General features: G+C 35.2%; 2 protein-coding genes across 3 annotated transcripts; one reads left to right on the forward strand and one right to left on the reverse strand.

Moving 5' to 3' along the window:
• Positions 1-46,589: 46,589 nt before the first annotated feature.
• On the reverse strand, positions 46,590-235,530 carry LRRIQ3 (leucine rich repeats and IQ motif containing 3). Its single transcript, XM_055341019.1, has 8 exons — positions 235,474-235,530; positions 216,995-217,243; positions 213,972-214,295; positions 186,610-186,743; positions 125,263-125,419; positions 103,777-103,906; positions 54,874-55,603; positions 46,590-46,799 (listed from the first exon to the last, which is right to left on the reverse strand). Exons 2-8 carry the CDS (start codon positions 217,241-217,243, stop codon positions 46,658-46,660), a joined length of 1,866 nt encoding a protein of 621 aa, XP_055196994.1. The 5' UTR covers positions 235,474-235,530; the 3' UTR covers positions 46,590-46,657.
• Positions 235,531-235,685: 155 nt separating this feature from the next.
• FPGT (fucose-1-phosphate guanylyltransferase) lies at positions 235,686-243,055 on the forward strand. 2 transcript variants are annotated; one of them, XM_055341199.1, is made up of 4 exons: positions 235,686-235,810; positions 237,211-237,378; positions 238,613-238,705; positions 240,540-243,055. In XM_055341199.1, exons 1-4 carry the CDS (start codon positions 235,729-235,731, stop codon positions 241,994-241,996), a joined length of 1,800 nt encoding a protein of 599 aa, XP_055197174.1. In that variant the 5' UTR covers positions 235,686-235,728; the 3' UTR covers positions 241,997-243,055. The 2 variants fall into 2 exon arrangements, with proteins under 2 accessions (XP_055197174.1, XP_055197175.1); XM_055341200.1 differs by having other exon boundaries at positions 241,357-241,523.
• Positions 243,056-243,793: the final 738 nt, after the last annotated feature.

A 243,793-nucleotide genomic window follows, 5' to 3' on the forward strand; every position in this document is an offset into this window, starting at 1 on the left:
ACAGCACAAACTAACAAATGTTGGCAAGGATGTAGAAAAAAGGAATCCTTGAAGGCCATTGTGAGAATGTCAATTGGTGCAGTCACTATGGAAAATGGTATGCAGGTTCCTCAAAACATTAAAAATGGAACTGCCGTACAATCCAACAGTCCTACTTCAGGGTATTATATATCCAAAGAAATTTAAATCAGGATCTCCAAGCCATATTTGCACTCCCATGTTCTCTACAGCATTACTCACAATAGCCAAGATATTGAAGCATCTAAATGTCCATCTATGGATGAATCAATAAAGAAAACATAGTGTGTCTCTGAGTGTGTGTGTGTGTGTCCGTAGAGAGTGAGCGAAAGACCTACTGTATAGCATAGTGCCCATAGTTAACAATATTGTATGCATACTTAAAAATATGCTGAGAGTAGATCTTGCGTTAAAAAGTCCTTATCCCATAGTAATAATAACACTAAAAATAGGAAGAAGCTTTTGGAGACAAAGGACAAATTCATGGCATGGATGGTAGTAGGGATGTTTTCAGGGGTGTATCCTTATCTCCAAACTCCTCAAGTTGAAGACATTATGTACAGCTTTCTGTATGTCAAAAATAAATTAGTTTTTTTTTAAAAAAGGTAAAATGTTTGTCTTTTTTTTTTTTCCAGCAAAGTTTAGCTCCCCTGGAGCAGGCACTAAACAGACAATAATTTAATTGTGACGGGGTTTTTGTTGGGAAAGTGTGAGCTGGCCAAGTAGGAACACTAAGATGTTTGTAAGGGAGTCGTGTTTGGAGAGTCTATGTAAAATATAAATAATTCTCACTAACAAGAGAGGATGTTGAGCTTTATTTCTTAGACATTTGCATCTTAAGGACTTTTTTTTTCATACTGGAGACTCACACAAGTTCTGTCTTTTCTCTTTCCAAGTAAATACACTTAAAAAAATAAACGTAAATCTCCATTTATTATCATCATCATTTCATACCTCAAAATAAAGACCAAATTTATTGGAAAGACACAACCTTGTATAAAGGACAGAACTTCAAATTAATTAAATTAATTTTCTGGAAAACTCTCAATGTTGTTCTTATTTTCTTGTTTCATCTGAGTGAAAATTTGCTCATAGATCAGCAAGTGTCACTGACCTATATTGGCAATCTTGGTGTACAGCGTGGGCATCCGTCCTATACCCCAGTTCTGACTACTATCAGCAATATGACTTTCAGAAACCTGCATCATTTTCATGAATGAACCTCTATAAAATGAGATGTCCAACCCACACATTGCAGTAAAAAGCACTACCTCACAGAGTTTCTATCAATATCACATTCGACCATGTACGTACATTGCCTTCTATGATGCGTGGATTGCATTGAGCGGTCTTTTATGGTAACCGTTATTATTATTTTCCTCTGTTCCCTCTATAAAACTGCTATTAAAGAATCTCTTCCTCCTTGTCTTCAGAGCCTTTTATAAAAGGAATCAGTTGATTTTGGCTCAGGTCATGATCTCAGGGTTGGTGCGGAGATTGAGTCCCACATTGGGCTCTGCGCTCAGCAGGAAGAGATTCTCTCCCTCTTCCTCAGCCATGGTCTCCCCACTCATGTCCTCTCTCCCTCAAATAAATAAATAAAATCTTAAAAAAATAGAGAAACCACTCACAGTGAGTGGGGTGCCTGCACGTGTGGCTTTTTCTAATACCAAAATAGTGTGTCTTCTCACACCAACCAATACTCTAATTCACCAACAATATGTGGATGTTTAGAAGTTCAGCTCAGTTCTGACACTAACTACCCAGACTTAGCACAGACCCCACAGGTTAAGCTTAGTCTCACAAGACTGTCCTCACGTCAGATACCATCCCAAGATAGAGGACCCACGCTACTTACTCTTTGGCCCAGCTGACTATAAATTTGAGGGTCGTCACAACTCCATTCTCAGGCATGACAATGTGGTAGGATGACTTCTAGAACTCGGGTAAGCACTTTACTCACAATTACCGGTTTATTATAAAAGATGACTTAAGAAAAGCCAAATGGAAGAGGTGCATAAGGCACAGCTGCCATGCCCTCTCTGGGCACGTCACTTTCCCAGCACCCTGATGGAGTCACCCACCTGAAAAGCTCACCTTATTATGGGCATAGTTAACTAAATCACTGGCAATTGATGATTGGCCTCAATCTCTAGCCCCTTTCTGATCCTCAGAAGTAAGGGAGTGGGGCTGAAAGTTCTAACCCTCTAAGTATGTGGTTGATTTTTCTGGGGACAAAAGGTCACCCTGAAGCTATCTAGGGGCCTACCAAGAGTCATCTCGTTAGCATATGAGGACAGTGAATTGCAAGGAGCTATGTGCCAGAAACTGGAAACAAAGACCAAATACTTATTTTTTATCATACACTGCAGAAAAGGCAACTTGGCATCTTATCCCTGTTGGACATTTGGCCCTGTGGTCTGATGATGGCCATCTTGTCACTTCCAGATAGGGGCAACTTCTGGAAAAGGAGAGAGAACAAAGCTCGTGTGCTTTTAATATTTGCCAGAGACTTTCCTGGGGAGGACGGGGAGCAAGAGTTAACGTAGTTCATTTAAAGGGAGTGAATAGAGTTTATTCCTCAATAAATTGACTATTGATTCATTCAACATGTGTATTTTTGAGTGCCATTAAGCCAAACACTGTTCTGGTTGTGCCAGACACAGCCAGGAACAGGACAAAGTCCCCGCTCTGTTTATGGAGTGTAACTTTCTGATGGAGGAGATACACAGGAGACACATATGCTCATATGTGTAATAGTCTCAAAGTAAGTGCTGTATAGAAAAAGAGTAAGGTGAGGGTATAGGGAATTGGGGTAGTGGTGTGGGGTTCAGAGTAGCCCTCATTGTGAAGACAATATTTGGGTAGAGATTTGAAGGAAATTGTGGAAGCAAGCCACATGAAAGAAAATCCAGTGGACTTATTTTGCTATTTCTCAAAATAGAATGAATACGGGTACTTTAAAATAACTAAAGAAGAAATGCACGTAATGGTAATGATAGTCCAAAGTAGAAAAGGAGAGTTTGCATAGTCTAATTATCTGATAAGCACGTCAAGTTTATATTTTACCAACAACCTTTCTTTGTGTTGCAATCTTAACAAAAATGAAGGAAATTCATATCCAATTTTCTGACTCACACAGGCTAATGCTTTATAAGAAATTATTTTTTTTAAATCATGGAAACTGTATATCGCCTTCGAATCAATATGTGGAAATCAATGATCCTATGATACCTAATGAAATTTGAGGAATGTAATACTTCTTCTAGTTTTTTAAATGTGAAAGTTTGAATTACACAGATCAATAGACAATGATCTAAACTGCCCTATCTGGCAGACAGGCGGGTATCGCCAACTAAAAATACTCGGCTTTGCAGGCACTTGGTGAAATCACTTCCTTCTTTAAAACCCACAAAATAATCTGCTTTTTTTTTCCCATTCTATTTCTCTTATTTGAATAATATTCAGTTCTGGATCTGGTTTTTGATCCCTACCACACTGTCTGCTGCTTTAGAACAGGAACTGTGCTTTGATCATTGTCCCAATGACTAAACAATGAGTTCCTGGCTGGGCTTCTGACCTTAAACCTTTATTACTTTCAGTTCTTACACAAAGATAAACATAGCCCTACACTGTTTGGCTTCTAACATGTTTTTTTTCTAATTTAATAATGTGCCTTTCTATATCAGAAGGTCTTTATACATGTTATACCGTTATAGTATTTCATTGTGTGGCTGCATTTCCACTGCCCTAAACTGCATGGCCATTAATAACTCTGTGCTTTATAGTAGGTACAGTTCTAAGACGATGATCCGTGACCCCCACTCTGGTATAAACCCCCCAGCCTTTGATTGTGGGAGGGACCTGTGAAGATGATGGAGTATCACTCCCATGATAAGGTTACTTACATGGCATGGTGACCTTAAGAAAGAGGAGCCCCTGGAAGTGGCTGCCTTCAGCTTAGGTCATGATTCTGGGATCTTGGGATCAAGCCCCATATCGCTCAGCAGAGGGCCTGCTTCTCCCTCTCCTCCTTGCTTGTGTTCTCTCTCTCTCTCTCTCTCTCTCAAATAAATAAAATCTTAAAAATAAAAAAGGAGATTACCCTAGGTGGACCTGATCTAATTAGCCCTTAAAAGGGACTGGGCTCTTCCTGAAAAAAGTTATTCAAAGCAAGAAAACATTCTTGAAGGCTGGTTTTGAAGATCAAGGGAGGAACACGACAAAGGTGGGCAATCTTCTGTTGTACAGAGCAACCCCTAGCCCACACCCAGTAAGAAAATGGAGGCCTCAGCGCCGTAACTGCACAACCTGAAGGAGCTTGGAAGAGGACTCCAAGCTCCAGATGATAATGCAGCCAAGTCAACACCTTCACTTCAACCTGTGACACCCTGAACTGAGAACCCAGTTATGCCTTTGGCTGCCTTCTGACCTATAGAAACTCGTGAGGTAGTAAATTTGTGGTGTTTTAACCCTTTCTGTTTGTGGTGATTTGTTACATGGCTCTTCTTTATCAGAGTTTCCCCTGGCTATGATTGCTTGATTACTTCTTTTCCATACACATTTTTTTAGAATCAGTTTCACAGTTTCAGAAAAGTAAAATCAACGGTATACACTGCTGAATTAACTTAGGGACAATGGACATCTTATTTTAAGCATTTTTTTTTAATCTTAAACATTTATAGTTTAGGTCCTCTTAATTCTCTCTACCTTAAAAGACATAAATGTCTACTTTTACTAAACAGAGGAAAATACTCATTGAGGTAAGTTGGATTCCCTGTTATTTAACATAGGTGTCTTTCACCTATGCTAAATAGGTGTTTTTAACTTGGGCTTTCCAGTAGTTTCTGAGGACTGCTATAACAAAGTGCCATAAATTGGGTGGCTTAAACAATAGACATTGATTCTCGCGTGGTTCTGGAGGGTAGAAGGCCAAAATCAAGGTATCAGCAATGTTGGTTTCTCCTGAGGGCTGTGAGGGTAAATTTGTTCCATACCTGTTTCTGGTAGTTTCAGGCATTTCTTTGTTTACAGACAGCATTCTCCCTGTGTCTTCCTTGTATGTATGCCTGTTGCTAGACCCAAATTTCCCCTTTTTATAAGGACATAGCCATTTGATAGCACCCACACTAGACCTCATCTTAACTTAATCATCTCCAAAGACCCTATTTCCCAATAAGGCCACAGTCACAGGCACTGGGAGTTAGGACTTCCACATCTTTTGGGGGCACACCTTTCAACCCACAGTGGGTGACTTTAGTGGTTCTACTGAAAATATCCAGTCTCAATTCTAATAAAATCTTGGAAAGTGAATTTTTAAAACCTTTTCTAGCTCTGCCACCTTATAACTAAGTAACTTGTGATTTTTTTTAATGATTGTAAAAATAATAAAATGTTAAGCTCTCCTAAACCTGAGACTTCATAATTCTTAAATGATGAGTTCAACTTAAAACTATCAAGGCCATGTTTTTTAAAGAAATTTCTGCTTCATCAGATTCTGGAGGAGAAAAAAAACAAACAAACTCCAAACCTGTCAACTACCAAGGTATTTGAAATAAAAAAGCTTAATTTTACTTTATAGCATTACTTGAAATTTAGTTAGCATTTCAGAAGGAAATGGAAAGGAAAGGTAGACCTGAATTTTTATGAGTCATCTCAGAATTTAATGAGTTTTATTTCTTAAGTAAACTTTTATTGGAGGAAATTAAGATCTTACAAGGTCTTAAATGGAATGAAAGTTAAATCAAAAGCTAGTGGTAGGGAAGGTTGTAACCTTAGACACAATCACTTAATCATTTGTTACCATATGTTGGAAATCCATTATACCTCAGCTTGCAGCCTTTGAGAGCAGACTTAACCCGAGTCTGAAAATAAACAATGACTTGCATGCCTGGAAGTCAAATATTAGCCTAGATCAGCTCTCATGGGGCATTTACTACATAGATCTTCCTTGACTTAAAATGGGGTTACATTTGGATAAACCATCATAAGTTGAAAATATCCTAACTCAAAAATGCACCCAAGGCACCTAACCTACTGACCATCATAGCTTAGCCTCACCTACCTTAAATGTGCTCAGAGCACTTACATTAGCCTACAGTTGGTAAGATTATCTATCACAAAGCCTACGTCATACTAAAGTGTTGAGCATCTTGTGTAATTTATTGAATTCTGTACTGAAAATGAAAACAATGGTTGTATGGGTACCATTAGCTATACTCGGACATTCTTATTTTAATCTCCTTGTGTGTGTGTGCATGTGTGTGCAAATCCAATAGTGATGGACATGGTAGTCAAAGTTTGAGGGAGGAGTGGAAAGAAAGAATGAAGTTGATATAAATTCCATTTTTTTCCTCTTGGAATCTGCAATTCTACTCTTCTGTATGCACGTAAAATATATTTGTTTTCCCTTGTATTTGTGAAAGAATAATTGGTTAAAAGCCTAAAATAGCCTTTTCTCTTTCTCCTTTCTCTCCTGCTTCTCCTTCAAGCTTTGCTCTCCTCTTCCACTATTATACCTAGTGGTGTTTCCATAGTGCTAACAACCAGCAATGGAGACTGTGCTTATTTTAATCACTTCCATATTTAGAAAATCACCCTAAATTCTACTTCATCTTTGGAAATGTAGCACCCTTAAGTCCATAAAAATTTAGCCAACTCCCTCAGCTCAAGGAAAGACATCCTATTGGCTATTACAGTTGATGTTGATGCTGTTACTTTTATCTTTGCTCAATTTTCTTTATTCCTTTCCACTGAAGCAGACTTGTAGAGTGTCGAAACAAAAGGAGGAGGGGAATCAAGTTGGCCAGAGTGAGCAGGCTTCTTGATGGACAAACAGAATGTGAGATGACTGCTCTGACACTCTACCCGGGGCAGCTGACATAGAAAGATAGACTTTACTATATCCTTAATGTAGCTATAATATTGTATCACAGCAAAGGAACCATAAATCCTCTGGTTAGGTCAAACCTCCACAGATAAGTAACCTGAGGACACAATCTCGCAAAGAGTGGCTGTTGTAGAGTTCACTGATTATTCCCAATACACATTCTCTTCTCCTTCCTTTTAGCAGTACGTTTTCGCTTCATAGCTAGAGACTATATTTTGAAACTTCCTGAATTAGTTTTCTATTGCTGCCATAACAAATTATCAAAATTTGCCAGCTTAAAATAACACCCCTTAATATCTCACAGTTGTGTAGACAAGAAGTGCCAGAGGATCCCGCTGAATTATCAGCCGGGGCCACACAGGCCAAAATCAAGGTGGTGGCTGGACTGGGCTCTTATCTGGAGATTTCAAGGATGAAATCTGCTTCTAATCTCCGTCAAATTATTGACAGAATCCAGCTCTTCCCTATTCTTAAAGTTGAGGTCCCTGTTTGCTTAAAACATAGGCTTTCATACTCAAGTGAGCAATGGCAAATTGGATATGTTTTGAGTCTCTGATTTTTCCCACTACCACCAGAGAAAGAGCTCTGCTTTTAAGAGTTTCCTGTAGGTACAGTAGGCCCAACCACATAATAGAGGAAACTCTACCTACATGAAGTTAGCTCATGAGTAACCTTACTTATTACACCCATTTGGGTATATAATGAAGCATATTCATTTGAGTAACATTAGGGGGAAAGGTCACGGATGGCAAAATTCTGCTACTATACTTCTCTTGCAGTAGAAGCAGACCTTCCAGGGCCACTGCTCTGCATGATTCCAGGATGCATCCATGTAAAATCCACTACCATCGATGGCACTTTGAGGTACACAATGTGGGAGAAGTACACTATATAACTAGGTCTTAGCTAATGGGATGTAAGTGGAAATGATGTGTCTGACTTGTGATTATTTTAAACACAAAGTCTCTTGCCCGGTTTTTTGTCCTTCTCCCTTTCTGTTAACCTGAAAATGGCGATGACATGAGCAATCTAGGAAGTTGTATATTAAAAATGGTAGAGCCATCTTGTCATTCCTGAACCACTGATCTGTGTAACCCATTAAGTAAAAAGGGAAAACAATTTTACCGTGTTTAAGTCACTCTATTTTATGGTTTCTTTGTTGTAGAGTTTAGCTTGCTAATGGGTTGCAAAATCAGGATTAAAATCCAGGCCATCTAATTCCTAGTCAGGACTTTTAATTGCCATATGTTCTTTACTTATTCATGTATGTGTTTAGTTCTAAATATTGCCACTAACCACGGACTTCACTATTTCAGGTGCTTCCCACGTGGTAGGTCCTACATCCTTTGGTCTCCAGTCCATTATTATCTTCTTGGGCTCTCCAAAAATTCTGTAAGAATCTGATCCCAGGGAGAGATGACAGGTCTGGAAGGAGTTTGAAAAGGCAATGGTTATGGTCAGTAATAATGCGGGTAAGTGACTTAGTTGGGTGAAGCTGGCTTATGTAACACCTCAAGTTCCTTTACAGGAAGTCTTGGAGTAAAAACTGAGTTTCATCATTTATACAAATTCCCAAGAAGTGATGAATAATTCTAGCACAAAATAAAACGTATCATAATAAAGGGAAAGCAATGGTTGTTCTAGTAAGTAGGAAAAAAAAGCATGTCTGTTTTTTCATACAACATCAATATGAAGCCTAACTAATTTATAGCAAAAAGCAGGTATCTAAAATCATGCATTCATAAAATAAAAAAAAGTTACTGACAATGCCTAATCAAGCATTAGATAGCATTTGTCTATATCCAATAGATCTGTTTTTCTCTACCTTCTTCATTAAATGGCATTCAAAGTCTTTGTCATATTCCAGATTTAGCAATTTCATTAATCTTGGCAGCAGTGTGGGTATTGTTCTGGATAAAGCCTTCTCTAAGGAGAGAATTCAGCCAATGTCTGTGATCCCTTAGTCCTTTTCATTCTGGCTGATATCTTTCATCTTGACTCCAATTGCTTCTATGGCTCTGAGCCTCCCTGAGATGCTACCAATGATTTTTAGGCATTATTTCTATTTTTTTAAAAAAAATTAATCCTCAGAAAACATGTAAGCTCACAGAGTACTGTCTAAGACAACTTGCAGAGTACAAGATCCCAAGGCAACTGGGAATGCAGATGTTGGCTGGGAACTCACTCTGCATTGTGCTCAGTACTTTTATATCAGGCTTTCCCTTAACACTTGGAAGCACTTTTTGAACCAACTAACAGTGTGACACACAGTATAGTTTCTACCCTGAAAAATATTCTTAGACATTTCAAGCTGCATCATTATATGCAATTTTCCCCTATATGTTAATAAACATGCTATTTTTATCTCTATTCTCAAAAAGTATAAAATTATCATGGGCAAACTGGGTTGCCAGTTTACCTGCCACACACAGATATTTGTTAAAAATAAAGCTCTAGTGACAGCTGAGGAATTTAAGGAGGATGCCTAGGGAAGGTAAAAGTGACATTACACACAGACAGGAGACAATAAAAGTCAGCAGGGCCCTGGGACATGGGCCCCTTGTTACCTACATTGTCTTCTCCAAAATTACTAAATATCTCTGCAAGTGTTTCCTCATCTAATACCTGGGAACCTAGGACCTCTCTCTCCATGCGTATTTGAAGATAAAATGAAAAACAGAGAGAAAGCATATATCCATAATTCTTGAAATTTAGTTGGCTACTTCCATATACTCCCAGCCCTGAGAGAGGAGACTCTGGAAAGGAACATATTTAAAGAATGAAATATTCTCTGGGTACAAATTCATTAGCAGCCTCTGCTATCTGAAACTGCAGATATAGATAGGACTAGTGCGAGTAGCCAGTCTACTCTGAGTGAATAGTTCTCTTTCTTAAAGGAGGATGTTATACCTAAGTTTACATCACATATTAATTTCCTCTTGCTGCATAAGTTTAGTGGGTTAAAACAACACAAATTTGTTATTTCACAGTTCCCATTTGTCAGAGGTCTAAGTATGGTTGGATGGGTCCTCAGCTTAGGGTCTTACCAGGCTAGCAGCAAAGTATCCTCTGGAGCTGTGTTCTCATCTGTAATTTGCAATCCTCTTCCAGGTTGTTGGAAGAATTCAGTTTCCTGAAATTTCTAGACTGAGACCTCCATCTCTTGATGGTTGTTGGCTGCGGGCTACTCTCAGTAACTGGGGGCCACTGTCAGGTCCTGGTTAAGCTGCCACAAAACTGATCTTTACTTCTTCAAAACAAGCAGAATCTTTATAACCAGAGAGTGATTGCCCCGTCATAGTCTCAGGTATCACCCACATTCAAGGGGAGAGAATTATATAGGAAAGGTATATCAGTTGGTGGAGATCTTGGAAGCCATTACGGAACTCCTCCTGCCATATTCAATTAACTCATTTTGAAATGAAATACTTTGTGTCTTAGAGTCAGGCAATACTGTCCCACTAAAGTACATAATCTAAACTACATCCTTGCATTATTTCTCTCCTTTCTCTATCCCGTTTCCCTTCTCCTTACAGGTTTCTCCAGAGACATTCCCTTCATAGGTCATTTGTACATGAATGTTCATCGTAGGCTCTGCCTCTAGAGATCCCGAAGGAAGACACCTTATGTTCTTGTTTAGTTACATATTTTTAATAACATATTTTTTTAATGACTGTAATAGAAGTTTCACGTTTTTCTTTTGTCTTTTTTATTTTTGAGCAATGTTCTACAGGAATTTTTAGATAATTTTGTCAGGATAAATTCTAGTTGGAGCTTGATTTTAATTACATTAAACCTACAATATAAGGTTAGACAAGCTGGCGTTTTGACAATACTCAGACTTATCCTCTAGAAATATGGTACATTGCTTCATTTATTCAAGAATTTTTTCATGCCTCTCAGTAAAATATCACGTGCATTTCTTATTTAAGTTAGTCTACATGTTTTACATTAGTCGTTACCATAAATGGAAATTTTTTATCATTATTATTTTAGTTTCTGTTTATTGTTACTGCAGAAGTGGTGAATATTGTATCTTTATAAATGTTTTCAAAGCCATATTTAAAAATAAAACTACTGTATTTCCAGATGACGCCAAGTCATGTAGAATCGCTAACATCTTAAGAATAGGCAAAGAATTTAAAGTTAACAAAAAGTAGATGGGAAAAAAATTAGGATCAAAACACAAGTGTGCACTGAATGATTTTTTTAAAAAAAAGAGTATGAGGAAAGACATTACAGGATAAAGAAAAGAAGACAAAATGGACTGAGCTCACAGTAACTCAAAAGCTAAGCAGAAGTATAAGCTGTATAATGCTCTCTGAAAACAAACAAACACTGGGCAAGACACTAGACTGTATTAAAAAAGAAAAGGTCAAGCAAGGGCTTGCAAATAATCATCTTTCTTTATTCAGCACTAACTGGGCCCCTGTTATGATACTGCATTGTTGGAAGCCAGTATTTCCATCAATAATATCTTCCTTCATAGCAGTTTATTTTCTATTACCAATTGTTTTAGAATCATCAAATCATAAACTGTTGGAGATACTTGACAACTCGGAGACTTCCTATTTATCTCCCTTATTTAAAAAATAAGGTAGTGAAGCTACAATTAGGTGAAGTTAAGCTCTAATTAGGCAAAATTATTTTCCCTACGATTTCTCTTTTTAGTTAAAGGCATCAGAATTCATCCAAACCAGAAATCTAGGTCATATTACAATTCCTCTTCTTTTCATCCTATATCCAATCAGTGATCCAAGTGCCATGTATTTTTGCATCTTAAGCATCTCACTAACTCATAGCCAGTGACATAGTTCAGGTCCTCATCATTGTCTTCACTCTTTCATGCTACAAATATTTCTGTGCAACCTCTGCAGACACATACTACTCCCGATGCTACAACAGAAAAATTTTGTTTGTATCTGCATTAGGCCCTCATGTACTCTTGATTTTGATCCATTTTCAACACATTTGCTGGAGATTGTTTTACAAAACGCAAATCTTATTATGATTTCCCTTACTTAAAATTCTCAGTAGTGTCCCACCACCATGTGGGATTAACATCAAACCCATTAGCTTTCTTCAGTGTCATCCTTTCTTATGTTTCAGCCCCCTTTCCTGCTTTATATATAGGTTTTTGGTCTACCATCCCACAGATCCTGTGCTATAGCCACACAGAAATATTAGTTTCTGGGGCACCTGGGTAGAGCAATTGGTTAAGTGTTCAATTATTGGTTTCAGTTCAGGTTGTGATGTCTGGCTTATGAGCTCGAGCCCACGTCTGGCTCTGTGCTGGGTGTGGTCCTGCTTGGGGTGTTCATTCTCTCTCTCTCTCTCTCTTTCTCTTTCTCTGAGAAATAAGTAGATAAATCTTTTTTAAAAAAGAAATATTAGTTTTTACCCAAATATGACAGGCAGTTTCATATCATAAACTTAGATCATTAGCCTCTTTTCCTCTAGTATATTTGGAGACAGTGAGAAGGCCTTGCCTAATCCTGAGTCATTCCACTGATTGTTGCTGCTTCATGAGATAAGGTCTTCCCTACGATTCCCAGCTCTAACTCTGGTCATCATTCACTCTATGTCTAGGTACCACCTGATACTCCAGGATGCCCTGAACCCTTATATAGTGTTGCCACTGCAGTACTAGCTGCATTGAAAAATGATATGAGGATAGTATTTATGGGCTCACCCCTTAATTCTACACAAGAATCACTACAAAAAGTCTTATATATGTAACCAGCTTCTTGCAGTGTTGATAACTAGAATAATTAAAGAGATAGCATGCATACATATACACACAGATGCCTTTTATAAGAACATTAGAAATGAAGGCAGAATTTTTTCTACATGTAATATAAAAAGCCTGCAATATAGTCTCTGGCTACAATGTATGTAGAGCCGAATATTTTAATAAAGAGCAAATTTACCTTCTTTTTACCTTCTTTTTCTAAGTCCCAGATAATGCCCAAAGGCTTCTTGGATTTTTAAAAAGTGGGCCATTATGATACCTTGACAAACATTGGAAGCATCACTGCATGCTCCTGTCCAGAAAAGAAAAGAAAAGAGAATAGGAGTTGAACATGTCAACGTTAGAGAAGGAAGAAAAAGGATTGTCCTTTTATGTAAAATATTTTCATATTTTTTCAAATGCCAATTCTCCTGCTAAAAATGCCACCTTTTTTAATAAAAAGGTTCAACCTGAAATGTCTTCTCTGTGATGGTTTTCCTTACTCCCCTGTAGATTTAGCTAATAGTCTACTCTAGGCTTCTAATAATAACCTGCACTTATTTCTACTATAGCTCTTAACATATTTCTATATATTTTTACATCTGTCTGTTCTATGTATCCTGTGAGCTCTTATGAGGGCAAGAACTATTAAACTATGTTTAATCCATTTTTGTCTTCTAACCATTGGTCACAGTAGAAGCTTAATACACATTTTGTGATTAAATGAGACAAGAGATAAATTCCTCAAATTATACACATTAATGACAGAGTAAATAGCAAAACTCAGACTTTCTGACTCATAGTCTATTATTTTTCACAATCATTATCTAATTTAGTCTCCAATAATAGCTAATTTCCCAGTTATAGGCTTGAAATCTAAGAGATTTAATGCATTTTTTAAGGTCACACTGATAATGTTGGTGTCATTTCAGTCAGGATAGGTTAAGTTATGCTGCAGTAATGACCTCAAAATCAAAAGACCTAAAACAACAAAAGCTGGGGTGGGAGGGAATCCACATCTTCATTTAAAGACGATGGGTGATGGAATAGCCACAGTCTTGAGCATTGCTTATCTCCATGCTAGAGGAAAAAAGTGTTCTGGAACAATAATAGCTATGGCCTGGAAGTAAAACATGTTGCTTCACTTACAAGCCAGTGAATAAAACTAGTCATACAGTCCCTACCCATCAACAAGGAGATCATGATGTGCCATTCTGCCGTGTTTCTGGAAATGCAAATTGGTTAAGACTATTACAGAGACTCACAGGTAAAAAGTATTCCTCACAGGTTTGAGTATAACTTTTATTTCTAGCCTAATATTCTCTCTACTAAGCAGGTTCTGGGACCTCCTCCTTTCAGAAAAGACACAGGAGACATGGGATATATTTTAAGAGGATTCAGATAAGATAAATGTGAAGTAATTCAAGGAATTACACATCTTAGCTTGAAATCAAGATATGAATGAAAAATAGCTGTCTTCAACTATAATAAGGTGATTATAGGAAAAAACATGACTAGTACCACTTGTTTTCCGAGCATTCAATACAGATAAATAGGCTTGAAATCCATTTTAAACAGTTAAATTGAGTGATTTTTGTAAGTGTTCTATAAAAAAATCATCTCTCTCTCTCTCTCTCTCACACACACACACACACACTGAAGGACATTATAATGGGAAAGCCTAGGATTCTAGACCTAAGTTCATCACTATTTAGCTATGTGTCCCTGTCTCTTGTAGATATATATATATATATATATATATACAGGATATACATTCTGTGTGTGTGTATATATATATATATGTCTTGCTATGTAAAATTTAAAAACATGGAGAGATATATAAGATTCATTGTGATTTAAAATTACTTGGCCCATTTAAATCAACTTGTCATGACACAATTCAGGAGTCATTAGGGTCATAGTAACTGCGAAAGCAAGTATATCTCCAAGTTTCAATGGCTTAAAATAATATTATATTATTTTTTACCTATATAACAATATTCCTATTGGCAGGTGCCTTTTTTCCACACTGTAACTCAGGGACCTAGGTTTCATCCATCTAGTGACTTCATTACCCAGTGGGGCCACAGAGTTCCCTGCTTCTAGTCAGTAAAAGCAAGAAAAGTGGAGAAGTGGCACACATTACTTCTGTTCACTGTTAATAAGGGCAAACTTATTGGTGAGAACACATGGCCTCATCTGGGTGCAAAAAGGATGGAAAAAAGCAGTTGTTGCCTGAAGACTCCTCTCCCAGGACCAACTTCATGCTATGAAAGTAGGGATTCAATATTTTGGAGAACAGCTAGGTCATCTCTGCCACACTGTCTTTCTTGACAGCCACTTCCCTCCTCTGTAGAACTGACCACTCCTCTCTGTTGCTCATCCTGTACTCAAAATGCCATTATGGTACTTACATCACTTGGTTCCTTTAGGTGGTAAGTATTCAAGGGCAGGGACCACTTTTTGTTCAGCTTTCCACTTCCTAGCACATAGCCCTATTCCAGGAGCAGAGCAATTATTCAATAACAAATTTTGATTAAATGAATTTACTCAAAGCTCCCTCGGCCACCCTTGTGGGGTTTGTTTGTTTGTTTTCCCATAGTTAGATGAGCTTGGGACACTATCTTAAGTATTCAAGAATTTTGTTATAGAACTTTACCAGAACCCAGTTATCCTACAATTGCTCAGTGTTTGTTATGAAGAAACATATACCAAGTGTCTAGATATAAATGACAATTCCCAGACCTCCATTCTTCTCTCCATTCTACTCCTTCATAAGTAGATGGCAGGGAAGGTTCTTTTCAATATTCCGATATTAGGGACAGGACTTTAAATATTCTGTCGTTATTTCAGTTTATGTACATAAGCCTTGGGTTTTTAAGTGAAAAGTGTATAAATCAGGGGTTCCTGGGTGACTCAGGTAAGCAACCGACTCTTGGTTTTGGCTCAAGTTATGACCTCAGAGTTGTGAGATCGAGCTCTACATGGGGCTCTGCACTCAGCCCAGAGTCAGCTTGAGATTCTCCTCCCTCCTCTCTCCCCACCATCTCTCTCTAAAATAAATAAATAAATCTTTTTCTTAAAAAGGGAAAAGAAAAAGGTATAAATCATCATAGTACCTCTAGAGAGAGAATAATTAGAGTATATAAACTTTAAAGTATGTGCACCCTGAAAGACATTTACACATTAGAGACAATACCTGAGAAGACTTTCTAAGGAACGGTGAAATATTTTGGGAAAATTAACTCTTAGGTCAAGTCTTATTTAATCTAGACCAAATATGTAAATATGTAATGATATGTTTAATGTAGAATTCATTCATTTATCCAACAAACCTTTATTAACCTAGATTATTTAGGAAATATATCATACCATTTTTCTGAATCGCCTGGATAATTATCAAATGCCCTTCAGGGTCCATGGGGAGCATTTTTAAAATTATAGCTTGTGGCTCTTTCATGACAAGAGCCCACACCTACCCTTGCTTGAATTCCCAATAAATATTTATAGACTAAATTACTATCAACATAAATCCTTTGCTCATTTTTTCCAGTCCCTTATAAAGATTTTTATCTATGACAACGGTGAACTTCACCAAAACTTAGTGGCCCTGGAAAAGAGCAATTACAAAAACAAAAAACAAAAAACAAAAACAAAACAGTAACAACAAAAACAACTGAAAAAAAAAACCTGAAACCCATTATCTTGCTTTCTGGGCTTTAGTGAACACAAACAACGTCCCCCATATGAGTTAGGGAAAGACTCATAGATGCTCTTCTTGACAGAGCCAGACAAAAAACCCTCCAAATCTCATTTTGTTGTTTTTTTGTGTGTCTGTGTTTTGTTTTGTTTTGGTGTATTAATGATTAGCTGAACTGCTCGTCTTCACTGATCAATCGGAACAGAATGTTTATAAATCAAAATAAGGTTAAACTTCCCTCCTTCCCCTCAGCACCTGAACTTTGGCTTTCCCTTCCCTGAGCCAGCATAAAGCTCAACAGTTCTGCCTGAAAATAGGAGCCTCGAGGTAAAACACTCTGATCTACTCTCCAATCCTACCCTTTCACCCCACTTCCCCACATTTGTTTCTTTTCAACCTTGTTTACTCCTCCCTATGAAAGAGCAACACTTTCTGTCTCATCTCGGAATGCTTATAGATCTTAGGTCAATTGCAATAGTCTCTGTGCCTCTATTACAATAGACCTTTTTATTATTATTATTATTATTATTATTATTTTATTATTATTATTATAGTGTTTCCAAGAATCTCTTCTTATCTACTTCCAGATTTGTTCTTTTTTATTTGATACCTGCTTTAAAAGAGAATTACTCCCCCCTATACACTCAATACACAAATGTGAAATAGATCTCTACAGACGAGATTCCTAACTTTATTTTTCTCATCTGACCTGATAGGTGTGGTTTTCTGCTATCCTGCAATGAAAATATTTGTTAACATTCACGTGGAATAAAGGCAAATATTTAGAACCAATATCAAATAAAGATGATTTTGCAAATAAGAGTTCTGGATTCTGTCTTGGGGTTTGGGGAGCACTACAAGAAAGACTTCCTGGATGTTAGGGCTACTCTTTTTAACGCTTTTCCCAAAATATTGAATACGTACTGCCATCTACTGGGAGGCACTGCAAAATCAAGTTAAGACAAACGGCACTTTCATTCTTCTACAGAAAAGTATGTGAACATATTTGTCGAGACGATGGTCTTCTCAAATATGTAGAAGACCTAAAAGCAAATATTTATGTTCTATAAGCATTATTTATTGACACGCCATGTTTAAATACTCTCTTGTCTCAGATTTCCTCAAAAGAAATTTAGTTACCAAAATATTTTTAAATGATTCAGGGTTAAACACCTAAGGGAGCCTAATCACTGCATAAATTGAATAGGAGAGCACAGTTCACTCTAGTATAGAGCCTTAATACACAAAGTGTGGTCTGCAAGCCAGCAGTCCCAGGTACAGGTAGGAGCTTGTAAGAAGTGCAAAACCTGAAGCCTCCCCCAGACCCACTTAAAGATAATCTGCATTTTAACAAGATTGTTGGGTAACACGTATATAGGTTAAATTTTTAGAAATACTGGTATGAAGTATTATATAGAATTTATAGGTTAAAAAAACAACAGCAAATCCTAGTTGGAGGGCTTTTTTTTTTTTTTTAAATAAAAGGGAGGTTCTCAAGATTTTTGTCATGGTCCTAGAATCATTTTTCTTTTTTCAATCTTCAAATGGATTTCATCCTGCAATTAAATTTTTTTGAATCACTGTAAGATCGGTTGAAGCAGTCTTGAAACAAATTATACCTCTGTTAAAGAAAGACAATTAAAGAACAATACCCTCAAGCTATATGTTAATATTATACATTTGTGCATATTGAGATTCATTATTCTGTTCAGCATCATTGATGAGACTTTCCATGATTAATTACTGACACAGCTATGCCAGCAGCCTCCCAAGAAGGTTAAGAGATAGAGAGTCAAGGAAAAGATATAGACAAACTAAGGCATTGGAGCTGAGAGTAAGAACACTTTGGACAGCAAGTCACATGCACAGACACACAATCACACACACACATACATGTGCACACTAATGATGAACTCCTAGTATCAAGCTGACAGGCCACATGAGCCAAACTTCAACATCTTCCTGACTCTTCACAGCTCCCACAATTACCTGTATTAGAAGGAGATGCCATTGCCTCAAGCAGTTTCATTTAGTGTACCAGATGCCTCCTACTTGAGAAAGGAACTCAGATAAAAATGTACATTCTATAGAATAAAGGGCACAGTCTTTTCATGTTATAATACCATTTTCTTTGAAATTTGTTGAGATTTTCTTCATGGTCAATTTTTATGGTTTCTTGTAGGCTTGAAAATGTGCATTTTCTAGTTATTGGATGCTAAGTAGATAGATGAATCAAAATAGTTAATAGTCAGTTGTTCATATTTTCTATATCGCAATTTTTTTCTCTGATCCATCAATTAGTAGAGGTACATTAATATTTCCCAATATAATAATGACTTAAAAACTTATCTTATTTTGGCAGTTTTTGTTTCCTATATTTTAGGCCATTTTTACTGTACTGTTTATACTTTAAGAAAGTGTATGATTTGATACTACCTGAAGTAGCCAAAATTCACAGGTTAAAGGCACAGCCTTCCCACAAGACAGCTTTGCCCTTACTTCAGACATTAGCCATAACTTCAGGAGTCCTGAGGGCTACTTTCACTCTGGCCACCTGACTGGTTTGAGTATTCTCATATCACCCTCAAGTTCCATTTCTCATCAGACTCACAGGACTCTTTGAATGTGCTATGGTTAAAGTTACAGTTTTCGGGCACCTGGGTAAGTCAGTCATGTCTGACTCTTAATTTTCAGCTCAACTCATGATCCCAGCATTGTAAGATTGAGTCCCAAATCTGGCTCCACCCTGGGTATGGAGCCTGCTTAAGATTCTCCCTCTGGGGGATCCCTGGGTGGCACAGTGGTTTGGCGCCTGCCTTTGGCCCAGGGCGCGATCCTGGAGACCCGGGATCGAATCCCACGTCGGGCTCCTGGTGCATGGAGCCTGCTTCTCCCTCTGCCTGTGTCTCTGCCTCTCTCTCTCTCTCTCTCTCTCTCTCTCTCTACTCTATCATAAATAAATAAAAATTAAAAAAAATTAAAAAAAGGATTCTCCCTCTGCCCTCTCCCTCTCTAAAAATAAAATAAAATAAAATAAAATAAATAATAAAAATAAATAAGTAAAATAAAATTACATTTTATTATAGCAATAGGATATAAGTTAAAAGATGCATAGGGCAAAATCGAAGAGATTTCCAAACAAGGGGTGTCTGTCCACCTTTCATCATCGAAGTATGACAATACTCAGAGTACTACCAATAAGGGAAGCTCACTGAGTTTCAGTGTCCAGAGTTTTTATTAGTGTTTAACTTTGTAGGCAATTGTGATTCAATCTCCAGCTACTCCTTCCCTCCTGAGGTCAGGCTGATATCATTTAGCTCAGAGCCTCCATCTTTAAGTCTCATGATTGGCCTTTCCAGCATAATTAGCTCTTTCCTAAGTCACCTCATTAGCATAAACTATCACATGTGGTCTAGAGGGCCCATGAGTATATCGAAGACATTCTAATTACTTGAGAAACTCCAGAGGTTTGGAAGCTACATCCCAGGAGCCAGAACAAAAGCCAGTCTTCTCTTTTGATAAATTGATTCTTCACTGTACAAATATTAATATGGCTACCTTAACTTTTTTTTTTTGGTGGGGGAAGGGGTTACCATTTGCCTGCAAGGAATAAAATAAGACAGTAGAAATATCTATATATTTCAATAATCACAATAAATGTAAATGGATGAAAGTCAGTAGTAAATAAAATGTGTTATATTGGAATGAAATAATTTAGGTATTTGCAAGAGACAAACCTAAATTATATGGACATATCATCAGATGGATGCAAATTAAAACCGCAGTTAAATCACTACACAGCCACCAGAATGGGCAAAATTTAAAAGACTGATAATACCTACAGTGTTAGTTTTATGGCACAACTAGAACTCTTCTACATTGTTGGGAAACTATAATTGGAGCAATTTAAGAAAGTGTCTGGTAATATATAAATAATCTAGATGTATGTGTATTTTCTGGCCCAAAATTCTACTTCTGTGGGTCTATACCCAACAGAAATGTTTCACAAAATACATGTATAAGAATGTTCATAGCAGCTTTATTCATTATAGCAAAAAATCTGAAAATCCAATGTTCATAGTCAAAGGGATATCTCACAGCAACAGGAAAGGACAAAATAGTAATATAACAAGAATATTGATAAATTTTATAAAATAATTCTATAGGAATGAAGTCAGACATGAAAGAATAAAACTTGTATGATTAAAATTAATATGCAAATTCAACAAAAGGCAAAATAGATTTATGAAGATAGAAATTAAAATAATCATTATTCTTAAAGGGAATAGCATTTGGGAAGGGGCATGAGGAAGCCTTCTGAATTATAAAAAAAATGCTCTCCATCTTTATCTGAGCTGTGGTTACATGGGAGCACATATGTCAGTATACACGCAAAAATTATCAAGCTGTAGACTTAGGATGTATGCATCTTTTGTATACTTCATATCTCAAAATAATTTCTAAAGTATAAGGATATAGAAAGATATTTGCAATTATCAGGTAATAGTAATTCCTTTTGTTATTGGCTTCAAACAGATGGCAAGACCTCTTCAATTAAAAAAAAAAGAAAAGAAAGAGAAAGAAAGAAAAAGAAAGAAAGAAAGAAAGAAAGAAAGAAAGAAAGAAAGAAAGAAAGAAAGAAAGAGTTGCTTCCAAGGTAGCCCCACCTTCCAGTTTCACTCACCAATCTGCTTTCAGATGGCTTCAATTCATTGACAGAAGAATACAGAGCATTTGGTGGAGGGAAAATAAACCCAAAACAAAAGGAAAGATACTGACATTACCGATCTAAGTTAATACAGGTAAGCAAAAACATCTCAGAGCTTAGTTGAGCAAAGGGGATAAGGAAAAAGACAAGGCATGAGTGGAGGAGGCAATATCAAATGCAAGAGTTCAGTGCTGGAGAGTTAGGAGAGCTGGCAAATCAGTGCTCTGCTTTGGAATCAAGGTCCAGCTATTTAACTCAGCTTCGTTCCCATAAATCAATGAAAAACCACACTGCACAGGGACAGACAGGGCACTGAAACGTTGGACTCACTTCATGTGGTAGGATGGTCCAGGTAATGGGAAACATTTGCCTGTGCAAGACCAGCGTGGCCTTTCCCTTCTGAACAGCTCCACTAGCTAGCAAATTTGCATTTGTGTCTGGCTGGAATCTTCCTTTTCCTACTTGTATTAGCTTTCTCGGGCTGCCGTGACAAAGGATCACAAATGGGGAGGCCCAAAAAACCGAGCTGTTTCGTTTCACAGTAGTGAAGCCCAGAAATCCCAAAATTAAGTTGACACAATATCTCTTCAACTGTCCACCTTAGTCATGCCCTATTCCGTTACCTAACACCCACCTCACCCAGCCTGCATTGTTTCAACAACCTCCTAATGGGCTTCTTGCCTCCAATCTTATCCCACTCAAACCCATTGTCCACTTTAGACCCAGGATAATCTTTCTAAATCCCCCATTTAATTGTGTCCCTTCTCTCCTTAAAGCCCTGTATTGTCCTGCAACTGCTCTCTCAGGATAAGGTCTCACGTTCTGATAATGCCTTTCAGGCCCTTATTTAAATGAATTTCAATTCTTTGAATTTGTCCTGTTTTCTCTGTCCTTTATTTAGGTCATCGCTCTTACTTTTGTTTCTGCCCAGAATATGCTTTCCATATCATCCCTTACTTCCTGAGCCCTTAATCCTAGTATATAAAACTTTCCTGAATTTCCAAAGGCTAGATTAGGTGCTGCCCTCCACCACCATCAAGTATTGCCACTGCATTCAGTACTTAACTCTTCCGATAGCACTTAGCACTCTAATGTAATTACCTGTGTATCCCTGTCTCCTCCGCTACTCTTTATTTTTATTTTTTTATAAATTTATTTTTTATTGGTGTTCAATTTGCCAACATATAGAATAACATCCAATGCTCATCCCATCAAGTGCCCCCCTCAGTCCATCCCATCAAGTGCCCGTCACCCAGTCACCCCCACCCCCCCACCCACCTCCCTTTCTACCACCCCCTAGTTCGTTTCCCAAAGTTAGGAGTCTCTCATGTTCTTTTGGGGAATATAAAAAATAGTGAAAAGGAATAAAGGGAAAAGGAGAAAAAGTGAGTGGGAAATATCAGAAAGGGAGACAGAACATGAGAGACTCCACTACTCTTTAAATTCCTTCAGGGCCAGCATCATATATTGTCTTGTTCACTGTTCTACTCTTAGCACCCAGGAATGCCCTCCTTGCATATAGTAAGTACTTGGCAAGATTTTTCTGAATGGCTAAGTTAGTAAAATCAAATTATTCAGAGAAAGATACTTGTTTGGTCACTCCCGATACTGAATTTCTGTGAACAGAACTGCCCCCAAGTCCATTTTATTTATTTATTTTTATTTTGCTTTACTTTGTTTAAAGGTTTTGTTTATTTGAGAGAGAGAGAGAGAGAGAGAGAACACGAGTGGGGGGCAAAGGCAGAGGGAGAGGGAGAAGCAGACTCCCCGCTGAGCAGGGGGTTCGATGCAGGGACCTGATCCCAGGACCTGGAGATCATGACCAGAGCTGGAGGCAGATGCTTAACCATCTGAGCCACCCAGGCATCACCCTAAACTCATTTTAGGAAATAAGTTTCACCAATCTTAATACGCTAGAATATTGCTCTTATCAGTTACAAAAAAAGTAACATTTTATGTAAGGTAAATTCATGTTGGATTCCATCCCAATACAGTTAGCTGCTGATGCCCCCAAACCACCTCATTATAAGGTGGCCAGACTTAAAAGGCTTGGACACTAAAGATGCATGACTAAAGCAGATGTCTCCCTTGGAGGGCAAAGCTTCCGGGCACTTCTCTGCTTTGCTTCAGAACATAGAAATGTTTGACACACAAAGAAAACATGTAAAAGACGACAGGTATTCTGAGATACTAAGGAAGGTACAGAAGTGAAGTAGGTCTTTGTGCATAAAATAAGCTCCTTTGTTTTGCACATCAAGTTAATTCTCTCTCTCTCTCTCTCTCTCACACACACACACACACACACACACACACACACACACACACAAGTATGCCCCTTATTGGAAAGGAAAGTGTGAAAAATAAAAAATAAAAATAAAAAAGAGGAGAGAAAAATATTGCGCTTTAATGGATCTTATTTCTCTACCTTGTCAAACAGGAATCATAAAACTGCATAGCTTTCCACAACCCATTAGGTCACCTTGCAAGAATAAAAGCAAAGCAAAGCAAAAAGCTAATACATTTTTTTTTTTTTGTAAAATAAAGAAGCACAAATATGATAATTTGGCTTATTACCACAAAGTGCAGATTTTGAATGCTTCGGAGAAATACAACATTGTTGCAGGCTAATGGGTTCTTCCTTGGAACTATTTGCCAGGACACCTATCAAAAACATGTCCAGTCAAGGAGTGACATGGCTTCAAAGCCAGGCCATTAATCTGGTGACAGCACTCCATTAAACTAACTCTGCAAATCATTTTATTGGAGGAGTGAAATATTGGAGAGACAGTGGGACCCTTATTTAGTGTCGCTGTTGACTGATTACAACATGATTGCTTAGGGACAAGCCAGTTGTCTGCATCATGTAGAAAGATAACAGAGATAACGAAACTCTTATTTGGAGAAACTAAAGTTTCTACGGGGATACATTTCTGGTTTTGACTCTCCACAGTAAATAGAAAGCCTGTTTTTCAATTTTTGGTGGGATGGAGAGGAGGCTGATTTCATTTAAGGTGACTTATAATATCAATAATATGCACATTTTTGTTCTATTTATAAACTGCAAACTTCTGAAGAATTCTGGACAACTTGCTATCTAGTATCACTTTATACGCTTAACTAAAGTTAAATATTTGTTCCTCAAAATATATAGTTTGTTACCTGAAACAAAACTGGTTCTGACCTCAGTTTAGCAGCTCACCGCTTAAAAATCAATACTCAAAAGAGAAGTGATGATGAGAAAGGGAAGTGCTTTATTCGGGAAGCTGGCAAGATGATGGGCTAATGTCTCAAAGGTCATCTCTTCCCCTTCCAGGCAAAGCCAGAGAGTTTTAAAGGGGAAGGAATGGAAAAAGGGAAGGGGGCTGTGTGCAAGAGAAGCAGGTGCCCAGGCGGTTAGTCACGTGTTGACATGCTTCTCAACATACTTGCCGACATCCGTGGCAGCTATTTTCAAATACAGTCACCCCGTAATCTTCTGGGAAAGTTTGGTCCTTCTCTTCTCAAGGCCCATGTTCTGTAAATCTCAAGGAAAGTATGTTAGTTCTGCTGCAGGCTGAGGGACCTAGGTCAGCAAGCAAGGAGTTCGTAAGTTTGAAGCAAGTTAACCCTTAAGAACAGTTGGAATGGTCTGGTACCATTCCTCAGATTTCGGTTTCCAATAGAGTTATGACAATAACAGTCAGAAAAATACTAATCTAACTAGATGAATTAAACATCCCTTATGGTTGTGTTTAGTTGCTTTTTAATTTAGCCTGAGTTTGCCATGAGGAAAACTCATGATATAAATATCATTTGGGATCATTCTCTCAGATACATACTCAATTCTTGACTAACATAGCAAAGTGTAGGAAATAGCAGAAATAACTTATAAATCACTCCCTTGCTAAACCTCTACCAACACATTTCACAAAGCAAGTACACTTCAAGTATTAATGATCAGGAAAATGACCAAAAGGTGAGTACTGAGCGAGAAAAACAGAAACAAGGACTCTGGAAAATGTGTTAACTGCATGATTAACTCTCAAAATACTCCTTTATGAGACAGAGAGGGGAATAAGAGGATTGTTCCATTGGAGGAAATGCAGGCCCAGATTTGTCCTGTTGGGTGTAAGTAATGTACCCACACAGAGGTTTAACATATTATGAGACATAAACAGAGGATAAACAAACAAGCCTTATGGGGCAACAGAATAAAATATGAGTTTTGTAACTGTGAAAGGAGGAAGAAATTGGTTCAGCATCTTTCATCCATGTATAAACTAGCCTCTGATGCCTATTGACACTATGGTAGGTGCAAAAATAGTGGTCCATAATGCAGGTACAATAACTGTCCTCATGAATCTATTAGGAAAATATATATTAAATAAATTGCTATAATTAATTAGTTAGTTAATTAGTTAACATTGTAAAAAGTCCGTCAGGAAATAAAGCATGAAATGAAAACAGAAAACGAGGACCTGACAGAGAGGGAAGTATCCTCTGAGGAAGTAAAATTTATTGAGTATATGCTGTGTGTAAGCTAACACACTTCACATATACTTTTGTGTGTGTAGTATACTTTGTGATGATAAAATGTGGTCATACAATAAAGGGATGTCAAGTCGTTTACAAATAACTATAATAACAAGGAGAAAGTGTTGCTGCCAAAGAGTGGTACTGATAAGTTTTAGGAATATCAGAGAATAAATTTCTACTATTTCATTTTCGTATAAGATTAAAGGGGGAAAGACATCCCATGCTTATGGATCGGAAGAACGACTATTGTTCAAATGTCTCTACTATCCAAAGTGATCTACAGATTTAATACAAACCCTATCAAAATACCCAACAGCATTTTTCACAGAGCTAGACCAAAGAATCCTAAAATGTGTGTGGAACCACAAAAGACCCTGAACAGCCACAGCAGACTTGAAAAAGAAAATAATGATGGAGCCATCACAATTCTGGGCTTCAAGTTATATTACAAAGCTATAGTCATCAAAACAGTATGGTACTGGCACAACAATAAACACATACGTCAATAAAATGGAATTAAAAGCCTGGAAACAAACCCATAATCATAATGGTCAATTAATCTTCAATGAAAGATGGAAGAATATGCAATGGGTAAAAGACAATCTTTTCAACAAATGGTGTTGGGAAAACTGGACAGCAACATGCAAAAGAATGAAACTGGACCACTTTCTTATACCAGACACAAAAATAAACAAAATGGATTAAAGACCTAAATATGGGACCAAAACTATTAGAATCCTAGGAGAACACAGGCAATAACCTCTTTGACATGGGCCATAACAACATTTTTCTGGATATGTCTCCTGAGGCAAGGAAAACAAAAGCAAAAATAAACTACTGGAACTATATCAAAATAAAAAGCTTCTTCACAGTGACAGAAACAATCAACAAAACTAAAAGGCAACCTTCAGAATGGGATAAGATATTTGCAAATGACATATCTGATAAAGAGTTAGTGCCCAAAATGTAAAAAGAACTGATACAATTCAAGAATCAAAAAAAGAGAAAGAAAACAAAACAAAACAAAACAAAAAAACAAAACAAATAATCTAGTTAAAAATGGGCAGAGGACATGGATATTTCTCCAAATAAAACATCCAGATGGTCCACAGACACATAAAAAGATGCTCAACATCACTCATCATCAGGGAAATGTAAATCAAAACTATAATGAGATATCACCTCACACCTGTTAGAATGACTAAAATCAAAAATACAAGAAATAATAGGTGTTGCTGAGGATGTGGAGAAAAAGGAACCCTTGTGCACTGCTGGTGGGAATGCAAACTGGTGCAGCCACTGTGGAAAACAGTATGGATTCTCCTCAAAAAATTAAAAATAGAATTACCCTACAATCCAGTAATCACACTATTGGGTATTTACTCAAAGAATACAGAAACCCTAATTCAAAGGGATACACACACCCCTGTTGATGGTAGCATTATTTTCAATAGCCAAATTATGGAAGTAAAGTGTCCGTCAATAGATGAATGGATAAAGATGATACGGGTATACGTTTACCACAGATTATTATCCAGTCATTAAAAGGAATGAAATATTGCCATTTGCAACATGTATGGAACTAGAGAGTATAATGCTAGGCCAAAAAAGTGAGCTAGAGAAAGACAAATACCATATAATTTCACTTATATGTGGACTTTAAGAAACAAAACAAACAAAAGGAAAGAGAGAAACAAACCAAGGAACAAACTCCTAACCATAGAGAACAAACTAATGGTTACCAGTGGGGGGGGGGGGGGGTTGGGGCGGCACACTCATCATGATGAGCTCTGAGTAACGAATATCATTGTTGAATCACTATAGTGTAGTGATTAGTTTCACCTGAAATGAAGATAAAACTATATGTTAACTATACTGAAATTAAAATAAATAACAATAAAAAATAATAACTAACAAAACAGAAGGTTAGGTCAAAGACATTGAGGATAGCACATTATCTGAATTACTGCGGTGAAAGACATACCTCCAGATGACTTCCCGGGACCAGGAACGGGCAGCAACGGCTGAGTGAACAGCTTGCCTCGTGCCTACAATAATGCCTTGCCCTGCAGAAAGTCCTCTCAACACACCTTCCAGGAGCAGGTCCTATAATGACATGAAAACAATGGTCCCAAGGAGCCTCTAGAGCTGGGCTTTCTCTAGTGGATCACGGTGGTTATAGGGCTATTACTTTGGGGACATGAAGTTCAGATTCTACTGATTTCAAAAGCTTCCATTTTATATCTCCTTGTTCAATAGGCTGAATCAATACTACCCTCAGGAAATGAGGTTTTGTTCATGATAACTGATAGAAACCTGCCACTCTTCTGATTAGCCTTTGTATCAGTAGAAATCCTGAGCCCCGTAAATGGAACAGTATTACATGTATGAATCAAATTTCAACAAATGAGCCCACTGGGAATGAGTATACATGCAAAGTAGAAGTGACAATTAGTCAAGTGAATCTCAGGGAACAGTACTGTTTGCTCCTTTCTTTAAGAAAAATCTGGGGGCAGCCCGGGTGGCTCAGCCCAGGGCATGATCCTGGAGACCCAGGATCAAGTCCCATGTCAGGCTCCCTGCATGGAGCCTGCTTCTCCCTCTGCCTGTGTCTCTGCCCCACCCTGCCCCTCTCTCTGTGTCTCTCATTAATAAGTAAATAAAATATTTTTTTTTTAAAAAAAGAAGAAATCTGGGTGCCATGATAAAGAAGATCCACCACCCTCAGCATAACAATAACAACTCCCATTAATTAAGTGCTTTACTGTGTAGCAGACCCTGAGTAGAGCATTGACGTCTCCTAATGTTCTATGAGGAACACTATAATTATCTTATAAATGAGGATGCTAGTTCAATTATTGTCATTCAAAGATATGTTTTATACTGGTACATTTTTAAACTCTGGGAAGACACATGAGACCTTTCTGCGAGGTGCTGGAGGCTGGGCTCAGGATTTGAACCCATAATCTTATCAACGATTCTATTATGCTCCCATTGTTAATGGTGGTTAATCTTCAAAACTTTTATGAAATTTCACTTTTAATTCAATTCTGAGTTGCAATATTCAGAGACAAAGGGAGATAAGAGGTCTGATGAGCAGAAATATGTTTGTTGGAAGTCACATTCCTTACAGCTATTAGAGAGCCTCACCTGTAGTGTCAGGCCCCCATCACCTGCTGTGGAGAGAACATGCCATGAAAGCTATGGCCTACATGCGTTGCTTTATTTTAATTTTAAAAGTATTTTTAAAGTGGTTAGATACTAAGATTCAGTTTAAAAACATTTTTTGTTTGTGCTGCCTTTTCACACATGAATTGATATAATTTATTTCATTTTGCTTACCTGTTTTAGCTAGCTTTTTTTTTTTTTCTTTTAACCCATTCATCTGATTCAGTAGACACTTAATAATATAGTCCTGGTATATCTCCTTTTTGGTGCTTTCCTGGAAAGTAATTTCATTGCTTCTTTATTTACTTGCCTGCAATATAGATGGTCCCATTCCCTAAATAGGTAAATTAAATCTATAAGAGCTGCTAGTCTATTGGTTCAATGATGACATACCAGGGTTAAAATCCGTTGACTACAACTTAAGACCAGAAATGAACAAAAAAGAATCAGAGGTGTATGCTCATATTTACTCACTTAATGAAGGAACAAATAGATAAAATGTGTATGATGCAGTAGTTCTGCTAGTGACTAATCTGATTTTTAGTTGCTCTCAGGATTGATAGCTTCAGAGTCCCACCTCTCCTTTCTCTATTTTTGCGGGATGTTCAAACAAATCAATTCTGTACTTATAGAAAACTTTTTTCACGACATTGATACTGAGGGGAAAAAAATTAAATCTATATGCCACTGTGCTGTTGGTTTCCATTCTAAATATGCCTACACATTTTCATTTGGAAATACTTGGAATTCTGGGTTAAAGCCTCTTGGATGTTTGGCCAATGATACTGAAAGTTCAAGACAAATAAAGCCCCTCTTTATGATCTAGTTTTGCACACAATGGAGGGAAAACAATTGATCAGAAAACTGGTCATTATCTAAAACTTGAAGATTTAACAGTAACATTGTTGATTTTCTTAACTATTTGAAAAATGCACTGTGATCTGAAAATGAAAATTTCCATAGATATTTTTTATGATTTCAAGTAGGACAAGGTCATCTGAAAAATGTTCTTTTCTTTTATTTTTTTAATTAAAGACTACTTATGTATTCATGAGCGACACAGAGAGAAGCAGAGACACAGGCAGAGGGAGAAGCAGGCTCCACGCAGGGAGCCCGATGCGGGACTCGATCCCGGGACCCCAGGATCACGCCCTGGACCAAAGGCAGGCACTAAACCGCTGAGCCACCCAGGGATCCCCTGAAAAATGTTCTTATGATAATTTCTAGCCTCGCCATTTAAAGTTAAAAGTGAACAATACAAGTTATTTTTATGTTTATTCAAGTGCTGCCTTTTCACACATGAATTGATATAATTTATTTCATTTTGCTTACCTGTTTTAGCTATTTTTCATGGTTGGTCAATTCATTTCAAACAGAAAATGCCTCTCTCTCTCTCTCTCTCTCTCTCTCTCTCTCTCTCTGCTCATTTGCAGTTTGAGAGACTTATAGGTTGTATGAGACAAGCTGATACAGTTGCTGCTGTTGACGACATTGGTCAGTTGTCAACTGTGTGCACAGCATTAGATTACATCAGGTACCCTGGAAAGTAAGACGATGGATACTATTTCGGTCTTCAGTGAAAATACAATCTAATGAGAATCATATAACACACTTCTCTCAGCATAAGATACACCAGAGGAGCAGATTACAGATATTTATAGGACAATATACTTACATGCTAGACTGATACATAGAGAGATGCCTCCATTCCTTTGTTCAAAAATATGTTCATTGCGGGGCCTCCCGGGGTGGGGGGAGCTCAGTTGGTTAGTGCCGGACCCTTGATTTCAGCTCAAGTCATGATCTCAGGGTCATGAGATCAAGCCCTGCATCGGCTCCATGCTGGGTGTGAAGCCTGCTTAAGATTCTCTCTCTCTCCCTCTTGGAAGAGGGGGTGCCTCCACCCCCTGCTTGTGCTCTCTCTCTTTCTCTCTCAAAAAAAAGTTCACTGTGATTCCGTGCCTAATAACCTAAGAACAACAGATACCAAAGGGGCCCTGAGAGACCCAACCATCTATAATGAGAACATTGTACTTAAATTTTACAGAAGGCTTGATAAGCCCTGGAACATTATTTATACACATTTTTCATTTGATCCTTAGGACACTACCTGCAGGATTTATCCCCATTTTCCACATGAGGTGACTGAGGCTTAGAAAATTAAGCACTTAGGTCATATAGCTACTAAAGGCAGAACTGAACTTTTAAAACAAAATGTTCTAACTCCCGACTCCAAACTTTTCCTGTTTCCACCCAGTCTCCCAAGCCTACTTCACCTGTTCAATCCTGTTTTCTGAACCTGTCTCCTTGCTGCATTGCCTGTATCTGCTGTCTGACCTAAGCCAAGTATTATTATTATCTTCTCCCTTTTTCCTCTAATCTTTCTCCCTGTGCTGAAGTGCGTGTTATCAACTAACCCCCGGGGCCCCCAGCTGCTGCAGCTCCCTGCACTTGGCCACGGCCCTGCATCCCCACCTGTGCTTCTGGCTGCAGGAGTCGATGACTGGTTGCCCAGTCACCCAGCTGTTCCATGCAGGCCTTCCCTTCCTCTGCAACTCACATTCTTTAAGTACTAAACTCCCTTTACTCCCCAAATATTTTTTGAAGCTGAAGCTGATACGACCCCCAATTTATAAAACTCCTTTTCCTCACCTTTACTTATGGTGATTGCAATCAATTTTCAAGGGACAATTCCAGAGAAAGGGAGCTAGCATTAATTGAGCAGCTTCTGTATCTGATGGACAACGTTTGCTGGGTCATTTGCTTCTTACCTGGTTTTATTTCCAATAGATCTTTTAAGCTAATTGTGTTCTCTCCTATTTATGCTACGTATTGATTCAATTTAACGAATGTCTACCAAGTGCACTGTGTGGGTTGCTGATTAGAAAATGATGAAAGGGAAAAAAAAAAGAAAATGATGAAAGGGTAGGTCTCTAACCTCATGAAACTTAGAGCCTATGGAAGAAAGTCAATAGGCAAATAGATCAGTATGTACTAAGAAATAAGGACAGCTATGTATAGGGCCAGACGCACATATGGGAGGGACAACACATTCAGAAGGGTGGAGTGAGAGACATGATTTTCCAAAGAAGGTATATGTATGCAGTCTCTTAATTATGAATATGAGTAAACCAAAGCAGTAGGTGTTGGGGGGGGGTGGGCAGGGAGAGCGCTGTAGGCAAAAGTGGCACCATCTTCAGAACGGCCGTGTGTGGCTGGATCACAGAGTAGTAAATGCCAGATGGGGATGAGGTTGGGGGCAGGAGGAGAAACTAAATCTTAAGGGGCTTTCTGTGCCACGTGAAGTTGCTTGGATTTTCATCTGAAGGCAGCAGGGAGGCATTAGGGTTGATTTTTTAGCAAAATGGGTCTGGGTTCATATTTCGAAAGCTCAGTGTGCTTTAGGGGTGGAGACAGAAAGGCTGGAAGGAGGCCTGAAGCAGCCGCATTGCAATATATCCAGGTGAAAGATGACAAGAGTTTGAACTCGTGACAGCAAGAAGGACTTTGGTTTAAGAAATAGATTTTAAATATTTCAAGTGGAATTTATTTCAAGTGGAGTTTATTGATTTTTAGATGAAGGGGAAAAAGGGGGACAGTGGAGTAGTGGGATCCGGAATGATGCCTTGGTGTCTGCCTTACACAGAAGGAAAGGGGAGAGTAGCCTTGGTGGGATGGAGGATGAGATGAGCGTGCATTTTGTGGTAGAGTGAGGTCCTTACCGAACTTCCAAATAGGGATGCCCCATATACATTTCTGTATGAATCAGTTGGGATGGATGCAGCACATGTTCTCTAGTATCGTATATACCATCTCATGTGCTTTTTGTATCTGACCAAATTTTTTTTATTTCTTTTTTTGTTGTTGTTAATTTTAATTCCAAGATAGTCAACATACACTGTTATATTAGTCTCAGGTGTATAATAGAGTGATTCACCTGTCCCATACATCACCCAGTGCTCGTTACAAGTGCACTCCTTGGTCCTCATTACCTATTTACACATTGCCCCATGCACCTCCCCTCTGGTACCATGTTCTGTTTAATTCCTTGAGTGAAAAAGAGGAACTGCCTTACAATTCTTTGCATTGATCAGAGGCCAAGCACAATATATTGTGTATAGTGGGAGCTCGGTAAAGATTTGTTTCTTGAAAAATGGGTTGACCGACTGATTGCTATGGGTTGGCTCTAATACATACTAAGTAAAGTTGGGTAAAGTTTGCCTTCAAGCTTTTATGGAGGTTTTATGTGGGAAGGTTAGGCAACAGCAGCACGGCACATGTATGTAAACCTTCTACCCTAAGTATTTTTTATGTGTATCCTGAATACTCTTGGTATCCTGGAAACTATTGTTTATATATTTTTGAGAACAGAGAGTATCTTATTTTGTACTTCATGTTATCCCTAGTTAATTTCATGGCCTATAGTAAGTATTTAACAAATATTTGGTGAATAAATATACAAATTACAATCACTAAGTCATTGTTTATGTATCACGATCACTAGGTTATAGTTTATATAAGCAGTTATGTACACAGTTTATATACCACAATTGTAGATTGCGAAAGCCCACATTTAATAACACTTATATTAAATAATAGATGGAGTTTATGTAATTTTTACCATCCAATAATCACAAAGTATCTTTGTTTGCTATCTTTGTGATATATTTGTAGTTGGAGTCTGTCCCTTTATATCTGAGCAATTCTGCTTCCATCTGCTAGTGATGCCAGATGGAGGAGAGGCAGGGAGACCAAGAGATTAATGAAGCAACTCATCAAGTTGTGCGAAAGGCAAAAATATATAAGAAAATCAAATCTGTTGAAATGCCCTTTCCAAAGAGTGATGGTTTCATATTGTATAAGTTTAAAGTTTCTGGAAGAAAAAAAAAATTAGAGGAAACTTCTGGAAGATAAAATTGTTAATGACTTGTAAAGATGTCCATTTTGGAAAAACACAGGGTATCATCTTCTTCCCGTTGTATATGTTACACCCTGGTGGCAAAGGACATTAACTCTTTCTGACCAGAAGGGTGAAATTAACTACACTGGGGAGTACAGAGTCCATTAGTGGAAATGGGTCCCCAAGGCTCTTAGTTGGTGATGGGCTCAGACACCATGAAATAAGGGTGTAAGCTACTTTTCTCAAAGGGAAGCTAGTACTTCAGAACAAGGATATTGTCTGTAATTTATAGGAGGAAGGAAAAGGCAAAAATCAGGTGAACCCTGCTGGATCTTACAATTCTTTGGAAAGCAGTAGTAATAATGGTGATGTGGGAGGGATTTTCCATACACAATATTTTAGGATAGTACCAGACCTCAGCCAGTGGGAGGTACGAGAGAAAATGTCCCTCAAACAGTTTGTAATGCAATAAGCTATGTAATGTAAATCACCATACAAAATATATTCTAGAAGAAATCAATTCATTTAAGATGGCAGTAACTTGTAAAATCGTTTGATAAATAAATGATATTGATAATATTACAAATGAGAAAACATGGCAGGAGAAAAAGCATTTAAATAATAGTCATAAGAGATGAATAAATCTACATATCAATCCAAATAAATATCATTAATAAAGTAGTCATGCAATCATATTCATTAGAATTAGAAAATTCCTTTCTAAATAAATTTCTCTAACGAAAACTCCTATTTGCTTAGCTCTTTCTGAGGCAAATGCCATGTAGATGTATAGTTGACATGGGCCCAACATTACTCTTCTTTACATTAAATTTCTCAAGATCAATTTTTTTTTTTGTTTTGTTTAATATTACATCAATTCTAGTAAGGTTTCTGAGTTCAAGTTCTTTATTAAACTTGGCTGACTGGGCACAATATAAGATTTTTGAATTGCAAATGATTTGAGTTAGGAAAAGTCACAATCAGACCAGACCTGAAAAAAAAAGGTACAGAGGGCAAAGAAAAGCACAGAGTTAAGTCATAATATTAGGGCTTTCTTGCTGGATGTTTTAGGAACACATGCTTGCTTTTTACTTCTTACAGGAATTAGAATCATTGTGAATGGTCTGTACTCAATTCATTTATTTCTTTATTCGATTTTTTTATTCAACAAACACGTTTATGGGCTCACTGTGTACCAATCATCATGTTAATTATGAAATATATATAGTTTAGACCTTAAGCTTTCATGTCTGTATAAAGATGAGGAAGGAATTCTCCTTGTGATTGTTGTACTCTCTTTAGAGTACCCATACTCAAGAGGTGGGTATGGCCATGTGAGTACTCAGAACATTTTATCTGCTCCCCAGCATTTCCCAAAGCCCCTGTGTTAGGCAAATCCATGTGAAAAGTTCTGGGAAAAAAAGGCTGTAAGCAGATGTGACATGTATCAGTTTCGGAGCCAAGGCCCTTATGAGCTGTTGGACTACCTTCTTTCCACGACGCTCTCTTTCTTGCTATAACAGACTTGGAGGCGATGTGTAACAGATGCTGAAGCTATAAAATGGTGGCATCTTCCTCAGTCCCACTGGACATGTAGTTTCAGTGAGGAATGAACTGGGTTGGGCTAAGATGCTGAGATTTGAGCATCTGTTACCTTAGCCTATTTCTGGCTGTTAATCAGAGATTATCTTGAAATGATAAAAGAGGTGTTGGTATGAAATATAGAGGTTATTAGGTTTTTAAATATCAGTTCAAACATTTCTTGATTTCTGGGAACCATGCATATCAGTTTGGAAGTACTGCGAATTATACAAATTTAACATTCAGTTCTTGCCTGATTGGTGACCACCACTATTCGTGAGATAGATGAAGGTTCTGCAGCTCCAACAGTGACATTTTCTCATGAATTCTTTCCTTCCCCTTCAAGAGATTTCTTGTTTTCCAGGCTGCAGAAAAATCTCTAGCGAAGATAATGAAGCTTAAGGTCGGTACCCCTTGGGTTATAGGCCTTTTCTGAGGTTTTTCTGCCTAACTTCATATCTGTAATTTCAGATAGTTTTTCTGAGGAAGGACCCTCCCAAGATTAATAAGCCTTCAGTCCTACAAAAATCTGAATCCAGCCCTTCCTGGTTTCATATTATGGCCTCTTACCTGGAACTAGGCATTATCTTTTTTTCACTACCTCGTTATCACACACTCCAAAAGCAAACTAGATACAAAGTCCTTCTTTCCTCAAGGCCTGGGAAATTATGTATTTTTTTCTCCCTTTAGGCAAATTAAACCCAAGAGATGTCTCCTTTAGCTGAGTGCCTGAGCCACTGCTTTTTCTATCTTTGGTCATTTTTAGTAGTTCTCATTGACACATACAGACTGGCCTCGTTATATTTACCCACACATGGAAACACCTGCACACACTCACAGGCTCGCTCATGAGCACACACAGAAAGTACGTTTCATGATGGGTTGTGTTTTTTTCCCTGTATTAAGATGACTTTGTAATAGAGACCTCTATTACATGTCAATACCAGGAAAATGAGGCCAATATCCACAGGTTTCTCACACACAAGTCAGCCATTTTCAGGAGGTCCAGCTCATGTCACAGGCCACATGCTGTAATCCGAGGCAGATTAGCTAAATAACTAAAAACCTGTTCTGATGGGTTTGGGAGCTCAATGTCCCTGGCCCTTCAAATAGGAAAAAACAAAACAAAACAAAACAAAACAAAACAAAAAAGCCAACGATGTCTGTGTGATAAGCTGGCTTTCCTCTTTCCCTAAGTACTTTACTTTGTGAATCCTGAGAGTTGTGGCATGATAGTGGCTGACATTTTCCTAGGGGGCCCGACTGTAATCTGTATTCTGGCTGACGGAAGAACAGCAGGAGGGGAGAGATGAGGCCAGGAAAAGTATAGTTAATAATTATGCATGCAGGTAGTGTGTTAGGAACTCTTTCCAAAGCTGTGATAAAGTACTTCATTCTTTATTTAAACTCTCATAATCACTCTTCTTCTTTATCTAAAGAACCACATTTTTAAAAGCCAAATTCTAAAAAAAAAAAAAAAAAAAGTCAGCTTTCAAGTTTGTCCCCCCCCCCCACTAAATGTGGGAAAAAGGAAGAGTAGGAGGTTTTTGAAATTACTATAAATGGGGCTTTTAACCTAAAAGTTGATTCCTCAGCAGAACAGTTGAGATAGTTAATTCAAAGAATAAAGCAGAAGAGTGTTTTCTTTTGGAAATTTTAGTGCTACTAAATGCTTTTATCTCAGCTTTATCAGTCTATAAAATATATTCATTAACATGTTGACCCTACACAGGTCGGAATATTTCATAAAAGCAAACATTCTAAGAGGTAATCCTTTGTTCTTGAAACTGTGCCAAAGACTAAATAGCATACACAGAAAATTAAAAGTATCCTTCTTTCTTGACTTTATTAGCATTGGAGATAAAAAATAAATAAATAAAATACAGGGAAATCTACAGTCAAATAGATTGAATAGTTTGTAATCAATTTGTTGTAATGCTACATAATGAGTATTATAATGGAGGCAAGCACAGAACCGATGTGAGAAAACTCCTACAGAGTATGCTCCTTGACTCTAGAAGGCCATTCAGAAATTCTGAAAGCAGAAAAGGGAATAAGAGCACATCAGGCAGAGAAATTTGAGAATTGTGACTAGTCTAATACTTGGAATATTGGAATTGGGAGTTCTGAAGGCAGGAGAGAGCTAGAAAGGTAAGAACCAGAAAAATCATTAAGGACCTTTTCTCCCGCTAAGGGAGAAGTGTTTTGACTTTATCCCATAGGAATGGAGACCGAACCGAACAGGAGATTTGCATTTTAGAAAAATATGCAAGATAGATTTTAGATTTGAGGAAAGAAATAGTAAGAACTAAAGTAAACAGTGCCGTTGGAGATTCCAGAGGAGAGGTTCAGAGCAGAGATAAAAAGATGGACATGACTTGATTATATACGATGTAAAGTAAAGAGGGATGATAGGGTCGACCCATGGGGTAGGTTCTGAGAGGAAAGGCAGTGGTTTGAGTTCACAGCATGTTGACTCTGAGCGCTGTGTGGGGGCCTGTGCAGCAAATCATTAGAAACGTATCTGGAGCTCAGGAGAGAGGCTGATAGGACTTATTAGAATATAGATGATGTCATGACTTATAGCCCTGACTATTGTCAATCAGGAAACACATAAAGACTGAGAAGATTGTAGGTGGAAGTGTAACACCAACCTTTAAGGAACAAGCAATAGGAACTCCTCCCAGGTAGATGAGAAGAGTAAGAAAGAATATGAAAAGTAGCACATGGTGTCATGGGAGTTAAGGTGAAATAATAGGTGTTAAAGAAGGAAAGATGAATAATAGTATCCAATGCTTCCAAGAATAAAAAAATAAATAAATAAAGATGCTGATTTGATTCAGCCAATAGGAGACTGTTAGTGATTTTGGTGAAGGTGTTTTCATTGAAGCGTCATAGGAGGGTATGAAAGTTTGATTTTACAGGATTGATATGTCAAACACAGGAGAGAATGTTTATGCATTTAAATGACTTGGATTGCATAAGATGTATATTTAGAAGACAAGGAATCAGTAAAGGTGACAAAAGGAACATATGGAAAACTAGAGCAAAGAGGGAATAATTATTCAGTCATTTCAATATACACATTTACAATATTTTTTTTAATATAACTAGTTTTTCTGTTCTTTTTTTGGATGTAGGCTTTACAAGAGGTCTTTCAACCTAGTTACCCCAGGGAACACCCCTCACTAAATCACAGCTGAGTAAGACGTCAGTGAATGATCGCTGAGGACCACATATGGTGTACAGGACTCTGCCAGAGACAGCTGGGAACAGAAAGATGGTGACACACATTCCTGACCCCAAGGATTTTATAAACTAACTGGGGAAATTAAACAATGACCAGAATACAAGGTAAGATGAGTGTCAGGGGGCTGTACACTCAAACTATACCATGACTTACTTTTAATTTGTGCCTTTCGATTATCAGTCTCTGATGTATCCCCTTCCAATTTTCCCAAGAGGTTGAAAATCACAGCACTGAAAATGATTAATAGTAATCATTTATTAATAATAAAAATAATTGATAAAAACAATCATTATAATAATCTAGCCCTTCTTATGGCTCTGGCACTGTTCTGAGTGATTAAGACAAAAAGCCTATTGTGTCAATTTCAGAAGCAATTATTTACATTTGAAAATTAAGGTTTATTGAGATGAACTAAAGGTGTAAGAATTCTTATTATTCTCACATGCAACTGAGAACATTGCTAGTAAGGGCACTAACGATACTCACTGGAAGGATATTAGGTAAGTTACATATCTACTACAGGAGACCACGGGGGATCAAGTTCAGAAAATGGGTAGAAACCAAAGCAGGCTAGGTAGCAAGACTCCAGGCTGAGCAATGTCACAGAAATGATTATCTTTTAGGTTGCTAACACTGGAAATTTCCTGCTGCCACTATTGGACCACAAATGCCATCATGAATGACTTCGTAATTCTATCACTCTTTCAGGATTAAAAGTACAAACATGAGAATCAAACGGCTAACTATATGCCAGAAGCTGAGTGAAGCTACTTGATTCCTCTAAATTTTGTGTTGAGACACAGGTCCATATTTCAAAGCTTGACTTGGCCAAAGATTATTTCCTCAAAAAGGCCATTCAGATGATTTAGAGACTAAAACAAACAAAAGAACTTGACAAATGTCTACCTACATCCTTCTTCTGATACCAACACTTATTCCTCCCCAAAGTGGCTCAATTTTAATGTAAGTCTTCTTTATACAACCAAAAAAAGTATATATCCAAACCTCTAAGGGAAATAATTCAAAGTCTCATTAGTTACTACATCCTACTTGGAGCCTAGGACCACCGTACGATGTCCATTACCCTTTAGTTCTATTATGATATTACACTATTACTATACATAGAAGGACTAAGGGAAATGGGGAGGAAGGAAAAGCCATATTAATTAAACTATGCAAATATATTTCTGACACAATAATGAAAATGATCTTTATTTTTGTGTGCACCGTTGACCTTTGAACAACGTGGGGGCTTAGAGGTACTAACCCCCCAACACGGTCAAAGATCCATGTATAACTTTCAACTCCCCAAAACAAATTATAAATATTATAATAATATTACTTACTATCGACTGGAAACCTTGCTGATAACATAAACAGTTGATTAGTATGTATTTTATATGCAATAGGCATTATGTATTGTATTCTTATGATCAAGCTAGAGAAACGAAAATGTTAAGAAAATTAGAGAAAATACATTTGCAGGACTGTAAAAATTCTGGGTATAAGTGGACCCACGCAGTTGAAAACCATGTTGTTCAAGGGCCAACTATATTTATGAGGCAGGGTTAGAATGTGGGACTATCTCCTATACGACCTATCACCTTCAGTCAACACTTCACTACAATAGGAGATTTTACCTGGTAGGTTTACCCGAAATTCATTCCCAAGAGATATGCTCTTGCTTGTGCAGCGTTGCCATGGTCTTCTGCTAACTTGAGCCCTCCACATAGAGCTCAGATGGCTGGAGCTCTATCCACACTCTCTCATGCTCTATTTCCCCTTGATGGAGGCTTACTAAGAAAAGGAAGTTTGGCAATTCACAGCTTAACGTGTGGCCAGGCACCCAGAGAATCTAGGCAGCGTGAAATAAAAAGAGGTCACACCACAGGAAAACTTCGGTGAGAACTTGTGGTGCTGCTGCCATAGGAAACTGGCAGCTGCCTCTTCTGGAATGTTGATGCTGCCAGAGAGGGTACCGACCATCTCTGTCTTACACATTGACATTATTTCCAGGTCTTGGCTCTTGTGAATAATGCCACAAAAAACATGGAGGTGTAGCTGTCTCTTCGAGATAATGATTTCTTTTATTTACTAGTTTGTTTGTTTATCACCTAGAAGTGGAGTTTCTGGATCACGTGGTGGTTCTATGATTTTTTGAGGCACCTCCATATCCTCCACTCCTACCGATTTCCATTCTCACCAACGCTGCACAAGGGTTTCCTTTTCCTCACTGGTTGGCAGCACCTGTTATCTCTTATCTTTGTTTTTATAATATTCTATCAGGTATGAGGCACTATCTCATTGTAGTTTTTTTTTTATTATTCATTTATGATAGTCACACACAGAGAGAGAGAGAGGCGCAGAGACACAGGCAGAGGGAGAAGCAGGCTCCATGCACCGGGAGCCCGATGTGGGATTCGATCCGGGGTCTCCAGGATCGTGCCCTGGGCCAAAGGCAGGTGCCAAACCGCTGCGCCACCCAGGGATCCCTCATTGTAGTTTTTATTTGCATTTCCTTGCTGATTAGTGATGTTAAACACCTCTTCATGTGTTTGTTGGCCATTTGTATGTGTTTTGTTTTGTTTTTGGAAAGATATCTAGTTAGGTCCTTTGCCCATTTTAATCAGATTACATGTGTCCCCTGCTTTCCAAAAGTTTGTATTATGCCCCTTGGCTTTTACAAAAGATTTACATTTCATTATTGGTCTGTTTGGATTTTCTGCTTCATGATTCAGTCTTGATAAGTTGTGCGTTCCTAGGAATATATGCATTTCTTCTAGGTTGTCCAATTTGTTGATTATTACCCACAATACTGTTTTTAGCCTTTGTATTTCTGTCCTGTCAATTGTAATGTCTATTTGTAACTTTATTGGAGACCTTTCTATTTTGTTCTCAGTAAGCCTAGCTAAAGATTTGTCAATTTTGCCTTCTCAAAGAATCAACTCTAGTTTCATTCATATTTCGTATTGTTTTCCTATTCTCTATTTCATTTATTTTGCTCTAATCTCTGTTAGTTCCTTTCTTCAGCTAACTCTGGGCTTCGTTCATTCTTATTTTTCTAGTTCTTTGATATATATTATTTGAGATCTTTTTTTTTTCTTAAAGTAGGGATATATAGCTATAACCTTTCTTCTTAGAGCAGCTTTGATTTGTTATAGTTTGATGTACTACATTTTCATTTTCAGTTGTCTCAGGATCTTTTTCTGATTTTCCTTTTCATTTCCTTTTTGACCCATTGGTTCTTCAGGTTTTCCATGTTTTGTGAATTTTATTCATTCTTTACTCCAATTTTACTCCTGTTATTGATTCCTAATTTCATGCCATTTTGTTTGGAAAAGATACATGATATGGTTTCTGTCTTCTTGAATTTTTGAGACATGCATTGTGGCCTTTCATATGACCTATCCTGGGCAATGTTCTGTGTGCACCAGAAAAGAATGTGTATTCAGCTGCTGTTCAATGGAATGTTCTGTATAAGTAGGCTAGGCCTATTCATCTATAGTGTTGTTCAAATCTGCTGTTCCTTTATTGATTTTTTTGTCTGGTGATTTTCCCATTGTTGCGAATTCAGTATTAAAGTTCTCAACTGTTATCGTTATTTATTTCTTCTTTTAGTTCTGTTAGTATTTACTTTACAGATTTAGATGCTCCAATGTTAGGTGCATAAATATTTACAATCACGGTATCTTCTTGATGGATTCACCCTTTTATTGTTATATGACAACACAGTTGTCTCTTGTGACCTATTTTAGCCTATCTACACTGCTCTCTCTGATTACCATTTGTTTGCAATGTCTTTTCCCAACCATTCACTTTGAGACTATGTGTATTCTCAAGGGTAAAGGGAATCTCTTATAGGCAGTAATATCATTGTATATTGTTTTAAATTCATTCGGGTATTCTATTTCTTGATTACAGAATTTAATACATATATATTTAAAGTAATTATGGATAGGTAAGGACTTGCTATTGCCATTTTGTTAATTATTTATTTACTGTTTTGCAGTTCCTTACTTCCCTTCTTTCTGTCTTCCTTGTTGACTTCTTGGGGTGGTATACTTTGATCCCTTTATCTTAACCTTTTTTATATCTACTACAGTTTTTTCCTTTGTGATTACCATGAGATTTACATAAAACATCCTTATTATTTCCTATTTTAAGCTGATAACAACCTACCTTTAATAGCATACAGAAACTCTACACTTTTACTTCTCTTTCCACTCACATTTTAGGTTATTGATATTATAATTTATATCTCTTTTATATTGTATATATAATAACGTTACTGTAGTTAATAATAGTCAAAATAATATAATACTCAAGTAATAAGCAGAAAACTTATCTGAGACACTTTTTAGTCTCTCTAAGCTTCTCTTTATGTGATTACATGAATGAATGTATATATGCAATAAGGCCTAATTTCTCCTAATGTTATCCTGTCCATCTCCCATTTCCACCCCCCACCCCCAACAAATGACTTTGGATCAGGCTTGATAGCAATTCTAAGACTCACTCCTGCTGACAGACTAATATGCAACTTTAGGAAACATTTTCTTCAAAATACAATACAAAGTTATCAAAAAGACAACGGGTAAATCTCAAGAGAATGAGTCATTTCTCCTAAGTTCACGAATCTCCACTGCCTTTGTACATAAATATCATTACCATGAACTGAGTGCTTTATTGTGACACAGTTTTACATATATTAATGCTTTACATATATTATTTCATTCATGAATAAGGAAACTGAAATTCCTACTGGGCTTCAATAACTTTCTCTGAGTCAAAAAAATAATAAATTGACAAAGAATTTAAACCCAACTCTTTTTGGTTCTAAAACCTATGCTCTTAATCATTACACTCTATTAAAAAATATAAAAAATCATTACACTCTATAATCATATAATCTGGACTAGTAGATTGAACATCGAAGACAAGATACAAATTTACTCTTGGTTCAAAACAGAACAAAAAAACACATTGATAATGAACTTCTTTCAGTGTTCTAAGATGAGATGCTGCTGCTGCTGCAATCCCTAGATACTGCTTCAAGCCTATAGTGGTCATTGCTTCTCCCAAGGAAACTCTAGGAAGAAATGAAAAGAAAGCTTTTCTTCAATCAGTATTGTCACTATTCCCACAAAGGGCTCAAAGGATGTCATCTTTTTGGCTCTAATACCCTTGTGTCCCATCGCCCCCTTTTAGTAACCTGCTCTTATTTCTTCCTATTAACTTTGGCTTCAGAATAGCACTTTCTTTATTAAGCAAATTCTGTCCTGGTATTTTTATATTGTTTTTAATGGTGATTTATTTAGAAATACTTACATATTATTAGCATGTGTAAACAAATTTAATCTGCAACAGCACCTTAGAGTGGCTTTAAGGAAGTGGCATAAGGAGATTATAATTAGTTTTTTATTTCAGAAATGTGCTGTGCTTAAGATCTGTATAACTTTAGGGATGCCTGAGTGGCTCAGTGGTTGAGCTTCTGCCTTTGGCTTAGGGCATGATCCCTGAGTCCAGGGATGCAGTCCTACATTGGGCTCCCTGCAGGGAGCCTGCTTCTCCCTCTGCCTATGTCTCTGCTTCTCTCTCTCTGTGTGTCTCCCATGAATATATATATATATATTAAATCTGTATGTCATTACAAGAGAAGACCTAGTATCCTTGCATGTATAAAGTCTAAAACATTGCAAGCTCAATTACTTATACCAGGGATTGGTAAACTATGGTCCATGGGTCAAATCTGGCCAGTCTCCTGTTTTTGTAAATAGTTTTATTGCAACACAGTCACACTTTGTTTATATCGTATCTATGGCTCTCTTGTGTGACAGCAGTACTGAGTGAGTGGTTGCAACACAAAACCTAACATTTTACTAATTGTTACTTAGTGAAAGTTTGCCAACCCCTGGGATAAACTAGCAGTAGACCTGAATTTCCATGTTTTGATTCTCAATGTTACTTTCCTCACTATCTAGGAAAGCCAACAGTTCTTATGTTGGAATTTTGTAATGGAATTTTGTAATTTTTTTTACTCTGGGTACCAAGTTCCCTGTTGGTTAAATCACTACTAATTGCTGACCTGATGTAGTTGTTTGGGTTACAATGCCCTTGACATAAATGAATTTTCCTTTGGATCAAGTACAGAACAAAGCAGGTATTCTTGATCACACTAGAAACAGTGATTCAGGAACCCAAGCTTTTTCATCTTGTGGCTCAGCCATTTTCAGCATATCTTTTTCAAGGTGGCAAAAGAAGAGAAAAATCTCGGAGGATAGTGCATGGAACATATCTGAAGAGTTGGTAATCACTTTTACTCAGATTTCATTGGTCAAAATTTAGTCCTATGCCCCAATCAACTGTGTAAGGGAGGCTGGAAAATATAGACTCATTGTGTCCTGGAAAAAGAGGAAATAGGTTTGGTGAAAAGCCAACCAGTTTCTGACACAGAAACCTTCTGCCTATAGAATTTATAGGGCTTCATATTTAATAAGATGTTGTGGGGTAAAAGGAAGAAATAAAAAAATATCTTCTAAACTTTTAATATGGAAAAACATTTAGATGGTTATAAATCTATGAGAGTTTGGAAATAGGAGAAACAAGATTGAGGAGGGAGGAAATAGTGAACAAAACCATGAATTCCATTTTAACATATGATTTTTAAAATATTTTAGGACTTCAAGGTAGCACACATTTGGAAATACAGGAGACATATTAAGTCTAAAGAGACAGTAAGTGGTAGTAAGGTAATTAGATCAACATGGGACAGAACTTAAATAGAAAAAGAAAGTTATAAACAAAAAAGCATTGTGTGTAATATAATATCTGCCTTAGTGCTGTTTTCTCGGTTAAGTCTCATAATAATACTATATGACATGTATTATTCTTCTCATTAAATCCTCCAAAAATATATATTATTTCCAAATAGAGAATGGAAAAAATGAAGTAGCATAGAGATCATCTAACTTGTTATAGGAACCTTTATCTGTCATGATTTTAGCACCTCACAGTATCTCCCTTTGCTCTTTTTGAAGAATAATTAGAAATACCAATATGACTTACTCAGCTATCAGAGCTGGTGCCATGGAATTAAATAGAAGCTATTATTTTACCAAAATTAGGAAAACACTATAAGCATTCTTTTAGCGATCCAGCATAGAAGCACAACTGAATAATTGCTATTGTAAAATACTTACTTTTTGAAAATTTACCACAGACTAATAATCATAGAATTTTAAACACACTTAAAAACTAGCCTATATATAACTTATGAGTATTAAAGATTTTGAATGGCATTAGTTACATTGTATCAGGTGAGCATGTCATAATCAGGCATTTATTTCTCTAGATAAATGAAAAGACTACTGAAAATAAACTTACACTTTACAAAGGAATTTTATATCTTTTTATCTCTATTTTCCTAATTTTAAGCTATGAATATGTATTAAAGAGAAAAAATCAATATATATACTATTTCTGTATACTTTATAATAACAATTATACAATTATGTGTCTTCTTTCTGTCTCTCCTCTCTTCCCTCAAATGTATGCAAAAGGCAAATACATCAATAGTAAATATATGAAAATCTAACAATCTCCAAGGAAGTCAAAAGGAATATTTAATTTCTCTTTTATATTTCACATTTTTTGAATTCTTATAAGAATATGAATCACTGATATAATGTTAAAACTCTTATTTTGAAATAAGAAATTCAGAAATTGTTTTAACAAAATAAACAGAAATATAATTAAATACATGAAAGTAGGCAATGAAACTAATCAAAGTACACAGTGTCTTAATAAAAGTCAGCAGCTGGGGCAGAAATTACTACACTAAGATTGCCAGAGAAACTGCAAATTGCTTTAGGATTGCCATCCTTGGGATATTAGACAATATAAATAATGCCTTTGCATTATTTCCTGCAATAAATGAAATAAGTTTTAATTGTTCTTTGGACATCTGGATATATATGGAACCTTTGGGGGTGCCAAGTTAACTTGATTTACATTATGAACAACAAAAGAAACACTTTAATTATTCTCTATATTTCAGAAGCTTTATATACAAATCCATCCAGTTACATGGAGTATTTCTTCTTTCATAGTATTATTTCAAAGTCCTTTAACTAAGCGTATTAGCCATAATTCAAAATGACCACGGATGTAACGTGGCACTGGTTCATTTTGTCACTCTTCAGGGAACTTGAAAGACTAAATTCTTTTTCATAATTGCAACTTTTGTTTTAGCATCTTGAAATTGTTCACAAGCTTTTTGAAAGGCGATCATGTCAGTAACAAATTTTTCTTCACAGTGTTTTTTATATGTTTCTTGAGCCCTAAAAAGAAAAAAAGGAAAGTAATAGGGTGAGATACTTTAAAATGACTAAAAGTGGAACAATTACTCAGATAGTTTTAACAATACCATTAGTTAAATAGATGCTTTTAAAACAGACATACAATTGAGAAAAAATTAGAATTCCACCTATGGCAAAAATTTTATTATATCAATAATGTCCATAATGTTTTCAATGATATTCCAATTGGGCTAATACTTCTAAGATTTCTATTGGTTGTAACAGAATTCTCATAAACCCTGCTTGAGAGTCCCAAAGAGGCCTCAAAGCCAGGCTATGCTAAAATGTTTCAGAATTTTGGGGGACACCTGGGTGGCTCAGTTGGTTAGGTGCCTGCCATTGACTCAGCTCATGAGGGCCTAGAATCCAGCCCTGCACTGGGTCTCCCTGTTCAGCAGGGAGCCTGCTTCTCTCTCTCCGTCTGTTCCTCCTCCAGCTTGTTTTCTCTCTCCCTTTCTTTTAAATAAATAAAATCTTAAAAAAAAAAAAAGATTTGCAGAACTTAAGTCTCACAAAATTCAGGTTTCTTCTAGGATTCTGTTACAGACTGAACTGTGTGCCTACCTCCAACCCCCAAGTTCATGTTGAAGCCCTAAACTCCAGTATCTTAGAATATTACTATATTTGGAGATAGGGTCTTTCAGAGGTAATTAAGCTTCAGTGATACTGTACAGATGGGCCCTAATCCGTTATTAGTGGTGTCCTTATAAGAAGATGAAGAGATACTAAGGATATGAACACACAGAATAAAGGCCGTGTGAGGACAGAGTGAGAAGGCAGCAAGGGAAAACCCCAAACCTGAGAAGCCAAATCTGACTTACCTTGATCTTGGACTTCTAGCCTCCAAAATCAGAAGAAAATAAATTTATGTTGTTTAAACCACCCAATCCGTGGTATTGTGTTATGGAACCCCACACACTAATATGAACTCTAAAATAGAGAAAGGTGAACCAGGTTACCCTGTCAAATCTAGAAAATGTCATGGGCCTTATGAGACTTCAATTATTATTCATCTGCATTCATTTAACAGGTATGTATTAAAATGCCCTAGATGCTGGAACCATAATAATTATGGGATAACTATGAGAGGCTTATAGAAAGTAAAGAAAAATAATGAATATATAAATAAAATATTATAGTGCCATAATGAAAACACTAACAACATGAGAAGGGCATATTAAAAAAAAAGTTAGTAAATAACACCTGAAGAAGAGGGTAAGGAAAGACAAGAAAGGTTTCAGATTTGAAATAATCCTTGCACTTAGTCTTGAAAGATACATATTTTTTCAGGCAGAAAGTGGAGGGGAAGAACATTTTGTTTATGTATGTTTGTTTAAATCGCACGAACAGCTAAAATAAAGGCAAAAGGCAAAGATGACAGCATGGCTTGGCATGCTCTGATAAGTGACAACACTCTAATTTCTGGGACAGTAGAACAGATAACCCTGGAGAAACAGACTGACAGCAGAGCACAGAACCCCTGATTTATATTCACATATACTCAGAAATCTGGACTTGAGGAACAGAAGAAAGGCCAAAATCTTAGAAGTCTGCAATATATTAACTATGTGATTTTGGACAAGTTATTTCAGCTCTTTTTACATCATTTTCTTCATTTTTAATAGGGAGATAATCCAACTCCTGGGGTTTAGTAAAATATTAAATGAGTTAATACATTTAAAATCCTTAGAATAATGCCTGACATTTAATAATTCCTCTTACTGGATGAATAATAGTGGTATTCATCAGGATAGAAAATAGAGGAAGAGCATCCAGATGAAGGGAAATACTGGAATTTTTTTTTTTTTGGAATTTTTTTTTAAGTAATATTGTTTTTAAGGAGCCTGGCTGTCCATGTGGCAATGCCCAGGGAGCTGACTAAAGAGAAGCAATGGTTTATGGTTAAGAGAAAAGGTAGTAAAGCCATTCTGCCTAGGGATGAGATGCAGATTTGCGACTTACTGATTGGGACGATCAACTTGTGATTTGGGACAAGTTATTTAAACTCGGTCTAAATCATTTTCTTCATCTTTAAAAAGGGACAATCTAACTCATAGGGTTTAGTGAGGACTAATGAGCTCATATATTTAAAATCCTTAGAGGAATGCTGGGCGTTTAATGGTCACTCAATGAAAATTAGCTATAACTATTTTGAGTCTGAATCTCTGGAGAGTAGCCATGTCTGGACATGTAGCAAAACAGAAATCATGGCAAAAGGGACTTTGCACATGTAATTAATAATATTAATTAAGTCTAAGTACTAACTAATAGTATTAATTAAGTCTATACATTCCTAAGAAATGTATGAAAATAGTCCTACAGATAAGAATTATAAACTGTGGACAAAATGTAAAACAGAAACAAAAGCCACACAACAAGAAACCAAACTATTGAAAAGTTTTGAGGAATGAGAAACAATAATCTATTATATAGACTAGGATCAAACAATTGGAAAACAAAATTAAGAAAAAATTCTATTTATAATAGCAATAAAAAACCAAAAACAAAGATGTAAGTTTAACAAAAGCTATACAAGGCTTATGAATGAAAATAATAAAATATTGCTGAAAAATTAAAGAAGTTTTAAATAATAAAATATTGCCGAAAAATTAAAGATTTAGAAAGCTCTACCATTTCATGGACTGGGGGACAATATCATCAAGATTTGAATTCTTCTCAAATTCACCTATATAGTCAATGCAATTCCAAATAATGTGCCAAGAGTATTTTTGGTAGAAGTTAACATTTAAATTTGTTTTAAACATATAGAAGATTAAATTCAGATAGGTTTATTTTAAATGTATTAAATTTAGGTATGTTGAAGTTATTAACATTTGAATTCTATGGCAATGCAAAGGTCCTAGGCTAACCAAAGCAATCCTGGGGAAAGAAGGACAAAGTTAGAGTTTGTGTTTTCCTTTTACTGTGTAACACATTACCATAAAATGGCTTACAACAACAACCACTTTATTATCTCATAATTTTCATGGATCAAAAGTCTAGTCACATTATGGATCAGCTGGGTTACCTCTTTGGTTCTCACAAGGATGAAATCAAGGTGTCAGCCAAGACTGTGGTTCCTTTTTTTTTTTTTTTTTTAAGTATTTATTTACTCACTTTAGAGAGAAAGAGAGAGAATGCACAGGGAGGAGCAGAAAGAAACTTTAGTGGACTCCTCAATGAGCTGGGAGCTTAATACGGGGTTCAATCTCAGAACCTAGAAATCATGACCTGACCCAAAACCAAGAGTTGGTCACTCAACGCACTGTGCCACCCAATGGTCCCAGGGCTGTGATTCTCACCTGGGACATGAGGTCCTCTTTCCCAGATTGTTGGTTGTTGTCAGAATTCATCTCATTCTCACTCTTTCCACACAGCCCCCTCCATCCTCAAGTCAACAACGTCATATCAAATCCTCCTCCTACTCTGAATCTCTCTGACTTTTTCTGCAGCTGCATATACAGGCTGCTGTGATGCATTGGGCCCATCTGATAATCTAGGATAATTTCTCTATTTTAAGATGAAGGAATTAGTACCCTTAATTACATGTGCATAGTTCTGTTACCACGTATGTACTTTTGTGGGTAGGAGGAAAAAGAGAAAGCAACAAAGGAAGCAGCTAAAATTGAAGGCCGCACAATCATAAAATTGCAAATTAGTAATCTCTTTTAGCCATTTTAACTTGAGTGCAAGACATAAAGATAGCTGGGCTATTCCAAGGTGAGAGAACACACTAGAAATGAAAAGAAGCCTGTAAGGAAGTTTATTTGAGGGCTGAGTATCACAATACAGTTGAATAATTCATGTGGGGAAAATAAAAGAAGAAAAGAATTGAAAAGATAGAAGATTTTATCCATAAGTAAGTATACAAGAATTTAAGACTTAAGAGGTAGGGCAGTTCCAAGTGACGAGGAGGCTTTTACATGTCTATGAGAATGAGTTTAAAGGTTGTGGAGATCCAAAAATACTAGGCAGTCGGAACGGCTGTTCTTACGAATTTGGAGGTTCACTGTGATTACAGCTGAAGTTGGATGGAGAAAAGCTTTATAAATCAGAATATAAACACCACAGTGAATGAAGAGAGTAGTCTAGGAGGTAAACTGATGACCAAACTATGGACAAGTAGAAAGTGAGGTAATTAGATAATGTACTTTATGTACCAGATCATCCAGGCTAATTGATACTTACTCTACTGCAAAATGGACACCCTGCTCTCTGCCCTGAGAAGTTCCATCACTTTTTCAGAATATAAACAAGAAATATTTTGGAAAATTCATGACTGGTTTTTACCTGATATATAATTTTTTTGTTCACTTCAAAGTCTCTTTTTTATTCAATCATTAATACCCTTGTGGGTGGTTTATCTACTTCCTAAACTAGAGCTTTATGGTTCCCCTTTCTTTTATTACTCTTCCTCATTCCACATTAGGATCAGGAACTACATTCTCATTAACGACTTCACCAGCTATTGAGATTCAGCAGAATGCTTTTAGGTCAAGTGTTTGATACATTAATGAAGAATCAACAGGGAGAGAAAGAACTGAAAAACTGCTGAGGTCTCTAGACAGACTTTACTTTTTTGACTCACAGCTCTTTTCTGCATGTTGATACAAAATCTTTACTTGAGATCATTTATAATAAAACTCAGTAATGCCTTTTAGGACATATTACCTACATAGCCAGAACATTGCTTTATTCCTGTGTGTTTTCAAGGATATGGATAATATCTTTGCAGCAGCTTGCAAGAGAAGATAATTCGGTTAAGATACATTAGGAAGCTCATTTGACTCTGTATCCTCTACAAATTAATGATGGCCAGACATTCAATTTGCTGTGATAAAACTAAGCTGATGGAATTTCTCTAACATTGATTTGCACTAGATTTGTATTTTGATATATTAGACTAGCTTTCCTTCTCTTTTTCAAAATATATTTTTATTAAATTATAGAAAAATTATTTCCAAAAATCACACACCCACATATACACACAGAATATACATTAAGGAAAATGTTTTTCAATTTTGGAGGAGAAAAATATAAAATATCTTTCATACCTAGAAAGATATTATATAAAGAGCCTCATTACTAGTTTAAAAATTGCTTGTTAACTAGGAAAAGGAAATGCTTTCTTTTAATTATTTTATACTCTTTTCTAATAAAAGCTATTTTTTAATTATAGCTTTTAAAAATGTAAATGATTTGTTTATTTTATAACTCAAAATTGTATTTTTTTAAGCCCTTTCACCTATTTCACCTCTCCCCGTACCCAGTTCCCCTCTGGCAATACAGTTTTTTAAAATGTTGCATTTGTTTGAGATAGCTTTGTCCCAAGTGTATTCTGAGGATTAGTGTTCTTAGATGTTTCTTGAAATGAAATTTCTGTGGTAAAATGCATGTTTAAAAATGTTTTATTTTTTTAGTAAGATTCCTAATGGTCTTTGCCATGTGACTGTCTACTGAGATTTACAGTTCCTTTCTAAGCCAACTTAGTGTTTCTTAAGCAATTGCACTTTCAACTATTCTTTATAAATCTCCACTATGAGTAAAGCAATAGTCATGACCCCCTTCCTCTCCTATGTTACCTATTCTGAACTCTCCAATTTTGCTCATCCATTCTGCCAATAATGATTTACCCTCAGCCCTCTCTGTTTTTCCAAATTCAAAATGACAACTATAATTTTCCTATTTCTATTTTTTGTGATAATTCAAATATATGCTTATATTTGCCACTGGACTGTGAGTTCTTAGAGGATCAAGAATATGTTATTAATTTTTGTATGGGGATGTTGAGGAGAATTGAAATGAATTAACACTTTGATGTTTAGTTATGCCTTCTCTTTGAAGGTGTCCTAGATTGCTCTCATCTATTTATTACCCACCATTTAAGTGGAAATTTTAATTTTGTCCCTTGATAGTTCTTGTATTATGTTTGTATTATTATGTAACTCTGGTGGCCTTATTGCCTGATGACTTATCTCCCACCTAGATTTTCAGTTTCTTGAGGCCAAATAATCTTTATGTCCCTGTATCATCTGACATTTTCAATAGCTGAAGGTAAATTACTGTTTGAATGATTTGAACTGAAGGTATTCCTCAGTAGAAATGCCAATAATTACCAAGAGATAGAAAAAAATGTGTAGAAAAAAATTTACTGTAATGAAATATGGACTTGGTTTAAGATGGATACCTATTCTAATAACTACTGAAGCTATTTTCAAAACTTGGTTAATCATATTTTTAGTGTGTATTTAATAATTCTGGTTATATATCTTTACTACATAAACAGTTCAAAAATATATATCATTTATCATTTCAATAAATTAAGTATTAAGTACATTTACATATATACATTAAGTACACTAATATATATACTGATATTATATCAGTACTGATATATATATTTATATATGTTATATATATATATAAAATTTGCCTGCCCCACAGGCTCTAATATATAACTTAAATGGACTTACATGCATCTATTACTAATTCAAAAACTCTTTTTGTCCTACTTTCCCCAATAATTACTGAACAGATTTCAGAAACTAAGTACTGTACTAGATACTGAAATGGAACGATAGACCAAATTATCTTATAGAGGACTTCACAAGCTGACCTGATATAGGTCATATTGGGATAACTGCTACAACTGAGATTTAAATCAAGTGCTATGGGAGAACTACCAAATGAAAAGGATTAATTCAGACTAGAAAAGCAGTTGGGGAAAGGTAAAGAATACAGAGAGCATTTCAGTCGGTTACTAAAGGATAAATAATAAAAGGATGAATTTTATCAGTGGTTGTCCAGTTCATACACTGCAGGATAGAGGCAAATAGGGGGCAAACAGAGACACAGTCACACTCAGCCAAGCATCAGCCACTAGCAATGTCTCCCTGGAGAAGTAAGTGCTTGTCCTTCCTCCTCACCAATCTGAAATCTTCCTAATTTGCACAATAACAACAGAGGCTTGTGTTGCATAATAATATGTCAAAGGCACTAACTGTGGGCTTGCAGGACCCATTCAGAGAGCATATTTGTTGTTACTGTTGTTGTTTTTTAAGAGATTTTATTTATTTATTTATTTATTTATTTATTTATTTATTTATTTATTTATTTATGAGAAAGACAGAGAAAGAGGCAGAGACACAGGCAGAGGGAGAAGCAGGCCCCTCACAGGGACCCCAATGTGGGACTTGAATCCCAGACCCGGGATCACACCCTGAGCCAAAGGCAGATGCTCAAGCACTGAGCCACCCAGGCGTCCCTCAGAGTATATATTTGAAGAAAAAGGGGAAAGAATTAGTAGGATCACTGGAAAAAGCAACTACAAATCTGGATAGGGAATTAGGAATAATTTCGTCTGTCTGGAGCAAAGAGTGCTGTTGTGGAAGAGGGAACAGGCTATAGCAGAAATTTCAGTGAGATGAGTCTAGACACATTAGAACAAAGCATGATGCCTGAAATGCCTCTCAGATTAGATTTTATTCTGTGGACAACTGCAAGGCATCAGTATACTTCAGTAGGAAGTGATGTGATCAGAACTTAATTTTAAAAGACAGTTGAGGCTTGTAGGCTGGAGAACAGATAGGGGTTGAAGAAAGGATGTCTTGAGGATGGAGATGGTATTCTCGAGGGGACGGATAAAAGGTGAATTCTTAGAATGATTATGAGCATCTGTATTAGAATGAGAGAAGTGAGATTGAAAAGGATCAGCTTGAAACTCTTTGTAGAAGTAAAACGAATAAGGAAACGTTAGCTGTTGGCCAATGAGAAAGACTGAGTTGTAAAAGACATGGCGGTTTCTAGCACTGGTCAAGGGGCTGACGATGATGACATTTAGGACAAGAACAGCCACTAATTAAGAAGCAGGTTTTCTTGGATGAAGGTGGAGGTGGCATGAGATGGAGTTGCTTTACTGTCTCATCTTTGGTAATTGTTTCTATTTTTCAAAGAGAATGTTATAAACAAAGTACTGTTTATTGGATCTCAATACTTAGTATGCAATATTTACATATAATTGACTTAAAAGTTTTTATAATATCAAAACTGTACCTACCTGACTTCCTTCATTTGTTTCAATAAATTCTTTTGATGTTTTTCCATTTCTACTCTTTGCTGAACAATCAGACTTTTCTCTTGTAAGACAGCCTGGTTCTTCCTCAATCTGTCCATTTTAATCATCCCTTTGGACAAAAGAGTGCGCTCATTACTTAGGTTTTGAATTAACAAACGGTCTTCAGCCTTTTGGTTTTTTTCTGCTAGAAACAGAGCTCTCCTCTCTCTGACTTTTTCTAGATAATCATGTCTGTCCTGCCAAAGTTGTTGTAAACCATTCTGAATTGTCTCATTATCTTTTGCAATTCGTTTTTGTGCCGCATTTTTTTTCTTGTTTAGGTTTTCTTGAATAATTGAGCTAACTCTTTCTTGGACACCTCGTGCCATGGTGATAGCTGCTAATTTTTTTTTATGGCTTTCTAGCTTCTTTTGTTCTGAGTAATATTTGTCAATATCACCAAGTTTTCGGAGTTCTATACCAGTTCTGTGTGCTATAAAAAACTCTTTTTTTACATTACTTTTCAACAGCATGTCTTTTTTTTTAATTGCTGGTTTTTGATGAGTAGTAGAAAACGGCTGGACACAGGTAGGAAAATAATCATGCTCTTTTCCTTTCGGTAATGCAGCATACTTCAGTGAATCGGAAGTAAGTATGGGTAGTTTGAACACTGATATCCTAAAACTGGCATCCAATTCTTCATCCTCAGTTTCATCTTCAGACTCCTTCTGACCTACATCACATGGAAGACAAATATACTACGTGACACAAGGGCTAAGCACAGTTTATTTTCTGCCCTTCTTGTTTTGATAGCTACATTAATAAAGTTGACAAGAGTGTCTTATTGACTTTATTAAGAAGAATTTTTCCCAACTGATGTTCCTTTTAAACTTGTGTTTTAATAGTGATTTTGGAGAGGGAAATCACTACTGAAACTGCTTAACACAAAAATGCACCAATACCTGTACTTCCTGCATTCTCTCTCATAATCACTTAACTTGCAATGACTCAATAGCAGTATCTTAACCTTTCACTTAGTATTTAATCGCACATACTATTTTTACATATGGTTATTATTATCTCATATTTGCAAAGGACTTTGTAATCCATTTTACTTTATTTGTCTTAACTCTGGTAGGAATTAATAGCTGCCGTCAAAATTGTTTTTTTTTTTTTCTTTTATGGGAGACACAAATCCTTCAGTTTCTTTTGCTACTATGTGTGGTGATGAGACTAAGTCCTCTCCAGTAAAGTGTGGGCAGAAGTGATATGTGTCATTTCTGGACCAGGTCTATTAGGAAACAAATATGTCCTCTCTACATTTTCCTTATTCTTCTGACTCACTAGAGAGAGACGATGATAAGGCCCTAGAAGATGGTGAATCCACAATGTGGAAGGACCCTGGCTCCCTGAATTACTTTGTGAAAAACTACTCACTCACCAGGATTAATCAGACTTGGGCTCTTATACAAGCCAGAAATAAATGGCAATTATGTTTGAGTCAATATATATTTCTGGGTCTATTTGTTATTATAATAACATACAGACCTGACTAATATAATAACTTGAATCACATCATTGTTCATATATTTACTTTCTAACAATCTAGCCATGAATTTAGGATCAGGTGGCAAATACAGTTAAAAAATGTATGCTTATTAGTCTTAGCAAAAGATGTTTGATTAATTCCCTCTATCTATTAAAATTACATCTCTACTAACTATAGTCTACAATAACTATATTTTTTAATAGAAAAATTCTCTTAAAATCTTTATACGTCAAATGCAAATATGATGGTGAAAATTTTATGGAAGTTAAGGTGACCATGAAGAAGGGTAGGACCAGTCTAGGCAGGCAGTAGGAAAGAGGTAAATAGGCATGATTTTCACTAGAAGCCACAGGAATGTTAACATGAGAAAGGGAACAAAGTCTAAAGCAAAGTAGAAAAATCACATCTACCAAGTATAAAAGGTAATCTACCACGAAACAAAGCCGAAGTGTCCAGAAATAACTATTAAGAGTTTGGGACCAAAGCAAGGCACTAGACACAGTGGGACAAAATCTAGAGTAAGTAGGTTGTGGTCTAGGGCAACTACCTAGAAAAGGTACTCTTTTGTATTCTTTGGTTTTATGTGTGAATCTTGGCATGAGAAAACTGGCCAAGAATGAAAGATCAAGAATAGAAAACACAACTCTAATAAGTCATGAAAGGTTCTGGTCATCAGTTTCAATTCATATGGGAGACTGGGATTATTTTTTTTTCTCATACCACCAAGCAATGCTCCAAAACCAGCTGACTATTCTTCAATTCAACTCAAATCTGACACTATCTACCTGGAGACAGGGTCACATCTCACAGGTTAAAGGTTCTGTCCTACAAGACCGTCCCTACCCTCTTCAGATGCCAATCACAAGTCCAGGTTATCACCTGTGCTTCTGACAAACTGGCTACATATTAGAGGTTCCACAAACCTCAACTTGGGTTCAGTTTGCTAGAGTGGCTCACAGAGCTCAGAGAAACAAATTACTTAATAGATTACTGGTTTGTTATAAAAGTCTCTAACTCATGAACAGCCAGACAGATGACCAGGGCAAAGTATGGGAAAAGGACACAAAGCTTCCATGCTCTCTCCAAGCATATCACTTTGCACAAACCTCCACGTGTTCACCAACACAGAAGCTCTCAGAACCCAGAATTTTTGGGTTTTTATCGAGGTTTCATTACACAGACATGATTGATTATATCATTGGCCATTAAGGGATTCAATTTGGTCTCCATCCTCTCTTCCCTTTCCAGAGGTTGAGTTTGTAATAGAACAATGCCTTATAATGAGTAAGAACCACATGTTATTATTACTTTTTCATTATATTTTATATGGAAAACTTAGAGCTTATCTCCTCAATTCCATCATTAGTATAGTTCAAATAGTCAGATAATCTAATAACGAGTGGGGAAAATACAGCAAAGCACTTTTATTGCTCCCCTCAACATCCGCATAGTGAAGTACAGAATACACAGGAAGCCTTCTTTATATGCATATTTTGTTTCAAGACTTTAAAATTAATCTCACCAGTTATTGTAAAAATAGAAGCCAACTGATGGGAGTGGTCTCATCTTTTTACAACCAAATTCATAAACCTATCTGATGTTCATGCACTTTCTTCTTCTACCCTGATACAGTAAAGGAAGCATCCCTTCCTTGAGCAGTGGTCAAATTTTCCACATGTACTTTGGCCCCATCAGCCTTTACTTTCACTTCTGCAATGATCCTAACTTCTCCTTTGTCATTGCCTTAAAACTGGGTCATTCCCACCAAACCACTATAACCACCATTGTCACCAGTGCCAGCACTACCACATTCTCAATCCACGGCCCTCTGGACACAATTCCACCTTCCCGTTCAATTTTAAAATAAAAATTATTGACTTGTCTCCCTGTGCTACCTCCTTTTCTTCACCTTATATATTTTTTCAACTCATTTAGATACGGTTCTTATACTACTGTTCTCACTCAAATGTTGAAACTCTTCCTACCACAGGATTTTATGGTGATAAATAAAAGATTTTTTTTTCTGTTCTAATCTTTCTTAACTCTCACTAGCACTTAACAGTTAATTGTTTCTTCTTGTTAAAATCTTTTTGTTGTTGTTGCTGTTCAAGTTCTCTAATTTGCATAGTCTCTGAAACCATCCGGATATCTTAGAGATATATATCTTTTTATTTTTCCTAGATTCTCTGAAGCTCCCTTGAATTTTCTTCTAGCTTTCTGGTTGTTCTCAGTTTGCACTTCTTCTTTCTCCACAGAATCTTCAAAGTACTTGAGGACTTAATACTCGGTCTCCTTCCCATCTCCACCTCTCTCCTTAAATGAATCATTATCATGGCTTTAAATACCAATCTCTGCCCTGATAACTCTCATATTTATAATCTCCACTTGAAAGTCTTAGAGTATTTTTCAAAGTTGGTGCATTCAATTTTTTGCTACTAGGAAACGATCCCCTCTAAAATCAGTCCTATTTCCGCAAATGCTACCTACTAGTTTACTCTTCCCACATCAATTTTATCAATTAGTATGTAGGTAAAACCTACAAAAATGTAGCTCAAATTAACGGATTTTTTCTTCCATTTCCCACCATGAGGCTACTTCAAGTTCCTATCAATTCTTACTTTGACTAACTGCAATCACTTAAGTAGTCTCTGTATTTCCCAACACACACGCACTTCACTGCCCCAGAGCGATCAGCCAGAGTGATCTCTTAAAACTGTCTTTAAAGGCCTAGAGTTTACATATGACCTCATGATAAAATTCAAATCCTTTGCCATAGCCTATAAAAAGTTACATGCTTTTACACTTGTGTGCTTATTCAAAACCACCTACCAATTACTTCTAACCACATTTATCATGCTTTGCCAAGACTAGGTTAATTCCCAGGCACGATTTAGAGTGCCAGAACTTTAAATGATAAAAAGAAACTCAGCTTCTTCCATTACAGGTTTACAAGTGAAAACTAATTTGACCTAGATTAATAAATATATGGCACCACCTACTATAAGCTAGAGTCTTCAAAACTGAAAACAGTGCCGGCTCAAAAATCTTATAGTCTTAAAAAAAAAAACAAACTTAACTGGATGCCACTATATGTGAAGAGATTTGGCATATGCATACACCCAGTTTGCAAAGGAAAGTGCCCGCTTTTCCTACTATCCTGGTGAAGTTTACTAACAGTGACCGCTTTCAGTCTCAGAAGCAACCCAGTTTGGAAGATCAATTATATGGTCACATTTGCTAGATGGACATTGCCCAATAACAGGAAGTAGGAGAGTAACACTGTACTGTCTGCATTGTTTTAAGTTACTTAATATCTTAGTACAGTGCCCAGGACTTGGTAGATATATAATAAATTATTTTGTTAAAACATAGGTTACAAGTCCCTCAAGGTTCTATGAAAGTTGAGACCACATTTGTTTTGTTCACTACTTTAAACTAAAAGCACTTAGAAGAATCTCTGGTGTGTGACAGGCTTTCAATAAACATGTGCCTAATGAATATTGTTCCTACAGACAGCTAGGCCAATTCAGGAATACTCTTCAGTTTGGGGAGTGGGCTGCTGATTTTAAATTGATACTTTCGGGACACATGGGTGGCTCAGCGGTTGAGCGTCTACCTTTGACCCAGGGCGTGATCCTGGAGGCCCAGGATCGAGTCCCACATCAGGCTCCTTGCTGGGAGCTTGCTTCTCCCTCTGCCTGGGTCTCTGCCTCTCTCTCTCTCTGTGTCTCTCATGAACAAATAAACACAATCTTAAAAAATAAATAAATAAATTGATGCTTTCCTCCCATCTTTTGCACCCTCAGTTTCTTTACTTCCCATATCTCTTGTTATTCCCTTTAAGAAACTTACACTTCAAATATAATAGTCACAACTCCTGAATAGGACTTAGACACTTCTACTTTTTATCTTTGGTCCATGCTATTCCTACTTATTTGAAAGGCCCCATTTGCATCACCATCTATAAAATGATTACTCATTTTGAATAACATAAATAGTGTCATATTTTGAAGCCTTACCATGTGGTAGCTACTAGGATTACTAACCTTAATATTGATAACCTTATTAGGTAGATGGTATTGACCACTAATCATAATGATACAGCTAATACACACTAAATGTTTGCTATATGTCACTTGTTACACATCCTTTAAATAAATAACATAATTCAGTTTCAACAATCTTATGAGGTAAGTACTGTATTATTTTTATCGCTATTTTTCAAAAAAAGAACTGAGGCTTAAAGAAATTGCCAAAGGGACGCCTGGGGGGCTCAGTGGTTGAGCACCTGCCTTCAGCCCAGGGAGTGATCCCAGGTCCAGGATCGAGTCCCACATTGGGCTTCCTGTGAAGAGCCTGCTTCTCCCCCTACCTGTGTCTCTGCCTCTCTCTGTGTGTCTCATGAATAAATAAATAAAATCTTTAAAAGAAATAGAAAATATGTTGGGGTAAGATGCTCACATATGGCTAACATCTAGAAAATAAAACAATAAAACAACAAATATCTGAGGACTCTGGAAAATAAACAAAAACAAATAATGACTTGTTAAAAACATTAATACTCTTATAACTCTTAAAAACATTAATACTCTTATAACAGAATCCAGAGTATACAACATTTATGATGCCCACAAAATAATCTAAAACACATAATACGAATGAAAATTACACCATGAAGTATATTACTTCATATAAAATACACCAATCATGCAACCAGATAAGCCATTTATATTCATCCTTTCTGTATTTTATGTGAAGTGGTACAATATTAAATAGCTTGTGCGGAGTTAAGGATTTATATTAAAATCCCTACAGAAAGTAAATACATAATGCAAAGAGCGTCAACTAAAAATACAAAGGATAAATTAAAATAGATTACAAAAATATCTGAATACACAAAAAGAAGACAGGGGAACAAAAAACTAAGGACAGAAAACAAATAATAAAATGATACTGATCTAATATGATTACTGTCCTTAAAAGAGGAGACACCAAAAAGCTCACTTTCTCTCTCTCTCCTTGCACACAGGCACTAAAAAAATAAAAATAATAATAATAAAAAAAAGGTGATGTGAACACACAGAAGATGGTTGCCATCTACAAGCTAGAAAGGGGTCTCACTTGGAAATGACCATGCTGGTACCCTGACCTTAGACTTCCAGCCTTCCTAGCTGTGAGAAAATAAATCTCTGTTTAAGCCACCCAGTGTGTGGTATTTGGTTATGAAAGCCTGAGCAGCTAATACAAAAAAAAAAAGGAGCACCCTGTCTTTGGAGTTTCTAAGCACCATTCCTTAGATGCTATGCTGCGCACACTAGCGTGCTCTTAGTGAATAATGGGAATGCTCAGTGACATTGATCACTCTGGTGGGGGGTGGACTGCTACAGCCTTTAGGCTCCATTTGGCATAAATTTCAACTAGAGACTGGAATTTAAGTGGGGTCTGACATATTGTTCTACAGTCATAGCAATGGGGGCTCAGGAGGTTTTCTATCACTTGAAAAATGCACTTAGGCAGTGAGTTACTATGTGTAGTGGTGTTTACCATTAACAAGAGACTCATGAAATAGGTGCTTAAAAAGCATGGCACATAGCCCAAAGCACAGCCAACCTGGGGTGGGAAACTCTCAAATCCTGGTACGCATATATCAGATACTTCAATCCATTTTTGGTTGATATACAGTATTTATTTATTCATTCATTCATTCATTCATTCATGAGAGACACAGAGAGAGAGAGGTAGAGACACAGGCAGAGGGAGAAGCAGGCTCCATGCCCATGCAGGGAGCTCGATGTGGGACTTGATCCCGGGTCTCCAGGATCAGGCCCTGGGCTGAAGGTGGCGATAAACTGCTGAGCCACCCAGGCTGCCCGGTTAATGTACATTTTTAATGATATTCTTCCTAGAAGCACAGTGGATGCTCTTCTGTAACTTAGAATTTCATTATTATCATTATTATTTTAAAATATCATTCTATATTATATATAATATAGACTGTTATTAAATTATAGAATGATTATTATCATTATATGATATAGAATGATTTTAAAATATAGAATGATTATTACTTTAAAATACAGAGTGATATAGAATGATTCAATTGGATTGAGTCCATTCACATTTGCACACACACACACATATACAATGTTACATTTGTCAATGAAAGAAATGGAGAAAATTCCTGCACAGAATCTTTCAACTATTGGAAATGTCTGAATGACTATAAAAATTGTTTTATACTTTTTGGGACTCCTTGGTGGCTCAGTCGGTTAAGCATCTGACTCTTGGTTTCCTTCAAGTCATGAGCTCAGGGTTGTGAGATCAAGCCCTACGACGGGCTCTGAACTCAGCATGAAGTCTGCTTAGATTCTCACACCCTCCCCCTTTGCCCCTCTCCACCATGTGCTAGCTCACTCTCAAATAAGTAAATACAACTTTAATAAATAAAATTTGTTTGGAGTATAAATACTCATATTCAACAAATAGCTGAATTTTTTTAACTGAATGCCAAAAATACAAAACAGTATGCTAGCTGTAGTATAGGATGCAAGGATATGTAAGATGTGTTCCCTATTCTCCAAAAACTAAAATTTACCCAAGGTGCTAAGATGGGCAGCTCCCACCCATCTTATAAACAGACTTCTCTATAAACTCTATGAACAGGTTTTATCCCACTCTTAAGGAACAGCGCTTCCAAATTTTTCTAGTCATGGCAGAAATCAGAATACTAATATTTGGAAAGTATGCTGGTTAAAAAAAGAGAGGGGTTTGTAATCTGGAGAAAAAGACATGTAATTATATTCAATTTATATTATCATGGTGATAAAATAGGATATAAATTATTAAATAAGATATCAAATACCAAATTTATATATAAAACTTTGAAGTGATGTCTTTGTAAAGACAAAACAGCCATTAACTATTTGATGAACTTGAGCTTGATTTCCATTCCATGAGTACAAAATCTTTATATCAGATACAGTGATGGTAAAAATAGGCTCACAAATCCTTTGCACACTTCCCTTCAAAATATGGAACCGAATGTGGTGGGTTTACTGATTTACTGATAATGAATACAATATGGCAAAAGAAATAGTGTGTGTCTCACAAGACTCTCATAAAAGGTACTGTGTCCTGCTCTGGGCTCTTTCTGGCACATGACCTGATCTGGGGAAAGTCTAAGCAGTTCTTCTGAAAGGCCATAGGGCAAGGGGCTTCTGCTAATAGGCATTAAGGGACATACACCTGTGAAGAAGAGTCATACGAATTTGCCATCTTGGAATGAAGTCTTCCAATTCTAGGTAAGCTTTGGACTACTGCAACCCTGCCTGACGTCCTTGACCTGAGCTGAACACCAAGAATCAGACACTTAACTATGTCGCTTAGGGGGCCCTCAAGATGAATTTTAAAAATAAATTTTGTACTTCTAACTATATTACTTTTTCTAAGAGACAGTTTGTGTTTTACAAGGAATTCAAGAGTCTCACTGAAACTAATGTAACCTTGTGTGTCAACTATACTTCAGTTAAAAGAAGAAAGTCCCGTTATGAGAGTTAGGTATAGCAGAGGAATAACCCGTTTGAAATATCTGATAGTACTTCTTTCCTCACCTCATTGATTTAGTTTTCCTTCCTTTTTCACTTATTCTGACACTTTTCATCTACTTACTGTTCTATAGCCTTTTTTTTTTTGCCTTTCCTATCTCTTATCTGAGAGTGGCATCAAGAGTCTTTATTAGATCCAGCTGACAGCAATAAGGGCCAAAACAATGACTATATTAAGGTAGGAGCTTTAAAAGTGAACTTTCTATACAAGCAAGTATAAGGTCTACATGTGTAACATCTTTGTATCAGCTACATTTTTCTTGCTACTCTTGCATTATCATAGGACAAGAAAAATAATCATGAAAGCCATACACATACCAGTTCACATCTGTGAGGTAGACTGGTGATCTGATTCGTAAGCACCTTCTACCCAATGTGCAGTGGCTCAATATCCAGTAAAAACTTTCAGTAACAATAGGCCACAAAATGGTACTCACACTTGTGAATTAGGGAACCGACAATAAACATAACCCAAAAGGGCTAAAGGTCATCTGTCTATACACACAAAGCAAGCAATAATGTAATACTACTGCTGGATATGAAGGGCACTGGCATAAGGTAATGCAAACAAACTGTCAGAAAACAGTTGACATAGAAAAGGAAAAATATGACATTAGGAAGTTTGGTTACTGTATCTCTTATCCAAGCTTATTAAAGGAAAATGCCTAGAGACAGATTAATACATATTTTTCAAACATTTCTTGGCACTACTATGGAACTAGCCCTTTACCTAAATTACTGAGTCAAATAAGAAAATAGCTTTTACAGTTCTATTTTACATTCTCCTTTACTATAGCTTTTTTTTTTTCTTTTCCGGGAAAAAATTTAGAACTGTCTAATTGAATTGCAGAGTTAGAAATAACACTTATTTGGCCACTGGTTTAAGGAGAAGTCAAAACAATGCAAAAAAACAAGGTATTAAAGTAGATTCTAGTTGCACATTTAGTCTGAAGAAGCAGAGCAGGGTATCAAAGTTATGACTGAAAATTGGATATGCACATAGGTGTTCTCAGAAATCCTTGGTTGAATTCTTAATAGATCAGAAGCCCTTTAACTCTCACTGTAAAATTTACGATTCTTTTTGTCTCTTGCCTATAAAAAAAGATGTTAAACAAATCGAAACTAGTAAGCAAATAACATGAAAATCTAAAATATCTCCCATGCAAAATTCATACTAGCTTTTAAAAAAATGTTGCCACTAAAAACCAGAAAGGGATCTGTCCACTACACAAGCCTTGTGTAAAATAATGGAGCCGTGATTGTAAGTCATGCCTGCCAATAATTTCTGTACCAAAATATATTGTAAAATGACCTGAAGATTTCCATACTTAGAAGATTCACAGCAAGGAACTCCTTAGTATCTAACACATTCTTCTCTCCCTAAAAACTGCTCAGAATCCAAATATGCTCAGAGTTTTTCTGGTACTTTTTTTTTTTTTCTGTTTCTTAAGCAGAGGGTTGACAAGAGCATACATAAACACAAAATGATGAAATGCTGTTTAATACTGTTTGGTAGATAATAAAGGGGCATAAAATAATCTGTTGGTAGGTCTCTGTCTTGGTGTCTTAAAGTGTCTAAGGTAGTACTTATATTAATAGTACATAGTCTGTAACATTGCTGTTTAGTATTACTTTCTTTCAAATTGAAGAATTCTTTTTAGCATTTCTTATTAGGCATGCCTAGTGGCAATGAACTACAGCTAACATCATACTCAATGGTGAAAAACTAAAAGCTTTTGGTCTAATATCAGGAATAAAACAAGGATGTCACTGCTGTTCAACATAGTACTGGAGGGGATCCCTGGGTGGCGCAGCAGTTTAGCGCCTGCCTTTGGCCCAGAGCATGATCCTGGAGTCCCGGGATCAAGTCCCGTGTCGGGCTCCCTGCATGGAGCCTCCTTCTCCCTCTGCCTGTGTCTCTGCCTCTCTCTCTCTCTGTGTGTGTGACTATCATAAAATATATAAAATTTAAAAAAAAAAGAATCAGACAAGAAAAAGAAACAAAAGGCATTTAAATGAGAAAGAAGTAAAACCATCCCTGTTTCTAGAGGACATGATCTTTTATCTAGAAAACTGTGAAGAATCCCCCCACCAACTGGGTTAGAATTAATTAATTCAGTAAAATTGCTACACATAAAATTATTCTATTTTTTAAACTTAAATTCAATTAACTAACATATAATGTATTATTAGGTTCAGAGGTATAGGTCAGAGATTCATCAGCCTTGTATAATACCCAGTGCTCATGACATCATGTGCCCTCCTTAATGTCCATCACCCAGTTAACCCATCTCCCCATCCCTCTCCCCTCCATCAATGCTCAGTTTATTTCCTAGGATTAAGAGTCTCCTATGGTTTGTCTCCCTGTCTTGATCTCACCTTGTTTTATTTTTTCCTCTCCTTCCCTACAGTTGCTTTTCTATATGTTAACAACAGACTATCTGAAAAAGAAATCAGGAAAACAATCCCATTTACAATAGCATCAAAACAGTTAAAATGCTTAGGAATAAATTCAACTAAGGTGAGAGATCTATACATTTAAAACATTAAGATGCTAATGAAAAAAGGAAAACAATGAAGACACAAATAATTAGATTATCTTGTGTTCAGTGAATCGGAAGAATTAATATTGTTAAAATGCTTATACTACCCAAAGCAATCTACAAATTCAGTGTAACTCCCTATCAGAATACCAATGGAATTTTTTATAGAAATAGAAAAAACAATTCTACAATTCATATGGAAACACAAAAGACTACATATAGTCAAGTCAACTTGAGTAAGAATAAGACTAGAGGCAAAATATATTACAAAGTTACAGTAATCAAGAGAAGATAGTAGCATAAAGGTAGACACATTGACTAGTAGAACAGAATAGAGAGCCCAGAAATAAATCTACACACATACAGTCAACTGACCTTTGACAAGGGCGCCAAGAATACACAGCGAGGAAAGGACAGTGTCCTTCAACAAGTGGTGCTGGGAAAACTGGATGTCTACGTGGAAAAGAACGAAATTGGAACCTTATTTCACACTATACACACACACAAAAAAATCACTCAAAATGGATTAAAACCTTAAAGTATGACCTGAAATTATAAAACTCCTAGAAGAAAATGTAGGGGAAGGGCTTCATGATACTGGTCTTGACAATGATTTCATGGATATGACAACAAAAAGAGGAAACAAAGCAAAAATAGACAAATTGAATTATACCAAACTAAAAGGCTTCTGCATAGCAAAGCAATCAACAAAGGAAAAAGTCTAAAGAAGGAGAAAATATTTGCAAACCACATATCTGATAAGGGGTTAATCTCCAAAATGTATAAGAAACTCCTATAATTCAATGAATAAAACTCATAATATTGGTTTTTAAAATTTTGTAAGTGGACTAAAGACTTTAATAGACATTTCTCCAAAGAAGACATACAAATGGCTAACAATACATTAAAAAAAAAGTGTTCAATGTCACTAATCATCAGGAGAATGTGTTTAGACCACAATTAGATCTCCCCTTACACACGTCAGGATGGGTATTTAAAAAATAAAAGGTGACAAATGTTGGTAAGAATGTGGAGAAATTGGAACCCTTGCACACTGTTGGTGGCAATACAAAAATGGTGCAGACACTATGGAAGATAGCATGAAGATTTCTCAAAATATTAATAATAGAAATACAATATGATCTAGTAATCCCATTTCTGAATTTTTATCAAAAATAACTGAAATCAGGATCTAGAAGAGACATTATTAGCACTGCAATGTTTATTGCAGCACCATACACAATAGCCGAGGTATGGAAACAACCTAAACGTCTATCAAGAGGTGAATGCAAAAAGAAAATGTCACATATACACATAATGGAATATACTTAGCATTAAGAAAGAAGGAAATTCTGAGATGAGACAATATAATGAGCTTTGAGGACATCATGCAAAGTGAAATAAGCCAGTCATAGAAAGACAAATGCCAAATGATTCCATTTTCATGAAGTATCTCAAATACATAGAATCGGAGTGAAATATTGTTGCCGAGGTCTGTGGGAGGTGGAACTGGGGAGCTACTAATTAACTGGCATCGTTCCAGGTAAGCAAGATGAAGGAGCTCTGGAGAGCTGCTTGTAGAGTACACCATTGTACCTGTAGTCAACAATATTGTATTGTACACTTAAAGTTTGTTACAAGGTTAGATCTCATATTAGGGATTCTTACTACAATAAAATAAAAATAAAAATAAAAGTACACAGTTAGGCCTAACCTACAAAATGCATGCCTCCTCCCTTGAATTTGGCAAGAGACTACAACGTAAATAATGAGGATAGATATATTTCCTCATGTCCTGCTTTCACACTAACTTTTTTACATTTTTTGTCTTCAGTTGAGAGATGCAGAGACCAAAGGATATTGCCAAATTTCAGTTCAGTGATTAGAATAGCCAGAAAAGGCAGACCTTAAGTATTTTTTAAATATAAGCCCTTATATTCTTAGAATATCAACCTCTAAAGGACACAATTTTATGATTATTTCTAATGATACAAGCTTCAAAGTAGAAATCAGTAAGTAGAAATGTCAGAAGTCTCATGGAACCTTCAGAGACTATATATAGTCTACTATAAAATAGATATTTGGGATTTTTAATTGCTACTTGTGGTCATATTAGAGTTCATTTTTCTCTTTTCCTCATTCCTAAATTATTGATTTCTATTTCATTTCAATTGTAATTCATCCTTGTATGTTAATGATTCTTCTATTTTAATTTATTTTTAGATAATGTACCTCGCAGTCTAAGATTCTGTGAGCATTTATCCAGTCTCAGATCTCAAATCTCAATTTCAGTGTTTTATTAATGTAATAGACACCAATTTCCCCCAATGGCAGCTACTTAAAATTACATATGGTCTCAGTGAAGAACTTAATAGCTTCTAGCTTCCTAGAATCATTTTGATTTATTCATCTATTAATTCATCTATCTATCCATCCTTCCATCCACTCATTCATATTTTAGTGGCTTGCAAATTCAATTGAAATTTAGGAATCACGACTATGAAATTTCTTATTAAAACTCCTTCTTAATTTTTTCCTCTAAATTTTATTTTCCTTTTTATTTGAGAATTACTTGGTTTCTATGGATATCAGCAATTTCTCTTTAATTAAAAAATGTTTTATTTGCTAACTATAGCATATATGACAAATACAATACATGTGCAAAGTGCATCTATAACATTGAACATTTGCTATGTGCGATGCACTTTGTATAGAAGGGTAGTATGAAAGGCATGATCCCAGGTCTCACGGAATTTTCATTCTAGTGGGAAAAGATAGACCACAAACTCATAAATACAAAAATATCAAACAGGAATAGGTTCTCTGATGAAAATCAATCAGGGTAAAATGACAATGAGTCTAAGTAATTGTACTGGATAGGTAAGAATTATTTTTTAATCAACTTCATCTCAAATCTGAAAGATAAGAAAGAATAAGCAGTAGGGAATACAAGGCAACTAGAGTAAATGAAATGATTTTGAAATTCATAGCTTTCATATTCAAACACAAGTTAACATTTCACTATTACGTCATATTTAAATTCTGTGTCTTAAAAGATGATTAATTTTTCATTAATACAATGTCATTTTAAAATATTTTTTCCTAAAAATAAGAAAATCATTTTGAATTATTTGTTTCCCTTAACATTATTAGTAATAATAGTCAGGTAAAAATTGAGGAGAAAGCTACCTTTATATATTCTTCATTAATAATATCATATAATTTTGAGGCACAGTCATAATTTCCACAAACTGAAGTTTTCAATACCAAGGCAACACAATTATTTCTCTCAGATAGAGTTAACTTCATTAAAGAATAATGTTTGCAAAAAAAAAAAAAAGAAACCATCCTTATATCTGTACATTATATAAACTTCTCTATTGAAGAGCAAAATAACTAGGCTATATAATAGCCCATTTATTTTAAATTATCTCAACAGACAGATTTAACTGTCACATGAAACTTTTAGAAGGCAGGAACACAGAGGGCAATACCATTTGTGGTCAACAGATCTTGTTTGGTTCTCCTAAATGTATTACAGATTTATGAGCCATCTGTGAGGAAATAAAAGGTCTATTTTAAAATCAGTACAGATATGATCTGAATGTTCACAAATGGGTCTGAAGCAGTTGCTCTCTTCAGCAAAACTGTCTGACACCTTAGCACTAGCAGATGGCCTTGTGTGGTAAATAGGCTTTGAGACAGCTTTGAGTTCAGGTAAAGTAAAGAAGATGAGGGGAAAAAAGAAAAATAAAGTAAATACAAAATCAAAGAGCAGTGACATCAACTTCTGTCCCACATTGAGTTTTCCCGGATTCGTTACGCACATGAATGTTATTGAAATTTGATCACACAGGGGCCGTTTCTTCTTTTGAGATTTTCTTAGTAACAATAGAAAAAGGTCTGAAGTCTTCCTCTAAGCCACACCATTTATGTATACACACATAATATAGTATAAACGGCCTGAGATAGGAGCCAAGCTCACCACAAGAGAAAGTCAGGTTTATAAAAATCACACATTCAGGGGTACGTGGGTGGCACAGTTGGTTGACCTGTGAACTCTTGGTTTCCACTCGGACCGTGACCCTGCTCGCTCCCACAAGTGCTCTCTCTCTCTCAAAATAAATAAATAAATCTTTAAAAAAAATCACACATTCACATGTAACAAAGCTATCCTGTGGATTGATTCCAACGGGAGAGAAAGTTACAGAGAAGCAGAGAAATGAGTTCCTCACTTAATATAATTAGACATTTTGTGTGAAAATGCTATCCAGGAACCTATTTCACTATAGTTACATGGGAAAAATTGTAATGCATTACATGTTAACCACAAAACCCTATAATTTCCAAAAATAAAAAGGAAAACAAAAGCAATAAAACTGATATTTATAAGTACCTTTCATGTGAATATGTAAGACACTTAAAACATTGTCACTTGATAATCAGCTAGTGAGGCTGTTTACAAATAGTTGTTTCAATTGCAATGAAATGGCTGTTGGCAGCAACATCTCAGATGAACATCTCATTGCTGACATCCAGCATGCTTTAAAAATGTCTACATGTAATTTTTTTCAAGATCTTTATTGAGACATATTTAACTATCAAACCATTAAAATGCACAGTGCAGTGGTTCTAAAATATTCAGAGTTGTGCAACCATCACTACAACCTATGTTTTCAATTTTTTCATTCCACCAAAAAGAAATCCTATAACCATTATAGTCACTCTCCATTCTCCAACCTCCACCATCTCCCTAACCCTATACAACTGCTAACTGGCCTTCCATTTCTACAGATTTATGCATTCCGAACATTTATTATAAATGGAATCATACAATATGTGGTCTTTGGTAATGATTCCATTATTTTAAGGAACCCCATTGTAGCTTTATGATTTCTTCTCTTTTAAGCCTGCCTTTTTGTTGTTGTTGTTTTATTTAAATTCAAGTTAGTTAGCATAAACGGTATCATTAATTTCAGGGTAGAATTTAGAGATTCATCATTTGGATATAACACCCGGTGCTTGCTACATCAAGTGCCCTCGTTAATGCCCATCACCCATTTAGCCTATCCTTCCACCAACCTCCCGGGAGCTCCAGCAACCCTTTCTTTGTTCCCTGTAGAGTCCCCTATGACTTGCCTCCCCCTCTATGTGTTTATCTTAATATTGTTTCTTAAATTTCACATGTGAGTGAAATCATATGGTATTTGTCTTTCTCTGATTTATTTTGCTTAACATAATAACCTCTAGTTCCATCCACATTGTTGCAAATGGAAAGATTTCATTATTTTTGATGGCTGAGTAATATTCCTGAGTGTGTATGTGTGTATAACCACTTCTTCTTTATCCATTCATCAATTGATAGATATCTGGTCTCTCTCTATAGTTTGGCTATTGTGTACATTACTGCTATAAACACTGGGGTACAGACGCCCCTTTGAATTTTTGCATCCTTTAGACAAATACCAAGTAGCACAATTGCTGGGTCATAGAGTAGTTCTATTTTAACTTTTTGAGGAACCTCCATACTGTTTTCCAGAGTGGCTGCACCAGTTTGCATTCCCACCAACAGTGTAAGAGGATTCTCCTTTCTCTGCACCCTTGATGGTATCTGCTATTTCATGTGTTGTTAATTTTAGCCATTCTGAAGTGTGTGAGGTGGTATCTCATTGTGGTTTTGATTTGTTCTCCTCCAGTTCCATCTTCACTTATTCCATCATGAGTCTTACTTGTTTGGTTAATTTTAGATAGAATAAAATTTTCTTTTTTTTTATAAATTAATTTTTATTGGTGTTCAATTTACCAACATACAGAATAACACCCAGTGCTCATCCCGTCAAGTGTCCCCCTCCGTGCCCGTCACCCATTCACCCCCACCCCCCGCCCTCCTCCCCTTCCACCACCCCTAGTTCATTTCCCAGAGTTAGAAGTCTTTATGTTCTGTGTCCCTTTCTGATATCTCCCACACATTTCTTCTCCCTTCCCTTATATTCCCCTTCACTATTATTCATATTCTCCAAATGAATGAGAACATACACTGTTTGTCCTTCTCCGATTGACTTACTTCACTCAGCATAATACCCTCCAGTTCCATCCACGTTGAAGCACATGGTGGGTATTTGTCATTTCTAATGGCTGAGGAATATTCCATTGTATACATAGACCACATCTTCTTTATCCATTCATCTTTCGATGGGCACCGAGGCTCCTTCCACAGTTTGGCTATTGTGGACATGGCTGCTAGAAACATCGGGGTGCAGGTGCCCCGGCGTTTCATTGCATCTGAATCTTTGGGGTAAATCCCTAACAGTGCAATTGCTGGGTCTAGGGCAGGTCTATTTTTAATTCTTTGAGGAACCTCCACACATTTTTCCAGAGTGGCTGCACCAGTTCACATTCCCACCAACAGTGCAGGAGGGTTCCCTTTTCTCCGCATCCTCTCCAACATTTGTTGTTTCCTGCCTTGTTAATTTTCCCCATTCTCACTGGTGTGAGGTGGTATCTCATTGTGGTTTTGATTTGTATTTCCCTGATAGCAAGTGATGCAGAGCATTTTCTCATGCGCATGTTGGCCATGTCTATGTCTTCCTCTGTGAGATTTCTCTTCATGTCTTTTGCCCATTTCATGATTGGATTGTTTGTTTCTTTGCTGTTGAGTTTAATAAGTTCTTTATAGATCTTGGATACTAGCCCTTTATCTGATACGTCATTTGCAAATAACTTCTCCCATTCTGTAGGTTGTCTTTCAGTTTTGTTGACTGTATCCTTTGCTGTGCAAAAGCTTCTTATCTTGATGAAGTCCCAATAGTTCATTTTTGCTTTTGTTTCTTTTGCTTTCGTGGATGTATCTTGCAAGAAGTTACTGTGGCCAAGTTCAAAAAGGGTGTTGCCTGTGTTCTCCTCTAGGATTTTGATGGAGTCTTGTCTCACATTTAGATCTTTCATCCATTTTGAGTTTATCTTTGTGTATGGTGCAAGAGAGTGGTCTAGTTTCATTCTTCTGCATGTGGATGACCAATTTTCCCAGCACCATTTATTGAAGAGACTGTCTTTCTTCCAGTGGATCGTCTTTCCTCCTTTGTCGAATATTAGTTGACCATAAAGTTCAGGGTCCACTTCTGGGTTCTCTATTCTGTTCCATTGGTCTATGTGTCTGTTTTTGTGCCAGTACCACACTGTCTTGATGACCACAGCTTTTCAAACCGATTCCATGACTGGCCATAAACAGAGAAAAACAAATTAACTTGTTTGGGGAAAATGTGGCTTAGCATTAAAATCAAGCTTCCTACAGGCTCCTGAATAATGATGATTTGGTCTTCTGATGATGTATTATTTTATGCTACCCAGGCTTACCATTTCTGTAATCTTCTAAGGAATATGGTTCTTCAGTCCTTTTCTGCTCTAACATCAGGATCTTAATTTGGAGATCTAAACTTCTCAACCTGATATTCTAGGGTTAAATGTGTGTGTTCAACTTAGACCACTCTGGCTATGCAGAATATATTATTCCAATGTCTACTGAAACAATGCTTTGCCTCTACCATTCTGTTGATTTTGAGCTATTATACAGCAAAAGCCACTGTTGGATAGTGGTTAGAAGTATAAAACCATGAGCAAAACCCATTGGATTTCTGAAATGTCATATTCTAGCATTTCAGATAGTAACTTTAGGTAAATTATTTAACTCCACAAGGCTGCAATTTCTTTATCTATGAAATGGAAGAATGAAAATGCTTACCTTATAGATTAGCTGTGAGAATTGAGTGAAAAATAAGTAACATATAGTAAGAAATTTTTAAAATCTAGATTTTATTAGTTTGGCTATCCATTTCATTTTGAATTCTACAAATTCTCATGTTTTGGAATTTAAGTATCTAATTCCTAAATAACCAATGGATCAAAGAGTATATCACAAATGATGTTAAAAATACTATAAGATTAATGAAAACAAAAAGAAATTATGAGGTTTAGCTAAAGCAGTGCTCAGAAGGAAATTTGTATCTATGAACACATATTTAAAATGAAAATCTCAGATAAACTCACCTTCCACCTTAAGAAACTAGTAAAAGATGATAAACCCAACATAAACAGAAGAAGATAAAAATAAAGATTAAATTAGAAATAAATGAAAGTGGAAATAAAAAAATAGAGAAAAATCAACAAAATCAGTTGTTTTCTTTTGAACAGATTGACAAAATTTAGAAATCTTTAGATGAACTTCCCAATGAAAAGAGAGAAAGAGAGAAGACTTGAATTGCTGGAATCAGAAATGAAAGAGTGCTCACGACTACCAAATTTATAGAAATAAAAAGGACCATAAGGAATACAATAAACAATAATATGCCAACAAATTAGATAACTTAGATGAACAGATTCCTAAAAGAACAAACTGCCCTACTGACCCATAGAAATTCTGAATAATCCTATAACAAATAAAAACATTGAATTAATAATTAATTTTTCCACAAATAAACCCTTAGGTCCAAATGGTATATTAGTTTCCTGTACTATTATAAAACTTACCACAAACTTGCTGGCTTCAGACAATAAAAGAATATTCTCTTAGTTCTGGAGGCCATCAATTCAACATTACTTTCACTGAGTTGAAATTAAGATCTCAGTGGGACTGTACTCCCTTCAGAAGCTCTGACAGAGAACCTGTTTGTTGTGTTTTTCAGCTTCTGATAGTCACCAGCATTCCTTTGCTTGAGGCCACATCATTTCTACCTGCCTTCATCTTCATTACCTTTCTCTTTTCTATGTGTATATATGCAGAATCTCCTCTATCTCTTTTTTATAAGGACACTAATGATGGCATTTAGAGACCTTACAGATAATGCAGGATTATTTCATCTCAAGGTTCCTAACTTCATTGTATCTGAAAAGACTCTTTTGCCAAATAAAGTAATATTTACAGATTCTAGTGATTAGATCCTGACATATTTGAGAACATCATTCAAGCAACTACTGATGGTTTCACTGGCTAATTATACCAAATGTTTATTTAAGGAATTAATACCAATTCTTCACAAACTCTTCTCCCACCCCCTCCTCCAAAATTGGAAGAAACACTCAGACTCATTCTATGAGGCTAGTATTATCCTGACACCAAAACCAAAGATGACAAAATAAATCTACAGACCAACATCCCTCGTGAATATAAATACAAAACTGCTTAACAAAATATTAATGACCTGAATCTAGCCATATAATAAGGTATTATACATCATGGCCAAGTTGAATTTATCTCAGGAATGCATGGATAACACCCAAAAATTAATATAATATACCGAATCAATAAAGGACAAAAACTCCCTGATCATCTCAATAGAAGGAGAAAAGAGTAGTTGATAAATTCCAAAATCCTGTCATGATTCAGCAAGTTCAGAATAGAAAGAACTGCTTCAATCTGATAAGGAGTATGTCCAAAAATCCCACACCTAACATCAGACTTAACAGTGAATGCTTTCTCCCTAGATTAGGAACAAGGCAATGATGTCTGTTCTTGCCACTTCTATTCAGAGTTGTGCTGGAGGTTCTAGCCAAGAAGTTCTTGAAAAATAAATAAAAAGCTGGGATGCCTGGGTGGCTCAGCGGTTGAGCATCTGCCTTCAGCTCAGGACGTGATCCTGGGCTGGGAATCGAGTCCTGCATTGGGCTCCCTGCATGGAGCCTGCTTCTCCCTCTGCCTGTGTCTCTGCCTCTCTCTCTATGTCTCTCATGAATAAATAAATAAAATCTTAAAAAAAAGAAATAAAAAGCATTATATTACTAAGGAAGAAGTAAAATTTGTCCATTTGTAGATGAGGTGATGTCCGCCATAGAAAATCTAAGTAATACAATAACTATTAGAACTTATAAGTTCAGAGACACCTGGGTGGCTCAGTGGTTAAGCATCTGCCTTTGGCTCAGGTCGTGATCCCAGGGTTTTAGGATTGATTCCTGCATGGGGATCCCTACATGGAGCCTGCTTCTCCCTCTTCCTGTGTCTCTGCCTCTCTCTCTCTCTGTCTCTCATCAATCAATAGATAAAATCTTAAAAAAAAAAAAAAGAACTTATAAGTTCAACAAGAATTGTAGGACACATGATAAATATTAATTTAAAAATCAACTGTATTTCTACACATTAGCAATGAACAATTCAAAAATAATTTAAGAAAACAATTTCATTTATAATAGCATCAAAAAGAATAAAATATTTAGGAATAAGTTTAGAAAAAGAAATACAAGACTTTTATACTGAAACAAACAAAAAACAAAAAACACCATTGAAATAAATACCTAAATAAATGGAAAGAACATTATATTCTTGGAATGTGAGACAAAATGGTTAGAATGGCAAATGCTACCCAAATAAATCTATAGATTCAAACAATTCCTATTAAAATGCCAATGACTTTTTTTTTTTGACAAATGGAAAAGCTGATCTTAAAATCCATATGGAATTACAGGAGATTCCAAATAGCCAAAACAATCTTGAAAAAGAAAAGTTGGAGGACTCTCATTTCCTCATTTGAAAACGTTCTACAAGCTATAATAACTAATACAGAGTGATACTGGCATAGAGATAGACATTTGCATCAATGTAATAGAATTGAGAGTCCAGAAATAAGTCCATTTATGGTCAACAGATTTCTGACAACAGTGCCAAAAAAATTCATGAGGAAAAAAAATAGCCTTTTCAATAAATGGTGCTAGATGAAGTAAATGTCTTATTCAAAATACCTTATTCAAAAAAACTATCTAATCCCCTCTGTCACACTAAATGCAAAATAAACTCAAATGGACCATAAACCTAAATTTATAAATTAAATCTATATATCTCTTAGAAGAAAACATAGGAGTAATTCATAACTTTGGCTTAGGCAATGATTTCTTAGATATGATATCAAAAGTACAAGCCAACAATATTAAAAGTAAGTGGGAAGGAGAGAAAAGAGAGGAATAAGGAAGGGAAAGTCTGGATTACATCAAAATTAAAAACAGATAAAAAATATTTGTGCTTCAAACAATAAACAGAAACGTCAAAAAACAGAAAACTCACAGAATGAGAAAAAAATCAAGAAACAGAAAACTCACAGAATGAGAGAAAATATATTCAAATCACATATCTGCCAAGAGGCTTGTATCCAGAACACATAAACCATTTACAAATCAATAATAAAAAAGAAAAATATCTCAGTAATAAAGATGGCTAAGTATCTGAATATAAATTAATCAAAAGAAAATATGTAAATAGCCATAAGTACATTAAAAAATGCCTGTGTAAAGGGTAAAGGGAATGCAAATAAAAACTTAGTGAGATTCCATTGCACACCAACTTGTTTGGCTATAATAAAAAAGACACATAGTACCAAGTGTTGGTGAATATTAGGAGAAATTGGAACCCTCATATATTGCTGATTTCCATACACTGCTGGCTATAAAATGATACAGCCACTTTTAAAAACAATTTGGTAGGTTATCAAAATGTTAAACACAGAGGAGTCACCAAGCTATCCATTAATTCCACTCCTACCTAGATATCTAAGATAATTAAAAACATATATCCACATAACTTGTACATGAAAAAAGTACTATTTCTAACAGCTCAAATGTCAAGAAAATGTCCAGCCACTGATAGATAAACTGTGTTATGTCCATGTAATAAATTTTATTCATCTATAGAGAGGAATGAAATACTGAAACATACTGCAGCATACATGATCTTTGTCAACTTTATGCTAATGAAAGAAGACAGACACAAAAGACCTTGTACTTTAGATTACGTTTATATGAGTGTCCAGAATGGGCAAATTGATAGAGACACAGGTAGGTTTGTGGTTACCAGGGGTTAAGAAGAGGAAGGAACAGAAAGTTACTGCTAGTTAGTACCAATTTTCTTTTAGTGGAGATGAAAATGATCCTGAATCATGTAGTCATGTGGTTGCATTGCTCTGTGATTAAGAGTGACTAAAAAGCACTGAATTTTAAACATTTTTTGGTGTGTGTTTAATTAAGTAATCTCATTTTTTAGAGTAATTCTAGGTTCACAGCAAAATTGAGTGTAAAGTAGAAAATCCGATATTTTCCCCGTCCCAACCTATGCACTCCTTTCCCCACTCCTGACGTCTCCCACCAGAGTGGTAAATTTGTCACAATCAGTGAATACTATACTTGAAGTCCATACTGTACATATGGTTTCACCTTTGATGTTGTACATTTTTGGGTTTGGACAAATAGGTAATGAAATATATCAGTCATTAGAGTATCAATGCCCCCCAAATCTTCTGTGCTTCGCCTGTTTATCTCTCCCTCCTCCTTACCACTTGGCAAACACTGATTTTTTTAACTGTCCCCATAGTTTTGCCTTTTCCAGTATGTATATAGTTGGAATTATACAGTATGTTTCCTTTTCAGATTGACTTCTTACACGTAATATGCATTTAGATTTCTTCCATTTCTTTTCATGGTTGGATGGCTCATTAATAATATTAATTATTATTAATGAGTGCTGAATAATATTCCATTATATAGATGTATGGATTTCCAAGTTTTGGCAATTGTGAATAAAACTGCTAGAAGAATTCATATATATGGAAGTTTTTGTGTGAACATAACTTTCCAACTTCCTTGAATAAATAGCAGAGCATTATTACAGGATCCTGTGGTAGGACTGTTTTGTTTTGCGTGAAACTGTCAAACTGTTTTCCAAGTTGGCTGTATCATTTTACATTTATGCCAACAATGAGAGTTCATATTGCTCCACATAGTCCCCAGCATTTGATGTTATCAGTGTTTCAGATTTTGGTTATTCTAATAGGTGCATAGAGGTATTTCATTTTAATTTGCATTTCTGCAGGACCATATGATGTGAAGCATGTTTTGATCTGCTTATTTACCATCTGCATGTCTTCTTTGGTAGAATGTTAAGCCTTTGGCCTATTTTTTTTAAAATAGTTTGTCTTTTATTGTTAAGTTTTGAGTTTTTTTTTTTAATACTTTGGATAGCAGCCCCTTATTAGAATTGTCTTTGCAAAAAAAAAAATTGTCTTTGCAAATATTTTCTCCCAGTCTATGGCTTGTATTTCATTCTTTTAACATTGTCTTTCACAGTCCTCCAATTCTGTACTTCTCCAATACTGTGTTGGCTATTCTGGGTCTTTTGCTTCCCGATATAAAATTTAGAATCAGTTTGTTCAATATGCATAAAGTAACTTTTGGGATCTTGATGATGTGTCTTCCTATCAATGAACGTGGTATTTTTCTCCATTTATTTCATTCTTCTTTGACTTTTTTTATTGTGTTAGCTAGGACTTTCAGCATGATGTTTGTTTTTTTTTTCCCCCACATCTGACTGTATTATCTGCTAAGTTTTATTCCTTCTTTTCAAATCTGTCTACCTCTTATCTCATTTTCTTACATTATTGCATCAGCTAGGACTTCCAGTATGATGTTGAAAAGCAGTGGGGGAGGGGACATTCTTGCCTTAAATCTGGTATTTGTAGGAAAGTTTCCAGTTTCTCATGAAGTATGAAGATAACTAGTTTGTATTCTCCCAAGTTGAGAAAGTTCCCCTCTATTACTAAAGTGTTTATCCTGAATATGTGTTGAATTTTGTCAAATGCCTTTTCTGTATCTAATTGATATAATCATGTGATTTTTCTTTCTTAGCCTGTTGATGTAATGGATTATGTAAATTGATTTTTGAATATTAAACTGGGTTTGCATACCTGGCAGAAATCCCACATGGTCATGGTTATATTTCTTTTAATACAAATTTGGATTATTTTTGGTAAGATTTTGTTGAGAATTTTTACATCTATGTTCATGAGATATGTTGGTCTGTAGTTTTATTTCCTTTTCTTTTTTCCAATTTTCTTATTAAATTTTGTCATCATATAAAGAGTTCAGAAGTATTCCCTTTGCTTCTATCTTCTGAAAGAGACTGTAGAGAATTGGTATGATTTTTTCCTTAAATAATTGGTAGAATTGACCAATATACCTACCTAGGTCTGTTGCTTTCTGATTTGGAAGTTTATTAATTATGGATTCAATTTCTTTAGATATAAGCTGATAGATTGTCTACCTCTTATGTGAATTTTGGCAGATTATGTCTTTCAGGAATTAGTTTCAGCTTGGTTGTCAAATTTTTGGTCATAGAGTAGTTCAAAATATTCATTTATTATCCTTTTAATGTCCATGGCATCTGAAGTGATACACCCTCTTCAATTTCTGAGATTAGTAAACCATGTCATCCTTCTTTTTCTTAATTAGACTTCCTTGAGGTTTGTCACTTTCATATACGTATTTCCAAAAGAACCAGTTTTTGATGATTTTCTCCATTTCCTGTTTTCAATTTCATTGATTTCTGCTCTTTTCTTCTGCTTTGGATTTTGTCTTATTTTCCTATCTTAAGGTGGAAACCTAGATTACACTTTTAGATCTTTCTCTTTTTCTAAAATACACATTTAATACTATAAATTTCTCTCTAAGCTCTGCTTTTTCTGAATTCAACAATTTTTATAAGTTGTGTTTTCATTTTCATTTAAATATTTGAAAATTTCTCTTGAGATTTCTTCATTTGCTCATGTGTTATTTAGATGTGTTTTGTTTAATTTCTAAGAATTTTGTGATTTTCCAGCCATCTTTCTCTTGTTGGTATCTACTTTCATTCCTTTGTGGCCTAAAGTGGACATTGTATGAGTGTTATTCTTTAAATTTATTACAGTGTGTTTAATGACCCATAATGTGATCTATCTTGGTGAATGTTCCATATGAGCTAGAAGAATGTGTATTCTGCTATTGTTACAGGAAATAGTCTACAGATGTTCATTATACCCAGATGTTTGATAGTATTTGGGGTTCAACTGTGTCCTTACAAATTTTCTGCCTGCTGGATCTATTCTTTTCTGGTGAAGAGGTGTTGAAGTTTCCATATATTATAGTAAATTAATCTATTTTTCCTTGCTGTTCTCTCAATTTTTCATGATATGTTTTCATGCCCTGTTGTTAGGCACATAAATGTTAAGAGCTGTTATGTGTTCTTGGAGAAGTGACTTTTTGTCATTATGTAATGCCCCTCTTTGTACTCATAAATTTTCTGTGGTTTGAAGTCTGCTCTGTCTTCTAATAAGCCCATGAAAGGTATTCTTCATTTCTGTTGCAGTAATTTTTTTTTTCTTTCTAGTATTTGTTTTTGGGTCTTTCTTGGAGTTTCCATGTCTGCTTACATTGGCCATCTGTTCTTTCATGCTGTCTACTTTTTCCATTAGAATCCTTAGCATATAAATCATAGTTGTTTTAAATCCTGGTCTAATAATTGCAACACACATGCCATATCTGAGTTTGGTTCTGGTGTTTTGCCTGTCTCTTCAAGTTGTGTGTTGTTTGATTCTTTTTTTTTCTTTTAGTATGTCTTATAATTTTTTCTTAATAGTGTCATGATGTAGAGGGGGAAACATATTGCTGTAAATAGGCCTCAGTAATGTGGTGGTAAGGGGTGGGGAGTGGGAAGCATTCCACGGCCCTATGAGTAGGTCTCAGCCTTTCAGTGTGAACGTCACACATGCTCGCAGTTACCTCCCACCTGAGTGGGATGGGAATGCTAGATGAAACATGGCATTTCCCTCCTTCCATGTGAAAGGCTAAAACTGTCTTTGGTTAGGCGTTTTTCTTCTCCCAAGGCAGTTAGGCTCTGGTAGAAACTCAGTAGTCTGGACTCTGGTTATATATCTTCTCCTGAATGCAGACCTTGTTATGAAGAATAAAACGCTCTTGCATATTTCAAAATGATTCCTTTTACTCTCCCTTTGTCAGAAGCATGAGACTGTATTTCTCTACTATTCACTGTGAGAAACTAGTAAGGTTCTAGGAGGCAAAACTCAAAAGCGTGTCCACCCATTCCCTGATGACCAGGTCCTCTTATAAGTTTTCTCTCTTAGACTTGCCCACACTGAGCCGCTAGCCATTTGTCATTCATATTCAGGCTTTCCTACTCCGGCACTGGTCCCCATGGAGGTTTCCATTGATGGGCTTCTGCTCTGATAAGGTGTCATTCTCTGTATTTGCCTGCTGGGCTCTTCAATTTGGGGGCCAGCAGTTTATTCTGTGACCTCAATTCTCCAATGGATACTAGAAGAGTTGTTGATTTTTAAGTTTTTTTTTTTTTCAGTTTTCATTTGTTAGGATGGTGTATTGATTTCTAATCTTCTTACATGCCAGGATGAATGTCTTGTTCATTTTCATCATGTTTTAGTTTTAGGTTAAATAATCTCTACAGATTCATCTTCAAGTTTAATGATTCATTCTTCTGCCAGCTGTGATCTACTGTTGATATGTCTAGTGAACCTTTTATTTTAAATATTGCATTTTTGAAGTAAGAATTTTCAATTATTTTTATTTCATATCTATCTCCTCATTGATATTTTCTATAAATGCCCCCAGATATGTCCACATCTAATTCCCAGAATCTGTAAAAATTACCTTATATGTAAAGAAAGGACTTTGCAGATAAAAGTTAAAAACTGTGTGATGAGCTAATTAACTTGGATTATCTAAGAGGGCCTGATATAATCAACAATAGCCCTTAAAAGATGGATGTAGGATGAGTCAGCACCAGCAGAGGAGGAAATGTAATGATGTAAGGAAGAAATTGGAGTTATAAGGCCAGTAGCCCAGAAACACTGTCAGCCACTAGAAGTTGGAAAAGGCAACAAAGATTTATCCTCTAGAGCTTCCAGATGCTAATTTGAGACTTTAAGGTCTATTTTGGACTTCCAACTTCTACAACTGTGAGAGAATATATTTCTTTTGTTTTAAGCCACTGTTTCATTACTTGTTACACTAGTAGATGAAACTAAAACAGACCCTCTCCAAGGTAGCTTCTATTGCCTGCTTCCTCCCTCTTGTATAGGAGTCACACTTTCCTACTATTTGCATGTCCCATAATTTTATGTCGAAACTTGGACATTTCATATAATATGTGGTGGTAACTCAGGATATGATTCCCACCTATTTCCACCAGGGGACTGATGTTGTTTGCTTAGTCACTTGCTAATTTATTTGGTGACTGAAGTAACTCTGAAGTCTCTTTCCCCCTCAGTGTAAACCACATGATGTCCCTGCTCAGATCCTGCCCCCCTTTTTTATAATCTTTTAGTTTGGCTACCTAGCCAAGTTCAGCCCATGGTTCAGCATAAACCATGTATCGGTCAAAGACTGTGCTAAATCCCCTTACCCAGTTAGGGTTTCCACCTTTTACTGTTTTATGTGTGTGTGAGCATGTATTTGTCTGTCATCACAACTCAGAAATTAAATATTTTTGTCCCATGTTAAGCCAGGGATTAGTAGCTTAGAAGTCGTCTGTCCGATGATTCTAAAAAATATTTTTTATTTGTTTATTTATTTATTGTTTGTTTGTTTGTTTATTTATTTATTTATTTATTTATTTATTTATTTATTTATTTATAAGGGAAGGGTGCAAAGGGAGAGGGAGAGAGAGAGAACTTCAAGCAGACTCCACACTTTGCAGAGAGCCTGACTCTGGCTCAATCTCAGGACCCTAAGATCATGTTCTGAGCAAAATCAAGAGTTCAGCACTTAACTAAGCCACTAAGGTGTCCCCGTCTAATCAATTTTGAGATGATGTAGCCTTAAGCATGCACAGTCTTCTAAATTAGAAGAGATCTGCATGAATGTATTCTTAATCCTGGCTTCTTAGAAGTTGACTCTGAGTCAAAGGTGCTTGCTATTCAGCCAGTGTTTGCTCAGAAGTTTTGCTTAAATCCCTTGTGCCAGTGACTCTTCTATTCAATGTTAATATATCTGTGTGGGAATTAGAAATGCTTTTTTGAGCCTCAAGGTTAACTGTGATCGCTGGAGGGCTCTTTGCTATCACCTCTTCTGGTATCTCTCTTAAACTTCTTCTGGTCATTCTGTTATTTCACTTGTTGCTACTAACATAATGGAACCAGGGTAGCCTGAATTCTGATACTTGGGCTACTTTGGCTTACAAGGCTCTGTTTATCCAACCTTATTATTCTTCACTCACTGCAAGCCAGGTTCATAGGTCTTCACTTGGATACTCAAACATGTGAAGATATTTCCAATTTATGGCTTTGCTTTGGCATATTCTTTCCTACAATCTTCACATGGATCATTCCTTTTTATCATAAAACAATCTCTCTTCATAAGTGACCTTATCAGGGCAGCCCTGGTGGCTCAGTGGTTTAGCGTCTCCTTGAGCCCAGGGCATGATCCTGGAGACCCAGGATCAAGTCCCACGTCGGGTTCCCTGTGTGGAGCCTGCTTCTCCCTCTGCCTGTGTCTCTGCCTCTCTCTCTGTCTCTCTGTCTCTCTCTCTGTGTCTGTCATGAATAAATAAATAAAATCCTTTTTTTTTTTTTTTTTTAAAGAAGTGACCTTATCAGAGTGCCTGGGTGGCTCAGTTTGTTAAGTGTCTGCCTTCAGCTCAGGTCATAAACTCAGGATCCTGGGATGGGTATCATGTTGGGCTCCCTGCTCAGCAGAGAGTCTGCCTCTCCCTCTGCCCTTCCTCCCCTTGTGCTTTCTCCTTCTCTAATAATGTTTTTTTTTTAAAAGTGACCTTATTTATCTAAAGTAGACTTCATTTTATTAAAAAAAAAAACAGGCTGTGTTGCCTAATGTAATCCATCACCCTTCCATTTTTCTGTTTTACTCCTACTACTTACCACCATCTAAAATTACTTTGTTGGGGTACTTGGACGGCTCCATGGTCAGTGCGAAGTCTGCTTATCCCTCGTTCTCTGTTACTCTCCCTGTTCTTGCACTCTGTCTCTCTCTCTCTCTCTCAAATAAATAAAATCTTAAGGATAAAATAAAATAAAACAACTTTGTTTATTCATTTTTTTGTTGCTTACATGGCAGCTTTGTAAACCCCATGAAATCAGAGAGTTTAGATTCTGTAGATAGAGCACTCATCAATTTCTTGTTCATAGAATGCTTTTATACCTTTAAAAATTATTGAGAACCTCAAAGAGATTTTTAGGGGGGAGAGGTGAATTATATTTATGGACTTTACAATACTATAAGCCAAAACAGAATTTTTAAATTATTTATTCATTTAAGAATAAAATGATAAACTTATTACATGTTAAAATCAGTGATCCCATCATCACGAAATATGTAACCTCTGGAAAATTCCACTTTATACCTGGAAGAGATTAAAAGCATAAAACACAAATAATGCTATTGTTATTAGGAAAATAATTTAAACTTTACAACCTCTTGGAAGAACTATGAACCTATAGTATCTGATAAAATACTAACAACAAAAAGACAATATGTTTACATTCAAAGAATTACAAACTACAAGATATTTGGTTCTACAGAGGATTTTCAATATAGCCCAGCAATGAATTCTATTGTCTTCATGTAATAATCTCGGCAAATGTTAGCCCAGCTTCTGTTTGCATACCTTTACTTAAAGATGTAACTAATTCTTGAAGTAGCTCATTTTAATTTTGAGCTTCTCTAATTTAAAAACATTTTAAAAAGTTGTTATATTAAGGAATAGTCTTCCCTTCTGTGATTCCAACCCCCCCTTAGCATCTTAATTATATTTACACAAATAATTATATGAGCTTTAATTGGTTAGGATTTTTTTAGAGGGTGAATTATAATCTGAATACCAAGTACTAAGAGGCCTGCCATTATAGTAAAACAATAGATTTTTGTTTCATTCTAGATGTCATAATTCATAAAACTAAATTTCTACCTGCAAATGAAAAGGTACAAAATACATTGTTATGTTATAATAAACCTGAGGTCTACTGAAAGACTATTTCATGTGAAATTGATTTAATTCATGTATCCTTCAGTCTCTGTTTAAAGTCAGTTTTTTTGTAAGTGGCTGATTTATACTTATTCCTTTTTGATTAGAGGTTCCTCTCTTTTTAAAGAGATTTGTTTATTTGAGAGATAGAGAGAAAAGAGAGAGAGAGGGAGAAAGGAAGAGTGTAAGCAGGGGGGAAGCAACATTGGGAGAGAGAGAGGATCTCAAGCAGGCTCCTGCTGAGCACAAGGCCCGATGCAGGGATCAATCCTACAACCCCGATATCATGATCTGAGCTGAAACCAAAAGGTGGATGCTTAACTGACTGACTGAGCCACCCAAGCACCCCTGGAAACATCTCTTATTCATGTGCATATATAGAGTTTTTTTTTTTAATTTATTGTAGGATAATTGACAGATATAATTGTATATATTTAAAGTGTACAGCATGATGATTTGATTTACACATTCATTGTACAATGATGATCAAGATCAAGATAATTAAAACCTTCATCATTTTACATAGCTATTTCTTATTATTATAAAATGTTATCTTCTTAGACTGAGCTCATTGTTTCTGTCTCAATATTTATAAACCTATTCTTTCATTGTATATTAGCTAACTCCCCCAGACTCATGAAATGTAAGATCATGCTGTTTATATTTTATTCTAGATCTTTCCTGAAAATATTGAAGTGAAGAGAGTAATACCAAAATATTCCACTAGAATCTTAATTCCAAGTTAACACTGATTCATTCTATAACTTTTAAGTGTTAAAGAGAAAAACAAAAACTATACCCATGTCTAAATTTTATCCAAAAAGTTATAAGAATCTCTTAAATTCAAAAATATTCCAGAAATCAAGATAGATGTACAAATATTACCTAGTTATTTTAATATGAATAGTAATGGAATTATATTTCTTTGATGCTTACTACTTCTCTTTGTAAATTTCTCAGTAAAACTGCACAGCAAAATTTCATAGATAAATTTCAGGCCTATGGGTGTATGAGATCTGACAACAACTACACAAATTATAACAGCTAACATTTATTGTATAGGTACTATATCCTAGACATTTTACTCCATGACTGTGTATATGCCTGTGCTGAACCTTATGCCAAGTGCTATATACGCATTTTCATTTAATTTTTATAGACTTGAGGAATACCCTTTTATTATGCCCTTTGACCAAAGAAAAAGCAATCACTATAGTTAATATAATTAACACTGTCATAACACACAAAACTTATAATCATGATAATTAACATAACAAAGGTTGATCTCTTCCTTTTATAAATCTAAAGTGGAAAGGGCATCCCTCCCGCATAGTCTAACTAACTTACTGAAACATAAGCTCTCCAAAGACTGAAGCAAATAAGTGAGGGAATGATGTGTTTAAACTACCTTAGCCCCAAAGTGACACACTTACTTCAAATCACAATCTGTTGACCAGAACTAAATTATGCGGCCCAATCAAACTTTGTGGAAACTTGGAGACAATGGAAAGCGCCATCAAGTCCAAAGTCTTTTAATTTGTACAATAGTTTATTAATCGGCTATGGATAAGGTTTTAGTCTAAAGACCATGGAATCAAAGACAAGTCATCTGTGTCCTGCTCCACCCATCAATATACAAATTGAATATACAAAGTTGGAATGGGGAAAGACCAAGCTACAAATGGAAACAATAGGAGGCACATACTAATCACAGGTTCACTCTGTGAAGTTCTACCTCAGGTGTGGATTCCTGGATTAGTCCTGGATTAGTCCCTCATTCTGCTTTTTATGACCCCTCACAAAGGTCATAATGTAGTGCTTAGATCTATTTTTTTTTCCCTTGCTTCCTTTCAGTCTCTCTTGCTCTGGCAATTTAATGGAATTTACCATGAGGGTATCTAAAACAATAGGTGGGAAGTCCACACACCTAATCTAAACTCTGTCCTAAATCATCTATTTTCAACTAACAGGTTTAGACCTTTGTCTCAAAGCCTTATTAAATTTCATGTTTAAGTATTTGGGATTATAAAGTATACAACTTTTCTGAAGGTGAAGAGCTCTAAGTTTCTTAACTCTCAATTCTCTTTTATTTGGCCTTGAAATTCAGCTACTTTGTTGAGATCTTTTCTTTAGGGTTACTTGCCAAACAGTCCAGTACAACCAACACACAGAATACTCCCGTTTTTCAACATCTTCCCCTAGAGCCACTAGCCATACACATTGTTTGCCTCCTAAGTTATCACTGAGAAATGCTTTGTTATTAAAAAAAACTGGACTGACATTTGGACTGGAAATGGACATTAGTTTTCTCATCTGATCACTAAGATGAGACCATTCTAAGGTTTTTGTTTGGCACTAATTTCTGTATTTATCAGCATAATTAATCTTAACTTCTATCACATATAAACCCTGAAATCTCAGCAGTTTAGCACAGTAAAGATTTACTAATTCTCACCTAAGAACCAACGTGTGTCAGTAGAATTTGCAGATATGCTAATGGAATAAATGGCTTCCAAGATGTACTTGGCAGAGCAAGATAATGATGCTTTTAATTGCTTTCACTCTGAAGTGATGTTTTACTTTTGTTCACAGTCAAAAGGATAGAAATGATCACATAATTACTACCTTACTGTATGGGAAGCCGGTCAATGCAAGGTAGTATATGGAATATATGGCATTGTTGCTTAGAATCAGAAAATAAATCCATATATAACTAACTCAAAAGACTCTTTTTTCTTTCCATCAATTTATCCTTACTTTTATTGAATTTAACATTCTCCCTCTCTGTTCTTGGTAGTAAGGATATTAAAAATATTTTAAAAGAAATCTGAACTATTATACTGATATAAAAGTACATTTTTGTTTGTTTGCTTTTAATTTTAAATCTGGCAAGAAAGATTTCTAGTTTTATATGCATGAGTATGCTCTAATTGCTCATCTGAAGTAATTTAGTTGATACTATTTCATATCCTGGACTAAAATCCAGTCATTCTAGCAAACAATTTAGGAGAAAAGAAAAAAAAAAAAAAGCACTGTTAAAATTGCCTAAAGCACAAGTTGATTGAAATCAGCAAGATATGATAAATTGGATGAATTTGAAAGAAAAATGTTGGAGGCAGAAAATGTAATGTGTTTCAATGGAAACCATAAAATCTGCTTTAGAGTCTTCATTTCGGACTCATAAGTGGATTTAGAGCAAGACAAAGTATGTAATGAGATAAAATAACTAAAGATTGTATAAATCTGATCACAGGCACTTTGATATAATGACCCTCAAATAATTAACCCTTTGACCTTATATTCTGAATAGGAAATAGCATTTTTGTTCTCAGAAATATCTTTTATATAACGGGTGGCACTTTTTATGAAAGATCTGAATTTACTTCTTCATAACTGTATCTGAAATATAAATGCTGTTCTGAAATAACTGTAGGACTGGCCCATCTTCCAGCTATACTTCCTACAAAGAGTTAAAAAATAACACTAATATAATACATGATTTTAGAATTACAATGTCTTTCTGGTATTCCATACCTTTTCTGTATCAATCAAGAAACTTACATGTTTAATTTCCAACACTGAAAAAAATCTCTTAAAATATAAGACAGAAAAAACATTCATTAAGTATGATATACCTTTAAACTATCTGACCTACAGCAATATATCATTTTCATAAAGAAAAAAATATTTGGTTCGGCATTATAAAATAGAAACTGGAAGGGATAATTTTAGGTTTATCTTACGTTAAAGGTAAAATAACTATTTATAATAAGCTAAAAATTAATAAGACATAAATTTTGTATAATATTAACCACTAAAACACTTAGCAGTTAAGCTGTCATAGATAATTTGATTGATTTATTTGACAATATAAATGAAACAATGTAATACCTATCCCCATTCTCAAGTTTCAGATAGGGCTTTTATCTACAGTCTTATAGAAGTTCCACTGAAACATGTAGTATCATCCTTACCACTTAATATACTAGCTCCATTAAGGTAGGGTTTTATATACCTTGTTTATTGTTGGATTTTGAATGCCTAGAACTGATAAAAATAAAATGTACTAATAACCTAAAATGTAGTAAAAAAAATAGTATAACAAAATACTCTCTCAATTTCAGAACCTGTTGTAAGGGTGAGAGGAAAGAGGTAAAGCATCGGAACAATGATCCACTCATTGTTTATAAAGTGGATGCCCACAGGAAAGGAAAGAAAAGAAGGCAGGCAATCTAACTTAATCCCCATGTCAACAGAAACTCCGGAAAAAACAGTCAAATGATAATTTCTAGGAGGAAGAGACTTCAACTATTGGATGCCTTTAGCAGGATGGTGCCTGGTGAAAGCACTGCTTATATTAAATAAACCAAGAATCTATGAGGTTGCACTCTCCAGAGAATGTCATATAAACTATACAACTATCTGAAATATAAAAAAAACAGAAATATTTCATAATGTAAACACTTGCCTCTCAGTGTGAGGTAAACCCATTAAATCTCACTAAAGGTTTCATCTATTTTGCTGGGCCATAGGTACTTGTTTTTCAAGGGAAGAAAGAACCTGTAAAGCCACCCTTGATGTTCCAGATCTCTCCCTGTTTTATTTAAGCTTCTTGATTATTTGTATCCTTGAAATTATTACTAAGGTTTGACGCTGGGATAAAATCTATGTTTTATGTGAGTCTAATTTGAGAATTTATTCATGTTAAATTGGCCTGTGGATGAAAGAAAGTGAGGATAACATATAACTTATGTAATCATAAAATCACTCAAATTGGGACATGTTTAAGACTGAGAGACATTATTATTAATAATAACACCAAGAAACAGGTACTAATTGAGACTTTCAAGGGCAAAACTGAGACATACAGTCATGGTACAAATAGCCCTGGTTCCTTCATTCATTAGTGTTTTTGTTTTCCTGCAAAATACTTTAAAGTTTTGTCAATTTGAAATGTCTTGCTGAGAAAGTAGATGGGAAAATATGGCCCCTTGTAGGAGCTGTAATATTCAGTAATATATGAATTATTCTGGCTGACCTTATAACAATATAAAGATTAGAAAAACCATATCATGACATAATTATATGTTATATTTAATTAAACATTTAAAAATTATATAGTACTACTTATGGACAGTTTGTTTACCCACATTTTATTTATCTGCATGAATATTAACATTTAAGAATGACATCTTAAAGTTGGAATTATGGTAACAGATGATAAGAATAGCATTCAGACTAATTTATATACTTTCAGAATCATTGCACATTACGTACATCTCAAAGGAATCTTATGCAGTGTCTAAGGCTTAGGAATTGCTCAAGGTATGAAGATATAAAAATATATAAAATGTATAATTGATGACATTAGAACCATTACCTACCAGGGCAGACTTTTTTGGAGATTTGGAGGCAGCATAAAAACTTAGTTATAAACTAAATTATGTGATTCTTGTTTTTATAAACTAATTTAAGGACCATGAACAGGGCTTAGTGGATCCATGTGCCCCCGAAATTATAAATAAAATAAATGTGGGTTCATATCTGCATTTTGAGGAACAAAGAGAGGCCAATTATTTTATCACATTCTTAAATTTCCTCAGATTTGGATTTGTGAAAAAAGGAAAAAGAATATTAAGAATCACAGAAACTGTGTCTAGGGGATAGGTCCTCTTCACGATGACCTATATTATGAGACAATAAACGCTCACATTCATGCTCTGGTTAATGAAGGCATTTCTGGCATAGTAGGAGCTTGATGCCTATTAGCAGACTGTACCATTTTGAAAAATATTAACCTGTAGCCATTCATTCAAATTCTCTTTACCTTAAAAGGAGAGAGGGGTAATTGCCTAACTGCTTTTTACTAAACTCTCTCTCCCCTACTTAACAAACTATATTTTGTAAACCTTCTGATATCTAGGATTAACTTTGGGAATAACATTTTGATTATTCAAATATTCCAATTACAATGTTCTTTTGTATATCATATATCAATCAATTTTCAAATTATAAATAAGATATTCGTAACACATGATGTGATGAGCAGTGGGTGTTATATGGAACTGATAAATTATTGAACACTACCATCTGAAACTAATGATGTACTATATGTTGGCTAATTGAATTTAAATTAAAAAAAGATTCATAACACCAAAAATGTCTTTGGATCATAATTTAAAAATTCTGTTATTCAGAAGGTTGATTTCTTTCTTTCAGTGTCTTGAGTTTATTATGAATATGAAGACCACAGATTATAAAACTCTTCAAAAAATTAAATTTGACATAGTCTTCACTTCTTTATTTCCATTCACTTTGAACTTTTGCAAGCATTGTTTCTGTCTGCCACGTTGTTGAAGTTGGTCTTTGTCAATTCCACAATCAACTCCCTATGTTCAAATTCAATAAATACTCTTTGTTCTTTTATTCCAAGACTTTTCAGCTAGTATTCAATTCAGTTGAAAAGTCTCTTTTTATTTTAAATTAGTTTTATCAGATTAGTATATGTATACGTTTTTTAGGTCAAGAAGTATTATAAAGCCTAACATTTTAAAAAATTCTCACTAATAAAGACAACAAAAATAAGACATCAATACTAAGTCTTGATCAGAAATAGTACATAGTTATTTAAAGCACAAAACTTGATTTGGCAATTCACATTTACAGAAAGAAGCTACAGTTTCTTATTAAAAATATTTGAGATATCTTATTTGAGAGATTTTATATATATATGAAATTTATATGCATATGTATTTCATATTCATTTCACACATATATATACAGATACATATGTATATTCCTTACTATGTTATATTTTATCATAATTATATAATATGAAGAAATATACTATCAAGAAAACATATTATAAAGAAAAAATACTGTAAAGAAAATATTTTTACCAAGCTCCAGGTGGATTCTCCCTAAACCATCCATTTTGCCTCAGTGTGCCATAAATATTTTATCATTTTCAACATGTGCTATGTATGATTCAAGTAAGGCTGAGAAATACTGCTTTGTAAGTTTGCAGAAATACTGCTTTGTAAGTTTGCAGAATAACTGTTCACTATTATACCTCAAGTTCACATAGCTACTTAATACTTGTTGAGAAATTAATGAATAAAATGATAAAATACATAATTAGACATCAGGGTTTATGTATCAGATTTTATTGTATCCTTGTTGGCTGTTTAGCAAAGCATGAATGTTATGTTTAAGAGAGGGTAACAAGGAATTACTACTATCCATTTGTTTACTTGTTGCCATACAATTTACCTCTTTTGGATAAAGGTATAAATCATTTATATATTGATTCAAGATCACTTAAGAATACTCCCTGTGCAAAATATACTGCCAGATGTTACAGAAGACAGAGAGACATAAATAAATTTTAAAAAGTCATTGTTTTTAAGGAATTCATATTTTGGCAAGAGGATGTTTGCCCAAAACAACCATAACAAAAAGTAGAGACAAATAGAGTGTTATGGGATGCATAAGACCAAGGCATTAATTGTGATTGTTAGGGAGAACAAAAGCTTACTGGATAAAACAAATGTAATTACAGTATTGCAGATAAGTGGGTTTCAAAAGGCAAAAACGGATTCACTTAAGGTGGAGAAAAATATCACTCAATAAAAAAAAAAAAAGCGCAGTTTTTTGTCCTGAATTGATAAAAATTCATGTGCTCCCAAAATCTTTTCAAGAACATAAATACAATTTCTGACTGCTTTTAAAATTAACCATTTTATTAAAGCAAGTATAAAGTAATTTGTTATGATTTAAATAAAAGAAATATGGGAAAATGTTATTTTTGCTCTACTTCTAATTATAATGATTTTAGATAAATAATATACTCTTCTATTTCAACAGCTTTTTAAACATGAGAAATATTAAAAATTAATGGGAAACTATAGAATTTCATATAAAATGGGTGGTTCCACAATATGTTGAATGACAAAAGGGATGACAGATTTTATTTGATTTCATATTCAGATAGCTTAATCTAATACAACCATATTCCCATGCACATAATTTAATTATTACATAGTGAAACATTTATAGTTCTCAAGAGGCATCACTATGAAACAGAAAGGACACTAGATTTTGAATGAGGAAACAGAACCTAGAAATAGTACTAGCTGTGACACTTTGGATCACGTGACCTTGGATAAACTATCTTAGCTATTTAAATTCCGTTTCCTCATGGAAAAAAAAATTAATTGTTACAATGTGACATCATGTAGCACTGGTATGGCTAAGACATTTTAATTTTCACAATACATTGGTTGTGGTTGCAAAAAACACTCCATTGAGAGGGAAGTATGATTTATGAATGTTTTCTAAGGGTTCAGTCATCCCTTGCTTTGGAATAGGTATCCCAAAACTCTCTACTTCCTCCTCTTGTTCCTACTTTTCCTTCCTTCTACATATTTGATATAAAATATGGCTCAATTTAAAGTCAGCTCAATTTAAAATATTAATATAGACTTTAGATTAAACAGGAAGCTTTAAATAACACATTTTTGCTTTCTCTTTGAACCTCAGTACAATGAGAAAGAAAACATGGGTGACACCAAAAATTATTTGGAAGCTAGAAGCACATTGATGAAGGGTAACTGACAACTAACCACTATGAAGTTGAATTAAAGAATAAATAAATAAAAGAATAAAGCTGATTCACAATGCAGAACACTAAAAAAGGTAGGAGATTTGAAACATGGTTTAAAAAATCGTTTGAAAGGCATAATTAGATCAACTGACTCGGACAACTACACACAAACCAGGTGACTCTTTCATCCATTTGCCCTTAAAGGAGACTAAAGATTCACTCTTTGGAAAAGTTAAACTAGAAAAATTATAGACTTGAGGGCACCAGGTACAGCTAAAGATGGGGGATGACTGAAAACTGGAAGATGAACTGAAAGTCCTCATACCAAGTTGAGAACAACAGCAGTCACTCTCGTATCATACGTAAAATATTGGAAGAGTCTTCTGAAGAAACCCCATATTATAGGTTCCTGAATAAAGAGCCTGGACACCATTTAATTATCCTACATTAACACCTACAAGTCAATAAAATCAAACCACATATATGAAGAGTTTTCAAGCAGCATTTCAGAACCTTAATCTTAAGTGAATGAACAAGCAAGGATTAGCAGCATTTTCACAAAAGCTATAAGAAGAAAGTAACTTGGAGAAAAACCGTCCACACACACACATACAAAAATACACGGTATTAATATCCTTTAAGTTGCAGAGAAGATATTGTATCTATGAACCCAACACAGCAGTATATTTAAAAATTTGATTATAAAATTTAAAAATATAAGTAGAGGATAAAATGAGTAAATACCCCAGAAAAGAGAACAAATATAAAAAGAGGTGGGGGAAATATGAGATAAAAAGTAAGAAAGTTAGAGGATCAGTCCAAGAGGTCCACCTGAATAACAGGAGTCATAGAAAGAGAATACACAATGGAGAAAATGATGAAATAAATACAAGAATAATGTGTCAGCAAAATAGCAGACTAGGAAGTCTCATATTCTTATTCTCCCTCAGAAACATCAAATAAATAACTACAGAATGACTAACATAACTTCAAATGAGCTCTAGAAATGAATCAAAGATTTACAATAACTAGGTAAACCCCAACCAAGGAAAAGTCATGTTCAAAACAGTAAGACATTTGTGACATTTTTACTTGCCCTTTCCTCCCCTCTCCTCAGTGTGATGTAGCACAGTCAGGAAGAAGCAGCCCACTTTTCATTTTTCTCCCTTAGGATTGAAAGAGCAGAATAAAACTTGTTTGGAATGTTCTAGCCTGTGTCTGGACTGCCTAGAGGACTGGTTTGTTTCTCACCTGACTCAAATCCTCAGGAGAGGAATGGCAACATAGGTATCAGGCTGAAATCGACTGAAGGCAGTAATGATACATAAAACTGCAGGGGAATTGCAGATCCACAGAGTCCTAGGAGAAAATAGTTTTTTGGTTTTTTTTTTTTTTTTTTCAAAAAAGAAAAAAAAAATTCCTTCAAAATAAAATGTACAACCAGAAGAGGTCAGGGCATGGGGCAGTAGGAGTAGAGGGGGATACCAAAGAGCCCATTTGGGGGCAGGAATCTGCCTCTGACCCCACTCCACACCTTTGCCAAGAAGAAAGAGTTTGTAAGCCAGATATTTCAGAAGGGAAAGAAAAGAGGTGCTGCACCAGTGCTTTTCCTGGAGCAAGTCACCCTTCAGGTACAGAGCACCACCTCCATAAGGCAGTGTCAGAACTGCAGACTGGCCGAGCCCTTAAAAATCATACAGCCCCCCCCCCAAAAAAAAAAATCATACAGCCTTCCAACCCTCCATCACCCACATGGACACACAGGCTCAGGCAGGGAGAAGAAAGTAGAGAAATGCAAAACAAAATTTATGTCCCCAAAATGAATCCAGGGAGAAACTCTGAGAAATTAAGAGATTTAAAGGAACTTGGGGAAAATCAAAACAAAGGAAAACCATACACACACTGACCGAGACAGTATGCCTGCCCAGAAAAGACCTTTGAAGATCTTAAGCCTTTACCCTGAGTTGACTCAAGACTTAGGGGTTTGCTAAATAGTGAAAGTCTTCCATGAGATCAGCAAATATTGAAAGAAGTAGCTATTTTACAAATGCCTAATTTTCAACAATCAGAAAACAGGGGAAAAATAGGGAAGCAAGGTCCATTTAAAGAAACAAAATAAATCCACAGTAACTGTCCCTGAAAACACATATCAGAATTACTAGATAAAAATTTTACTTATTACTTATAAATTTTATTTTAATTCCAGTAGAGTTAGCATACAGTGTTATATTAGTTTCAGGTGTACAATATAGGGATTCAACAATTTTATACATTACTTAGAGCTCATCAAGATAAGTACTCTTATTTTTTTTTAACAATTTACTTATTTATTTTAGAGAGAGTGACAGAGAGAAGGGGGAGGGGCAGAAGGGGAGAATTATATTTAATATTAATATTAATATTTAATCAGACTCCATACTGAGCACTGAGCCTGATGCAGGACTCTCTCTCACAACTCTGAGATCAAGATCTGAGCTGAAACTAAATGTTGGATACTTTAATCAACTATGCTACCCAGGTGTCCCAAAATAAGTATTATTAATCCCCTTCATCTATTCCATCCATCCTCCTACCCACCTCTCTGCTGTTAACCATCAGTTTGTTCTCTATAGATAAGAGTTTGTTTTTTTGGTTTCTCTCTCTTTTTAAAATTTGCTCTTGTGTTTTGTTTCTTAAATTCCACAAATGAGTGAAATCAAATGATATAACCCTTTCTCTGACTTATTTTGCTTGACATTATTCTCTCTAGTTCCATCCATGTTATTGGAAATGGCAAGATGTCATTCTTTTTGATGGCTAAGTAATGTTCCACTGTATGTATGTATGTGCATATATGTACATATCTCCTTTATCCATTTTATCTCTCAATGGACAATTGGGCTGCTTCCATAATTTGGTTATTGGAAATAATGCTGCAATAAATATAGGGGTACATATATTAAAATTAGTGCTTTCATATTCTTTGGGTAAATGCCCAGTAGTGGAATTATTAGATCATATGATAGTTCTATCTTTAATTTTTTGAGGAACTTCCATACTCTTTTCTACAGTGGCTGCACCAGTTTGTATTTCTACCAACAGTGCATGAGGGTTCCTTTTTCTCCATATCCTAACTAACATTTTGTTGTTCATTGTGTTGTTGATGTTAGTCATTCTAACAGGTGTGAAGTGTTATCTCATTGTGGTTTTGAATTTCATTTCCTTGATGATTAGTGATGTTGAATATTTTTTTCATGTTAGACAAAAAAATTTAAAACAACAGTTTTAAATATGCTCAAAAAGACAAAAGAAAACATAGGTATAATGAAAGGAAATAATATACAAACAAAATAAGAATATCAATAAAGAGATAGAAATTATTAAGAAAAATTAAACAGAAATTTTGGAGCAGAAAAATAAAATCACTGAATTGAAAAATTCACTAGCAGTTCAACAGTAGATGTAAAAAAATGGAAAAATAGCAAAATTAAAGACATCTCTTGAAATAATAAAGTCTACAGAACAAGATAAAAGCAAATGAAGAAAAATGAACAGGAATAAGGAATTTATGGGATACTGCCAAATGGTTCAAAATATGCATTATAGGGATACCAGAAGGCAAAAAGAGTAAGGAATAGATATGTTATTTGAAGAAATAATAGCAGAACCTCCCAAATTTATGGAAACACATGCATTTACAAATCAGAGAAGTTCTATAAATGTCAAGGAGGATAAGCAAAATGAGACCCATAATGGGAGACATAACCAAAAGACAAACACGTAAAAAGAATCTTGAAAGCTACAAGAGAAAAGTGATTCCTTAAATACAAAGGATTTTCAATAATTAGCAGATATATCAGCAGAAACTCTGCATGCCTAGGAGGCAGTAGGAGGATATATTTAAAGTACTAAAATTAAAACAAAAAACTATCGACTGAGAATTCTATATTTAGTATATCTCTGTAATAATTAATTTTATATGGTAACATAGTTAAACCATGGTACCCAGATATCTGGCCAAACATTATTCTAGATGTTTCTGTAAAGTTATATTTTAGAAGAGATTAGCATTTAAACAAAAAGACCTTGACTAGAGACAAATAAGGGCACTATACAATAAAAAGGTCAATTCACTAAGAAGATATAATAATTATAAACACACACCTACCAAGCATCAGAGGAACAAAATAAATAATACAACCATTTACAGTTTGAATCGGAAATAAACATCTCTACAGTAATAGTAGGAGACTTCAATACCTCACTTTCAACATCAGATAGAACAAGAGATCAAAGTAAGCAGAGGACTTAAACAACATTTTAAACAAACTGGACCTAATAGACATATATAAAATACTACAAACAACAGCAGAATATATATTTTTCTCATGTGCACATAGAACATTGTCTAGGATGAAAGACTTGTACACTGAAACCTACAATATGTTGCTGAAAGAAAGTAAAGATGACACAAAAAACATGGAAAAACAACCTATGTTTGTGGACCGGAAGCCTTAGTATAACTAAACTACTACTCAATTTGTAGTAATCTACAAATTCAATGTACTCCTTATCAAAATCCGAATAGTATTTTAGCAGAAATAGAAAAATCCACCCTAAATTCATATAAAATTTCAAGGGACCCCAAAGAGCTAAAACAATCCTGAAAAAGAAGAAGAAAATTGTAGTTGTCACACCTCATCATTTTGAAACTTACTACAAAACTATAGAATCACAACAGTGTGGTTCTGATAGAAAGACAGTCAATGGAATAGAATAGAAGCTCAGAAGTAAATGCTTGTATATAGGATCAAATGATTTTCAAAATGGATAACAATATGACTCAATAGGGAAAGGACAGTCTTTTCACCAAATGATGCTTGAGGATGCCTGGGTGGCTGAGTAGGTTAGGCATACGATTCTTGGTTTTGGCTCAGGTGATGACCTCAGGATTGTGAGACTGAGCCTCGCATCTGGCTCTGCACTGGGCAAGAAGCCTGCTTAAGCTTTCTCTCTCCCTCTCCGTCTGATCCTCTGGCCCCCAGACTTGTGCCCTCTCTCTCTCTGTCTTAAAAAATAAAAAACAACAAAAAAGTCATGCTCAGAAAATGGAATTCCATGTGCAAAAAGGTAAAGTTGGACTCTCTTACTTTGCAATAGTATACTTTTATGGATCAAAAACTTTTGTGCATCACAGAGTACTATTAAATAAGTAAAATGGAATTTTTTTAAATTTTCCATAGAATAGGAGAATATTTGCAAATCATACACTGATAAGAGATTGATATCTAGAATATGTAAAGAAATCCTGCAATTCAATAGCAACAAAAAAGCTAACAGTATACTTAGAAAACAGACAACAAATGACTTGAATAAACATTTCTACAAAGAGGGTATACACATGGCCAATAAGCACATGAAAAGGTGCTCAGCATCACTAATCATTAAGGAAATGCAAAACAAAAGCACAATGAGATATGGCCTCACATCCATTAGGATGGTTACCATAAGAAAAAAAAAGAAGGAAAAGAAGAGAAAAGAACAAGTGTAGGATGTGAAAAAATTAGAGACTTCATACACAGTTGCTGGGAATGTAGAATGGTACATCTGCTGTAGCAAACAGTATGATGGTTCTTTAAAACATTAAAATATCATATGATCCAGCAATTCCACTCTGGCCATATACTCAAAACAACAAAAAGCAGGGTCTCAAAGAGTTATCTGTACACCCCTGTTCATAGCAACATTATTCACAATAGCTAAAATATGGAAGAAATCCAAGTGTCAATTGACAGATGAAAGGATAAGCAAAACACAGTTGACCCTTGTACAATGCAGGGATTAGGGGCACCATCCCCCCAAACAGTTGAACTCCATGGAAACTTTTGGATCACCAAAAACCTAACTACTAATAGCTTTTCAAAGACCAAAAGTCTTACTGATAACATAAACAGTCAATTAACATATGTTTTGTATGTTATATGTATTATATAGTATATTCTTACAATAAAGTAAGCTAGAAAAAAATTAAGAAAATCATAAGAAAAGATATATTTACAGTACTAATATTTATAAAAAGCAAATCTGTATAAGTGATCCTGTAGAGTTCAAGCCTATACTGTTCAAAGGTTATAATGGAATATTTATTATTTAACCTTCAAAAGGAAAAAAATAATGTGACATGATTCCACATAAATCAACTTTAAAGACATTATGCTAAATAAAATAAACCAGTCACAAAAGGATAAATATCATATGATTACACTTATATGAGATATCTAGAGTAATCAAATTCTAGATGCAGAAGTGGAATAGTGGTTTCAGAGGTAGGGGATGGGTGAGGAATGGGAGGTAGTGTGTAATGGGCACATAGTTTCAATTGAAGAAGGAAGATGGAAAGGTTCCTCAGATGGATGGTCATGATGGTTGCACAATGTAAACGTACTTAATGTACAGTTTAAAATGCTTAAGATAGTTAAGTTTTATGTTATATATATCACCAAAAATATATGAGAGAAATACCCAGAACTGATGTATATAAATTTTCAGATTGAAAAACTATGATAAATTAAATAGAAAAATAATCTGGCCAAGCAAGCAAACAAATATTTATGAGATAAATCACTATGAAATTGCAGAACACCTGGTATAAAAAGAAAATGCTAAAAGTCTCCAGTCAGAAGGGAAAAACAATAAATAGACATTCATATACATCAGATTGAGAACTAAATGGCAATGGACTCAAAGGAAACAGTGGAAGTTAGGAGATGATAAAGTAATTCTGAAAAATTTCTCAAAGCTCTACGTAATCAAATCATCAACCAAATATAGGTGTAGCATAATGACTTATGTAGGCTTTCAAGGTTTTAACAAATGTACCTCCTATATATAATTTCTCAGTACACTAACAGAGAAGGCACTGTATTAAAATAAGAAAATAAACCAAGAAAGACCAAGATACAGAGTACTAGCATGGAGACAAAGGAATTCGCAGGATCCCAGCTTAAGAGATGTACACCAAAATGGATGATGTAAGAGTAGGTTTAGAGAGTAAGCAGTCCTGATTAAATCAGCAAATAGGCTCAAGCAGAAATATCATGGAAAAAACAAAACAAAACAAAAAAAAAAACAAAAAAAAAATGTGTGGGTGCTTAGGGACGATGGTGGTTTGAATGATATGAGATTTTCAAACAAGTTTTCAAAAAAATGGTGTAAATAAGCAAACATATCCTAATACATTGTTTGGTTCAGCCGTGAGTAATATGTCATAATAATTAATATTAATAACACAACCATAATAATTAAAATAGTAAATATTAATTAACCCCCAAATAGTGATGATCTAATTCTAAGGGGGGAATAGAGGAGGGGATGTATATGTTGGGTTTATTATGGAGGATTTATAAGAAAATTAAATCTTCATCTTTTATAGTGGATATTTGTAAATAATATCTAAAACTAAAAAAAGAAAGTTCAGCAGAATAAGCATGTTATTTGAAATGTAAAACACAGAAGAGTTAGCTAAAATTATTAAGTGATAGGTGTTGGGGTATCAGGAAGACTAAGTATACAGATATGATGCTTGGAACTACTATTTTTCCATCATTTCATTTTTGTTTATAACTCTAGGAGTTAAATAACTGGATATAAATAAAATTATTTTTAAATAACAATGTAGAGCTTTATAAAATATGTACAGTATATAAAACTTATAGGTAACTGATGAAATAACAAAGGCACTGACAAATAAGGAACCGGCAGAGACAAAGATACACAAAGAAAACAAAAGGGGATAAAGACACCACTGAGTTTTTAAAAAGAGAAAGATGTGAATATTAAGAATTAAAAGGTCAGAGCAAGAGAGAAATGAGGAGATATTCAATAGGTATAAAGTTTCAGTCATACAAGATAAAAAGTGTTCTAGAGATCTGCTGTGCAACATTGTGACTATGGTTAAAATTATTGTATTACATGTTTAAAAAGTCTGTTAAAAGGGTAGGTCTCATTTAAGTGGTTTTATCACAAGAATTTTAAAAGGTATTAAAAACTGACAATTATTTCAAATAATTTTATAAAAATGATTATGATTCTTCTGTGAAAGGCAGAGGCAAAGAATGCCATTGGCCGTACATAAAATTTTATCAAAAAGTTCTGCATAAACAACAGAAAAAAAGTACACATTTGATAACCAAAATCTTATTAACATAGGATAAAATGTATTTTTATTGACAAAAAAATTATGTTCAAAGCCTGAAGGAAATTTAATATCATTTAATTGAAATTATTAATATTAATCAATCTGATACTTGACAGATTTCCTTAAAGAGGAACCATGCTGACACAGCTATACAGCAACAAAGCTATCAATTCAATATGCTGCTAACAGCTATTTCTCTTAATTGCCTAATACTGAAAATTCAGTTGATATCCATGAAACAACTTTCTGAATATTTACATTTATAAAATATTAAATGAGATATGGATATTTTATCTAGAAGTTTCAACATATATTTCATGGAATCTTATATTTGTAATTCAAAATTAACATGCCCAATTTTTTTTAAGATTTTGTTTATTTATTCATGAGAGACACAGAGAGAGAGAGAGACAGAGAGAGAGAGAGAGACAGAGACACAGGCAGAGGGAGAAGCAGGCTCCATGCAGGGAGTCAGACGTGGGACTCGACCCCGGGTCTCCAGGATCACACCCAGGGCTGAAGGTGGCGCTGAACTGCTGAGCCACCTGGGCTGCCCTACATGCCCCATTTTTAATGAATTTACTCTTCATCAAAATATATTCATACATATAATTTAAAAATCCATATAACTAACCTTTTTGAATGAGATGTCTTGACTTTTTTGATTTTATACCAATATCTTGTGTTTTTAATTCATAGATAATAGAGGAAACATGTTTTCTCTGCTCTCTAGGATTTTTTAAATCAACAGGAGAATATAAACTCTGTGGAAACAAAATAAAAGCAATGACAACCATGATAACGTCTGTTCTATATGTTTTAGAATTCTCAAAGAACTCTCACATTTATTATACAGTACCATGGTTGATTTTATTAAAAAAAATCTTTGAGATTAGGCAGATTTAGGAAAAGATGAAAAGAGCTGCACTGGATAATTTTGATAATTGTCTTTCTATTAAGAGTTAATGATATAAAAAAAAAGAGTCAATGATATACTTTGGACCATGCTCGAAGGGAAAAAGGGGCTTGTCAGGAAGGTTCCATGACAAAACTAAACAAACAAGCAAGCCAAAAACCAGTGGGGAAGAGAAGCAAGATGGTGTTGCCCAGAAAGCCTGAAGAAAGATTTAGGTTAAGGAACTGCAAGACGATACTATTTCACAGAATACTAAAATGATAGGAACATAGAAAGAAAGAGAAATGGGACCAGAATGATCACAAGTCTTAAAAATACAAGTGGATCTGATATGTATGGAAGGAATAACAAGTAGAATATTCAAAGGAGCTTCATGGAGAGTTGGGGGCACTATCAGATGTAAGCTATACAATGTCTGTAAATTGGCTGGAAATATCTGAATAATTAATACTGTGTTATCTGTCTGTGTCTTCACCACTGGTTCAGAGGATCCACCAGGCCATCAGGAACTCAGGCTCTTTCAAAATTTATCACCTCTCTCTTACCCTCCAAGGCGTCTATCTTCACAGGTTACTCGTGAGTAAAGATAGCTCGCAGAGCTCTACACACCATGTCCGTGTTTCAGTCACCGAGATGGAGGAAAAGGGGAAAATGGCAAAGGTACAGGCTGGGCTGTGTATCTTAAGGTATGTTCCCAGAGGTCCTTCCAATAACTTCTGTTTACATCTTCATGGCTACTCACGGTGGTGAGAACGGAGAGGGTAAGCAATGCAACCTTTCTTGTAGGTACTTTTCTCCCGGAGTAAAATTTGAGGTTTCTCACCAAGAAAGAAGAAAGGGACAGATATTGGTAGGCAACCACAGTCTGCCACAGAGAAAAAAATCAGAATTTGAGGAGGGGATATACATTTGTATTCTGAGAAATGTTCCCAGGATATTATGCTTCTTTGATGAATGCCAGTGGCCTAAATTCTGAAGACTCACAAATATGTATCTTCAGATAGTATTCCTACTTTTTACATAGCACTCATTAATTACTATGAGCTATGTTTTCACCCAGGAAAATCTCACAGACATCTCATACTCCATAGAATTTAAGTCCTGTCTTTCCTCCAAATATATTATAAGTTATTTCTGGTTTTGGTAAATAGCACTGCCTTCATCCAAGAGAAGAGTCACATAAACTCTAATATATAACAGCAGATAGAATTTTGAAGTAAAAAACTTATCGCCATATTTCCCCTACCTTGACCTGCCCACTTGCCCAAACCTCTTTGATCCTACAATTTAGGAGAGACACTGGTGCCTTGTGTCTCTACCCAATTCCAATACTGTACAGAACAGATATTTTTAACTTAATATCCTTGAATTTCTATCTTTTAAATTTTATGTGATTTTTTTCTAATTTATTGAAAACAATTTGTTTTTATGTAATGACTCATTGTGCAAGGATTTTTTAATGCTCATGATAGGTGGTAGGTGTTATGTGGTCCCGAATGAATCTGTTACTATTCTTCACTAATAATCCACTAGTCAACTCTTACACATTATTTCCTTCCAGTCTTCACATTACAAAAATATTAGTTTTTGCTAGAAAGACAAATAAGCAGTTACTTCTGAGCTTATATATTCTCCTTATATTAAGATTTTCCTAAGTTTGTCAAGAATAATTATATAAACACATTATCACATATCAATGTTATATCTAAATATAACATTATTTCAAGTAATGTTGCTTCTATTTTCATTTGGGCTAATTCTTTCTATTTAACAAAGTATTATAAAAGTAATATAGACCACTGTTTTGCAATCAAACATGTAACAGCCAATTCTAACTGCTTTTTAAACCTTAAATTCCTCCATCAGTCCTCTTCAAGTAGTCCTCTGCATCATCATTCTTGTGTTTCTTGCTTCTATAAATTTTGGTCTATTTTTATAACTGCTGTCTTTCTCTACTAACAATGAAATTCATTATACATTAAAATAACCCCGAATTCTATTTCAACCATAGAAATAGACCCTTCAGAATGTAAGGATATGTTGAGCAATCTGTTTCTACTAATACAAATCCCTTTGTCTTCCCCTGAATGAATAAAAGAAATGTGCAAAATAAATGTATATCTGTCAAGTCTGAGTATTCAATCTCTAGCACAAATAAAATTATTAGAATCATAAAATTTAAAAATTATATCTTGAAAATTTTAATATTTTTATTCTATTTAAAAATTAAATGCATAGCTAGTTAGTTTCCTTCAAAAATACATTGTCTTTAGTTTTTCCACTTATCCTTTTCCTAATATCCACATGCCATTGCTTTTCATCATTTAAAATAACTTACCCTTCCTTGGCTTTTATAAAAGAATCCATGACAAAGTTTGCATATGTGACAGACAGTGAAACAAATCTAAGAAGATGAGCATCGAAAGCCCTAAGTGAACTGAGGCTTACAGGAGCTACCAAGGTAAAGAAACTGGACTTCTCTGTGTACACAGTATAATAAGGGAAAGAAAGGATGTGCCCACTTACTATTCAAAATCAAAAATATTCAAAATCATGGAGAAGGAAAAGTTATCAGAAGACTGGGGATAATCTAATAAATACCTTGTTTTCAAAAACAGAAAGTATATTCTATTAATTGTACCTTACGCCCTGTAAGCCTAACACTGGTCCTCAAGAATTTTAGAAAATAGTTTTAAGGATGTTTGTTAGCACTTAAAAGAGGAATAATCACTAGGGAGCAGTGTGAGTTGACAAGTGAATACATTAGATATAATTTCATTTTTAAGAGGGTCAAAATTAATTCAGGTCCAAACAACCTGGATATGATAATCTGCATTTCAGTGATATGTTCAGATAAATGGTTCCACAACTCTGAAAGACAACAAGATTAGATGGAGATCAGAGATGTTGAGTCATCATATGAAAAAGAGTAAGGATTAATAAAATGATGCAACTTGAAGTGGGATCTCTAATGTCATAAGCAGACTTGTTCTTAGCTCTATCATGATCAGTATCTATACTAATTATTTAATAATATAAAGGAAATGTTTATGACATTTTTAGGTGAGGTGGAAAAAAACAAAATCAGTTAACACAAGACAGAAATTTTAAATATTATCAATTGACTGGAGCAATCAATTAAACAGATGAAGTGCAATAGAAATAAATATTACAGTTGGACTATAGTTTTGTTTTCACATTATGTATTATGCAAATCAGAGCCCTTTAACTTTAAAGGAAATTATAAGCCTTTAAACAAAATAGATTGTTAACCAAGACTCATTGTTATATTATCTATGTATTCCTATACCAGTTATACTATAATTGATCAAAGATTTGCTTTGTCTACACTATATATGGTCATTCTAAATAGGCTCCATTTCAAGGGTAATCTCAAACCTTTTGAGAATCACAATGAAGTCACTGGTCCTTTGGCATCTTACCACCTGGTTTCTGTTGTTTTTGTTCTCTTTCCTACATCTTTAGAAGTGCTAATCCAAATCTTAGGTTTTCCATATAATACTCAAAGGAATAACTTTAGGAATATGCTAAAACCCAAACTAAAAAAGTTGCTCTTTTCTATCTGAATGAAAACTTTACCTCTAGTGTTTGGCTACAACAATTTGGCACACAATTCCTTCAACATAAGAGAGGCTAATATACAGAGATGCACATGCACGTATGGCAGGCACCACTTGAACTCTGCTTTTAAGACCAAGTGCTGGTTAACAGAAGAAAAAAAAAACATAGAGAAAGGGGAATGATTTAAAATAAAGTTTTGTGAGAAAAAATACTTAAGATATTCCCCTAGAAGCAACTGGCAGGTTTAACTGTTTTTTTTTGAAAAACTTCTACTATCTTATACTTGCTCCCATTCTTACTTTATCTTAACAAAGAAGCCTAGAAATGATAATACTCTGGATACATGAGGAAGAGAATTCACAAAAGATGACCCAGATAAACAAATACAGGACACATAGTAGATATAGAAAGAAGTGTGACATTTCTCTTCTATACAAAAAGTAGCCATGGGAAATGAAGGTGACTGAATATTATATTTTGCTGCAAATATCCATTTAAAGAACACATGGGGAAAAAGGCATAATAGAAAGGTATGCTCCCTCAGCTGAAGAATGCTTAAGGTCTGAGGTCCATTATTACCAAGATTAGAGGTGCCAATGTATAAATTACTGAAGCCCACTCTTGTCCGCTCCATTGCTGTGGATACTTGCTTGTCAAACCCAGTAAAAAAGATGCTGCAAACTTCCATAAAGATTTTAGAATAGGGTATAATTTCAAGTTGAGAGAAGAGAGGGCTAGTTCATTAACATTAATCGGTATTAGGTAAAGTAAATAAAGGACATAAAAAATTTCACGGTATACAGATTTACGTTTCTTTAAAAATATTCCAAAAATTTATTTCCTTAATTATTATTTACATGACAATGCAATTCTACTCAAAGTCCTATTTTTAACTAATATATTGATTACACTAATAGCCAATGTATTATATAGCAATAATTAAGAATAATTCCATATCTGGTTCACCTAAAGACCACATTTTTAAAAGTGTATACCTCTACAAATATTATTTTGCTTATAACTTTCAAAGCATTTATTGCACTCTACCTTATATCATAGTTAAGTACATTTCTCACCCCTAGAAGAAATTATTCTCTCTGAGGACGGGGTCTGTGGTTTACTTATCTCGGTATCCCTGCACCACTTTGATTGGATTCTTCACCCTCTGTTGCAGTATCAACTCACAAATAACAAAAAAGGATTGAGAAATTTGATTAGTTTATTCAACAAATATGTATTGAGTGCCAACTATATCCATGGCACCATGTTAGATACCAGTACAAAGTTATTTTGTGAATATTTAAATTCTAGACTTCTCAAAATATTTCATAATTTAAGGAAATATTTCATAATCTAATATTCTATGTAGATGTGGAAAACATAAAAAGCAAGATAAAGACATCTGAAGTGAGAAAAACTTTGTTTCTAATTAATATGATTTGATTAAGCTGAAACTGAGGATATCTACAGAAAGAGAGAGAAAGAGACAGAGAGGGAGAGAGAGAATTGAGATCCTTAATGCTAAATACATTCCTAATAAAAATCTGCACTTTATTAAACCTCATGTGTTAATTGATTATGATATTTTAATTAGTATATCTAACCATTCTGAAATGATATTAGCAATATAAGTTAAGACTGTTTAAGTAATCACCAGACGAGACAAGTTCATATGGTAATATAAAATTTAATGATGGACAACAAAGAGAATTTTCTAAGGAAAAACAAACAAAAAACAAAACAAAACAAAACAAAACAAAACAAAAAACCCAACAGCTGTTCCTTACTAGTAACACACATGCTCAAGAGTCTATGTTTCTATGTGTATTTAACAATGCCCACATTTATCTAAAGAGAAAAAGGAAGAGATAGGGACTGCCAATATTTTACTAATGTTTATGTTGCTCTTCTTTACCCTAAACACCTTAAACAAATCCACCAGTTTAGAGGGCCTGTGCTTTAAATTAGTGTTTAGAATCTGAAGAAGGGGTTATATTTATCACACATGCACACATATACACATGCACCCCTCAATAAATTAACAGATTAACTATATACACAATTATGTTTCTAAGTAAAGCATATTATAATCAACTTAAATATGCTTTATATATACATATTGATAAACTATCAAATTGATTCAGTAACAATTACTTGGGTAATATTTTCTAAAACTGAGGTTTCAGCTGCCTGCAACTGGGAGTAAACTCATTTGGGACTTTAGAGCATTAGTAAATGTTCCTTCATATAAGCTTTTATTACAATCCTGAGGACTAAAATGGCTGTTTCAAATGCAGGATAATTATGCTCCTTCCTCCTGAATGCTACATATGTGTGCTAAGGACTGCAGGGGAGAGAGAGAGAGAGACAGACAGACAGACAGACAGACTCAGTAAGTGCAATCACGGATCTGGGTGGCCAGCCCCAAAGTTCCTTAGCCCCAGCACAAATCTCAGTCTGTCTCACTTCAGAGTATTCAGCACAGCTTCTTTAACAACCTCAGCCCTACTCTCTTATTGGAAATATTTCAGCCATGGTCCAGAGTTTACTATTTACATAAGGTCCACTATTTCTGTGGCTGAATAAAAGGATCAAAACTGTAGTCACCAAAACTTTGGAAGATACAAACAGGTTTATTTTAGGTTCATAAACTATTAGAAGAGGTATTGCCAAAATCCTTGTATTTCATTAAACAACAACTGAAATATAAAGAAATGCCTGCAGTTTACGATGAGTCCCTCCAGGCTTTACAAGCGAATATGGTCATTAAACACTGTGCTTAGATGAAATATCTCTAAAACTATCTTAAATAGACCAGAGAGCATCAGTGTGATTCAATAGTTAATATTTTCCAAGTCATGGTACCTAAATCAGTTTTAAGAAAATTGCATGTCAACTTCTAGATGACTCCTAAAACACTAATTTTTGTCCTTCAAGGCACAGACCAATATTGAAATACATGAAATAGCTACTCTCTCTTACTCTGAACAAATAAAAATTCATTCTAAGTAAGTGGTAAAGAATGATCATTTTATTGGTTTTGTTATCTTTTTTATTAGAAAAGGGTGGACAGCTGGAAAAGTTTTGAATTATCAGTCTTTGTAAAGCAAAATTTTTATGATGGTACATTTCACTGGATTTAAAAACAGTAATATTAGCTTTCTTGTATGAGGAAATAATTTCATGATCATTTTCATGCAAGTTTCAAACTGCTAAAATATGCTGGCTTGGATGAATTACTAAGTGCATTTCTCTTTTCGACTTTACACTTATCTTGTGTGTACAGCTGATATCCCTAGTGTCCAATGAGAGACAGGTTTTCATCCTGTTGTCCAGGGAATGATGTGCACAACTCCTTTTGACACTGATGAGAGGTGAATACATAAATCCAGCCCACTTCAGTGAAAATTGACCCATAATTTTTTTTTACCCTGAAGAAAAATACAGTGATAAAATTTAAAGATGGGAAGAAAAATAGGTAAACTCTTGAGGTATATACCATTAGTTAATGATAGTGAGCAAACATTACACTTTCCCTTGAGGACAGTGAGCTCGATACCCTTTTAAGTACTCACAAATCCTAAGAATCATGGCTCCCTGTGATAGCAAGAAACCTAAAAGTATGAATGATAGTTTTTTAAATATTTCAATGAATTCAAAAGTTAAAGCTGAAAAGGAAAGACATTCTTTATATATTTTCTCCTACCTCTACTCTCCATTAAGATGTTTAAGAAATGCGTAGTGTGTGCATTTCCTACATATTTAGTAGTTGAGGATATACGCTATTTCCCACACAAGGACTATGCCCCAATTTCAAAAAATATAGATCTTGCATAAGACTTGAATGTTGTCTCTGAACTAGTATTTTCAAGATTTATCAACACTGTTAAAGATCTGGGGTAAAAAATTACCTGGCACAGTGAGTCAGATCAATTGCCCCTATATGAAGTACCCCACCTCTAACAGTATCAAAAAGAAACATGCTCTGAAAAGTTAAGGCTCTCCATTTTCATTTTCTTTAATTATCCATTAAAAACATCCATTATATAAAAAAAAACATCCATTATTTTATCTATATAATTTATTTTATTTTGCTTATATAATCAGCCTGTATTATTTCTGGAATAATGAATTTTATTATAATGACCACAGTATGGAGTAACCCCTTTGTCTTCTTTATCTTTGAAAAGTATTCTAAGTTCTAGCATAACAGCATTGGCAAGAAATAGTTTTATTTACATAGTTCATAACCTAAGATCTTCTTGTGCTGTTTTATTTTTGACTTGCATCTTATTTTCATGTCTTCTTTCAATGATAACTTTATTTCTTTCTCCCACATAGAAAGAGCACAATGATAAGCAGACTTCCATTAGCTACTTTTTTCATAGTAGCAGGGTGAAATAGTATTTTAAGAAAATATATTAAAATTACTCCATGAGTTATAACTCAAAATAATATAAGTAGAGTTTTTACTTCTTTTAAATGCAACACAGCATTTTAAATCAGTTAATATTTGTTAAGTGCCTCCTATGTGCATATCACTGTGCTAGATAAAAGGTGGCAAAAACAAAATAAAATACAACTTGCCATAAAGGATTTATTTTCTGTGTAGAGACATTACCATAAAAGTCACTTTCAAAGGAAGCAGTGTGTAAATAAATTTAAATAGAAACATACACAAGAAAAATTATAGTAATAATATTGCAGTTAAATCAGAGAATCAGTTTTTCCTAATATTGATAAAGACCAAATCTTGGTTCTGGGATATTATCAAGGACTTTTTCTTTAAATATTTTATTTATTTATTCATGAGAGACAGACTGAGAGATGCAGAGACACAGATAGAGGGAGAAGCAGGCTTTCCCGCAAGGAACCTGATGTTGGACTGGATCCCTGGACCCCAGGATCACACCCTGAGCAGAAGGCAGACGCTCAACTGCTGAACCACACAGGTGTCCCAAGGACTTTTTTTTTTTTTTTTTTTTTTTTTGATGCTGCAAGCTAAAGTGAAGACAGAGACAGTTAAAGAGGTACAATTCTGGGAATAATCTTATTCTTAAACAAACAAACAAAAACAGAAGGATATTCTGGGAAGGAGGTTTTGGCCTTGGTGCCACCAACTTAAGGTGAATGAATGAAGGCATTTTGGTGCTTACTTTGTGTACAGACCATCTGATGGCATATTGTAGAAAGAAGGCAATGTGCTGGAATGGAGGTGAACTGGAGGGAGGACACAAAACAATGCTTTTATATATTAGTTCTATCTATAAAAAAGAGGAGACTTTGCTTTCAATAGCTAATTCATAGCAAGATCAAATATAGTTAATTTTAATACAGGAATCTCTCACAATACACAGCAATAGTTTTGTCTTGAAGAAAAATCTGCTGGTGAGATACATTCTTTTTCTGTAATCACTCCCTCCTTTGGAGCTACTAAATCCCCAACATACACACTCCCCTCTCTTTTCAATTCTAGGGCCTAAGATAAGAGACAATTAGCCTCTCTGGACCAATACTTAGAGTTCCCTATTAATTTACCTTTGCTCAAAGCCTGACACATAATTCTGGTAATTATTATATTTTTATCTCTTTCGTGAGCCCACATCACTTTATCTGCCTTTGCAATGTTTCCCATTTCTAACTCGACATCTGCCTTGGGCCATTTCCCAAGCCGTCGTTCTAGAAATGCAATCTTTAATACCAGTTTTCTTCTTAAGACAATCCTTTAACATAGTGTCTAAGCTTTGATACCTGAGGTTAGACCTCATTAATACCAGCTATTTTAACCTGACCTGATTTCAATGCTGCTAAGCTTTTCACAGTTCATCAATTGTTGCTAGTTAGTCATGTGACAGTGAGTAGAGCTCACGGTACTCATTAGATGTGGAGCTACTTACCAAACTGACCCTCCTTTGCCAGTTCCTAGAACCAGAACCACTCTGTGTCACCTGTACTAATCCAGTGGTCAAGCTCAAATTCTTTCTTAACCTAACCAATTTTACTTTATTTAATAATGTATCTTGTCCTGTGAATAACAAGATAAAATGTGAAAGTTCCAATTTGAATGATATTGTAAAAACGGTAAGTATCACCAGAAGTTTGAGCTCATTGTAAAGCATCTTGAAGAAACTGGAAACATGAATTGGAAAGATGCAAAAACGTAGATGACACTTAATTTACGTAAGGAAAACATGGGGCAAACAGGTAAGAATGAACAAGGAAACTGGAGCCTAAACCAGCTGAAGCGTACTGTTTATAACAGAATAATGAGCAAAATACATTGAAAAGATAAAATGAAATAAAATGCTAAAAGCCCCATCAATTACTGAAATCTACAGCCTCTATTATGCTCTTTCATCTGGAAACTTTCCTACATTTTCTTGTCATCTGTCTATGATATTTCATTATCAGAATAACTTTAGTCCGGTGGCTATAAGATTTCACTATTTACTCTCTTCTTTAGATCATAAATAAAGGAATGTAATAACCATCATAACATGTGGTCACCCACTATCCTATACAAAAGTTTGAATAACAAATGTAACTTACTAATTCTAAGTAACTTCACAGGTATAAAGGCACAAATGATATTAAAAGGCACAGAGAGACTACTGCTTGCCAAATAATCATTTTCAGCACTCAAGTGAAAATTAAAATGTTCATCAACAGCCCTACCCAACTTTACTTTCCATGAATCCTCTCATAAATCTCTTAGTATGTATAGTGAAGATAGCTTCCTTTCTATTCACATAGCTGATTCTTACCTCCACAGCTTTGACAATATATTTTCTAAATGTTTTCCTTGATCTTTTTTGACATTCAGTTTTTTATATGTTCCATGACACACTGGATGCTTAATTATATAGACATGTTGGTCATTATTCTATTACCTCATCTAAATAACAAATTCTTAATGAACAAAAAAAAAACTCCATTCTTCATTTCCCTAAGGCATGCTAAGGTGGAAAATGAAAGCATTAAAGAACGTAAAAATTTGAAATTTGAAACCAAGTTTTAACACTCCTAAAAGGTATCTATATGGATACTTATTTGTATGTATAAACTTATGTATGGATCTATTGCATTAAAGTATGGAGGCAAAGCTGATTTTATGATTATAAAGGTCATGAAATCTGCACTAAACCGTATAGTTTATCAGTGGGATAAATCAGTGTCCTAAGGATGAAAAAACATCAATTGTTTCTAAGGACTTTGAAGATTCTTTCCATTTGTCAACTCTCAGAAACGTGCTCTCCGTATCAGCTCTCCATATCTGATTTTCTATCTATGCATGAATATTAAAATTGCAGACTTTCAAAATGCTTGGAAGTAAACAATATAACATTTGTACACATGGGAGGAGTTTGCATATTGATTAGTTTTTGAGTCTAACGATATAAAACACAAATTTTAGGGTAATAGATTTTAACCTTAATTGTAACATTATTCAAACGATATTATTGAAGATTCTTAGGATACTGGACTTTTTTCTTCAGTAACATATTATTTAAATAACAAGAACTTTGCAATGCCAAGTGATTGTGTGGGGGTAGACATATAGATCAATAGAATAGAACTTAGAGTCCAGAAATAAGCCCTTGCATATGGTCAGTTGAGTTCTGACAAGGATACCAAGATAATTCAATAGAAGGACGAGGATTTTTTTTTCAAAGAATGGTGCTGTACGACTGCATATACACATATAAAATAATGATGTGGGATTCCTAATTCATACTATATAATGAATAACTTAAGATTAATTGTAGGCTTACATAGAAGAGATAAAATTATAAAGCTCTTAGAAAAACACATAGAAATATTTAAGATCTTGGTTCAAATAATTGTTTCTTATATTTGCATGGAAAATATAAGTGATAAAGGAAAAAAGAGATCAATTTTATCAAAATTAAAAGCTTTTGTGTTTCAAAGGATATCATTAAAAATGTCAAAGACAATCTACATAATGTGAAAAATATTTTCAAATCATATATATGATAAGAGACTTGTATCAAGAATATATAAGGGAAAATATAATATATAAGGAATTCTTATAACTCAACAATAAAAAGAACCATATAAAATGATGAAAGTATTTGAATAGATAGTACTCCAGAAAAGATATACAAATGGCCCATAAATACATAAAAAGGTCCTCATTATTATTAGTTATTGGGAAATACAAGTTTAAACCACAGTGATGTACCACCTCATACCCACCAGGCTGGTTATAATCAAAAATACAAATAATAACAAGTGTTGATGAGGATTTGGAGAAAGTAGAACTCTCATACATAGATGATATGAATATAAAATGATACAATTGCTATGGAAAACTGTTTGGTGCTTTCTCAAAAAATTAAATGTAGAATTACCTTATTACCTTATTATCCCCCTGTAACTCCACCAGGTATCTAGCCAAGAAAACTGAAAAATATGTCCAGACAAATATTGGTATATGGATGCTCACAGTTGCATTATTAATAATATCCATATATTGGAAGCAACCCAATTAATGAATAGATTACTAAATGTGGCACAGTCACACAATAAAATATTATTCAGCCATAAAATTAATGAAATATTGATACATGTTACCTCATAGATGATGGAAACATTATGCTAAGTGAAAGAAGCCAGACACAAAAGACACACATTTTATTATTCCATTTATACTAAATGCCTGGAATAAGCAAAGTCATAGATATAGAAGATAGATTAATGGTTGCCAGGGTCCATAAGGACAACTGCTAATGGTATGGGATTTCATTTTGGGGTAATGAAAGTGTTCTGGAATTAGATAATGATAATGATTGCAACAGTCTGTGAATATACTAAAAACCATTGAATCGAATACTTCAAAAGGATGAACTTTGGGTTATGAGAATTATATCTCAGTGGAGATGTTATAAAAAATATTGTAGAGTTGACAATTCAGTTTCAGTAGTGCTTGTCAGAGTTATAATGAAATGTCAAATATTTGAAGTATACCAAATAATTAATATAATGAAAAGAGACCTGAGAAAAATCATTAAAAATTTTCAGGGGATTTTAGGATTCAAGTTTAAAAAAAAAAACTGTAACAATTTTAGTGTTTATGATAATTTAACAATGTAAGCAAAAAAGCCAATTAAATATGCAGATTATTTTTTTAGCATTTGAAAATTGAAGCAGAAAAATAACAAAATGTGTGTAAAACAACACATTTATTATTAACTATAACACTTGGAACTTTCATTTGAAATTAACAAGATTTTAATATATTTTCTCTCTCTTTGAATCCTAAATATGAATTTTTTAGCATCATCTATGGAGTCATAACAAATCAAGTTTCAAGTTAGATTACTTAGAACAAACAGGAACCTACAAAAATATATTTAAAAAAACTGAAATAAAATGCTATTAGAACTTGTAAAAAAAAAAAGGACTGATAATTATTAGACAATTAATATTCCCTAAAATACAGATTAATTACTGCCAAATCTCAGAAAGTAATAAAAAACATAGAGACTGCTCATGGTAGTGGTAAGAAGAAGCACTGTATAATAATGGTACACTTAAAATTATATTTTAAAATCAATATAAAGTAAAACAGACTTAATATTTAAAATATACTTAAAAAAAGAAGATGGGGGATCCCTGGGTGGCGCAGCGGTTTGGCGCCTGCCTTTGGCCCAGGGCGCGATCCTGGAGACCCGGGATCGAATCCCACATCGGGCTCCCGGTGCATGGAGCCTGCTTCTCCCTCTGCCTGTGTCTCTGCCTGCCTCTCTCTCTCTCTCTCTCTCTGACTATCATAAATAAATAAAAATTAAAAAAAAAGAAGAAGATGGTTATCAGGTCAAAGGAAAATGTACTAGTTACTTAATAATAGAAAATATGGAGTCAAAACATCCATGTCCAGCATCAGTAGGATATAAACTTGGGCCAATTCTGAAGTTCAAGAAAGCCAGATGAAAGATTTTTTTAAAGTCTTTGAAAAACAGGAAATATTTATCAATAAAATTAGGATTGGTCAAGTCAAAATTTAAGAGAAGGCAAGATCCCAGAGTGGTAAGCTCAACACTCAAAACTGCTTTTACTCTAATAATATCTGTAGATCAGGAAGAAACATCTTACAAGCTAAACTATACATTTGATGGCTCAGGAGGTCAGGAGTCAAAAATCAAAGCCCATGTCCACCCAAGGAGGGGTACTGCCCACATTCAAACTCAAAGGCTATACCGTGGGATATATGTGAACAGTCCTAACATGTAACAAAACTTGGATAATCCATAAAATCTCCAGTTTTGAACTTTCAGGTGGCCCAGTATTGATGGCAATCCTTAGTGCCTGGTGATATCAAATGAAAATACTTGACGAACATAAACGTCAGCCAGTTTTTTGCTTTTTATAAAATTAGGCTTCCCCTATGAGTCAGTTGCCCAAAAAGATGGGAGAAACTGAATAATGAAGAGAGAGAGCCAAGCTTAAGGGTACTGCATAGATTTCTTGCCTCTCCAGAAAATGGTTCAGGCAGAAACACTCATTGTAGTGCATGGAAATGTCTTTTTTACGCAGAGCAAAAGATTATATCCAAATTATATATTTTAACAAAAGGAAGTCTATGGATATGTACACAAACACAACTGCATTTTCTGTTAAAATTCAGTAATTGTCATTTGTTCCCCAGCTGGTTCTAAAAGGTCAGGCAGGGTAGCATATAGTTCTCTAACTGGCTCTAGAAGGTCAGGATAGCCTGCCTATTTGTGAATGTTCTATGTGAAAGTTGAGTTGGAGCTATGATTATGAAAAACATAATTCTCAATAATAAAAAGGATGGATGCTTCATTGAGAAATATTAATAAAGTAATTTGTATTTATATGTGTATTTATATTGGTCTTGTGACTCCTAGGAGATAAAATTATTGTATATTATTTATATTAAGGCTTTTATGTATGGGAATGGGACCAACAGAACTGACATTTTAAGTATGTGTTAAAAGATGCCAATACAGTTATCATCTGCAATAATTTAAAAGGATCCCCTTAATAATTTTTTCCTAGATTTCTGTCTGTCTCAGGTTTAAGTCATTTAATTTTCCTTTATTCACTTCAATGCACCAAAGTATTTGTTGAGCAATATTATCAGTACTTTATTGTTCCTATCTCTTTACCTTTTCCAGATGTGTTATGCTATTAGGTGAATCCTCTGCTCAATTCTCTTTTTCCTACTGACCTTAGCAACTCCCAAAGCTTTCACCTCAGATTATATATTAAACTAGTGTCCACTTGCTGCTTTTCAAAATTAATTCTGAATTTGCTAGGTTTCAAATCTTTCCTATCTTCATCTTATGGTGCTAAGCACAATAAACAGTCACAGGTTGATTTTTCTAGAAAGGAGATACCGAGACAGAGTTAAGTATTCAAGAGGTTTACTGGGAAGCAACATCTGTTAAAGGAAAATGGAGGAAGTGGATTAATCGGAGAAAGCCAAACTTTCTGCCAATCACCCTTGAACTCTGAAGCAAAGTCTGTCTGTCTGAAAATCCTACACTGAGCAGAAATGGCCAGGTCCTTGCAACATTGCCGTACTCAATAATTGGCTGGAATTTTCCTAGAGAAAATAGTGTGACCTCTGCTTGAAAGCAGATCTGAACCCTGAAAAAAACCTAAAAGCTGGAGCTCTCAGCTAATGACACTCCTTGCATCTGAGCAACCACAATTATCCTTGTATGTTTCTGTCCTTATTCATCTGGTTCCAAATCTTCTCTCTTTATTCTCAGTAAAATCTTTGATTAAAGGGGACATGCTTTATTTATTTTATTTTTACTGTCAATGATGGGCAGAGAAAATGATATCTAAAAAGCATACAATAAATACCTGTAAAACTTTATTAAATGACTAAATTTAGCCTCCTAAGTGCTAACAAAGCCATTAAGTATAGTTTCACTTTTGAACCATTATTATTGCTTCTTTGGACCCCAAAAGAGGGCTGAATGAAGCTTAAATTAAATTACCCTTAGCCATGGGCAGCCCTAGTATCTGTCTTTATACATCCTTCTAATATATCATACTTCCACCTACCACTAAAAGCCACTATTTCCAAGAAGTCTTAATACTCAGGACAACTCCATCTCCTTCAGTCAGACCCATGAGATATATGCAACTGACTAAAATAGATTTGAATTTGTATATTCCTGGCAGTTACACACTTTATATAATCAGTCCCTATTCAGGGAGTTTTTCTAGCTCTCTTTCCTTTCTCCCTAAAAGTTCCAGCATAGAACCTGTTTGATTATAATGTTTTAAGGCTTTAGAATTTGTTTCAGTGCTAAGGACATTGTAAATATTCAAAAAATACTCATTTGAAATGAACTGAATTGCTGAATGGGCCCCAAAATGACAGATAATGACAAAGGACAATTTTAAAAGAATGTCATCACAAAGCTTTTTTGGGGGGGGAATATATAAGCTGTAACAACATGACAGGAACACAATGAGAATAAAGGTCCATTTCCAGTATAAGAAAGCAATCTTATTTCACAAAACAGTGAAATTTAAAAATAAAATACCTATCCCTAAGTTTCTTTTTAACATCCCACAGAGTTAAAATGAGGTAACCAAATCCATATCTCCTGAATCTAAGATCAACCCTCCCTATATTTTCTTTTTTTTTTCTCCCTATATTTTCTATATGGTGTCATCTACTGTTAAACTAGACAAAGGGCAAAAGGCAAAAGTGAATTCAATATTTCTTGGCTTGTAATATGATTATTATTCTGATTATTCTCTCCCCTTACTCCCATATTTACCTAAGTTTAAAGTAGGCGCACACATACACCACAAGTCCTCAAACATGATTAGTTATTTGGATTTATAAAATTTGGGCAAACTCATCTTTCCATCTTTCCATGTGCGGTGTGTTCTGCACAACCTCAGGGAATATCATCTACATAGACTGTGAATAAATACACTTGTACACTGCACAGTAACCTTGATTAAGTGGAGCCCTATTCCTTCCTCTTACTCACATAGGCCATGTGATAAATCATCTCACTTCTTTAATTGTCAAAAGAGAACTACAGCTCACCAAAGATATACAGGTGGCAGGTAAACATGAAAATATGTTTAGCACCACATGGCATTAGGGAACTGCAAGTTAAAGCAACAATATATTATTAAATATCTATTAGAATAGCCAAAGTCTAGAACACCAGCTAGCAAAGTTATGGGGCAACAGGAGCTCTCATCCATTGCTGGTACAGCCACTTTTTAAGACAGTTTGCAGCTTTCTTACAAAACTATACATATATTCAGGACACCTGGGTGGCTCAGCAGTTGGGTGTCTGTCTTGGGCTCAGGGTGTGATCCCCGTTCAGGGATTGAGTCCCACATCAGGATCCTGTGAGGAGCCTGCTTCTCCCTCTGCTGTGTCTCAACCTCTCTCTGTGTCTCTCATGAATGAATAAATCTTAAAAAAAAAAAAACAACTAGATATATTCTTTTTTTTAATTTTTATTTATTTATGATAGTCACAGAGAGAGAGAGAGAGAGAGAGAGAGAGAGAGAGAGAAAGAGAGGCAGAGACACAGGCAGAGGGAGAAGCAGGCTTCATGCACCGAGAGCCCGATGTGGGATTTGATTCCGGGTCTCCAGGATCGTGCCCTGGGCCAAAGGCAGGCGCCAAACCGCTGTGCCACCCAGGGATCCCCCAACTAGATATATTCTTTTTTTTTTATTCTTATCATATAATACAGCAATCATGCTCCACTGTATTTACCTAAACAATCTGAAAATTTATGTCCACACAAAATCCTGCACATGGATGATTATAGCAATTCTGTTCATAATTTCCAAAACTTGGAAGTAACCAAGATGTCCTTCAATAGATGAATGGATAAACTGTAATATATCCAGGCAATGAAATAGTGTTTAGTGTTAAGAGGAAATGAGTTATTAAGCCATGAAGAGATGGACAAAACTTAAATGCATATTACTAAGTGAAAGAAGGCAATATGAAAAGTCTCTATCTATATATCTTTAGGAAAATATATTTAATAATAATGGAGAACATTAATAGGACTGTATTTGAAGACTGTTTCTATTTTGTTTTACAAAAATGGCATTCAATATGGCATGTATATATCATCAGTCTTAGTTATGAGAAAAATAAAATTTGGAAGCAAGGAAAAAATTTTAAAAATATTCAAAAATTCAACCAAATCAGCATTTTTAAAGCATATCTTACTTTAGAAGAAATGACTGTCATATTAGATTATGTCCAATGTTTCTAGGAATCATACAGGGGCATAAAGGAAGATATGAACATTCAAAGTATTAAAAGTGGTTCCAAGTAAGAAATCCCTTCCAGAGAAATTGAATTGGATTGCTTTATTGACCCCCCTCCTCATTTTGTTGCTAACTAGGGAAAACATATGGACCTTCTCCAGAAAATGAGTCAAGATAAAAGGTATGTAATGCCAACTTTCATGCTTCAAGAAGGGAAAGTGTTGCTCAAGTTCTAAGAAAAAAAAAAGATCACGATTCTAGGAGGTAAGTTGTCAAAGATTGAGATCTACAAGATACATTTGTTCTTTCTTTCCAAGAGGTTGAAACAGTTAAGGTTCCCAGCCAACATTTTTTTTTTTTTTTTTACCTTTTAGATGCTTTCTCTCCTTCCTAACAACATATGACTAAACCAGCTTACGAAAGCTTCAGATGTAAAGGTGTGAGGAGGGAAAAAGAGCAGCTAGACTGCCTCTGAGATAAATATTTTGCAAATTGCTTTCCCCTCCTGCAAATCGTTTTTTCTTTTTCACTACAATGGGTGTGTCTTTCTCTCATACTATATTCCCTCTAAAATTCATGTTTGCAAGATAGGAAATAAGTGAAACAATAATACAAAGTTGACAAAACATAAATAATGAAGAATATCTCATAGTCTAGCCCAGGTTACTAAAATTTTGCAATGGACTTTCAGGCCAACACCCCAGTTAGAAACTGCTTTGTTTGCTATTACTCCCTGTATATACATCTTCCACAATAACCTTGGACGGAAAGGGTTGATTATGTCAAAGAAAATTTCAAATATTCTTCGGTGTCCCAGCAAAATTCATCTAATAGTATCAAAACTTCCCTAAAATCCATTATAATAATATATGTCTCCCTAAAACTTGATCTAATTGACCACCATGATTCTGTATCTATGTTCCTCCTTTGCAAGAGGAACAATCACCATCTGACCATGTAAACCATGGATAAATAATGTCCCTAGCAATTATTCCAGTTCCTCAACTTCCTCTGATTCATTTTTTTTTTCATCATATTCCTTACTCATGAATTCTGACTTTTGGTTCTGTATCCCCTTTAATAGCTTAAGTGTGCACTGTAATTTCTGGATATTTATATGGACCTCTGGCTTTACTGCTCAGCCTTTCTTACATAAATGTAACTTGAACTCAGTCCTCTGGCTCTTTCTATTTTAGGTTACCATGAATATGAAAAATATTATGCCTTTTAGACTAAGTGCATTTAATCCCCAAACAGGAAAAGACAGACACTAATTATTTACCTAATTACTAAAATTTTGATTCTACTCTTGACTAATCCTCTCCATTACTTTACTTGCAGCATTTTTAAAAATGAACTCCTAGTATTAAATACTGATACTTTATTATCTCCCCCCTTACCCTACTCTTAAATTTTTAAAACATTTTTTTGATCCAAGGTTCTCTTAGGCACTCTATGGCATCACTTGTTCTCACTATAGTTTCTAAATAACCAAGCACCAAGTTTCTAATGACTAGATATGTAAGTCACAAAAATAACAAATGAATAGTACACCAAGTTAGTGAACTAAATAGGAGACTCCAAATGAAACCACTAGAAGATGGAACAACAATTTAATACAGAAGAAGTAAAGATTCAAAGGTGAATTTTACAATTAAGGACCATTTCAATTACTCTAAGAAATTGAGCTCAAGACACCTTCTATAATGCTTTATGAATAGTAGCTATAAACAGTGAAAAAGCATAGAAAAATGTACAAATTTATAGAATATTAAAAAATAGTTAACAGAGTGATGTGGTTAGTAGAGTTATCAATAATATTAAAGAGCTTTAGAAAACTCCTTATAACAAATATATTTTCCAAAATCTCTTAACTTTCAAAATATTTTCAAAGATTTGACAATGATATATTCTATGTGACTTCATAGATAACAAATAAAATACCTCCACAATATGAATATTTTATTCCTATTTATAGTAGTCACTTGCCATAATACAACATATATCCATATATGTATATAAGATTTTGCATATGGATATATAGCTATGTATATGTACATATATCTGTATATGAGAGTGCAAGTATTTTATAAATATATAAATATATATATCCAATTAGTTATCAATTGGATATGTACCATATACAATATTCAGTGAAAGTCTGCACTGCATAAAGCATATTTAAAAAGCAAGTAACATGCCTAAATCAGTGAGTTTATATTCCACAGAGGGCCTAAAGATACTTCACATGGACTTTATAATTTTATAGAACATAATATCATCTAGAGAAAATTAATACAGTTGGTACTGCATGCTAATGAAGAAGTTTTTAATAGGATACCTCTGCCTTTTAAACCTATGTTTTTTTTTTTATCCAATGGACAATTTTTGTGGATTTTGAGGGCTTGAATATATTCCTGTACTATTTCTAGAATAGTACAGGATACATAGAAAATATGTCCTCAATAACATTGAAATCAGACTAATGACAGTCTGGACCTACTACAGTCCTTTCTAACTGTGTTAATATAATGGAAAGACTTGCAGTGCAAGGTATTTAGAAACAGGTCCACGTGTGAAAGTTTATTTATCACAAACTGTTTTACACATTATTAAAAGTTTTCTGTAGTTAATTATACTGCATAATCAAGTCTTCATTTCTACCAGTATCTAATATTCAAATTAAAAAAAAAAACTCTAAGGATAAAAAAAGAACAAACTCTGGAGTCAGAATATCTGGAGTTAAGTCTTAGCAATGCCCCTCAAGTGTGTGACTTTTGGTAAGTCAGTTAACCCATCAGAACATTAGTTTTCCTTATTTATAAAAATGAGAAATACCTATCTTGTAGTGTTGTGGAAAATAAATTACAGAACACATGCAAAATATCTAGCACAGTGCCTTATACATAGTAGGCATTCAATTAATAAAAGTTTTATTTTTTATGTGTCCTCAAAACAATACATAATTTAGCATAAGATATTGAATGAATACTATGCTATATATAGTATTATCAGTCTTTAGTAAACTAGCTTTTTTTTTATGTTTTCAGCTACTACAAAGAGACTTTTATATTACTATTAAAAGCTACTTGCAAAATTGATATAAGAAAAAAATATATACAAAGCATAAATTATAAAATGGTTATGAGAATAATATACCAAAAAAGAATAATATACCACATAAATTATATTTGTACTTTTATAACTTTTCTTTCATTGAGAAAATCTCAGAATATTAACAATGTAATGGAAAATATTTAAAAGAGAATGAAGAAACTTTTACTAAAGCTACATAAATTATAATTAGAGTATCTTAAATTAAAAAATTTAAAGTAATAAAATAATTATACTTACATGTTTCCAATGTGTAAGCATTCCTGTTTTATTAGTTTCAGGCTGAAAAAAGAGATCCTTAAAGAGCCTGTCTTCATATCCTTTCTGTATATAAATCCATTTTGTTTCACATTCACTAATAAATTTCTCCTGAGGTTTTTTACACAACAACACGGGGCTGAAGAAAAGGAAGGGGGAATTGTCATTTAGTTTTTTGCCATAAAGAAAAGAAAAAATGACTCATGAATTCACTTATACTTCTGAAAACATAGTAAATTTAATGTAATATTAGTTTCCATATTACTACTATATAAAACTACTTAGGCACTAAGATTTGCTCATCATCATTCATCAAGGGATGAATGAGTAGTGAGATATCTCTGGTGATATGAATCCATAAACAATTCTGCATTTATGTCTGGCTATATGTTTTATAATATAATGGCAAGGAGAACATGACTAAATTATCTACAGAAACGTAAGGTAGCCAGGATGAACTCTTGATTTTTCTGCTCCAGTGAAGAAGTAACTTTTTATATTCACCTAGAAAAATTACCTTAGAGCAGTACTATCCAATGTAATATAACATATGCCATAAGATAATTGTAAATTGTCAACTAGCCACACTAAAAGATGTAAAAGAAATAGATGAGATTAATTTTAATAGTTCCATTTAACCCAATATATCCAAAATATTATCTGTAAATGGCATCAACAAACTAATACCAAACTTAATTATAAAATACTAAATATGGGTCGCCTGGGTGGCTCAGTCAGTTAAGCATCTAATTCTTGATTTCAGCTCAGGTCATGATCCCGGGGTTGTGAGATCAAGCCCGTTGTTGGGCTGCATGTTGAGAGTGGAGACTGCTTAACAGAGGAGTCAGTAACATTCATTTGTGTGATGAAATAGTAAAGTCATTTGAATTAAAATGAGGAACCAAGTAGGAAGATTACAGTTGTCCTTGTTATTAACTAGCAGATCTAAAATAAAATTAATAAAAGAAAGCATTTTTTTCCACTTTTCAGATTTTTAAAGTTGGCTTCATCTATTCATTTCTTCATTCAAAATATTTTCATTGATGTTCTACAAATTAAAGTAAGTAAGATATAGTAAGAGATTAAACTTATAATGACTTCAATAAGAGAGAAGTTTACTTTTCTCCCATGATGACCAGTGTTAGCTGGCGGGGCAGCTTTGCTCTAAAAATCATTAAATCTTGCCTTACTATTTTCAGATACACTGTCAGCCATGCATATAACTGAGGCATTCCAGCCCTTGGGAATGGAAAAATGTGAAAACTAAGGGAACGTAATTATCATTTAAGCACTTCAAGCTTCAGTTGTACTTATTACTTTTGATCACTTAAAAATGTAACAAAAATATAGTCATATGAACACACATAGCTGCAAATAAAACAGGTTAATAAAATCTCTAGTGATCATCCAACTGCCAAAAGAAGAAAATAATAAGAAATGTTAAAAAAAAGTATTATTCTGAAAGTGACCAATATGTGTTCTGTGAAGAGAAGAAAGTTCCTAATTCCATGAAGCGTATATTCTTTTATAAGTAGAGATAGATAATACAGAACTAAAACACTAGAGACATGAATGAACTGCTTTTCATGTAGGCTAGATTGGGATAGTATTACTGAGAAAATACCATGAGAATCTCATGAAACAAACAAACAAAAATTCTAGCAAAGCAAACAGCAGGTACAAAAGGCCAGGCAGGAGTATACTCAAGAAGGTAAGAATATACTTGACATGCTTGGAAAACAGGGAGAGGTCACTGGGATGGACACTCATGGCTGAGTTTTGAGAAAAGTAGTAGCTTTGAATAGAATCATATTTGGGAGATAATTTCTAGAATACAGTTATCAGGAGTTCTTTGGATCCTTTCCCCAGTGAAACAACCATTTAAAATGTCTGTAAATTGTCCTAAGGGAATACAGCAAATAAAATTCTTTTTTTTAATGTTTTATTTATTTATGATAGTCACAGAGAGAGAGAGAGAGAGGTAGAGACACAGGCAGAGGGAGAAGCAGGCTCCATGCACCGGGAGCCTGACATGGGATTCGATCCCGGGTCTCCAGGATCGCGTCCTGGGTCAAAGTCAGGCGCCAAACCACTGCGCCACCCAGGGATCCCGGGAATACAGCAAATAAATAAGCATTTATTCAATAAAATATATTAAATCTCAGTAAGAATAGTGAGACACTGATGAATTTAAACAACTTACCCTCTCTTTTCTTTTCCCCTCCTCAACCCAAATTTAACCTAACAGAAGTTCCACTCGAAAAAGGCAAAGACAATAAAACACAGGATCCCTTCCCTGCTTGGTATCAGTTGAGGGCGACAGTATAGTTCCAAGAAATACCTTAGCCTGGATCCATGTTTTAGATAATCTATTTCAAGCAAGAATATCTGAGAGATCTTGGGTTCTCTCCCTCCTCTCAGAACCCACTTATGAGCCAGAAACTCCAGCCCAGGTGCAATAGGTAGAGATTACTATAACTCTCATGGCCCTTGGCCTCAACAAGTGATAAGCAATTAAAAACGTAGCTCTAGAAAAATAGAAAGCTAAATCGTAAACCATCTTGAGATTTACCAGAGAGAACATGGAGAAGAGATAGCTAAGAAGAGTCCTTCTGAGATCTGAACAAACTGCAAAAACTGGTCTCAAAGATTATTTTTGTAAGGAGCTCAATTCTAAAAGATCACACTATGGAGCAATTAATTTCCCAGTGAATGGTTGACAACAATAGAGTAGTCAGCTGGCAATTAGTGAAAACTAATAATAGTTGTGATATCAAAGGAGTTCAGAGCAACTTAATAGAGAAGTCAGAAAAAGAGAAACTCAAAGAGAATACTGTTAAATCACTATTATTCCAAGGGTGTCTGCACTTGGCTAAAGGTTTGCCCTCTAAGGAGCAATATCAGAATCTATTCAATACAGGGGAAATAAAGTTTAGTAAAATAGTCTATCCAACTTATTAAACAAATAAATAAATCCTGGTTAAGGATATTATATCAAGGGTGGTTACAATACACCATTTAAAATGTCCAATTTTCAGCCAAAAAATCATGAGACAAAGAAACACAAAGTATAAACAAAGAGTAGCCCTTTGAAATGGCCTTTGAAAGGGCATAAATCACAGATACAACAGATAAATACTCAAGGCAACTACTGCAAATACGTTTAAAGGAAATAAACCTCAAATAAATAAAGGTATAATGGCAGAGTCTTTTCAAATAAAGATTATCAATAAAGACATAGAAATCATAAAACAAAACTAAATGGAAATTCTTCAGTTGAAAAGTAACCAAAATAAAAATTTTGCCATAGTAGTTCAATAATACATTTGAATTGAAAGAAGAAAAAAAATCAGACAATTTGAAGAGATTGATAAAGATTATGCTTATAAACAGAAAATAATGAAGGCAAAAGTACAGATGCACAAAAAAATGTGGGGTCCAATTAAGTCAACCAACATATGAATCATGGGACTTACCAGAGCAGAGAGAAAGAAAAGAGAAAAAATATTAAAAGTGTTAAAACATTCTGCGATCTGATGAAAAATATTAATTTACACATCCAAGAGCTCAAAAAAAAAAAAAGCTTAAGTAGAATTAACACATAACACATCAAGACACATCATAGTAAAATAGTTGAAATCCAAAATCAAAGGGAAAAACCTGAAACAGTGGAAGAAAAAGCCTAGTCCTGCACAAGGGAACCAAGATAAGATGAACTGCAGACTTATTACAAGAAACAATGGAGGTCAGCGGGTAATAGTACAACATACTCAAAGTACTAAAAAAGAAGAGAAAATCTTTATATTCATCAAAACTATCTTTCAAAATGGAAAGTGAAAAGAGGTAACATCACTAAGATGATGACATATGTCATTCCTGACCTTGCTCTCCCACACAGGAAAAATTAAACACCATTTGTGGAAAAAACACCATTGAGAAAATCCTAGAATAAAGCTGAAGCACATCCCTCAAGGCACCACAGAAACCAAGACCTAATGCAGTAAAAGGTAAAAGGAATGTCACATATGGACAGCAACCCTCCTCCTTCAGGCCACTGCAGCACCACACTGAGAGGTGTCCCCCGAGCTTACAGCTCTTCCAGTGGGAAAAGAACCCAGGGGTGACATCCAGCTCCCACAGTGCTGTGGGTCATTTTGTGGAAGCTCATACTCTGGTCTCACTCTGTGGGGACTACAAGAGAATCTGCGATGCTCAACCACAGGGAATCTGACTGTAACAAAGCAGGATGGGACCAGCACCGGGATCTCAGTGGACTGAAGTCCTCCCTGCAAAGCCCGAGCAGTAGTCTCAGTGTTTCTGTTTATCTGTAGAATCTAATCAGTGGAAGAATGTGATCAAGGAATATGGAAGGCTGCAGGTCTCCCTGGTTCAGGTAGTCAAACAAGGAGATCTGCTGGCCCTGGAGCCTGGTAGGCCACTATCCAGGAGCTGAGTTATCACCCTATCCCTTTAGAGCATGGCTCCTAGCATCACCTGATAGGAAGGGGACACCAGCAATGCTCAAGCTGAGAGGTAGGTAGGCAGAGCTTATCACCCCCAAAGCAAACATAGCACTGGGTATAGAGGGTCCCTCTGCTTTGTCCAGTCAAGGGACTTAATTCATAGCTTTACCACTGTACTATAGCTTCTGGTCTCCCAATGGGGAAGCTTATTTAGGAAAATTTGGGAGTTACCTAAAGAGGTCTACCCACAGGAAAGCTGAGTCATAGTCCCATCTGCTGCCGAGCATGATCCCTGGCCCCCTTTGACAAGAAGGGCTGGTAAGAATAGCCAGAAGCTGCTGTGTAACGCAGCAAAAATGAGTGGCAGGTAGGTAGAGCTGATTCCCCAGGGGAAAGCCAAGGGTCCTATTCAGCCAGGGAACTTGAGGCATGGGGCAATTTGAGTCAAGGCCACAAACCATGAGCCTTACTAGCCTGGGAACTGCTTCTCCTACTGCACCTAGGCAAGGAAACTAATCTGTACTCATTGCTCAATGTTGGTGTCAGCCTGTCGAACCAGAGTCTTACCAGAGCACACAGGAAGCTCTGTAGCCCATCCAATAGCTATGCTCATAGTGGCACTTGAACAGAGAGTACAGTCCACAGCTCTCCCTGTCTGCAGAGCAAGACTGGTGGCCACACCAGACTAGAACATTCAGTCACAGAAATAATGAGATGTGCAGGCCTTGATTCCCGTCCTGCTGTCCTGCTAGGGTAAAGAAACTAAATCAAATCCCAACCATCTAATAAATCTAACCAGAGTCTAATCTAGGCAACCACAGAGCCCACACTACAATCACCTGGGCAAGCCAAGTGAGAAACCAAGCCAGCAGTCTTATCTAGCTCTTCTTAGCCAGGGGTACACCCTCAGAGCTTGAATAGCTGCCTCACCAGAATAGACTCTAACTGGGGAACAACCTGCCCAAGGATATTATCAGCAGACACAACTAGACACCCAAACTGAGCTGTCGGAGAAGCGTCTCTGTCAAAATGAACCTATAAAGTCTGGAAAAGGAGATTGTTTAACCAAATATGCAGATACCAATGTAAAGAATGAAAGATGACAAAAATCAAGTAAATATAACACCACCAATGGAAACTAATAAAGCTTCCAATAACTGGCCCTAAAGAAATAGAGATCTATGAAGTGTCAAACAAACAATGCAGCTGTTAAAGGGCCTGCAATGCACACTCACCCACCTGTGGCCTGGTGCAGAAGTAATCCTTTGAGAACCACCAAGACTTGGAGTGAAAGACTCATTTCCGAATTGTACAGCATTGGTCTAGGAAGCAGGAACTCTTGGATTACACTACAGAGTCAGAGGAGTGGGTGACATGTTCCTGCTGTCTCCATCTTGCGGAAGCTGGAGGGTACCATCTTTTTGTCCCCCCCCTCCTGTGAGTGCCCCCATTATGCTCCAGCTAATGGACACTTTCGTGCATGCTCTCCTTATGCCTTACCAAAGCCAGCAGGTGACGTCTTTTTTTCCCCCCTTTCTTTTTATTACCTTTTCTCCTTTCTTTTTATTATGTTTCTTTTCTTCTTTCTATTTCTTTCCTATTTTGCTGGATGACATCTTTGTATTCCCCTCTATGGCACTCCAGAATACCAGTATATCCCAGAGAAGAGCTTCTACACATATCTGGTGCCCCAGTTTTTATATCTAGTGACCTGGTTTTTATTGCTTCCCTTAATCACCTGGCTATGGAGACAAAGGCAGACTTTAGTTCTTGGGCCCCTTTGGACTATTACAATTGGAGAGAAAGTTCTTGGCAGACTAAAAATCCCAGGGCACTGAACAGATAGCACATTGAAACATACTGCCCTTCTCTCTGAGAGAGGCCATTTCCTCCCCCAAGAGATTTGGCCTGAGGGGCAAGTTTTTAGTTTGGCACATTTATAGGAACCTATGGAGGTGTTCTCAAAGAAATAAGGCCAATGGATATAATTGTTGCATTCTTCCTCTGCTTCAGTCCACGTAGCTAAATATCTTCTAATAACACATTTATGCCCAAATTTTTGCAGCTGCTAGCAGGGAACAGCTCCATATTGACGGGTTCTGGTAACAAGTAGAGCTTATACCTATGGGTCCCACAGGAATGTAACTAATGGAGAAAAAGTTCTTAAACAGCTACCATACCCAGGATATAGCACAGAGCAACAGATACAGGAGTTCAATCTTTCTGTTAAAGAGACCTATTAGCTTCAGGCTACAGCTTCTGCCTGAGAGGCAGGCTTCTATTTAAACATACATCTAAGGACTAACTGTAAACATTTCCTGAAATATTGGAGGATGGGCACTAATTTCATGCTTTCTCCCTCTACCATGCTCTCCTACAGCACTGGCATCTCTCAAAGAAAGCTCTTACCTGCTAGCATCCTGGTTTTTATGGCTGCTGTTCAGGGGATACTCCTTGATCACCAGGCTCTAGTGGCTGACGGTGGAGAGGGGTGGGAAAGGAGCTTGTGTTCCTGGGTCCCACAAGACTGTAACAATCAAAGACCATTCTTGGCAGACTACCACTCACAGGACACTAAATGGACAATAGACAGAAACACATCCCCAGACTTTCTATGAACGAGACCTACTTGCTAGTCCTGGAGTTGCAGACATAGGGGCAGACTACAGTTTTGGCACACGTGCACACACACACACACACACACACACACATCTAAATGTCATGGAAGTACTCTTAGGAAATATAGGCTGAGTTATGCCATCTTTGCATTCTTCCTCTGACTCACAGGTGTCTCCCAGAAAGGAACTTGTACACTCATCTGGAGGCAATATTATTGTCAATGCTACCCAAGGGACATATCCAGATCGCCTGTTTCAAGGGCCCAGCAGAGCTTATGATAGAAGTCCCATAGTACAGCATATTTTTGCACTCTAAAAGCTACTGTCTGAGGGTCTAGCTTCCAATCAGCCTGAATCTAGGTGCTGAATGAAATTCTCCCCTTTGGGACAGACTGGTCTTGGGACACACTCAATTACTAGGAGCTATTAAAAATAAAATAGATTCTTTGGACAATCATAAAGGTTTGAAAGACCATCAAGAGCTAGGACAATATTGGAAAGTATGATTAATCTCCCACACAAGATCATCCCTTCAAGAGTAGGAGAGGTAGCTATTTCATCTAATACATAGAAAGCAACACTGAGAGTCAAGCAAAAGGTAGAAACAGAGGAATACATTACAAAAGAAAGAATAAGAGAAAACATATGGGTGAGAGTAAGGGGAAGAAACTTTGATAAAATGGGGATAAGTAATTTACCTAACAGAGTTCAGAGAGTTTGTCACAAAGATGCTCATTAAACTCAAGAGAGAAATGATTAACACAATGACAGCTTCAACAAATAGAAAATATAAGAAAGTTCCAATCAGAAGAAATAAAGAACTACACTGAAAAATATACTAGAGAGATTCCATAACAGACTAGATGAAGCAGAAGAAAGAATCAATGAATCCAAACACAGGGTAGAGGAACTCATCCAATAAGAACAGCAAAAATAAAAAATAAAAAATAAAAAAAGTAGGGATCCCTGGGTGGCACAGCGGTTTGGTGCCTGCCTTTGGCCCAGGGCGCGATCCTAGAGACCCTGGATCGAATCCCACATCGGGCTCCTGGTGCATGGAGTCTGCTTTGTGTCTCTGCCTCTCTCTCTCTCTCTCTCTGACTATCATAAATAAATTAATTAATTAAAAATAAAAATAAAAATAAAAAAAGTAAATACAGACTGATGAATATATGGGACAATGTCAAACAAACTTTTGCATTACATAAATCTCACAGGAAGGGAAAAAGGAAGTGGTAAATGATTTTTGAAGACATAATGGTTAAAACTTCCCTAATCTGGAGAAAGAAACATATTTCCAGATCCAGGACTCACAAGAACTCCAACTAAGATAAAATCAGAGACCTCTACCAAGACACATATCATAATAAAACTGTCAAGGTTAAAAACAAGACATTTTAAAAGCAGTAAAAGAGAAGCAACTTGGCATGTACATAAGGGAATCCTCATAACACTATCAGCAGATTTTTCAGCAGAAACTTTACAAGCCAGAAGAGAGTGGCATGATATATTCAAAGTGCTAAAAGTATAAAATTCTTAACTGAAATACTCTACCCAACATATATCATCCAGAATTAAAAGAGAAACATATATCATTCAGAATTAAAGACAAATAGAGAATTTTCTAGAGAAACAAAGACTAAAAGAGTCTATCACCACTAAAGTTGCCTTACAAAAAATTCTTAAAGGTACTTCTATATGCTGAAAAGAAAGGATATTAATTAGCAACAACAAAACTACAACAAAAACATAAAAGGACAGCTCTCAGTTGTAAAGGTAAATGGGAAGTAAAGGTAGTAGATTAATCACTTATACAGCTACTATGGGTTAAAAGACAAAAGGGTAAAAATAAGGGTAACCATACTAATTATTTATGGAATGAACAAAATAAAAATGCAAAATGTGACAATAAAAACAAAGTGTTGGGGAGGATAAGAGTAAAATGTAGGATTTAAAATTCCTTGAAACTTAAATTATCAACTTAAATTATTTTAAGTTGTTATATTTAAGCCTCATGGTAACCACCAAGCAAATAACTAATGAGAAACAAATCTAAGCATATCACAAAACAAAGTCATCACACCAAAAAAGAAAAGAGCAAGAGAAGAAACAAAACTACAAAATAAAACAAAACAAAAAAAACCCTACCAAGACAATAAATAAATAAATTAATTAATAAATAAATAAAACAATTAACAAAATATCAGTAAGTACATGAGTATCAATAATTAATTTAAATGTGAATTATCCAAAAGACATAGAATAGCAGAACGGATTCTTTTGTAAGATTTATTCATTTATTTCAGAGAGACAGAGAGAGAGAGAGAAAAAGAGAGCAAGAGTAGGGGAGAGTAGCAGAGGGAGTGCTGAGCACAGAGCCTGACATGGGGCTTGACCTCAGAGCCCTAAGATCATGACCTGAGCCAAAACCAAGTCAGACACTTAACTGATTGAGCCACCCACGCAGCCTAAAAGAAGTGTTTTTTGTTTTTTGTTTTCTTTTTAAGATCAATCTATATGCTGCCTACAAGGGGCTCACTTCAGGTAATACAAGACTGAAAGTGAGGGCATGAAAAAATATACATTGCAAATGAAAACCAAAAGAAAGCTGAGGAAATTCTATTTCTCAAATGCACATAGAACATTCTCCAGAATAGATCATATATTAGGCCACAAAAAAGTCACAAGTCATATCAAGCATCTTTTCCAACCACAATGGCCTAAAATTAGAAATAAACTATAAGAAGAAAATTGGGAAATTCACAAATAGTAGGCACTAAACAATATGCTATTGAATAAACAATGAGTCAATGAAGAAATAAAAAAATAAAATAAAAAAATATCTGGAGACAAAATGAAATGGAAATATGATATACCAACACTTGTGGGATATAGCAAAAACAGTTCTAAGAAAGAAGTTCATAACAATAAATGCCTAAACATATATCCACGCTTGCCACTTTTATTCAACGTGGTATTGGAAGGCCAGAGCAATTAGGCAAGAAAAATACACAAAAGGTACTCTAACTGGAAAGGAGAAAGTAAAAACTGTCACTGTTTGTATATGGCATTATATTATTTATAGAAAATCCTAAAGACTCTGTCAAAAAAACTGTTTGCACTAACAAATGAATTCAGTAAAGTTAAAGATACAAGACCCACATATAAAAATCTGTTGTTTCTATACAATAATAACAAACTATCAGAAAGAGAAATTAAGATGACAATCCCATTTAAAATCATATAAAAATAATACCTAGGTGAGCTTAATCAAGAAGAGGAAAGACCTGTACACTAACACTATAAGACATTAATGAAAGAAATTGTAAAAGGCTCAAAGAAATGGATCTGTGCTCATGGAGTAGAAGAATTAATATTGTTAAAATGTCCGTACTACCCAAAGCAGTCTACATATTCAATTCAATCACTATCAAAACATCAATGGAAGAACTAGAAGAAATAATTCTAAAATTTGGGTGAAACGACAAAGGACCCTAAAAAAATCAAAGAAATCTTGACAAAGAACAAAGCTGGAGAATCATACAAATTGATGTTAAACTATATTATAGAGCTATAGTACTCAAAAGAGTATGTTATTGGCATTAAATAGACACATGGGTTGATGGAACAGAACAGAGATTCCAGAAATAAACTCCGCATATATGATCAGTTAACTTACGACAAAAGAGCCAAGAATATACAATGTGGAAAAGACAGTATCTTCAATAAATTCTGGGAATACTGAACAGCCACATGGAAAGAATGAAATTGGACCACTATTTTATACCATACATAAAATGGAGTAAAGACTTGAATATAACACCTGAAACTATAAAATTCCTAGAAGAAAACATAAATGGCAAGTTCCTTGATACTAAGTCTTGGTTTATAATATGCTAATGGTGTTGCTGAATTCATTTACAACTCCAATTTAAAAGATAAAAAAATAGTAAAAGTAACAATAGCTGCAAAATTATTAGTTGCACAATAAAAAATACAAACATTTTAACATCAATTATCTAAACATGAGGAGAAGAAGTAAAATATAAAGCTTAAGAGCATAGTGAGGTTAACTTGTTATTAGTTTAAAACAAGATATTATAATTTTAAGATATTTTATATATGCTTCCTAGTAACCACAAGGGAAATACCTGTAGTAGCTACTGTAGAGAACATGATGAAATCAGATCATACTGATGTGTAAAGACATCAAAATGCAAAACAAAAGAAAGTAGCCAACAAGGAACAAGGGATTTATAAAACCAGAAAACATCAAAATGGCAATAGTAAGTAATAATCACTTTAGCATAACTGGATTAACTCTTCATCCCAGTGTCCTGGGATGGGCTCCCCGGCAGGGAGCCTGCTTCTCACTCTGCCTGTGTCTCTGCCTCTTTGTCTGTTTTTCTCATGAATAAATAAAATCTTAAAAAAAAAATCCAACAACATGCTGCAAACAGGAGACTCACTTTGGCCTTAAAGACAAACAACTTGAGAGCAAACGGATGAGAAGATATTTCAAGCAAATGGGAACGATAACAAAAAAGGGTAGCTATACCTATATCAGACAAGATAGTCTTTAAACTTAAAATGGTATGAAACGACAAAGAAGGTCATTGTATAATGATAAAGAAATCAATACAACAAAAAGATATATCAATTGTAAGTACTGCCCCAAAGTGGAGCACCTAAATACATAAAGCAAAAAATAACAGAGTTAAAAGAAAAGATAAACAGCAATACAGTAATAGTTGGGAGCTTTAATGCTCCACTCTCAACAATGGATAGATATATCAATTCAAATAAAGAATCAGTAAGGAAGCAGTGGATTTGAATGTTAGAGACCAAATAGACTTAACAGACAAATACAAAATGTTCTATTTGACAACAGTAGAATACACATTCTTCTCTTGTGCACATAAAAGATTTTCTAGGCTAGATCATATGTTACGCTACAGAATAAATCTTAGTAGTTGAAGAAAATTGAAATTATAACAAGTAACTCCTTTGATCACAATGGTGTAACTAAAAATCAGTAACAAAAGGACAACTAGAAAATTCATAAGTATATGGAAATTAATAACACTCTCCCAAACAACCAATGTTCCAAGGAAAAAGTTAAAAGGAAAATTTTAAAAAGTATTTTAAGATAAATCAAAATGGAAACACAACATAGCAAAAATTATGGGATGCAGCAAAAGCAGTATTAAGAGGGTAGTGCATAGCAATAAATGCCTACATTAAGAAGCAAAGAAACATCTCTAATAAATTACTTCTTTATCTTAAGGAACTACCAAAAAAAAGAGCAAACTGAGCACACAGTTAGCAGAAGGGTAAAAATAATAAACATCAGAGCAGAAATAAATGAAATAGAGAACAGGAAAACAATAGAAAAGATAACCAAACTTAGAGTTTTTTTTTGAAAAGATAAATAAAATTGACGATTTTTTACTTAGAAAAACCATGTGATAGAGAAGACCCAAATCAACAAAATTATAACTGTAAAAAAGGATATTACAATTAATACCACAGAAATACTAAAAGGATCATAAAAGATTACTAAGAACAACTATCTGCCAACTAAGTGGACAACCTGGAAGAAATGGAGAAAAGTTTAGAAATCTACAAACTACCAAGACTGAATCAGGAACATACAGAAAGTCTGAATAGGCCAATTACTAATAACAAGATACAGTCAGTATCAAAAAATCTCCTAAGGAGGAAAAGACCACGATCAAATGTCAACCCAGGTGGATTTCATCAAACATTTAAAGAAGAATCAACACCAGTTCTTCTCAAACCAGATACGAACTTGAATCCATAGGGAAAAAATGAAGATAACAAGAAATGTGATAAATAGGACTATTAATATAACAAATTCAATGAATATATATGTGACGTTCTTTCTTCACTTAGTTCCTTTAAAGTGCAAGACATATTATAAAGGGATGATTGTAATAATGTACTGTTGGGTTTGTAACATACAAAAATGTATAATAGCATGAAAAGGAGGAAAAGAAAATACATCCATAGAAGTAACATTTTATATCTCACTGGACAAGTCTGCATATATAAGAAGTAAATAAATTAAGGTATATATTTTAAGTCCTGGGGTGGGGGGGAGCAATAACTAAATATATACAATTAAAACATCATTAAAGGAATGGGAAAAGAAGCAATAACTAAATGTATACAATTAAAACATCATTAAAGGGAATGTAAATGTTACACTATAAAATATTCACTTAATGCAAAAAAAGTAGTAACAGGGTGAAGAACAAAATGATATGAGATATATTCATGAACACTTAATATTTAGGTTTATTTCAAATCATCTTATGTTGGTATTTTTTTTTGTTCTTGATAGTTTAGATTATTATATATATATATATGCTTATTTTATATATAATTTTCATTTTCAATACAGTCTCTTTTGTAAAACTACTCATGGCACAGCACAGTATGATCAGCAGGAGAAGCCACAGCTCCCAGCTTCTCCCAGACAAAGGACAGAGTCAGTTCACATGTCCAGTGCTCTCAACTTTTCAGATAGGACTCTCCAGAGGACTGGCTTCTGTTTTGCCTGTCTAGGAGTCGAGCCACTTGGAGGAGAATGGAGACAGTGGCTTGGGCTGGTAAACCATCATTTCATCTCCCTGGCTCAGTACAGAGAAAGCAGAGGGAAACCAGAGCTGCCTAACACTGCCACAGTTTTTCTTGGGGTCGCCCAAACAACTGGCTTCTGACTTGCCTATATTCAAGTGCTGACAAGACTTGGCATAACATTGCTGCCTGCGGAATGTGAGAACAGAGACAAAGGTCTGGGCTGGCAGTCACCATATATCCCATCCCAGTTCTACACAAAGCAAGTAAACAAAATTTCTACTCTCAGCTTCTTTTTGGAGTGGGAAAGAGTTGGACATCTGATCATACAACTTGTCTATGGCTGAGGAACTGACTTAAGTTGCATTTGTATACTAATGGGACCTGACACATCCTAGACACCTAGGGAGAACACAGAAAGCAGGCTAATTATTTTGAAGGTTTGAGAGGCCACCAGAAACTCTGGCAGGCTGACTGGTGGGGGTATTCTCCTGTATGAAGCTTCTCCATAGTAACTGGGAGATGTACCTGTTGTGTCAAAGGTGCAGAAAGCAACACAGAGTCAAGGAAAATGAAGAATCAGGTAAAGATGCTTCAAACAAAGGAACAAGATGTATCTTCAGAAACTGACCTTAATGAAAAGAATTACCTGATGCAGAATTCAGGATAAATGTCATAAAGATGTTCACCGAGAGCAAAAGAACAATGCTGGAGCAGAATGAGAATTTCAACATAAAAGTAGGAGGGAAAAGGAAATAAAACAGCAAACAAAAATCATGGAGCTCAAGAACACAAACACTAAACAAAAAAAAATTCACTAGAGTGGTTAAAAAATAGACCACATTCAGCAAAAGACAAGATCAGCAAACTCAAAGACAACTCATTGAACGTAATTTAGTAAGAGAAACAACAACAACAAAAAGAATGAAAAAGGGTGAAGAAAGATTCAGGGACTCAAGGAATACCAAAATACAGACTAAAATATGCATTATAGAGGTCCCAGAAAGAGAAGAGAGAGAAAACAGATCAGAAAGTGTGTTCAGGGGATCCCTGGGTGGCGCAGCGGTTTGGCGCCTGCCTTTGGCCCAGGGCCCGATCCTGGAGACCCGGGATCGAATCCCACATCAGGCTCCTGGTGCATGGAGCCTGCTTCTCCCTCTGCCTATGTCTCTGCCTCTCTCTCTCTCTCTCTCTCTCTCTCTCTCTCTCTGACTATCATAAATAAATAAAAATTAAAAAAAAATAAAAAAAAAGAAAGTGTGTTCAAAGAAATAATGGCTGAACACTTTCTAAATCTAGGGAAGAAAATGAGTATCTGAAACCAAGAAACCTAATTAGAATCGAAGTAAAACTATCCCTCTTCTCAGATAATATGATCTTAAAGACACATCTTAAAGACTCTTACAACAAAAATTTAGAATAAACACATTCAGTAAAGTTGCAAAACACAAAATCAACATACAAAAAATCAATGTTTTCATACACTAATGACAAACTATCTGAAAATGAAATTGCAACACAACCCCATTTACAATTACAACAAAAAGTAAAATCCAGAAATAAGCTTAATGGAGGAGGTGAAATACTTGTATATCAAAAACTTAAAACATGGATGAAAGACAAATACTGTACGATTTCACTAATATGTAGAATTTACGAAACAAAACAAGCAAAGGGAGAACAAAAGAGAGAGACCAAGCAAGAAATAGACTCTTAAGTATAGAAAACAATTTGATGGGTTACCAGAGGGGAGGTGGGTGGGGAGGTAGGTTAAATAGTTAATGGGGAGTATACTTGTGATGAGCACTGGATGTCAAATGGAAGTATTGAATCACTATGTTATACACCTGAAACTAATATTACATTGCACATTAACTAGAATTTAAAAGAAATAAAATGATAAGTAAAAAAAAAAAGAAACACTGAAAGAAATTAAAGAAGACACAAATGGAGAGCCAACTTGTGTTTATAGGCTGTAAGATTAATATCAAAATGCCCACACTATCCAAAGCATGCTTATAGGTTCAATACAGTCCTTATCCATGCACCAATGGATTTTTTTACAGAAATACACACACACACACACAAAAAAAAAAACCCCACTATATGGAACCATAAAAGACCACAAATCACAAACAGCCACATCAATCTTGAAAAAGAATAACAGAAATACACTATAAAGTTATAGCCATCAAAATAGTATAGTACTTGAGTATGACTGACAAAAAGAACAACAGAACACTACAGAGAGACTAGAAGCAAACCTACATGTACACAGTCAATTAATCTTTGACAAGGATTCTAAGAATACACAAAGGGGAAAGAACAGTTTCTTCAAAAAATGGTGTTGGGAAAAGTGAATATCTGCATGTGAAAGGATGAAATTGGAATCTTATGCCACACAATATATAAAAAATCAACTCAAAGTGTTTTAAAGATTTCAATGTGAGACCTGAAAACGTAAAATTACTAAAAGAAAATATAGGAAAAACTTTCATGACATTAGTCCTGCCAATGATTTCATGTATATGAGACCAAAAGCACAGGAAACAGAAGCAAAAAATAGACAAATGGGAATACATTAAAATAAAAAGCTTCTGCACAACAAAGGAAACAGCTAAGTGAGTGAAAAGGCAACCTCCTGAATGGAAAAAATGTTTGTGAAACATCTCTCTGATAAGGAGTTAATTTCCAAAATATATGAGGAACTCCTATAACTCAATACTAAACCACAAAAAGCAGAATAACAACAACAGCAAAAACTAACAACCATTTATTAAAAATGGGCTAAGGACTGGAACAGAGATTTCCCAAAGAAGACATACAAATGGCCAATAGGTTTATGAAAAATTTCTCAACATCTCTAAGGATCAGGTAAATGCAAATAAAAACCACAATGAAATAGCTATTATTAAGCAAAGCAAAACAAAAATGAAAACCAGTAGGGGCAAGTGGCATAACTGAAATCCTGCACACCATTGATGGGAATACAAAAATAGTGCAGCAGCCACCTCAGAAAACGGTATGGAAGTTTGTTTTTTTTTTTTAAATGAAAAATAGATCTACCAGAGGATCCAGCAATCTCATGTCTGAGTATCGAAAAGAACTGAAATCAGGACCTCAAAAGGAACTTCAGAAGTATCACTCCCATATTCACTGTGGCACTACTGAAATCAGCCAAGGTATGGAAACAAATGTCCACTGACAGATGAATGGATGAATAAAATGTTGATATACCACTCACAAAAAATATCAATTGGCCATTTAAAAACAAATTCTGAGGAGGGGCAAGACGGCGGAGGAGTAGGGTCCCCCAAAAACACCTGTCCCCAACAAATTACCTAGATAACTTTCAATCATCCTGAAAAATCTACGAATTCAGGCTGAGATTTAAAGAGAGACCTCTGGAATGCTACAGTGAGAAAGTCCGCCTTCTATCAAGTAGAACGGGGAAAGAGAAATAAAGAACAAAAGGCCTCCGAGGGGGAGGGGCCCGCGAGGAGCCGTGCTGAGGCCGGGCGATTGTCCCCAGGACAGGAAGCCCCGTCCCGGAGGACAGAGCTGCACAACCTTCCCGGGCGGGCTGGAAAGGCTCGCAGGGAGTTGGAGCAGTGACTTAGAGGCGGGTATGCCCTCTGGCTCCGGGGACACTATCAGACCACCTCGCCCCGGGAGAGTGCGCCGAGCCTCCCTAAGGCTGCAGCGCGCACGCGGACCGAGCCGAGCAGCTCGAGGGGCTCGGGAAGGGCTCGCGCGGAGGGGGGCTGCGGGGCGGGAGCGCGTATCCACCAGCGCAGCCCCGGAGCACAGGCGCCGGGACACAGCCCAGATCCGCCCTCCCCGGGACAGGCAGGCCGGAGGGCCCAGACAGCGAGGACGCCTCCTGCCCCGACTTAGCAATCAAGCGGCCCGCCCCGGAGCCTCCAGGCCCTGCGGACGGAGAACCAGAGCCCCCGATCCCCGTAGTTCCTCCGGAGCTGAATCCATTCTTCAAGAGTTGCCATAGCAACTGCCAGCTGATCCTCCTGGTTCCTCACGGTAAAACAACCCCCGCTACCCTCAGCAGGCAGCCAAGAGCGCCCCCCCAAGTGCAAACACCTGAAAATCAGCACAGCACCCCTCCCCCAGAAGACCAGCGAACGGACCAGTTCACAGGGGAAGTCAAGACTGAAACTCTAGCAGAAATACTCCCCGTGTTTTTTTATTTTCTTTTCTTTTTTCTTTCTTTTTGATTTCTGATTGCTTCCCCCCACCCCCTTTTTTTCCACCTTTCTTCTTTTTCCTTCCTTTTTCTTCTCTCTGCCTTTTTCTTTTCTTTTTCTTTTTCTTTTTCCTCTTCTTTCTCTCTCTCTTCTCTCATTCTCCCAATACAACTTGTTTTTTGGCCACTCCGCCAGAGCAAAATGACTAAAGGAAAACCTCACCCTCAAAAGAAAGAATCAGAAACGCCCTCGCTCCCACAGAGCTACAAAATCTGGATACAATTCAATGTCAGAAGCAATTCAGAACACCATTATACAGCTACTGGCTCTAGAAAAAAGCATTAAGGACACACGAGACTTTCATGACTGCAGAATTTAGATCCAATCGAGTCAGAAATAAAAATCAACTGAGAGAAGCAATCCAAACTAGAAGTCCAAACGACAGGTTAACGAGGTGGAAGAACGAGTGAGTGACATAGGAAACAAGTTAATGTCAAAGAGGGAAACTGAGGAAAAAAGAGATAAACAATTAAAGAACCATGAAGACAGATTAGGCAAATAAATGACACTCTAAGGAAGAAAAATCTACGTTTAATTGGGTCCCCAGCGCCGAAAGGAACAGAGGGCCAATATGTATATGAACAAATCCTAGCAAAACTTTCACCAAATCTGGGAAGGGAAACATCATTCAGATCCAGGAAATAGAGAATCCCCCTAAAATCATTAAAAACCGTTCAACACCTCGACATCTAATAGTGAAGGCTTGCAAAATCCAACGATAAAGAGAAATCCTAAAGCAGCAAGAGACAAGAAGTCCCTGACTTTCCATGGGAAGGAATATTTGGTAACAGCAGACCTCTCCACAGAGACTGCAGGCCAGAAGGCTGGCAGGATATATTCAGGGTCCTAAATAGAAGACATGCAACCAAGAATACTTTATCCAGCAAGGCTCTCTTCAAAATAAGGAGAAATAAAGATCTTCCAAACAGGCAGGAACTGAAAGAATAGTGACCTCCAAAATACTCTGCAAGAAATATTAAGGGGACTCTTAAAACTCCCCTTTAAGAAGAAGTTCAGTGGAACCAATCCAAAAAAACAGGACTAAATAGATACATGTGACACTAAAACTCATATCTGTCCAATAGTAACTCTGAACGTGAAACGGCTTAATACCCCCCCATTCAAAAGGCTCAGGGTTACTGACTGGATAAAAAGCAGGACCCTCTTATTTGCAGTCTACAAAGACACATTTTAGACAGAAGGACACCTACAACCTGAAAAATAAAAGGTTGGAGAACCATTACCATTCAAATGTTCTCAAAAGAAAGCAGGGTTAGACCATCCTATATCAGAATAAACTAAAATTCACGTCCGAAGACGTAGTGAGAGACGAAGAGCGGACACTATATCTACTTAAAGGATCTACTCAACAAGAGACTTAACAATCCTCATATTTATGCCCGAATGTGGAGCTGCCAATCTTAAAGAATATTAACCAAAGTAAAGAAATAATTAGATAATAAAACACTTATACTCTGTGACTTCAATCTAGCTCTCCTCTACCCTTATAGTTCTTCTAAACACAAACATCTCCAAAGAATAAGAGCTTTAATTGAATACACTGGACAGATAGAATTCACAAGATATCACAGAACTTTACATCCAAACTCAACTGAATACACATTCTTCTCAAGTGCACATGGAACTTTTTCCCAGAATAGACCACAACTGGGTCACAATCGTGTCTGAACCGATACCAAAAGATTGGGATCGTCCCCTGCATATCTCAGACCATAACGCCTTGAAATTAGAACCATCACAAGAAAAGTTTGAAGGAACTCAAACACTTGGAGGTAAGGACCATCCAGCTAAAAGATAAAAAGGGTCAACCAGGAAATTAAGAAGAATTAAAAATTCATGGAAACTAATGCGAAGAAGATACAACTGTTTCAAAATCTTGGGATGCAGCAAAAGCAGTCCTGAGGGGAAATACATCCGCAATACAAGCACCCTTCAAAAACTGAAAAACTCAAATACAAAAGCTAACCTTACACATAAACGGAGCTAGAGAAGATAGCAGCAAATCGAACCCGACGCCCAGTAACAGAAGAAGAGATTAATTAAAATTCAAGCTAGAACTCAACGAAATTAGAACATAAGAACTGTGAACAGATCAATAAGAACCAGGGAGTTGGTTCTTTAAGAATTAATAAATAGATAAACCAATTAGCCAACCTTATTAAAAAGAAGAGAGAGACTGACTCAATTATAAATCATGAATGAGAATGAGAGATCAACTACCAACACCAATGAAATATACAAAACGATTTTTAAAAACATGAACACACTACTCCAATAAATTAGGCATCTAGAAGAAATGGACGCATTCGCTGAAACCACAAACTACCAAAAACTGAGCAGGAAGAAAATAAAAACCTGAACAGGCCAATAACCAGAGGAGGAAATAGAAGCATTCATCAAAAACCTCCCAAACTCAAGAATCCATGGGCCAGAAGGCTTTCCCAGGGGAATTCCTATCAAACTTAAAGAAGAAATCAACCTATTCTACAAATCCTGTTTGAAAGATCGAAAGAAGATGGAAGTACTTCCAAACTCGATTCTATGAGGGCCAGCATCACCTTAATTCCAAAACCAAGAACAAAGACCCCCACCAAAAAGGAGAATTACAGAACCAAAACCCTGATGAACATGACTGCAAAAATTCTCAACACAGATACAAGCCAATAGGATCCAACACCACCTTAAGAAATTATCACCATGACCAAGGTAGGATTTATCCCCGGGATGCAAGGCTGGTTTCAACACAACGAAAAACAATCACTGTGATTCTCATAATCAGCAAGATAAACCAAGAACTCATATGAATCCTCTCTAATTATGCAGAGAAAGCATTTGGAACAAAATACAGCATCATTCCTATCAAAACTCATCAGAGTGTAGGGATGAGGTAACTTTCCCGATATCTTAAAAGCCATCTACGAAATAGCCCCACAGCAAATATCATTCTCAATGGGGACAAGTCACTGGGGGCCTTTCCCCTAAGATCAGAACCAGACAGGGATGTCCACTCTCACCACTGCTATCAACATAGGATTGAAGTCCTAGCCTCACAATCAGACAACGAAAGAAAGACATAAAGGCATCAAATTGGCAAAGAAGAAGTCAAACTCTCTCCCTCTTCGCCGATACATATACTCTACATAAAAACCCAAAAGCCTCCACCCCAAGATTGCTAGAACTTCAACAGCAATTTGGCAGCGTGGCAGGAAACAAAATCATCCAAAATCATGGCATTCCTATACACTAACATGAGACTGAAGAAAGAGAAGTTAAGATTCAATCCCATGTTACAATTGTACCCAAAAGCATAAGATACCTAGAATAAACCTCACCTAAGAGGTAAAGGATCTATACCCTAAAAACTATAGAACACTTCTGAAGAAATTGAGTGAAGACACAAAGAGATGGAAAAATTTCCAGGCTCATGATTGGCAGAATTAATATTGTGAAAATGTCAATGCTACCCAGGGCATTTACACGTTCAATGCATCCCTATCAAAATACCATGGGACTTTTTCAGAGACTTAGAAACAAATTATTTTAAGATTTGTGTGAATCAGAAAAGACCCCGAATAGCCAGGGACTTTTAAAAAAAAAACCATAAGCTGGGGCATCACAATGCAAATTTTCAGGTGAACTGACAAACCTGTGGTCATCAGACAGGGTGTACTGGCACAAAAACAGACACAAAGACCAATGGGAACAATAAGAGAATCCAGAAATGGACCCTGAACTTTATGGTCAACTATATTCCACAAGGAGGAAAAGACGATCCACTGAAGAAATACAGTCACTTCAATAAATTGTGCTGGAAAATTGGTCATCCAAATGCAGAAAATGAAACTAACCACTCTCTTGCACCATACACAAAGATAAACTCAAAATGGATGCAAGATTTAAATGTGAACAAGACACCATCCAAAATCCTAGAGGATGAACACAGCACACCCATTTGAACTGGCCACAGTAACTCTTGCAAGATAACATCCACGCAAACAAAAGAAACAAAAGCAAAGAATGAACTATTGGACTTCATCAAATAAGAAGCTTTTTGCACAGCAAAAGGATACATCAACAAACGCAAAGACAACCTACAGAATGGGAGAAGATATTTGCAAATAATATATCAATAAATGGCTAGTTATCCAAATCTATAAAGAACTCTATTAAACTCCAACACCAAAGAAACAAACAATCAATCATTAAATGGGCAAAAGAAATGAAGAGAAAACTCACAGAGGAAGGACATAGACATGCCAACATGCACATGAGAAAATGCTCCCTGCATCACTTTGGCCATCAGGGAAATACAAAACAAAACCTCCAAAACATCAAATGAGATACCACCTCACACCAGTGGAAAAGGGGAAAATAAACAAGGCAGAAACAACAAATGTTGGAGAGGATGCGGAGAAAGGGAACCCTCCTGCACTGTTGGTGGGAATGTGATCTTGTCAGCCACTCTGGGAAAACTGTGTGGAGGTCTCAAAGAATTAAAAAATAGACCTGACCCCTACGACCCAAGAAATTGCACCTGTTAGGGGATTTACCCCGAAGATTCAGATCAAATGAAACGCCCGGGCCCCGCACCCCGAATTTCTAGCAGCCATGCCAAAATAGCCAAAACGTGGAAGGAAGCCTCGGGCCATCGAAAGATGAATGATAAAGAAGATGTGGTTTATGTATACAATGGAATATACTCAGCCATTAGAAACAACAAATACCCACCATTTGCTTCACGTGGAATGAACTGGAGGTAATTATGCTGAGTGAAGTTATCAATCGGAGAAGCGACAAACATGTATTTCTCACTTATTTGGGGAATATGAATAATAGTGATAGGAATATAAGGGAAGGGATAAGATGTGTGGGAGATATCAGAAAGGACACAAAAGAACAATAAAGACTTCTAACTCTGGAAATGAACAGTGTTGGAAGGGGAGGAGGGCGGGGTGGGGTGAATGGGTGACGGACGGAGGGGGACACTTGACGGGATGAGCCCTGGTGTTATTCTGTATGTTTGGTAAATTGAACTCCAATAAAAATTAATTTATAAAAAAAAAAAAAGAAAAGCAGAGCCAAGACCAGAGAAAAAAAAAATGAAAATAAAAAATAAAAAAAAATAAAAAAAAACAAATTCTCAAGATACAACAACATGGATGAGCCTTGACATTATGTTAAGTAAATACATCAGTCACAGAAAGACAAATACTGCATGATATCACCTATATGGTTCATCCTGCCCTCTTATAATCAGAAAAGTAGGATCATATATTAGAGAATACTATAATGGCTCAAAATTGAAGACTAGAAATAAACCATATTAATATAAGGGTCCACAAATAGTTTCTAAGGTGAAGACATATATTCACAAGATCAAATGCTCCTCCCCACTGAACAAAGGGCCAGCTAGTAACTTTCAGCCATTTTAGAAAAAAACTGAGATTTCTCTGTGGGGTTAAATAACAACATAAGTTGTTGAGTTAATTATTAATTTTCTTCAACATACAAGCATTATTAATAAAATTATAGAATGATTATTTAAAAGTTGAGTTTTATTTATCAAAGTTTGCTATTAATTATCTGGGTTCAAAAGAAAAATATTGGGAAGTAAGCATTAAAATTCAGAGGCACTGTTGATCACAGTAATTTTTCCATGATAAAGAACATACATACTTTTAGAATGCTATCAAAAGAAATGAAGAGCAATGATAATACCAACTACCTAAGTAATTGTAAAACAAAGTAAAAATGCATTTTCTTCTCTTTTCTTCTTAAAGATGTTTCTGTGCATACAGAATAAATACAATACACAATATAATATATAAATACACAATACACAATACATAAAAATAATATATCCATATATAAATATATAAAGTGAAAAGCACAAAGAAGGGGAAAAACATGGGAGCTATATTAATGCAAGAAAGCTTCCATTTTAAGAAACATGGAGAATAAAAGAGTGAAGTAAACCCACAACAGGCAGACTGAAAAGAAATAAAGATTAGAGAGGAAATCAGTGATATGGAAAATCAGAAAAACAATACAGAAATCAATTAAACTAATACTCGAGCCTTTGTAGATACCAGGAAAAAAAAAAAGAGGCAAACATTTGGCTAGGCTAAGAAAAAAGAGAAGTCCTAAATTACTAAAATAAAAAAGGATCTATATATTTAGTGACCTTACAGAAATTAAAAGTATCATAAAATAATGAATACTAGGAATGGCATTACACTAAAAATTAGACAATTTAGATGAAATGGAAAGATTCTCCAAAAGACACAAATTACCAAAACTAATCTAAAAATAAATAGAAAATTTGGGATCTCTGGGTGGCGCAGCAGTTTGGCGCCTGCCTTTGGCCCAGGGCGCGATCCTGGAGACCCGTGATCGAATCCCACATCGAGCTCCCGGTGCATGGAGTCTGCTTCTCCCTCCGCCTGTGTCTCTGCCTCTCTGTCTCTCTCTGTCTCTCTCTCTCTCTCTGTCTCTTTCTCTGTGACTATCATAAATAAATAAAAATTAAAAAAAATTTAAAAAAAGAAAATCTAAATAGAACCCTAGCAAGCAAAAACAAACAAAACAAACAAACAAAAAAAACCTTGAAAACAAACCACCACCACCCCAAATAAAAAGCAAACTAAATTTGTCATTTAAAATATTTCCATGGGGATCCCTGGGTGGCGCAGCGGTTTGGCGCCTGCCTTTGGCCCAGGGCGCGATCCTGGAGACCCAGGATCGAATCCCACGTCGGGCTCCCGGTGCATGGAGCCTGCTTCTCCCTCTGCCTGTGTCTCTGCCTTTCTCTCTCTCACTGTGTGCCTATCATAAATAAATAAAAATTAAAAAAAAAAAAAGAAATTATAAAAAAAAAATAAAATAAAATAAAATATTTCCATGAAGGAAAGCCCAGACCAAGATGGCTCGGCTTCATGGGTGGATCCTACCAAACATTTAAAGAAGAAATAAAATCCTTCACAAACTCTATTAAAAAAAAATGGAGAGGGAACACTTCCCCCTATATTTTATAATTCTAAAAAGTTTGGCCAGCATGCCAGATGGCAGCTTTTTTTTTTTTTTAAGGAATGTAAAATTCTTTGTAATCTGGAGGTTTCCATGGTGAAGGCATTTCCTTTAACGGAATTATCCTAGAAGGAAGAAAGATCACGTCTTAAAACTGTAAGATCTAGCTCCCTTGCCAACTAAGTGTGTTATTGGAATGATAGTGATTTTAATAGAAAATAGTAAACCATGGAATCATAGGAATCAATAATTCTAAGAACATCTGTAGAGTGCTGACTCTACTTAGCAGTAGCTGAGCTCCTAACAGGTGCGCTCTCAGTCCATCCTCACAACTGCCCCTACTTTGTGAGCTTCAAAGGAGAGTCAACTCACCCAAAGGCCGCGGGCTGGGGCCTGAGCACACAGGTCTCCCTACACCTAGGTCGCAGTACTTTTGCTTTCAATGAGGGGTTTATTAGCACCTCAGTAGGCATCTTCCCCATTTTGACACTCTATGGGGCAATGTATCAGCAATTTCAAGAATAAAGAATTGCATAGGCATCTGAAAAGAATAAATAGCTAATTCAAAATGGATCAGAAATTATAAAAATCCCTCAGGATTTTTGGTTATGTGGTTGGCATTATTTCTTATTTTGAGGATTAGCGAGTTCTATCTAGCTTCTCACTCACCAGTCACAATTTTCGTTTTTACTTTGATTATTTTAGTCTTTTTCTATAGAGACATGCTGGAAAGAGTGTTATTGGTCATTATTTTCTTAGCTTTAAGTACAAAGTTCCCTTATCCTTTTTTCTTTTGTTCTCTTCTCTTCACCAACATTCAGCAGAAGCTAAGGCTGAAGTTGAGAAAACCACGTTAGTTCATTTTCATACTGCAACAGTATGAAACAGAAAAGGAAACTTTTATTTTTTAAAAGATTTTATTTATTTATTCATGAGAGACACACAGAGAGAGGCAGAGACACAGGCAGAGAGAGAAGCAGGCTCCCTGCAGGGAGCCTGATGTGGGACTCGATCCCAGGACCCCAGGATCACAACCTGAGCCAAAGACAGTTGCTCAACCACTGAGCCACCCAGGCATCCCAGAAAAGGAAACTTTTAGAGTCTTATTTTCCTTATAATGTTATACTAAAATACTAAATTTATCGTTTCCCTGTCATTGTGAGAAATATCTCAAAAAAATTTTAAATAAAACTTTTTATCTGCATTTTTCATTTATGATTGCTTTTGTTTTCAACTGTCAGCACCCAAAGACTAGGTGGCCTTTATAATTTTCTGCATGAAAATGACACATTTAATAGACCATTTATCTAGTATTCTTAGAGGAGAAAAATTATCACAACTTCAAAAAATCCTGTTTAAATTTGTTTATTCACGCCTATCTGATTTGTATACTTTCTTTTAATTAAATAATCAAACAACAAAGCACAAAACTTCATGTACAATTTGCTACAGTGGATTTCACATAATCAACAATTTTGAATCAACTATAAAAATACATCTTAACAGGTGTGCAATTGTGATTGCTATTAAAAATTAGAACTTCAACCTGTCAAGTATGGAAGGGAGGGAGGGAGGGAAAAGGAAAATGGAGTAATTATGAATGAGTAAGGTTTAACTACTATTCATGTAATCCCTTAAACCAACATCTTTTTTTCTTTAAGATTTTATTTATTCATGAAAGACACAGAGAGAGAAAGGCAGAGACATAGGCAGAGGCAGGGAGCCTGATGTGGGACTCAATCCTGAGACTGTGGATCACGCCCTGAGCCAGGGGCAGGTGCTCAACTGCTGAGCCACCCAGGCGTCCCTAAACCAACATCTTTAATGACATCCACTGTGTGCTACTTTTTTTTTTCAGTTAATTTTTAAAATTATTTAAAATAGATTTTATATTTTACACCAGTATTAGGTTCACAGCAAAACTGAGAGGAAGATCTAGAAATTTCCTATATGCCTCTGACTCCTACATATGCATAGCCTCTGGCAACGTCCCCCACCAGAATGACAGATAAATCTGTTACAACTGATGAACCTACACTGTCAGATCATTATCACTCAAACACCATAGTTTCAATTATGGTCAACTCGTACATTCTATGAGTTGGACAAATGTGTAATGACATAAATCCATCATGTAAGATAACTAGTATTTCATTGCCCTAAAAATCTTTTATGCCCTGCCTTTTCATCCCCCCAACCCTGACAACACTATATTTTTACTATCTCCATAGTTTCGCCTTTCCTAAAATGTCATATAGTTGGAATCATATAGTATGTATCCTTTTCAATTTTTTCCCTTAGAAATACACATTTATGTTTCCTCCATGTACTCTCATGGCATGATAGCTCACTTCTTCTTGCTGATGGGATTATTCCATTTTCTGAATGCACCATATTTCTGAATGCACCATTTTCTGAATGTATCCATTCACCTACTCAAAAATATCATGGTTGCTTCCAGTTTTTTACAATTATGAATAAAGTTGCTATCAATACCCATGTATGGTTTTTGTGTAGGCATAAAATTACAACTGCTTTGGGTAAATACAAGGAGTATGATTGCTGTATCATAAGGCAAGAGTATGCTAGCGTTGAGTTTCACTAATACATGCTCTAATTTGTATTATTTATGCTCACTTTAGATTTAATTTGGTCATCTTTTTTCTAATTTCCTAAAGTAGAAGCTTAAATGATTATTTTTTGGGGCCTTCTTCTTTTCTAATATATCTATCTAGTGTTATAAATGTCTCTCTAAGCTCTGCTTTCACTGCACCCCATAAATTTTGGTAAGTTGCTTTCATTTTCATTTACTTCAAAATAGTATAGATTTGCCTTGAAATTTCTTCTTTGATCCATGGTTGTTTAGAAGTGTTAGACATTGTTTAATCCCTAAGTAATTTGGGATTTTCCAGCTATAATTCTGTGATTGATGCAGTTTATATAGAGAAATTTATTTCACTGTGTTTGACAGTAGTTATTATTACATGATTCCTATCTTTTAAGATTGTTTAGGTTGTGTTTTACGGCCCAGAATCCAACTATTTTGCTGAATGTTCCAGAGTGAGCTTGAGATGAATGTGGATTCTGCTGTTGTTGCATAACGTAGTATATAAATGATCATTATATCCAGTTGATGATATTGTTGAATACAACTATGCCCTTAATGATTTCCTGCCCGCTTGATCTATTTCTGATAGACAGGTGTCATCTTCATCTATTTCTCCTTTGTAGTTCTATCACATATTTTGATGCTTTGTCATTGGTTGCATACACATTAAAGATAGTTATGTCTTCTTGAAGAATTTATCCTTTTTTGTTTTGTAATGCCTTCTTTAGCCTTGATAACTTTACCTAGTAGGAAATATTCTCTGTAGAAAACTAATATAGATACTCTAGCATTCCTTTGATTAGTGTTAGTGTAGTCTATTTTCCTCCATCCAATTACTGTTAATCTATTGCATCTTTACCCTCACAGTGATTTTTTTTTGTAGACAATATATAGTTGGGTTGTTTTTTAAGCCACTCTGGCAATCTTTTTCATTGGTATATTTAGATCACCGGTAATCAAAGTAATTATTGGTATACTGGGATTAATATTTGTTTTATTTCTCACTGTATTTATTGCCCTTGTTCTTGTTGCTACTTTTGTCTTCCATTCATTTTCCTCTTCTTTGATTTTTTTTTTAAGATTTTATTTACTCATTCATGAGAGACACACAGAGAGAGGCAGAGACACAGGCAGAGGGAGAAGCAGGCTCCATGCAGGGATCCTGACTTGGGATTCGACTCCAGGAATCCAGGATCACACCCTGGGATGAAGGCAAGCACTAAACCGCTGAGCCAACCAGGCGTCCCTCTCTGAATTTAACTAAGCATTTCATAACACCATTTTTTCTCCTTTCTTAGAAAATTGGTTATGCTTTTTTCTTTTTGCTTGTTTTAGTAATTACCCTAGAGTTTGCAATATAATTAATCTAATATCAAATACTACTATACTGCTAAATGTATACACATAATAGAATATATTATTTTAAATAAACATTATCTGTTAGATCAATTAATAAAAAATGTTATTTTACTTTCACTTATTCTTTTCTCAATGCTCTTCCTTTCTTATGTAGATGTTTCTAATCTAAATGATTTTCCCTTTAAAAAGCTTAACATTTCTTGCAAGTCACTTCTAATGGCAACAAATTCCCCCAGTTTTGTTTGTCTGAGAAAGTCTTTATTTTCCTTTACTTTTTAATAATAATTCTGCAGCATACAGAATTCAAGGCTGGTGGTTTTCTCTTTCAACACTTTGAATACTCCCCTCCATTCTCCTCTTGCTTGCATGGTTTCTAAGGAGAAGTCACATTTAATTCTTATCTTTGTTCCTATATAGTAACATATCTGTATTCTTTGGCCTTTCTATGGATTTTTCTTTGTTTTGATATTTCTGTAGTTTGAATAGGATTTGCTTAAGTATAGGTTTTTTGGTATTTATCCTGCTTGGTATTCTGATATTCCTGGATCTAGGTTTGGTGTTTGACATTACTTGGGAGAAGTTATCCATTCTTCTGGTTTCAAATGTTTCTCTGTTCCTGTCTTTCTTTCTTCTCCTTCTAGGATTTTCACTACATATATGTTATACCTTTCTAGATGTCCCAGAGTTCTTGTATATTACATTGTAGTATTTTTCGGTCTTATTTTGCTTTTCAGTTTTGAGGTTTCTATTAAGATATGATTAATCTCAGAGATTCTTTCTTCAGACATATCTAGTCATATATATATATATATACACACACACACATATATATATATAATATTAAATTACTTTGGCAAAATGTAGGGCAAATTTTGTTTCTTTAAAAAAATGTGCTTAGTAGACTACTGTTTTTCACTATTGAAGATAAGGAGCATGCAAACTCAATAGTGACTTTATGATTTAATCCTGGAAAGAGTAAACTGAGAATTATTATCAAAATAAGAAGTTAGGGGAAAGGCTCCCAGTGCTTCCCCATTGAGAATGATAATTTGCTGTGGGCTTTTCATAGATGGCTTTTAAGATGTCGAGGAAAGTTCCCTCTATCCCTACACTCTGAAGAGTTTTGATCAGGAATGGATGCTGTATTTTGTCAAATGCTTTCTCTGCATCTAATGAGAGGATCATATGGTTCTTGGTTTTTCTCTTGCTGATATGATGAATCACATGGAGTGTTTTACGAGTGTTGAACCAGCCTTGTGTCCCGGGGATAAATCCTACTTGGTCATGGTGAATAATTTTCTTAATGTGTTGTTGGATCCTATTGGCTAGTATCTTGTTGAGAATTTTTGCATCCATGTTCATCAGGGATATTGGTCTGTAATTCTCCTTTTTGGTGGGGTCTTTGTCTGGTTTTGGAATTAAGGTGATGCTGGCCTCATAGAATGAATTTGGAAGTACTCCATCTCTTTCTATCTTTCCAAACAGCTTTAGTAGAATAGGTATGATTTCTTCTTTAAACGTTTGATAGAATTCCCCTGGGAAGCCATCTGGCCCTGGACTCTTGTGTCTTGGGAGGTTTTTGATGACTGCTTCATTTTCCTCCCTGGTTATTGGCCTGTTCAGGTTTTCTATTTCTTCCTGTTCCAGTTTTGGTAGTTTGTGGCTTTCCAGGAATGCATCCATTTCTTCTAGATTGCCTAATTTATTGGTGTATAGCTGTTCATAATATGTTTTTAAAATCGTTTGTATTTCCTTGGTGTTGGTAGTGATCTCTCCTTTCTCATTCATGATTTTATTAATTTGAGTCCTCTCTCTCTTCTTTTTAATAAGGTTGGCTAATGGTTTATCTATCTTATTAATTCTTTCAAAGAACCAACTCCTAGTTCTGTTGATCTGTTCCACAGTTCTTCTGGTCTCGATTTCGTTGAGTTCTGCTCGAATCTTTATTAACTCTCTTCTGCTGGGTGTAGGATCTATTTGCTGTTTTTTCTCTAGCTCCTTTAGGTGTAAGGTTAGCTTTTGTATTTGAGTTCTTTCCAGTTTTTGAAAGGATGCTTGTATTGTGATGTATTTCCCCCTTAGGGCTGTTTTGCTGGGATGTCCATTCTCACCACTGCTATTCAACATAGTACTGGAAGTCCTAGCCTCAGCAATCAGACAACAAAAAGACATTAAAGACATTCAAATTGGCAAAGAAGAAGTCAAATTCTTCCTCTTCGCTGATGACATGATACTCTACATAGAAAACCCAAAAGCCTCCACCCCAAGATTGCTAGAACTCATACAGCAATTTGGTAGCGTGGCAGGATACAAAATCAATGCCCAGAAATCAGTGGCATTTCTATAGACTAACAATGAGACTGAAGAAAGAGAAATTAAGGAGTCAATCCCATTTACAATTGCACCCAAAAGCATAAGATACCTAGGAATAAACCTAACCAAAGAGGTAAAGAATCTATAGCCAAACTGTGGAAGGAGCCTCGGTGTCCATCGAAAGATGAATGGATAAAGAAGATGTGATCTATGTATACAATGGAATATTCCTCAGCCATTAGAAAGGACAAATACCCACTATTTGCTTCAACGTGGATGGAACTGGAGGGTATTATGTTGAGTGAAGTAAGTAAAGTAAGTCAATCGGAGAAGGACAAACATTGTATGTTCTCATTCATTTGGGGAATATAAATAATAGTGAAAGGGAATATAAGGGAAGGGAGAAGAAATGGGTAGGAAATATCAGAAAGGGAGACAGAACATAAAGACTCCAAACTCTGGGAAATGAACTAGGGGTGGTGGAAGGGGAGGAGGGCGGGGGGTAGGGGTGAATGGGTGACGGGCACTGAGGGGGGCACTTGACAGGATGAGCACTGGGTGTTATTCTGTATGTTGGTAAATTGAACACCAATAAAAAATAAATTTATTAAAAAAATAAGAAGTTAGTACTATTAAAAATACTGCTTCTCAAGTTCTAATCATAGTATTAAATGAGATGATGAGACCCACATATTCCTCAGAAATTGTTAAAGCTTTAGTTTTAGCATGATCTCCTGAAAGAATTCTCTGATCTTCCACATTAAGTAGTCAAAACCTATAGGTCACAGATACAAAGTTGGCTGTTAGAGTAGCATGTGTTGCATGTTTTTAATTACATATTTTTAAATATAATTGTTGCTGGAATGGCCACAAATGCTTGCTCACAGGAGTCAGAAGTGTACTTATCTGAATACATAAGCGGAGGCAGACAATGGTCATCTTGCTACAGTAGCTTAAACCATCAGAACATGCACCAAGGCCATGCTCATGTTTCTTGAATCCTGCTGATGGACACACTGTTCCTGCCCCACATGTAGGAAGACCCACTCCACTATGTTAGAATGAACCTAATTACCTGTCTATGCCATTAGTCTACTACTGAGGCTAATGAAGATAAAAAGAAGACAATAAAACTCACTTGTGTGTACATGTAGAATCCCACTCATTTGAAGAGAAAACAAATACACAAAATATTTTGTTTCTCACACTACTTCTGAAAATTGAAAAGTCATTTCTAAAAAGACTAATATAGCAGTTTATTTTTCTATCATGAGTGCCAGTGTAATTAAGACATCTTGTAAAGCATTAGTACAATTAAAGTTATTCTGCATAAACTTCAAATAAAGACAAAAAGTAATTCAGTCTAATTCTGACAATTTAAGTAGAGCTATTATTCAATTCAGTAAGATGAACATGAGACCAGACACAATCTATTGATATTAAATTACTAAAATTGTTTACTTAATCATAAAATGTACTTTAAGTACATCTTTAATATTCTAACAAAGATGATTTCTGGTTAGCAAATAGTATAAAAAAGTACATTTGTGTTACAAGATAGCTTTAAACTAAGTAAAATTAATTTTAAAGCTGAAAACTTTAGAATGCATTGGCTTGAATATGTATTTTGTCTTTACAGATTATAATTAATGATCCCTACCTCATATAAAGTTAGATAGTATTTAACTTTCTATATTTGCCAAATTAACCTTATCAAAAATTTTTTCAAAGAATTTTGACCTAAATTTATCATTAAAAATAAGATTTACCTTGAAAAATACTTGGGCTACTGATATCTTCAATATACCTCATTTTTTGGTATGGAAGTTTCTCAAGAAGTTAAAAATAGGACTACCTGTAACTCAGCCATTGAACTACTAGGTATTTACCCCAAAGATACAAATGTAGTGATCCAAAGGGGAATGTACACTTCAGTGTTCATACCAGCAAAGTACACAATAGCTAAACTGTGTAAAGAGCCAAGATGTCAACCACAGATGAATGGATAAAGAAGATGTGGTATATGGTTATATGATGGAATATAACCAGCTTTCAGAAAGGACAAATACTTATCATTTATATCAACATGAAAGAACTGGAGGATATTATGTTAAGTGAAATAATTAAATCAGAGAAAGACAATTATCATACAATTTCACTCATTTGTGGAATATAAGAAACCATGCAGAGGATCATAGGGGAAGGGAGGGAAAACTGAATGGGAAGTCATCAGGGATGGAGAAAAACCACAACAGACTCTTAATTGTAGGAAACAGACTGAGGGTTTAAAGGAAGGAAGGTGGGTTGGGGGATGGGGTAATTTGGTGATGGGCATTAAGGAGAGCATGTGATGCAATGAGCACTGGGTGTTATACACAATTGATAAGTCACTGAACACTAAAATAAGTATATATATATATATAATGTAAAAACCATTCTTCTTGACTTACAAAGAAGCCAGATTTGATTTTTCCTGAAGATTGCATTTTGCCAAACCCTGGTTATCATTACATTGTAAAACATACATATATGTCCATATAAACACACACACACATACATTCCCATTCTGCCTTAGAGACTTCTGAAGGAGAATGGAAAACAAGCGCATATACACATATCTGGATATACACACACACATGCACATAAATATATACACAACCTTGATTGCAAATGAAAGGAGGATTATTTCCCCAGGATTATTGCAAGTGGTAGCAAAATAATGAAAATATCTTATTTAGCTCCGATCCATAAGATATGGACTTGAGTCCTGTATCTATAACTAGCTTTGTAATCTTAGGCAAATTATCTATAGGATTGTTTATAGGATTAAATAGGTAGATTTTTAAAAATATAAACATATAACATTTATATAAAATGTTTATTACATTACGCCAAACCAAAACTTGAATTCATGTTTGCATTCACCCCCTGCCAACTTTGGATAACGTCAAAAAATTCATAGTAGTTCATGATATTTGCTTACACCCAAACAATTTTATATTATTTTCTAATAACTGAAAACGAGGGTAGGAGGAAGTTTTTCATAGGAATTACCTAATAACTAATAAAAATTAAAAACCAAATTTGATTTGGTGTATTAAATCTCTAAGCATTCCATGTTTCCTTTTTTAAAAGGTTAACTTATTTTAGAGAGAGAGTGTGATTGGGGGGAAGATTTGAAGAGAGAATCTTCAAACAGATCCCCCTAAGGGGGGAGCCCAATGATGGGCTTGAACCTATGACTTGTAAGATCATGACCTGAGCAGAAACCAAGAGTCCCAGGCTCAACATATGGAGACACCCAGGCACCCCTCTATGTTTCTTACAGTATACAAAAAAAGAAAAAAAAATAAACTCTCTATGTCAGACTTTTTACTTTTTGATATACTCATTTTCTTTGCTCAATCATCAAAAATTCTAAAATAATTGATGATAAATAAAAGTTTTAAGGTATTCGGTAAACCTAGATAATTTGATATTTGATAACATATATTGTTACATGGCCATCACAGTAGAAATAATGATTTTATGTCAAAATGCTAGTCATTTCAGAAGAGCTTTCCAATATCCAACATAATGTCCAGAAAATAAAGTAAAAGTATCAAGAACCTTAAAAATTTAATAAAAATATATACATATTTGACATACAAATAAAATATACATGATACAAATTTAATAAAATAAGCATTCTACTTTCAAATGAATCAAAATAACAAAATGCCTTCCTCAAGAAAAACTTGCTAAAAATTGGGCAACAGCAATTAACTTCATTTTATTTGTAGTGTTTTGGTAATTTCAACATTGAAAAAATGTGACAATGTCTATAATCACTAGTTAAAACACTATACAAGTAGCAAATGTTTATTATAAATTACAATCCTTAAAAATAAAGTAGAAGGGCTCATGGGTGGCTCAATCAGTTAAGTGTCTAACTTTGGCCCAGGTAATAATCTCAGTGTCCTGGGGGGCTCCACGCTCAGGGAGGAGTCTGCTTCTCCCTCTCCCTTTGCCCTTCCTCCCCAATTTGTGAGCCATGCTGTCTCTTAAATAAAAAGTCTTAAAAAAAAAGTTAAAAAATGAAATTATATATATCTGTACTTTAAATATTTTGCTAATTTTATAGCAGTTATAATTCAATTAAGCCCCTGCACATAATTTGTTTACTAATCAATAATTTAACAAATGCATTCCTAGTAAACATATTTATCAATAGTTTTTGCCTGCAAAAAAAACAAAAACAAAACAAAACAAAAAACAGAAAATCTCAAATTTAAGGTAGCTTAAATACAAATGAGAAGTTATTGGTTTCCAAAACTGAAAAATCCAGGGGTAGGATTCCACACATGGTTTGTTTGAGGCTAAGTCCCATTACTCAGAGGTTCTCTTGGCTCACTCTTTTCCCATAGGTCAATTCTTCCCTCAAGCAGGCATCTCTTATATTGCAAAAAGGGTATAAAAAAAATGAGTATAGCAATAATCCAAGTGAAAGAGAACAGATGATACATGATTACCAAATCAAACCCTGTTCCTCAAGCTCACTGGAGCCAAAACCAGATTAATCTCCATGACCACAGAACTGGTATAGACTGGCTAGTGTAAACCTACCAATCCCTCTGATTGAGAGACATAATTTTTTCTGATTGGCTCACAACAATCTGGTCCAACCCCTAAATATGAGTGTTTGATTTATCCTACTCCTCACAACAATGAGGGGTAAAGTATATATTACTGTACAACAAAAATGTCTGTTAAAATCTATCTCTTTGGATATCAAAATCAGTATCACTTTCCTTCTCATACATATAGCTGCAAAATTGCAATTTCTAGATGAAGCATATGCGCCCTATTTCAAAGAAGAGAATCCAAAAACACACCTGAATTCAGGTTTAAGTTAAAAATGTATGGTAATTCCTGGTTCAAGAAACCTGGATAAATATGGGTTATCTGTCCCCTACCTACCTATGCATATATAAATGTAGATCAAAAAAGCAGAGTGACTACAGAGATATACAAAGTGTACACTAGAGCACAACACATATTACATCATGCCAAACAAAAATAGGTTGGACTTTCCATCTGGGCAGCAGAGTGAGTTATCTGGTCAGTGAACCTGTGAGTACCTCACTGCATTTTCTTGGAGGCACTTCCTGTGTACTATGCCCTCCCTGAGCTGAACAGTTGTAGGGATGCCTGTCTGTGAGATGTTTCTGTAGCAGATGACTATGTCCTGAGAATTTGGAATAGGGCTGAATGAATGTGCCAAAGGACTTAAGAAAATCAGCATCTTTAGAGAAGTTTAGATTTATCTGGCCATTCAATTCCCCTAAGCACTTAGTAAGCAAACAGCATTTTTACTGGCCACCCCCCCCAAAAGAGGCAAACCTTTTGAAAGTAAAAAAAAAAAAAAAAAAAGAAAGAAAGAAAGAAAAATTCCTTCTCCCAGCATGAAAACTTTATGCTCTGCCCTCCCTGCACGACTCACTTTAGAGACTTGTATCTTCATTTGGCCTCAGACTGGGCTTCCGCTAATATTTCATTATGGCCCTATCACTGACACAGAGGCTTTATCTTCCTAGTGGTGTTTTCTATTCCTTAAATCAGGCAGAGAATACTTAACAGTAGGTATTATTTTCATCTTTACATCTTTCAAAATCCTAACTGTAGTTCAGGGTATATATATCATCTTTCCTACTTGATAGACTCCTAAATTAATAAACATTTCATCAAACTGAATTATAGATCAGTTATAAATCTATAAATCATTATAGATTTGCCCTTTTTAGCAAAGTCATATTTCCTTCTCTCACTGATTTCATTTATACCCATTTCAAACTAATTATATGTCCTTCCTAAAATAATATACTACAGACTATAACTGAAATAATCAAAATACATCAACATCTGACATTTTTCCTACTAATCTCCCTAACTTCATACTTCTTCAGGCAAAAGCCAAAGTATAATATAAACAGTTTAACCAACTATTTCTTAAATGTATAAAAATGATTACCAACAGCCAAGCCCAGAATAAAAGGTTCTTCCTCATGGCACTCTCTTCTCTACCTCAGTTTATTAATTTCACAATTTAAAGTATATTCCTTATAGTATTCACCTTTTTTTACACACAATGGCGACAAGTTCAAACTGCTTTAAATATCAAAAGAGTAAGTTCAAGTTAGGGTAGCATTCAGGGGTTATTCAGGATTCTGTAACAATTTCTTTAGGACTTTTCAGTCCTGTAAATCAATATATCCCTTTTATTGTTTATATTAGTTTACCTTGGGTATCCTTTTATTTCTTCTACTTCTTTTAGTAAGATAATCAAAATAATCCTAATAAAACTTTCAGCCTTACATCAGAAAACAAAACATTCATGTGGGTATGAAGTATGTGGTCAACCAACCCAAATAACATTGCACATAATGAGGAACAGTTAAATGTATAGAGGCAAGCAAACTGCTGATGATACAAAGGACCATTGGTTTTATTTATATAATTTTGTATTCTTTTTCAGGGGGGAGGAGGAGAGGGAGAGAGAGAATCTTAAACACACCTATGCTCAGCAGGGAGCCTGACATGAGGCTCAATCGCACAACCCTGAAATCATGAAATCATGAGCTGAAATCAAGTCAGATGTTTAAGCAACTAGAGCCACTCAGGTACCCTTCTATAATTTCTTATTCTTGAATCTTAGCAACTATATAATATTTCATAATAGCTGATTAGCACTATAGAATGATCTATAGTTGGTTATTTGTGTGAGTTTTTTTTAATATTAAGAAACATTTTGTTCAAATTTAAGAATATAGAATAGATAATAATGGATGTCTGCTAAGAGCCTTTTTATTTTAATTAGAGTGTAAAGAGGTAAAAAAAAATGTGGCAATTCTTTTTCTCATAAGCTATCCTTAATTCAGATACCTAGATCAATTTCTTTAATCAATTTTAATCATTTTCCACATCTTGAGAACCCAAGGTAAAAGTTTAATTGCCTAAAATGACTAAATACTCTGACAAATCTCCTTGCTAAAAACATGAAAAAATATAGATAAAATATAATGCATGGGTAAGGAAAATATACATATTCCTTAGAATCTAAATCCAATTAAAGCAACAATTCAAAAAGATAAGCAGGGTCTCTGAATCCAGCTCTCAACCTCAGGATAATTATTTCTCTCAGATAATCTTAACCTTTGGATTACAGATAGCCTTGAGTATATAAGTAGAGGAGAATGTCAGGTCTGACCAGGATGGAGATTACACAGGGAAACCTTCCCAAAATCTAGGATCAAGTGGAATGGAACTCCATTGTAAAGGTGAGCTATAAAAACCACCAACATCACTACTCTCCTTACTCTACAGATTGTCAGAGAAAGAAAATTGCTTTCTTAGGCTTACTTTGTCCTTGGATGAAAGAAAGCTCGTAAGATGCCAAATATAGATACTGAATAAGCAAGAGTAAGATATAGGTAAAATTCATAAGATGTATTAAGTATAGATAGTAAGTAAGCTAGTATCCTGGAAAACTCACTACACAGAAGAGATGAAACAGGTGTATACAGACACTGGCTGATATAAAGGATGAAATCAGAGTATTATTTACAGACAGAAAGGTATGGGAAAATGAAATAACACCTTAAAATTTCATAGATCACTGATCACATCATCTTTAGATGGGCAATTGCATCTCCCACCAAAACAAGCATCTATCAGCAACCTAATATGACCCCAAGCTTTCTTTGTTCAAAACATGCAAGTAAAATTCATAACTCTTTAGAAGGTTATCAGTTACCTTATAGCTATGGTGAGGCATACTTGTTCTTGTATCTCTCTAATAAATCAAGAGTGTGTTGGCTCCAGAATGCTTTCTATGTGTTGAATACTCTCACTCACCCTTAATTCTGGCCCTTATAACCCAATCATCGGCAGAGAGGCCTGATGAAACATGGTGACAGATAAAACATGAAGTTTTGCACAACACAGGATTCAGATAGTATGGTGATTTCATCCCACATTTACCTAAGTCTACTCCTTCTTTTTTTCTTGCTGTATGTTTTAAACAAAATAAATAAAGTATGATTCAAGCATAATGATTTTATCTGAGAGGCTTTGTATTTTATGACCTGTGAAAAAGCATGCATGGTAGGTTACCTAGCGGCTATCATAGCATCTAGATAATTTCCCAACATTACAGCTGGTTGATGAAAATGGAATGCATATATTAAAAGTCATATTAAGTGTGCAAAAATTCTCAACAAAATACTAGCAAACTGAATCCAACCATACATTTTAAAAAAAATCACCATGAACAAATGGGATTTATTTCTGAGTTGCAAGGGCGGTTCAATACTTGCAAATCAATCAACATAATACACCACATTATGAAAAGAAAGGCTAAAAAACATATGATCGGGATCCCTGGGTGGCGCAGCGGTTTAGCGCCTGCCTTTGGCTCAGGGCGCAATCCTGGAGACCCTGGATCGAATCCCACGTCGGGCTCCCCGTGCATGGAGCCTGCTTCTCCCTCTGCCTGTGTCTCTGCCTCTCTCTCTCTCTCTCTCTCTCTCTGTGTGTTACTATCATAAATAAATAAAAAAAAATTAAAAACCATATGATTATTTCAATAAATACAGAAAAGCATTTGACAAAGTACAACATTGATCCATGATAAAAACCCTCAACAAGCTGATTTAGAGGAAGCATACCTCAATATATTAAAGGCCATATTTGAAAACCTGCAGCTAATGTCATCCTCAATAGGGAAAAACTGAAAGCTTCTCCTCTCCAATCAGGAACAAGACAGGGATGTCGACCCTCACCACTGTTATTTAACATAGTACTGGAAGTCTTAGCCACAGCAATAACACAACAAAAGAAATTAAAGGCATCCAAATTAGTAAAGACATCAAACTTTCACTATTTGCAGATGACATGATACTTTATATAGAAAACCTGAAAGACCACCAAAAACTGCCAGAACTGGTAAATAAACTTAGTAAAGTTCAGGATACGAAATCAACATACTGAAATCTATCGCATTTTCAAACACCGATAATGAAACAGCAGAAAGAGAAGTTAAGGAATTATACCCATTTACATTTGCACCAAAAACCATAAGATATCCAGGAATAAACTAACCAAAGAGAAGAAAGACCTATACTCTGAAAACCACAAAGTACTGATGAAAGAAACTGAAAATGACACAAATGGAAAGACATTCCAAGCTCATGGACTGAAAGAACAAATATTGTTAAAATGTCTATACCATCCAAAGTAATCTACACATTTAACATAATCTCTATCAACATACCAACAGCATTTTTCACAGAGCTAGAATAAACAATCCTAAAATGTGTGTAAGACCACAAGAAGCCCTGAAGAAACAAAGCAATCTTGAAAAAGCAAAGCAAAGCAAAGCTGTACATGTCAGAAGTCCAGACTGGAAATTACATTACAAAGCTGTGGTGATCAAAGCAGTATGGTTTTGATACAAAAACAGGCACTTAGATCAATGGAACAGAATAGAAAGTCAAGAAACGAACCCGTGATTAGAGGGTCAATTAATCTTCGACAAAAGAGGCCAGAATATGCAATGGGATAAAGACAGTCTCTTCAACAAATGGTGTTGGGAAAACTGGACAGCTACATGCAAAAGAATGAAACAGGACCACTTTCTTACACTAGACACAAAAATAAACTGGAATGGATTAAAGATCTAAATGTGAGCCCTCCAACCAGAAAAATCCTAAAGGAGAACACAGGCAGTAACCTCTATGACATCAGCTATAGCAATTTCTTATTCGATATGTCTCCTGAGGCAAGGGAAACAAAAGCAAAAATCAACTATTGGGGCTTCATCAAAATAAAAATCTTCTACAAAGCAAAAGAAACAATCAACAAAACTAAAAGGTGGTATACTGAATGGGAGAGGATATTTGTCAGTGACATACCCAGTAAAGGTTCACTATCCAAAGTATATAAAGAACTCAACATTTCCAAAAAACAAATAACACAATTTTAAAAAATGGGTGGAAGACAGAAACAGACATTTCTCCAAAGAAGACATACAGACGGCCAACAGATGCACAAAAAGTGCTCAACATCACTTATCAGGGAAATGCAAATCAAAAGTATACAGTGAGATATCACTTGAACCTGTCAGAATGGCGCAATTCAAATAGAAGTGATATTGGTGAGGATGTGAAAAATAAAATGGCACCCTCATGTACTGTGGGTGGAAATGCAAACTGGAAAACGGTGTGGTATGGAGGTTCCTCAAAAATTTAAAAGTAGAATTATCCTACGATCCAGCAATTTCACTAAGAGTATTTGCCCAGTGAATACAAGAATACTAGTTCAATGGGATATATGCACCCTGATATTTATAGCAGCACATCTACCATGGCCACATTATGGAAACAGCCTAAGTGTCCATCCACAGATGAATGGATAAGGAAGATACGGTGTGTATTCTATATATGCACACACAACGGAATATTATTCAGCCGTAGAAATGAATCAGATCTTGCCATTTTTAATGACATGGATGGAGCTAGAGAGCATTAATGCTAAGTGAAATAAGTCCAAGAAAGACAAATATAATTTCACTCTTATGTGGAATCTGAGAAACAAAACAAAAAAGCAAAGGGGAGAAAAGAGAGACAGACCAAGAAACAGATTCTTTACTATAGACAGCAAACTAATAGTTATCGGAGGGAAGGTGGGTAGAGGGAATGGGTGAAATAGGTGCTGGAGTTTAAGGAATGCACTTGTGATGAGCATGAGTTGCTGTATGGAAGTGTTGAATCACTATATTATACCCCTGAAACTAATATTATACTGTATGTTAACTAACTGGAATTTAAATAAAAACTTAAAAAAGAAAATATCATCCTAAATGAATTATGAGTAGAAAGATCATGCTTCATAAGTTGTCTTTAAAATGAAAGCAATATTAAGAGCCTCAGACTAAGAGAACTACTAAAATGTACCCATAATCTAAAGGAAAAGATAAACAAAAGAAAATAAATCCAGACTAAAACTCAGTAGAAGTCTGTTTATCCTCCCCAGTAAGAGCTTGGAATCAATTGAAAGGAACCTCAAGGCAAGAGTGTTTCCAAATACAGACACATCAGCCTGGGAGCAGGACCTCTGCTATACTGAACTGTTAATATATTTAGATACTGCCATTGCAAAGAGATAATTTCTTATAAGAAGAATATTTGGGAGAGATTGTCAATAATAAAATGAGTGGAGATCCTCCAGAATTGATAAAAGAGAAACCAATTTCTGGATGCATAAAGCTCAGCAAATTTCAAGTTGGATAATAAAAAGAAATTGATTCTGAGAATTGTCAAAGTAAACATCTTCAGAAAACAGAAGGATCCTAGGTAATAAAAGAAGATCCAAGTAATAAAAGAAAAAAAAAATAAGGATAGCTATAAAGGGACAATTAACCTGATAGTTTACTTTTCAACAACAGCAATGAAAGCCACAAAAAGAATGAACAATATATCCAATGAACCAGTAGAAAATTTCTATCAGCCTAAAATTCAGGCCCAACAAAAGTGTACTGCCAGTATGAGAGAGGAAAAAAGCTCCCTAAGCTGTCTCTTAACCAGCATTCCTTTATTTTATTTGTTCTAGTCTCCAGTTGCAGAAGCATTAGCCAATATCTAGTGATCCTTGGCTGCCCTTTCATCTCTATGTAAAACAGTAAATATTTCTGTATATTTGAAGAGTTATCAACTAAAATTTTTTTTCATTTAAGTTTTTAAATTTAATTCCAGTATATTTAACATACAGCACTGTATTAGTTTCAGGTGTACAATGCAGTATTTCACCAATTCTACACATTGTTCGGTGCTCACCAAGATAAGTGTGCTCTTATCCCCATCACCTATTTCTCCCAGCCAGACTGTTATCCCTCTGTTAACTATTGGTTTGCTGTCTATAGTAAAGAATCTGTTTCTTGGTCTGTCTCTCTTTTCTCCCCTTTGCTTTTTTGTTTTGTTTCTCAGATTCCACATAAGAGTGAAATTATATTTGTCTTTCTTGGACTTATTTCACTTAGCATTAATGCTCTCTAGCTCCATCCATGTCATTAAAAATGGCAAGATCTGATTCATTTCTACGGCTGAATAATATTCCGTTGTGTGTGCATATATAGAATACACACCGTATCTTCCTTATCCATTCATCTGTGGATGGACACTTAGGCTGTTTCCATAATGTGGCCATGGTAGATGTGCTGCTATAAATATCAGGGTGCATATATCCCATTGAACTAGTATTCTTGTATTCACTGGGCAAATACTCTTAGTGAAATTGCTGGATCGTAGGATAATTCTACTTTTAAATTTTTGAGGAACCTCCATACCACACCGTTTTCCAGTTTGCATTTCCACCCACAGTACATGAGGGTGCCATTTTATTTTTCACATCCTCACCAATATCACTTCTATTTGAATTGCGCCATTCTGACGGGTTCAAGTGATATCTCACTGTATACTTTTGATTTGCATTTCCCTGATAAGTGATGTTGAGCACTTTTTGTGCATCTGTTGGCCGTCTGTATGTCTTCTTTGGAGAAATGTCTGTTTCTGTCTTCCACCCATTTTTTAAAATTGTGTTATTTGTTTTTTGGAAATGTTGAGTTCTTTATATACTTTGGATAGTGAACCTTTACTGGGTATGTCACTGACAAATATCCTCTCCCATTCAGTATACCACCTTTTAGTTTTGTTGATTGTTTCTTTTGCTTTGTAGAAGATTTTTATTTTGATGAAGCCCCAATAGTTGATTTTTGCTTTTGTTTCCCTTGCCTCAGGAGACATATCGAATAAGAAATTGCTATAGCTGATGTCATAGAGGTTACTGCCTGTGTTCTCCTTTAGGATTTTTCTGGTTGGAGGGCTCACATTTAGATCTTTAATCCATTCCAGTTTATTTTTGTGTCTAGTGTAAGAAAGTGGTCCTGTTTCATTCTTTTGCATGTAGCTGTCCAGTTTTCCCAACACCATTTGTTGAAGAGACTGTCTTTATCCCATTGCATATTCTGGCCTCTTTTGTCGAAGATTAATTGACCCTCTAATCACGGGTTCGTTTCTTGACTTTCTATTCTGTTCCATTGATCTAAGTGCCTGTTTTTGTATCAAAACCATACTGCTTTGATCACCACAGCTTTGTAGTAAAACTTAAGATCTGAGTTGTAATACTTCCAGCTCTGTTTTTTAAGATTGTTTTGACTAGTGTAAGTCTTTTGTGGTTTGATCTGGCTGTGGCATCTGCACCCCTTTGAGCACCAGGGTTGATTCAGCTGATCTTGTGGGTTAGGCATAACCTAAGGGGTTAGTCCCCTCTTCCCTCACTGTTCTGTGTGCATCCTTCTCAAAGCTTATAATTGGTGGAAGAGGATGACCCTCTCTGATAAAGGAGGACCATTCTTCGGTCAAAGGTACATGATAGCTGTGCCCCCTGCTATAACCTCCAAACAAGCTCTCAACTAACCTTTTATGTGGGGGATCTGATTGCTTTACCTGGGTGATTCCCAACTGTCAGACTTTTCTCAAGATGGCAGTTTCTCCAGAAAGGAGTATCTAATCTCTTTACTGGAGATTTTTAAAAGCCTTATTGCTATTTGGTAGAGAAGGCAACTGGAAATCACACAAAATTTCAACAAATTCTTACAATTTTGTTATAATACAACCCTACCATAAATTATCTCTGCCCCCTAATAGAAGCATGTTTAAATCTTTAGAAAAGAGTGGAGAAGAGGGACTAAATGGAGAATAGACTGTCAGCTGCCCACAAGTTCAGGATTGGGTAAGAGTTTAACTGATTCTAAAACTGAGATTCAAGAAATGCTCTTATTTGTAGCATCACTTATGCTTCTATAGAGATTCTTATTATCTTCAATTCACACTAATTCCTGGGTTCTGCAGCATGAATCAGCCTTATTCTTGGGCTCCTAGCAGGATAGACTATATAGCAGAGGTTGGCAAAGTTTTTTTAAAGAGTCAGATAGTAAATATTTTAGGTTCCTGAGCACTATGATCTCCTTCACAACTACTTAGCTCTATCATTGTAGTATCAAAATGATAATAGACAATGAATAAAGGAATGGGTGTCCCTGGGCTCCAATAAAATTTATTTACAAAAACAAGTAGTCACCCTGCAGGTCATAGCTTGCGGATTTCTAGACTAAAGGTTTCTAAGGTCTGCAAAGTTATTAAAGACACCCGCCTGCTTTCTAGTTTCCAAAACTTTGTTGCTCTCTTTCTCCTTGCCTTTCTCTTATCCTCTACCTTTCTAAGTCTTCTTAATATTAGTATAGTGAAATTTTAAGAATGAGTAGAGGAAAACTGAAGTGCCAATATAATACTATTTTTCAAGATACAATTCAAGAAGAAAAACTAGAATTTTTATTAGGAATACATTGTAGATATAGATTAGAGAAGAACTGACATCTTTACTATATTGATTCATCTCATACTATAAAAATAATATATCTTTATATTTATTTTGATCTTGTTCTTTCAGTAATTCTTGGTAGTTTTCTTTTTAGAGGTAATTCATATCATGTATCCTTAGTATGTGATATAAGATAGCCAAAGAAGAAGAAGAAGAAAAAAAAGGATACCCATGGAAGTACAGCACTCACATCTCCTTGAAGATAATGCACTAAGGAGAGCACGACTGACAGCCCAAGGTTCCACTTCTTTGGATCCCCTAATACATTTTCTTCAGGCTATCCCAGTCAATGCTTAATAACATCGGGGTATTGTAATAGTGCTGGCCAATTTCTGCCTGATGCAGGATTCCTCTAACCTTTACCCTCTGTTCAGAAATTTCCCACTGGTCTGGCTTAGATTTTTTTCAATTGTGTTCAGCTGAGTTGCTTCCCACCCAGCTCCTTCTCTCTCTCCCTTCCCAGATGTCAGGTTCATAGCTTTCTATCTAATCCTACTCCTTTTAAAATATTTCTTCAAAGAAATGTCTTGTACCTATCTTATTTTTGTGTCTGCCTCTTGAAGATCAAATGAACAAATGGTGCCTTTCTATAGTATTATAAATGGTATCTTCAATTTCATTTTCAAATGTTTTATTGTGTTTATATAAATACCATTGGTTTTTGTATTAGGACTTTACTAGCTTGCATATTCATAATCATGACATCTGTAGGAAATTAAAATGTTATTTGTTCTTTCTTAATCTTTTAACTTCCTTTTTTGTCCCTTTGTTTTAGCATTACATGTTGAATGAAAATGCTAATAGCTGACACATTTTTTTGTTCCTGATCTTGGAGGAAATAATTCCAGTATTTCACTATCAAGTGCTAAAAATGTGTTAAAAGATACCTATTATTAGATTAATTAAGATAGTTTCCTTCCAATCCTTAAATGAATTCGATCAACTGATTCTTGTACAAATATTGGGAAGATTTGTATATAGACAATCCTCACTTTAGAAGGCACTATGTAAATGAAACCTTATGCATACCAGAGCTATAGCCTCACTTTATTTTTTTTTTATTTTTTATTTTTTTTAATTTTTATTTATTTATGATAGTCACAGAGAGAGAGAGAGAGAGAGAGAGAGAGAGAGAGAGGCAGAGACACAGGCAGAGGGAGAAGCAGGCTCCATGCACTGGGAGCCCGACGTGGGATTCGATCCCGGGTCTCCAGGATCGCGCCCTGGGCCAAAGGCAGGCGCCAAACCGCTGCGCCACCCAGGAATCCCCTAGCCTCACTTTATACAGTTTTATCATATATTATTTTATACTGCAGAGTAATAAATCCCACAAATTTAGTTGCTGGTCTGGACTTTTTTCTGGTCACTCAGGAGGAAACAATCTGAATTTCTTTCTTTCTTTTTTTTTAAGATTTTATTTATTTATTTATTCATGAGAGGCAGAGACACAGGCAGACGGAGAAGCAGGCTCCATGCAGGGAGCCTGACGTGGGACTCGATCCCGGGACTCCAGGATCACACCCCGGGCCAAAGGCAGGCGCTAAACTGCTGAGCTACCCAGGGATCCCCACAATCTGAATTTCTAAGCTCATTCAGGTAGTTGGTGGAATCCAATTTCTTACGTAGGGCTGAAGTCACCATTTTCTTGCTGGTTATTGGTGAAGGGCCGCTCTTAGCTTATTAAAGGTCACTCCCCAGTCCTCTTCATATGATCTTCTTGGTGTTCAAACTAGCAACAGTATATCAAATCCTTATTGTGTTTCAATTTTTTCTGATACCCTGGTTCTACTACCAGCCAGAGAAAACTGTTTCTAAAGTGCTCATTTGATTAGGTTAGACTCACATATAATCTATCTTAAAGCCAACTGATTAGTAAGTAATCTAAAGGACATTTGTAAACTACCTTTTGCTTGATAATATAACATAATCATGGGAGTAACACCAGGGAACAAATGTCATATAAGCCATCTTGGAATTCAGCCTATCACAAGTGAGATGAGATCAAATGAAACCAAATCTCAGTTACCTTGGAATCTTGCAAAATAAATAATTTGTTCAAATAAGGATATTTGTTTAAAATATGTACAAATTTCAGTCAGCCTGATACTGGGCAAAGTAAGGAATGCCTGAGGTGTTATCCCATATTCTGTCAATGTGATTATTTTTCCAGTGCTAAACTAATTTTGCATTCTAGTAATAAACCTATGTTGGCTACAGATCACCATCCTCTATATATCACTAGATATGATTTTCTACAATTTTCTTTAATATTTTTACATGTATATTCATAAAATTAACCTACAATTATCTTTCCTATAATGTCCTTGTCAGGTTATGGCATTAATGCTATACTGACTTCTCAAAACAACATGGAAAGTACTGCATCTTACTCTCTGGAAAATTTGCATAAGATGGTATATAATATTCCTTAAATTAAATATATGGAGTAATTCACTAGTAAAATTATCTAGAACTAAAGCCTCTTTAATCATGGATTCAATTTCTTAATGTATATAGGATTGTGCATTTTCATTTTTTCTTGTATCAGTATGAAAGTTATATTTCATCAAGAAATTTGCCCATTTCACACAAATTATTTAACATAAAGTTGTTCACTGTATTCTCTAATGTCTGTAGGCCTGCAGCAATGTCCTCTTTTTCATTTTTATCATCGAATTAACAGGAAGGAAGGAAGGAAGGAAGGAAGGAAGGAAGGAAGGAAGGAAGGAAGGAAGGAAGGAAAAAGAATCCCATGACCCTAATCAATAGATGCAGAAAGAACAATTAACAAAATTCAATACCTATTCATGATAGAAATGCTCTGAAAGCTAGGAAGAAAGGAGATCTCCCTCAACTTGGTAAATAATAATTACCCAAAATCTTTACAGTTAATATCATACTTAAAAGGGCAAAACTAGAAGATTTCCCACTAAGATAAGGTCCAAGGCAAGGGTGTCCTCTCACACTCCTCCTCAACATTTGTATTGTAAATTCTAGCTAATTCAACAAAACAAGAAAAGAAATTGAAGGTATACAGATTGAGAAAAAAGGAAAAAAAAATGACTTTGTTTTCAAGTGATGGTTTATATAGAAAATCTGAAAGAACTGACATAAACATAAACAAAAAAGACCCTCCTGGCACTAACAAGCAATTAGAGCAAGGTTGAAAGATAAAAGGTTAATGCACAAAACTCAGTCACCTTCTGATATACCAATAATGAAATTGGAAAACAAAATACCATACATTAGCACCCCTGAAAATGAAAATATTTAGGTGGAGTCTAACAAATGTATTAGGTATATTTGAGGAAAACTACATACAAACCTCTGATGAACAAAATCAAAGAAGAATTAAATAAATGAGAGAATTTAATGTTTCGTAGATAGGAAAATTCACAATTGTCAAGATTTCAGTTTATCCTAACTTATCTATAGATTCAATACAAACTCAACCAAAATCCCTGAAGATTACTTTGTGGATATCAACAAACTAATTCTAAAGTTTCAACTGATGGGCAAAAATCCAGACTGTAATGCTACAGTAATCAAGACAGGATGGTATTAGCAAAAAATTTTTAAAAAATAAATAATAAATAGATCAATGGAACAGAATAGAGAGTAACTTGGTATTTATCCAAAGGTGTTGAAAACTTAGGTCCACACAAAAATCTGTACATGGATGTTGTAGCAGCTTTATTCATAGTTGTCTAAGTTGGAAGTAACCAAGATGGAACAACCAAGATGTTCTCCAGAAGGGGAATGGATAAAGAAACAGGTACATACAGACAATGTAAAGTTATTCAGCTCTAAAAACAAATGACTTTTTCAAGCCATGAAAATATATGTAGAAACCTTAAACTCATGTCACCAAGTGAAAGAAGTCAATTTGAAATGTCTACATACTGTATTATTGCAACTATATGATATTCTGGAATAGGTAAAACTATGGAGACAGTAAAAAAAAATTGGTTGGCAGAGGTTAGCAGCGGGAAAAGGAATAAATAGGCAGAGTTCAGAAGAATTTTGAAGGCAAAGGATAGAAGTGAATAATGATAATACATTCTATTATACATGTGTCCAACCTATAGAACATGTAACACCAGGAGTATATTATAATGTCAGCCATGGACTTTGGATAATCACTATGTGTCAATGTAAGTTCATCAATTTTATCAAAGATACCACTCCAGTGGAGGATGTTTGTAATGGGAGAGGTTATAAAGGGTAGAGGCTGGAAATATATTAGAAATATCTATACTGTTTAATATTGATGAATAACTCAAACTGCTTTAGAATAAAATAGACTTATTTAAAAAAATGAACCAAAAGGTATCAAGAAAATGATAAAAGGCATACAAGACCACATAAATTAGAAGTATACAAGTTTATAAATGCAATGATGGGACTCAGAAAAGAACTAGAATTTTAAAACTCATTTTAGAAACAAATACTAAACTATAAGGAGCATAATGAACAGAATAGAAAATCCCCTATGAGAAAGAGAAGAGGAAATTAGATATTTTAAAAATTAAAAAGAAATAAAGTCATTAGAAAAGTAATTAATAATACACTATGATAACACTATCTATTCAACAATTATTTTAAATATATATCTCCAAGTTAAAAGCAAAACAAAACAAACCTACAACAAACTTTAACTTTATTAAATATGCTTGTAATTTATAGTAGTTTACATATAGCAATTCTGGAATATTTTGTGTCTGTTAGAATTAAGATAATGAGTAAAATTATTGAGAACGTTGGCAACCAAAATTCAAAGGTAGAAGAAGGAAAGTATGATGTAGAATGAAGGCAGTGCAGAATCACCTGTATTGGATTAGCACTGAAGGTATCAACATGGAATCATGATGTAAAAAAATAAACCATTTTCTATCCAGTCTGCCAAAATGGCCTAGGAACTATGACACTCTAGTAGCAATGAACACATCCAATTCCCAGATACTAGTCTCCAAACACAATTCCTTACTAAAAAGACCAGGGCTCTTAAGAAAAATATTATATATATATATATATATAAAAGTAAAAAGAGCACAGAATTTTGGATAGGTTGCACAATAGAACTTGACATTTGCAAATTTCCACAGTTTCATTTCTTTATAACTAACCATAAATATCCAACACATAACAGCTGTCTGACATTAGATTCATATCCTAACCTCTCAACCAAGTTTAAATTCTTAATATTTCATCTATAAAGTGAAAATCCAGGAAAAATTTAAAAGTTCTGCTGTATTAAAGATATAAAGTGGACTAAAGTATGTAATATAGTACTTTACATATGCTGCACATTCAATAAATGTTTTTTCCTACTTTTTCCTTTTTTTAATCTTTTTTACATCCCACTGATGCAGCCAATAATCCTCCCTATTACCTCAATATAGCTCCACTTACTTAGGTTTAGTAGGCTCCAACATCATCATAATATTTCACTCTAAGAATAAAAATGTATCTCCCTGAGACTTCTGGGGAAGATGGTGAAGTAGGAGGATCCTAGTTTTACCTCATCCCATGGATACCTACAGTAGTATAAATAACCCAGAAAACAACCTAAACACTAGCAGAACAAGCTCTCCACAGCTAAGTGTAGAGAAGTGGCCACATAGAAGGGGGTGGAAGGGAAGGGATGTGCTTGAGAGCCAAACTTACCAGTGGGACAGTCCATGAAAGGGAGAAATGTCACCATTTCCCTTTCCCACTCCACACCCTAGATACAGGGACACTTGTTCAGGGCAGCCTGAACACTTTTCACCTAGTTTGTGAACAGTGTGTTCCATCCCTGAGCCCTTCTTTAGATCCACCGCTCCAGGAATTTTCTGAAATGGTGTAGGTCCCCTCCCACAGCCAACTAATTGGTACTTTGCTAACACTGCATATTTCACCCCCACACTCTCTTGCAGACCTTCCATATCCAACACACCCTTTGCAGGACTGCATTAGAAGCAGTGCCACAATTGTGGCACTGTGCAAGCAAACATGATAGTGGTGAGCACCTCATTAAAGTGACACCTGCTCCAAGGAGAAGGGAAGAAAACCCCACACACCAGTTTGACTAGAGCCTTAGCAGTATGCTGGGGGCAGACATCTGGTCTGACTGCATGCTCCATTCATCAATGGAAGCTTCTCAGGGGACAACACAGGGAAGTGTCCTGCAGTGCAGTGTTCCTGCAGTTCTGGCAAATCCCTGGTCTGAGTCAATTCCAGCCCAAGACAGCCCCAGACTGGCCCAAACAACATAGGGACCAAATCCAGCCCCAAACAGGTAAAGAGAGTCACTGCAGATGACTTAACGGAAGACAAATTCCACAGTCAGGCACAACAGCATAGTGCATGCCACACACACACAGGAGACACCCTTGAAGTGCCAAGTTCTAGCAAACAGGAGACATAGCACTGCAGGGCACTACAGGACCTCTTCTTCATAAGACCTATACTTTCAAAAGCAAGAGATGTGGATCACTTTCCTAAGAGAAAAATAGACACTGAGAGTTAGATGAGATGAAGAGATAGAGGAATATGTCCCAAATGGAAGAAAAGGACAAAATCACAGCAAAGGGGCTAAATGAAATGGAGATAAGCAATGTTCTTGATAGAAAATTTAAAGTAATGGTCATAAAAGGTACTCACTGGAGAAAAGAGTGGAGGACCTCAGTGAGACCATCAACAAAGAGATAGAAAACCTAAAAAAAAAAAAAAAAAAAAAAAAAAGAAAAGAAATAAAGAACTCGGTGACCAAAATTAAAAATACACTATATGGAATAAATACTATGCTAAAGGAAGCAGAAAAATGGATCAGCAACTTGGAGGAAAGAGTAAATCCAACAAGCTGAAAAAGACAAAGAAAACAACAAAAAATGAGGAGAAAAGAAAAAAAAAAGGGTAAAAAATTGATTTGAAGAAACAATAGCTGAAAACTTCCCAAATCTGGAGAAGGAAACAAAAATCCAGATCCAGGTGGCAAATAGAGCCCCCCCACAAAATCAACTTAAGGAGGTCCACATACTGTAATTAAAATGGCAGAAAGTAGCAATAAAGAGGGAATTTTAAAAGCAACAAAGAAAAGAAAATAATTGCATACAAGGAAAATCCGATAAAGCTATTAGCTGACTTTCTCAGCACAAATTTTGCAGGCCAGAATAGAATGGCATGAAAAAAAAAATCTGTAACAGGAAAACAAGTCAGGAAATGATAGATGTTGGTGAGGATGTGGAGAAAGGGGAACTCTCTTACACTGTTAGTGGGAATGCAAGTTGGTGCAGCCATTTTAAAAAACACTATGGAGGTTCCTCAACAAGTTGAAAATAGAGCTACCTTATGATCCAGGAATTGTACTACTAGGGATTTACCCAAAAGATACAAATGTAGTGATGCAAAGGATCACCTGCACCTCAATGTTTATAGCAGTAATGTCCACAAGAGCTAAATTATAGAAAGATCCCAGATGTCCATCAACAGATAAATGGATAACAAAGATGTGGTCTGGGATGCCTGGGTGGCTCAGCAGTTAAGCACCTGTCTTCAGCACAAAGTGTGATCCTGGAGTCCTGGGATCGAGTCCCACATTAGGTCCCCTGCATGGAGCCTGCTTCTCTCTCTGCCTATGTCTCTGCCTCTCTCTCTCTCTCTCTCTCTCTGACTCTCATGAATAAATAAATAAAATCTTAAAGAAAAGAGAAGAAAAGAAAAGAAAGAAAAGAAAAGAAAAAAGAAAAGAAAAGAAAAGAAAAAAGAAAAGAAAAGAAGAGAAGATGTGGTCTATATATACAATGGAACATTATTCAGCCATCAAAAAAAATGAAATCTTGCCATTTGCAATGATGTGGATGTAACTAGATGATATTAAGCAAAATAAGTCAATCAAAGAGACAATTATCATATGATCTCACTCATATGTAGAATTTAAGAAACAAAATGGAGGATAATAGGGGGAGAGATGAAAGAGTAAAATAAGAAGAAACCAGAGAGGGAGACAAACCATAAGAGACTCTTAATCATAGGAAACAAACTGAGGGTTGCTGGAGGGAAGTGGAATGGGAGGATGGGGTAACTGGGTGATGGACATTAAGGAGGCCACATGATATAATGAGCACTGGATGTTGTATAAGACTTATGAGTCACTGACCTCTACCTCTGAAACTAATCATATATTATGTTAATTAATTGAATTTAAATATTTTTTAAAAAATGGAGAACAAAAAATATAAATGAGCGAAAAAGAGAAAAGCATGCATACATTTTTAAAAATTTCATAATTTCTTAAACATAAATTTCTTAATTATTCTGTTTTTAATGTGATTTTTTTCTAAGTAGATTTGAAATGATGATAAAAAGGTTTTCTAAAAAACAGAAAAGAAAGAAAGAAAGAAAGAAAGAAAAGAAAGACCTATCCAGTAATGCTATCATTCAAAATAAAAGTAGATAAAGAGTATCCCAGGCAAACAAAAGGTAAAGAAGTTCATCACACTAAACCAGCTTTTAAGAAATACTAAAGGGGACTCTTTGAATGGAAAGTAAAGACCATAAGCAGTAGTAAGAAGAATAAGAAGCACAAAAGCAATAAAATTAACTTTATCTATAAAAATCAGTCAAGGCATTCACAAAATAAAAGGATGTATATAAGACAACATATACCTCAAAAGTAGGAGGAGGGAGAAGCAAAAATTTAATGCCTTTAGAATGGGTTCAAACTTAAGTAACCATCAACTTGATATAGACCGCTATATGCATAAGATATTATATATAAACATAACGGTAACCACAAATTAAAAACTGGTAAGAGATATGCAAAAAATAAAAAGAGAGGAATCCAGGTAAATCACTATAGAAAGCCAATCAACTGTGAGATAAGAAAGGAACAGAGAAGAACTGCAAAAACGACAGTGAAACAAGTAACAAAATGGTAATAAGTACATATCTATCAATAATTATTCTGAATGTAAATGCACTAAATACTCCAATCAAAAGACAAAGGGTGACAGAATGGATAAAAAAGCAAGATTCATCTATATGCTCCCATGTGTATCATTTCAGACCTATGGACACAGGTAGATTAAAAGTAAAGGGATAGAAAAGCATTTGTCATGCAAATGGATGTGCAAATAAAGCTGGGGGATCCCTGGGTGGCTCAGCACTTTAGTGCCTGCCTTTGGCCCGGGGAGTGATCCTGAAGTCCCAGGACAGAGTCTGGCATCGGGCTCCCTGCATGGAGCCTGCTTCTCCCTCTGCCTGTGTCTCTGCCTCTCTGCCTCTCTCTCTCTCTCTCTCTCTCTCTCTCTATCATAAATAAATGAATAAATCTTTTTTTTTTAAAAAAAAGAAAGCTGGGGTGGCAATACTTATATGAGACAAAAAGTCTTTACAACAAAGTCTGTAAGAAGAGACAAAGAAGGACACTACATGATCATAAAGAAAACAACCCAACAAGAAGATACAATTGTAAATACTTATGCATCCAACATGGGAGCACCCAAATACTATTAACAAACATAAAAGAAGTAATCAATAATAGTACAATAATATCAATAATAGTACAATAATAGTACAATAATATCAATAATAGTACAATAAACACTCCATTTACATCAATGACTAAATCATCCAAACAGAAACTCAACACGGAAATGTGGCTTTGAATGACACATTGAACCAGATGACTCTAACAGATACATTCAGAATATTCTATCCTAAAATAGCAGAATACAGTCTTTTCAAGTAGGCTTGGAACATTCTTCAGAACAGATCACATGTCATGTTACAAAACAAGTCAACAAATTCAAAAAGACTGAAGTCATAGCATGCATCTTTTCTGACCACAACACTATAAAACTAGAATTCAATCACAAGAAAAAAATCTGGAAAGAACAGAAATAAATAGGGGTTAAATAAAATGCTACTGAACCATGAATAGGTCAACCACGTAATCAAAGAGGAAATCAAAAAATACATGGAAACAATTAAAAATAAAAACAGATAGATCCAAAAGCTTTGGGATGCAGTAAAACCTGTTCTAAGAGGGAAGTTTATAGCAACACTGGCCTATCTCAAAAAGAAAGAAAGCTTTCAAATAAATAAACTTATTTTACATCTAAAGGAGCTAGAGAAAAAAAAAACTAAAGATAAGTAGAAGAAAGGAAATAATAAAAATTAGAACAGAAATACATGAATATAAATTAAAAAAAATACAAACCAGTAGAACAGATGAAATAAAGAATTCATTCTTTGAAAAGATCAATAAAATTGTTAACCCTTTAGCCAGACTCATGAGAGACAGAGAGAGAGAAATTCAAATAAACAAAATCAGAAATGAAAGAGGAGAAATAACAACCAATACCACAGAAATACAAAGGATTGTAAGAGAATACTAGGAAAAATTATGTGCCAACAAATTGGACAATCTTTAAGAAATGGAGAGATTCCTAGAATCTCATAACTTCCTAAAACTGAATTACGAAGAAAGAGAAAATCTGATAAGATGGCTGCCAGCAATGAAACTGAATAAGTAACAAAAAAACTCCCCACAAAAAAAAGTCTAAGACCAGATGGCTTCACAGGTGAATACTGTCAAACATGTAAAAAAGAGTTAATACTTATTCTTCACAAACTATTCCAAAAAACAGAAGAGGAAGGAAAATTTCCAAATTTATTCTATGAACCCAGAATTACCTTAAAACCAAAACCAGATAGAAATACCAGAGAGAGAGAGAGAACTACAGGTCAGTATCTCTGATAGCTATGAACACAAAAATACTCAAACTGAATCCAACAATACAATGGAAAAGATTTTTCAAATGATCAAGTGATATTTACTCTTGGGATGAAAGAGTGGTTCAATATTTGCAAATCAGTCAATGTAATAAATTTAATCAAGAGAAAGGATAAAAAAAATCATTTCAATAGATACAGAAAAAGCATTTGACAAAGTTCAACACCCATCCATGATAAAACCCTCAAGAGAGTAGGTTTAGAGGGAATATACCTCAATATAATAAATGCCATAAAAGAAAAACCCACAGCTAGAATCATACTGAACAGCGAGAAACTGATAGATTTCATCCTAAGATCAGGCAAAAGACAAGGATGTCCACTCTTACCACTTTTATTCAACATAGTTCTGGAAATCCTGGTCACAGAAATCAAACAAGAAAATAAATAAAAGTTAACCAAACTGGTAAAAAAGAGGTAAAGCCCACTATTTGCAGATGACATGATAACATGTATATAGAAAATCCTAAAGACCACAAAAACCTAGATTACAAATACTAGAACTGATGAATAAATGTAGTAAGGTCACAGGATACAAAATCAATGTACAGAAATCCATTGTTTCCATGCACTAATAATGCAGTATTAGAATGAGAAATCAAGAAAACAACCCCAATTACAATTGCACCAAAAATAATAATATATCTAGCAATAAACTTAACCAAAGAGGTAAAAGACTTATACTCTGAAATGTATAAAACACAGATGAAAGAAACTGTAGATGATACAAACAAATGGAAAGGTAACCCCTGCTCATGGACTGATATTGTTCAAGTGTCCATACGACCCAAAACAACCTACGGATTTAATATAATCCCTATCAAAATACTAACAGCAGGGATGCCTGGGTGGCTCAGTGGTTGGGCGTCTGCCTTCGGCTCAGGGCATGATCCCAGTTCAGGGATGGAGTCCTGCATCGGGCTCCCTGTGAGGAGCCTGCTTCTCCCTCTGCCTGTGTCTCTGCCACTCTCAGTGTGTCTGTCATGAATAAATAAATAATTTAAAAATATCACAGCATTTTTCACAGAACTAAAACAATCCTAAAATTTGTATGGAATCAGAAAAGACCCCGAATAGCCAGAGCAATCTTGAAAACTAAGAACAATACTGCAGGTATCACAGTCTCAGATTTCAAGATATACTACAAAGTTGTACTAATCAAAACAGTATGGTACTAACACAGAAATAGACACAGGGATCAACAGAATAGAATGGAGAGCCCAGAAATAAACCCACATATATATGGTCAATGAATCTTCAACAAAGCAGTAAAGGATATATAATGGGGAAAAGATGGTCTTCTTCAATAAATGGTGTTGGGAATACTGGACAGGTACATGCAAAATAATGAAACTGGACCACTTTCTTACACCAGACACAAAAACAAACTGCAAATGGATTAAATACCTAAATGTGAGACCTGAAACCATAAAAATCTTAGAAGAGAGCATAGGCAGCAATGTCTCTAACATTGGCCATAGCAATATTTTTTCTTGATCTATCTCCTGAAGCAAGGGAAACAAAACTTTTGAGACTTCATCAAAATAAAAATCTACAGAGCAAAGGAAACAACAAAACTAAAAGACAACCTGCTGAATGGGAGAAGATATTTGCAAATGATCTACCCAGTTAAAGTTCACTCTCCAAAATATATAAAGAACTTATAAAACTCAACACCCCAAAAACAAGTAATCCAATTAAAAATGAGCAGAAGATATGAATAGACATTTCTCCAAAGAAGATATACAGATGGGATCCCTGGGTGGCACAGCGGTTTGGCACCTGCCTTTGGCCCAGGGCGTGATCCTGGAGAACCCGGATCGAATCCCACTTCGGGCTCCCGGTGCATAGAGCCTGCTTCTACCTCTGCCTGTGTCTCTGCCTCTCTCTCTCTCTCTCTCTCTCTGTGACTATCATAAATAAATAAAAATTAAAAAAAAAAAAGAAGATATACAGATGGCCAATGGACACATGAAAAGTTGCTCAACATCACTTACCATCAGGGAAATGTAAATCAAAATCATGATGAAATGTCACCTCAAACCTGTCAAAGTGGCTAAAATTAAAAACACAAAAACAGGGATCCTATTGGTAAATGAATGGATAGCGTAAAAGTGGTGTGTGTATAAACCCCAGCCCCTCATAAGAATGAAATCTTGCCATCTGCAACAACATGGATGGATCTAGAGCGCATAATGCTAAGTGAAATAAGCCAGTCAGACAAAGACAAATACCATATGGTTTCACGAGCATGTGTACCTTAAGAAACAAAACAAAAGAGACAAATGAAGAAACACACTCTTAACTACAGAGAACAAACTAAACTGATGGTCACCAGAGGGGATGAAATAAGTGAAGAGGATTAAGAGCACATTTATGATAAGCACTGAGTAGTTTGTAGAATGGTGAATCACTGGGTTGAGCACCTGAAACTGACTTAACACCACTAGTTACACTAGAATTAAAATTTTTAAAAACTTAAAAAGCATATTTCCCTTGCACTATATCATCCATATTAGAAGTACCATTACTTTAAAAGATGATAGCATTAATCATAACAATTTTCTAAATTTAGGCAGTACATGATATTTTAAGGCGGAATATAACATTTCAAGCAGTTAAAATGAACAATTTTCAAGCATAGTGTGAAGTATTTGGGTGTGGGGAGATGTTTCTCATGGCTAGAGAGAGACATCTGAGAGGACTAATCATTTGTACCTTTAGGTTGGGGAAATCCTTAGGCACCTCTCAGAGCGGCTTTGTATGTTGCCCAGTTGCTTTTTGTTTTCACTTTCCCATTGATGAACCCAGACATACTTCTCTGGCTCTAGCTTGCACAATCTATTTATGTATTTACTAACTGAGCAAACTATGTTTGCAGCACCTAACATATGTCAAGCACTCTGTTATGTGCTACATACAGAGAATGTACGGTACATCTGGAGATACAGATAATTATACAGACAACAGCAATACAGCACGGTAAGTGCTTGTGGTAACGACAGTATGTTATGGACACTGTAGGGCCAAAGTCTCAGCCGTCTGCCTTAATCAAACTAGGAGCAATTGGAGGGTTTTAAGTTGTTGAATAAACTTAGATTTACATTTTTGAAAGATTACTAGGTATATTATATGCCGTCATAAATGTAATTAGAAGGGGGCAAGAATCAAAAAGAAACAAAAAAGAGTAGGTTTCCCATGGAGTCAAATAATGCAGAAAGCACAAGTTATAATAACAATAGCAATGATACTTAAAATAGCAGCTAATAAGAAGGTGCGATGCTTTAGATTCATGATTTTAATTACCACAAGCAAAGAGTGAGTTCAGTCCTGCTTTTAGCCCCTGCTCTCTACCATTCGACATATGAGGAAAGTCAGGTTCAGAACAGTTAAGTTAGGGGTCTAATGGAACAGCATTTTAAAGAGAAAAATAATTCAAATCAGTCTGCCTTACACCACTGTGATCTGTTATTATTACTTACACAAAGCTCACTGAAATTCTGTTCAGACATGCTAAATTTTCTGAAATTGTTTCCATGCATAAGGTTTTGATCTCATGTTACACGAGTATTAGAGGAAATCTTGATTCTAAGAGAGAAGAACTCAATCTTGGGGGAATAAACTAAAGACTAGTCCCTTTAGATGTTTATTTCATGTAAAGTGCATACTACATATAAATGGAACATAGGAGATAGAAATAATACTTTAAATAAATAGACACCTGTCAGTCCGTGCCTGAAACTTTCCCCTATCTTTTATTCCGAATCATTGTATGCGCCCTAACTTGTGAGCCCACTCTCTCTTGCAATTTGATCTTGGTTTGAAGACTATAATGAACCTCTTCCTCAGAAGTTTCAGGTACTATATTATGGTCAGTTTTGTTGCTTGTCCCTCATACTTATTTCTCTTTTTCAGGGCTATTGCCATCTGTGGTTCAACACATGCAAGCTAATGCAAGAGAACATTCTCTCAGCCTCACCACTGAATGTTGAATACCATTTCAGTAAAACTTCCTAATCTTACTTTCTCAGGAATGCCCATTGCCCAACTTTAGATCTATTTAATTCTACCTGTATTTCAGGGCTGAATCTCATTTTTTTATCGTCTGAACTCTGCCATTTAGCATCTGGAGATTAAACTATACAAGAATGTTCATTTACTCATTTCCTGTTTGATGTTTGGCACACCTAATACAAAGAGGTTGATTGCAGAGTGTCCTGTCTTATCTCCCACATTACAATGCTGAGCGATTCTTGCAAGAAAAGTCTTCTTCTATTTACAAATGCCAGCCATTGGAGAGGAATACAGGAAATGGAGGGAGGAAAAGACCACTAACCAAAGGATGACTAGATTGACGTGGTAACAGATATTTCAGCAAAATTATCTTCACATCCCCCCAAAATGTGAAATCTTCACATATGATTCATGATTTATATTTCTATTGTATCCCATGACATAACATACAGCTTATATTTCTATTACATCCCATTATATGAGAGAAATGCAATATGTTGTCATTGATATTTTTAAGTTTAATATAAGAAAACTATCTGAATTACTCAAATAATGATAAATTTATTAACTAGCTATTTATATGGTGAATTTAAAATAAAAAATAAAAGTATCAATTTAGATCATGCTAAATATTATATTGCCATAGAGTATGTGGTATTTTCCTTAAAACTAGTTCAAATAGTCAAATGTCACTTTGATAGAGAATATAAATGTATATTATTGAAAAATTATCTTTTCATCACTGATTTATTTTATTTTAATATTCCAGTAGTAAAGAAAAGAAAACATACCTCATGTTTTTCCTAACTAAGAAACCACGTATCCATCTTTGAACAATCAAAACTGGTGAATTATGAGCCAGAATTTCATTAATTTTTGAAATAATATGTTTGATATTATTAATTTCATCATCATAGGTTGATCCCTGTATAAAGAAAATACATGTTAATGTTTATCTTTCATGAAAGAATTTCCAAGGAACATTTTAAAATTGCTAGTCTAATAATATAAACTATTAAAATGCTTACAAGTATCTTGTAGGTATAACAGTTAAATAATAAATACATTCTCATTGATTTCATTAGATCATAGTGTCAAGAATTAGTAGCAAATAATTATTTCAATTTCAACACAAAATTCAAGACCAATGATGATAAATTTCTTCCTCTTACCTTCTTTTCCCAGTCTAGTATCATAAATATAAAATTTTGAACATAATCATGTTGATCTTTAAAAAGGAATAGGTATCCAACAAAACTCTAAAAATATCCTGTGGATTACCATAGGAAACTGACATATGTTGGATCACAGAATAACTTATAGCAGTCCAAAATCTTGAGGTAGCTTAACTAGAAATGTTGGACAATTTTATAGGATACAGCTCATTCCTCTGGAATAAAATATTCTATAGTGCCTTTAAAGAAATTATCTCCAAGATCTCTGTTCCTGAAAAATTTTATTTTTATTTTTTTAATTTTTTAAAATATTTATTTATTTATGATAGACATAGAGGGAGAGAGAGAGAGAGAGAGGCAGAGACACAGGAGGAGGGAGAAGCAGGCTCCATGCCGGGAACCTGATGTGGGACTCGATCCCGGGACTGCAGGATCGCGCCCTGGGCCAAAGGCAGGCGCTAAACTGCTGAGCCATCCAGGGATCCCGTGCTCCTGAAAAATTTTAGATTTGGGATCATAGATTCTCTCTAGTCCACTGGTCATCTGACTGGTTAGAAATAAAGCTACTCTACTTATGTTTTGAAAGTAAGGATGATACATTAAGAACTTAAAATTTATATTGTTTGTGAGGCATCTACCCTGAAAATTACCAACTCCATCATATCATGCCCCCTTTTCTGCCTGTACACTCAATCAGCTAAGTAATGCCAGGAAACAAAAATCACAAAGGCTTGCAAATTAGTGCTACTTCAGATTTATATTTACAAACATTCATTGCTAATTAGCAAATGCTTTACTTGGCCCTGGCTTGCTTCCATTTCCAACAGGAGCTATTGCAAACATTCAGTTCAGTACTTTAAGCCTTTTCCCCAGAACTCCCTAAACATCTTTTCATGAAGGAAACAGGGCCATCAAGTAGGAACTCCATCAACTAACTCTCTTCCATTCCCTAAATTTAACTATACTCCCATTTAACTATATTCCTATCTATTCTAAGTAGAAATGCCTTCTAGGAACGTCTGGGGGGCTCAGCAGTTAAGCATCTGCCTCCTGCCTCATATCATGGGTGTGATCCTGGAGTCTCAGGATAGAGTCCGGCATCGAGCGCCCTGCATGGAGCCTGCTTCTCCCTCTGCCTATGTCTCTGCCTCTCTCTCTCTCTCTCTGTGTGTGTGTGTGTGTGTGTGTGTGTGTGTCATAATAAATAAATAAAATCTTTCAAAAAAAAAAAAAAAGGAAATGCCTTCTATTCTATCTTAAAAACAAGAAGTATTTCCCTTCCTGGCCAAGAGAGGCACTCCATTGCTATTAAGTCCCACCTCACTCTGTTTCACTATTACTTAGCTTCTACTGTCACTATTCCTCTACCTATTAATACACCCATGTAAACAATCATATCTAACCCAACCCTCTAACCTTTCTATTTAACTTTTATTAAGAACCCAAATACCTGAGACAGAATTTCATATCTGTCCCTACCTTCTCCTTTCCTTTATCTCAATCCACTGGATTTTACACCTACCAACATATCAGATACTTCTACATTGGATATTCCTCCTTCAAATACCTCCCTTGGGTTCTGTAAACCACTCCTTGTAGTTTTCCTATAACTCTTGTTTACTTCTGGACTTCTTAAAGACCTACCCATACCCTGCCTAATGCCACATGGAAAGGATTTTTCTCTATTTGTCACTTCTTGATTTGAATATGCTCTCCAGATTATTGTATATAATTCATAGCTTCAGTACTTACCTATGTGCCAATGACTCTCAGATTTCTAGCTTTCAGCCTGAACTCACTATTGAACTAAAGAACAATGTGCTCAAACTGATATTCAGTTAAATTCAACTTTCCCAAACAAGAATCTTCTATCTTAAACTGCTTTCTCATAGGCTCTAAGTAAATGATACTAGTGCCCATAATTACCTGACTCAGAAATCCTAAGCTCTCTTTTTTCTTATGCTTCTTTATACCCAAATGTTGCTAGATCCTGGATATTCAACATCCCAATATCTGACTTCTCCCTTTTCCTCTAATCTCTGCCATTGCTTTACTGCATGTCTTTAACACTTCCTTAATTTGCTAAAAATGGTCCCGATAACTGAAATCATCCCCACTCCCCCACTCTCTTCGAAGCATAATGTGCACTATTGCTAGAGTGCACTTCCCAATATGCAAATCTGATCACATGGCATATACCTGCTTATTATATTTCACAGGCACGGCACTGAAAGATCAATTACACATTTTTTGACTTGGCACACAAAATTCTTGATCTAGTCACTTTTTACCTCCATCTCATCTCCCTTCACCCTACATAAGATACCTTCCACAGTGGCAATATCCAACGACTTATAACCCTGAAAATTATGTGATATTCAAACCTCAATTCTTTTTACAGATTCCACTCCAGTTTCTTGACTGCCTTTCTCAATTACTTATCTCACTACTTAGTCTTTTGGAGATTCAATTCTTTCCTCCAAGAAGCCTTTCCTGACATTGTTCTGAGTTCAGTATCCTTCTACAATATTATCCTGTGCAGCATTCATTTGTCATACTTGACAATCTTGAGTTTTACCTGAACCCTGTGGTCCTAGAAAACAGGAAAGGTAAGAAATCTCCTCACCCCTTCGCTTCAGAAAATGGTATCATTCAAAGAAGCACCCTCTGCTATATTACTTAGATAATACCTATGGATGCCCCTCTGGTTCACCTGACAAGGCCCAGACACAGACCCTCTAAATTCCCACTTGCCCTTTTAACGATTAAACTCCTTTGTCCCACTGATGGATCAGAACAAAATGCTTGTTAACCAAACTTTGGTTAATATCCTCTCCTTCCCCTAGGCCCCTGAACTTTGGCCCAACATCAGCCTGAACAACCTTATAACCTTCCCTTAACAGCACTTTCCGAGATAAGGAACTCCCAGAATAAAACATTCTTTGGTCTATGATCAAGTCATGCCACTCCCCTTCATCCTGCTTCCCCACACCAGTTCTTTCCAGTCTTATTTACTCTCCCAATAAGAGAAAAAAACCTTTGTAGACTGATCTTAAAGATGTTTGAAGATGACTGATCAGTTAGAGCATTCCCCCTATTTCAATAGCCCCTTTCCCTCCATTTTAATAATCCTTTTGAAAAAAATCTCTCCTGTTTTCATTTGTCTTTTATTTGACAAGTTTATGCTATGACACAATTATTGGTCTATCTTTCCCACTTGTAACATAAACTCACTAATCTTTTTTTTTTTATTCTATATATCTAGGACTAAATAGACAACTGCCTGTAACTGGTATTCAACTTTTAGTTGACTATTATATCACTAAGTAATAGTAACTTATACATTTCATAATAGTAACTTATACATTTCATATTTGGTTTCCAAGCTTGATTTGGCACCGTCAACCTATTTTTGTAATTCAACTCTTCCTTGGCTGCATTAAGATCATATTCCTAATTTTTCTACCTTTTAAATTTTTATTTCTCGATCTGCTTTACTGGTTCTTTTTCTTCTTCAAACTACATAAATAAATGGCAAAATTTAGGCTTTATTTTTCATCTTTCTGCTCAAATGATCACCTTCTTAGCTACATCTTACTATCTCAGATATGCTGCTTATCCACATAGCTATATCACCTATTAGGATTTACCTCTTAAATTACAATCTACAAAATAAAATTCTCTTTCTCTACCTACAGGTCAAAAACTGAAATAATTGGGGCATCTGGGTGGTGTAGTTGGTTAATCATCCAACTGGTTAACTAAAAGGGACTTGGTTTCAGTTCAGGTTGTGAGATTGAGCACTGCAGTCTGGCTCCATACTCACTGCAGACTCTGTTTAAGGCTCTCACTCCCTCTACCCCTCCCCTCCGTGCTCTCTCTAAAATAAGTAAATAAATCTTATCTTAAAAGGTGTGGGGGTGGAATGCCTGGGTGGTTCAGTTGGTTGAGCCTCTGACTTTTGGTTCAGGGCAGGTCTTTATCTCAGGGCTGAATTCCAGCCCTGCATTGGGCTCCACACTCAATGTGAAGTCTGCTTGATATTCCTTCACTCCCTCTTTGGTTGCCCCTCCCCATGCTCATGCTCTCTCTCAAAATAAATAAATAAAATCTTTAAAAACCAAAACTGAATTATCTCCCCCATTTGAAAACATCCGCAACCTATACCTCATACTGCATTACATACACAGTCATTAACACTATTCTTCACCTTGTCATCTAAGTAATAAACCCACCTTCCTTCTCCCCCTTCCCTTTACCATCCAATAAATTCACTGATTTCCATCAAATAAATAACTCTTCAATCTGTTCCCTATAATCTATATGCCCTACCAGTTTACAAATTAGTTGTTATAAACCAAAGCCCACCCCTCATGATTTCTTTAAATTTCCCTTCACTCCAAAATTACAGAATATATGATAATTTTTCTAGTATGAAAATTGGATCATGGTAAATAGTTAAATATTTCCCCAAGATCTTGCAAGATAAAGCCCTATCTCCCTAGTATCACATATAATACCCTTTGCCATAATAATCCTATTTTTGTCTCCAGCATCATTTGACATGCCCAACCATGTCTTCTAAACTGTAACACTAAATTACTTGTTGCCAGTTGATTGTGCCAAGCTCTAGCATTACCTCTGTGCCTTTGCAAATGTTCTTCACTCTGCCTCATATACTATACACTCGCCAACATCTCACCTTGCCTAATGATTTATATTTAAAAATCTCATCTGAAATATACTTTGCTTTTTTCTTCTTCCATGACCAGAGACTTGAACTCTAAAGATGTTTAAGGAAAATATATTCAGTTCTTTCACAGATTTTGCTCTATACTAAGATCCATGACATTGGAAAAAATATACTTCTTTATTGTTTCTCCTGACTTTGCTTTCTCTATTAAATAAATTCCTATTCATGTGTGGTAGATATCCTGGAACTCACTTCCATGTTTTATATGTTTTTCTTCATCATTTTCATGTATATTCTCAATTTGTTAAAGCCATTCTGTCAAAGGCCAGCTTTCTCATATTGAGTTTTCTATTACCTTTTCAACTACTCTGGCTAAGCTATGTGGCTGACACTAAGCTCCTTTCTGAAGTTCCTGACTGTCCTATCACAGAGAAGTCCTGTCTCATACTAGTTTGCTATTCATTGTAATCCTGCCTATACTGTACATGTTAAAAAGAAAATCACAGACCCAAGATGGAGTTGCTTCTGCTAGGCCAAGTCACCAAACTGGGACTTACTTAATACCTAACCTATAGTTCCAACCTCCCCCAGAAATGCAGATTAACCAGTCAGGAATTACTAATCAGAACCAATAAGGTAATCTGTCACATGAGACCTCTTCATACTCCAGAGGAAGATGAGGTAAATCTACTTAGTAAGACCCCTTGCCTGCCCTTCTACCTATGGAAAGGTGAACTGGCCTGGAACAATTCTTTCTTTTTGCTAAGAACTTCTTTGCTCCACCCTATTTCCTATAAAAACCTTCCATTTTGTATAACTCCTCCTTGGAGCTCCTGTCTACTTGCTAAATGGGATGCTGACTGATTGAAGAATAATGTAAAGTCAATTATATTCTCAAATATACTCGGTTGAATTTTGTTTTTTAACAAGCCTTTCCACGAAACTTATTCTGTGACTTTTAACAATGGACTCTATCTGCCACTGTTCAACTATTACCCTTGACAAATAAAAGGATTTGCAGAATCTCCTCTAGTTCCTACTATTTTCTTATACATATCAGAAATAATGGCATTAAGTCAGGTAGAGCTAGTTTCTGCCTTTGCCTCAGTCCCATCTTCACTGTGCCTGAAAAACAATCTTCACTATGATTAAAAGCACTTTTATGAAATAATCTTTTATTTAAATGTTAGCCTTTATTGGTTTCTGGAAAAGATGTGATTTCCTCTAATTTTTATGTTTCTTTGTTCATTGCATTTGGGCTCATGGTGTGTGTGTGTTCAGGGTAGTAAAATATGCCACCAAAATATCACTGTAAAAGTTCAAGATGTGCCTCCCCAAAATGTGCCCCTGTGGTATATGGATTATTCTGAGCAGTAGGTACTTAAACATAGCAGAGTCAGGGAGAGGCTTCTGCCAAACATCCTTTATCTACCTAAAGACAGATCCTTCAAAAGGCATTAAGTTCCCATAAATCCATTCCCCAGGTGTTTCAACATCAGAGGAGATAGCTTTTATCACAAAAGAGGTTAGAAGAAGAGTAGGAGTGGGTACCACATCCAGAAGATCTTTGTCACAAATTCCCATCATTCTTCTAAGGACCCATTTATCTTCCCTGAAAAGCATTTCCTTTCCAATTAGAAGTCTACATTCTCCCTCTACTTTCCCTATTAATGCTAGTTAAGCATGAATCCTAAGATATCTCAGGGAGTTCCTCATTTTCCCCCTGGCTACCTCTCATGTATAAATGAGAGATATACTTTTTAGTCTACTTCTGTTTGTCTATTGTTAATTTGCATTTTATTACAAAGGTCTCAGCCAAGAATTCAAGACAGTAGAGGGAAAATAATTTTTCCTCCCCTATGTAAGTAGCTCAGGACCACAGTAGATTGAGTGCATAGATAAGAAGTGAGGGGAGAATACAATAGGGAATTTAGATGACTGGGCTTAAAGGTGGTCCTGGTCAGATGCTACAGTAGTCACCAGCAGAGAACATCAAGCTCATACTTAAGTTCACAGCATAGAGTCCCATTTTGTACCAAAGCATGAAGAATTTCTTCTCCTTAAAGACAGAAACAATCATCATCAGCTGTGGGCAGGGTTAGTGTCCTTGCCAGAGAACAAGCAATCTCTAGACAATAAGCTTTCTGATGTCCTGAAACAGTTACCTTGGAAAATGCCAATAAAGATATCTCTGCAAACTTGTACAAATGCCGTAAGCCATTTGGTATCTGAGGACAAACGGACATATCCTATTTGTGAGGGAAAGTAATGCATTTCCTGGTTTAAATCCCAGTTCTAGCACTTACTAGCTCTGTAACCCAGGGTAAGTAACCTATCTGTCCCCTGCTGATCATCTATAAGATAGAGAGAACAATGGTACTACCTCATTGAGTTGTGAAGGAATATTTGTAAAGCACTTAGAACAGAGGCTCAAATATTTCAAGCATCCAAACAATGTTATTTGCCAACAGTTTTATAGTCATACTTACACTGATACAGTTTTAGAGTTTACAAAGCATTTTTATAAACCTTATTTGATATGCAAAAAAATTAGTCTAAAGGAATTTACTAAGTAATTCATTCAACCAACACAAATCAAAATTATGAAATCAATAAATTAACTCTGGAAGATAATTAGTACTAATATTTTCAATCCAATAAAGGGAATTAAAGTATTACAGTAAACGTTTGGCAATGAACAACATATGCTTAAGCAAAAAAATTACATAAATTAAGAAAACAGATGGTACAATACTGTAATATCTGTACTGTACAGCTTGCTATTGTAATCCCGGGATGAAAATGTGGCTGTTGCTAACCCTGGTATAAACCATAATGAAGTATTTCAAAAGAATAGCAAGGACTTTTATAACTAACATGGAAAGGGGTACTTTGTGTTCTATCAGGAAGAGTAGTTTAAAATACAAATTCCAAAATTATATTCTATTCAAAGTGTATATAATTATGTAAAAAAGATTCTCAATTATTTTAATATTCTTAATATAGTCATACTTACTGAAATTTGTTTTTTTTTTTTGTCCTAGTCTCATGTTTATATTTCTTCTACATGTATCTGGTCCATAATGTCTATCTTTTTCTATTCCATTTGTGACTTTTCCCATCAGAATTTCCTAATTTGGCATATACTTTCCCAACATATTTAAAAAATGTAAATCGTGCTAACCCCATAAGTATCTATTTCAAATAAAGCGAACCCACAGTTTTTATTTTTTTTATTCCATCAGAAAGCACATTAATGAATGACCTACTCACTTAATAATCACATGAAACAGTAGAAATCTATGTGAAATTCCCCACATTAAGATTTTGTATTATTTTAAATCAGTATTTCTTAAGATTACTTGGTAAACATTTTGGGAACACTACAGTCTATTTTCAAGTTTAAAAAATTCACCTAAGAACCACTGAATAACTTAAAATAAAAATTTATAATGATAATAATATAACAGTATAGAAGTTTCAGGAAAGAAGAAAAGTACATACTAGAAAAAAAACCGTACTCAAATTTCTACCACTCATAATTATTATCATTTTTAAAATATTCATTTCCAAATACTTTCCCAACTCTGTAACTTATCTTTTCATTCACTGAACACGGTCTTTTCCAGAGAGATAAAATTTTTAATTTTGATGAAGTTCAACTTATCATTTTTTTTCTTTTAAAGATTATGCTTTTGGTGTCAGGTCTAAGAATGTTTTTTCCTACTCCTACATCCCGAAAATTTCCTTCAATTTTTTTCTTTCTAAAAGTTTTATACTTTTAAGTTGTACATTTAACTTCCTGATCCATTTTGAGTTAATTTTTGTATGAGGTGTGAAACAGGTTCAGGCTCATTTGTGTGTGTATGTGTATGTCTGTGTCTGTGTATGCCCAATTACTCCAGTAACATTTACAGAAAAGGCTATATTTTCTCCATCAAATTACTTACATCTTTATCAAAATTCAGTTGAACATATTGTAGGAACCCATTTTTGGGTTTTCTGGTCTGTTTCATTGATCTATGCTCACCAATATCACATAGTCGAAATTACTATAGCTATGTAAGTATCAAAATCAGGTAAACTGATTCCTATCACTTGTTTTTCAAAGTTGTTTTAGTCATTCTAATTCCTTTTCCTTTCCATAAAAAGTTTAGAATGCTTTTTCTGCTTATACCTACACAAAATTCTGCAAGATTCTGATAGGAATTGCATTAGCCCTCTATATTAATTTGGAGAGAACTGAAATGTTATTATGCTGAATATCCTAATTCATGAATGTGCTATGTCTTTCCATTTATTTCGATCTTTGATTTTTTTCATCAGTGTTTTACAGTATTCAGCATACAAGTTCTGTGCAAGTATTGTTAGACATACCCAATTATTTCATCTTTTTAAGTGATTAAAAATAGTATATTTTTAAATTTTGGTGTCCATGGGTTCACTGTGGTATACAGAAATTTAATTGATTTTTGCATGTTTATCTAACATACTATGGCCTTACTAACCTCACTTTTTACTTCTAAGAGATTTTTTTTGTGGATTCTTTGGGATTACCTACAGAGGTAAAATCCAGAGTTTTATTTCTTATTTTTTCATCTATATGTCTTTTGTTTCCTTTTTTCACCTTATTGCACTAGCTACACTGCCCAGCACTATGTTGGCATGAAAAGAGATGGTGGGCATCCTTGTGCCATTACCTCTCTTGGGGAGAAATTATTCAGTTTTTCACCATTAAGCATAAAGATAGCTGTTAGTTTTTATTTGATTTTCTTTATAAATCATGGAAGTTCTCTATGCCTATTTTTCTGAGGTGGTTTGTTTTGTTTTGTTTTGATCATGAATGGATGTTGAACTTGGCCAAACTTGGCCTAATACTTTTTCCCCATTAACTGATATATAATAGTTGATATATTTTTCTTTTGTCTTTTGATATGGTAAACTACATTAAATGATTTTCAAATATTGAGCAAGCCTTGTATCCCTGGAATAAGCACCATTTGCTCATGGTATATAGTTATTTTCACATACTGAATTCTATCTACTAACATTCTGTTAAGGATTATTATGCGTATATTCATGAGGGATACATCAGTTTTCTTTTTTGGTACTGTCTTTGCTTTTGGTATCAAGGTACTTTAACTTTATGAAATAAATGGGGAGGTGTTCCTTTTATTTTCTAGAAGAAACAATAAAATTGTAAATGTTTGGGAGAAGGAATGTTTCCTTCTTTCTGCGTACTTTAGGTTTATTTTGCCCTTGTTTTTCTAGGATCTTGAGAGGGGGAATCTCAGACTGTTGATTTGAGGATTTTCCTTTTTTCCTATATATGCATTTAGTACTAAAAATTTCGCTCTCAGCATTGCTTTAGCTGTGTCCCACAAATTTTGGTAGGTTCTACTTTTATTTTAATTCACTTTTTTTCCCCTTGATACTATATCTTTGATCTGTAGATTTCCTAGAAGTTTGTTGCTTAGTTTTCAAGTTTTGGGGGTCGTAGTCTTATTTTTCTGTAGTCAAAGAATATACCCTGTATGATTCAAATTGTTTTAAATTTGTTGAAATTTGTTCTATGAAACAGGAAATGACGTACATATGACTGGACATTTGAATGTCTATTCTGATGTTGCTGGTGGAGTTAGGTTCTGTTGGATGATAGGGTTGTAGAGTTTTCCTTTGATTACTTTTGATATGATAATTCTTTGCCCATCCTTTTATTTTCAACGTGCCGATATCATTGTGTTTGAAGTTTCAGGTAGACAACATATACTTGGGCTATATTTTTAAATCCTCTTTGCCATATCTATCTTTCAATTGGTACATTTAAGCCATTTAAGTTTAATATAAATTTTAATGTAATTACTGATAGAAAAAGACAACTCTGCCATTTTATATTATGTTTTCTATTTGTTTTCTCTGCTTTTTGTTTTCGTATTCTTACTTTCCTACTACTTAAAGAATTTGAGAACTCCATTTATATTCTATAGTGTTTTTTGTGCATTCTGTTTTTTAGAACTTTCTTACACACACATAGTCAAATGATGTCACCAATTTACTCATTAAAATGAAGTGTAAAAAAAATAAATAAAAAATAAAATAAAATGAAGTGTAAAAGACTTGCCTTTCTTTATAGCTCTGCCTTTTTAATAATTTTAAGTATTTTATACATATATTTAGATCAGTGTTATGATTTATCAGATATATTATTCACCAATATCTTCTGTAATTTTGTTAGCTGCCTTTCATTTTGTTGATAGTTTCCTTTGCTGCACAGAAGCTATTTAGTTTAGTTAATATTTGCTTTACATACTTAAGGGCTTCTATGTCAAATGTATAAATATTTACAAATGCTACATACTCTTGCTGGATTGACCCTTTTATCATTATAATGACTTTTGACTTAAAGTCTATTTTTCTATATATATACCTACCCCATTTTTCTTTTGGTCTCTATTTGGATGAAATACCTGTTTCCATTTGCCTGGAATATCTATTCTTTTCATTTTTCAGTATATTTTCTGTTGTTCACATCAATTAATTTATATTATTCTATCTTCTCTTTTCCCTCATTCTTTAATCTTCACCCACCATTCTGCTGTTAAGTTCATCTACAGAGCTTCTTATTTTGGTTTTTGGTTATTGTATCTTTGATTTTCTTTTTCTCTATTACAAATAGAGCTTTCTATTTGTACATGTTTCAAGTATGTTTATAAATAATCACTGAAGCATTTTAATGATACCTGCATTTAAAAAAATTTATCAGAAAGGGCAGCCCGGGTGGCTCAGTGGTTTAGCACTGCCTTCAGTCCAGGGTGTGGTCCAGGAGACCTGGGATCGAGTCCCACATCAGGCTTCCGTCATGGAGCCTGCTTCTCCCTCTGCCTGTGTCTCTGCTTCTTTCTTTCTCTCTCTCATTAATAAATAAATTAAATATTTTTTAAAAAATGTGGTGAGGGAGCGCCTGGGTGGCTCAATCCAGTTAAGTGTCTGCCTTCTGCTCAGGTCGTGATCCCAGGACCTGGGATCAGGTCCTATGTCTGGCCCCAAGCTCCCGTGGGGAGTCTGCTTCTGCCTCTGCCCCTCCCCCTACTCATGCAAGCTCTCTCTCTCTCTAATAAAGTAAATATTTAAAAACAATTATCAGAAAGTTTTAAACAGTGAAAGCATCTCAGGATTAATATCTATTGATTGTCTCTTCATTCGGTTTAAGATCTTCCTAGTTCTTTGTATGTTGAGTGTCTATTGATTGAAACCTAGGCATTTTTGTATTATGTTCTAAAACTTTCAATATCATTTAAACCTTCTGTTTTAGCTGGCTTTCTCTGATACTGTTCCAGCAGGGGCAATGGATGTCACTGTCTTGTTTTCAGGGGGAGGTAAAAGGATGTCACTATCTCCCTCCAGCGGGAGGTAGAGGTCCAGACTTACACCATTCAAGCCTCTATTAACCTCCAAGCGGGGGGAGGGGGGTCTTCTCATTAATTCTGGGTAGAAGTGGGAATTTCCACTTTCATGTGGTCTTTATTGACATGGCTATGAGAGTGGCCTTGTTACAGCTGGGAAATAGTGAAAGTTCTGTGACATCATCCCAGTGAGTAACTGGATTGCCTCATTAGAGCTTCATGAGGATGGAAGTCTAGGGTTTCAACTCAATCTATGATGGCTGGCCTAGGTGGAAATGGAACCAAAGTTTTTTGTTTTTTGTTTTTTGTTTTTTCCATTGTTTTAACTGGAAGAGAATGGTTATTGTCTGAAAGCCAACTGTCTTACTAGAATGAACCTTTCTTGGTTGTTTGGACAGAGAGAGCAGGTACTTTGATATTTTTTTATTTGGTTAAATCCTTTGGTTTTTAGGTTACTGGCTTCTTTAGCTTTAATTTTAGGATATAAAAAAATGAAACAAAAACAGCAAAATAGGGAATTCATTCATCACTGCATCATTGCTCAAATTCTGACTATCCTAGCCAGTCAGCCTCTGCTCTTCAACACTCAGTCTTTTTATGTATGTTTCACATATAATGTTCAAGGAATTTATATAAGACATAATATATACAGGCATATTTTCTTTTATTATACTTCGCTTTATTGTACTACATAAAACCTGCAATTTTTACAAATTAAAGGATGTGGTAAGCCTCCATTAAGCAAGTGTATTGATGCCATTTTTACCCATATTGTTTGCCCACAACCACCTGTATGTCACATTTTGGTAATTCTCACCACATTTCAAATTTTTTTCATTACTTTATTTGTTCCGGTAATCTGTGATCAGTGACTATAATTCACTGTAAACTCAGATGATGGTTAGCACTTTTTAGCAATAAAAAGTATACATACTACTATAATACATACACTTTATACATACTACAATATTACACACTTAATGGATTATAGTATAAACATAAATTTTATATGAATTGGAAATATTTATTTGAGTTACTTTAATACAATATTTGCTTTATTGTGTTGGTTTGATATGAAAACTACAATATCTCTAAGGTATGCCTGTAGTATTATATAATACATTATATCACAAAAAATAACTATATAACACATATAATGTACAGGAAATTGAATTATACTTTACAAGAGAAATATCTACTCTATCTTCCTAGAAGTAGAATTCTGTGTCCTGAATTTTTAACAAAATGTTCATTAAGTGTGTTCTCTCTGTACTGTAATAGTTTCTACTTAGTCGTAAATTTCTAAAACTATTTTTGATTTGTATAATATCATTTTGTATATTAGTGCTCAAAAAAATCTCTTTATTGTAGCTACTATTTTCTTATATCAATTGAAATGGTTCTTATTTTGCCATTTAATGTTTTGTGTGATAAATTCTATATTAAGACTAATTTTAAGTCTTTTATTTTATTCTACATATATATATTTTAAAATTTTATTTATTTATTCATGACAGACACACACAGAGAGAGAGAGAGAGAGGCAGAGACACAGGCAGAGGGAGAAGCAGGCTCCATGCAGGGAGCCTGACATGGGACTGGATCTTGGGTGTCCAGCATCACACTCCAGGCTGAAGGTGGCGCTAAACCGCTGGGCCACCCGGGCTGCCCTACTTATATATTTACTTAGCATTTTACTTTTAGTTTTTCTGTATTACCTTAATTTTTGGACTTTTCTTCCTAATAGCCATCTTGAAATTGGTTTTTACACTTATAATAAATTCACAATTATTTATATTTACTTATAATCATATCACATTCACAAATGTAAATATATAGTAATTTTTATCAACATAGCCTTACTTTTGACAATGTCTTGTGATTTTTTTTATATATCCTATAGGCTATATTTTCTTCTTTATCTTTCTTTTCTTTTTAAAACCAAAAATATAAATTCTACAATATGTCATCTTCATTATCTATTAAGCATAAGTTTACTTTCAAATATCTACTTGGTCATTATATTTATGCATTTTTCTTTTTTTTTAATTTATTCATGAGAGACACACACACAGAGAGAAAGGCAGAGACACAGGCAGAGGGAGAAGCAGGCTCCATGCTGGGAGCCTGACATGGGACTTGTTCCCAAGACCCCAGGATCAGGCCCTGTGCGGAAGGCGGCACTAAACCATTGAGCCACCCGGGCTGCCTGCATTTTTCTTTTTGATACTTACATTGGAATTAAGAAAAAAAAACTGATGCTGAATTTTTGATCTAAAAATCTCTATTTTGGGGTAAGAGCTAAAATGGCAGAGCAGTAGGAAGAACCTAGGCTTGCCTCTCCCTCAAACACAGCTAGATAAATACCAAATCATTCTGAATACATAAGAAATCTATCTGAAGACTGACAGAACAAATTGCACAATCAGAGAGAGAGAGAGAGAAGAGGCCACATTGTGGAAGGCAGGAGGTACAGAGATGTAGCTGGGTAGAAAGGGATTGAGGGTGCTGTGGAGGGGAGGGAGCCCTAGTCAGAGAAGGAGAGAGAGAGAGAGAGAGAGAGAGAGAGAGAGAGGAGCACACAGGGAATCACACAAGGAAAATATTTTCCCAAAGCCATTGATGGGGAAAACAAGAGGGGCTGATTTTTGTGAGTTTTTAAAAACAGCAGGTCTGTGGTATGGCCAGTGTGGAGCCCTGAGGGTGCTGCAGTGCTCCAGTGGAGAAGGAGGGCAGATAGCCTGGGAGCAGACTATAATTTGAGCATCCCTGGGGACACAGTGGGAAAGAGGGCTCCTCCTTCTTGAAGCACATGTAAGAAGGGTGGCATTGCCTCTCCAGGGACAAAGGAGCCAGGGGGCACCATTTTTCTTGCTGCCCCTCACCACAGGTACAGAGACACCTGCTGAAGGCAGCTAATCTGGACACTAGCTTCTTGCTGTGCTTTACTCCAAACTTCATACCCATGTGCTTTGATACAACCGCGCATCTGGAACAAACATGCATCAAGACCCTCCTCCAGAGGACCAGCACAGATCCCCTCCATGCCAGGTCCCTAAAGTTTGGAGTTTTAAAACTCAGCTGGCCTGGCTGGGATAGAATCCAAGGTGTACTGTGATGCTGGGCAGGCAGGTGGCCAGGACACAGACAGAATGAAGGCAGCAATCTAAGGGACAACTGGGGTGCAAGAGGGGAGATTATTTGCTCTTCTGGGAGGCCTTCTTGATGAGCAGCAGATGCAAACTCCCCTCTGTGGGGACTAGGAAGCTAGCTGGTCCCATTTCCCTCACCCTGCTCTTCAGCATAAACTAAAAATGACTGTGCAACAAGCTGCTTCAGTAAGCAGCACAGTACCAACACTGGTGGCCTAAACTGCTTACAGCAAATCACAACCCCCTGGGCTATACTGGTGCTGCTTTTCTTGGGTAGGTATGCCTGAGAACTAGGGCAGTGGGCTCCTCCCCTAGGAGAACAGCACTAACCCCCCGAATGCACCACATCTACTGACCATATAGTTCTGCAAAGTTTCAGCTCTAATGGAAATAGCATCAGGTCTCTTTTAACAAGCAGAACAGAGCATATCTAGTTAAAATTCACCATACTCTCTGGTCAAGGTTTAAATACTCCCCACTTCATGCAAGAGGAAACTGCAGAGGGATGACCTGAGGGAAATAGCAGCCACAACACAGCAATAAAGTACACACAACATATACCAGAGACACTTCCTGAAGCATCAGGCCCTGGACATATATGACCTTTTCTATATAAAGCCATTACTCTCAGGAGCATGAAACATAATAGATTTTCCTAATATACAGAAGAAGACAAAGACCTAGACAAAATACCAATACCAACCCAACCAATTCATCCCAAAAGAAAGAACAAGAAAAGGTCATAACCAGGGATCTAATTTAAAAAGATATAAGTTAAACACCTAATCCAGAATTTAAAGCAACAATCATAATGATACTAGCCAGGCTTTAGGAAAATATAGAAGATATCAGAAAGTTCCATAATGCAGAAATAAAATACCTAAAAAATTAGACTGCTTAAAGAATAAAAAAAAAAACTGTACAACTGAGATGCACAACAGCTAGATGTAATGATCACAAGGATGGAAGAAGCAAAGGAACAAGTAAGTGATACAGAAGATTAAATTATGGAAAATAATGAAGCCAAAAGAAGAGGGAAAAAAATATTGGATCACAAATGTAGACTTAAGGAACTCAGTGACTCCGTAAAGTGTAATAAAATTTGTATCATATGAGTCCCAGAATAAGAAGAGGAAAGGGAGAAGAGGTTTATTTGAGGAATTTATAGCTAAAAATTTCCTCAATCTGGGAAGGAAACAGATCCAAATTGAGGAGACACAGAGAATTTCCATCACAATTAACAAAAGCAGGCAAACATCAAGACATATCATATCTAAATTTGCAAAATATAGAGATAAAGAAAAAATCCTAAAAGCAGCAAGAAGTGAAGTCCCTGACTTACAAAGGAAGACAAATAAGGTTAACAGCAGATTTCTCCACAGAAACTTGGCAGACCAGAAGAAAGTAGTATGATATATCAACACTGAATGGGAAAAATCTACAGCCAAGGAGACTCTATCTAGCAAGGCTTCAGGTTATCACTCAGAAGAGAAGGACAGAGTTTCCCAAACAACAAAAACTAAAGAAATTTGTGACCACTAAACTAGCCCTGCAAGAAATAGTAAAGGGGACTCTTTGAGTAAGAAAGATAAAAAGTGATAAGGACTAGAAAGGAATAGAGAAAATCTCCAGAAAAAAACAAAAAAACAAGTAATAAGATGACAGTAAATTCATACTTATCAATATTTTTTCTGAATGTAAATGGACTAAATGCTTCAATCAAAAGACATACGGTATCAGAATGGAAAAAAAAAACAAGGACCATCTATATGCTGCATATAAGAGACTCATTTTAGATCTAAAGACACCTGTAGTTGTTGTTTTTTTTTTTATGTGCCTATTGAAAGTGAGGGGATGGAGAAATATTTACCATGCAAATGGATGTCAAAAGACAGCTGGAGGGATCCCTGGGTGGCGCAGCAGTCTGGCACCTGCCTTTGGCCCAGGGCGCGATCCTGGAGACCCGGGATTGAATCCCACATCAGGCTCCCGGTGCATGGAGCCTGCTTCTCCCTCTGCCTGTGTCTCTGCCTCTCTCTCTCTCTCTCTCTCTCTCTCTCTCTCTCTCTCTCTCTGTGACTATCATAAATAAATAATAAAAAAATTAAAAAAAAACAAAAAAACAAAAACAAAAACAAAAGACAGCTGGAGTAGCAATATTTATTTCAAACAAACTAGATTTTAAGCCAAAGACTATAACAAGAGATGAAGAAGGGCACTATATCATAATAAAGTAGTCTATCCAATAAGAACCTCTAACAACTGTAGGGATGCCTGGGTGGCTCAATGGTTGAGTGTCTGCCTTTGGCTCAGGGTGTGATCCTGGGTCCAGGGATCAAGTTCCACATCCTTCTGCCTAAGTCTCTGCCTCTCTCTGTGTGTCTCTCATGAATAAATAAATAAAATCTTTAAAAAAAAGAACATCTAACAATTATAAATATTTATGCACCCAATTTGGGAGCATCCAAATATATAAATCAACAAAAAACAAAAAGGAACTCTGATAAAAATGCAATACTAATAGAGGACTTCAACATCCCACTTACAGCAATGGACAAATTAAGCAGAAAATCAACAAGGAAACAATGGCTTTGAATGACACACTGGACCAAATGGAATTCACAGATATATTCAGAACATTTCATCCCTAAGCAAGGGAATACGCAGTCTTTTCAAGTGCATATAGTTACATTCTCCAGAAAAGATGACATACTAGGTCAAAAATAAGACCTCAACAAGTACAAAAAGATTAAGATCACATCATGCATACTTTCTGATCACAACACTATAAAACTTAACGTCAATCACAAAAAATTTGGAAAGACCACAAATACATGGAGGCTAAAGAATATCCTACTGCAGAATGAATGAGTCAATCAAGAGATTTAAAAAGAACTTAAAATACATGGAAAAAATGAAAATGAAAATGTAAGAATCTAAAAACCTTTGGGATGTAGCAAAAGTAGTCATAAGAGGGAAGTATATAGCAATATACTATATTGGCCTACCCAAGGAAGCAAGAAAAATCCCAAATATGCAACCTAACATTACACCTAAAAGAGCTAGCAAAAGAACAACAAATGAAGCCTAAAGCCAACAGAAGGGAAACAAAAAACATTAGAGTAGAAATAAATGATACAGAAACAAACAAATTAAAAAGTAGAATATATTTATGAAATCAGGGGATAATTCTTTGAAAGAATTGATAAAATTGATTAAACCTAAGCCATGTTTATCAAAAAGAGAAAGAACTTAAATAAACAAAATCACTAATGAGAGGGAAGAAAATCAAAATCACACCACAGAAATAGAAACAATCATGAGAATATTATGAAAAATTATATGCCAACAAATTGGACAACCTGGAAGAAATACATAAATTCTTATCTATTGTTAGCATATAAACTTGTTTAATTAAAAGAGAAAGATGTAGAAAACTTTAACAGACTGATAACCAGCAAAGAAATTGAATCAGTCATCAAAAATCTCCCAAAAAACTAAAGTCCAGGACTGAATGGCTTCCCAGGGGAATTCTATCAAACATTTAAAGAGTTAATATCTATTCTTCTCAAACTATTCCAAAAAAGAAAAGAGAAAGAAGAGAAAGAAAAAAGAAGTGGAAGGAAAACTTCCAAACTCATTCTACGAATTATCATTATCATTATCTTGTTCATTATCATTATCTTGATTCTGAATTCAGCCAGAGACACCGATAAAAACGAGAACTACAGGCCAATCTCTGATGAACATGGATATAGAAATTCTCAACAAAATACTAGCAAATTCAATCCAACAGAACATTAAAAGAATCATTCACCATGATCAAGTAGAATTTATTTCTACTTGAATTTTTATCAATGTGAAACACCGCATTAATAAAAGAAAGAATAAGAACCATATGATCCTCTCAACAGACATAGAAAAAGCATTTGACAAGTCACAGCACCCATTCTTGATAGAAACCCTCAACAAAGTAAGGACAGAGGAACAAATTTCAACTCATAAAGTCTATACTTTAAAGACCAACAGCTAATATAATCCTCAATGGGGAAAAAAACAAAAGTTTTTCCTCTCTAGTCAGGAATAAGACAAAGATGTCCACTCTCACCACTGTTATTTAACATAGTATTGGAAGTCTCAGCCTTAGCAACCAGACAACAAAAGAAATAAAAGTCATCCAAATTAGCAAGGAAGAAGTCAAACTTTCACTATTATTCAGACGACATGGTACTCTATTTAGAAAATCTTAAAGACTCCACCAAAAAATTGCTAGAACTGATACTCAAATTCAATAAAATTCAATAAAGTCAATATATAGTAATCTGTTTCATTTCTATACACCAATAATGAAGCAGCAGAAAGAGAAATCAAGGAATCAATCCCATTCACAATTGCATCAAAACCCATAAAATACCTAGGAATACACTTAGACAAAGAGGTAAGATTTGTACTCTGAAAACTATAAAACTCTTATGAAAGACATTGAAGATGACATAATGAAATGGAAAAACATCCCATGCTCATGGATTGGAAAAACAAATATTGCTAAATTGTCTATACTACCCAAAGCAATCTACACATTTAGTGCAATCCCTATCAAAATAACAGCATTTTCACAGAGCTAGAACAAACAATCCTAAAATTTGTGTAGAATCACAAAAGACTCCAAATAGCCAAAGCAATCTTGAAAAAGAAAACCAAAGCCGGAAGAATCACAATTTCAGACTTCCAATAATATTACAAAGCTGGGGTGATCAAGACATATGCTACTGGCACAAAAACAGACACACAGATCAGTGGAATAGAATAAAAAATCCAGAAATGGACCCACAACTGTATGGTCAACTAATCTTCAACAAAGCTGAAAGAATATTCAATGGGAAAAAAAATAAATGGTGCTCTTTAACGAATGGTGCTGTGCTTCACCAGAGACTCTGGGCACCCATGCATGTGTACAAAGAAGAAAAAGTGTGACCATGTTATCTGCCCTCTGCGTGCCTCTCTGTCTCCTGCTGTTGAATGGCCGCTCAGTGGTGCCCAGAGGGCCTTTTTAGCTTGAAAAGTCAATATACCCTTGTCCATATAGTATACTTTGGGCCTAAGGGGAACGTTCTCTCCCAGAGCAACCCAGGGGATCCCCACACCATAGGGTCTTGCAGGAACCCTACAGGCCACTTTCTCTCCCATACTTTCCCTCTCTCCCTAACTTTTTTCCACGGAAAGTGCTCCCTCCCATCTGCGGCACCTGGCTTTTCTCTCCCCCAGTTTACATCTCTGAATCTCACAACTGCCACATTCTCTCCCTCCAATTGTGCAAATTGTTTACTTAATCCCAGATTGATTTCCCGGTTGTTCAAAATGATTTGATGTCGACCTAGCTGTGTTCAAGGGATGAGGCGAGCCCAGGGTTCCCCTACTACCCTGCCATCTTAACTCTTCCTCCCCAATTTTCATAGTATTCTTTTTTTTTATTTTTTGTTTTATTTTTATTTTTTTATTTTTTTTCATAGTATTCTTACAGTCAATATTAAGTATAAATAAATGTTTTGAAATAGATATTTCAAATATTACTAAATAAATTTATATCCCTATATGTTGTCATTTATTCAAGTGTTTAATGCTACAAATTAAATGTTTCAATAATCAAAGAATAACCAAAATAATATTATTTATAGCAGAAATAATAACCAAAAACTTATAAGCTGAAAAATTATTTTTCAAATAGATTCTTTCTAATTTGTGCCACAAAATTCTACCAAAATTTTGCCAAAAGCTCTTTAAGGCTTATGTCATCTGTGATGCCTTCCATTCATGCTTTTCACACAATTTTTTTCTTCAATTATCCTATTTCTGATATTTTCAACCTTTTTTTTTTAAGATTTTATTTTTTTATTCATGAGAGACACAGATAGAGAGGCAGAAACACAGACAGAGAGAGAGGCAGAGAGAGAGAAGCAGGCTCCATCAAGGGAGCCAGAGAGAGAGAAGCAGGCTCCATCCAGGGAGCCTGACATGGGTCTCGATCCTGGGTCTCCAGGATCACACCCTAGGCCGAAGGCAGGCACCAAACCGCTGAGCCACCCAGGCGTCCCTATTTTCAACCTTTTATTTTAAATTAAAATTTATCTCTCCTGGCTTAAAAATATACTGAAGTTAATATCATCTCACTTAAAAAAAATCACCCATTAATCTTATTTCTGGCAGTTAAGGCATTGTCTTTCCTCTGCCCAAAATTTTCTCAGAAAGTTTCTATACTTGGTAATTACATATTAACCCTCTATAGTTCCTGAAACTTACTGAAATTCCAAAGAAACAACAACCTCTCCAACAGAAGTTTTCAAAATAGTTTTGTTTCCATGATAATTGTCCTTGACTTTTAAAAACATCCTTCATTTTTTAAATGATTCTTTTCCCTTAAACTAAGTGATACAAAGCTGTCTCTGTTTTTCCTTCTACTCCTGGAATTAATTCTCTGTTATCCTCATTGGTCCCACTGCTTTCTATCCATAAAATTAAACTGCTCTTAGGCTTTGTCCTTAGGTCTTATACTATTTCCCATATATTCTTGTGACGGCTTGGCTTCAACCATAACCTCAGACCAATAACTACTGAATTTACATCTTAGACCTACAACATTATTTCTGAATTTTAGCTCTTCATCTCCAACACTTGATTGATATCTCTATATCAATACCCTGCCTCAAATAAACATGATCAAATTTAACTTTCTATCAAAACTCTTCAAATGCTTCTATTTCCATAAGCTAAACTACTTTTTGTTCCAGTTCCCCAAGTTCGAAATGCCAAGAGTATTTTCTCACATATTATTTTTTTCATATTTCATATTCATAATTATTCATATCTGATCAGTTAAAAAATCCTGCAACATTTGTCCTTTGAGATACAGTGTTGATTGTAGGACTGTGAAGCCAAAGTGGACTTGAAATCTCAGCTTCATGACTGACTATATGTCAGATAGTGGGTAAAATCTTCAACCTTACTATATTTTATTTTCTTCTGTGAAATAAGATCTTTTTATATCAAACAACATGGTGAAGAAGGCATATTTTGTCAGAAAGCCCTTCCCTATATGGCCCAAGCCTTCATCTCTTTTGTCATATGTTACTACTTCAGTTTCTTTTCTTTAGAATTTAAGACAATCTGGCATTAGGCTGGGGTTTTTTGTTTTGGTTTGTTTTTTCTGCTTACATGTTTCCTTTCTGTGCCTTCCCACTGAACTTTAAGAGAGTAGGACCTTTGTCGGTATTATTTACCACTGAGTAAGGATAATCTAGTTCACAGATTAGGTGATCAATATACATACATGGTAAAGAAATGAAGGAATAAAATACATAAAGTGCCTAGCACAATGACTTTGACCGTCTTCTACACTGTCTTCTTTGCCACTATGGTCTGCCTGTATCAACTCTAATAACATCATTCTGGCCTACAGATTATTGATCTCTCTGCTCTAATCTGTCTCATAACCCCTTTTAATTTGCTAGCAAAATACTGGATTAATTTCCTTTAAAAAACTTTGTCAATAAAATTTATCCAAAAAAAAATAAAATAAAATAAAATTTATCCATAGAGCACCAACTATAATAGAAACACCCTAATTTCCTTCACAAATAACTACAATAGATCTTCATTGCATTCATTAAGAAGTCTAAACTCCTTAGTATGTCATCTAAGTTTCTTTACATACCCCCACTAACTTCCTATTAATTTCTTAAATGAACATCAGTCATTTTGATTGTCCTTAAAAAAGTCAAGTATGTAAAAAAAAAAAAAAGTCGAAGATCTTCCTACCTTTGATCATACCATAATACCCAAGTAGAATATGTAAATGAAATTTTTGTTTTAGGGCCCTGGTTAAGACATTCAGAATTAAATACTACTTCATTTTTTTTATTTCTCTAAAATTTGTAACTATTATTTCAATAATCACTAATGTGCTCGTAACTTTTTATAAGTAATTCTATGCAGCTATAAGGTTTTCTAACTTCCTAATCTCCATGCATAATCACTGTGTATCTTTATATATCCTTTCAAATGTGATCACTGTTCAACTGATTTTCAATTTTTCATCAATTGTCAATGCATAAAAATAAAATATGTAAATATATTTATAAATACTTAGAATATTATAAATACTGTTCTGCAACATACATTTTTTACTTCAAATATCTTATAATGGAGTTTTCTAACAACAGCAGAGCTCATCACCTCTTTTAAACACTTATGTCATTTATTTGCTCTAATACTCATGTCATAAAGCATTTTTTTTAATTTTTATCTATCCATTTAAGTATTTCGTAACGTTCAACGAGATCTCAATCACTTCTTTCAGCATTTAAAAAAAATCAACAAAATCAACATGATGATTTCAACATGCCATATCACCAAATTAATCATTTAATAATTTAATATCTTTATTCACTTCAATTAATATTCTAAATTGTCCTTTAAGGCACTGATCTACTTCCCAATGGAATCCCTGAAACATGGAAAATCTGAAAAACTTTAGAGATCTACTATCTATTAAAAAACAAATATTTTGGGATCCCTGGGTGGCGCAGCGGTTTGGCGCCTGCCTTTGGCCCAGGGCGCGATCCTGGAGACCCAGGATCGAATCCCACGTCGGGCTCCCGGTGCATGGAGCCTGCTTCTCCCTCTGCCTGTGTCTCTGCCTCTCTCTCTCTCTCTCTCTCTCTCTGTGACTATCATAAATAAATAACAATTTAAAAAAAAAAAACAAATATCTTGAATCAACAAAAAAATTCAAGAGCTACAAAATGAAAATAGCAAGTTGGAAGAATAGAAGATTAAATTAAAATATCAATTGTATTTCTATACATTAGTAACAAAGAATCCAAAAATGAATTTAAGAAAATAATTCCATTCACAGTATCAAAATGAATAAAATACACAGAAATAAATTTTAACAAAGTAAGTACAAAACTTGCACAATAAAAACCATAAAAAAAGGGATGCTCAGTGGTTGAGCATCTGCCTTTGGCTCAGGCTGTGATCCTGGGGTTCCAGGATCCAGTCCCACATCGGGCTTTCTGCATGAACCCTGCCTCTCCCTCTGCCTATGTCTCTGCCTATGTCTCTGCCTCTCTCTCTCTCTGTCTCTCATAAATAAATAAATAAAATCTTAAAAAAAAGAAAACCATAAAACAATGCTGAGAAAATTAAAGAATATCTAAATACAGAGACAGTTCAAATTCAAGAATAAGAATATTAACTATTGTAAAGATGGTGGCGCAGCGGTTTGGCGCCTGCCTTTGGCTCAGGGCGCGGTCCTGGAGACCCGGGATCGAATCCCATATCGGGCTCCCGGTGCATGGAGCCTGCTTCTCCCTCTGCCTATGTTTCTGCCTCTCTCTCTCTCTCTGTGACTATCATAAAATAAATAAATTAAAAAAAAAAAAAAAAAAAAAACTTTAAAAAAAATAAAAAAAAAAAAAAAGATGGCAATCTCCACAAACTGTATTATAAGTTCAATGGAATCTTTATTACTATCCCAGCAAGAATCATTGCAGAAATTTACAAGCCGATCCTAAAATTCATTTGTAAATGCAAGGGATTCTGAATAGCCAAAGCAATATTGAAAAAAAAAAAGAACAAAGTTGGAGGACTCACACGTCCCCATTTCAAAACTTAACTACAAAGCTACCTACAATAATCAGACTGCATGCTACTGGCATAAGGATAAATATATAGACCACTGGAATAAAACTGAGAGTCCAGAAATTAAGATTACATTTTATGGCAACTTGATTTCTGACAAAGATACCCATACAATTAACCTGAGAAAGAATAACCTTTTCAATAAATGGGGGTGGTATAACTGAATATCTACATGCAAAAAAAATGAAGTTAAATCCTTACTTCATACCACATATAAAAATTCATTCAAAATAAAACATAGGTCTAAATTTCAGCTAAAATTATGAAACTCCTAGGAAAAAACTCAGAAAGAATCTCCTGGGAAAAAACACAGAAAGAGTCTTCTGACCTTAGGCAGAGTTCTTAGAAACAATATAAAAGGCATGATCCATAAAAGAAAAAATTTATAACCTGGATGTCTTTAAAACTCAAAATCTTCCTGCTCTAAAAGAGGCCATAAAGAAAGTGAAAAGATAAGTTAGAGGTTGAGAAAAAAATATTTGCAATGCATGTATTGTTAAAAGACTATATCCATATATCTACTCTCACAACTCAATAATAAGACAATAACCCACTTTCAAAATAATCAAAAAATTTATATAGACAGTTGACAAAAATACACGCATACGTAATAAGAAGATTAAAAATGCTTATCATCATACTCATTAGGGAAATAAAGTTAAAACCAAAATAAAATACCACTCTCTACCTACTAGAATGTCTATAGTGTAAAACAGAAAAAATACTAAGTGTTTGCAAGGACATACAGAAACTAGAACCCTCATGCATTTGTGGTTTCTATTATTTAGAGAACAATTTAGTTTCTTTCAAAATTAAGCACAAATTTACCATACATACCAATTGTACTCCTAAGAATCTACCCAAGAGGGGATCCCTGAGTGGCGCAGCAGTTTAGCGCCTGCCTTTGGCCCAGGGCGCGATCCTGGAGACCCGGGATGGAATCCCACGTCGGGCTCCCAGTGCATGGAGCCTGCTTCTCCCTCTGCCTGTGTCTCTGCCTCTCTCTCCCTCCCTCTCTCTCCCTCTCTCTCTCTGTATGACTATCATAAATTAATTAATTAATTAATTAATTAAAAAAAGAATCTACCCAAGAAAACTGAAAACATATGTCAACACAAAATCATGTAAGTAGGTGTTCTTACAGCATCATTCATAATAGCAAAAACTGACAATAATCTAAATATCCACCAACTGATGAATAGGCAAAAAATGTGGTATATTCATGTAATGGAAAATTACTCAGCAATCAAAAGTAACTAACTCTTGATACATCATGCTACAACATAAATAAGCCTCAAACACAACACACACAGCCACATAAGCCTGTGTATTGCATGATTTAATTCATACAAAATATTTATGAAAACAAATTTGTAGAAACAGAAACCAGACCAATAGTACCTTAAGACTGGGGGTGGGAGTCGAGAATAATTGCAAAAGGGAAGAGGGAATAAAGGTAAAGAGGGAAACTTTTGGAGTAGTGGAAATTTCTAACACTGGAATGTGGAGATGGTTATACAGCACTAAAATTTACTAAAATTATTAAATCATACATAAAAAATGAGTGAATTTTATATAAGCTATATCTCGTTAAAGTTATTAAAACATAATATAGACCAAAAATATATTTGTTTCTCTCCAATTTGATATGTTTAGGCTCAGCAATTTCTATGCAGTAGGCATATAAATGTCTATAAATTCTCAGATATAAAGTATTACTAATGTATTTACTAGTTTATGAAATTTTAGATAAATGATACAGTATATATTAGTTCATATAACACGTTTATCTAAAATGGAACTCTAATGAATCTAATTACCTTTTTCTTTTTTTTTAATTTTTTATTTATTTATGATAGGCACACACACAGAGAGAGAGAGAGAGAGAGGAAGGCAGAGACACAGGCAGAGGGAGAAGCAGGCTCCATGCACCGGGAGCCTGATGTGGGATTCGATCCCGGGTCTCCAGGATTGTGCCCTGGGCCAAAGGCAGGCACCAAACCGCTGCGCCACCCAGGGATCCCTAATTACCTTTTTCAAAGCAGGGCAGAAATTGAAGAAAAGTCGGTGATTATATGCTTTGAATCTTTCGGGAAGATGCCAGTTCTGAATTATTTCTTCATCAGAAATCACATGATAATCCAGTGCTTTAAGAGGCCATATACTGTTGACAAGAACATGTCTGTATCCTTTTTTAAGGCTCACTGGACAATCAAACATGGTGAGCGCAATGAGACTTGGACAAGCAGATAACATACATATATTCTTTAACTTTGCAAATCCATTGTCATGAAGATAGAGGAGTTTTAGTTTCTTCAATCCACTCCAAAATTTGGTATCTGGTAGACTCTTTATCTGAAATTATTATTAATAATAACATCCTAAATACAAATATTAATTTTCTATGAATTGCATGGAAAATACAAAAACATTAAACATCTTCTAAATTTCAATATTTTCCTAAATGGCAAATTTCTCATTAATAAACCAAAAAAGAATCTCTATCCAATGGTGAGTGGAGTAAAACATAAGACACTGCTCATCTGGAATAGGTTATCATTATTAGTATAATTAAATGAATAGAAATATATACTTTGTTCAGTAAAAATTTCTTTGTAATAGACTCTCAACTTTTCTAAACATTAAGAATTAAGGAACCATATCAATCAATGTGAAACACCACATTAACAAAAATGAAGGATAAAAAATATATGATCATCTCAATAGATAAATAGCATTTGACAAAATTCAATATTTATTCATGATAAAAACTCTTAACAAAATAGGTACAGAGGGAATGTACCTCAGCATTATAAACGCCATATACGACAAGCCTACAGCTAACATATTCAATGGTGAAAATAAAAGCTTTTCCTTTATGATCAGGAACAAGGCAAGGATGTCCACTTTTGCAACTTTTGTTCAACACAGTATTAAAAGTTCCAGCCAGAATAATTAATCAAGGAAAAGAAACAAAAGGCATGCAAATCAGGAAGGAAGAAACAAAACTGTCAGCATTTGCAGATGACATATTACATGCAGAAAATTCTAAAGACTTCACCAAAAATTTCTTAAAACTAATGAATCAATTCAGTAAAATTGTGGGATACAAAATCAATATACAAATATTTGTTGCATTTCTATATACTAATAATAAGTGATAATAAGAACACAGTCCCGTTTACAATTGCATCAAAAAGAGTAAAATGCCTACAATTAATTTAACCAAGGAGGTGAAAATCTGCACACTGAAAACCATAAGACATGGATGAATGAAATTGAGTAAGAGATAAACAAATGTTCATGGACTGAGATAATAAATGTTGTTAGAATAATATTACTCAAAACAATCTACATATTCAGTGTAATCTCGTCTAAATTCCAAAGGCATTTTTCACAGAAAAGGTAAAAAGAACCCCAAAATGTATGTGGAAGCACAAAACCCTGAAAAGCCAAAGCAATCTTGAAAAAGAATAAAGCTAGAGGCATCATGCATCCTGATTTTAAACTATATTACAAATGTATCATAATCAAAAACAGTGTGGTATTAGCATAAAAATAGACACAAAGATCAATGTCACAGAACAGAGACCAGAAATAAACCTATGCATAGATGGTAGTTGATTTAATGGAGTTAAAAATATACAAGGGGGAAAGGGCAGTCTCTTCACAAACTTGCATATCAGCCTTAAACAGTGACAATGCTAACCCAGTCTGAATCATTCATTTTTATTATATATGCTGCCAAAGCAAGCACGGGCTAGTCTCTTCAGTAAACAGTATTGGGAAAACTGGACAGCCACATCCAAAGAATAAAACTGGACCACTATCTTTTACTATACATATAATTAACTCAAAATAGATTAGACTTGAACTTAAGACCTAAAACTCCTAGAAGAAAACATAAGCAGTGTACTCCTTCACAACAGCACTGGTGATGATTCTTGGTTTTGACACAAGAAGAAAAGGACACAAAAGCAAAAATACATCAGGTAAAAATACATCAAACTAAGACACTTGCGCACAGCAAAGGAAACCATCAACAAAATGAAAAGACAAGCTAACAAATGGAAGAAAACATTTGTAAATCAATCACATATGTAATAAGGGGATAATACTCAAAATATATAAAGCACTCATACAACTCAATATGAAAATAAAACCCAATTAAAAACTGGGCAGTGACTCTGATTTCCTAAAGAAGACATCCAGATGGCCAACGTGGTACATGAAGAGATGCCGCTATCAATAATCATCAGGGAAATACAAATCAAAAACCACAATGAAGTATCACTTCACACCTGCTAGAATGGCCATTGTCCAAAGGACAGGAAATAACAAGTGTTAGCAAGGACGTGGAGAAAAGGGAGCCCTCATGCACTGCTAATGGGGATGTACAACCACTGTGGAAAACAGCAGGGAGGTTCCTCAAAATTAAAAATACAACTACCATGTGGTCCAACAATTCTGCTTCTCAGTATCTATCTGAAGACAAGGAAAACACTAACTCAAAAAGATACATGGACCCCCTATATTCATTCTAGCATTATTTACAATAGCCAAGACCTGGAAGCAGTCTAAGGGTCCCTGGAAGATAAACGGATAAATATGTGACATATACATATATCCAATCATCATGTTGTACAGGTGAACTTAATATGATGTTATATGTCAATTATGTCATTAAAAATATTAAAAATTCCAGAGCATTTTTAATCCAGACTATTAATTTAAGAAGTAAAATATACCAAATTACATACTGTTTATGTATTTCTACCTTAAAATTTTGTTTAAAGTTTTTTAAAAGTGACCTCTACATCCAACGTGGTGCTCAAACTCATGACCCAAAGATCAAGAGTCACTTGCTCTACCGACTAAGCCAGCCAGGTACCCCTTAAGTTTTAAATTCTGTATTTATATATGTATTCTACTTACTTTTAAATTTTTGTTTATATTTTATATAAAAAATGTAAGAAACATTGGAATAGATAGCATAAGTGTTTTTAAATATCAACTTCATTTGTATGCAAATATTTAAAGTGTCTATTGCTTACCTGATTTCCATGGAGATCAAGTTTGACTAATTTTATACAACTTTGAAGTGGATGAATATCTGTAATAAAATTGTTTGAGAAGATGCATACTCTAAGAGAGATACAGGATTGCAAATTTTCCATAGATTTTAAATGAAGGCCATTGAACTTCACATAAACAAAATCTTTTTGATCTTCTATTATGTTTTCATTATAGTGACTCCATTCTTCATGACTGGTTAGCTCTTCTGTTATTGTTCCATGAAACATCTAGGAAAAATGGGAAATTGCTTAGAAATGGTTTTTTGACTTCCAAAAATAAATCCGAAAAAATAAACAAACAAATAATCTGCAAATAGCTAGTGAGACTATAATAGTAAGAATTTAAGTGGAATCAAAAAAAAAAAAAAAAAAGCAGGGACACCTGGGTGGCTCAGCAGTTGAGCACCTGCCTTCGGCCCAGGGCATGATCCTGGAGTCCCAGGATCAAGTCTCACATCGGGCTCCCTGCAGGGAGCCTGCTTCTCCCGCTGCCTATGTCTCTGCCTCTCTCTCTCTCTCTCTCTCTCTCTCTTCCTCTCTCTCTCTCTCTCTCTCTGCCTCTCATGAATAAATAAAATATTTAAAAAAAACTTAAAAAAGAATCAAAAAGCAGAATCAGACTATACATAGAGAGAATGAACTGACAGTTGTCAGACAAAAGGGAGTTGGGCAAAATGGGTGAAGGGAGAGGCAGATACAGGCCTCCAGTTACAGAATGATTAAGTCACAGGAATAAGAGGCACTGCATAAAGAATACAGTCAATGATATTATAATAGTGATGTAATGGGACAGATGGTAGCTACATATGTGGTGAACACAGCATAATGCATAAAATTGTCAAATCACTAAGTTGTATAACTGAAACTAATGTAACATTGTGTATCAACTATATTCAAATTTGAAAACTTCAGGAAAAAATAGTTCCCATAAAACCTTCTAATTCAAAACATTTTAAAGTAGGAAATTTATATAACTAGAAACCAAAAATGTTATCACTGCCTTTACAAATCAACTAATCAGTAAAAGAGTAAAAAAAAAATTCCTTTTTCCTAGAACTTAGAGAACATGGAACATGGTGAAACAGTTGAGAGAAAATCATCACTTCTAGGCAAGAAAACTGAAACAAGAAAATCACACCTTACTATACTTTGCATAATAATTTTGGTTAAAATATTCTGCTAAATAAAGAAATGCATCGAATGATAAACTTCCAAGTCAGGATAGTGCTAACCTTTGTGTAAGAGGCTGAAAAATGTAGCTAAAGAGGCAATATAGGGTTTCAACTGTTATAAGCTTCTTAAAGATACAATTTGCAATCACATTATTTATTTCCATGTTAAATTCAACTAGGTAACTAAGATCTAGAATCCTAACAGTTTTAAAATCTAATTTAAGTCCATGTAAAATCTGGGTCAAAGCTTTTTAATATAATTTTACATAGTATTTCTTATATATTTGAAATTTCCCTTACTGTGGGTTATTTTAGCTTTCACAAAACAGTCACCAGTGATAGTTTAGAAGAGAATATTTGAACTCAAGTGGCCTGAGAGCATTTACTAAGATTAACTACCTTCCCTATTGGAAGAATCTTTCCCATGTGGAAATAAACTAGGTTAGCATAATCCAAATGAAAATAAATGTGGAAACCCAGATAAAACCTCACACTCTTTCAAGAGATTAGCTACTTCTTATATCCTAGCCAAGGCCATGAACTGTAATGCTCAAAGTCTTAAGTACCACCTAAGGAATTAAACAGAAAGCAGATTCCTAGGTCCCATATCATACCTACATATCTCTGGGCTGAGAGCCAAGGAATCTGTAATTGAACATGCACCTGGGCAAGTCATGGGCACCTTGAGCAACACTAGCCTAAGATAACAGTCCTCCAAATATATAAAATAAACAGTTATGAATGAATCTTTACAAATTTATCAAGCTCCATAGGTCCTCAAATGAAAGGCAATGTACAAAATATATCCCATCATTTGGACTCCCTATTTAGAAAAAATTCTCAGTCTTTCCTCAGACTCTCCTTTCAAAAACCCATTTTTTTATTTTGACCTAATACAGGCAAACTCCAGTTTATAACAGGGATTTATGAGAGACCATATCTCAGGCATAAATCAGGACGTTTCAAGACAACGGGGTGCTCAATAGTTTCAGCTATAGAATCAAATTTTTGAGTCAATAGCAACTCTGTAAGAAATCTGCAAAGTGAGTATCATATACCAAACTAATTTTTTCCTTTCGTTTTTTAGCCAAATGATATTTTTTAAAGTATTAAATACACTTTATTTTTTAGAGCTGTTTTAGGTACACAGAGATCACATATACACCCTCACTGTCAGTTCCCCCATTAGTATCTTGCATTAGTGTTGTATATTGGTTACAATTAATGATCCATTTTTTTTCATTTTTTAAAGATTTATTTATTTATTCATAGAGACACAGAGCGGGGGAGGCAGAGACACAGGGAGAGGGAGAAGCAGGATCCATGCAGGGAGCCGGACGTGGGACTCGATCCCCGATCTCTGGAATCATGCCCCGGACTGAAGGCAGCGCTAAACCGCTGAGCCACCGGGCTGCCCAATGATCCAATCTTAATGCATTCTTATTAACTAAAGGTAAAGTTTTTTAGATTATAACTCATAGCAAAATCTCTGGATAAACAAAACACATCAACTTGGAAGAGTAGAGAGATCCTTTTTCTTCACATAAAGCTGACGGTGACTTTACATCTTTTTCAATGCACTGGTACACGTGTGTGTATGTATATCTATAAACAAAGATACATAGAGATAAACTATGATTTTAAACATCCATTGTTCACACAGATTATTCTATCTCTAATAGTTTATTTTGTGGTTTCTTTATTTATTATAGAAGATATAATCTTCCTAGCATTTATTTTTAGGAATTCTAAATATTGTTACTAGTATAGTGATTGTCTATAAACTTATCACAATCAATGAAAGATTTTTATTTTAAACTCTTCTGCATTAATAGAATTCACATGTCACTTGAACATAATGTCAATAATCTACCACTGGTATTATTCAAAAGTAGAATTTTTTTCTCTTTCCTTTATCAATCTCAGAAAAATGTTTTTTAAGATTTTATTTATTCATTCATGAGAGACACAGAGAGAGAGAGAGAGAGAGAGACAGAGAGAGAGAGGAGGCAGAAACAGGCAGAGGGAGAAGCAGGCTCCTCCTCACAGGGAACCTGATGTGAGACTCAATCCCCAGACCCTGGGATCATACCCTGAGCCTAAGGCAGACACTCAACTGCTGAGTCACCCAGGTGTCTTTTGACCTCAGAAATCAAAGCAAAACCTAAAAAAAAAAAAAAAAAAAAATTAAAAACGATGGAAAATAGAAACACAACATAACAACACTTACAGAATGCAGTAAAAGTAATTCTAATAGGGAATTTTATGGTGATAAATGCATACATTAAAAAAATACCTCAAATAAAAAAGCTAACTTCTTACCTCTAAGAATTAAAGAAAAAAACAACAAATTATACCCAAGTTAGGCAAAGTAAGGAAATAAAAAAGACCAGAACAGAAATAAATGAAATAAAACATGAAAAGATTAACAAAACTAAGGGTTGGGTTTTGAAAGAATAAACAAAATTGGCCAGCTTTGCTAGACTTAACAATAACAACAACAACAACAACAAAAAAAAAAAAAAAAAAACCTGAGAACACTCAAATAAAGTCAAAATAAAAGAGAAGACATTGTAACTAGTATCAAATAAACATAAAGAATCATGAGAATACTATGAATAATTATACAACAAACAAAGTGAACAATCTAGGAGAAATGGATAATTCCTAGAAACATAAAATCTACTAAGTCTTATTCATGAAATTATTCATGAAAAATAGGATACCTGCACAGACTAACTCCAGTAAGGGAATGAATCAATATCAAAAACCTCTCAACAAAGAAAAGTTCAGCCATGGAGGGCTGAATTGGCATAATCTGTCAAACATTTAAAGAATGAGTGCCAATCCTTCTCAAACTCTTCCAAAAAGGTGAACAGGAGAAAACACTTCCCAATTCACTTTACAAAATCATCATTACCCTGATACCAAAGCAAGACAAGGATACTAAAGAAAAGAAAATTACAAGCCAATATCCCTAAAGAATATACATAGAAAAGTCCTGAACAAAATTCTTGGAAATCAAATTCAAAACTCAGCATTAAGGGATCCCTGGGTGGCGCAGCGGTTTGGTGCCTGCCTTTGGCCCAGGGCGTGATCCTGGAGATCCGGGATCGAATCCCACATCGGGCTCCCGGTGCATGGAGCCTGCTTCTCCCTCTGCCTGTGTCTCTGCCTATCTCTCTCTCTGTGACCATCACAAATAAATAAAAATTAAAAAAAAAACTCAGCATTAAAAAAAATTATACACCATGATCAATTGGAATTTATCACTGGAATTCTAGTATATCCTAAATATTCCCATCACTAAATAAATAAATAAATAAATAAATAAATAAATAAATAAATAAATAGGTTGTAGGTTGACTTGATTCAACCAGGTAGTTTTTTTCCAAGTGATATTAGAGATTCAGTCTTGTAGGGCTCATCTGAACTGACACCTCCAAGACGGCTAATATACATATACATTAGCAAGAACACTGGAGGGCAGGTTCAGCTAGTGTGCTAGGATGTATGGTCTCTCTCACCATACTGTCCCAGGTTCTCTCCACCTACACACACCAGCCTTTGCTATGTTATTACTTCACATGTCTATTTGTGTGTCTCCATAGTAGGGTAGCAAGACTTTCTCCATGGTTGTCTCAGGACCAAAAAAGTACAAAAGTAGACACTGTCGGGCCTTCTGAAGGGTAAACCCAACTGGCACAGCTCTACCCCAACCACGTTCTATTGGTTAAAGGAAGCTATTGTTATTTTTGAACTTATTTTTAAGCTTATGAAGTTAGAAAAACAAGAAACAAATATAAGTTTCTCTGAGCTTGGTGACCTCAAACAAGTTATACACCCTCAGTTTGTTATGTATCCAAGTTATATGCCTCAATTTCCTCACCTATAAAATCAGGATCACAATAGTACTAAATGGATAGAATTGTTATGAAGACTAAACGAGTTGGCATAGAGACTTTAGATAGTGTCTGGCACATAACTAGCACTATAAATAAGTGTTACTAAAATAAATCTGGCTCAATTAACAACTCAACATAGAATGTGGTCTTCAAAAAGTAATTAGGGCACTTCTGGTTTCTGGTCCAGCATATAAGGAGCTTAGAAGTTGTCATAACAGTCTAAAATATAAAAAAATAAACAAAATGAAAAATCAGCAATTCTTAGATTCATCAGAAAAGTGCGGTTACAATGAAAATCACTGAATTAAAAATCAGAGAGACAGACAGGTGGATTCAAAGATTCATAAGTGACTGGAATAGAAACTCACCAGCAGAACACAACTCAAGAAACTTCTATAGGAACCAGTGCCAGGGCAGGAAACAATGACTGACAAGCAACTAGAGGCTAGGTGTTGACAACTCAGATTTAGAAACTCCAGCCCTCATCCTTTTGTGAGACTAACATCCAGGAGCTCTACCAAGTCCTTGGAGTGAATATTAGAGAAAAATTTGCTCAGGCTTCTGACAAGGAGAGAGGAAAGGAATAATTCTGAAATATACCAGACCAACCCTGTTCTTCTTAACAAGACCTGCCCTCAAGAGAAAATATTTAACACACAACAAACAACTGAGGTCTTGCCAGAGCCTAACTAACATGCAAGTAGGGAAATGTCGAACTACATCTCTGTCAAGCCTTCTATTTGGGGGAAAGGAAGTGCACAATTCCAGCCCACTGTAGCCATCTTGTCCCCCCCTAAGGTATAGGAAGGCTGAGAAGCATGTGTGAAATTCACAGCCTAGGAAGCACAGCCTAACTAAAAGACTGAGACCTATCCACACCTACCACCACACCACACACTATTTTACTAGGATTCTTTTCACCAGTAAATGATGTCTGGCTTTCAATAAAAAAATTACAAGGCATACTAAAAGACAACATACAGCAAGCGTAAGAACCAGATTCAGATACTACAGGAATGTTGGAAAGATCAGACTGAGATTTTAAAACAATTATATCTAACATGCTAATGACTCTAAAGGAAAAAACAGACAACAAACAAGAAGAGACAGTGTAAAAAGATAACAAATTTTAAAAATAATCAAAAGAAATGTTAGAGATCCAAATCATTGTAACAGAAGTGATTGATATCTTTGATGGCCTCTTTAGTTGACTGGATATGCCTAAAGGAAACAATCTTTGAGCTTGGGAACATGTCAATAGCAATTTCAAAACCAAAAATCAAAGAGAAAAAAAAAAACACTGAAAAAAGCTGAACAGGATATTCCAGAACTGTGAAACAACTACAAAAAGTGTAGCATATACATAATAGGAATACCAGAATGAGAAGAAAGTGATATTTTAAAAAAGAATAAATATTTGAAATAGTACTGATGGGAGAATTTATGCAAATTAATGTCAGACACCAACCCACCAATATAAGAAGCTCAGAAAACACCAAACAGGGTTAAGGCAAAAACAAAATAAAAACAAAACAAATAAACAAAACACCAATGGGGAGGGAGATACCTTATCCATAGAGGAGCAAAAATCAGAATTATATCCAACTTCTCCTAAGAAACCACGCAAGCACAGAGAGGATAGAGTGAAATATTTACTGTCAAGAAAAAAATAACTCATTAATATAAAAATCTATGCCCTGTGAAATTGTCTTTTGAAAGCAGATGAAAAATAAAGACTCTCACACAAACAAAAATTAAGGGAATTTGTTACCAATAGAATTGATTTGCAAGAAATGTCAAAATCAGTTTGTTAGAGAGAAAGAAAATAATATACTTCAGAAACTCAGATCTACATAAAGAAAGGAAGAGCAGTGGGGAACAGGTAAAAATTTGCTCAAAAGCTAATAGCAAGATGTATTTTATTATCTATGTATATATATTATATGTATGTATGCATATTTATAAATAAAATGAATGGCAGCAATGATGCAAGAATAGGAGGGAAGAAATAGAAATATCATGTTATTAAAAGGTATTCACACCAATGTGAAGTAGTATATGTTATCTGAGAATGTACTTGTTATTGCAATCTCAAAGGCAACTAATAAAAAAATTAAAAAATAAAAAATAAATAAGTTATGCTGAGATAAGATAGAAAACGAAATCATATACAGTGCTCAATTAAGCCAAAAAGGCAGAAAAGAGTTGAAGGCTAAAATTGGAACAAAAGCGAAAGCAACAAATAGAAAACAGTAACAAATATAGTAGCTATTAATCCAACTACAGAAATAATTTATTTAAACATCAATGATCAAAGCACTAACATAAAGATATAATGGGTCAAAGTTAGAGTAGATCAAAAAATCACATCAACTATATGTTGTCTGGGAATCATACTTTAAATGTACAGACATATAATAATTAAAATAAAGTGATGGGGGTTAATTCTACCAAACATTCAAACAGTTAATACCAAGTCTTCTCATATTCCTCTAAAAAAGGAGAGGAGAAAACATTTCCAAACTCATTTTATGTGCTCAGCATTATCTTGGTACCAAAACTAGAGGACCCTATGGAAAAAAAGAGAGAGAGAGAGTCATGAGCCAGGATTCCTGATGAATGTAGACGCAAAAATCCTCAACAAGGTATTTGCAAACCAAGCTCAACAATGCATTAAAAGGATCACACACCCTAATGCAGTGGGATTTATGCCTGGGTTGAAAGGATAGATCAGCATGCACAATTGGATACATGTGATGATATACCACATTAACAAAATGAAGGATAAAAACCATATGATCATCTTGACAGCTTCAGAGAAAGCACTTGACAAAATTCAACATCCATTTATGATGAGTATTTCAACAAAGGGTATGGGTGGAACACAATAAAGGCCATATATGACAAACCCACAGATAACATCATACACAACAGTAACAGCTAAAAGCTTTTCCTTTATGATCAGGAACAAGACAAGGATGCCCACTCTCACCATTTTTATTCAACATAGTATTAGAAGTCCAGAGAGCAATTAAGAAACAAAAGGAAATAAAAAGCATCCAAGTTGGAAAGGAGGAAGTAAAACTGTCACTATTTGTAGAGAACATATTGTACATAGAAAACCTTACAGACTCCACACATTAAATAAAGGAATTCAGTATAACTGCAAGAAACAAAACCAACCAAAATCTTTGTGATCCTATACACCAATAATCAACTATCAGAAAGAGAATTTAAGAATACAATGCTATTTACAGTTACATCAAAAAGAATAAAATACCTAAGAATAAATTTAGCAATGAGTAAAAGACCTGTACACTGAAATTAATTAATTAAGCCATAGATAGAACATAATCTGGGCCACAAAACAAACCTCAACAAATTTAAAAGAACAGAAAGCATGTATCTGTCTCAGAACATAGTGGAATTAAACTAGATATCAATAAAATAAAGATAGCTGGAAAATACCAAAATACATTGAGATTAAACAATGTATTTCTAAGCAACATATGGCTCAAAGATAATTTTTTAAATATTTTGAACTAAATGAAAATACCCCTTATCAAAATTTGTGGGATGCAATAAATGCAGTGTTTAGAGAGTAATTTATAGCATTGAATTTACATACTAGAAAAGAAGATCTAAAATCAATCATTTCAGTTTCCACCTTAGGAAACTAAAGAGCAAATTAAATCCAAAGTAAGCATAAGAAAAATAAATCAGTAATATATTTTCAGTAAATATATCTATGAAAAATTATTATAATCCTTGATTATATTCTCAAATATTTGAGGATGGGAGTATTTTGTCATTATTTCATCTCATATGTCTCTATAAATATCTAGAAATTCTAGAAATGTTAACTTTAACCAGATCATATGGAGGGTCTTTTTTTTTTTTTTTAAAGATTTTATCTATTTATTAACGAGAGACGCGGAGAGGGGCAGAGACATATGCAGAGGGAGAAGCAGCCTAACACAGCACTGGATCCCAGGACCCTGAGATCATGACCTGAGCCAAAGGGAGAAGCTCAACACTGATCCACCCAGGGTCCCTGAAGGGTCTTGTACAATGAAAAACAACCAACTTTTTACTTGTTTTCCATATCTTAACTCAGGAAAAAAAGTGTCTCCAAATACTGTGGTTCCTACAAAGATATTTCTTCATTATCTGCCAGTCATTCAAAGTTAATGAAATGCTTAAATACTGAATCTCACCCCAAGTGCTTGTAAACATATTTTTGGTTCCTATTAACTGATCTTTCTTTTATACGGTTTAATTTTCAAGCCATTCTCAACTAATTTTTTAGTTGGTAATATGAATTCTAAAATCATCTTAAATACAGGATCATTTATATTTGTGTTTTCTACTGCATCATTATTCATCTCTATTGATAGTATTTATTTGCCAACATATAAACAACCTTTATATAAACAAAATTCTAGAATAGAACATTATTGTATGAGATCAAGTTATTCTATTCAAAGAAAAGACTATGAAATTAGTAAATTATAAGATTAAATGTAGTCCTCTGTATTTCCATTTTTTAAGAACCAGCATTCTATATTGAGTATAAGGCATTTTTCAGTTATTCAAACTATTCAATTAAATAGTCTGTCACATAGCCCAATCAGTTTGAAGAAGTGAGGATTCTCATGGAACATTTAATTTTATTTCTTATTCTTTATTGCACATCAGTATAACTAAAATAACAGAAATTCTCAGGCCCCATTAGTTTACCTCTTGAATCTTATCTCTGCATCTATGGACCCAGATGATTATACTGCCCACCAAGGGAAGCTGAAAACCACTGCAATTGAGAACTCCTCTTATACCTACTTAAAAGCCTGTGTACGAAGTACTACCAATTTTAAATATGACAATTAAAGAGGAATCCAGGCACTTGTGTTCCTTTTATATTTTTGATAATTTCACAATTACTTTGTAAAATGCACATATAAATGGGTGTAACATCAAGTTCAATTAATATAATGCTCAAGAGGCAAATTTAAGTATAGCAACATATTATGGAAAGCATCAGGACTCCAATTACAGTTTCAAAGAAGTCCTGTAGTTAAAAAGAAATCAGTACCATTGTCAGTAAACCTAGTTTATATCGACTAAAGTACTAATTTTAAAATTATCATACATTTTTAACCACGCTGTAAAAACTATGTCTTTATAAAATATACATCATTTGTAAGTCTCTTTATTCCTTTTTCATTTAAAAAATAGGCAATAAACATAGAAAAATATATGAGGTTATAATAAATGAATAACTAAATTAAATATTGAAAGGTAAAAATGCTTTATTCTGTATGTTTATTTCCTTTTCAAATGGGTAAATATTTTAAAGAAAATTTTAATAAATATTTTAAAGAAATTTTCAAAAAAAATGTTTTGCTGTGTCAGTGACCTCTGGGCATCACAGTCACTGGAATTTTAGATGACAGGTATACAAATGCATTACTATTTTAAGTAAAGAGTGTATTAAAACATAATATTAGTTTGGTGACCTATGTTACAGTAACTTATTTTTTTAAGCAGTAGTTATGACATCATTATAAGTTGAATTCTGGACATTAGACTCCAGAATTACAATAAAATTTACTAAGATTCTGCAAATAAAATAAAATAAAATAAAATAAAATAAAATAAAATAATGAAAAGGGGGGAAATAAAGGTTTTTTTTTTTTCAAAAATCTGTTAGAAATAGAACTAGTAATATTTTATATCTGTTGTGGTTATAAACTACTTGTAGTTTAGAATGTCTGCAGTATATTTAGTGCCATCATAATTATTTTTTAATGAATTTTTAATTCATTAAAATTAATTTTAATTTAATTTTAATGAATTTTTTTAATGAATACTTTTTATTTGGCCAAACTATTCATCGAGTCAGTACTGTTTTGATGAGGACTTGCCATGATTTTACATCACATGCAAAATGCACTCTAAAAATTAAGGAGATGAGTTATAGCAGAATAACTAGAATTTAATATCTCTTGACAAATGAAAATGGAATCTAGTTGGTTTGCAAGTTTATATAAAGAACATTGATTCCTTAAAACATTGCATTTTTGTGGTATATTCCACATGTGCCCAATGACATAAAAAGTCATCTGGAAAAATGAATCAAAGATGCACTTATAATCAATACAACTTATTTTCTGTCCTTTAAATGTATTTGCTTTCTAAAATTAAGAGGGCTGTAGATTTCTGTTCAAAAACTTTAAAAAAGCTTTTGTGAAAATACCAGTTTTCAACTTTTATTTTATTCCTTGCTTGTAGACTGTAAAACTATAAGCGTGAAAAAACTCTATAAAGGGTGATGAGCCAGAAGATGGATATAAAACAATAAAAGCTAATAAAAAATCTAGAAAAATATCTGTATAGAAATCGACACCTCTTAAGAAATCATGTGGGCAAGAAAGAATGAAGTAAAATATTTAAAGTATTAAGGAAAAAAAAAAACAACCTACAATTCTGTACCCTGTGAAATTATCTTTCAAAATGAAGGAGAAACAAAAACATTCATAGACAAACAAACATTGAGGAACTCTGCTGACAGTAGACCTATCTTACAAGAAATGTTAAGTTCTTTAGAGAAAAGGAATATTAGGTTCATTTTCTAATTATAAGGTACTTACACTACCTGGGAAGGGGCAATGTTATTTGAAAATAGAACTGAATTAGTTAATAATATGGATTGCAAAGTTCAGGGCAACCACTAAAAATGGTAAAATAAGAACTATAACCAATATGGCATGAAAGGAGAGAAAATGGAATCATATACAATGCTCGTTTAAAACCACAAAAGCCATAAAAAGAGTGAAAGACAGATGATAAAAACAAAGAGTAATGGCAACAAATAGAAAACAACAATGGATATTGCAAATATTAGTCTAAATATGTCAATAATCATTATGAATGTCAAAGGTCCAATGAACCAAGTTAAAGAGATTATCAGATGAGATTAAAAAACAAAACAAGGGGATCCCTGGATGGCTCAGTGGTTTAGTGCCTGCCATTGGCTCAGGGCATGATCCTGGAGTCCCAGGATCGAGTCCCACATCAGGCTCCCTGCATGGAGCCTGCTTCTCCCTCTGCCTTGTCTGTACCTCCCTCCCTCTCTCCCTCTCTCTCTCTCTCTCTCTCTCTCTCTCTCTGTGTGTATGTGTCTCTCATGAATAAATAAATAAATAAAATCTTTTTAAAAAAGTATATGCTGTCTATAAGAAACCCACTTTAAAGGTAAAGACATAAAGTGATAAAGATATATCGTGCAGACATCAATCAAAGAAAGCAGGAGTAACTATAGTAACTTTAAACAGAGCAATCTTCAAAGCTAGGGAAGTTATCAGGATAAAGAATGGCATCACATAATAATAATGGGGTAATTTTTCTAAAAGGACATACCAACTGATAAAGTTTATGAACCTAACAAAAGTGAAGCAAAACTGATAGAATTGCAAGAAATAGATGAATCCACTATCACAGTTGGCAACTTCAACCCCACTATCAGAAATGAATAGATCTAGCAGACAGAAAATCAGTAAGAGCATAGTTAGACACAACAACACCATCAATCAACTGGATATAATTGACATCTACAGACTAATTCATCCAACAACAATTGAATGTATATTCATTAAAAGCCCACATAAACATTTACCAAGATAGGCCACACTCTGGGCCTAAAAAAATTTGACAAATTTAAAAGAATAGAAATTATACAATGTCTTCCCCAGATCACAATGGAATTAAACTACACAACAATAACAGAAAGATGGCTGGAAAATCCCCAAATATGTAGAGATTAAACAATGCATTTCTAAATAACACATGGGCCAAAGAAGATCTCAAGAGAAATTTGAAAATATTTTAAATTAAATGAAAATAAAAATACTACTTATCAAAATTCATGGGATGTAGCAAAAGCAGTACTTGTAGGGAAATTTACCATAAATGCATATATCACAAAAGAAGAAAAATCCAAAAGCAATAATCTAAACTCTACCTTAGGAAACTAGAAAAAAAAAAGAGCAAGTCAAATCCAAAGTAAGCAGAAGTAAAGAAATAATAAAAATTACAGGAGAAATCAATGCAATTGAAAACAGAAAATCAATAGAGAAAATCCAAAGCCAAATCAGGTTTTCTGGAAAAATCAACATTGATAAACCAGGCAAAGAAAAAAATGAGAGTGAACACAAATTATTAATATCAGAAATTAAAGACAGGACACTACTACAGACTCCATGGACATTGGAAGTATAATAAAGAATTACTAGGAATAGTTCCATGCACAAAAATTGGATATCCTAGATAAAATGGACCAATTACTTGAAAGACACAATCTGCCAAGTGCACACAAGAATAGACAATCTGAGTAGGCAGATATGTATGAAATATATTGAATCAATAATTAATAGTCTTTCAAAACAGAAAGCATCAGACCCATATGAGTTCACTGAGGAATGCTACCAAATTTAAGGAAGAAATTATACCAATTCTCTACAATCCCTTTCAGAGGACAGAAGCAAAACCTAACTCATTCTATGAGGCCAGCATTATCCTAATGCTACTGCCGAAGACATTACAAGAATAGAAAACAACAGATCAATATTTCTCCTGAAAACAGATGCAAAAATCTTGAAAAAAAGTTTAGTAAATTGAATCCAACAATGTATAAAAATAATCTACTAAGTGGGATTTTTCTCAGGTATGCAAGTCTGTTAAACATTCAATTAATGTAATCAATCACATTAACAGGGAAAAAAATCATATGGTCATTTCAATAGATACAGAAAAATAATTTGATCAAATCCAACCCTTTTCATGAAAAAATTTATCAGGGATAGAGAACTTCCAAAACTTGATAAAAATATCTATAAAAAATCTGCAGCTAACATCATACTTCATGGTAAGAAATTAGAAGCTTCCCCGCTAAGATCAGGTCCAAGGCAAGGATGTCCCAATTCATCACTGCTTTTTAACATCATGCTGAAAGCCTTAGCTAATTCAGTAAGACAGATCAGGGAAATTAAAAAATATACAGATTGGGAAGAAGGGAACAAAACTCTGTGTGTGTTCACAAATGACATGATCACCTATGTAGAAAATTCAAAAGGGGATGCCAAGGTGGCTCAGTTTATTAAGCATCTGCCTTCAGCTCAGGTCATGATCTCAGAATCAGTCCTAGCCTTGAGCCCAGCTTCGGGTTCCCTGCTCAGTGAGGAGTCTGCTTCTCCTTCTCCCTTTGCCCCTCTCTCCCACTCATGCTCATGCACGTGCTCTCTCTCTCTCAAATAAATAAATAAAATCTTTATTTAGAAGATAATTTGGAAGGAAAAAAATCCAAAATCTTTATTTGGAAAGAAAAAAAAATCCAAAAGAATCAACAAAACAAAACAGAAAACAAATAAAAATCCCACCAAACCCTGGAGCAAATAAGAAATTTTAACAGGTTGCAGATATAAGGTCCATACACAAAAGCCAATCAGTCTCCAATATACCAGTAATGAACAAGTTAAAACACAAATCTGTTTATATTACCACCCCCAAAAATGAAATATTTAGATATATATGTAACAAAATAGGAGGAAACAGAAAACTGCTGTTCCATTTTGCTGATAAACAAAATCAAAGAACTAAATAAATGGAGAGAGACTCCATGTGCATTGATAGCCTGAACAGGAAAACTCAGTTTTGAGATACCTGTTCTTCCCAGCTTGATCTATAAATTTAATGCAATTCCATTCAAAATCTCAGTATCAACAAACTAATTTTAAAGTTTATTTTAAAAAGGCAAAAACCCACAATATCTAACACACTATTGAAGAACAAAGTTGGAGGAATGACACCGCCGACTTTAAGACTTACTATAAATCTGTAATTGTCAAGACAGCATAGTACTGTCAAAATAACAGAAATATAGACCAATGGAACAGAACAGAGTCCAGAAATAGACAAATATACTCAAAATCTCTGACAAAGAAGCAAAGACAATACAATGGTGCTAAGACAGACTTTCAACAAATGGTGCTGAAAAAACTGGGCATCCATATGCAAAAAAAAAATAATAATAATCTAGACACATATTTTACACCTTCAGAAAAATTCATTCAAAGTGGATCTATGACCCCACTCTAAAACAGAAAACTATAAATAAAACTCCTAGAAGATAACCTTGAAGAAAATCTAGATGACCTTCAGTATAATAAAAAATCATAACCCATGACAGAAATATTTTATAACCTATACTTCATTAAAATTAAAGACATATAATTTGCAAAAGGTAATGTCAAATAAATGAGAAAGCAAGCCACAGACTGGGAAATAGTATGTACAAAAGACAGATCTGATAAATAAGTTTAAATAAATAACTTTTATCCAAAAATAGACAAAGAACACTTAAAACACTTAAAATGAACAACCAGATTTTAAAATGGGCCAAAGACCTTAAGATTTCACCAAAGAAGATATTCAGATGTCATATTAAAACGAGATATCATTACATTCCTATTAGAATGACCGAAATCTTGAACACTGACACCACCAACTGCTGGCAAGGATGTGGAGCCACAGAAATTGTCATTCATTGCTGGTGGGAATGCAATATAGTACAGCAAGCTTGGAAGATGGTTTGGCTATATCTTATAAAACAAAACACACTCTTATCATAAGATCCAGTAATTGCACTCCTTGGCGTTTATCCAAAGGAGTTGAATACTTATTTCCACAGAAGAATCTGCACATGGATGTTCACTACAACTTTCATCATAATTGCCAAAATTTTGGAGCAACCAAGATGTCCTTCAGCAGATGAATAGATAAAGTGTGGCACATCTAGACAATGGACTATTTAATGACTATTTAATGGACTATTTAATGCTGAGTAATCAGCAGTAAAAAGAAATTGGTTATCAAGCCATGAAAAGACATGGTGTACATTACATGCATATTACCAAGTGAAAGAGACCAACCTGAAAAGGCTATAAAATTCCAACTATATGACATTATGGAAAAAGTAGGACTCGATCCCCGGTCTCCAGGATCAGGCCCTGGACTGAAGACAGCGCTAAACCGCTGAGCCACCGGGCTGCCCTGGACTGACCTTTTTAGACATGAGCAAGTGGCACCAAAAATCTGCAACACTTTGTTTCACTCAGTGAGGAAAAAAAAAAAACTTTCTGTAAGGCTTCATCACCTCTCAGATCTGTATCTGTATCGCTCACTCCCTTTCACTCCCTCTCACCTCACTCAAGACTTTTGTGTTTTCTAAATGTTCTTAATGTTTTGTTTTTATTAACAATAACAGAAAACTGTTAACGCATAAAACTATGGAAGAATAATCTCCCTTTTCACTCCAATTATTCCTCTTCAAATGCACAATTAAATGCAAAGCCAGGGCTCTGGCGGGGGGAGGACCCTAAGTTGATGGCAAGTTAAGTTCCTGGCAAGAACTTGTAGAGCTCTGAATGCCTGTCTATGCTACTGATGAAGAGTTTCATGAAGACCAGATTTCTAAAATAAATTGGTAGATGATTTCTGGGTTTGGGATTGAAAAAAAATGGAGCTTTGATCTTCTCTACTACTGATTGTGAGACCCTCACTAAGTCATCATCTGGTCCACAACTTTCTTACATGTAAGATGAGTAGATGAGGTGACTCATCACAAACCTGGGCACTAAGTCATCACCTGGTCCACAACTTTCTTACATCTTAAGATGAGTAGATGAGGCGACTCATCCCAAACCTGGGCACTAAGTCATCATCCTGGTCCGTAACTTTCTCACATGTAAGATGAGTAGATGGTGCGACTCATCCCAAACCTGGGCGCTAAGTCATCACCTGGTCCACAACTTTCTTACATCTTAAGATGAGTAGATGAGGCGACTCATCCCAAACCTGGGCGCTAAGTCATCACCTGGTCCACAACTTTCTTACATGTAAGATAAGTAGATGAGGCGACTCATCCCAAACCTGGGCGCTAAGTCATCATCTGGTCCACAACTTTTTTACATGTAAGATGAGTAGATGAGGCGACTCATCCCAAACCTGGGCGCTAAGTCATCATCTGGTCCACAACTTTCTTACATGTAAGATGAGTAGATGAGACGACTCATCCCAAACCTGGGCGCTAAGTCATCATCCTGGTCCACAACTTTCTTACATGTAAGATGAGTAGATGGTGCGACTCGTCACAAACCTGGGCGCTAAGTCATCATCTGGTCCACAACTTTCTTACATGTAAGATGAGTAGATGAGACGACTCATCCCAAACCTGGGCGCTAAGTCATCACCTGGTCCACAACTTTCTTACATGTAAGATAAGTAGATGGTGCGACTCGTCACAAACCTGGGCGCTAAGTCATCACCTGGTCCACAACTTTCTTACATGTAAGATAAGTAGATGAGGCGACTCATCCCAAACCTGGGCACTAAGTCATCATCTGGTCCACAACTTTCTTACATGTAAGATGAGTAGATGAGGCGACTCATCCCAAACCTGGGCGCTAAGTCATCACCTGGTCCACAACTTTCTTACATGTAAGATGAGTAGATGAGACGACTCATCCCAAACCTGGGCGCTAAGTCATCATCCTGGTCCACAACTTTCTTACATGTAAGATGAGTAGATGGTGCGACTCGTCACAAACCTGGGCGCTAAGTCATCATCTGGTCCACAACTTTCTTACATGTAAGATGAGTAGATGAGACGACTCATCCCAAACCTGGGCGCTAAGTCACCACCTGGTCCACAACTTTCTTACATGTAAGATGAGTAGATGGTGCGACTCGTCACAAACCTGGGCGCTAAGTCATCACCTGGTCGGTAACTTTCTTCCATGTAAAGAGGCGTAGATGCTGCGAGTCCTACTCACAGACACCCACCCAATACCGGTCCCTGTAGACTCTACCAGAACCACATCTAACAAGGCTTATGCCCAATAAGGTCGCTTAAAGTTCCTGGTCAGTCTGCGTCTACGGAAAAGGCCAGGGAACACAGCAAATACCGCAGACGCCTAGGGACCTAGGGACCGGTGGCAGGTGCATCACATACAACTCACAAAACCCTAAGAATTGAACTCAAAACTGAGGGCGGGCGGGAGGGACACGGGAGCTGCAAGCTACGGCCCCCGAAGAGGGGCCACATCTTGAGTGTGCGGACTGTGCATCCGGACGCGGGCTGGGGGCCCAGGTCTTCGGGCGACGCCTTCGGGGACGGGGCGGGGGGATTCAGGGTCCACAGGCCTCTGCGGGCCGCGCATCCGCAAGGACGCAGCCACCTTCCCCGGGAAGCCGGGGGCTGGGCCGTGGGGTCGTCCGCTCCGCGGGTCGCTTCGGGCAATTCTGTCGCCCAGGCCGAGCCACTCACCGGGTCAGCTGGGCTGCAAACCTGAAGAGGTGGGAACAGGCGGCCCGGACCCCGCCCCGTCGGGCAAATCCCTAGGCGGCCATCGGCTGCCGACGCCGTTGCCAGGGAAACGACGCCGGACTCGCTCGGGGACGTGGTCACGTGCGGGACGCACGTAAGGGGGCGGGGCCGAGGCGACCCGGAGCCGGGGGCGCATGCGCGCTGCGCGGCGTTGGTGGAGGCTCGGCGGCCGCCTCTGCCCGGCGGGGCGTCGCTATGGCCGCTGCGGGTGCGGGGGCCGGCGCGGCTCTGCGAGAAGCCGCACAGCGGAAGTTGCGGAGGTTTTCCGAGCTGCGAGGTAGCAGACGGGGCGCCCCACGGATGCCCGGCGGAGGAACGGGTGCCGCGCGCCCCGGGAGGCTGTGCGCTGCCGCCTCCGGGGTGCTGCGCGCTCTGGGGTTCCGGGTGCACCCAGCTGCAGCTCGTCCTCCTCTGGGTTGTTGGGTCTTTTTTTTTTTTTTTTTTTTAATTCTGTCACTGTCCTTCCTATAGGTTATGTTGGTACTTTGTTTCCTTGACTTTATTCCTACTAACATTAGATGTCAAAATAAGAAGGAAACTGTAGACCGAACGGGAGGTGCAATTAATCCGACTTATGCAACGGGTTGGCTCACTAACAGTTATTTTAAGTGAATCTAAAGTGAGCAAAAGTAATGTTTTGACCATGATTTATCCGATTTTAGCCCTTTCCAGCCAACCCCCATACCTACTCTACCGGTTCGTTCCCTGCTGTGAATGCAGACTGGGTAAAAAGCAAAACACATGGAGGAACTATGGGTTAGAACTCATAAGAGGAAGTTTGTAGCAAAAAAAATAAAAATTAAAAATTAAAGTCTGTGCCGTTTGTCATTCCTTGTACAGCTGTCTGATAAAATCAGTTGTGCTTTTGATGAAATTACTACCTTAGAAATACAGGAAATAATACTTGAAAGACAGTAAAACGTTCAGGACTATTAGATTTTTGGCTGATAAATCCTGATAAAATCAGTTGTACTTTTGATTAAATTACTACCTTAGAAATACAAGAAATAATACTTGAAAGACAGTAAAATGTTCAGGACTGTTAGATTTTGGCTGATAAACCCTGTTTGTTGACTAATAAGAATCCTTATTCATCCTGTTTAGCAATGAGAGCTTCCAACTGTCTATCAAAAATTCAAAAAAAAAAATAAAATAGATTTTAAAAATCCTTTTTGTGTGTGTGTGTGTGTGTGTGTGTGTGTGTGTGTGTGTGTCCATCAGGGAGTTGGGAAGCTTTTCTGTTATCCAGAATTTTAGGTCATACTTCAAAGCCTTTGTAAACTTGCATGGCTCCCCTTAAGGTAGTAAAAAACAAAGTACCTAAATTTATAAAGAGCAACACCTGTAGGAATGGATCCTTGGGTTGAATGGAGGTGGATTTTAGCAAGGCAAAAGTACTTCTCTTAAGAAACATAACAACTTTCAGAATATTTAAATAAATGAACTAGAAACCATCAAAGGAGCCAGTAATATCAAAGAGAAAAAAGAAATTGCAAGATTTGTGAACAATCTTCAATAGGACTAGTTTGAATTAGACTATCTAGCCACTAATTATTCTCTAATTCGAAGAAGAAGAAGACGACAGATTTAGGAAGATAATCTTTGTTTCTTTCCAAATAGGTAAATCTGTAACAGCTGGAGATTTCTGATACGGAGGTCCTTGCTTTTTCCATACAGGCAAACCTGTGGCACCTGGAGAATTCTGGGACATCGTTGCAATAACAGCAGCTGACGAAAAGCAGGAACTTGCTTATAAGCAACAGCTATCAGAAAAGCTGAAAAGAAAGGAGTTACCCCTTGGAGTTCAATACCATGTTTTTGTTGATCCTGCTGGAACCAAAATAGGTACTCTCTATATGGTCAGATTTAAATTGTGGGTTCTGGGCGTAATGATCACTGAAGAAAAGCTTTCCTATGGCTCACAGTTTATGAGCTCTGTATCTTTCTACCTATAGTCTTTCCATACTTTAAAAATTTAATGTAATAAATTTACTATTTTTTGAGAAAGATAAAAGGCATAACAACTGTTCTTACACATTTGACTTACCATGAAAAAGTTGCAGAATGTTATTTAAAAGAGAATTTCATTAATTCCAATAAATTTACTTAGACGGTGAATATTCATTTGGACTTTATCGGCAGAGTCATAAGTTCCCTTCCAACTCCAGAGTTCAGAAATTTGAAGATGAAGATTGCAAATCAGGGGGAAAAAATACATACATATACTTGGCCTCTTGGAGCCACAATGCAGAAAGCAAAAGAGCACAGCCTAATGGCCTAAGTATCATAGATACTAACTTTAAAAACCCAGGTTAAGTCAACTTTGCCTTTGGCTTTCCATTGCAAATAAAAATACGTGCTGCTTTTCTGGGGGCCATTTTCTATGTGAGACTTAAAGCTGAAGCCCCTTCCTACCGTACAGGGTACCTATATCTGACATTGGCATTGTACTAATTAGCCAGTGTTTCAATCCTCATAATGGTGCAGTCAATACTTTTATGATTCCTATCCTATAAATGAGAATCTGAAGCACAGAGAGTTAAATAACTTGCCCAAGGTAACTACTAAGTATAGTTTAAGATGTTTTTTAAAACATCAGGTTCTAAGAAACTTTAGAAAGGATGTTTAACTTGAATATTTGGTTTTGTCATGTGAGAGAATTATTTTAATGGGTTTTTCAGTTTGTAATTCCACATGTGTATACTTACGGTCTTCTTGTGTTGCATATTGCCTAATTTATCATTTCTTCTTTATTCTTATTACTATTTTCAGAGATAATAATGTTCATCATTTATTATCAAGTGCTGATCTCTGGGTTTCATTGCTAAATATTTATTTAAATGCTGTGAAATGTGTATATAATTTGATACTTTTGCCCGTACCTTTGCTCTCTGCCTAGTTAATTGTAGCCAAAAGCCATATCTTCAAAGTTAAAAACCTAAAAACCTAGTTAAAACACCTAATTTTACCATAATTATTTTATGGTAATAATAATTTTTATTATTTAAAACACCATAATTTTACCATAAATTTTCAGTAGGTTTCTATTAATTGTGTTTTTTTAACTTTAATTTTTAAGGAAATGGAGGATCCACACTTTGTGCTCTTCGATGTTTGGAAAAGCTATATGGAGATAAATGGAATTCCTTCGTCATCCTATTAATTCATTCTGGTAAAGTTATACATTTTCTTTTCACTAATTTACATTTTACCTTTGATATCTTAGGGACTTTTTTCTACCTTTGCAAATACGTTCCTCTCCTATTTTTATTTTTTTCTTTAAAGTTATTCTGCTTTGAAAACATTTCATGTTTTTCTTGATATTTTAAAGTTGTAAGCAGCATGATTTTTTTTCACAAATGTATCTTTAAAATTATATATCACATACATGATCAACTTTTCTGGGATATTATTTTTAGTATGTATATAGAAAATTATTTTCCTAGAAAATTATTTTCCTAAGATAGAACTCATCAAAATATGAACATTTCTTGATAATGCTTTAAAAGGGATTATGGTTGTAGGGGAGAGGCTGGCTTAGGATGTGATTACCAGATTTTTGCCAAAACCCCCGATCATGCATTTTTTCATGTGATTATTGGTGATGAAAGTCTAAATCCTTAAAAGAGTTTAAAAACAAAAGAAAGGGTGATGACAAAACATGAAGAGAACAAGAAAGCTTTTAAGAGGGAAAATTACAAAAGAAAACACTTTAAAGCAGAAAAGTAGGAAAGAATCTCAGAATAAAAGAGTTTTTTATAAATTCAATAAACTTAGTTGTATGAAAATTTTGGTTATATGAAAATCTCTGTTACTTTGCTGTATGTACTGGGAGCTAATGAAAGCATCATTATGGACTGGTACCAGTCCAGGGACAGGTATTTCAGAACTACTCATCTACATGGCTTTCAAGGCACTTGTTATTCCTTGTGATTTATATACAGAACAATGATTTTTTGTAAAGATGATATCAAAAAAGCATCCAAGTTATAATTTTAAGACTAACTCTAAAAAAAATAGAAACAAAATTTTACTTTATAGGTTTATTCCAGAACCAGTATTATTACCAAATTAGTAAAAAGTTAGATACTAGAAAATACATAGTTAGAAAGAGGTAATTCTTAGAATGCTAAATTAAGTTGGCTAGTCTTTGGAAAAGGAGAAAAGCAGGAAGTATTAACTCTCATTTGTTGAACAACATACTGTGTGCCAGGTGCTTTACATAAAACATGATAAAGCAAGTATTATTCTACACTTGCTGATATGGAGTAAATCCAAAAATAAACAACTAAAAAGTGGTGAACCAGAGTTTGAACCTGTTTTTGTTTGACCCTTTCTTCTATGTAATGCTGCTTCTCACTCTAACCAGTTACATAAAAATGTTGTAAGCTTTTTAATGTAGTTTAGAGAACATGCTTTTCAAGGAATTGAAAAGTTGTAAAACTCATCATAGAGGGAAAAGCTTGTTTAAATTAAAAATAAGTTTTAAAATGCTTTCAAGTAAATGCGCCTTTACTTCCTCTGAGTGTATGAAATAATTTGAGGAAAGACACTGCATCTGGAAATTACTCTTTAATAATTATATTTTGGAATTGGTATGTTAGGTTTTTGTGACTTTTTCCCCCTCTATGAGGTGGATTCTTAATGTAAGAGTTTAAACATTGTTGCGATTTCAATTTATTGTTTAAAATATAGGTATAAGATCATGTTTTAGCCTATGGTCCTTTTTACGAGGTGTACAATTTATTCAAAACAATTCACAGCCTCTAAAATATAATGGAATTCTTTCCTAATGTAACATTGCATTATATCAATTCACTACAGGAGAATTGCTCTTTGAATTTGTAACCTAGAATTTACTATTCTTTCCTGAGTTACAGTAATGTATTATATATATGTTAAATATCTTCAGAGATATTTTGAGTTGTAACTGATGCCCCTGGGTTTTTAAAATCTTTCAGTCTTGTAAACATTTTAAAACTGTTATTTTGTTTAATTTTATATAGGTGGTTACAGCCAACGCCTTCCAAATGCAAGTGCTCTGGGCAAAATTTTCACTGCATTACCTTTTGGTAACCCCATTTATCAGATGTTAGAATTAAAACTAGCCATGTACATTGATTTCCCCTCACACATGAATCCTGGGATTCTGGTTACCTGTGCAGATGATATTGAACTTTATAGCATTGGAGAATGTGAGTTTATTAGATTTGACAAACCTGGCTTTACTGCTTTAGCTCATCCTTCCAGTTTGACTGTTGGTACCACACATGGAGTATTTGTCTTAGAACCTTTTAGTCCTTTAGAATACAGAGACCTTGAATACAAGTGTTGCCATCGTTTCCTTCATAAGCCCAGCATAGAAAAGATGCATCAATTTGATGCTGTGTACAGACCTGGCAATTTTTCTCAACAAGAATTTGCTAAGGGTGACACTCCTTCTCTTAAATTAGACTCTGAGTATGTCTACACTGACAGCTTGTTTTATATGGATCATAAATCAGCAAAAAAGTTACTCGCTTTTTATGAGGAAATAGGCACATTGAAGTGTGAAATAGATGCCTATGGAGACTTTCTGCAGGCTTTGGGACCTGGAGCAACTGTGGAATACACCAGAAATACATCAAATGTCACTAAAGAAGATGCAGAGTTGGTAGACATTAGGCAGAGAATATTTCATCTTCTTAAAGGAACCTCATTAAATGTTGTTGTTCTTAATAATTCCAAATTTTATCACATTGGAACAACTGAAGAATATTTGTTTCATTTTACTTCAGATAGCAATTTAAAGTCAGAGCTTGGCTTACAGTCCATAGCGTTTAGCATCTTTTCTGGAATACCAAAATGCCATGGTAACACATCCTGTGTCATTCAAAGTATACTGGATTCAGGATGCTCTGTGGCAACTGGCTCAGTTGTGGAATATTCCAGACTGGGGCCTGATGTTTCGGTTGGGGAAAACTGCATTATTAGTGGTTGTTCTATCATAACAACAGCTGTCCTGCCTGCATATTCTTTTGTGTGTTCCTTAAGCTTGAAGATGAATGGATACTTAAAGTATTCAACTATGGCATTTGGAGTGCAAGACAACTTGAAAAAGAACGTTAAAACCTTGTCAGATATAAAATTACTTCAGTTCTTTGGAGTCTCTTTCCTGTCATGCTTGGATATTTGGAATCTGAAAGTTACAGAGGAACTGTTCTCTGGGAACAAGACATGTCTGAGTTTGTGGAATGCTCGTATTTTCCCAATGTGTGCTTCTTTGAGTGATTCAGTTACAACATCCCTAAAAATGTTGAGTGGTATACAGAACAAGTCAGCATTCAGCCTGAATAACTATCAACTGTTGTCCATTGAAGAAATGCTTGTCTACAAAGATGTAGAAGACATGATAACTTATAGGGAGCAAATTTTTCAAGAAATTATTTTAAATAGAAAACAGTTGGATGTAAAGACATCTTAAATATCATAAACTTTGCCTTTCTTGATCGAGCAAGATTGTAAATAGAGTTTTCTGTAGACTTTGTTTCACTGAAGTGAATTAATGAAAATTAATATTAACATAATTGCTGTAGCATAATATTAACACATAAATACAAGTAATCCATTTGTAATGAAAGGTTATTTCAAAGCTATGTAAGTTCAGAAAAGGGACTTTTTGATATTTAACACTATTTTAATTTTCCTTTTTATTAAAGATGGATTTGTTGAGCATTGTGCTCATATGGTACTATAGTAATTTTAAATAATTTTCTAAATATACCTTTAGAATTTTTCCATCTTATTTTGGGGCTTTGGTTTTAGTACAGTTCTAAGTCTCTGAGCACAGTAGTCCCATTCTGATGAACTAATAAAAATGGCATGCTACAAGGTCTTCAGCACTGTACGAATACTGTGGGAATACTTTTTTTGGAAAGAAATCAATCACTCACAAGTTCAGATGAAATCAATGCTTAAAATATTGTGATTATCTAATTAATAAATAATTACAAACAGCTCTGAAATGGAAGATAAAAATGTATCCCATTTATTACCAAAATGAAGCTAAAAGTGTATATGTATTATTTTACCATATAAACTTGAACATGTTTCTATATCTTAAAATTTCCCCCTAAAGTTCCGTCCATACAAAAGCATACACAAAACTCAAATATCTGTGTGGGGAAGATGGTAGAAATAATTGGGATTCATTGATAATCCTATAAATTCATTTTGACATTACTTAGATCCTTTTTATTAATCCCTTTAATAGACTTAAATTACTAGATGGACTGATTTTACTCTCTATTTCATTTTTTTTTTTTGTCCTTGGTGATGGTACTGAGAAGCAATAATTGACCAAAGATAGGCAGCAGGAAGGAGCCAGAAGAGAAAATGAGAAAATTTAAAGATGGTGAACAGCTTCAAGAAAATAAAAAATTGCTGAAATCTCAAGTTGTATATTACTATTTTTCTGTACACATGCATGTGAAATGTCTATGTATACATTAACATCAATATAAAAATAATTGGTAAACCAGAAGTGGCTTGTCTGCAAACTTCAATGAGGCTATTTATGTGTTTTGTTTCGTTGTTTTTTTCCTTTTAAGGTTCTTTCCAAGGAAAAAATAAAAATATGTGATGGCTATTGTTTAGCATTGACTGATTTACTTGCCAAGCTTTCAAAAGATGTTATGTGTGTTATTGGTTAAATATTTAATACTGTATTTCACCTAAATGCCATCAATTATTAAGAATTACCTTTACTTTATGTTCCACTAGAAAGAAAACACTATAATGAAATATGACACAATGCTTTCTTTCATTCAGGATCAAACTTTTCCAAAACACTTTTCAGTTCAGGAATTGTTGATATCCATGTGCTCCCACTCAGTACCATCTTCTGTCCAAAACCTTTGTATTGGTAAAGCTGGATGTCCTTAGAGTGCCACCACCACACTGCTGTCTGGATTTACTCAAAACTCAACATCAGATATCTGTCCTATAAGTTTTGATTTGATGATTTACTATTTCATAAAATTCAGTGTTATTTTTGCCTCAGTATAATCACATCTGTGGAAGATAGGTGGGTTCTATTCAAAGTCAATGGGAGGTTTCTGACAGATTGGTGGTCACCATTTTAATCATAATTCTGCACAACGTATGGATTCTAGTTGCTTTGGAATGTTATCTATTCTAAAGAATTTGGCATTTTGTCTTGCTTTCAGATGCATCACTTGGGGTGTAGTACCACACATGTTCCATGAACAGGATACCTAAC

This window comes from Nyctereutes procyonoides, unplaced genomic scaffold, assembly GCF_905146905.1.
Source record: "Nyctereutes procyonoides isolate TBG_1078 unplaced genomic scaffold, NYPRO_anot_genome, whole genome shotgun sequence".
NCBI classification, from domain to species: domain Eukaryota; kingdom Metazoa; phylum Chordata; class Mammalia; order Carnivora; family Canidae; genus Nyctereutes; species Nyctereutes procyonoides.

Bases quoted from the DNA above. Each gene is read 5' to 3' on its own strand.
- LRRIQ3 (XM_055341019.1), bottom strand. From the start codon at position 217,243: ATGTTTCATGGAACAATAACAGAAGAGCTAACCAGTCATGAAGAATGG. The intron at 214,296-216,994 runs GTAAGCAATAGA...TAATAATTTCAG, and splicing joins TTGATCTCCATGGAAATCAG to ATAAAGAGTCTACCAGATAC. The intron at 125,420-186,609 runs GTATGTTTTCTT...CCTTTTCTTCAG, and splicing joins TTAGTTAGGAAAAACATGAG to CCCCGTGTTGTTGTGTAAAA.
- FPGT (XM_055341199.1), top strand. From the start codon at position 235,729: ATGGCCGCTGCGGGTGCGGGGGCCGGCGCGGCTCTGCGAGAAGCCGCA. The intron at 237,379-238,612 runs GTACTCTCTATA...TTAATTTTTAAG, and splicing joins TCCTGCTGGAACCAAAATAG to GAAATGGAGGATCCACACTT. The intron at 238,706-240,539 runs GTAAAGTTATAC...AATTTTATATAG, and splicing joins CATCCTATTAATTCATTCTG to GTGGTTACAGCCAACGCCTT.